We start from the raw sequence: 237,783 nt of genomic DNA on the forward strand, positions 1-237,783 counted from the left end.
ACAGGTAATATTTTATATCCAATTGTCCAGGAGCCGGGACTCATATGCAAAGATTGGTTTCAGTTCTTTGTGCTGTTCTCAGAGATGCTATCCAATATCCCATTGCTGTTTTATTCATTACCGAGTGAATGAATATAAAAATTCAACCTAAAATCGTAAAAAAAAATTCAGGATGGAACATTGTATAAAAAGGAATGGAAATTCAAAGCCTAACAATGTAATAGAAGTATTCTCATGTGAAGAATGATATACTTATGTAAGAAACCAGCATCTATAACTGTAGGGACGTAGACTAGTGGTAAAGCGTTCACTTGATGTGTGGTCGGTCTCGGATCGATCCCCGTCAGTGGACCCATTGGGCTATTTCTCTTTCAAGCCAGTCCTCCACGACTGGTGTAACCAAGGGTGTGGTATGTACCATTCCGTCTATGGGATGGTGCATATAAAAGATTCCTTGCTACTAATCGAAAAAGAGTAGCCCATGAAGTGGCGACAGCGGGTTTCCCCTCTCAGTATCTGTGTAGTCCTTGGCCATAGGTCTGACGCCATATAACCGTAAATAAAATGTGTTGAGCATGTCGTTAAATAAAATATTTCCTTTTCCCCCCCCCCCCCCGACGCCATACAACCGTAAATAAAATGTGTTGAGTGTGTCGTTAAAGAAAATATTTTTTTCTTTCTATACTGTAGGTACTAGTAATAATCTAGTAGTTGAAAAAGGTTTGTATTGAGTAGATAAACAAATATAGACCAGTTAAATCACTAAAATACCTCTAGAATCTAAAGGACACTCAGTTATTATTATTCTAACTTGTCCTGATAGTAACAACTGATACAAATGGATGTTTCTTGTGCCTATTGGGAATGCAACACGACTGTTGACTGGAGTTGAGGCCATACTATATACAAGTGTGGATCTAAAGTTATTTATAATTTGGTGCATATAAGTCTCATCTGTTTGATTTTTTTTTTTCAGACAGATTCTTTTAGTTTCTTCTTATATTTCTTTCTTTTCACTCAAGGGCTTGATACCGATGTCTTACATTATGTATTGTAGTGTAGCTTTCATGTAATTTTAAAACAAAATCATGCTCCAGCTCTTTTTGATACTTTATTTTTCTTTTATCACAGGCTTTCATGTTCATACTGTCATTAAATGTTCTTACTGTCTTGTACCATTTAAAAAATGTTTATTGTATTTTTATTCATAGCCTTTTTTCATCTTTTGAAGATCAATAAAGGTATATTTATCCATTCACTATAAAAGATTTTAGCAACTAGATTATTTGAAGTATCTAAAATTATAGCTTTCTTTCCTTTTCTTTCCTTGGTTTCTTGCATAAGTATATCATTATTCCGATTCCAGTGCTTCTAAATTATGGTATCCCCACTCCCATGGCTAGTGATATTCAATGGTGGGCTAGCAAATAACTACTATTGCCATGCCCAACGGCTAGTGAAAAAAAAAAAAAAAAAAGAGAGAAAAAAAAAGTCAAATGTTGGAGTTGTCCATTTTGTAATATGAAAATCCTGCCCCAACCCAATGGTTACTGTTTTTGAAGCTCCATCTCCCTCTTTATGTGACATATCTGATTACTATTATTTAGTAAACTTGTATTAACTTAAAGTAAAGTAGGGTTTAGTGAATTTTTAATCATGGATAGTACATTTTTAAAATCACTGATCCCATGGCTAGTGGATTTTATAAAAATCCTAGAATCCCTGCGATTCCTTCGAGAATAGCCTTCATTTTGCAGTTTATCTACTTTGAATGTACATTCTTGTCATTCCAGCCAAAAGTTTCTCATGTTTTCCTTTTGTGTTTCATTATCAATTTACTGTGTAGCAAGTAAGTATAGAACAGAAACAAGGAGAACTCCAACCAATCTGTACATCTTGGATCTTAATTATAGGTCACTTTAACATAAAACTTTGATATCCATGCTTCATATCAAATGTTTGGCATCATATTTCAAATCACCATTCTGAAAAACGTAAGAAATCATTTATTACAAGCCACAGTGTATTAAAAATACTCATAATGTTGTGAAAAATTATACCATTTGGCCGTCATTTTGAATGTTTGCCATTTACCAATATCAAACTTCGAGATAGGTAAAACAAATTCCATCAGATTTGGATTTTACAGACAAAATGGCCATACCAACAACTCTGCTCCAAAACAATATCACAGTTCACCCAACCCTACTGTAGTCGAGTCTCACCTACCAAAAAACATGCGATGATCATGTAGTTTGGCTAGTGTTTACTACAAAAAATGAGAATAAACAATAGTCATGTAAATATTTATTTTAATTTCATATATGCAGTTAATATGGTTGACAGAAAAATATAACGTATTTCTGCATTTCCACACAATGTGACGCTTTCACAACATAAGATTTATTACTATAACAACAGTATTATTTGACTGCATTTGGTACTTAGTCAGCAGCTCACTTAAGTCAAACAATACTGGAACAAAACTCAAATACAGTGAAACCCCACTAAACCAGACACCCTTGGGAACAAGTAAAACGTCCAGCTTTAAGGGTATTCAGTTTAGAGAGGTTCGATTCTGTTCAGATATTAAAATGGAGATCATGAAAAATGTCCAGTTTTGAGGAAATTCTGGTTTACTGAGGGTCTGGTTTCGACGAGTTGCACTGTAATATATCTTATAGGTATTAGATGTGGTTTTCTTGGTTTAAAAAAAATTAAAGTTGAATAAGATTTGCAGTGTTTTTTGTTTCATTTTTAAATCTAAAATCATTAGTGTACAAACTAAAAAGAAGTATTTACAAACTTTGTTTCCATGAACAAGCATATTTCTGTTATATAAATATATTAAAAACTACCTAGGTATTTATTAAACAAACTATTCCACCTTAATGTATTGGAGAAAAAACCAAACTGTTGACAGTTATACCAGCTACACTGTAGACAACAGCATTCCTATTTCTATTGGTCACTGTAAATACCCACACTGATTATTTAGATATTTATAAAATAGTAATATAGTTCATACTGAGGTGCTCATCAACACGTGGATCTGTCTAGTTTATCTATGACCCAGCAAAGAGCACCAAGCATGAAAAAAGAAAAATCTACTACAACTAACCCTCAACCAACTACCGGTTGGTAAACACGTGTATTTGTAAGGTACAGTTTAGTTCAAAATAGCATTAAACTTATAGAAAACAAACAATCCCAAAAATATGAAAACAGGTAATAAAATCTGTATGTAATAAATAAAGTTAATAAAAAACCCAAAAATATTCCCCTCTCCCCTTAAAAAACAAACAAAAACACACAAAAACCCAAAAGCAAAACAAAAACCCTGAGTTGCTAGCACTTTTAAGAGATATGTATCTGAGCAAAACCTAATGGGAAATTAAAGAATGATCTATGTTAATAGCTAAAAATCTGAAACTCTGCAAGAGGCTGTTAAATAAGGGCAAGAAAAACAAGAGCTAATATACACCTATTTTAGAAGCATTCTGTTTATCACCAACAACTGAACTGACCTATATACATAAATATATTTATTTATATATATATTCTCACTTATAACTATTGTAAAATCTACTATCAAAAAACCAACACAAAAATGCAGGCTATTCACAAAATTTTATTTTGCCTTAAACAATTAATGTTAAAAGCATAAAAAGCACTTTGTAATGAGCACTAAATTTGGCAAGTAAATATTTACTCAAGCAGTTGTCATCGTTCATTACAGGGATTATCCCGACGGCGATGCCACTGTAACATTTTTCTACACACTAAAGTCTTTTTATGACTAAAAACATCCTATTTACAGTTTCTTGTTTAAAGTATCAGTGTCCATATATTAAAAATATTGTAGCAGCTTAAATTAGATTTACCTTCCTATCAATATTTTTTTTAATACTACTTTTGTTTTAAATTATATACTATGATTATAAAGTAAGCAAAAGTTGCAATAAAACAGACCTCAACATGTTTTGTTTTCAATGGAGTTTAGTGAAGTTTGTATTATAACATGTTGTTCCATAGGCTCATGGATAATAGAAAAGTAATGTAATATTTGTTTACCAATACTTCAACACATTAACAAACTATGGCTATTTGGTGTCTTAACAACATTAATGGTCATAGTTTATTACTGTTAAGTTAACATGCAGTTATTCCGACACTTGGTTGAGAGACCTGGTTGAGGAAACCTGCAGCTGCCCCTAGACAGAGTTATTTCTGTTTGTATAAAAATCAGTTTTTTCCATTTGTCTCAAAAGCTTTAAACATCAGTTAGGCAGTTAAGCCAAGAGGCTGACAGTATTCCTGTTTGGAATATCAGGGCCAAATTTACAAAATTCTCCCTAAATGTCTAAATCCAATGTATTTCTGGTTGCACTGATGTTTGTAGTGTCTTAAACTACATTTACGTCCTAATATATATTGTTTATCATTAAAAAGCATTGGTTAGCCTGTTTTATGTTACAATGTACGTCAATGTCAGGATAATGCCTTTATCTAGCCATCTATTTTACTAAGATTCCACAACAGAACCTGTATTAGCAGCCACCTGTCATCAGAGGTCTCTCGCCCTTATGTGGATGCTTAATACAGGTTAAATCCACAACCATTGTGAACAAGGAACACCATTGTCATAAGCATATTACAGTATCCAGATAAACACGATTCAGATCCAAAACTTATTTGACTCATATACAAAAAAAATACAGTTTATAATTTTACAAAGAAGAAATGAGAAATAACAATAGGACTTTTTGTACAATTATCTAAATATTTCTATGAAAAGGCACCTGAAGGTAAATAAAATGTGACTTTTAAGTTTTCAACTGACATGATCAAAGGATTGAAGGTCAATACACTTCAATCACGAAAAAACTACTCTTTATGAAAAAGTGGTACGCCACCAGCATTAAGCTGGAAGATACTTATCCCAGAGAGATCTTCAACAGCTTAACAGATATCTGTAATCCTACTATATCAGATAATCTATACCATAACTGAATATAAATTAAAAACAAAACCCTAAAACATTCAAACCAAAATGAAAATTTAAGTCCAAAAAGAGTGACTAAAGATTTGGTTGAAAAAATTGAAGTTAACCAATGTCAATAAAGAAAATTATACATAGCAAAACATTATTTGAGCATTTTTATAAATTCCTGGTTCTTTTGGCAACATCCCCCACCCTCAAAAATGTATACATTAACAAAAACATTGTCATGATAATCACATATATATATATTTGTTATATATATTTGTTCCCGTTATGACCAATTCAGAAAATCACCCACACATATGTACATATCAATATTTCAGTTTACAAATCAAGAGGTGAAATCAAAACTGTATTCAGAATGTAAAAGAACTAAACAAAATATTTTAATTGTAAATACTCTTAAACACTTTGTTTATTTACTGAACAAACTGTTATCCCTGACATGAGAGATATCACTTCTAAAAAGTCAATCAAACATTACGTACAACTTCAAAAATTTTATTAAAAATAAATAAATCAAAGCTTAAACTGAAACAAAAACTTAAAATCGGTTTTGAATGGCCCAGATATACATTTTAAAAAGACCACTTGAAGAATTTAATATCTAGTTTATATTAAATAAATAAGCTAAAAGTCTATTGTGTGTTAGTACACACATTAAAAGTACGTAAATACTGTGATATGACTGGTGAGTGTTTCTTCCTTTAGTCGCTGGGAATACAGGATGGAATCGGGATGCTGTAAAACGTTTCCTTGAGATTTTAACTAACATATCCTTCGAGCTAATAGTTCACTGTTTTATAACATAGTACCACTTGTCCACTGAAAAATAAAATGGTTTAATTCCTTACTATTTAAATCACAACACATTTTAATAATAAAATGTAAAAAAATCAGGTGTGCTTATTATGTTTCTAAAGGGTCTTGAAAAACTTAGTATTTTTTTTTATTTACAGTGTACCATCATTTGGAGCATCTGGGTTTTTCAAAACTATTTTTCATAATGGCAGATTTGTCTTTATCTATTTAAAATTTATTTAAATTTAAAGTCTCTTATTCATTACTATAATGCTTGCATAATAACTGTTCACTAGGTAAATAAAGTTTTGTTCCCCCTAGATGGGTTATCCAAGTTGAGATATTTTTGTAAAAATTGTTTTGTTTAACAATACCACTAGAGTACTGACTAATTAACCTTCTGACTACTGCAGGCGAGATATCTCGCCCGACGTCACGTCAGTCGATATACTGTACACTGTACACAGTGCATTCCCCAATTCATATTTCCCACCGTTTTGCACACGACACTCACCGGAAACGGAAATATAATTAAAGAATTTTTTTTTTTTTTCAAAATGGTGGTTTTTGTTTAGATTTTTTCAATTGAAAATACCTTGAAATTTTGAGTTCAAAAAGTTGTTTTCGGCAAGTATTTTCGCTTGACAACAATGGCGGCACGTCGCGGTAATTTTCAGGGATCGATAGCTGATTGTAACAGCTAATTTGATAATAAATTTGATAGTTTTACCAACAACAAAAATTACCAAATATTGCAATATGAATCGTAGTTCGCGTTTTAAAAAAAAATATGGTCAGAAAACCACTGTTATCGGGAATAATGGACATAAATACTGGACAGCTGGCCACAAATGCCCGTAAGTAAACGCAACTTTTTAGATTTTTTGCCTAATTTTAATCACCATTAGCCGATCTAAAATAATAAAAATTACAAAAAAAAGACACGAAAATAATACTTACCGATTCATATATGAACTTTATTTCATGTATTTATGAAACATTTAAGTGAATATATGTGAGTAAAAATTATAAACTTGTACCCACTCAACGTGGTTTTTGTTAAAAATTAATCCAGTAGTCTAAAGGTTAATCATCGGCTATTGGATATCAAACATTTGGTAATTCTGACATGCAGTCAATTTAACATTAAAATACATGTACATTAGGAATACTTGTGGACCCCCATCTCTTTGTTTTCAGTTAACCATCGACTCTTTAACAACGGAATGCTTTAGAATTTATTACAGATAAACTCACCAGTATTTAACTTAAAACAAAACTAGCTGGCTTATTACCCTAGTGTTTTGTTACACAACTGAGATCCTAACACTGACACAGAATATATATATATATATATATTCTGTACATGTTGTGGGGCGGGGCGTAGCCTTGTGGTAAAGTGCTCGCTTGATGTGCGGTTGGTCTAGTATCAATCCCAGTCTGTGGGCTATTTCTCGTTCCATCCAATGCACCATGACCGGTATATCAAAGGCTGTGGTATGTGCTATCCTGTCTATGGGATGGTGTATATAAAAGATCCCTTGCTACTAATGGAAAAATGTAGCAGGTATTCTCTCTAAGACTATATGTCAAAATTACCAAATGTTTGACATCCAATAGTCGATGATTAGTAAATCAATGTACTCTAGTGGTGTCATTAACAAAACAGACAGACAGACTATATATGTTGTAGATGTACTAAGCACAAGTCAAACTCACCTTCGGCATCTATTGCTTCAGCAGCTCCAGGGGTAGCAGCCTACAAAAACAAAACACAATCTTCATTCACATTACATTCAGACTTCATTTTCACTACTTAACCATATGTCTGACGCCATATAACCGTAAATAAAATGTGTTGAGTGAGTCGTTAAATAAAACATTTCTTTCATTTTCACTATCGTTTGTCCATTAATACTTCTCTCTCTCTCTCTCTCTCTCTCTCTCTCTCTCTCTCTCTCTCTCTCTCTCTCGTCGTCTCTTTTTTGTACACAAAATGATTCGTTAAAGTTACATTCAGACTTTATTTTCACTATCATTTGCCCATTAATACTTCTTGAGAGAGAGTCGACTCTTTCCTGTACACAAAACCATATATCAAATGTAATAACTAAAACAAAAGTATCTGCAATTTTGTTTTATAAATATGTATAACAAGTATAAAGATCTGTTTAAAAGAAGATGAAGGGGTTCTATTCATTTATTTTATTATTTAAAAATATTTCAGTCATTGGGGTATTTTCCCCAATCTCAGGCCATCTTGGATTACAAAAAAACAAGTTAATAAACTAAACTGCAGTGTTGAAATTAAATGAAAAACACTATTGCCAAATTAAAATGTTCTGGCATAAATTTAGTAACAGACACCATAAATATAAACAATTTCTGATACTGTGGCATAAATAAAGTAACAGACACTACAAATATAATAAACAATTTCTCACGTTCTGGCATATTTCCTGAGCCTTTTCTGGTTCAATAAGGTATGGACTCCCTGCCACTGTGGTTGTCTCACTGTAAATTAATAATACACAGAACTCGAACAACTTCACATCACTTCAAACGGTCAGTTGAGAATAGTATTCCAATAACAGCAGTTCACTGCCAGATAATGTCACAAAGTTTTTTAGTTTTTTAAACCCGCCATGTGAGGTTACTCAAATTATATATCAGTCAACATACAGTGACAACTGTCAAAATTGATCACCTTTCAACCCCAGATATTTATTTGGTGTAGACCATTTTCACCAAGCTTTGTATCAGATGCAATTATCACAATACTTTACTACCTAATGAAATATGACACTGCAAAGTTCACAGCTCCAAGATAGTTTAGTGAAATTGTCATATTTGCATTTTGTGTTGTCATACACTGTCCATAATTATGTATTCAATATTTCTTTTTATATTTTTGTATTAAGCTAAAAAAAAAAAAAAAACAATTATACAAAGATGTTTAGTGGTAAACAAGTTTTGTTATAATTTACCATGCAATCCCTCCGTTATCCACAGTGTTACCAATCAATGCCTGCCATTGGTTATGACATTCATTAACAACATCCACTGCAAAGGCCTGAAAATAAACAGAAATCAAGTAATAAAAATGCAATACTGATTTTAAAGTAACAACTATAAACACTACAATTAAGTTTCAAAAACTGACCCAGTAACTCTTTAATTTTATTTATTTCCAGTAGTCACAAAGAAAAAGCCCAAAATAAAACAACAACAAAACATGGGTTCCCTTTGTCGAAATTATAACTAGTACATCAAAAAAATAAAATTCTGAATTATTGCCATAACTTGCTAACGAGAAATGTATGCATGTAAATAGATAGAAATAAATGTAGTTTCCTGTTTTAATAATCTACTTGGTACATACAGTATTATTTCAGGTGCATACCACATCTCAACACACACCGGTACATACAGTATTATTTCAGGTGCATATCACATCTCAACACACACTGGTACATACAGTATTATTTCAGGTGCATATCACATCTCAACACACACCGGTACATACGGTATTATTTTAGGTGCATATCACATCTCAACACACACTGGTACATACGGTATTATTTTAGGTGCATATCACATCTCAACACACACTGGTACATACGGTATTATTTCAGGTGCATACCACATCTCAACACACACCGGTACATACGGTATTATTTCAGGTGCATACCACATCTCAACACACACCGGTACATACGGTATTATTTCAGGTGCATACCACATCTCAACACACACCGGTACATACGGTATTATTTCAGGTGCATACCACATCTCAACACACACCGGTACATACGGTATTATTTCAGGTGCATACCACATCTCAACACACACCGGTACATACGGTATTATTTCAGGTGCATACCACATCTCAACACACACCGGTACATACGGTATTATTTCAGGTGCATACCACATCTCAACACACACCGGTACATACGGTATTATTTCAGGTGCATACCACATCTCAACACACACCGGTACATACGGTATTATTTCAGGTGCATACCACATCTCAACACACACCGGTACATACGGTATTATTTCAGGTGCATACCACATCTCAACACACACCGGTACATACGGTATTATTTCAGGTGCATACCACATCTCAACACACACCGGTACATACGGTATTATTTTAGGTGCATATCACATCTCAACACACACCGGTACATACGGTATTATTTCAGTGCATACCACATCTCAACACACACCGGTACATACGGTATTATTTCAGGTGCATATCACATCTCAACACACACCGGTACATACGGTATTATTTCAGGTGCATACCACATCTCAACACACACCGGTACATACGGTATTATTTCAGGTGCATACCACATCTCAACACACAAACCAACCTTATTTTTAGCTCTACCCTCCCATGCAAAGTTGTTTTCTGGTTTGCCATCTGGTACTTTATAAAACTTGAACCACTCGTATGTTGCCTAAAAAAAAATGAAACAAGTTTTATATATCTATATTAATATAATATAAGATACAATTTATATATGCACAAGAAACAATTTAAAAGTTTGGAAATAACACTTTTAAAAAACATAAAGCTGTAATTAAATAGGTATAATGTGGAAGAAGGTATTTGACTAAACCAATAGAAAATCCCTGATGGCTTAGAGTTGACTGGAGTAAAGAAAAAAAAGACGTCCGAACCAAACCATTGAAGGAGAAAGAAAAAAGCTTTAGTCACGTGACCGGAACAGGAAGCAGAGGACTCATTGGAAGATTTTAGCCATCACATTTGCTGTTGGGATGTTCGGACCAGACTACTATCCTAGGGGAATATGCCATTGTTTGAGGTCAGATTAAATAGAAAAGAAATAATAATTTTATTTTATTCCACACCTATTGGAGAAAAGACCATGGATAAATGTTTGGTTTCACATGGCAATCTCCCTTATGGCGGTGATACTCAGACTGATAGAGGGATGAAAATATATCCAACGTTTTCAAATAACTCTGTGTAAGATGATTTATATTACCTGATATGCCAGATAATTGCAATTTAATGCATAGGGAAATTGGGTTAAAGAGTAATACATTAACTTTAGGTGCTTTAGTCCGAGCATGCATCCATAATGCAGTCTGGATTTGCATCCTGATCAGTACATGGAAATAATATATCTATCTCTTTCCGATTTTGGCCTCGTAGGTTTTGGTTTTGCAAACTAATTTTAAAACAAATTATATAATTTCCTAATAATCTGTTTGTAAGTAATATGGGAAAACCTATAAAAAGGAAGGGCACACCAGCTCGTGTCCCGGGAAAACGGCATAATCTGACAACAACTAGCAAACTCAGGCAACACGGAGCCAGCCAGAATCGCCTGCAGCAGTACCGACTCCAGCACCAGCAGGTGACATTTCAATTAGTATTAATGATCCGTTTATCAGAGGTAATAGAGCGCATGACAACAGGTGGTGGCTGGGAGCACAGTTTGTGGTAACAAAAGGAAGTTTGGCAGACCTTGCCAGATTTGAGGTTTTAGAAAGTGTTTTTCATGGCATAGGCTGTCATGTTTCATTAAAATTAAAGGAACCAATTTGGTTATGCTCCGTCATAGACTTGTGTTTACTGTTGGAAGTAAGAATGGAGAAAACTTGGGAGTGTTTTCTCTTTTATAGAGATATTACCTGTCCTCAAACAAGAGCATTTCCCCCCACGCTAGTGTCTGTCATTGTTGTTATGTTTCTCGTTGTATTATTTTGGCGTAAACACTTGTTTTCAAATGTGTTTTCCTACCAAAATAGTTGTTGCCAGTGAACATTGTGTGGTCGCCATTTGCAAAGAGGGCGGCCCTGTCACTGGTTATGTGTTAATGTTTTTTTTAAAATTATTTCTCTTTGTAGAAATTATATAATGTCTGATGTTAGTGCTTGTCGACAACGTTCCTGTCCTCGGTACAGGAAATTTTTGTTGCGCGATGACCCACATGAGCTCTGCCCATCTTGTCGAGTTCCTTGTTTGGCGGAGGCGAGATGCGATACTTGTATCAAGCTGACCGATTCGGAGTTTGGAAGTTATTTGACGATACACTTGTTTGAGGACAGGTAATATTGAAAAGAAAAAGGACTTCAGCAGTGAAATGGATTCAGGTGGAGAATTAGTGTTGCTTATGGCATGCTTATGGTTGAAAAGCATACAGTTGCCAATTCTTTTTTGAACATCCATAACTGGACTTTGGCCGTTATGAACATAATGCTGGAAAAACACCCTACAGAATGTCAGGAATTGTTAAAATACATGAAAGACTGGCAGCCAGTAGAGCACCATCCACAGCTGCTTGTTAAGTCCTCCAAGAGTCCAACATATTGGACTCGAGTCCTCGAGGGTCAAACGCAACCGAGACCTAAATACTCGACAGTTATGCCTTTTTCATTCTATCGAATTTAGTACACGTTATTTACTTCTGAGCCGATTTTTGTAGGAGTATGGGACGGACTATAATGTTAATGAGACTAAGGAATAAAGTAAACTAGCATTATGCATCTTAATTCCATAGCTGAACATGGATGCCAAATCATGCCATTGTACTGCATTCTACACATTCGACTTGTTTTCCCTCCATGTCTCATAGTATAGAAGCAAGTATATGACAAAATGACGTAAACAAATATGATTAAATGAGAGTGTTCTTCCTTGACGGATACTCGATTCCTGTGAACGGACTCGATTCTTGACAGACTCTGCCTGTGCCCGATAACTCGTGAAGACCCTACTGTTTGGGTACAATTTGTGGTACTTTGCACAAGACAAACTTTGGCACATACCGTATAACCGGAAATTTTCGTGGTCTTAATCTTTCGTGGTTTGGGGTATAAAAACATTTCAAGGTTTCTTATTTTCGTTGTTTGCCAAATCTAAATTGAAAGTGATTTTATTTTCGAGTTTTAGCAAGTCTAATTGCGAGAATACTTGCTATTGTTGATTAAAGTTTCACTTCGGCTGCCAGTTGTTCGATACTATCAACATGTAAAGTTAAACAATAGAACAGTAACCTGTAGCCTAATTGGCCACTGTGATACCCGGTATGCTATTCGACAGACAACTGATCAGTCTTTGATTTTGTGTAAAGCCAATTACAACATATGTGTGAATAAAGCACTTAAGGATGCCATGAAGTCTAATTTTACCACATGGTATTCAAAGCAGGTTTCCCTGGCTATGAAACACGGCGAAGTTGTAACGGACATCAAGATCGAAATGCGTACTTCGGCGATAAAACCAATTCATGCAAGGTGGATTATGAAAGTTATGGCAGAATTAAAAATATGCCAGGAAATGTTGAAATCTGCATTCATCCACCCCAGAATCTCTGATGGTGGGCGGACATTGACAAAAACAATATACGAAATTTAACAATATTTCATTATATTCTACAAACAGTGAGATTCACGCAATAACTTTTTAAAAATTCTAACTTGTTGTTGTGACTATACTATTCTCTTGTCGTATCTGGTGGACTGCGCATGACAGGAAATAAAATGTTCCGGTAAATTGTCAGTGTGTTATGGTTTTCACAATAAATATTTCAGTTAGAATTTGTTGATTTTTTCAAATATTTTCAAGGATTTATATTTTCGATGCTGACTACTTACCCTCGAAACCCACGAAAATAAAAATCCTCGAAAATTTCCGGTTATACGGTATTGGGCATATAACACTATATTAAAAGCAGAGTATATAAGGTGGGTTTTCTAATCAAACTGGCGATGCTATCTCTCATCGCCAATGCGGTCCTTTATAGCAGAGATGCACATTCACACTTGTGCCCCCAAGCACACCTTAATTTTATCTTAGAAGCATTTTTTTAAGGTTCATCTAAAAATATGTAACAGTGCTCCTCCCACTGGCTGTTAGAATAGAAGTTGCTTTTAGTGTGAAGGTCTGAATACCAGTGGAGGTGATATACAAATAAATTTAGTTTTATTCGATTGAATGTAGTTCAAAATTTTTTAAAAGCTTCAGTTCTTATATTGTTTTAGATTATAAATTAATTGGGTGGACATTTTTGCCAACTCAAAATACAGGGATGAGACTCTAGGATTAAAACTCTCCTGAGCAACTGTTATTTGCCATAGTATTTTCAGGATGAGATGGAGTTAGTCAGATGGCACGATGGACCACCTCAGAAAACCTTCTCCACCACCATCTTATTTGATCCTTCATCTTGATTCCCAAAATCTTGTTTTCTTTAACGACACCACTTGAGCACACTGATTTATTTGATCATCAGCTAATGGATGTCAAACATTTGCCCGATTTGGTAATTTTTTTACATATAGTCTTAGAGAGGAAACCCATTATATTTTTCCATTAATAGCAAAGGATCTTTTACATGCATCATCCCACTGATGAAACTGGCATTAAGGGAGAGCATAAACCTGGCAAGGTCCTTTCATTGAAGGGTAGCAGGCTTGCTGCTATTACATCATCCAGATCTTCCAACAATCACTGTAATTGCTTGTGGGAATGCTGTGGGTACATGCATGCCACCTTTTATTATATTCAAGGGTAAGAGAAAGCAAACAGAATTATCTGAAAAATGTATGGTAGGAACTGAAATCAGAATGTCAGAAACAGGGTGGTCTAACCATTTTCTGAAATTTATTATGGGAAGTCATGCTGAACACAAATTGCTGTTTTATGATCATGGGCATGCAAGCCACACCAACAATGGAATGATACAGTGGACCAGGGAACACAATATTGTTTTGTTTGTTCTTGCACCGAACACAGCCACTGGATGTTGGATGTTTTGGGTCATTCAAAAGACACCTACACGCTGAATGTGCTGCTTTCATGAGGACAAATGCCACACAGACCATCACAAAGTATGATCAGGGAGAACTTGTATGCTACTGCTGTTTCATCAAAGAACTTAATTCCAAGTTTTAAGAAGACAGTAATATACCCATTAAATAAGTAAAGTATTGCCAGCAGCCAACTTTGTGAGTTGGCAGTCTTCACAGGACACTATATTAACCAGACAGGCCTTCAGATAGCAACACAGATGCATTTTTTAAAAAGAAAATGATTCAATGAACAAGGCTACAGAGAAAACCCAGAAGAAAACAACCAAAGAACCTATGACAATAGGAGGGAAGGCCATCAGTGAAAGTCCAGTATTTAACAAATTGAAAAAGCTGCCAGGATTTAATCCACAGTAAGATGGCAGGACCTGTACAAGATGTATGTGAAGCAGTTCCAAGTACCAGCAAGGAAAACCCCTCCCTCTTGTAAAGAAATAGGTATGGATATAACATGTGACAGTGATGGCAGTGATGACATTGAAATTGATGATTCAGAAAAATGTTTTGTGTTTGAGCCAGTCTAGATAAAGGATATGTTATGTGTCTATATTGTAAACTGGGCTTAATGCCATAAGTGTAGTCACTGGGTTTATCTGAAGTTTTGTGTTCCTCAAAATGTTGTGAGATGCCACACCAGGTTTTTCTGCTCACACTGCCAATTACAAGAAAAATAATTCTGTTATAATCTTGACAAACATATGTTCATAATTCATTTACATTTGCCTCATTGACAATCTGTTGTGTTGTTGTTCCCTCAATTTTATGATGCATGTGGTCTTCCATACATTCCGCGTTTGTGACATTCACATAGGATGGATTTCCAAGGGAATTTTACATTCATTGACAACAAAGGTAAGTAATTAAAAACATTTTACTGTTATTTTACTCTGTACTGGACAAGGTAAACAATGCTGTCATTAAACTGATATCATTGTTGGATTGAACATGCACAGTAGCACTTTCCTGTTAATGGGATGGAATTCGATAGGTCTAAGATATGTAAATGTAGAATAATTTCTAATAGATTTTCAGTGTTCTAAATATTTATCTGTTTATTTGTTCACATTTTGTATTAAATTATATATACCAGCCACTCCTGTAACATTCTCTGTCACACTAATTATCTGCTGAGATATGACTCAGACTGAGCTGCTGTTTTATGAGGGTGTTAATAAACAGTTTTAATATAGAAAATTGGATACTGTAAACAGATTTTGAATAAAAATTTAAAACGTACGAAGAAATTAAAATTAGCACTGTTCTCAGATCATCAAAGTTTCTAACTTTAAAAAAAATCTACCTTCAAAAACCCAGGCATGTGTTTTTCAACATCTTCAATATCTGAAGAAAAAAAATGCACAAATCACACCATGTAAGTCTCTAATTCAACATAAACACCTACTATTCACATTGAAAAACTTCAGATCACATCATGTAACAGGGATATGTTTCTTATTTAAAAATAAAAGCTGGGAAATCTGTACCAGGTAATGTTTCAGTATCTCATATCAAATTCAAACTACTCTGTGAACCGTTTCACTCCATTACATAACGCTACAACCTTCACATCATTGTTGATGTCTTTCTAATGCTGAACTTGTATCATATTTATAATCGTATAATCTGAACACACCATCTAATATTTTGGATGTTATTTCTGTATCCAAATGCCACATCCATATATATGTAAAAACACAGTTTAATAATCATTAAAGAGTTCATTAACATTGAGCATACGAATGAAATCTATTCGTGATACTATAGTGTTCATTGTGAACTTTGTTTCTAGTTTCAAGCATCTACTTTTACAAACCAAACAAATATCTTCATATTTGTAATTTTACTGCAGCGACTGAAGGACGCTCAATAAGAAATGTGATCTTGCTATAATCAATGTTTGAAATTTACCATTTAAACTAGGTGCCAGTGGGTCTGTCACATCTATAGCCAGCATCTTCCAGTCAGTTTCCCCTGTTAAAAGATAAAATTATAAATCATTTATCACATGATCATGCATATCTCTCTAGACACCATGCAGTCATTGATATCTCTTTAAAAAAAGTTCAGACACCATACAATCATGAAAATCTTTAGGTAACCGTTATAAAGAAGACACCACACAATCATGGATATCTTTCACTAACCGTTGTAAAGAAGACACCACACAATCATGGATATCTTTCAGTAACTGTTGTAAAGTAGACACCACACAATCATGGATATCTTTCACTAACCGTTGTAAAGAAGACACCACACAATCATGGATATCTTTCAGTAACCGTTGTAAAGTAGACACCAGACAATCATGGATACCTTTCATTAACCGTTGTAAAGAAGACACCACACAATCATGGATATCTTTCAGTAACCGTTGTAAAGTAGACACCACACAAACATGGATATCTTTCAGTAACCGTTGTAAAGTAGACACCAGACAATCATGGATATCTTTCACTAACCGTTGTAAAGAAGACACCACACAATCATGGATATCTTTCAGTAACCGTTGTAAAGTAGACACCACACAATCATGGATATCTTTCAGTAACCATTGTAAAGAAGACACCAGACAATCATGGATATCTTTCACTAACCGTTGTAAAGTAGACACCACACAATCATGGATATCTTTCAGTAACCGTTGTAAATAAGACACCACACAATCATGGATATCTTTCAGTAACCGTTGTAAATAAGACACCACACAATCATGGATATCTTTCAGTAACCGTTGTAAAGAAGACACCACACAATCATGGATATCTTTCAGTAACCGTTGTAAAGAAGACACCACACAATCATGGATATCTTTCAGTAACCGTTGTAAAGAAGACACCACACAATCATGGATATCTTTCAGTAACCGTTGTAAAGAAGACACCACACAAACATGGATATCTTTCAGTAACCGTTATAAAACAGACTACACAATATTGATATCTGCTAAGTGTTCACCCATAGGATCATGCATATGTTGTTAACTATTATAAAAGTAGACACCACACAATCATGGATATCTTTCATTAATCATTATAAAGTAGACACCATACAATCATGGATATCTTTCATTAATCATTATAAAACAGACTACACAATATTGATATCTGCTAAGTGTTCACCCATAGGATCATGCATATGTTGTTAACTATTATAAAAGTAGACACCACACAATCATGGATATCTTTCATTAATCATTAAAAAGTAGACACCACACAATCATGGATATCTTTCATTAATCATTATAAAGTAGACATCACACAATCATGGATATCTTTCAGTAACTGCTGTAAAGTAGACACCAGATAATCATGGATATCTTTCAGTAACCGTTGTAAAGTAGACACCACACAATCATGGATATCTTTCAGTAACCGTTGTAAAGTAGACACCACACAATCATGGATATCTTTCAGTAACCGTTGTAAAGTAGACACCACACAATCATGGATATCTTTCACTAACCGTCGTAAAGTAGACACCACACAATCATGGATATCTTTCAGTATCTGTTGTAAAGTAGGCACCATACAATCATGGATATCTTTCAGTATCTGTTGTAAAGTAGGCACCACACAATCATGGATATCTTTCATTAAGCATTATAAAGTAGACACCACACAATCATGGATATCTTTCATTAATCATTATAAAGTAGACATCACACAATCATGGATATCTTTCAGTAACTGCTGTAAAGTAGACACCAGATAATCATGGATATCTTTCAGTAACCGTTGTAAAGTAGACACCAGATAATCATGGATATCTTTCAGTAACCGTTGTAAAGTAGACACCACACAATCATGGATATCTTTCAGTATCTGTTGTAAAGTAGGCACCACACAATCATGGATATCTTTCAGTATCTGTTGTAAAGTAGGCACCACACAATCATGGATATCTTTCACTAACCGTTGTAAAGTAGACACCACACAATCATGGATATCTTTCAGTAACCGTTGTAAAGTAGACACCAGACAATCATGGATACCTTTCATTAACCGTTGTAAAGAAGACACCACACAATCATGGATATCTTTCAGTAACCGTTGTAAAGTAGACACCACACAAACATGGATATCTTTCAGTAACCGTTGTAAAGTAGACACCAGACAATCATGGATATCTTTCACTAACCGTTGTAAAGAAGACACCACACAATCATGGATATCTTTCAGTAACCGTTGTAAAGTAGACACCAGACAATCATGGATATCTTTCACTAACCGTTGTAAAGAAGACACCACACAATCATGGATATCTTTCAGTAACCGTTGTAAATAAGACACCACACAATCATGGATATCTTTCAGTAACCGTTGTAAAGAAGACACCACACAATCATGGATATCTTTCAGTAACCGTTGTAAAGAAGACACCACACAATCATGGATATCTTTCAGTAACCGTTGTAAAGAAGACACCACACAAACATGGATATCTTTCAGTAACCGTTATAAAACAGACTACACAATATTGATATCTGCTAAGTGTTCACCCATAGGATCATGCATATGTTGTTAACTATTATAAAAGTAGACACCACACAATCATGGATATCTTTCATTAATCATTATAAAGTAGACACCATACAATCATGGATATCTTTCATTAATCATTATAAAACAGACTACACAATATTGATATCTGCTAAGTGTTCACCCATAGGATCATGCATATGTTGTTAACTATTATAAAAGTAGACACCACACAATCATGGATATCTTTCATTAAGCATTAAAAAGTAGACACCACACAATCATGGATATCTTTCATTAATCATTATAAAGTAGACATCACACAATCATGGATATCTTTCAGTAACTGCTGTAAAGTAGACACCAGATAATCATGGATATCTTTCAGTAACCGTTGTAAAGTAGACACCACACAATCATGGATATCTTTCAGTAACCGTTGTAAAGTAGACACCACACAATCATGGATATCTTTCAGTAACCGTTGTAAAGTAGACACCACACAATCATGGATATCTTTCACTAACCGTTGTAAAGTAGGCATCATAAAATCATGGATATCTTTCACTAACCGTTGTAAAGTAGGCATCATAAAATCATGAATATCTTTCACTAACCGTTATAAAGTAGACACCACACAATCATGGATATCTGCTAAGTGTTCACCCATAGGATCATGCATATGTCGTTAACTATTATAAAAGTAGACACCACACAATCACTGATATCTCGTTTAACCATCACAAACGTAGATACCATGCAGTCATGGATATTTCTAACAGACTGTTATAATGTAGACACCACACAATCACTGATATCTCGTTTAGCCATCACAAACGTAGATACCATGCAGTCATGGATATCTTTCATTAATCATTATAAAGCAGACACCACACAATCACTGATATCTCGTTTAGCCATCACAAACGTAGATACCATGCAGTCATGGATATCTTTCATTAATCATTATAAAGCAGACACCACACAATCACTGATATCTCGTTTAGCCATCACAAACGTAGATACCATGCAGTCATGGATATTTCTTACAGACTGTTACAATGTAGACACCACACACTAAGTCTTACCTTCATCTATCAACAACATTGTTCCCAACATTTTTACCCGTATCACATCACCCAGCTTGTGAATCTAAAAAGATTTTAACAAAACAAAACATGATCATTAACATTTCTGCTGACAGATATATACCATTTCCGGTGGTATTTTTTTTTAAATATTAACACCAGATAGGCTGTTAATAATATTCTCCCTGAAGTAGAATTTATTGTGGAAGGTTGAGAATATGAAAAAAAGAAGAAGAAAGTCTACCATACATAATGCACCAATGGCATGCATGAAAATTATCCAATATTCTTATTATCCATATTACTTATGGTGGGTGGGAAGGAAGGAAGGAAATGTTTTATTTAACGACACACTCAACACATTTTATTTACGGTTATATGGTGTCGGACATATGGTTAAGGACCACACAGATATTAAGAGAGATAACCGGCTGTCGCCACTTGATGGGCTACTCTTTTCAATTAGCAGCAAGGGATCTTTTATATGCACCATCCCACAAACAGGATAACACATACCACGGCCTTTGATATACCAGTCGTAGTGCACTGGCTGGATACTTACGGTGGGAAGGAAGGAAGAAATGTTTTATTTACCGACACACTCAACACATTTTTATTTTCAATTAAGTGGCGTCAGACATATGATTAAAGACCACAAAGATAAGAGATGAAACCCACAGCTACTCGTTTCAGTTAGCAGCCAGGGATAGTACATACCAGTTGTGGAATGAGAAATAGCCCAAGAAGATCGATTTTATATGTAAGAAAGGGTATCCATACCGTTTCAGGCTATGACTCCTATAGACAGTAACATTCAGCAAGCACAGCACCCCAACAAAGTTGGAACAATTTATTTAAATAGCAGCCAGCAAAGATGTTATAATATTAATAACCAATAACGTTTGGTGTCGCCAACATGAGTTTTGTTTTTAAGCCTGTGCAATTTATTAAGTGACATCCTGTCTAGTAAAAAACCAAATAGGAATACCTTGTGACCTATTTCACAAACATCAAGAGGATCTGCATCTCCTTTTGTTCCGGTTTCTTCGTATGTTTTATTGGGGTCTTCCCACGTCTGTAAGAAATATACAGCTATTTAAATCTCAAATATATATTATAATTGTTGTAAGTTTGCAATAAAATAAATGTCCTGCGACGATAACTTGAGTGACATCTGATGTACATACCAGCATATTTCATTAGTCCCCTTTGAATTCAGCTTAAGACAGTTGAAAGTTTTTATTTACAATACCACTAGATCACATCAATGTATTAATCATGGGCTATTGGATGTCAAACTTTTCGTAATTTAAACCTATAGTTTTAGAGAGAAAACACACTACATTTTCCCATTAGTTGCAAGGGATCTTTTATATGCACTGTCTCCGACAGGACAGCACATACCACAGACTTTAATATGTAAGTCGTGGTGCACTGGTTGGAATGAGAAATAGCACAATGGACTCACTGATGCAGATCAATTCTAGACTGACCGCACATCAGGCGAGCACTTTACCACTGGGCTACTCCCACTGTACATTTGAACAGGAATTTGGGCTAGTGATTAGGGTTAACAGGCTAGTGAATATCACAACCCATTTGTCAGACACTGGAAATAATAATAATAAAAACAGTAGTGTCAAAGGTCAATATTCTGGGAGTAAAAGTAGTACCATAGGGGACAAATATAAACAACTACATATACGATATATTTGTGTAAGCATGCATGTACACCAACTCACTTGTGGGAATGCCCCGTAATTCCAGATGTACCCATGGTGTGGAAAGATATTTTTCACAAAGCGTAACTTTCCTTTCTTTACATCTTGTTTGATGGGGTTGAGGGCCTCTTCCTTGTTTATCTGCAAAATGTAACCATAAAACAACATTAAAAGAATGCTTAAGCAAGGCCTTTGGACTGGTATGCATATTCAATGATATAAAATGCACATTATTGCTTTTAAAATATCAACAAGGATATTACTATATTTAATTAATAAAACGGTTAAAGGGACATTCCCGAGTTTGCTGCATTGTAAGATGTTTCTGATTAATAAAATATTTCTACGATTAAACTTACATATTATATACATTTTCTTGTTTATAATATCAGTGTCTGTATATTCAATGTGTTTCTGGTCATCTTAATATTTGTAAGAAGCCGAAACTGGATTTTGTCTTCAAATAATTTTGTATGTACGAAAAAAATCTTTTTTAGGAAATATAATGAAATTTAACCTAGTATAAATATTAGAACGATCAGAAACACATTTCATATACAGCCACTAGTATTTTATGCAGAAAAATATATTTGATATGTAATTACAGTCGTCAAAAAGTCTGTTAGTCGATATCATCTTAAAAATCGCAGCAAACTCGCGAATGTCCCTTTAAATGTGACGGCTGTTATATGTAATGGGTGCAGCCATTTTGTTCCATTCCAGTGAATACGCCCTCTGGCAAGCTGGTGGTTATGTCATACTTAATGCGTAATGCCAGGAATGAGTCTTATAACTAGAGAAACAAATCTACCTGGTTTTTGCAGGATGATAAAATAGGCATGCATTGCAATTTTCTGTAATAACATACATCTCAGTAAGTCGGCAATAAGTATGTATTATTTTTCAATACAAAATAAACCAACAGTGTCAAAGTGACTACACAACAAGTTGAAATAATTATACCATGTTTTGTCCATGGATGCATTAACCCACTTACTGAAATGAGACACGAGGTGTTTTCATAGTTAATTGGTCTATTCTGTTAGTTGCCTCTACCTGTGATTCCTGACTGGCAGGTGTGTATTTGATAGGTAACCAGACGAGCCAATTAATTACCGCTGTCTAGACACAAAAATACATACCGGTATTGTGTAATATTACCTATCGCCCCTAAAATGGAAATGGACATGGTTTATTACTGTAAATAGCTCTGTAAAACTATTGATTAAGTAGACTTCCCCATCTAAAATCACAGAACTGACCAATTACGTAGTCCCAAAGAAAAGAAATTTATCACTTAGGTATCGTGGGTTGTCATTTTTGCTCCAACATAGGCCTAATGGTGTAAATTTTTCCTTTGGATTATTTAACAGAAAAAAATACTATCACCCCATTTCGTTCCATTAGTGCAATTTGAAATATATTTAGTTAAATAGTTTATTATATTATCACATCATTTATGTTGTTTTACAAGTCAGGTTGATCTAAGAGAAGCACCTTGTCATAAATTACTGCTTTTGTTTACACTGTGCATACAGGAGTTGGTTGGAGCTGATGTCACTTCGCCCCAAGCTACAGTATAGGACGCCTTGAAAAGAAAAGAAAATGGCTGCCCTCAGTTAGCAGGAGTAATCATGTTTTTTTTTTTTTATTAACTCTAAAATTATGCGTTTTTCATTTGTTAAAAACCTTTTCATTACTTATCTACATGTATACTTCCTGTAACCCGACCACACCTATTTGATAATTAATTCATCACTGCTTGACAATTCCTATGTTGCTAAATAACGTTGGTAAACATTGCTAAGTGTTATCAGTCGCCGCAAATGGAGTAGGTGCACGACAGTAAGTTAATTGCTCATTTTTCAAACATCATAAATGTTGAACTACATAAATAAATGCCACCTTTCAGAATGTTTTATTTTTCAATTTTCTCTCCACTGCACTCATTTGGAATGAGCCAATGTTTTCAGTTGAACATTTAAAATCAAAACAAACAATCTTCCTGCAAATACACTAGAAAGTGTCTGAGGTAGCATAGCTGCTGCCAAGTGATGACAGACGGAAGAAAGAAAGAAATGTTTTATTTAACGACGCACTCAACACATTTTATTTACGGTTATATGGCGTCAGACATATGGTTAAGGACCACACAGATATTGACAGGCAACCCGATGTCGCCACTTCATGGGCTACTCTTTTTGATTAGCAGCAAGGGATCTCTTATATACACCATTCCACGGCCTTTGATATACCAGTCGTGGTGCACTGGCTAGAACGAGAAATAGCCCAATGCTCCCCCACCCCACATGGGATAGATCCCAGACAGACTGCACGCTTTACCACTGGGCTACATCCCACCCCTACAGATGGAAGATACGTAGAAACCGACAACAGCCAATCAAAGATGTTAAACACAATGGTCAGATAATAAGCAGTGAAACTATGTTGCGTATTATTTCAAATCTGTAACATTCTCTTACACTGAAATTGTATATCCCTGTTTAGAATACCCGTATATTACATTTATTTCACATAGCTCTGTACATGCATAAGGGATTAAATATGGATAAATTAAGATAGTCAGACAATAACCATAAAGGTTTTTTGCAAGACATTTATTTTGAGATTTAGCAAACGATGGTTTTAATTAAAGCATGAGTTCTCTTTTAGTGAATCACCTCCATTTTGGCATTTGACCACCGTGGGATTTCCACCACCATGTTGTATTCTGTTTTCTCAGCATTGGCAAACAACGGGATGTCATGGAATGGGGACAGCATCTTTCCATTTGGTCCACCTAAAATAAAAATACTTTTATCAAAATTGTGTAAACTATTTCTGACAATTTCGTAATTTATTCACTATCACTCCCTTGAGTTTAATTCAAGCAAGGTAATTTTTAGCTCTCGTAAACATGAGAATATAATACATGTATATGATATCAATATGGTAAAAATTGTAAATAAATCTAAGTTAGGGGGAAAATTAATCACTCCTTAAAAAAATATTCAAGTCGAGGTTTCCTATTTATTTGATCTGATCAGATCCGGTCTTACGATAGTGTTCAATTAGAATAAACTTTTGAACACTGAAACATGAAAGAAAAAAAGAATGACTAGAAAAAAAGTAATTCCATTTTAGTTGACATCCATTTTTCTGTAAACACCAGGCCTGCAAAAATAATGGGTAAAATATATACACCAGATATGTACAGTGGTACATTGTAAACCCAAACTATAGCCTCTATTATAAACATACTTATCTGCCCTTGATTTGCATAGCGCTAAGCGGCCCCAATTAGCCACTAAATTATTTCTGGCACATACACGCTCCAGTCGCTTGCAACTCGTTAAAATTACACCTTAATAAAGTTTTGATATTTGCAAGTAACATGCATGTGTTTGTGTACGAAAGGAAGTGTACATTAACTTGACTAAATGACTAGCTGCGATTTTCTGTACCACTAGCTGCATTATTAACTATGACCTAACAAAACTAACGATACAGAATTCACTTCCTCGCTAACGATAAGGTTTCTACTGTCTGGCTCGCAAACAAATCGGAACAGCGATCAACTATCAGCAATAATTAATATGCACAACCATTAAGCATTCCATAGTGTGTATGTATGTGTGTGTATATAATCTATCTATCTATCTATCTATCTATATATATCTATATCTATCTATCTATCTATCTATCTATCTATCTATCTATCTATATATATATGTACATATCTATCTATAATATATAAATATGTATATGTATATGTACATATCTATCTATAATATATAAATATGTATATGTACATATCTATCTATAATATATAAATATGTATATGTACATATCTATAATATATATCTATCTATATCTATATAAATATCTATATCTATAATATATCTATATCTATAATATATCCATATATATAATATATCCATATATATAATATATCTATATATATAATACATCTATATATCTAATATATCTATATCTATATATAAAAATATCTAAACCGTTACACCTTTTGCTACTACTTAAAAGTTTCATGCTATGAGCGATCATCAGGTTACACGTTACCTGATGATCGCTCATAGCGTAAAATTTTAAGTAGTAACAAAAGGTGTAACGGTATAGATATTTACAGCGGTTGCAAAACAAGGTGTCGCGCATCGCATGCGACGTTTACTACCCTCATTTCCGACATCTATTTTTGCCACAGTTGCTCAGACTCAAGTTCATAATTTCTTGGTTCTTGTCTGAATGTATAGATCGGCTTCTATGGGTTAATCTCTTCGGGAAAACTTTGAGTTTTCCATGAATACTGCTCATTGCCTTTGTTTTTAAAATATATTTTGTTTCGATTCATGAGCACACTAAACCCAGTGATTTTCAGCGATCACAGAAAACAGACGGAATTCCCATTGTGAAACGGAATTTACATTTGGAAATGGAATTACGATTTTCCGCGAACTTAAAAAAATTAATACTATTTTACTATTGCCACACTACTACTACTGGCAAACGCTAGACTGGATTATGTGCTTCACGGTAAACCAAATGGTCACATTGGGAACCAATCAAATACTTCGCGAACGTTAGCGAAACGTTTGCTGGCTTAACTTGGGGCTACTTAGTCTGTTGCAGGAGTAAGTTTAGCCAATGGTTTGTCGATAACGCTTGTCTTTGACGACAGATTTTTACGCTACTCATTAAACCGAATGACCATTTCAGGAACCACCCGTCAAAATATGTTTGCAAACGTTTAGCAAAAAACGGATGGCTGATTTTTGCAATCTTACTTTATTTCCGCTGTGTCATGCGTATAGTTCAATTTGCAGACGACGTTAGACTGTCAAAGAATGATAAAATAAATGTTTACGTTTTGTGAACCCTAAGCCCCGGTGAATAAAGCAGTGCACTTAATTGTTGGACAATCATGCTTTATGTAGTTATTATAATTGTAGCCTTTGCTCCTGATGTGATTTTTCGCTATTAATATGTAGGCTTACTTTGATTTATTGACAAATAGCAAAGCATGTCGACGCCAGTCAATTTTCGGACCCTTTAATTTGTCACAACTTATGTTAGTTCAATTGTTAATTACATATTGTAGTCTGAAACGGAATTTACAAAAACACGAAGTGGAAAATAGCTCTTTTTTTTAAAACGGAAAACCACTGAATCATACTTGTTCTATTCTTGGGCCAACAATTTCACCAACTATATGCATTACAAGTGTGTGGTAACAGACTCCGGCCCATAGACACCCCCCCCCCCCCCCCTCAACGTGCCCCCATTACTGAGTGTCTGTATCTCTCAATAAACCCCCAACTTCTACTCTGTCAGTTCCAACGCCTACTAGTACTTCGTTTTGCAACCGCTGATTTATACTGGCTCCCCAAGAGGTAGAGCACTATACCAGCCACACTAGGAAGAATACGGTATTGTATGTTGTGTGTGTGTATATATATATATATATATATATTCACTGGCGAAGGAAGCGGGGGGTCAAGGGAGGCATTTGCCCAATTTTTTTTATATAGATATTTTGCTTTATAATACTAGTGTAAAAGCGTGTAGATATAAAAGTGTGGCAACCTCCCCACGCCACTAATCTATCTGTGTGAACATCCCCCCCCCCCCCACCTTGCCACCTTCATACGTCACTGGTATATATATATATACACATAGATAAAACTTTTTTTCTTCTTCAAATGTGCGTGTTCGCCTGGGTTATGTTCTGGTTGTGCGTGTGTACTGGTGTGTGGACTTGGTTTTGTAGGCTATTGTTTATTTGGGAGCAGATCTGTTGTTATTACTGGGGTTTCTTTGGTGGGGGGGGGGGGGGGAGAGATAAAATTGTTGAGGGTTTTTTATTTTTAAAATATTACATTTTTTGTTTTGCCTGCCACTAACGCTTATAATCATGTATACAATAATGTCTGAAGTCATTTTAACATGTTGGGCATCTACCTACCTTAAATAATCATCATATTTTGATGTAATATTTGGCAATTCTGACATACTAGTATCGTCTCAAAGAGGAAACTCGCTATATTTTTCCATTAGTAGCCAGGTACCTTTTATATGCACTTAGTGTTTCTGCCAGAAACAAATTTTTGGGTATGGTGAGCTATGGAATTGAATAAACCACTGTCGACAGAGGGTATGGGGGGCCTCTCCCAGAAAGAAAATGGGTTACGTTTAGGGTTAGGCCAAGAGAATGAAAGTTAAAGATTTGCGTCCGAAAAAAATTAAAAACACATGAGGCTTTTATAAATTTTTCATTATTTTTATTGATCTATTATTTCCATAGTAGATTTAAGTCCAAATGAGGTCTTTGACATGTTTAAAGGTGGACGTGCGAGAGCCGAAGTTTTCCACTGGTCTATTCGATGTGCTAAAACAGAAGGACCAATCGCATCATTCGACACAAAGAGTTCGGCAATTTTCGTCAATGTTCGGAATATACTGCTTGACATTACCATTATTGACGATTTGGAACTTGAATTTGTGTGATGATCATTAAGTGCCTTTTTTGTGCAAATAATGACACATTTTTTAAATAATGAAAATGTTCAGCGGTACCTTTCATGGCATGCGGGCGGTGGACGCAAATCTATAACTTTCATTCTCATGGCCTTAAGAAAATCATACAGTAATGATAAAGAGTCAATAAGTTTGTCAAAGTTAACTTAAAAATAATATCTGCAAAAAATTTGGGTATGGTGCCATACCCATTTTATCCTCTAGCAGAAACCCTGACCATATAGCCCATCCCACAGGAAACACCTTTTTTCATTCTATGGAATGTACTACAAATTCGTCTGTCGGTTATGCAAAACCAATATCAACATAAACGACCGATCGTTTGTCAGAAAATTTAAAAAGACGTGTTTGCTATTTTTTTTCCCAGTTTTTGGAAGAAAATAATAAAATAACGGTTATTTTGGCCAATATAGGATTCGCATAATTTCGGTACTTTCCGTTCAGATCCGGAAGCATTAAACTCAATGCTTCCAGGAAATCCCTGTCTATTATCATTTCATTCAGATTATTGTTTGGCACTAAGAACGACTCCCCTCTAAAAGAAAAAAAAAAAGGTATTTATGATGGGACATTGGATGGAGAAAAGCTACGAAATTCGTTCATATTGCATTCACGTTTAATTACCGTGATCCATTAAAATTTGCATTTGTATCTAAACTACCGAAGAAAATCATTCGTGTAAACACTAAAACCACACGAACGACATATCGGTTGTCTCAAAAATTTAAATTGTATGCCCTGCTTACGTCAAACAAAACTGAAATTATTTACAAAAAACATTTTTGTAGGAGGATGGGACGGACTATAACTAGTAGTATAACTATATAAGTGGCTTAACCTAAACCAATATCCTGGACACTGTCCAGATAGCCGAGTTGTGTGTTCAGGACAATGTGCTTCAATCTTAATTGTATATAACCATGAAGATAACCATAAAGGAAAGAGACATCACTCAATATTACCAACTTATAATTATAACTGTCAAATATTCAATAATATGAGCGTTGCTAACTTACTGAAAAATGCACGGTACTCGAGTGTGTTGCGGCATCCTCGTTCAACCGTAGAGTACGACATGTTGCCAGTGGAATGTGTTCCGCAAAACTTCAAATGCTGTAGTGGCACGAACACACGCCTGCTTAAAACAGAAATATGACGATGATGCAATGAACGAACCCGGAATGGGGAACTAGCGACGACCAAAACAGATGATAAACCACGTTGACTCAACTGGAGCCGACAGGTGCGCGCGCACGTAGAAAAGAGCGCCATTGGAAGAGGAGATAATTCTGACTGGCTAACCTTGACATGGAAAGAAGGAAGTGATTTTAAAGTCGTAATCTCAAATCCCCGTCATGTAAAGTTACAGATTATTTTGTTTAACGACGCCACTACAACACATTCATTAATTAATCATTGGATATTTGATGTCAAGCATTTTTTCCCCCCTTCAGTAGCAATCAAGGATCTTTTAAATATGCACTTTCCCACAGACAGAACAGCACATACCAGTCGTGGGTACCCCCGCCACGTTAAGTCTCAATCACTATTTATCACTTTCATATTTATAATAATACATGAACTTTTTTGTCTTTTGTTCCTAATATAAACCAGTACCTGACATAGAGTAGGGGAACTGGGACCCTAACATTTAAAGATGAAGTGTCAAAGTTGTATAATGGCAGCTTCCCATCAAAAGTATCCACATTTGCTTTGAAATGTATGTGTATATATATATATATATATATATATATATATATATATATATATATATATATATATATATATATATATATATATATATATATATTAACATGAAAACCAATGTCGCCAGCAGGGCCAGTTGAAGAAAAAGCTTACTGGCCCTTCTCAAATTCAACCAGCCCTCCGATTATCACATTAGAATTTAACTGCACAGCTAACATTAAAGCTAGAGGGTTTTTTTTTTTTTTGAATAATAACCGTTTGCGTTAACGAAAACCGATGAATTGACTTTTAACTTCATAATAATAAGTCATATAAAAACATGTTATTAAGTTTTTAACCCATACCAGAAAAAGAAATCCAGTATAAATAAAAATGGTACCAGTAAATTAAACATATTAAATCTCATTTTTAATACAAGGTAAAAGATAATTTTATTGCAGTACAAAGAGACTAAAGGTAGAACTGCGCGTGCTTTAGTAAACTAGTCTGGGAGTGCCAATCCTCTTTGTGTCGATGCAAGAGGAATGGAATAAACTTTGTGGTGATGCAAGAGGGCGAAATTCCCAGCAAATGATTTTCTCGAGAGTGGCTGTTTTCCTAGAAAAATGATTTCTATTTTTCAAAATGCCCATTCGACTGCTTTGTGCAGAGATACGGCCCTGATCATGTATTATAGTTGCGTCATTCAGATTACCTTAGAAACTTGTATCACCAAAAAAAAAAAAAAAAAAAAAAAAAAAAAAAAAATTTACCTATGCAGTTTGATGGTAATTTGTAAAAAAAAATCGTATTCATTTGCACTGCACTTTTACCCCCAATAAAATGTTATTTGAGACGGTACGGGTTCATCTTCATAAATCAAAGCTAATATTCGTTCCTTGAATACGAGGAACGAATATTAGCCTTGATTTATGAAGATGGTACGGGTTTAAAACTGATTAAATTATTGTTTTTATATGAATTTTATTTTATTCATTATGTTGGCACTGTCAAAAGGTAATATATATATAAAAAAAATATATATCATATAAAATATATGTTATATATATATAATATATATTTATAACTGAAGATCTTTAGACCGAAAATAAGAGTTCATTTAAGGCGAACACTCCGTAATGTGATGCAAGGCGAATATGTGGACAACTTTGCTGTCATCTATATCTGACGGGGGCGGGACGTAGCCCAATGATAAAGCGTTCGCTTGATGCGCGGTCGGTCTGAGATTGAACCCATTGGGCTTTTCTCGTTTCACCAACAACTGGTACAAAGGCATGTACTATCCTGTCTGTGGGATGGTGCATATAAAAGATCGAAAAGAATAGCCCATGAAGTGGCGACAGCGGGTTTCCTCTCTCAATACCTGTGTGGTCCTAAACCATATGTCCGACGCCATATAACCGTAATTAAAATATGCTGAGTGCATCGTTAAATAAAACATTTCTTTCCTTCTTTAATAATAATAATAATAATAATTATAATAATAATAACAATAACAATAACAACAATAATAATAATAATAAATGTCCATTAATCCTAATATTAGTAATAATGTTAGTAGGTTTTTTAAAGTTTTTTTGTTTGTTTGTTTTTGGGGTTTGGGGGGGGGGGGGTTTGGGGGGGGGGGGGGTAACTGAAGAATCTTTAGACTGACGAAAATAAGAGTTCATTTAAGGCGAACACTCCGTAATGTGATGCAAGGCGAATACTGTGGACAACTTTGCTGTCATCTATATCTGACGGCCCTATCTAATTTACCGGTAGTCACCTTTTTAGATCGTACAGGTGGATTTGTCGATTTCATAAGATTTGTTACGACATGATAAGACAGGAATAGTACAGAATGCGACTCTGTTTGCATAGGCGTAGCCTACAAGCACTTTAATTACAATTTCGATATCCCCGAGTTGTTTAGGCAATGATTAAATATGGGGTCCACCAGTTTGTGGTTTAAAATGTACTTCAGTTGATCAGAAAATAGGCTGCTATCAGGTCGTGTGTCCAAACGATCTTTTAAGTGATTAATCAAAATACATGTTTTCATAAAACTGAAGTAGCCTTTATTTTATCATTGCACTTATCTAAGGCATGCAGATTGATTGTATGATAAGGAAATCACGTGCAGGTCTGGGCGTGAAAAGACATGTACGTGTACTGACTCATGTCCGACCTACTAATGCAGATCAAGGGTTAGGTAGTGTCTGTAAGATATGATTTTGTTGTTATATTTGAAGGCGGGGAAGGGGAAGGGGAGGGGCGTATTTCATAAATTAAGTGCACCAGATAGGCTACAAATGAATTTCCCTACTCCATGGGACCGATGGTCAGTTTTGCGTTCTTCATTTGAGACAACATTATTCGATTACTTTTAGATCCATTTAAGGCACATTCATTCATTTATTCATTCTTCATCAATCTGGTATCGTTAAAAGGTAGCCCGAGTAGAGCCTACTCTGGTTGTAAGAGAGCAAGACGGCCGTTTGAACACAGTGCTAATAACCGTCCAAATGTCCGTCCAGCTCTCTTACAGTCAAGAGTACTCGGGCTAGTTAAACAGGTGTCATTGTCAAGCATGCAAATGGTGATCATACACGATATTAACTTTGACCTCATATCAAATCATGTAGACGACAATAGCAACATATTTAGCTAAAACTACTACACGCAGTTTCAATCGACATATATACACCATGGATATATAAAGATAGTTAACACCACCCCTCACCCTTAAAGTAAATCAGAAAGTTTAAGAAATATCAGGAAGCGTGTGTGACTGTTCTGATTCCGAACAAGAAATTTTTTTCAGCCTAATACCCTGCACGTGTTTCAATCATAACACTGCGTAGCTGGCACACGGACACTGAATTAAATAAAATTTACTGGCCAGACGAAACAACCGTGGAATGAAAAGTTTGGAGTACTACGGACTTTGACCCGCTCAGATACTATTAATAGTTGGTTTACTGAGCACTACCCATTGCGCCGGAAGCTGGAGGGCATTGCCACCCCATTAGAAGGCGAATTAATACAACACTGGCCCTTCTGGAATCTTACGACACCTATATTTGTATAAACTTTTGATACCACCCCTATGTTTTACACCCTCTGGTAATGACATGCTTTTATCTGCAGATTTTGTAACATGGATTTCCCATTGACGTATCAATAAAATAATGTTAAAAACATTTATTTAATAAAAGAATATACCAGTAAGTACCACTGACGTTTTAATGAAGCATATGAAGGAAATGTGTATCGATGTATTTCACACGCGAGCAAGTAAATTGGTTTGAGGTATAATAACTTGCAAGCCATTTATTGATTATATTTATATTCTCAGAACAACCCCTTCATTTTTGTTATAAATTTGATAGACTTATTTTGAAGTCAAACAAAAACCTGCATCTGTCATATGTCACGTTGTAGTATATATCATGTATTAACCCTTGTTATAAATAAACCGTTTTCTTGATTTACAATATAAAATGAATACTCACAATCAAAGCTTCTGCTAAAACATGCAGTGCATTTACGACTTGTGTAGTGTTGTCGGTTTTGTTATTACCAAAACCATGGCAACTAAACTATCGATAATTGTCAACGGCTGCTTAAAACGCATGTGCCGTCACGACTGTCATCCTTAATTGCATTTGATTTTGCGATAACTCAAGCCATTAATTCTTTGTTAAAACTGATATTGATAAAATATACTGACAAAAAGAAATAAGGTAGAACCTGGTAAATTGTAAACCAAATTTAATTCACCATTAATGTCATAATGTCTATATAAAATACAAGACATTCTGACACGATGGATGGAGGTTTTGATTGCTGTTAGCGTGATCCCTAATTTTTGTCTATTAGTATACATTTCTTCGCGTTTACACACAACTTAGCAGACGACTATAGATTGCCGACAAGCTGTTAAAATCACAATATATCAGACAAATTGGGATGAATAAGTTATGGAGAATTCAGTGTGTAATTGATGATGGTAGCATTAATTGATAATAAATCTAAATTTCAATACAACGGACATACAACGAATGTTTGTTGTACCAATGCTAATTGGAAATCCATTTTACTGGCCATTCCAGTATTAATATACCCAACAACGAAAGTTTAGCACATATCTTTTATGACGTGTAAATTTGCCATGGTTGAATAAACTTAACACAACAGGAGGATCTGGTTTTCTTTTAAGGCAAAGGTTGATGAGTTTATGTTGTTTGTAAATTGTCAACATTTCAGATGTGAATGCTAATTAATAAAAATAGGTTAATTTATAAATGTTATGCCATTTCTTTCAACATTAGCTAAACTCGTTGTTGAGTGTATTATGTTATTGTCAGTAAAACGACAATGAAATAGTTTGACCTTGCTTTTAACCAGATCGTAGAATACCTATGTACATGATTTTCTGTGCATTTCACTGGTACAAGTTACAACAATCGTGGGAGGGGACAGGAGGCACAGACCCCCAATTTTTAAGATAATGCATGGTCGTCCAGTTGAAAGACAAATTAATATATTATACCAGTACTATCCTCCCCAGTTGCCGTCATCTTTAAATAAAACATTTTAAAATCTGTTAAGCTCTCAAGTGGCAAAAATTTTTTTTGTTTAACGACAACACTAGAGCACATTGATTTATTAATCATTGGCTATTAGATGTCAAACATTTGGTAATTTCGACATATAGTCTTGGAGAGAAAATCCGCTACATTTTTCCATTAGTAGCAAGGTTTTTTTTTATATTAACCATCCCACAGAGAGGATGACACATACCATGGCATTTGATGTACCAGTCATGGTGCACGGGCAGGAATGAGAAATCTCAAGTGGGAAAGACAACCAGTGGCCACATGTCTATATCCAAGATGTGAAAGGGTAGGCCTAAGCCAAACCATTTGAGTAAAAAATGTTCTCCAGGCTTTAAATAAAGCACTCAGTAAGGCTGAAATCATGTTTGGATAGGACAAAGATTTGCTAGTTACAGTGTTAGTGTATGGAAACCCATTACTACTGGACTTCATTAATGGTATGACCGATTATTTTAGTGGAGGAAGACATGGGATTTATCCTTATAACCTACACTTTTTCTGGACTTTTTTTGTTAATGTTGTATTTGGGCGAAGAAGTTAATGTGGCTTTTTACTACCACCTAACACTTTATAACTCATTCATATTTTCTTTAATTCAAACCTACAAGTGGAATAGTTCCTTACTAATGAAGTCAAACACATTTCAGTAAAATACAATTTTTTTTTTTTTTAAAAGGACCTTTTCTGTGGGAGGAAATGATGGACATGAATGGTTGTTTTACAGGGATATCACAGCAGCTGCATGGATGACCGGGGTGACCAAATCATATTCATTAATAAAGGGTTTTATTTAATGACATTCTCGACACATTTTAATTATGGTTATATATGTTGGACCACAGAAATAAGATAGGAAACCCACTACCCCCAAACAATAGGCATGGTAATGAATTCAATAAATATGTCCTAGAATGTATATTTAAACTATCAAAAGTTGGATTTGACTCCAGAAACATTAAGAACTAACTTTTTGTTTGTTTTGTTGGAACTCAGCTAAAGACAAGTGGACATCTCCTCTCCCTCCAGATATATGAGCCTGTACACAACTCTTCAAGGACATGTATATACCAACAGTCATGTGTTCTACGGAATCTGGTGCAGTAAACCAGGTGGTGTTTTGCAGAGCAATATTGTCTGCCAAACTCTGGTGGAAGTGGTTGTCATTTACATTTGTTTGAAAACATACAGGGCCAAATTTACGAAGCCTGTTTTGCTAAAATGATGCATTGTAACTGTATGTAGTTATATATGTCTTAAGTCATAAACAGGCTTTGTATATTCGGCCTATCGTGATCCTCAGATGGTGATACCACCTATACTGCTTCAAGTGAATGATCATCATGTAGAAGAAAGGGAATGTTTTATTTAACGACACACTCAACACATTTTATTTACGGTTATATATGGTATCGGACATATGGTTAAAGACCACACAGATATTGAGAGAGGAAACCTGCTACTGCCACTTCATGGGCTACTCTTTTTGCTTAACAGCAAAGGATCTTTTATATACACCATCCCACAGACAGGATAACACATACCACAGCCTTTGATATACCAGTCATGCACTGGCTGGAGCGAGAAATAGCCCAATGGGCCCACTGACGAGGATCAATCCCAGACAGACGGCGCATCAAGCGAACGCTTTACCACTGGGCTACGTCTCGCCCTTCATCATGCAGAAGTCCTACAAGAATATAAAATTATTATTTTTACCCATATCTTCAAGCATATCAAATACCATAATTTCCATTTTTATTACACCAGATGGTACCAACCCCACTTTTTCATCTGGTTGTGCACAAAGATAAAAATACTAAAACACCCATAGTCTTTTCCATTAATATGTCTAAATGAAAACACTAACAACTCTTCAAAATAAATATTTTTATTCTCAAAATATTATTTTGTCTTCATCTGAGAATAGAGTGTAGCAGTCCCATAACATTTTCTGTGAACTACTGACTAGACTCAAAATGTAGTCATGATCGTACTGAAAATTCAAATTCAAATACACTGCTAGATCTGGGAAAGCTGATATGTATATCTGAAACACAGTAGTCGTTCCTATATTTTTAAACTCTTCAAAATTAATAAACTGTAATAAAGTAGGCAAGAAAGCACAAATATATTTAATTATCTATACAAAGAACTGTTGTTAAAACAAAAACATTTTTTTCACTGATAAACATTGTAACAAATTTATAAATTATGGCACAGACAATGTGAACTGCTAGTAAGAGATTAACATTATTAACTGCTTTGTGAAAAAACATAAATCGTAATCATTAAAGAACTATCAGTATTTGAAAACATTAATCTCATAAGTAAAAAATACCTTTACTTAGTGTATCGATTTCATCCTCATATACCTGATAATGAGAATACAAAAGTCCCTAAATGATCTACTTGGGAGTTGCTGTCCTGCTACAAACAAGGCATTAGACAGAGAGATTCACTGAATCAGTCCTACTTTGCCAAATGCCTATTGTGCAGTGATACAGTTTTGATTGTAGAAAATGATTTTGTCTTTTAGATGAAAAATTCAGAAGAATGTTTTATTGCAAAACTTTAAATAGATATTTATATGCAAAATAAAGTTGAAATTTGTATAACCACTTAACAATTTGATGTATTACAACAGTTTTCTTGCTTTAAAAACTTTAAATTACAAACATTAATTTTTTTAATGTCCCTTATGTAGAAGTACATTGTACATGTATAATTAGTCTATGTGTCACCTTATGACAATAAATAAGTTTCAAATATAAAGATGATATAGATAAATATATTTTTCTTTGCATTCCATCATAAAGTATATACAAATATACAAAAATATTTTTTCTGAATATACAAATGAAAAATATGATAACAAATTATGGCACAGGTTCCTACACTGCATGTAAGCTGTTGCATAGAACAATGAAAAAACAATCTTGTAAGTGCTTTCAAACACATTCTTCCTAAAGATACATCTTACACAAACAAAACCATACTAAATGCAAATAACAGACAACAATAATTGTATGGCACATTTTAACAGCATTTCAAGAAAAATATTGCAACAAGATAATTAATTCATAAAAATAGACTAATATATAATAGTACCCATGTCATATTGTTTAAAGGCATACTGTCACAGATTTAAGGACCTTATTTCTCTTTTAAGGAATAATAAATAAAAATTACATTAATTTTTACAGACCAAATCTAACTATTGCATCACTTTAACTACATCATGATGGAGTAAAATCCATGTCAATCCTCTCAGCAATGTTAGTTTTTGAATTATGGACCATTGCAATAATTCAATTATTTTTATAAAATATCATTAATAAGTGGAGTATGGTAGTTACATAGATGATTGAATAAAGTATGTGTAGGGACAAATCAAATATATATATTTTTAAGTAAGTTTGTTAGGCCATGAAACAGGTCAGTGGTCTGTGACAGTATGCCTTAAATAAATGACATCTGTTTGGTCATAATGATAATAAAAAGAAAATAGAAATCCAATGCATACTATTTTTCATAAACTGCTGTTTTGTTCACTTGTCTGTTATTCAACTTTAAACTGATGCAAACCTTCAGTAGGTTACATGGTAAACCATCAAATTCTAAAATAAAAAATTGTGATATTATCAAAACTTCATACATGTATTCCAAAAATCAATTTATTAAAAAAATGTGCAACTGACCAGTAGTCAAATTAAAAAAAAAAAAACCCCACCCTCATTGCAAAATCAGTTTTTAAAAATATATTTGTATTGTAAAGTGTAGTACATAACTGTTATGGTTAGGTAACTCGCTGGTTTTACAAATTTAATTCATGTAGTCGAATTACCTAGTTAAAATCATGTAACCAACTCTCAGTTGATAAGATTTTGAAACAGTGTCCCTTGGAATCAGGATCAATACATTTCCACTGACAATACAAAAATGGGAATTGGATAGCTAGTAGATGAAACAAATTTGTGAGCATCTAAAATCCAGATTATTTAAAATCAAAATCTATTTCTCCAACCAAACCTAACACAGAAAGATGTTGATTCCCCAATTTGTCTTCTTGTTTTAATATTAGATAATCATGTAGGCCTACACATGTAATGTCTGTCCAGTAATCAGTGATATGTTCAAATATCTATTCTACATGTAGACCTTAGTATTATAAACATCAGGTGATATATATTAAAAATATGGATGTCATCCCAGTTTTGCCAACAGCTTAAAGCAAAACCTCAGTGTGTCTAATACCGGTAATATTGCATTATATCCAGTGTTCTCTAACGTTTTTAAAACCAAGCACTACAGGTGCATATTTAACTGTAGTGGGTTGGGGTTACGTGGCCTAACCTAGAACTGTTTTTTGGCATCTGGATGTAATATTTAACAGAAAAGGTTACATTTGAAGGGAAATAATAGACTCTGCAAGCATGGCAGGATCATATAGTGTTTTGAAAATCGCAAGGATAGTGCCAAATCACACTAACATGTTATGAAGTTAGATCTCTAACTGTAAATGTAAGTTTGATGATACTTCCTGAGATTATATGTATATGTATTTTGTTACAGTGAGCCGAGGCAGTATTGTATTAATGTCATTAGTTCTGACTAAGACTTACTACTGGTATTGGCTTGTCAAAGAACTCAGTGACAAACTGGTGAATAGTACTTGTATGCATAATAAACAGTTCAAATTGACAAGTATGCCATGACAGACTAATCTTCATCTCTGGTGTGGATGTGAAAACCAACAGACTCTGTTTAATGTGGAAAGAAAATACTGCTACAGCATAATTCATTAATAAAAATAGACTAAAATATATACGGGGTACATGTATTACCCCTTCCATATTGTTTAAAATAAATGAATTCCTTTAAATAATCATGTTTGCTTTGACATTACTGTTTATTTTGCATAGAACAGTGTGTGCGTGTGTGTGCATGCATGCATGCATGTGTGGAAGGGTATTCTATAAAAAGATAATTGTTTATGCCTAGTGGATATTATATTAAAATATATATTCAGTAGGTGAATACTTGCTAATTGTAGATACCAATGCACAAACCTTCAGACTTTCACAGAGAGCATAATGAGATAAATGTACAGTTGGATTTATTACTGATAATAAGACTTTGTATCTCTTGGTTCATATCAAAATAACATGTCCCACCACAAAGTAAATTATTTCTCTGGATGACATATTTACATAAAGCATTGCTGAGTAATAAATAAGATATTAAATTTGCAACCATTTCATATCAAGTTATTTGTTGTGAGTACAAAATGTTTGTCTCAGAGTTTAAGTGCATTATGAAATGAAAGTGTTTAATATTCTATAAAATCTCAGACGTGATTTGATGAATTTATAATTACAAAATGCCATACAGGCAAGTATATAAAATTCAAAAAGAAATTGTGATATGAATCTTATGATATACATTTATAATCACATGGTGATACAATATTATACATTCAAAGACAGTCAAATACATAAGGCCTTAGACATGAAAGGAAAATACACATTTATAATCACATTGTGATACAATATTGTACATTCAAAGACAGTCAAATAGTAAGGCCTTAGACATGAAAGGAAAATACACATTAATAATTACATTGTGATACAATATTGTACATTCAAAGACAGTCAAATACATAAGGCCTTAGACATGAAAGGAAAATACACATTTATAATCACATTGTGATACAATATTATACATTCAAAGACATTCAAATACATAAGGCCTTAGACATGAAAGGAAAATACACATTAATAATTACATGGTGATACAATATTGTACATTCAAATACATAAGGCCTTAAACATGAAAGGAAAATACACATTAATAATTACATTGTGATACAATATTATACATTCAAACACATTCAAATACATAAGGCCTTAAACATGAAAGGAAAATACACATTTATAATTACATTGTTTATAGACAATTTTATAATCAAATGATAATTCACCTCCACAAACACTCATTTTTACCTAGGCAAGATATTAAAAGAAATGATTTTTTTAAAATACTTTAGACATTTTATGTCAAAACATACATACATGTATATGATTTTATACATTCAACATCTACAGCCATTGTAAGACTTTTCTGACTAACAGAGTATTTTTGGCAAATAAAATTACATATTAAATAAATTGTTTTACTTGTTTAGAAAACCAGTGTCTGCATATCCAATGTTTGCAATCAAGAACTAATGATTGCAGCAGTTATTCTTCATTATACATTTTTTGTTTTCTTATGAACTTATTTGGAGGTAAATCTGGTTCAGGCTACTACAGATAGTAGGATGACAACAAACACTTTGTTTATACACTGATATTTAAAAAAAAAAAATATCTTTAATATGTAATTTTATTCATCACAAAGGATCTGTTAGTCATAAACATGTTACAACAAACACAAACTCAGGTTGTCCCCCTTCAAGGAAGTCACTGTTCAAAATATTAAAGATATAAACTGTTTATACACATTGCCATTCAAATGTTACATAATCTTTGTTTGTTAAGTCTGCACACATCATATAATTATAACACATACATTTATTTTTCTTATCCAGCATAGTTATTTAAAAAATATACATTCAATGACATTATATGCTGAAACCATGCACCTTTAATATTTAGAAAGGATTTTACAGTACATTCATTCAGAAGATGCCATTGTTATTCATTGGTATAATGATTAAGAAATCATCCATTATCATTTTATCAGCTGACAAAGTGTTCAAATGATTCACATATCGTATTTCTGCTAAAAATAGACAGTGCAAACACTGTCACATGTACTTTGTATATTAAAATGAATATATTTTATACATTCAACATTAAATTTTTAAATTCTATTCTTGTATTTTTAATTAAATTTAATTTGTATAAATTTGACAAATATAGAACATTGTGAGGTATTTTTTTTACTGTTTAGAGCTTTGTAGTGGTGGAATGTAGCCCAGTGGCAAAGTGCTTGCATCATTTTTATTTTGAAATGTGAAGAATATAGCTTGAACAACATGCTCATAAAAATAACAATCAAATAATTTTTAACTTGGTTTTAGGAAATCTTTAGAGGGTGATATTATATATATATATATATATTAATGACACCACTAGAGCACATTGATTAATTAATCATCAGCTATTGGATGTCAAACATTTGGTAAATCTAACACACAGTCATCAGAGGAAACCCGTTACAGTTTTCCTAATGCAGCAAGGGATCTTTTATATGCACCAAACCATAGACAGGAAAGACAGAGGGTGACATATACATTAAGTGTGCCACATCTGTACTGTGTTATAAAATGTAGGTGGATATCTTATATAGACTACTGTTGGCAAATCTCTAAATTGCAAATTTTTTATGATGATAACAAACATAATTTATTTATTGACACTTGGTCTAAATACTAGTTTTGAGAGAAGAAAACCACTTCTGCCACCCCCTCCCCCCCACCCCACCCCACCCTCCGCTCTATGAAATAGCAGCAAAGAATCTTTCATAGATAGGACAGACTTGTCAACCCTCCCGGATTCTGCAGGAGACTCCCGGTATTTGATCAAGTCTCCCAATAACCTTCCCGGGAAAACATTTCTGACAGGAAATCCTTATTTTTTGTAAGCATTAAAAAACAAATTCAAGCTACCGTGGTTGTGTACTGACATTCAGTGTTGCCATATATGGCACATATGGCCATTGTTATACCACTCATGTGGCAGTAGCGTAGACAGAAATGTTTTTGATGTGTCCATGGAAAGCAATGGATTCATCACACCTCAAGACACTGAGCTGCATTCCTCGCTTTTAGAATGTGAAAAAATAAATACATATTTAAAACACTGGATGAGGATACAAGATTTGAAAAATGTAAATCACTTGGCAGACCTGACAATCACAAATGTACATTGTACATGCAGATATGTTTATCCTCTTATGTTTAACGTAGTCACTCGAGTGACAGCTGTGTAGATATGCATTGCCGAAGGATTTAGTTTACTTTCTACGTACCACTACTTTACTTAATGACCTGGCTATTTTGATAGTACATGTATCTGTAAACAGCAAAGTTAGTTAATACAAACATTACTTGGGAACACTTTGTTCAGTATCGTGTTGTGATTCCCTAAGCAAGTTTAACAAATTGCTATAGTTCTAAAATATGTAATACTAATTTAAAAACCAAACGTTCCCTCTTCATTTTGTATAATATTATTTTATGTCGTACTTGTAGGGTAATAATAATAATAAAAAAACATGTTTTAGTTTTAGAAATTGCTATAGTTTAAAAATATTTAATACTAATTTAAAAACGAAATGTTCCCTCTTCATTTTGTATACGGTAATATTATTTTATGTAATACCGTTTTATTTTTTGTAATAATTTTTAAAAACCCACCATGTTTTAGTTTTAGAAATTGCTATAGTTTTAAAATATCTAATACTAATTAAAAAACCAAATGTTCCCTTTATTTTGTATATGGGTAATATTATTTTATGTAGTACATTTATACTTGTAGGTTAACAATAAAAAAAAAAAAAAAAAATTACTTGCTCTCTTTGTCTCTGGCTCTATTTTAGATACATCTATTTATATTTAAATGGTTTATAAATGTAATATTTACATTTCTTGTATTTTTGTTCAACCAAACTAAAATTACTAATAAAAAAAAACATCATTCATGGAGTCTGTGATGGAGTATAAACTATCATGTTTTGCTCACAAAGATTGTTATGGAATCTAAACAAAATGGAATGTTACAATATACTTCAGTATTTGCATAATGATAAAAGCATATAGAAAATTATTGTTTTAAAACCTTTTTGTTTAATAGTAATATACAGAACTATAATATTCTTTTTTATGACATAACTAAAATTACATTACATTTATTTTAGATGTGTGTAAATCTTAAACCGGGACAGAATCTAGGTATGACAACATGAACAGGTTCTGACCTGACATGAGAAAAATGATAGTAGTCCAATGTTTTGGATTAAAAAACATAATAATAATAAATAAATTTGTTGTTTGTTTTGTTTTGCTTAATACATTTGGGGGATGACATATGGTACATATAATAGGAGTCATTAAGAAAAATTGCTTTCTTTTTGGATTTTTATAAATTTTTTAAACAGTTAAAAGTTATTTTTAAAAAAAACACCATGATTTTGAACACAACCAGTTCTAGCTGTCAGGCCTCAAAGTATAAAATATGTGCACATAAATGTCTTTAGTGAGCATGGCTTAGATTTTTCTAACATGATTTTTTTTACATGTATTTGAAGAAATGCATGTGCTTTTAACTCATGATAATGACTGTCCATACAGCTGAATACAGGTGCTATTGCTTGTTTGTGAAGTAATTCTACAAGACATAAAACAATTAGCATCTAAACGGCTCTCAGTTGATATTCTTACAGCCCACCTTTCAGCTACATGTAGGTAATACATGTACTAACACACTGTCTTCAGTTTCCTTAATTTTTACCAGTATCAAACAGTATAACAGTATATATCACTGTCATCATTTTCTTAACTCTTTTTTTGTTGTTGTCAATATCAGTATGAAAAAATATAACAATATCTATTACTGTCTTCACTTTTCTCCCATTTTATCACTTTGAAACAGTATAAAACTATCTATCACCGTCTTCACTTTCCTCCCATTTTATTACTTTGAAACAGTATAAAACTATCTATCACTGTCTTCACTTTCCTCCCATTTTATCACTTTGAAATAGTATAAAAGTATATCAGTGTCTTCACTTTCCTCCCATTTTATCACTTTGAAATAGTATAAAAGTATATCAGTGTCTTCACTTTCCTCCCATTTTATCACTTTGAAATAGTATAAAAGTATATCAGTGTTTTCACTTTCCTCCCATTTTATCACTTTGAAACAATACAACAATCTCTATCACTGTTTTCACTTTCTCCCATTTTATTACTTTGAAACAGTATTAAAATATCCCAGTCCATCATCTGGCAATGTCCATATTGTCATACATTTTGTAGTTTACTATTAATTTATGTTTTAAACAATATCTTTAGTAACCTGATGAAGGCGTTTCACCAGTATTGTAGGTTGTAAACTATTTTTTCAGTAGTCTGGTGATCTGAACATTATTCAGTGCTAATCTATGGGACTAGGTTCCACTGCCTGGAATTGAACAATATGACTAGCATCTCTTCTGTGAAGCACTTTAAACAGATGAGTTTAACAGTACTTCACTCACTCAAGGCATTCCATTCTAGCCTAATGAACCAGGCAGAAAACAAATGTTTAACCTTTGGCACAAGTTTACTCTGAAGTCCAATCAACTTCTAGCAGTCTTTAAGACTTGGTAATTTTGACACTATCTTCCAGCTAATCGAGAGCATGAGAAAAGCATTCCTGTTACTGTTTGTTGACAATTAAAAGGTAAAGATTAGTCCTCTTCACCGGCCTCAGTTGTGTCGTGGTTAAGCCATCAGATGAAAAGGCTGGTAGGTACAGGGTTCGCAGCCCGGTACTGGCTCCCACCCAGAGCGAGTTTTAACAACTGAATGGGTAGGTGTAAAACCACTACACCCTCTTCTCTCTCACTAACCACTAACAACTAACAGACAGCCCAGATAGCTGAGGTGTGTGCCCATGACAGCATGCTTGAACATTAATTGGATATACCAAGCACAAAAATCGGTTCAAAAAAAAAGAAAAAAAGTCCTCTTCATTGTGTGATCATCTCAATGTGTGGTCATTACACGACTTCAAGAATTGCAGTATGTGTCATGGATTCAGTATTAGATTATGACTAGCACACCAAGTGATTAACATGGACTCGGATCATTTACCAGACTAACAGTTAGGAGTATCTAAACACCAAAGTCTGATGATCTTGTGCTTTGAAATCTATGAGACAGTTAATTCTCCAACACATGGCACATGTAGTTCTGCAGTTCAAATGGCCAAGATGTTTCTGAATGGTAAGTCTGCTGGTATGGAATGAACTAATGTAACCTAGTGCTAAGGTCTAGGATGGAATGGGGTCCACCATGACTTGCTGATCATAACATTTAGATGACTAGATGAGGATCCACCTAGATTTGCTGATCAGGTTATTTAGAAATTGGATAAGGATCGACCATGACTTATTGATCAGAAGATAAAGATGACTGGACAACAATTCACTGTGGCTTAGTGCTCAGGAGCCTAATTCACAAAAGTATTTTAGCATACTCTTTGCAAGTCTTTTAGCACTGAACTGCGAGATCTCAAAGTTGCGAGAGTTTAGTGAATTAGGCCCCAGGATAATTAGATACTGGATCCACTATGCCTTGCTGATCATGATAATTAGCTACTGGGTGAGGATCTACCATGACTTGCTGATCAGGATATACAGTTGACTGGTTGAAGATCCATCATTACTTGATGATCAGAATATTTAAATGAGTGGATGAGGATCCACCATGACTTGCTGAATAGGATATTCAGATGACAGGCTCAGTGTCCACCATGACTTGCAGATCAGGATATTCAGATGACTGGCTAAGTGTCTACCATGACTTGCTGATCAGGATATTCAGATGACTGGCTAAGTGTCCACCATGACTTGTGGGTCAGGATATTCAGATGCCTGGATGAGGATCCACAGTGACTGACTGACAGGCTGAGGATCCAGGATGACCTGCTGATCAGAATAATCAGTTAACTGGATGAGGATCCACAATGACTTGCTGATCAGGATATTTAGATGACTGGATGAGGATCCAATATGACTTGCTGATCAGAAGAATTACATGTATGATTGGTAGAGGATATACCACCACTGACTGACAGGCTGAGGATCCACCATGACTTGCTGATCAGGATATTTAGATGACTGGATGAGGATCCACCATGACTTGCTGATCAGGATAATCAGTTGACTGGTTTAGGATCCACCATGACTTGCTGATCAGCATAATCAGTTGACTGGTTGAGGATCCACCACGGCTTACTGATCAGCATAATCAGTTGACTGGTTGAGGATCCACCACGGCTTACTGATCAGCATAATCAGTAGACTGGTTGAGGATCCACCACGGCTTACTGATCAGCATAATCAGTAGACTGGTTGAGGATCCACCATGACTTGCTGACTACACGAGGAGACAGCTAACCTCTGGAATGGGACATCAGAAGTAGTTCTGTAAGACGCGCATCTCACTATCAGAAGTATGAGAAGTGTGAATCATCTGACACTGACGGTGTTCTGTTATTGATGTTGTAGTCAAATGGATGCATCTCAAAATCACTCCATTCTCCATCAGACTCCGCCTGTAAAAATAAATAAAAAAAGAATAAATATTTTTGCTCATTATGTATCTTTGAGATTGTTCCTTTAGCAGTTAGTCTGCTGGGATATTCCCAAACAATATTACATGATTAATTTACCAACTGGAACATTACTTAGAAAACACAATATTATAATGATTTGACTTATAGAACATGCAGCTGCTGAGGCACTCATTGAGGCTATGTATAAGTTAGAAGGCTACAGACCACAATTAATTTTGCTATATGTTTCTATATAGCCTTAGTGGCTATAACATTTTTATTAATATCAACAGGCCCATGGATTTTTGTATGTATCTTTGCCTGCCTGGGGGAAACATACCCTGAAAAGGTCAACCCCTGTTGTTCAGCTCTTTAACCCAGGATATTGGTTTAAACAAACACACCCTCTAAACCTGGCCGTAATTACCACAAACAAGTCTTCAATGTCAACAAGTTACACATGTTTACAAACTACATGCTCTCCCCTGTCAGATAGTTGCCACTTCATAGCTGTCTGCCATGAAATAATCACAGTCAAACAGCAGACTACTTGCGAGGACAAATTTCCGGATTTTGGACAACCAAATGGGAAGATAACTGTAATCTGAGGCCAGTAGGATGAGAAATTCTACCCAATTTTGTCCTTTTGTTGTTAGTACGAAGTGACATTTGTGTAAAATGCATAGAAGTGGGTGTGATTCAGTCTGTCAACCGAAGTGGGCTTGTTTACATTGAGATATTGTTAAAAAGAGCTGGACAACAGGGGTCGTCCTTTTGAGGGTTCATTGTCCCCAGGCAGTTAAGAAAGTTTCTTGTAACATGACAATGGCCTAGGCCTGGTGAGTTTAACAAAACTGCTATGTGCAGCCACTGGAACTACTAGTATATGGGAAAAACTGTGTAATTACTTGAGGTCTCAGGCCATAAGCAAACAACATCATAAAACAGACCTGGGCTTGCTAGTCTCTGACAGCTGTGACTACTTTCTGCATTCAAAATGCAATGAATCACATTTTCCCCAAAATTATGTATACCTTTAGAGCTCACTAAAAATTGTAACGTGATCAAGTGAATTAATAAGGCTAAAATTACAAAATGTAGACTATTATTCATTCATTACCTGAATTTGATTCCATTTTTAAAATAAAAAAGCAATCCCTTCCTTAATTCATTTTCATTTCAACTTATCAATTTTCATGCTTTTATCCAAAGAAGGTTCAAGCACACTGTCCTGGGCACACATATCATCTATCTGGGCTATGTTCAGGACAGTGGGTTAGTTGTTAGTTGTTAGCTAGAGAAAAGAGGGTGTAGCGGCCTTACACCTACCCACTGAGTTGTTAAAACTCGCTCTGAGTGGGAGACGGTACCAGGCTGCAAACCCAGTACCTACCAGCCTTATGCCTAACGGCTTAACCACGAAACCACTGAGGCCTTATCAATACAAGAATTAAACATAGAACAGTACTCATAAACATAGGGAATTATTCTGTCGGAAGTCCTTGGCAATAACTGTTGTGCAGTTTATCATGAGTTTCACATATTATGTAACACACTCTCATGAAAGCCAAGATAAACTGTACAGGTTATTCTTATCTACTGGGCAGTAAATGCCGTGTGTGTGTGTGTGTGTGTGTGTGTGTGTGTGTGTGTGTGTGTTTTGTGTAGTGTGTGTAGTATGTGGGTTTGTGTGTAGTGTGTTTGTGTGAAAGAGTGTGTATGTGTGGTGTGTAGTGTGTGTGTGTGTGTGTGTGTGTGTGTGTGTGTGTATAAGAGATTTAGATTACATTACATAAATGGTTGTTTTTTGTTGTGTTTTTGTGTTGATTCTTATCTCCAGACTTTATTTGTGGCTATCTAACTCTTAAAAGTTTTATAAGCACAGGCACAGAGCCCATCAATCATACTTTTACTTTACTTCTACACTAATGCACTTTACGGTCTAAAAGAAACTGAGTCTTAGCAATTGGTTGGTCCCACCATGGAATTTGCACTACTCCATTAAAAAAAAAAAATCCTGCCTGCAGGCCTGATCAGTCTGCAGTTTTTCACACACAGAGAATTCAGTCATCTTATTATTGCTGCTTTGTCTTAGATGGCCTTTAAAGGGACTGACCCTAGTTTCAGCCAATGAAACTGCACACTAAGTTTAGTTAATATACAAACCTGTAACACATTTGAATAAAGTTACAATTGAGTGAAAATGGTGAAATACTCTCTAAAAATAGACCAAAACTCGACTCCATAACTGTTACTTCTCAGATGCATGTGAATTTTTAAAAATATGAAAAATGCATTTTGTGATATTAAAAACACCAGGATGACCCAAAACACTTCGAATGTATGGAAATGGATAATCTAAACAATACAATCTAAGTAAAGTATGATTTGTTTTCAAAAACAGCTCTAATAGTAAAAAATATGCCTTAAGTGTTTAAAACTAGGGTATGTCCCTTTAAATGAACCAAAGCAACATTGTTCAGTACCTACAATGTACCACTGAATTTAATAACAGATTTTAAAGATGTTAGTTTTTAATAGATTAAAATATATATCATATTTCATTCAGATATGTAACATTAAGGTAGAAGGTAAACATTTTAAAATTCTTGTTCAAGTCTGACTGCTGTAGACAATTGCTTCTAGATTCAAAACTTTGGACCTTTTGATTAATCTTTAATATATACCCAGTGTAGAATACTGGTTTGAAGGAAAGAAATGTTTTATTTACGGTTATATGGTGTTGGACATATGGTTAAGGACCACACAGATATTGAGGGAGGAAACCCGCTGTCACCACTTCATGGGCTACTCTTATCTATTAGCAGCAAGGGATCTTTTATATGCACCGTCCCATAGACTGGACAGCACATACCATGGCCTTTGATATACCAGTTGTGGTGCACTATCGATCCTAGACCAACCGTGCATCAAGCGAATGCTTTACCACTGGGCTAAGTCCTGCCCCCAATACTGGTTTGAAAAAAAAAACCCAAGCCGACAGACCCACCAAAGGAAATAAATCCTATGTTGCACCTCAAACAAGTGTCCTACCAATAAGGATGTGCCTACATCAGGTGGTGTCAATTTAGACATTTTATTCAGCACTTATAAGTTTGAACCTTACTTTCACTCCTTAGCCAAAGGCCACTTAAATACTGTGGCTTCAATACTGATTCATTCGGTGTTAAATGTGGTCTAGACGCAGTGAAAACAATTAGTATCTAGCATATCATTTGATAAATATAGTGTTTTCGCTTCCTATTTATTGCACAAGTTTATTTTGCGCAAGAATATATACTACACTGAGTAGCAATCGAGTGGTATGTTCTTGAGCGAAATAAATGAGTGCAATAAATAGGAAGTGAAAACAACATGTGTAAAGTTCTGTATTTATTACAAAAACGTTTTTTAATTTAATGCCATAACAACACTTTTTTAAATCTATGATTAATACTCCTTTCATGGATTTACTTAACGTTAAGAATCATACTCTGTGGCAGCCTTGTGTAATGTTTCAAATACGATGTGACGTAATTTGTAAATCATATATGATGTCAGTACGAAAAATCCGCCATCTCCAATAAAGATTAAAAGGGAATTCCCCACTTAAAAGTTCTGGTCCAGATCGTACATATATGCAATACAAAATAAATGTATCACACAGCTTGAAAATGTCTTTATCACTATAGTAAGATTGAATAGGTATGTAATACAAGAAAATCCAACATAACCCTCCGTGAAAAGAATTAATATCTAGTGTATCATTTGACACCACTGGAACACAGTAATTAGAAGAAACCCGCTACATTTTCCCATTATCAGCAAAGGATCTTTTATATGCTCTTTCCCACAGACAAGACAGCACATACCACAACCTTTGATATACCTGTCATGAGGCATTGGTTTGGACAGACAAAAAACAAAACAAAAATCAGAGAATGGGTCCATCAGAGGGTTTGATTCCCCCAACCCATGCTCCTCTGACATGCACCATAACAAATTACACATAGCTAGATCGCACCCACACAAAATCCAAACACAGGTCATCAGCATTTATCGGCAGTTTTTGTGTGAATGAATGTTTATGTATAATATGGCCAACAAAATATTATAAACAAACAAGACAATCATTTATATTCAACAATGCATTTATTAACAATGCTTCTTATTTTATTACAGGTTCAAGTAATAACAATGAAACATCTACTGAATTTGAAAGAAATGTGGTCAAGTATTATGCACTGGTGTAAAGTGTGTTCTTGATTTTTCTCTGACCATATCTCACAGTCTTAAGCACTGGTTCTATATACATGTATCAATACAATTTACCAGTATGTTTTAAATCTATTAACTGTGACATCGTTTAGCATGGGGTTTTTGGTTTTTGATTCAATATCCTTAAACATAACTGCAATTTGATAATAATAATAATAATAATAATAATAATAATAATAATAATAATAGATAATTAAATTCATACAAATTTTGTTTTAATCCTCTCATAGGATATGTTTAAATTTTGACATCATAAATATGGTAATTATAAATTTTGAAAAAATAAATATGTTAAATATGATTAACATACTAAATAGTCCTGGAGATGCTCTCTAGTTACAGATTCAATGTAAATACACTGGCAATAAAATATGTTTTAATTTTTAACTTTAAGTATCGAAATCTAAAACATTGAATGTTAATTTTTTTAAAAGAACTTTCTGACTCTTTGGGATACTGAAATTAATTAACACCACATCTTCTACTGGTCATCAACATTCTAATTCAATACAAAAACATGTCAAATAAAATGTAAAATAACAATTGCCCTATATAATATTATATATACATATGTATTTAAATACTAAATGTACTCATTCGTTGAGGTCATATACCTGTCCATTAAAAAAACCCACTGCATGGTAAATAACCACATGCTAGATAAGACTAGCAATATAGGGAATGTTTAGGCTCAGTCCTCTACTTTCACACTTGGAAACCAGTGACCTTATTCCTTTAGTAGATATCAGCTTCTAATCTCAATAATACTTCCTGAATTAGTTTCAAATCTGTGATAAACTTCAGCTAGCTATTTTTTAATCAGATACAGGAAGTTAGAATTAGACTGACTGAAAAAGAATTAACAGAATGTTTCATAGGCTATATATAAATAAAGATTTTCACTGAAACTTTTATATTAACTTAAAACACCTTTTAATTTTTGATTCTTGTATATTCATACACTACATTTACATAATATTACCAACACTAAAATAATTTTATTTCTATTATCAGTTGCATAGTTAATTCATAAAAGTAACAAGTCAGTTAATAAAAAGTGTTTTCTGATAAATACTGCTCATTTTAGCTCTTATATTTCTTTCAAAAATGTTAAAGTCACAGACCCTAATTTCAACCCATGACAATGGAAACTAAGTTTGGTTAATCTACTAATCTGTATTAAATTTAGGTACAGTTACAATGGAGTCTATGGCATTGAAATGGGGATAATACTCTTAAAAATAGACTAGAGCTTGTCTCCATAACCATCACTTCTCAGAAGTACATGTATATGCATTTATAAAAGTATGAAAGATGCATTGTGTGGTATTATCAATATCAGGGGCGGGACGTAGCCCAGTGGTAAAGTGCTCGCTCTATGCGCAGTCGGTCTGGAATCGATCCCCATCTGTGGGCCCATTGGGCTATTTCTCGTTCCAGCCAGTGCACCACGACTGGTATATCAAAGGCCGTAGTATGTACTACCCTGTCTGTGGGATGGTGCATATAAAAGATCCCTTGCTGCTAATCAAAAAAGAGTAGCCTATGAAGTGGCGACAGCAGGTTTCCTCTCTCAATATCTGTGTGGTCCTTAACCATATGTCTGATGCCATATAATCGTAAATACAATGTGTTGAGTGCATCGTTAAATAAAACATTTCTTGCTTTCTTTAGCAATATCAGGACTACTAGAAACACTTCAGATGAATTGAAATGGATAATCTAAACAATAAAATTCAAAGTAATGTCTGATTCCAATTATCAAAAAAACCTCTAATAGTGAAAAATAAGCCATAGTGTTTAAAAACTAGGGTCTGTCATTTTAACAACCTGATTTTTAAATTAACTGGCATGTTAAAACAATATATTTTTTGCGACAGCTGTAAATATCACTACAACAGATGTACAAATATCCATACACGTAAATAGAGGTAGGTGTTTGGCCAGGTGTAACGATAGCATTATACATTAGTATCAGAAACATTCTTTAGTGAAAGCATTACAAAAATCACAAAACTATTTTTAGTAGTTTGCTATTATGCATGTCAAAGAAATAAGTCCTTACAGATTCCTGTTCATTAAAGTTTGTTAAATACCGGACATTATCAATGTGTATTCTTTTTACATTGTGTTATAACAATAAAAATTGAAAGAACAAGGCAGAATAATTAACAAACAAGTTTTTGAATCAACTTGTAATTAAAAAATAAAATATATGACTATACAAATACATGCATTTTATAAAAGTATATATACAAATACACATAACAATATAAAAACACTTTTTATTCAAGGCAAGATTCAGGCAAAAACAATTTAAAATAATAACTTTGATATGTTAATCACATGACGAAATACCAGAACACAAGATTGCCATAGTATAAGAGTTATGTACACATAATACTTTTACACATACTTTGATCAATGAGCTTTGGCATTTTCACAGTTCTGCAGCAGCTACACAATTCTATTTATTACTATCAGTACAGAATTTTCAATTGTTCACAATGAAGCCTGTGACCTTTGACATTTCTATTTGTAAAACATATTGATGTTATGTCCAAGTTATTGTGATTTAGATGATTTTTTTTAAACCTGTGACCCTCAAATCAATAGTTTTTTTTTATATAGAATATATAACCTAATAGTTGTGTGCAAATGTAACAGGCCAAAACTAAGTTATTAATTGTTAGTAACTAACAGTTTTAAAATAGTAGTTATATAATGGAAATATATACTTTCATTATAATTATATTATTTAAAGAAATTATTTGTTATCTGTTATTATTATTTTAAATGTACTGGTATTTAATATGGAAGTGTTTAAATGGCTCTCTAGTATGAATTAAATAGCTAGTCCTCAGTTTGCTACAATATTAACACGTTTCTGACTAATTTAGCCTTTTTAACATAGAAAATTATATAATACTACAAATGTATTAAATATATATATTTTTTTTTTATAGAAAATCAATCTTTATATATTCGATGTCTTTCTAGTCAACATAATGTTTGTAGTAGCCCAAAATGGATTTTACCTCCAAATAATTTCATACGTACCAAAAACATACAAACATTTGGATGAAACAAACTGGCTTGGTTAAAGGGAAAATATTAACTTCAATAACAAATATATATATACAAGGAATTCATTAAAGGTTTTTTATTAAAAAATTATAACTAACACCTAATTAGTTTAAAATATTAGAAACTGACAATTATGATATTAGTTTAAACCGTTTTTACTTACGGTATTGTTTATTTGCATTTGTTTTCACTGTTACATTTTTAAATAAAATATTATTTTATTACAATTGTTTTAATGATTTTTTTGATAAGAGTAAATGGAACTTTAGTATTTGAAAATTATCGGTGAACATGAATAAAATAGAAAGCTTCACTCAGGATAGAAAATGGTTCACATCATTTCTATATACATATACATGTATGAATATCGCAAATAAAAGACTTTTCGAGGAAAAAATAACTGAGGTAATAAATAAAATACAAATTTGGTACCTGTTATTATACAAATTATGTCATATATGAAATAATTTTTATTTGTCACTCGCTAAAGCTTGTGCCAAGTAAACATTATTTCACTCTGGACTTACATTTGATAATAACTAGTAACCTATTTATTATCATATATATATATCTATATCTATATATATATATATATATATGCAAGTGTTTTATAAAATGTATTAAAATAAATTATGTGACATCTAATTACTTAACAAGATTAGAACCTGACGATTATAAAATGCAAAATATTGAGTACTGATTGTACACCGGGTAAACAGATTTTAATATTAAATGTTTATTGCAACCGTAAACTCTCTTTCACCTTCATATTACAACAGTATCTGTAGCATTGCTGTCTACATTTTGATTATATTACTATATTATTAGTAGTAGGCCTACATTGTGTATTACTATATTATTATTAATATTGGTGTCTTCAGAAATCTGTACTGGTTTTCTGGATATGTTAAGAAATATTGATCTCTTCAAAATGTATCATTGGTTTTTTTTTTGGTTTTTTGTACTAGTTGTGTAGTTTCACTCAATAAGATAAATATTTTAGCTATTTTTATACATTTGAAATAATACTTTACAGTAAGAACATCTGGTTAAAATTTCTAATCACAAACTCACTACTTCGATGACATTGTCAATCAGAAGACTGAATGTTATCCTTCGATAAACCTTAGAAAATTATGTCATTACATCAAAATGAAATAAGTTGTATTGTTTGTAATTGTTTGTTATTTTTTTGTGAATTTATGGATATATAACAGCCACAAATTTAGCATAAAATCACGTAGCAATTTGTGCCAGTTATACATCAATAAATTCACAAAAAATGACAAACAATTCTTATTTGAAACAACTAACAGTATTAACAAGGAGGAACTATATATATTTTTATTATGCATACTTCTACTTGTAATTATTAAACTTCAGTACACAACTATATATGCTTATTTACATCTGTTTGAATATCTCATCAAATAAAAATAAACAATAAATTATCAGTTTTTCATTGATAGTAACACCTATATCTTTAAAATGCTAGCAATGAAAACAAAACCTATTTATTAATTCTATATTAAAGTTTGTTAGGTGCTTCCTATCTAATCGAAAACAAGTAACCAATTAATACAAACATGGACAAATCTATAAAAAGCTGATCTAAAGCAATCTAGAAAGAAAATTATCAGCAGTTTGATGCAATACTGTGGTTAAAAAACACAAATTAATTCTTCTAAAGTTTCAAATATGTCATGCATATGTTTTTAAAAATATTTTTAAAATACCAGTATCAAAACAACATAAAAAAACAACCCCCCCCCAAAAAAAAATAAAATAAAATGTATAGAAATGTTTAGAGTAACCAATAAGGAACCAAATTTAATAAGGCAATATTTAAAATTTATTGTCAAAATGAATTTCAGGTAAAATGACAGATAGATTTTAACTTCATAACACACGTGCAATGACAAGGTGCATAACATGCTTTGTGAAAAAAAGTATAGTAAACATTTTGATTTTATTATCCAAAGCGTTGCATTATGCACTACTGTCAATACAAAGTACCAAAAAGCATTATGGGATTGCAAACTAAAATCAACAAAACAGGTCAGACAAGATTTGTTTTAGGCAGAAATCAGCTGAAAAAATACACACCATGAAACACAAATATGAAATACTGTGAAACCCCCATACACACACAGAATTGCAGAACCAATTTAAAAGAATATTGCTCCAACTGTATAAACACAACAAACAATATTAGTCAATGCAACAGAAACCGTGCAAAACAAAAACTGCTAAGTTCATGAACAGGTGTGCACTACTACAAAGGTAGGTAATGTGGTTAGGTGAGGTCATTAACAGGTAAACGTGCACAGGTAGGTCCAGTGAAAAAAACAGGTAAGTAGAGGCAAGGCAGGTGGATTCACAGGTATGTATTGTCATCTACCTCTGCTGGAGAGCTGAACACACTCTTGGTCCACGGCGGGATGTCGGAGGAAGAAGAGTTCGAGTCGTGGTCGTACAGGCGGTTAATCAGAACTGAACTCTGAATATCCATGCTGTCGTAGGCATTGTTCTGATACGCAAATGCAGGAGCTTGGTAACTGTCTCGGTGGATTCGGTACGAGCTCTGAAAATCTTTACCACCTTTCAATCTCCTGTAAAAGATTTAACAAACAATTCAATGTAGTAAATGTAGCAAAATCATTAAATGTTATAGGGGAAACCAATGCAGGAGTTGGTGGATTAAATGTAGCGAAATCATTAAATGTTATAGGGGAAACCAATGTAGAAGGAGTTGGTGGATTAAATGTAGTGAAATCATTAAATGTTATAGGGGAAACCAATGCAGAAGGAGTTGGTGGATTAAATGTAGTGAAATCATTAAATGTTATAGGGGAACCAATGCAGATTGTTGGATTAAATGTAGTAAAATCACGAAGTGCCATTAATACCAGCAACCATTGCCTCAGGTGTCCATGGATTAAATGTAGTAACATCACTAAATGCTATTCTGGAAATCAATGTCAATGGCCTAAATGTAGTAAAATCATTAAATGTTATACCACAAAGCAATGCCTCAGGAGTTGAGGGATTAAATGTAGTAAAATTGTGACATGTTAAACTAGAAAGCAACGCCTCAAGAATCAATTGATTAAATGTAGTAAAATCATGTTGTACTATAAAGCAATGCCTCAGGACTCGGGGGACTAAATGTAGTTAAATCACATGTTGTACTATAAACCAGTGCCTCAAGAGATGGTTGATTAAATGTAGTAAAATCACATGTTGTACTATAAAGCAATGCCTCAAGAGATGGTTAATTAAATGGAGTAAAATCATGTTGTACTATAAAGCAATGCCTCAGGACTCGGGGGACTAAATGTAGTTAAATCACATGTTGTACTATAAACCAGTGCCTCAAGAGATGGTTGATTAAATGTAGTAAAATCACATGTTGTACTATAAAGCAATGCCTCAAGAGATGGTTAATTAAATGGAGTAAAATCATGTTGTACTATAAAGCAATGCCTCAGGACTCGGGGGACTAAATGTAGTTAAATCACATGTTGTACTATAAACCAGTGCCTCAAGAGATGGTTGATTAAATGTAGTAAAATCACATGTTGTACTATAAAGCAATGCCTCAAGAGATGGTTAATTAAATGGGAGTAAAATCATGTTGTACTATAAAGCAATGCCTCAGGACTCGGGGGACTAAATGTAGTTAAATCACATGTTGTACTATAAACCAGTGCCTCAAGAGATGGTTGATTAAATGTAGTAAAATCACATGTTGTACTATAAAGCAATGCCTCAGGACTCGGGGGACTAAATGTAGTTAAATCACATGTTGTACTATAAACCAGTACCTCAAGAGATGGTTGATTAAATGTAGTAAAATCACATGTTGTACTATAAAGCAATGCCTCAAGAGATGGTTAATTAAATGGAGTAAAATCATGTTGTACTATAAAGCAATGCCTCAGGACTCGGGGGACTAAATGTAGTTAAATCACATGTTGTACTATAAATGCCTCAAGAGATGGTTGATTAAATGTAGTAAAATCACATGTTGTACTATAAAGCAATCAAGAGATGGTTAATTAAATGGAGTAAAATCATGTTGTACTATAAAGCAATGCCTCAGGACTCGGGGGACTAAATGTAGTTAAATCACATGTTGTACTATAAACCAGTGCCTCAAGAGATGGTTGATTAAATGTAGTAAAATCACATGTTGTACTATAAAGCAATGCCTCAAGAGATGGTTAATTAAATGGAGTAAAATCATGTTGTACTATAAAGCAATGCCTCAGGACTCGGGGGACTAAATGTAGTTAAATCACATGTTGTACTATAAACCAGTGCCTCAAGAGATGGTTGATTAAATGTAGTAAAATCACATGTTGTACTATAAAGCAATGCCTCAAGAGATGGTTAATTAAATGGGAGTAAAATCATGTTGTACTATAAAGCAATGCTTCAGGAGTCGGGGGACTAAATGGGAGTCAAATCACTACATCTTATACCAGAAAGCAATGGGTAATTTACCTGTAAACGTATGCTGCAACAGCTAGGACTATGATCACTAATGCTACAGCCGCTCCAGATATTCCACCAACAGCTACATCTGACAAACTGGAAGACAGACCTGAAAAATATGAGCACACTTTGCAAAATAACTGTCGTCAAACACTATAGTTCTCATTTTATATTTCATTTCTCTATCTAGCAGCCCAAGCTCCCAGGTTTCATGCCATAGAGAGCATATATGAACCATAATCAATTTAATCATGTCATTTGTAATATTGTACACGGCAAACTTCATCGCCACATCCACATTACTCATATGACAGCCGCAAAAAGATTGAATGCAGAAGTAATATTTTACAACAGAAAAATAGTCGTTGTTCACCGTTTTGTTTAACACCACCACTAGAACACACTGATTTCTTAATCACCGGCTACTAGATGTTAAACATTTGTTAATTCTAGCATGTAATCTTCAACGGAAATATTTTTCCATTAGCAGCAAGAGATTTGTTATATGCATTTTCCTACAGACAGGATAACACATAGCACACCTTTTAACATACCAGTTGTTGGGCACTGGTTGGACTGGAAAAAACTTTACAATAGAATCCACATAAAGGCTACTCAGATCATTGATCATTTGTTTTAGACCAATAAAATAAAATAATTTGCCATTACTTACATTAAATATGTGAAATAATGTATCTGCCATCCCCCCTTAAACAGTACTTATATAATTACTTTACAATATACACAGGACTTCTAGATTATGGTAGCCCCACTCCCATGGCTAGTGATATTTAATGTTGGGCTAGTAAATAACTACTATTGCCATGCCCAACGGCTAGTGAAAAACATTTATCAAATGTTGCAGTTAAGTCTATTTTGTAAATATGAATATCCTGCCTCCACACCAACACCCCAATGTTAGTGTTTTTAGGTGACATATCTGATTATTACTATTATTTAGTTAAATTGTATTAACTTAAATAAAAGTAGGGCTAGTGAATTTTTAATTGTGGGTAGTAAAATTTTTAAATCACTAGTGAATTTGATAAAAATTCTAGAAGCCCTGATATATAGTTTTACCCAAAGATTATTAACACTTGAGCACCTCCAACTTAAGATTATGGGGAGCAATTTAAGATATTACCATATTGATATGATATAATTCGCATGCTATGGGGAGCTAAAATCACTCTCCTTGAACTAATCTTAGGGGAGTGATGGGGAGTGAGAGTGATAGCTCCCCTTAAATAACACACTGATTTATTAATAATTGGCTATTGGATGTGAAACATTTGGTAATTTTGACATGTAAGTCTTAAAGAGGAAACCTGCTACATTTTTTCATTAGTAGCAAGGGATCTTTTATATGCACCATCCCACAGCTTTTGATATACAAGTCGTGGTGCACTGGCTGGAATGAGAGATAGCTCACTGGGCCCACCGACATGGATTGACTCAGACTGACCATGCATCAAGAGAGTGCTTTACCATTGGGCTAGGTCCCGCCCTCTGGAAATTATTTTAATGACATACTGTTTCATCCATTTAATAAAAGTGCAAGGTGCTGATTTTATGGCATGATTTTAGACTACTAAAGCAGGTTTATGTGTGAATTTGTAAATTTTGGCTCATTCTGTAATCATGTGATATTTTCAGATTACAAAAACATACTACAGTAAATCAATATTGCATGTTTAGAATATATTCTGATATCAGTTTGTTATATGTTAGATAATGACGTTAGATTTTCAAAGCACATCTGTATACATGATTTTTTAAGTCCACATTACTGAATAAACTTAAACTGGACATAATCACATGTACCACACTGGCATTGGAAGTGGGGGTGGGGCAGCAGCAATGGTTTGTATATATTATTTATATGTGTGTGTGCCCCCTCCCCGTTTTGGCATCTTCCTACGCCACTGTATCACAAAGGCTGCTGACAAACATCATGGTATTTTTGTCAATCATCAATTAAAGAAAACTTGTTAATATATCAGTTTGAGTTTTGAAGCAATTCTATTCAATAAGAAGTCTGCAGTCATCAAGTGGTGTCAGTGGGCACAACTAATCTGTGCTGTGGTATCTATAGGTTAATGGAAGCAGACACCTTCCATTCTATATCAATGCAAAAACTAGACATACGTATGTATATCAATAAAAAAACATGTAGTAAAAATTACTGTCAGCCTTAAAAAAATATTACTTCAGAGAATAAGAGAACATCCATGTGACTTACTATCCGACGGTTGGTCACAGTTATCTCCCATGTACCCATCATAACAGATGCACATCGCACTGCCTAGGTTGTTGTAGGTACAATCGCCATGAACACAATCAAAGTCCTCACAGTTGTCTGAAATAAACAAAATGAACATTTACATAGTAACTCAACCATGTTTGGACCAGTCCATGGGACCAGGGGAAAAAGTGCAAAAGGTCAGAGGTCAGGTTATGTACAAAAAGAAATGAACGTTCTCTTAAGTTACTCAACAAAGCCTAATGTCATGCTTATCCATCTGCTCTGTTCCATCTTGCCAGTCTCCTTTCTCTTCAGGAGCCAATTTCACAAAACAGAAGTTTATGTTTACAGTTAGCATAAAAAACATGTTATATCTTTACATGTGTCTAGCATCTATTCCGCACAGACAAATATCATTAGGGCTGGCTCTAGATAGCAGAAACGTTTGCCAAATTATTGTTTAAACTTCAAAAAGTGCAAAAGCCTTCAGATATTTTTAATAAAATATCTATCATTACAAGAAGTTATTTTGGCAAAAATTAAAATAAAACTTGTCAGTTTTTAAATTTGGAAACTGATGAATCTGAGTGGTCGAGTTAGTCTTGATAATGCAAGATCATTCATGGTAATTATGAAAGGAAAATTATTTATATATATTCTAAACTATATTATTTGTATTGCCTGTTATTTTTAGAAATGTTTTTCAGTTGTAAATTTATGTTTATATGCAAAACTAGGCTTAAGACCTTTTGCGAAACTGGTAGTTTGTCAATGGTGCATTTTTGTACAATACTAAAATATTAAAGTATAATTTTATATATTATTGCCTTGTTATTTTTTAAAATCTCATAATCTAAAGAAAACTAATCACTATTAAATACCTTTACAAATCACTCCTGTTCCATTAAATCCAAAATTACAGACACAGTAGAAGCCATCTTCAAGGTCATGACAGGTAGCGTTGTCATGGCAGTTGTCAATCTCAAAGTCGCACTCACTGACGGGACCGTTGATACACTGACTTTCTGAGATGGCTCCCTTTATTGGTGTAGTTCTGCCCGGGCCACACGGTGTGCACTTGGTTTGTCCAGGGAAAGGGTTGTAGGTTCCGACTGGACACAGCTCACAAGTGTTGTCTGCTGCAGGGAATTGCCCCCGTGCACAATGAGCTGTTTAAAAAAAAAAGACATTAGAAAATATAGAACTGGACTGCCATTTCCAACCTACATAGATATGCAGAATTGTTTTTAAAGGAAGATTAGATATGGATGACTCCATACATATCTCCAATTTGTAAAATGCCAAAAAACTTCCATAATTCAACAAAAGTCAAAAGCAATAAGAAATGGATGAGAAGTAATACAATTGATTATTTAGAGAATAACTAACGAGCTATAAGGAATTACAGATTATCTGTCCCGAGTGAATTAATGTTGTAAACCAGAGCTTCTGGTGAGGGTTTTACAACATTAATTCACGAGGGACAGATAGTCTGTAATTCCTCGTAGTGAGTTGGTTATTCTCTAAATAGAAGCAATCTGCACACTGTGCACAGATCAAACAAATATTACCCCGTATATTTGAGCCCATATGGGTAATAATACAAGAATACATGATGATATAAACTTTATGAAAGGAGGCGTTAGTGTGAGAGATAAAACAATGACCATGCTGATTAATTTAGTCTGATTTTCTGACCATGCAGTCCTTTAATGTTCTTAATTTAGTCTGGTTTTGTCTGAACACACAGTCTAATGTTCATGTTTCAGTGTAAGTGTGAGAGATAAACAATGAACATGTTGATTTACTCTGATTTCTGAACACAGTCTAATGTTCATGTTTCAGCATAAGTGTGAGAGATAAACAATGAACATGTTGATTAACTCCGATTGTTTGAACACAGTCTAATGTTCATGTTTCAGTGTAAGTGTGAGAGATAAACAATGAACATGTTGATTTACTCCGATTGTCTGAACACAGTCTAATGTTCATGTTTCAGTGTAAGTGTGAGAGATAAACAATGAACATGTTGATTTACTCTGATTGTCTGAACACAGTCTAATGTTCATGTTTCAGCATAAGTGTGAGAGATAAACAATGAACATGTTGATTAACTCCGATTGTTTGAACACAGTCTAATGTTCATGTTTCAGTGTAAGTGTGAGAGATAAACAATGAACATGTTGATTTACTCCGATTGTCTGAACACACAGTCTAATGTTCATGTTTCAGTGTAAGTGTGAGAGATAAACAATGAACATGTTGATTTACTCTGATTGTCTGAACACACAGTCTAATGTTCATGTTTCAGTGTAAGTGTGAGAGATAAACAATGAACATGTTGATTTATTCTGATTGTTTGACACAGTCTAATGTTCATGTTTCAGCGTAAGTGTGAGAGATAAACAATGAACATGTTGATTTACTCTGATTGTCTGAACACACCATCTAATGTTCATGTTTCAGCGTAAGTGTGAGAGATAAACAATGAACATGTTGATTTACTCTGATTGTCTGAACACACAGTCTAATGTTCATGTTTCATCGTAAGTGTGAGAGATAAACAATGGACATGTTGATTTACTCTGATTGTCTAAACACACAGTCTAATGTTCATGTTTTAGTGTAAGTGTGAGAGATAAACAATGAACATGTTGATTTACTCTGATTGTCTGAACACAGTCTAATGTTCATGTTTCAGCGTAAGTGTGAGAGATAAACAATGAACATGTTGATTTACTCTGATTGTCTGAACACACAGTCTAATGTTCATGTTTCATCTTAAGTGTGAGAGATAAACAATGAACATGTTGATTTACTCCGATTGTCTGAACACACAGTCTAATGTTCATGTTTCAGCGTAAGTGTGAGAGATAAACAATGAACATGTTGATTTACTCTGATTGTCTGAACACACAGTCTAATGTTATGAAAATAACTTGCCAACTGTACACTCCTCCTTAGATGTTGCCCCTTCATCTGCAGTCGTCCAGCCATAGTTGCATGGCAAGCAGAACAGAAGGTCAAGGTTGTCCTTGTATGACCCTACTGCACATGGAACACATTCACCAGAGGCCCCAAGTTCTTCTCCCAGTTGACATAAGTCTAAAAAGTTCAAAAGTATTATTGTTTTCATTATTATTTTAACCTTTCAGAAAAAGACTTCCAGTGCTGAAATAACAATATATAGTCACAAACAAAATGTTTTTTAACCAATCAGTAAATTATCATGTCAATTGAATCAGTTATATTCAGTGTATATTAAACATCTTGACATTCCTACTCCACAAAAATAGTTTTGATGATAAAGGACCCACCACAGAAAAATAACCATTACTACTAATGATGAATAATTAAATTTTGGTTACATTCATTACAATTTAAAACGATCCTAATGGTCCAGACATAGCAACACGAGTTTGTTCATGTTTTTGATGAAGTAAAAACAATGTTGTCCGAGAACATCACATGTGATGATGTCACTTTATATGGGTACTCTTATTGAGTGTTATATACTAAGAGCCTAAAAAATAATTCAAAATAAAATATGAACTTTTAGTGTTGTTGTTAAGTATGTTTCAAATTTAATTATAGGAATTGTCTATTATTTCTTTTATGTTCACCGGGATATGAACCAAACATCAAATCATCTACAAACTTATGTGTGAACGGCTTTGGCAATTCACACAGTCTGCGGATGATTTTGTTTCTTCATACCCCAAAGGTGGGACGTAGCCCAGTGTTAAAGCGCTTGCTTGATGCACTGTCCGCCTAAGATCGATCCCCGTTGGACTATTTCTCATTCTATTCAGTGCACCATGAAAGGTATATCAAAGGCTGTGGTATGTGCTATCCTGTCTGTGGGATGGTGCATATAAAAACTAATTGAAAAATGCAGCGGGTTTCCTTTGCTACTAATAGAAAAATGTAGCGAGTTTCCTTTCTAAGACTATGTCAGAATTACCAAATGTTTGACATCCAATAGCTAATAATTAATAAATCAATGTGCTCTAGTGGTGTCATTAAACAAAACAAACTTAGCTTTTTTCATACCCCGATAAAGGTAAAAAACAAAAAAAACAGACAATTCTTAAACCATCCGACATGAATGACTTACTTGCACACAGCCTCACTGAGTCTGCTCCCTCGTTCTCGGTGGTCGTACCAACCGGACATGACTTGCAGCGCAGCTGACCCGCTTCATCCTGGTAGTCTCCCTTTAAACACGGTCTACACTCACCAGCTGCTGTGTTGTAATAATAACCCACAGTGCAGTTGTCTGAAAACACAATGTAAGCAAACATCTGTGATTAGTTCCTAAATTATTATTTGTCGCAGATGCATTTATTCCTGTGCATGTGTGTGTATATGACAGTGTGTGTCTTCTTGCATCATGCATTTTAATCAGATTGTTGTTCATGACCAGCCTCGGTGGTGTCGTGGTTAAGCCATCGTACATATGGCTGGTAGGTACAGGGTTCGCAGCCCGGTATCGGCTCCCAAAGCAAGTTTTAACCGACTCAATGGGTAGATATGTAAGGCCACTACACCCTCTTCTTTCTCACTAACCTCTAACCAACTAACAACTAACCCACTGTCTTGGACAGACAGCCCAGATAGTTGAGGTGTGTGCCCAGGACATAGTGCTTGAACCTTAATTGGATATAAGCACGAAAATAACTTGATTGCTAAAGGTGTGCCAATGTTAATATGTTTCTTCCATAACTGGATGGATAACAAAGGGATATACAATCCTACCGGTTGATGGCCTTGAGTAAAATAAAGATCTCTTCTGATATAAGGATGAAAAGAAATGTAACAGAATGAAAACTGGAAAAATTATTACCATAGCAGTCAGTTTGGTTCACTGCTCCTGGAGCTCCAGTTGTCTTTCCCCGAGGACAAACCTGGCAACGTGTCTGCCGTTCCAAACTGCTGTGCATGCCCTCTCCACACAGCTCACAGGAACCAGTAGCGTTGTTGTAGAACGACCCCACAGGACAGTCCACTGAAGTAGAACAGGTCATAGAAACTCATAGTGGTGTGTGTATCTTACAGGTTTTTTGTTTTTACATTATCCCTAGTCTCAATAAGCTGGAATATCAAGAGAAAACTGATAATAATAATAATAATAATATTTAATAATAATAATAATAATACCTTATGACCACTTAAAGACAAACTTAATAATTTCACTTATCATAATTTGTTTTAGCAATTTAATTTTGTTTTGTTTTTTTTTGACCCCAGAACAGGGTTGAGATGTCTTGAGCTCACTGTTTCACAATATTTTAGTTTTTAAATAATATAGTATATATATTTTTATATACATACATATAAATGGCAAAATATATACATATCTACAGACCTGTATTCAGAGATGCACGGACAGACATAATCAACACACCTTACTGTATGTATATATAAACATATACACACAAACAAAATAAAAGATGTTTTTGTTCTTTTTTGTTGTGGATGGTTTTTTGTTTTTTTTAGCATTTTACAATAGGGCACAATTTTTCATGCATGCTGTTGTTTGTTCACGTGCCAGTTACACATCTTCAACTTCACACAAACTGCCAATCAGCTATCTGGTGACTCGTTATATTCTATACTTAAATGTCTTAAACTTGAGGATCACCAGAATTGTATTAATGTTTTTCAAAATGCAGGATCGATCCCTGTCGTTGGGGCCATTGGACTATTTCTCGTTCCAGCGAGGGCACCACAACTGGTATGTGTTACCCTGTCTGTGGGATGGTGCATATAAAAGATCCCTAGCTGCTAATCGAAAAGAGTAGCTCATGAAGTGGCGACAGCAGGTTTCATCTCTCAATATCTGTGTGGTCTTTAACCATGTCCGACGCCATATAACCGTAAATAAAATGTGTTGAGTACACCATTAAATAAAACATTTCCTTCGTTCCAAAATGCATGTATTTTATATTGTTATTTTAAACTGATTTTTAAACACTTGAGGTGCCGCACATCAGTAAACAAATTGTAACTCACTGATTATGTGAATTTAATTTACTTAACTAAACATTAAACAAATTGTAACTCACTGATTATGTAAATTTAATTTACTTAACTGAACATTAAACAAATTGTAACTCACTGATTATGTAAATTTAATTTACTTAACTGAACATTAAACAAAAAAATCCAATATAATTGCTTTTTCTGGTACAATCCCTATACAGATAAATACATTCACATGATCAAATGTTAGAGGTAGCTAAAACAAAACATTTCTTAGCATTTTTAAAAGGACAAAACAAAACACATTTCTGTATAAATATGAAAATGTATTTCATCAGTGTTCTGTGATGGGTGCTACCTTGTCTATGGTTCATAATAAGAGAAGATGTGTGGTAATAACAGGTTTCTTCTCTTATTCTTTAGATGAAATGTGACAGTTACCACATTAGACACTATTATATATAGCTAGTGATTTAATTAAGAAAAAATCCTTTTATTTTACAGGTGAATTTATATATTAATCATCAAGAGGGTGAAAAAATCTTTTTATTTTACAGGTGAATTTATATATTAATCATCAAGGGGGTGAAAAAATCTGCTGTTTTGGACAAAGGTGTGGGCGGGATGTAGCCCAGTGGTAAAGCGCTCGCTCGATGCGCGGTTGATCTGGGATCTATCCCCATTGATGAGCCCATAGGGCTATTTTTTTTGTTCCAGCCAGTGCACCACGACTGGTATATCAAAGGCTGTGGTATGTACTACCCTGTCTGTGGGACTGTGCATATAAAAGAACCCTTCCTTCTAAACAAGAGTAGCCCATGAAGTGGCGACAGCAGGTTTCCTCTCTCAATATCTGTGTGGTCCTTAATCATATGTCTGATGCCATATAACTGTAAATAAAATGTGTTGAGTATGTTGTTAAATAAAACATTTCAGTCTTTCTTTCGGACAAAGGTATATGAATGAATAAACATTGATTTAAAGATATTTTCAAAACAGTGTATGGAGCTGTGGTATGACATGTAGCCATAATGTACATGTAGTGTATTAAAATAATTTTATATGCTAATGTAGACTGTAAACTTAGTTTCCACTCTTTGAGCCCCATTTCAGTGTCATACACTATAATTAAGTTTTGCATTAGGCAAGAGTAATAATCTCACAGCATCGTCTCTTGTTGTTTGCCAGAGTTCTCAACACTTGACCTTCGAGACAGGTCAGCTGTACTGAAGACCGGAATGATGACAGATCAGCCGTGAAATCCTCAAATGTGCTGTGTTTTACCAGCGACTCTAGTTCCTCGGCAACAAAGTTAATATTTTCATTCTGCAGAGCAGCACTGTGCACAGAGGAAAACAAACAGAAAATTAGGAAAGTGAATCACTTTAGTCATATTTAGTTTATTGAAATTCACCACAGGTATATGAACTAAGGTGTAGCAAAACCATCAACTTAATAACACAATCAAATGTTTTTTGAAATAGTAACACACAAAAATAAATCTAATTGATAATGCATGATAGAAATTTAATATTACAAGAATTTTGCGGGATTAAATGTCTTAAATGTTTACAGTGCATTGTGATGAACATCCATGGGAGCAACTGACCATGGACTTAGTTTGTAAGAAACTGATCTAAGCTCGAAACTTTAACGTTAAATTTTAACACAGAAGTTGACGCTGTCGCCATCACTGCCATAACCATCGGAAAAGTAATAACCATATCATGTCATTTTAATTCGTAACGGTGAGATAAAAATTTGTCATCTATTACCAAGTAAAAGTTTAATTAATACTCCTCCAGTTTTTGTGCAGCTTAGTGATAATTTTTTTTTTTAATTACAATTTTATTCATCCTTGAAAGTAGGAAAACTGCATCATTTTACCATAAAATAAAAAAGTTAAAATAGCAGTATTATTAAACATTAAACAGACATACATATCAGAAGCATACAACTAGTGTTATTTTACCTGTCGGGTGATATGTTCACATTAAACGTGACGGTAAAGGAAACAGTGGTTTTCGCCCGCCGGACTCTCACAGCTGCGGGCATGTCACACACCACCTCGATATCATCATACGTGCAGTTGTCGGGCACACAAAGGCCCAGCCGGGCGTCCAGCTCCTTCATGATGTTTATAAACTTTTCTCGCAGGCTCTTCCTGAATTCAGGACTGCATTCTGGCCCACTAAAACCAGCTGATCCTCCCAGCAAGCAATCACTGGGTGGAAACAGAGCTGCAACAAGACACACGTACACATGTGATCTCTGATGTAATGGCACCATGGTGACACTAGTGTTAGGAATAGGTTATTGTTATCGATTACTAGAACACCACTAGGTGACACTGTCATCTCTTAACATGCAGGTAATCAGCATTCAAAATAAGCACTTGTCTATTTGTCCTGACAAGTGAAAATTTACCTGGACAAGCAACATTTACCTCGGTGATTGTCCAGTGGACAAGTATAAATGCTCATTGTAGTTTAATTTTGAGCAATCAAAAACATTATTCTTCTACTTGAATAAATAAACCATTTATTTGGAGAAGTGAAAATACTGGTGGACAAGCAGATTTCTAGATGTGTTTGTCCAGTTGACTAGTGAAAAATGTTGCTTATTTCTATCACTGGTAATTAGTCAAGATCTCAACAGGAGGTAACCAGTAAAGATTTCTTACTATTTATCACAGAATATCCCTGACAATTAGTGTGGATATCAGATATGCTCTAAAAACATCCAGGTAAACCAATCTCACCTGAACATGCAGGGAAGCGGAAAGGATTTCCTCGAGGTGGGTCCCAGAATCCCTCCAAACCACAGCGATAGAACGGAGGTGGAAACTCGGCAAAGTCATAGTTGTCAGGACATGCTACAGAGCAGTAGTGTCCATGGGTCCAGGCACTGCACACTTTACCACCTAACACTGGGGCTGGGGGCTCCGCACAGTCTTGTGCTACAGAAAATACAATGAACAACACATTTATTTCACATAAGATGATTTCAGTATTGACTTGATGATGTTTCTAAAGTGATACCTGATACCATAATGCCAATATCTTAAGTTTCCAGCAATATTTGCTAATGACACCATCAATAAAGTGCATAGAAACTAATATGAGTAAATGTTGAATTTTATTGTTGGAAAAAATATAGGTTTTAAACATATATGAATACACAAAATTGTATAAAATATAACACATTTAGTTAAGTATATATTTTTGAAAAATGAAGATACATTCCACTTATTTTATAAATTTGATAGATCTGTGAAAAATAATAATGTAAGTTTATAATTTTTTGAGATAGCAACATAAACTAGCATTTATGTTTTTTTTCTTATTGCTGATACTTTTCAAAGTGTACATGGATATCAGACTCACGTTTGATGATGATTCCAAAGTCACATTCAACCGAGTTGTTTTCAGCATCATATGCTACGTAACTGACAATGTATTCCCCATAGGAAAATGTCTGACCTGCAACCACAAAAAGATTAAGTTTATTTTTTATATACCCATCAACACAGAAAGAAGTTAATTCTATAACTTGTAAAAACACAAATAACCAGACATACATGTACTGTAAACATGCAACTGCAAAATGACCTGACTTCAACTTCCCACATACGAGTTAGACAAAACATTATCTACAATAGTCTAGTCACTGTGAGGTCAATTCAACTAGGATAATATTATTTAAAATACTCACTTGAATTTACTTGGAAGTTTAACATGTTACACACAAAATTTGCTCTTAAAATGAACAAGCAATTGAAATTACTAGTGAGCAATTATTCTTAAAGGGACAGAGCTTACTTTTTAAACACTAAGGCATATTTTTCACTATTAGAGCTGTTATGATCACTGAAATCAAACATTATTTATATTTTATTGTTTAGATAATCCATTTTCATACAACCAAAATGTTTTTGGTCATCCTGGTGTTTCTAATACCACAAAATGCATGTTTCATATTTTTAAAAACGCATGTGCGTCTGAGGAGTAACAGTTATGAAGTAGAGTTTTATTCTATTTTTAATGATATTTCACCGTCACAAACTCTTGTTTCACTCTCTTGTAACATCATCCAAATGTGTTAAAGCACCTTTAACATTCTCATCTCAATTAATTAATGCTCCCTTGATCATCATCAAAGGAAGGAAGAAATGTTTTATTTAATGATGCACTGAAATCATCTTTATTTATGGTTAAAATGCCTTGAGACATATGGTTACGGACCACACAGATAACGAAAGTGGAAACACACAGCCATCACTCAATGGGCTTTTTTTCTTATTAGCAACTTTGACATGCACCATCTCACAGAGCAAATAAAAATATTTCTTTCCTGCTTAAAGCACCAAAAAGCCATCAAACTAAACAAATCATGTGTATATTTAAAAGCACACAATCCTGCCTGATCTATGAGTCTTCTGGATATCCACTATTCCCACATCATCAGTAAACACAGGTTCTTCCCACATCACTGCAGTGAGGCGAGTAGGGCTCGTCAAATCAAGGTCATCAGGGCAGTATTCAACCTGCGGGGGGTGCTTGTCTGCAAGAGAAATACATGTATATTAAATAAGCATTTTGAGAGTACTGCTAACGCAATACATGTCCCTATCAGACCCCCACAAAAGTTCAAAGGCTATAAGTTTTTTTTAAATTTGTTTTGTCTTAATGACACTACTGAAGCACATTGATGTTTTAATCATCAGCTATTGGATGTCAAACATTTGATAATTCTAACATATAGTCTTAGAGAGGAAACACGCTACATTTTTCCATTAGTAGCAAGGGATCTTTTATATGCACCATCCCCTAGACAGGATAGCACATACCACTGCCTTTTATTTACCAGTTGTGGTGCACTGGCTGGAACAAGAAATAGCCCAATAGGCCCACCATTGGGGATCAATCCTAGATTAACAAGGTCCTAGGTTGAAGGTGCACCAAGCAAGCATTTTACCACTGGACTATGTTCCACCCCAGTCAAAAACAAGCAAATTTCCACAAAAGTCAAACGTAACTGTAACTCTGCATGATAAAATTATACCCCAAATTTCAGCTAAATATTTTAAGACATTGCAAAAAAGTCCAGAACAATGTATGTGGGACAGATGGACAGATAGAGACATGGACAAATGTTAAAGGAAACATCTGGAAAAACTTACTTAATAACAAAACAAAATGGTTACCGTTTATCTACCCAAGTAAATATACATGTAGTAATATTCATGGACTAAAATATCTGAAAAAGTATTTATGACTAACGTTAAAACGCTTAAAAGATGGACGGACAGACGGAGAGTTGGACTGGTAGGGGACTAATAATACATAAGTATTTCAAACAGCAATCTGTAGTTCATACTAATCATTTCAAGATAGGATAAACAAATATTGTACCTCACTGATGAGCTATTCTCTAGGTAATCTCACCTATCTTAATGTCACAGTATCTCACCTTGATAATATAAAGTCAATATTGTACCACACTAATGAGCTATTCTCCAAGTAATCTAAGCTATCTTAATGTCACAGTATCTCACCTTGATAATATAAAGTCAATATTGTACCACACTAATGAGCTATTCTCCAAGTAATCTAAGCTATCTTAATGTCACAGTATCTCACCTTGATAATATAAAGTCAATATTGTACCACACTAATGAGCTATTCTCCAAGTAATCTAAGCTATCTTAATGTCACAGTATCTCACCTTGATAATATAAAGTCAATATTGTACCACACTGATGAGCTATTCTCCAAGTAATCTAAGCTATCTTAATGTCACAGTATCTCACCTTGATAATATAAAGTCAATATTGTACCACACTGATGAGCTATTCTCCAAGTAATCTAAGCTATCTTAATGTCACAGTATCTCACCTTGATAATATAAAGTCAATATTGTACCTCACTGATGAGCTATTCTCCAAGTAATCTAAGCTATCTTAATGTCACAGTATCTCACCTTTATAATATAAAGTCAATATTGTACCTCACTGATGAGCTATTCTCCAAGTAATCTAAGCTATCTTAATGTCACAGTATCTCACCTTGATAATATAAAGTCAATATTGTACCTCACTGATGAGCTATTCTCCAAGTAATCTAAGCTATCTTAATGTCACAGTATCTCACCTTTATAATATAAAGTCAATATTGTACCACACTAATGAGCTATTCTCCAAGTAATCTAAGCTATCTTAATGTCACAGTATCTCACCTTTATAATATAAAGTCAATATTGTACCACACTAATGAGCTATTCTCCAAGTAATCTAAGCTATCTTAATGTCACAGTATCTCACCTTGATAATATAAAGTCAATATTGTACCTCATTGATGAGCTATTCTCCAAGTAATCTCACCTATCTTAATGTCACAGTATCTCACCTTTATAATGTAAATATTTTACAACACTGATGAGCTATTCTACAGGTAATCTCACCTATCTTAATGTCACAGTACGTCCCACGATATCCAGGTGGACACTGTGACTGCCCACACAGTGCTGGTCGCACAATCTGCACATCGTTTTCTATGTAGGTGTTCATAATGACCCAGTTGTAGATGTTGCCGGACCTGCGACCGGTGGAGCAGTTGTTGGCCATGTCCTCGATGACAGACTGCTTTAAAGCGTAGCTGTAGACGTTCACCTGACTCAGCTCACCACGGAATTGGTTGTCACCGTTAATCTCCTCATACTTCTGGCCCAAAAACAGTTGGAATCTACAAACAGATATTTAATATGTTAATCATGATAACATAAAAGAACAATAAAACAAGAAAGAGAACAAATGTTCATGTTTAGTGATATATATACTAAGAACTGATGCTAAACCATCACATATGCAGCCCTCGAAATCCGTGACGGCAATCAGAAGTGTCAATGGAAAAAGCTGTTGCAAACTTGATCTACTACAGTATTTCTATCATTATTGGATATTTACTTTGTTGTTACATGTACAAAATTGCCATAGCATGATGATCTGAATTTCAAGGACAGAGTATGTTTTTATAATCTCTGTCTCACAAAAACATAAGCAAATGTTTGGACACATTAGTTTCACCTGAAGGGAACACTCACATGTACTGAACAAGGAGCTCATAACCATGCTATGATAACCCTGATTGTAGAAAACACACACTCACGCCATTGAAATATTAATCTTAGAGAGAAAAAAACTGAGCTAGATCCCACCATAGTTTATTAACAGAGAGTTTGATAACACAAAAAAGAGTTTATTAACAGAGAGTTTGATAACACAAAAAAGAGTTTATTAACAGAGAGTTTAATAACACAATAAAGATTTTATAAACAGAGTTTGATAACACAAAAAAAAAGTTATCTTACACACATGTTGGTGAGAACATCATTTGTTATTTTTGATAACACATATAATGTTAACACATATATGTGAGATAACATTTTAAAGACATACGACTGGCTGCTCCTAGGTGATGACTAGGTCACCAATGCCATACTATTCAATGAAAAAAAAGACCGGCCTCGGTTGCGTCGTGGTAGGCCATCGGTCTACAGGCTGGTAGGTACTGGTTTCGGATCCCAGTCGAGGCATGGGATTTTTAATCCAGATACCGACTCCAAACCCTGAGTGAGTGCTCCGCAAGGCTCAATGGGTAGGTATAAACCACTTGCACCGACCAATGATCCATAACTGGTTCAACAAAGACCATGGTTTGTGCTATCCTACCTGTGGGAAGCGCAAATAAAAGATCCCTTGCTGCTAATCGAAAGAGTAGCCCATGTAGTGGCGACAGCGGGTTTCCTCTCAAAATCTGTGTGGTCCTTAACCATATGTCTGATGCCATATAACCGTAAATAAAATGTGTTGAGTGCATCGCTAAATAAAACACTTCTTTCTTTCTTTCAATGAAAAAAAAGAAGCATGGTCGAATTGATCACTCTATGACGTACAAGTTAACCTGAAATTGACTTGTCTGTGATGCACAAATTAACTATAAGCACTAGGGGTGGAAAAGGTGTTTAAATTTATTTTAAAACTGTTTTCTGAAGATATGTAAGAAATAGAATACTACATTCGTGTCCATTAGATACCATTTATCTTACAGCTTGTTCGATACATTTTTAAACAACTTGCTCTAAGATAAACGGTATCTAACAGCTGCTCATGTAATATTCTCTATATCCTGAACTTGCATAATGTTTACCTTTCTGCTAACTGTTGACTAGATCTGGTCTCTTTCTGAGAATGCAGCACAGCACCATCAACAAAGAGCTGCCAGGACTCCTCGGCATATGTCCAACAGACGTGATGCCAAACTGCATCGTTGACACCAGTCTCCACATCCACACCGTTGACGTCACTGAATAACATCACACTTACTTTGTCAGCAGTCATCTCCAGCATGATGCGAGCGCCTTCATCTGTACTATTGTTGTTAGATCTGCAGAAATATAACAATATTTATCTTATCACTTAGGTATAACATTCATGTCATAAACCAATTTGATATTTTGGTTAATTAAATAAGGTTTCCATCTACAACTCTACATTTGTAATTTTAACACAATCTAGGCTAGGAGTAGAATCAACGGCCATTGGTTTGATGCACCAGTTTTTGTTTTATCACTAAACAATACATATATACTGTCAAGTGAACTTGCCATGGCATCCATTCTTACAGATTAAAGTGAAAATAATCAATTATAAAGCAAACATTTGGAAAAATTTACTTATGAACAAAACAAAATGGCTATAGTTTATCTACCCAATTGAAAAATATTAATATTTCATGGAGTAAAATATCTGATACAAACTAAATATTTATATTGTATAAAAAACAAGATTAAAAATCTGCGGGCAGAGATATGCCGGTGAACTTACTCAATAACTTGAAGCAAAGTCAGGTATGTTCCATTTCCACCAACTTCTGCAAACCTAACCCACAGACAGACCGACAGCTGGGTGATATTTGGGGCATACACTGGAGGCGGGCGACACAGGGAGCCATTCTGTCCCTGACACAGCATATCATAGTCATCGTCTTTTTCTGAAATCAAACAAGTCAAACTGTTATGTTGATAGACATTCATAAAACAATAAGATTAAAAAACCACATTTATTTGTTATGAAATAAACAAACAGTGTTGCTGTTCTGACTTCATAATGGGAGTATTTCATTTCATTTCAACATATTTTCGTGCTTATATTCAATTAAGGTTCAAGCACGCTGTCCTGGGCACACACCTCAGCTATCTAAAGTAAAGTTTATTTTATTTAACGACGCCACTAGAGCACATTGATTTTTTATCTTATCATTGGCTATTGGACTCAAACATATGGTCATTCTGACACTGTTTTTTTTAGAGGAAACCCGCTGTCGCCACATAGGCTACTCTTTTACAACAGGCAGCAAGGAATCTTTTATTTGCACTTCCCACAGGCAGGATAGCACAAACTATGGCCTTTGTTGAACCATTTATGGATCATTGGTCAGTGCAAGTGGTTTATACCTACTCATTGAGCCTTGCGGAGCACTCACTCAGGGTTTGGAGTCAGTATCTGGATTAAAAATCCTATGCCTCGACTGAGATCCGAACCCAATATCTACCAGCCTGTAGACCGATGGCCTAACCACGATGCTGTACCTCAGCTATCTGGGCTGTCTGTCCAGGACAATGGGTTAATTGTTAGTTGTTAGTGAGAGAGAAGAGGGTGTAGTGGTCTTACACCTACCCACTGAGTTGTTAAAACTCGCTCTGGGTGGGAGCCGGTACCGGGCTGCAAACTCTGTACCTACCAGCCTTATATCCGATGGCTTAACCACGACACCACGGAGGCCGGGAGTATGACGTCATTGGAAAATTGTGGTGAGTTGGTGAACTGAAGTCATCAGACAACAGTTTCAGATTGATATTTTATGATTAAAACCTTCATTTTAAAAGCTATCTTGTTAATTTATTGTGTTAATATTTTATTTATCACATAAATCAAACACGGCAAATAAGGTCGTGCAGTTAATTTATGATAAAATGGTGAAATAAAAAAAAGCAACTTTTTCAGCTATCTTCGTCTGTTCATACAAAAAAAAAGAGTTTCTTTACCAAAACATACGAGAGAAAGACTTCATCATGTGCAGTTTATGAACGATACTTTTTCTATCCCAAATGACCACATATGATGGAGCCTTATGATCTGCCATCAGACCACCCAGACTTATCTTACCCTTTCCACAGTCATCTCCCATGAAAAATGGTGGACAGATGCACGTGACCGATCTCCACCCATCTTGGCAAGTGGCCCCATTCAAACAGGTGTTGTTATAGAGACAGTCGTCAATAGGCTTATCACACAGAGAACCTTCAAACTCGTCAGCACACTGGCACTCAAAGTCGCCTATTTTATCAGTGCACGTGGCGCCATTTTTACACGGCATCAATTCACACTCATTGATTTCATCTTCACAAGATTTCCCTTCATAACCTAAAATTGTATTTAAAATATACAAAATAGTACATGTAAAATAAACTTTTGTCAACAATAAATTTTATTTCTTACAAAAAAAGTATTTCTGTTGGCTAATGTATCCAAATATTATTACACAATACTAATGATGGAACTTTGTAATGTTATATAAAGATTATTCAATATTAGTCCTAGATTAGCTAATATGTTGTTCTATATGACTTTTAACCCCATAATAAACAACATGAATACGGTTTTGAATTATTTTTATTATTAGGGATGTAGTTCATTTGTATACCACATCATTAGTATAGAATCTCAAGATACTTTGCATAATTTAATTACAGTTCTTTTGGGAGGAAAATGGTGACAGCAAATGTTGCCTGAATGAATATTTGAGACAATAGCAGATATAAAGAAAGAAAGAAAGAAATGTTTTATTTAACGACGCACTCAACACATTTTATTTACGGTTATATGGCGTCAGACATATGGTTAAGGACCACACAGATTTTGAGAGGAAACCCGCTGTCGCCACTACATGGGCTACTCTTCCGATTAGCAGCAAGGGATCTTTTATTTGCGCTTCCCACAGGCAGGATAGCACAAACCATGGCCTTTGTTGAACCAGTTATGGATCACTGGTCGGTGTAAATGGTTTACACCTACCCATTGAGCCTTGCGGAGCACCAATAGCAGATATATGATCAAGTATGAAAAACCAGTTGAACAGTTCACTTCAAAAACACAATATATACCAGTTTCCAGATTTTGGAGTTTTAAATGGAAGAAGGTATACTGACTCTAGTTTAACACAACAATACGACAGTAAAGTTTCTGTCAAAACGTGATGCACATTGAATACGATGCTAAAATCATGTGATATATGCCACATAATATTGCAGCAAAACCACGTTTTTATCAAAATAATGTACATGAATATCTAGCGTTTGGAAAATCAACACTTCAGTTTCAAACCTTTAGAACAAAAGCAGCTGTAATCATCGACGGCGTCGTGACACGTCGCGCCATTCTGACAGGGCAGACTGGCACAGTCGTTAATGTTCTCCTCACATCGGGCACCACTCCATCCTGGTGGACAGCTGCGAAATACAAACATGCAATAATAAAGAACACTGTTGAAAGAGGATGACGTGCAGTGTGCAAACATAAGAGCTCTGACTACTGTTGAAATGAAACAACATGGCTACCTTGTCACATGTTTGATGTTAATGACAGTCATAAATATAAGCAACACAACAAATGTATACTTTCAATTTTTTTTTATTAAAGCCATATTTTATTGATTATATCGGTAAGTTTTTTTCTAGTAAAGAAAAAATTATGAAAACAAAGATGACTTATATGTAGAATACTGAAAAAACAAGATGCTTACATGCAAAATGTAATTGAGAGTTAATGCAGTAATACTTCTAGTTAAAACAGTTTGCAAAAATACTTCACTATTTCAAACTAAGGCCAATCTAATAAATATTTTTAAAAACCCAACTAATTTGGAGCCATTAGAAAATAATCAGGAACCCCCCCCTCAAAAAAACCCACCATTATTGAAGAAGAAGAAAGAAAGAAAGAAAGAAATGTTTTATTTCACAACCCACTCAACACATTTTATTTACGGTTATATGGCGTCAGACATATGATTAAGGACCACACAGATGGGCTACTCTTTTCGATTAGCAGCAAGAAATAGCCCAATTGGCCCACTGACCAATTGGCCCTCAAAAAAAACCACCATTATTGAAGAAGAAAGAAAGAAAGAAATGTTTTATTTCACAATGCACTCAACACATTTTATTTACGGTTATATGGCATCAGACATATGATTAAGGACCACACAGATGGGCTACTCTTTTCGATTAGCAGCAAGGGTTTTGTATGCACCATCCCACAAACAGGGTAGTACATACCATGACCTTTTATATGCCAGTCGTGGTGCACTGGCTGGAATGATAAATAGCCCAATGGGCCCACTGACAGGGATCGATCCCAGAACGACCGCGCATCGAGTGAGCATTTTACCAATGGGCTACATCCCACCCTGCTGTTATTGAAGAATTACAGTGCTTATTCAAAGTGACCTCTACCGACTTATCTATCAGTGTTTTTACAGTGCTTATTCAAAGTGACCTCTACCGACTTATCTATCAGTGTTTTTACAGTGCTTATTCAAAGTGACCTCTACCGACTTATCTATCAGTGTTTTTATAATCTGGCAAGATTATAGTTTTACCTGCAAATGTAGCCATTGTTGATATCACTACATGAACCATTATTGTAGCAAGGACTGGAGTGACATTCATCAATATTCTCTGCACAGTACTGTCCTCTGAAACCAGATGTGCACTGGCATGTGAAACCATTGATCTCATCAATACAGGTAGCCCCATTCAAACACGGCAGTGACTGACAGTCGTCTATTTTGATCTGTAAAATTAAAATTGATGAATAAAAATTACTAATAACTTAAGATAGAATAGAATACCATATTAACATGCCAGTATCCAACTATGGTTCATACACATCTTTCCCAGGCACAATATCTGACAACGTAAAATGCCTTCTTAACCTATTACGAACTGTATGCTTGTGTCAGATTCCAAGACTCTGGAGTTTGTCAGGTGTTAATATTAAATGATGGCCACCAGGGTGAGAAAATCTGTAAGAATTCACTGTATGCTTTCCCAATTAACAAAGACTGAACTAATTTCTAACTGACATTATAGGCCTACAAAGAGTCCTTTTTTTAAATATAAGTTGGAGTTGGGGAAGAACGTATTTCAGTTACTTGTGGTTATGATGAAACAAAGCTATCATTGCATTGTTGTTCCATGTGCCATGCATGCATATGTGTGTGTCATCATAAACATCATATGATTGGCACATGTTAACCAGTCTAGCAGATTTCCGTGATTACCTGGCAGTGAGTTCCAGTGTAGTCTGGTGCACAGTAGCAGCGGTACATGTGATCGATTTTCACACAAGTCCCACCAGATTCACATGGTTTTTCAAAGCATGGATCCATTGTGGCTTCACATTTGTTCCCTAGGAAATAACATAAAATATTACACAACACCAAGTTGTCTCCATAATGTAACTTGGTTTAAACAATATTTATATTCCGCAATCAAATACAGCAGTTTGGTATTTACCAACAGGCTCCCTACACATACAGAGACATACACATATTTAGTACATCAAGATGACGAAAACATAAGTAATGAAAATAATAATGTAACTTAAAGGGACAGACCCTAGTTTCAACCCGTGAAAATTAACACTAAGTTTAGTTAATCTACAAACCTGTAACACATTTGGATAAAGTTACAATTGAGTGAAACATGAGTCTGTGACTTTGAAATGGTGAAATACCCTCTAAAAATAGACTAAAACTTGACTCCATAACCGTTATTTCTCAGATGCATGTGCATGTATTATTAAAAATATGAGAAATGCATTTTGTGATATTAAAAACACAAGGATGACCAAAAACACTTCGGATGTACGGTAATGGATAATCTAAACCATAAAATCTAAGTAAAGTATGATTTCAGTTATCAAAAATGGCTATAATAGTCCAAAATATGCGTTAGTGTTTAAAGGGACACACCCTAGTTACTGCTAGTTGTTAACCATTACGGCATTGTTTTTCGCTATTAAACCCATTTTTTCACAAATAAAATTGCACTTTACTTACCGTTTATTATTTAGAAAATACATTTCCATTCACCTGAAGTGTTTTTTGGTAATCCTGGTGTTTGTAATACCACAAAATGCATTTTTCGTATTTCTGAAAAACGGACGCACGTTTGAGAAAAAAACGTTGAGCAGACAAGGTCTAATCTATTTTTAGACGGGATATTTCCATTTCAATGTCACAGACGTTGGTATACCACATGACCGTTATCATTTTGGTTCGGTTTGTTTTCTCGTGCACGGTTCGCGCAATCAACATCCGATTTGTTGTTGTTCATTTGTGAGATTTTTCTTCACAGTTCGTGAACATTTTCAGTAACAATAAAGTTCAGACAAGTAAGTATCTCAATACAAAACGTTACAAACCCTTAAAACCAATAATTTTGCTAAGTCCTACGATATCTGGAGAGGGGATACAACCAGGACAGAACAGTTGGAACATGTCCAGGAGAGGTAAAAAGAACACACCCCAAGTCTGTGAAATTTGTCGTGACGTAGGCATTGTTGTGCTTCGAGCGACATCTACCAGTGACATCAGAATACAAACTTTCAAAATTATTTCAAACAATTGGGACATGGGGATTCCCATGGTATTTATCGATATAAAACCTGCTTTTTCACTCCATTTAATAAAAGCGTGATCTAAGTGTGTTACAGGTTTGTAGATTAACCAAATTATAATTTATTTTCGCTGGATGGAACTAGGGTGTGCGGCTTTAAAAACTAGGGTACGTCCCTTTAAACTGTTGTTCTGTGTTTTGTTACCCATCTCTAGACACACACTCACCTGTCCAATGTGGCAGACACTGACACACATAGCTGTTGATGCTATCTTGGCACCTGAGTGTACCTGGCTTGTAACACATGTAGCAATCATCAATGTTTGTTTCACAGTTTCTACCTGTAAAACCTGCAACAATAATCACCACATTAGTTATGCACAACATATTATACACAGCAGGTTTTTTTTTTCAGTTTGTAACTTGACAAACATGCACTATGCAAATATCAGTGAACCAATATCAATAATGTCACATAACATCTTTTCTTTTACTTTAAGGTCTATCTTTTCACACTTTTATCTTTCAACTACCGTTGCTGTCCATCTCCACATCCAGTCATTCTCTCCAACAATAAATTATTCATGCCACATACCTGTGCCTATTTCAATGAACTTTTACTGTCAACAAAGTCCAATCACACTGGAATGTTTGATGTTTGTTTCTGACATTAAAAGACATCTACTACATTATTACTTTATGAATTTCAATCACATCTAAGGAATTATGATATCGTTTATTTTGCTTTTAAGTTTAATAACCTAAAACCTGAATATAACCAATTTATCATCCATTAAAGAGACATTCCTGAGTTTGCTGCAGTTTTTAAGATGTTATCGGCTAACAGAGACTTTTTAACGACTGTAATTACATATCAAATATATTTTTCTGCATAAAATATTAGTGGCTGTATATTAAACGTGTTTCTGATCGTTCTAATATTTGTACTAGGTTAAATTTCATCTGATTTCCTAAAATATAGTTTTTTCGTATGTACGAAATTATTTGAAGACAAAATCCAGTTTGGGCTTCTTACAAATATTAAGATGACCAAAAATACATTGAATATACAGGCACTAATACTCTAAACAAGAAAATATATTTAATATGCAAGTCTAATCATAGAAATATTTTATTAGTCGAAAACATCAGGAAAGTCCCTTTAAAGGCTTTTGTAGGAGATATTGCTGGCACTATAATTTGCGATATCTCCTGTGATATTCTCCTAGAAGATATTGCATCTTTTGTTACATCACGGTGTATGTTTCAGCGCTAAACCTATCATTAGTGACGTCACGCCACTGTCGTTCTGCTAGTTAACGAGTCTACAGCTGCCAAATTAAGTGACATTGAACCCACGTTACTGACATTGTTTACAATTGTCGCAAATGACAAGAATAATAATGGATAATAAAAAGCCTCAGATTTCATACTTTTATCAACTCGTTCTGATAAATTAAGATATCACAAGACACTCGGAGAGTATCATCTACATAAAACATCATTTTAGAAAAATAACACAACTGACAGCATTACTTCTAGTTATTTAAAAAATAATAAAATACATGCTTATTTAACTTATCATTGGTAAGGTCATTAGGTACTTTAAACAAGCCATTGTTATTTTCATGTCAGCAAATCTTCTAACAGCTGATTTCTAGACTTCCTATTATTATATAAAATTTGATCTGTAAAAAAAAATTACCGTAAGATGCTGCTTGAAACATGTGATGACTCACTAAATGACTAACCTGATGGACAAGTACAGTTATAACCACCAAGGAAGCTGGTGCAGGTGGCATCATTTTCACACGGCCACTGTCTACATTCATCCACAATGTCCTCACAGTTAGTGCCTTCATACCCAGGCTGCAAGTCAACAAAACAATAAAACCAAATACACCAGTTGAAAGTGTTGGTCATTAGATAAACAGACATACACATTGTTTGAAGGAAGGAAATGTTTTATTTAACGACATAACACATTTTATTTACGGTTATATGGTGTCAGACATATACTAAGAGAGGAAACCCGCTATCGCCACTTCATGGGCTACTCTTTTCTATTAGCTGCAAGGGATCTTTTATATGCACCATCCCACAGACAGGATAGTACATACCATGGCCTTTGTTACACCAGTTGTGGAGCACTGGCTGGAACGAGAAAGAGCCCAATGAGTCATTGTTCGAAGGAAGACAATCTATGAAAACTGCAACACACACAATTACTAAGTTTAAAGTAGAGATAATCAATAAAAGAGTAGACATGTTGGAAGGGTGCAATTTGCCCATTGTTTTAGAAGAACCAATTTAAAGAAAATAATTGATTAGTCTTGTAGAATACAGAAGACAATACTGTCTTAAAGATTGAGCTAATTGACTAATTAAACTCTTTTTTTAATTAATACCCTAAAAGGAAATAAGCAAGAATGTGACAGTTTAAAAAAATCTGTTTTCAGAAAAGAAAAAAAACACTTAAAACTAAATAAAAATGTCAAAACCAAATTAAAAAAATTGGTACAGAATTTAATTATTAACAAAAATCTCCAATACAATCTGATTACACCAAGCAGCTCAACATTAAAAGTAATATGTTTACATGTCCATTAATTCAGTTTTGTGAAACTGCTTGGTAAAATGTTTACACTAAACAGTTACCTGACATATACATCTGTACTGATTGTGGAGATCTTCACAGTTGCCATGTGTACAAGGACTGGAAGCACATTCATCGATATTTCTCTCACACCGCTCTCCACTGAAACCTGAATATTAAGATCTCAGTGATTAACAAGAACATAAAAAGTGTTACGGTTTTGTATTTGTCATGTATCGACAGTCAGTTCTGCTAATAAGAGTTATTTTTAGTTGTTTTATATCTTCATTATTGTTATTTACTTACTTGTAAATAAACTTGGTGTTTTTTGTTTGTTTTAAAACCAAATATTTTTATACACTCACCATTACAGGTGCAAGTGCCAAGAGGAAGTTTTGGGGGTTTTCAAAAGAAATATTATTTTTAAAATATATTTTTCACGAGAGCATGACCTGATCCCCTCTATAAATTTTGTCCACTACAGTCTATACCACAGACACATAATTTCATGCACCTGGCCCTTCATTATGAAAGATAGTTCAGCTACCATAAAGACATGGGAGAGAGTCATGAAAACTGCATTACCTGGAGGACATGTGCAGTGAAGCCCTTGATGTGGTCATTGCATGTAGCTCCATTCAAACAACTGCACACGCAGCAGTCATCCACGTTTTCATCACACACAGTGCCTTCAAAACCAGTGTCCTGTTCAACAGAATACATAAACAACATAATTGGAAAGAAGAGATATCAGAAATATTTAAATTACAACACAGAGAATATCTATATGACATTCAGCAGAAATAAGCATACAGGATACATCCCATTTAATAATCTATTGGGTTTCCCCATTTCTAACCCATCCTGAAGAACTGGTATTTCAAATGCCACATGTGACATTTCATTCATTCATTTCAACATATTTCCGTGCTTATATCAAATTAAGGTTCGAGCATGCTGTCTTGGGCACACACCTAAGCTATCAGGTCTGTCTGTCCAGGACAGTACCGTAGGTTAATTGTTAATTGTTAGTAGATGGTGAGAGAGAAGAGGGTGTAGTGGTCTTACACCAACCCACCCACTGAGTCGTTAAAACTTGCTCTGGGTGGGAGCCCTGTACCTACCAGCCTTATGTCCGATGGCCTAACCACGACACCACTGAGGCCAGTCACATGCGACACATAACGTGGGAAAAGTGCTGGTAAAATCCCAACATACCACATCAATTTACTCGGTAAACTACAGTTCTGATAAACTGGAACTCTACTGGTTGCAGACTTTCTTTGCTTGTTACATTTCATGTCCTGTAAATTAGATTTATTTTTTCCATTCCCAATACAAATTCACTATTAAATATATATGATGTCAAAACAGCCCTTGGTTTTTGTGTGCTGGAGTGATATTAAACATTTATACATTCTTTCATTATCAAAAAGTCTTTATGCATCTAATCAATTTGAAAATAACAAGTAAATAACTTTACATTTGTTCAATACATACATTAAAATGTAAAAAATCCCACAAACACCCACCCACCCCCCCCCCCCCCCCCAAAAAAAACCCCAAAATTTTTCTCATCCGAGTACTTCTTCTAAAATCATTATTTAACATTGATTTGATAGATCTATGTCTAAGAAAATTTGTTTCTAATTTTCATTATTATTCATACTTACCTAGTACTAGCACAACAACAATGCTATACGACCCTGAGTTATAACCTCCACTGCAGAATTATACAGTCTACCCATGCGCGGGTGTAGGTTATACATCCAGCGAGGGGAGATAATTCTGCAGTGGAGGTTATAACTCAGGGTCGTATAGCATTGTTGTTGTGCTAGTACGGTAAGTTGAATAAGACTAATAGAGACTTTCACTATTTAACATTGATTTGATAGACCTATGTCACAGAGACTTACCCGACAATCACAGTAGAAGCCGTCAATGAGATCGTAACAGATTCCATTTACACACGGGTTGCTTTGGCACTCGTCGATGTTTATCTCACACCTACAACAGTTAAACCATCATAACAAACCTGTGTAACAAAACTAAAACATAACATATAACACAATATAATATCAACATGGCCAGGCTAATGAGGTTACAACCACCTCGGGCATATTCAGTATACTTAAATGTCTTGATGAGGAGTTAAATTTAGTTAAAATATAACACAATATAATATCTATACAACAAAAGTATTAGACACACCTTAACTTCTTAAATGCCAATGAAAACTTCATTAAATCTTTAAAAGTAGGGGGTGGTGGACATTGTGATCTTTTCATCAAAGACAAAGGGCAGGAACAGATTTATTATTTGTAGCACTACAGATTTATTATATGTAGCACTACAAATTTATTATGTAGCACTACCTATTTATTATATGTAGCACTACCTATTTATTATGTAGCACTACAGATTTATTATATGTAGCACTACAGATTTATTATATGTAGCACTACCTATTTATTATGTAGCACTACAGATTTATTATATGTAGCACTACATATTTATTATATGTAGCACTACCTATTTATTATGTAGCACTACAGATTTATTATATGTAGCACTACAGAATTATTATATGTAGCACTACCTATTTATTATATGTAGCACTACCTATTTATTATATGTAGCACTACCTATTTATTATGTAGCACTACAGATTTATTATATGTAGCACTACAGAATTTTTATATGTAGCACTACCTATTTATTATGTAGCACTACAGATTTATTATATGTAGCACTACATATTTATTATATGTAGCACTACCTATTTATTATGTAGCACTACAGATTTATTATATGTAGCACTACAGATTTATTATGTAACACTAAAATAAAATGCAGAATGTGGTAAAGTAAAGGATAGGTGAAAGTCACAGAAGATGTCAGACTTACTGCTGACCAGTGTAGCCCGGGTAACATTCACAGTGGTAGGTCAGGTGCTCGTCCACACAGATACCATTCAAACACGGACCAGACCGGCAGTCATCAACTTCTTCCTCACAGTGTCTTCCTTGGTAACCTGCAAGATATCTCACCAATAATCACATGAACCACATACTGCATGTTTATCTCAAAAACAAAATCATGGACAGTCATTGAACACTTCTCATAGTTGTTTCACATTAAAAGAAATATTAATAGTTAACTCAATACATATGCATATACATGTATCTCCCATTCATATGCGAGTAATGATATTTGCCCCATATTCAAACCATGTCAGCACTCTGCTGGTTTGTTTTTGCAGGGTTTTTATGAGTGCTCATGACACGAGGGAGTCTAAACTTGGGTGACCAAACTTTATAGGTGGGTTGATTCATGTCCCCCTTGAAAATATATTGAGAAAAACTAAAATCTGATTGACCAGAGTGGGGTTTCGACCCCCAGAACCCTCCCCAGGCAAACACACACCTGACATGTTAACTACAGTCAAGCATGAATCTGAACGATAGTATTGCATGTTTTGATTCAATCAAAAATGGATGAAAATTTTGCTTGTAATTTGAAGCAGTAGTATCTTTGCCAGCAGCAGATTTCTTTTCTATATTGACCAAGTGTCATTAATTAGCTACTGATTAAAAAGTGTATTAAGTGCTGCTAAAAGATCAGTAAATGTTTGCAAGTTTATCTGAACGTACCTTTAGGACAGTCACAAGTGTAGTTAGCCACCTCGTCTTGACAAGTTGCTTCATTGACACACGGAGAGCTGCTACATTCATCAATATCGGTCTCACACAGCGGTCCTACAACAACCAAACACAAGCGACTAAGTGATCAGTACATTATGGTTAAAAAACAATCGGATTCTTGTTAATAGTAGATAATCTAATTGGTGTACACAGGGATATAAAAAATACCATGTCACTAGCTTTGTATGTATTGAATGCATCACATATAACAAAACAATCAAAGTAAACTCAAGTATTTAAATACATCAAACTGCATTTTTCGTTAAAAAAAATGACAATCAGCTATATAATAAATTAAAGTGGGTTTTTTTTAAAATCTATTTGTACCTGATATGTGTATTTGTATGCTGCTGATTATGCATGTTTGTATGGTATGTACTGCAGTTCCTGAGGAAAATACCAACCTGTAAAGCCTGGAGCACAAACACACTGATAAAACCGACACCTGTCAACACATGTTGCTCCATTTTGACAATTATTATTTTCACACTGATCAATCTCTGCAATATAAAAAAATAACACTGGAAAATTACACACAAAAAACCTTTGTTAATCACAAAAACACACTCTGTCAATAAAAACACACTTTGTTTTTAATAGAAGCATACTTTGTTAATAACAAAAACACACTTTATCAAATAAAAATCCCACTCTCTTAATAATAAAAAAAACCCAACACCTCCCCCACCCCCCCCTCCCCCAAACATTTGCATTAACCCAAGTTAATACTTTCATACTCTTTAACACAAAGAAAATACCACAAAGTAAAATACACTACACAGATGGTACTGACTCAATCACTGGTAAGACAGCAGCTGGGCCCATGGTGAATGTGCCTGAACCGTATTTGAATATAGGCACATTAAAGTGGTTTAGGAACTAAGTACTGATACAGCAGAGAGGTCAAATATACCAGACTGAATTATAGAATATCAAATGAGATTCCATTTCGTAGCAGCTTTATGTTTCATATCATCAGATATGACGTCCCTCAACATTATTTTTACGTCATCAAGAAATGAACAAACTCATTGGTATGGCTGGACATTAAATTGTACGAAATGTAATGTAGATTTAATTATTCTGATATGAACCAAGATATTTTGAACCATATGGGTAATAATACTATAATACTTCACACTACTTTGTAAACTGAAAACACAACAAAGAAGTAAACTGCCTGTACTCACTGACACAGTCGTCGATGCTGCTGCTGGAATCATTGATGGTCACTTTGTCTGGGGGACACTGTGTGCAGTATTTCGAACGTGGCGCACTAGAGTAAGTATTTTTCGGACAGGGGACACATTGCTCCAGCCCATTTGAACTGACGTAACCAGGAATACAGAAGGCTAAAAAAAGAAGAAAAAAAGAAGAAAAATAGAGCTAAACATAATACGATAGTTGGTGTTATACAACCTGACTATTGTTCTACCAGTTTCATTTTTTTGATGTATGTAGAATATTGAAAGAAAAATGAAATTGAATTATACATACATACCAGGGGTGGGGAAAAATAAAATTGTCAATCGGTCCCACTTGATGTCATCATTAATGGAGGGGGGGAGGGAAAAAAAAAAGAAAGGAATAAAAAAAAAAAGTGAAAAAAAACCCACCCCACAAATTGTATATATTTTACATATTGGAATAAATAATATAAAAAAGGAATAAAAGCTATGAATTTAAATCCCATATACGTATAAAAAGTACGAATATTCAGTACTGTGTCCTGAAAATTAATAAAAGATCGCACTGTTGAAGCGTTTAACAACCTTAGCTAGCACATGTTAAGACAAAGAGATTAATAATGTCATCACTGATTGGACGAAATTTGACCTCTACTGGCTCTTGAGATAACCAGTACATGTAGCTGTTCTGCTTACTCCCACTTGTTAACAAAAAAGTGGAAACCTTTTGTTAATTTTAAAATCCTTTATAATTATTGGATAGACTACATTGAACAGTCAACAATAAATACATTTATAGATTATTTCAGTATATTTTATGCTATTTCAAGCAGTTTGTATTGCACAAAAGTCTCTTGCTTCGGACTGGGACACTCGACCCGACAAAGCTCCGTACATAGGTGTTGACAGGTGTTGATTGTAACCAGTTGCAAACTCTGGGTCCTTTGTTTTAATTGGAGTGTAATACCTTGATGTCTCTCTCACCAAGAATGGTGTTATTGTTAACGTCTGTTTAATCTCTTGATTGGTTCAGCAACTTTGACAAAATTAATGTCTAGCCTAGTGGCTGTGGATTGACACTACTGTAGGTCCGACTTCAGTGACTGACGATATATACTTAGGCAGACTTCAAAATCACAGACGTCTTGCCACTAGCCATATTGACCACTATTTATTTATTATTTTAAATCATGCATGAGATACCGATGTCTGGGCAGGCCTGTCCACTTGACGGATAAGAATTTGTTCCAATAATAGAAATGGACAGGTGCTTCGGACCAACAAGAATGACAAAAGTGGGACCGGCAAACACACGTTTTTAAAAAATAATTTCGGTCTCAAAGATCGAGAATCGGTCCCAGACCGGGAGAAAAGGGCTTTTCCCCACCCCTGATACATACATACATACATAAATCAAACATTGCCAAGCCATGGGGCCTTAGAACCACGTGGTTGTTGGACTGGTATGGATATGGTCGACTAACGATCGTTCTATTTTTGTGGAACGTAGTTGTTCTGATTGGTAGTGTTCTGGCCCAACAATTGCAGGCAATTGGGTGCCACAGGTTCGGGTCTCGGTAACGGCATGAGGAAATTTGTGAAGGCAATAAAGGATTTTAATATCCCCTGTGCCAGTGCGTCATTGAATATATGTATGTTTAAGTCAAAACCCGACATACATACAATAGAGATATTCAAAATATAAAAATACATACATACATACATATATATACAAAAATCCTGCCAATTTTTTTGCAAGTTGGTTGGATTCCAACAAACAATATTTTTTAAAGGTTGCACTAGCCTTTAAAAACATATTACTTCAGAAGCTCAAGAGTTTTCATTGGTGTCTCTCTAAAAGTGTAAAATCAGAGTGTTCGTTAGTAGACAGCAATAGCGATTTGTAGTGATTACTGCTTATTATTATACACTGTGCTCAATAGATATACAGACTGCCTACTTTTCTCAAACAGCCTCCCACTTTTAAACATGATGAACACCCTGTGAAATGATCTTTGTTAGACTTGATACATTACAAGAATAGCAAAATACACTAAAAAAATCTATGAAATACACAAACTACTAAAAGGCATTTTTGTATATGAAATAAAACTATTACATAATATTAACTAAATAGAGTAGGTAAAATCTTCTCATTTTGTAATAGGCATGCAAATAAAGATTTTTCAAGATATTTCTTTTTGCATGGAGTCATCTAACAAAATGTTTTAGGTGTCCAATAAGCCTATTTAGGCAAAGTGGCAATATATTTTAAGTCTCTATTGTATAATTTTATGTATATTGTCATTTGACACTTTAATAAACAATTAAATTGTATAAACCAACCTTTGCATTCATCCTCTGATGTTGACCCCGAGTCCTCTGTCTCACGACCACTGGGACAATCAATGCATTCAGTGGATCCATTGTTTGGCTGGTAAGATGCAACTGGACACTTGTTGCATGGAACCATTGTAGTATTGGAAAACTCTCCGGGTTTGCAAAGTTCTGCAATAAAAGAAATGCATGAATAAGTATTTTCTTATTTTTTCTTTTTTTAATTATTTTTCAGAATAACATGTTCAATTAGTTATCTACACTGATTTGTATATTTAGATTATTCAACTCTGTATCCCCAGCTACAACCGTATTACAATGCAATAACCAACATATATGTGTACATTTGTTTCATGAAACCATTGCAGTATTGGAAAACTTTTCATTTGCCAAATTCTGCAATAACAGAAAGCATAAACAAATATTTTCTATCCAATCTTCACCATTTTAATTTTTTTTCAACAAAAATGTGTTCAATGAGTTCTCGACACTGATCTGTATGCTAAACTCATTTGACTCAGTACCCATTTACCAATACCACAGTTCACCGAGCAATAACCAACACACATGTGATTATATTTTAGTCAATGGTATCATAAACTCTTCACAGAATTTAAGTTTTTATTCGTGAAATCACCAAAAACGTATTAAAGTTGAATTTTGCGAATATATTTTATTATTAAATTAAATGATCAAAAAGCTAATTTGAAAATCAATAACAGGCAAGCAGATGCTTGTGTTTGTCACATACTCGCCCAAAGATGAAAAGTGGCGAGTGTTTCTGAACTCACCTTTCATCATTGTGGTTTAGTGTGCTTTACAATGCCTAATTTTTAAATGTGTGGAACGGGTCTCCTTATTTGAAATTTTTGCCTTGATTTATTGTCAGAATGAATTGCTCTGATGCCTCACAAAACATATTTCTTGATAAACAATCAAGTTTAATATATTACCAATACACTGGGAAACATTCTTGGCATGGATGTCCTTAGTTGACGTTCCATCTGGACACTTCTTGCATACAGGCTGCCCCTTGACATCCTGGTAAAACCCTTTACTGCAGCTCTCACAGATGTTCTTACTCTGGTTGGCATATGTGCCAGCAGTACACGCCACTACAAGAGATTCAACAGAGTACAGCAATTATCATCCAATACAGGAACACTATAACAACTATACTTTTCAGGTGGGGTGTGTTTGTTATATGATGATGTTCAAGAAAGTCATAAAACACTATAATTTCTACCGCAAACCACTCCAACAGGGGAATATCAGCTACAGCCTTGATATTATCCTATAATTTACCCACAATATCCATGTCATAAACCCACTGGATATTTACCATTGTTAACTTAGTTAATGTTTTGTTGTCAGTGGGTCATTTATTTACAGCCAACAAGACTTGTATACCTGAGCGTAACATTTTGATGAGATTTAGTTACAGTGCGTGACATCATATTACCGGTGAGCCGACTTCAGGACTTTGATTTACTAAATATCGAATTAAAATGTTATTTTAAAAGTGTTATAAGATAAATAGAATTAGCTACTCATGATTTTTTAATATGTAAAATATCAATCTTGTCTAGTGAATCGGTATTTGTCTCGGCAGAGCCTCGATAAATACCATACTTGTGATGAATCCTCTATTTATGATTGTTTTTATATCCAGTAATTTGTAATTCTAGTCTAAGATACTGGCTTACTAAATGTATCAAAAGTTTTAAACAGCACTGGGTGAATTTACAGGGGTCTTTAACTGTTTAAGCATTGTAAATATTCTCAGCTGAAGTTTTAGCCTGACTCATAGCAGTCTAGGAGTGATCCCAGTTGGTGGGCCCACTAGGCTATTTCTCATTCCAGCCGGTGCACCACAACTGGTATATCAAAGGCTGTGGTATGTGCTATCGTGTCTGTGGGATGGTGCATATAAAAGATTCCTTGCTACTAATGAAAAAATTAAGTGGGTTTCCTCTCTATGACTGTGTCAAAATGACCATATGTTTGACATCCAATAGCCGATGATTAATAGATCAATGTGCTCTAGTGGTATCGTTGAACAAAACAAACTTTGACTCACAGCAATAGTCTTTTTTGAGAATGTGTCCAGGTGGACATTCTTCCTTTCCACCACTGCCACAGGGAGGTTGGTGAGTGACATTCCCGCAGCTCTCGACAGTTATGTTAAGGTCTCCCAGTTCATCTGCTTGACGCATAATCAAGTTGCCACAAGACTTTGCCAGTCCATATGCTATATCAGTATTATTGATCACAATAATATAAATCTGCACAGAGACCTTCATCTGTGGAGAGAAAATCAAAACGTTTTCATTTTATTATAAATGTATACAAGTACCTTAAATAACTGAACAAAGCTCTTTAAAAGACTCAATTCGAAATTTTACTTAACATCCATATTTTTTCCATGAAGTTTGCTTGCATAATTTATTGGTATAATGAATTTTATTTAAGTTTAGTACTCATGTAATCTTCAAAGAAGATTTGAAAATTGTTAGAATGAATAAAACATCAAGTGAATAGATAAAATAGCAGATTTTTTTTCAAAACTGGTATCAACATTAACCACAATAAAAATATAGAAGAAATTTAAATTTTTCTTAAAGCAAGAATTGCATACCTGATTTTCAGTTGTTATAAAGGAATACTTTGCTGTGACATTCAGTGCAAAGTCGGCTGAACTACAAGCATTAACTATAGGTCTTAAAACATCCATCAGTTTATTTTTTACTTCCCGTTCACAATCTTCATCCCAAACACCATCAAATGTGAAGGTAAAGTTTAATTCCATTCCATAATCTGGGTGAACCTTCTCTGGAAAACAGAAAAAACACAATACAATACTTGATTGTCAGATACAACAAGAATATAAACACCCAACTGGGATAATGTGAGTATTAAACTTAGAGGCTGGACTTACCTTAAACTTAGTCTGACTCCCACTGTTATGTACATCAAAATTAGTCTGACTTTACTGCTATATATCTTTCAAAAAGAGTCTGACTTTACTGCTATATATCTTTCAAAATTAGTCTGACTTTAGTCAAATATATCTTTCAAAATTAGTCTGACTTTACTGCTATATATCTTTCAAAATTAGTCTGACTTTACTGCTATACATCTTTCAAAATCGGTCTGTCCTTTACTGCTATTTATCTTTCAAAATCAGTTTTGACTTTACTGCTATTTACCTCAACAATAGTCTGATTCTACTGCTATATTTCTCCAAAGTCAATCAGACTTTACATTACACATCAAATACAATTTTTGTTTTAGAATATTACCATCTGTATACACAATGTTGTTTTTAATAATACTAATGCTTGAAAGTTCACAAACTGGATTTTACTTCCAAATAATTCCATCCAAATATGAAAATACATATATTTGGAAGTAATAATGAAATGTGAAGTACTAAAAACATTAAGATGGCCAAAATTGGATATGGTATCATGGTTAAGCCATCGGACATAAGGCTGGTAGGTACTGGGTTCGCAGCCTCCCACCCAGAGTAAGTTTCAACAACTCAATGGGTAGGTGTAATACTACTACACCCTCTTCTCTCTCACTAACCATGAATAATTAACAACTAAGATAGCTGAGGTGTGTGCCCAGGACAGTGTGCTTGAACCTTAATTGGATACAAGCATGAACGTAAGTCAAATGAAATGATCTTTAGACAGGGCTGCCAACCCGTCATTGCACTCATCAGTAATCATCAAGCAATTTGTCAGCAGCATTTGTATTTTGACAGAAGCAAAGTGTAATCTTTTAAAACAAAATCATCAGTTTTATCTATCAATTCAGTTTACTGTTTCTCACGTGCATTATAATGCCATAATGGCAATATAAATACCAGTCGTTGGACTAATTCTTTAATAAAGAGGTCAGATGATTAATTAATCAATGTGCTCTAGTGATGTTGTTAAACAAAATAAACTTTAACTTTAATAAAGAGGTCATGTCTATTTTTAGGTACTCATTCCACATTTTCTCTTGCTTTCATGCACAAGATGGAATCAACAACATTATGACTGATTGTTTAGTTTCATCCGTAGCATTTTTCATCTGACCGTAACAACGTAGCGTTATCATCAGTCACATATTCCAATGAAACTAGCAGTTTTGCAGCTCTATTTATATGCAATTTTTATATATAATAGAGGACAGTACATACCATGGCCTTTGATGTACTATTCATTAGGCACTGGTTGGGACAGAACCTCCTATAATACACAGGTACTTATCCGACCTAACTCACCAGTGCAGCCAGGAACATAGTTATAATACACAGATACTGGTCTGACCCAACTCACCAGTGCAGTCAGGAACGTAGTTATGAGGTGTTATGAGCCTCCTATAATAGACAGATACTGGTCTGACCCAACTCACCAGTGCAGTCAGGAACGTAGTTATGAGGTGTTATGAGCCTCCTATAATACACAGATACTGGTCTGACCCAACTCACCAGTGCAGTCAGGAACGTAGTTATGAGCCTCCTATAATAGACAGATACTGGTCTGACCCAACTCACCAGTGCAGTCAGGAACGTAGTTATGAGGTATCCATGAGCCTCCGATAATACACAGGTACTGGTCTGGTGGATCGGTGACAAAGTCCTTCTTGGGTGGACATCTGACATGACAGCTGTAACCAGAGGAATCGTTGCCAGGGACGATACCAGTGCATGCCTTGCTGCCACCGTCTGGTGTAGGAAGACTCCACTCAGGGCAGCCAGCAGCTGTCAATGATAATTAAACAGAAAAAAATTAGACACGGAATTGATGATCATTTCAAAGGAAAAATTAGATTAGTTGTGTATCCAATGGATTTTCAAAGCGAACAGATTTATATGGAAACTACGAGTAGATGTACTTAAATCTCAGAAGCAAAAAGACATTTCTGTATAATCACTATGGCCATTTTCATTACTAAATTATTTACACATTTTTCTTTTGGGTAAGCAGTTTGAATTTCATTTTTTACATTTTCAGTGCCAGTTCAAAACTATATTAAACAATTAATTGCACTGTTGCATTTTGGACCAATTCTCATTGACTTTGTTTTTGTATTTTCCAAATCTTTTTGTAATAAAGGATGCTTATTAAAAAAAACATTTAAGCGGTGTCATACACTGTGTGCCTTCTGTAATGAAACATTACATGGCACTTCAAATGGCTGTATATCAGTCTATCAAAAATAGCACAATATATCACTTAATTAGTATGAATAAAGTAACGAACCAATGAAAAATTATTAGTATTACTCACACTGAAGTTAAGAGTAAAATACTTACGTTGAGCCTCATAAACAAATTCACAAGATGCACTATTTCCTGCATAATCATATGCCGTGACTGTGACCACAAACGCTTCCAGGAGTCGTATGAGGGTTCCCAATGGAGGGGTGAAGTCAAGTCTTGCTATTCCACTGTAGTCAGAGGCATTGATCACAAGATGCTGCAGGTTGAATTCAACATCCGACTTGTTGGTCTTGTACAGCTCAATGACAACATCAGAGGGACAAGTAATTCTGGGTGCAATATTATCTGAAATTATATTAATATTGATCATAATGTGCTATGCATAAAGCATTGCTATACTTTGATCAGTACAAAGTCCAAGTCATTTCTCTGTTTGCATAATAATTTATTTCAGGATTGTCTGTTATTTCTTTTACGTTCATTGGGGTATGAACATAAAAAGCATGTGCAAACTGTGTGTATCGACAAAGCCATTCAAACAAAAATTTCCCATGGTGTTTTTTTTTCATACTCAGAAGAAACAAAAAAGAAATAACAGACAATCCTTATAATTAAATTTGAAACATACTTATTAATAAAAGCACAAGCAAGGTTGTATTTTATTTTAAACTTTTTTAGGTTCTTGAACAATAACGTTCAATATATCCATTTTTCATTTTCAGTAAAAGTGATTGTTTTAATTGGCGTATATCGCGTTTTGATAAGAAAAAACGGGATTTACCCAATACAATTTCATAAGGATCAATCGCGTTTTGCGGCAAATCAGCGGACCTACGATTAGCCCTTACAATGGTTTATATCACGTTTTGCGCCTGAACTCTTCATATATAAAGTGACGTCATCAGATATGATGTTCCTTGACTATGCCATTTTTATGTTCATCGAGAAATGAACAAACTCAGGATGAACAAATGAGATGCCTTTAAAGTGTAATAAATATAATGGACATTTATTGACTTAAAAATATATTTTGTGAATATAACCTACTTAAATCATCCCAGCAACATGACCATCAGTGTCTCGTTAATCTATGTCTGAAATATCGTTTGACATTAAAACAACTTAGTAATATCAGTTCTGAAAAATTCACTGTTAAAATCTCACCAATCAAGTAAATATTCAGATGACATTCACCGATGTTTCCAGAACTGTCCTTGGCGATCATACGCACTGTGCTATTCTAAATACAACAAATAAACAACAATAAATATTAAAAAGTTAACTTTTAGATGATGTAATCAACATTTTACTATAAAACAAAAATTGCAATTCATTATTTTGTAAATTAAAATAATTATGCAAGCACAACATTGAAACACCCTTTACTGAAATTCCGAATACATATAAAAACACTAACCCATTGGTAATAATATACGGCCTCGGTGGCGCAGTGGTTAAGCCATCAGATTACAGGCTGGTAGGTACAGGGTTCACAGCCCGGTACCGGCTCCAACCCAGAGCGAGTTCTTAAGGGCTCAATGGGTAGGTGTAAGGCCACTACACCCTCTTTTCTCTCACTAACCACTAACCAACTAACAACCAACCCACTGTCCTGGACAGACAGCACAGATAACTGAGGTGTATGCCCAGGACAGCGTGCTTGAATCTTAACTGAATATATCATGAAAATAAGTTGAAATGAAATGAAAATGAAAATTGGTAATAGCCTAAATAACAGAAAGAAAGAAAGAAATGTTTTATTTAACGACGCACTCAACACATTTTATTTACGGTTATATGGCGTCAGACATATGGTTAAGGACCACACAGATTTTGATAGGAAACCCGCTATCGCCACTACATGGGCTACTCTTTCCGATTAGCAGCAAGGGATCTTTTATTTGCGCTTCCCACAGGCAGGATAGCACAAACCATGGCCTTTGTTGAACCAGTTATGGATCACTGGTCGGTGCAAGTGGTTTACACCTACCCATTGAGCCTTGTGGAGCACTCACTCAGGGTTTGGAGTCGGTATCTGGATCCAAATCCAATACCTACCTGCCTGTAGACCGATGGCCTAACCACGACGCCACCGAGGCCGGTAAATAACAGAAAGAAGACAATACATGACAATGTTCAAAACTTAATCAAACAATAATGTACATAATCTAATAACTTCTGTCATTGATATATTTTAAGCCTTCTAATTTATCAGTCATAAATTAAATAATTAACTATATAGATTACGAAACCAGGGCTGCAACTTCTCCCCTACTCTAACTCCACTCCCATCTTCTTATTTTAGGCAAAGTATGGTTATGGAAACTTATAACAATGATAAAAAATTTTTTTTTAAATACTACATACTGTGGTAAAGAGATAGGGCAAACTGAAGTTTTCTGGAATGAAGGAAATGCTTGGTGGTGAGCCAGAGTTGTCTTTGAAAGAAGGAAGAGTGATGTTGACAGGGACTGGCCCTGCAGGTCCCAGCTTCACCAGAATGTCTTGGGTCGGACAACCGATGAACTCTGGAGGTGTCCTGTCTACAATAGTTAACAACAGCAAAGAAATTATTCATAAAACAAATCAAAACTGAAAAGAAAACATTCTAAAACATACTTTATGAGATCAGCGTTCAGTACTGATTGCAAATTTACAGCTACAGTGATCCTACCATTAACACAACAAACAATAAACACATTTTCCACCACTTTTCCCACACAAAACTATTATATTTTTATTTATCAATCTTACAGTCATTTACTTATTGCTACAAATGAAATATGTATTCCATAATAAAGTATTCTTACAAACATGAGCCATTAAAACACTTTTAATTAAATAAGTAGGTATACAAATACATGATCCAGGATATGATAATGCCAACACGATAAAAACCACAAAACCCAATTGAAAAACATGCTCTATTGTTTCAGCTATAATACATGTATTTTAAAAATAATCTATTCATCATAAATTCTATTCCATCTTATCAACAATATTTTATGGTTATTTCTGAAAAAAATCATTATGACAAGAATATAATGTTTAGTTAATACAACAGAGCATATAAAAATGTTGATACATATTCTTTCTCTCCGACACTTTATTTTAAAAGGAGTTTGTAAGAGTTACCTAAACACTGTGGCACAGTGGAATTCCAGTATGGTGGTTTGTCCTGGTTAAAAGAAGACACTTTCATGTTCACATTCCTCTTACTTCGTTTTCCTTCACTCTGTGAATCTAAACAAAGATGATTTCATATTTATACAATTTATTCTGTTCATTTAAGTTACCACAAATGGTCATAAATGCTGTTACAATCAATACACATCCATACATCAATAATTATTTAGACCCGTTACATCTATTGAGTTACACATATTAACATTTAAATCCACTACTACTGTGAAATAGTATTGAGTAAGTTCACTATTCTGCTGAAAGTCTAGTATGAAATTCTGTACTATGCTGAAATACTAATGTTGAAACCAGTACAATTCTTAATTTTTTTTTAGTCAAATTCAGTACCATTTTGAAAACGTTTGTTTTGTTTAACGACACTACTAGAGCACATTGATTATTTAATCATCGGCTATTGGATGTCAAACATTTGGTAATTCTGACAGTCATCAGACTACCACTTTGAAATACTCATGTGTAACTTCACTACTATTCTGAAATACTATTGTTCTTTTATTTCCTTTTAATTTATTTTCATGCTTATATCCAATTAATATTCAAGCACATCTCAGCTATCTGGGCTGTCTGTCCAGAACAGTGGGTTAGTTGTTAGAGAAGAGGATGTAGTGGTCTTACACCTACCCATTGAGTCATTAAAACCCACTCTAGGTGGGAGCCGGTACCTGGCTGTGAACCCTGTACCTACCAGCCTTATCTCTGACGGCTTAACCACGACACCACCAAGGCCGGTGAAATACTAATTATGTAAATTCAGTAACTATCCACCACAATTCTCACCTGATGGTGTGATAGTACAGAGCTGTGATGACACATCGTAGGTCCATCCATCAAAACATTCCCACTGCCTGACCTCCATGCTGAAACTGTTCTCATTTAACGTGGTCTGGCATCTTTCAGAAACGTTGTTCACTGCAGTCAGCAGTGTTTCAACATATTTCTTCTTCAGAAACCTGCGAGCATTTTCTATGCAAGCTCGGACATCATCATGAACATCATCAAGACTCAGGAACCCAATCGGTGTAATTATAGAAACCTGGAAGCAAATTAAGACATTAGTGACTATTTTTGGAAAAATACTGTTTCCAAAATCCCTGGCACATTTAATTGTTTAATCAGCAATAATTGTTGCCTGGTTATGAAAAAATTATCAATTGTTCTCTTTTTGTTTTATTGTTGCTATTACAGTACAATGAGTTACCATAGATGGTGTGTTTAAAAAGAAATAATCAAATTACTATTAATCTTAATGGTTAAGATACTATGAGTCACAACCAATGTAGCTTGTTTTAAATGTCACTTACATCTTTACCACGGCCAGTGATCTGTCCTGGTTTCACTATGAAAATCACTTGTGATAAGGTGCTACAGAGCTGACCATTTCTCAACACAGTAGCCAGTTCATCGACAACAGTGTTGACACTTTTCTGAGCATATGTCTGAAGTTCTGTCATACACCTTCTATTGCTACGAGTCTTTGTGGACAGGTCCACAGAAATGGAGGTCAATAGAGTAGCAACACTTTCTGTAAAATAAAATTGACAGGTCAATTGGGTAGCAACACTTTCTGTAAAATAGAATAGACAGGTAAACTTCTGTAAAATAGAATTGGCAGGTCAACAGAGTAGCAACACTTTCTCTAAAATAGAAATGGCTGGTCAACTGGGTAGCACCATTTTCTGAAAAATAGAACTGACAGGTCAACGTCTGTAAAATAGAATTGGCAAGTCAACAGAGTAGCAACACTTTCTCTAAAAAAGAATTGGCTGGTCAACTGGGTAGCAACATTTTCTGTAAAATAGAATTGGCAGGTCAACAGAGTAGCAACACTTTCTCTAAAATAGAACTGACATGTCAACTTGGTAGCAATACTTTCTGTAATTTTACCCATTAGTGGTCAAGCATGTGTTATGATGCCAAGACATGCTGACAAAACATTATTGTACGTAACTAGCCACACCGATGGTATCAACAATCCTTGGTGTACTAAAAGTAAGTGCTAGGGCTGTCTGTAACCAATTACATGAGTGTAGCATTATGGCCAAACATCCAATAAATAAATAAATAAATATATGAGAAACTTGATATTATTAATACTGAATACATGTTGTCTTAGAAAAACATCATAGTTGGCAAACATGAAAATATGCAAATATACATTACCTTCAATACACCTATAGTTGGTCTTATCATAGATATAGCCATCTGGACAGTAGTATTCTATGCTGTCTTTGGAAGTGGTCAGCTTGTCGGGCTGGAGGGTAATGTCAGAACAGTTGTGTGTGTAATTTGATCCCAGTGTTATCGTATCCAAATGGCGACTTGGAACCTCAAATGCTGAGGCAATGTACCCTCCACATAAATGCATTGTTGGGAAATCCATCTGATCAGTCAGAGGCAGGAAATGAACCTTTTGGGAAGCGTCAATCTACAAGACAAAACAGTTATCAATCTATAAGATGAATTAGTTATCAATCTACAAGACAAAACAGTTATCATCCACAAGATGAATTAGTTATCAACCTACAAGATGAATCAGTTATTAATCCACAAGATGAATTAGTTATCAATCTATTAGTTATTAATCTACAAGACAAAACAATTATCAATCTATAAGATGAATTAGTTATCAATCTACAAGACAAAACAGTTATCAATCGACAAGATGAATTTGTTATCAATCTACAAGAATAATTAGTTATCAATCTACAAGATGAATCATTTATCAATCCACAAGATGAATTAGATATCAATCGACAAGATGAATCAGTTATCAATCTATAAGATGAATCAGTTATCAATGTACAAGATGAATCAGTTTATACTAGTTTTGAAAACATTTGTAAAAGCAGCTGAATGCGAATGAAGATACTGAAAAATAATAATAATGAGCAATAGATAATAAATGATTCTACAGTAATGAATAAGTAACTGATGTAATAAGGTTGAACCAAAATGTCTAATATTGCATGACAATTAAGTGACAGAACATGTATATTTTCAGAGACAGAACAGTCTCTGGTTACCTTTTGAGAATGTGTTTGTCTTGACAGACTGAGGTTCCTGGTGATGACGATGTGAATGTCTTTGCACATTGAATTAAACCGTGTGTTCACTTCTGGTTCAATGAACTCCCTCAGAACATGTATCAAGCCATCATGGTACTGGTCTAAACAGTACTGCTCGTTATCTACGGCATGGAATGATCCTTTGAACGTGATCACCATTCTTGGAACACTGTCAACTGGGTGGGGAGGACTAGCAGTAGTGGATGTCATGGCTGTTGTTGTTGTTGGTGATGTTGAGAGGCTGGTTGTAGATGCTGTTGTTGGCATGGCAACACAGATCCACCTGGCTCTGTCAAATCGATAGCCTTCCTCGCAGTCCCAATCTTCACGGGTCACATTGCAAGGTCCCTCGTAGTCAACGTCATGGCAGAACGCTGGAACAACTTCCTCCTGTATTTCTGACAAGTATGATGGGAAATTGTTTTTCACGAATGTGACAAGTTCACCACCACAGGATTTAACAGTAGAGTTTGATGATGTTATATACGACAGGCCCAAAATCACTGTAATTTCAGCCTGAAAACACAAAGGAAAGATACAAATTAGTTCGAAACTAGTTAGTTTATGTAACAAATACAAACTGAACAGTTACTATTAGTTTTTAAAGTTATAACATTATAGTGACATTACCAGTGATAAAAATGTAATTGCCAGTGAGGATATTTAAAACAAAACATTTAATAATTCTATTTCCCCAGTGATTTTGTATTTCAATACTAGTGCAAAATAAATGCTACAATTTGTAGTACAATTGGAATTGTGTACAGTTTTTAAACATTTGATTTTTAGTGAGAGAGAAGAGAGTGTAGTTGTTTCACCAATTTGTTAAAACCCGCTCTGGGTAGGAGATGGTACCGGGATGTGTACCCAGTACCAATGTGTTACGGCAAATGACATAACTACTATGACAGAGGCCGAGAGGTTTTGGGTTGGGTTTTTCATTATTCAGACTTTGCATTACTTAATGCTTCCATAACTTATCTCTAAATGTCCTTCAGATACTCTGGCCTTAGGTCCATATTTTTGTTTTGTGTAAATTTAGACCAAGGCAATGCTGTCTGGTATAAAATGTATCAATGAAACTAAAACAAAAGGTCTTGATTGTACTAAGTTTCAATACATGTAACAGTTGCATCAAATATAGTTACAAAGAACTGCCTCTTAACTTTACATCTTGGAATATATTAATCAGAAAACACTGTGAATTGATCGGCAATCCAAATAAACATATGTATTATAAGGCTAGTAGGTACTGGGTTTGCTTCCTGGTACCAGCTCCTACCAACCATCAGCTACCGGATGTGAAACATGTGGTAATTTTGACAGAGTTTTAGAGAGGAAACGTGCAACATTTTTCCATTAGTAGCAAGGGATCCTTTATATATGCACCATCCCACAGACAGGATAGCACAAACCACAGCCTTTTGTACACTAGTCATGGTGCACTGGCTGAAAAAAGAAATAGCCCAATGGGCCCACCGACGTGGATCGATCAGGTGAGTGCTTTACCACTGGGCTACTCCCCACTCTCTGGTCTATAGTTAAAGTTTGTTTTACATAACAACACCACTAGAGCACATTGATTTATTAATCATCGGCTACTGGATGTCAAACATGGTAATTTTGATATAGAGTCTTAAAGAGGAAACGTGCAACGTTTTCCCATTAATAGCAAGGGATCCTTAATATATGCACCATCCTACAGAAAGGATAGCACATACCACAGTCTTCTGTATACCAGTCATGGTGCACTGGCTGAAACAAGAAATAGCCCAAAGGGCCCACCGATGGGGATCGATCCCAAACTGATCACGCATCAAGCAAGTGCTTTACCACTTTTATACGTCCTGCTCCCTGATCTATACAGATGCATTTTCACTAACTCATTCACCTTTGCGACCGTGAACTTGATGATGCCTGAGATGAGGAGGATGCGGATGTCGGCGCTGCCATTGCAGTAGGTGGTGCCGATGCCGTTAGAGAACTCCATGAGCAGTTCGTTGACCTTGGTGTTGATGGCACTGTGCACCTCGTCCAGGCACGTCGAGTTGGAGAAGTTCCCGGTGAGCGTGTCGATAAACTCTACCACGTACACCGGTTTCTTGTCTGAAATTAACACACGTCAAATGATCATACTCATGTCTGATTGTACAGATCAGGAGACAAGAAACCTGACACCAGTAAAACCTGGCTATATATATAAGTCCTTACAGTATACAGTGCCCCGTTCCATGAAACTATCTTAGCACTAAGGTCACCTTAGGTGGCCCAGGACACTTAAAACAGAACATATACATTTACAGTAATACAGTGGTTTTTCCTTTTACAGATATGTTAGGATTATGAAATAGTTGTTTGCTATGTATAATGTTGTAATCCAGTGCTTTTAAAAATTCACATATAAAAATGGGATTTTTATTTTCGAGAAATTGTCTATTACCGGTAATATTAAAATATGAACATAACAAGATTATTTACTTATTTATTTATTATTTTGCTTAAATATTAATATAAATAATATCCACAATAATTGTTATAGTTTTATGCCTGTAATAATTTTGAAATATTTTGTTTAATATCCCAAAAATATAAGCATATATTATATTAAATATCCTCCTTCCTCCACAAATGAAGATACTATGTCATATCCTAATTCAGTATAGTCCCAAATTTGTAATACAATAATATTCAATTATGATAAAAATACATTCTTTAGAAATTTTTAAAACTCATATATTTAAAACAATTTTACTGTATAAATAAGGAACGTCAGAGTAAACTAAATTATACAAGTATTATATCCCAATACCATATTATATTGTGCAAAATGATAACTTAAATTTTGTGTAGGTGCTCCAAGCTTTGCAAAATAAAACCTCAAGAATTCCACAGAATTCAATGTCTCACCTACATAAACTTATTCGGTGTCAATGACAGTTGCATCCGTAGATGATTAAGATGTTAAAAGCAAAAAACTTTAAAAAATGAAACTTCCAATTTTTTTTTTTTAAATTACATTAAAAAACCCCAAAATATTAATTTAATAAATTTCAATTATCTAAATATGCCTTCAGATGAACATTCATAATGTACCTATAAACCAAATTTCATTGATGTAGGACTTGTACTTTGTGAGAAACCAAGCTAACTGCTAAATTTTTACATTTGAGTTAAAGGCGAACATTGATGCAGTCACTGCTGCTGTCAAAAATGCAAAAACCATATCTCGCCTTTTTACATCTTAAAGGCAAGAAATACAAATAAATGTATATATATTTTGCTTATTCAAGAATTTTTCAAGTAGAGGAAGCATCAAGAATTTTCTTTAACTACTTCATGAAAACAGATAATTGAACTTTGTTGTACAAAATGTATTTGACAGTCTGGATCAATATTTCTGTCTATTTATACAAAACTGATCTAATTAATAAACTGGTAACATTTAGTTGATCAAACGTTGATATTTTAAACTTGTGCTTTTAAACAGAGACTTTATTTTTATTACAAATTGTTTTAAAAAATACATAAAAAAACAAAATAGCAGTTATTTTTTTAACTATTAACAATGCTTTTCAACTGTTGGTCAAGTCAATCTCAGATTTGAAAATATAAACAAAGCCCTATGTGTAATCTTGTTGCAGACATGACAAACAACAAAGGACAGTGTTATTACAAGCCATAAAAAACCTGTTTTCATCAATCAGGAAGTAGCATTAAGAGCAGATTCAGGGCAGCCAACCCAACACTACACCCCTCCCACTCCCCACCCTCTATGATAACTTTTCCATCTGGGAGCCAGATGGCGCCTACTTGTATTTTTATATACCGGGTAAATAGTATGAAATGTTTTAGTCACCAAATGAAAAAAATGCGACCAAATTGGTTGCAATGTTAAGGGCTAACTCCCTCTCCCATTCTGGTGGCAGTTACACTGTGTCAACATTGTCCGAGTTTTTCCTGCCCCAAGTCAGACCCCAGAACATATCGGAGGCCGGACTCGGGACCATAGACGTATAGGAGCATGTTAAAACCCTATCCAAGTCCAAGTCCGAGTTGTTCCTTGCTTATACATGTATTTAGAACCAATACTGCACTCAGCACATATCCAGCCCTCATTTCATAAAATCCTGTATATGCCCCTGGGTTATATTTGGTTGGTAAAAGTCAATAAACATTATTAGTAGCATAACTGTCAAAAAGCATCACATGTTAATTACATGTATATTAAAGCTGAATGTACACACTAAATACATTATTTTGGGACAAAAGAATTTATGACATACAAAGTGAGCAAAAAACGCCAGAAAGTTAATTATGTTGATTGAAACACAAATGACATTTCAAAAGTAAAAGAAATGTGCAATTGTGAATATTATTACCCATATGGTTAAAAATATCTTGGTACATATCAAACTGATACGTCTCACTAGAACGCCAAGTGGGACGTAATACTTCGTGACGTCATCCATTGGCACACTACAACCTTTCAGGAACGTCAACAAAATGAGTTGATGGATATAAATTAAGATTGATTATGGGTAATAATTAGGATATTAAACCATTTCGTATCATGTTTATGTCCCTCATGAAATAATTTTCATTGTCACTTGCTGAAGCTTGAAAATTATTTCACTCGGGACATAAACATGATACGAAATGGAAACTCGTTTAATATCCTATAATAACACATTAATGACATAACATAAACAACAAGGCTGAAGTTAAAAAAAAAACATTTTCAGTAAGTCAACAAAAGCAAAACATGTTGTAAGCCTTATTAGGATTTGAAAAGTGCAGGCAAGTGAAGTATATATATTACAATCCTTGAAATGGTGACGAGAAGCAGAAGTAAATCACATTCCTGAACATTTCATTTATGTCTCATACGTGTTCATGAGGGATGTGATTTTACTTCAGTTAGATTATGGTTTTAAAACTTAAGGTCAGAGGTTAAGAGATTTCAAAATTTAATATAATTAAATAGGTTGTACATGCACTTCTCCTTAATTTCAGAGATGGTTTTGCTCCTGAAAAGAAATCATTTATACAATGAAGTTAAAAACTTGGTTTTATCACATTTTATTCTTCTTAAACATAACCTATTGTTCTAAGTTTTATTTTTCATGCTCTTGTGATGTATTTGTTTCCCTGCCGACACTATTTATTCACAGCAATAACAATAACAAGTGAGCTGCAACAGTGGATGAAAATTACAACAAAAGTCTTGGTTGTGAAACCACCTCACTACCAACACATTTTCTTCACAAGTTTTATGAAAACATAGTTATAACAATGAAGGCTGATAGGGTGTATTCTTATCATAATGATACGGCTATTTCATTTATTTATTTATTTATTTAAGACATTAAGCTTCAGATGCTGTTAAAATAGGCAAGTCCAAGACATCATTAAGCTTAAGTTTAAAAATAAAGGTGTATCTTGTGTGTGTGTGTGTGTGTGTGTCAAGCACATGTCCAGGAATTTTAGCATTGTGGCGACCAAAGTTTAGGAGTGGGGGTGGGGGTGGGGGGTTTGGGTTGAGTCAGAAAATATATTGAGAAAAAAACATTTTGATAGAGCAGGGAGGAGTTTTGAACCCCGAAACCTGCACATGTGCCTCTGTGTGTGTGTGTGCATGTGTGTGTATGTGTCTATGCACATATGTCATGTTGCTGATTTTGTAACTATATTACCTTCTACAGGTGGTGCTTGTGTTGTTGGTCTTTGAGTTGTTGGTCTTTGTGTTGTTGGCCTCTGTGTTGTTGGCCTCTGTGTTGTTGGCCTCTGTGTTGTTGTAGACGACAGCTCTGTGGTTGGTTTTTCTGTACTTGGAGCCTGCGTGGTTGGTCTCTTAGATGTGGTGGACAGTGTTGTACTAGTGTCTTTTGTAGTAGATGGTGGTGTAGCTGTTGTTGGACGTCCGGTAGTTGGTCTCTGAGTTGTAGAAGACACCGTTGATGAAGATGTTGGACCTGGAGTTGGTGGGCCTTCAGTAGTTGGTCTCTGAGTTGGTGGGCCTTCAGTAGTTGGTCTCCGAGTTGTAGAAGACACCGTTGATGAAGATGTTGGACCTAGAGTTGGTGGGCCTTCAGTAGTTGGTCTCTGAGTTGGTGGGCCTTCAGTAGTTGGTCTCTGAGTTGGTGGGCCTTCAGTAGTTGGTCTCTGAGTTGGTGGGCCTTCAGTAGTTGGTCTCTGAGTTGGTGGGCCTTCAGTAGTTGGTCTTTGAGTTGGTGGGCCTTCAGTAGTTGGTCTCTGAGTTGGTGGGCCTTCAGTAGTTGGTCTCCGAGTTGTAGTAGACACTGTTGATGAAGATGTTGGACCTGGAGTTGGTGGGCCTTCAGTAGTTGGTCTCCGAGTTGTAGTAGACACTGTTGATGAAGATGTTGGACCTGGTGTTGGTGGGCCTTCAGTAGTTGGTCTCTGAGTTGTAGTAGACACTGTTGATGAAGATGTTGGACCTGGTGTTGGTGGGCCTTCAGTAGTTGGTCTCTGAGTTGGTGGGCCTTTGGTAGTTGGTCTCTGAGTTGTAGAAGACACCGTTGATGAAGATGTTGGACCTGGAGTTGGTGGGCCTTCAGTAGTTGGTCTCTGAGTTGTAGAAGACACCGTTGATGAAGATGTTGGACCTGGAGTTGGTGGGCCTTCAGTAGTTGGTCTCCGAGTTGTAGTAGACACCGTTGATGAAGATGTTGGACCTGGTGTTGGTGGGCCTTCAGTAGTTGGTCTCTTGGTGGTGGATGCTGTTGTTACAGTTATCTCTGAAGTAGTTTCCTCAGTTGAAAGTGATGTCAAAGTTGATGAATCTGTGCTAGATGTCGTGTTTGGAGTGGCTGCAGTGGTCGATAATGTGCTAATGATAGATCTTATAGTTGTTGTATCAGCTGTACTCAACGTGGATGTAGTCTGTGAGGTAGATACAGACGGTTTAGCAGTAGTGATACGTGTTGTAGACACAGTTGACAAGGTTGAAGTTGTTGAATATGTTGGAGACAGCGTGGTCTGAATTGTCATGGTTGTGGTCTCAGTAGCAGAGGACGGAGTTGGAGGAACAATCTCATCCAGGCATTCTACATAAGTGATAAATAAGTATATAACACTAATTTAGAAATGTACCATTTTCGTTTTTAAATCTGCAGAAGAAAAATCTTCTTAATTGTTCAACTATAGCCATCATTAAATTTCAAAACATTCTAGTCCTTGTCAAGCAATAACACTTAAAAAGAGTTTTGCTGGTAAGCCATAAACTAAACTGCAAACAAAATCTATGGAATTAAAAATATAACGAACAAACAGCTGGTACCTTCTTTGCACATTGGTAGACTGTCTTCACATGTAGAATTAGCCAAGCCACCGTCTAAGATCAGACCTGGAGGACATTTCCACTTGCTTCCTCCATCACTGACACCTCCCTCACGAGGTGTGACCGCAGGGCAGTGTAGCTCCTCCGATTCGGGGATATTCAACCTGTCTGTATTGGTGCTTGTAGCCGACAGGTAGTCCATGATGGCAGCACTGCACCTGCATGCTGTAGACATTGCCTGTCCATCTTGAGCCTTGAACGTCATGAATACTTCTACATTTACCTACAAATCAGAGATCACATCATTCACATAGTTAAGTATTACACAGCCAGATATTCTACAGAGTATAACCCATTTAGGACAATGACAACAGCACCATGGACAGTATGCCACCAGACATAAGCCAACCAATATTTTGAGAAAGTGAACAACATCTAACCCCACAAGAAAGAACAAAATATAACAGAATTAGAAAAGAAGAGGAGATGAGAGAGAAGAGAGACTAATATAAAATCAAAAGCAATAGAATAAATAACAAAACAAACCCGTCATCTGTTAAATGTATTGCTTAAAAATATCATTCTTAAAAATTATGTTTTCTATTAATAGTGGTGTTTCTCATTCTTAATTCATAAACTCTTGAACGCATTGATTACCTTTTTAATTTAGTGCTTAAATATGTTCATAAATTATGTTAAATAAATGTAGTGCTCAAATTGTATTGTTTGATCTTGCTTTTTATTTTCTTATTTTTTATTTCATTTAATTGTATTTTCAAAATAATTCATTTGTACAAAATAATTCAGGAACATTTGTAGTAAGTTAACACTGGGCTGTTAACATTTACACTTCCCTTGCAAGATAATGTATCTAGACTCATGACTTTGTGAAAATACCCAGTGCTAAAACATTTCAGAAACATTTAACTACAAGTACCAAATAATGTTTTATCATGCTACAGAATACTAGTAAAATGCCATTGCTCAGAGTAATATACAATTTATTTTTTTACTCTTACAGTAAAATGTGATTAACTTATTCAATCAATCCATATTCTAAATATGAAAATAATGTTAGTTAATACGAACAACAAAGGAAGTATCACATCACTGCTTTCCAAATATTAAGAAAAACAGATAATGGAAAAACATAAATATATCTGTACCGTATTTTCTGAGCTATCGGCTTGAAACAAGAGGAGAACTTTGATGTGAGAGTCAAAGTCAGTACAAAGTTGTTGCAGCTCTGAGGTCCAGTTCTGCAGGTTGCGTATAGTCTCCCAGTTGTAATACAGCAAACATGATTCCTTGATGGTGGACGTAGCCTCCAAGCTGATATCAATTGCTAACCAGTGCTCTGGTTTCTCAGCTGAAATTCTTGTATTCTTTTCTGCTAAGCATTCAAGAGGCCATGGATCTAAACGAAATATTTTATATGCTTGATCAAAGTTGTATCTTCTCACATTTGTATACTTTAAAATATGTTTTTATATGCTTGATCCAAGTTGTATCTTCTCACATTTGTATACTTTAAAATATGTTTTTATATGTTTGATCAAGTTGTATCTTCTAACATTTGTATAATTTAAAATGTTTTTATATGCTTGATCAAAGTTGTATCTTCTCACATTTGTATACTTTAAAATATGTTTTTATATGCTTGATCCAAGTTGTATCTTCTAACATTTGTATACTTTAAAATGTTTTTATATGCTTGATCCAAGTTGTATCTTCTAACATTTGTATACTTTAAAATATGTTTTTATATGCTTGATCCAAGTTGTATCTTCTCACATTTGTATACTTTAAAATATGATTTTACATGTTTGATCAAAGTTGTATCTTCTCACATTTGTATACTTTAAAATATGTTTTTATATGCTTGATGCAAGTTGTATCTTCTCACATTTGTATACTTTAAAATATATTTTTATATGTTTGATCAAGTTGTATCTTCTAACATTTGTATAATTTAAAATGTTTTTATATGCTTGATCAAAGTTGTATCTTCTCACATTTGTATACTTTAAAATATGTTTTTATATGTTTGATCAAAGTTGTATCTTGTAACATTTGTATAATTTAAAATGTTTTTATATGCTTGATCAAAGTTGTATCTTCTAACATTTGTATACTTTAAAATATGTTTTTATATGCTTGATCCAAGTTGTATCTTCTAACATTTGTATACTTTAAAATCTTTTTATATGCTTGATCCAAGTTGTATCTTCTAACATTTGTATACTTTAAAATATGTTTTTATATGCTTGATCCAAGTTGTATCTTCTCACATTTGTATACTTTAAAATATGTTTTTATATGTTTGATCAAGTTGTATCTTCTAACATTTGTATAATTTAAAATGTTTTTATATGCTTGATCAAAGTTGTATCTTCTCACATTTGTATACTTTAAAATATGTTTTTATATGTTTGATCAAAGTTGTATCTTGTAACATTTGTATAATTTAAAATGTTTTTATATGCTTGATCAAAGTTGTATCTTCTAACATTTGTATACTTTAAAATATGGTTTTATATGTTTGATCAAAGTTGTATCTTCTCACATTTGTATACTTTAAAATATGTTTTTATATGTTTCAATGAAAATACAATTTTATATGCGTGTCTATTGTATGTATGTCAATATTATGTGAATGTAAGATAAAAAATGAAAATACAAATGGATCAAAGATGCTTCTCTATTTGTAGAGATCTTTTTCAAGAACTAACAGTTATGAAATAACACCAGTAAAACAACCTAATATTTAGACAGCTAAGGTTTATTACAATGCAACTTTGTCCTTTCAATCGATATATACATATAGAAAGAGAGAGAGTACATGAATTAAATTTCTCAAATTGAGTCCAAAATAATAAGACTAAAGATAAACCTTTTACACCGAGTTTAAAATACAAAATAAAGATATTAAAAACATGAAGGATATCTTACCTGATAATTCATAACCTGGTCGATCACACTGAAAACCCACAATGGACCCCACTAAGAATTTATCCCATGCACCAATAATTGATCCAAACGCTGGTGGTGACAGCTTGGGGCAAACTTTGACTGAAAGAACAAGAAAAGGAGTTAAGTGTCTGTCATTCCTTGTATTGTTTTAATTGTCAGATTCCACCTAGAAATGGTTTAAAACAGCAACACCGTGAAAGAAAAAAAGAACTGCTAAAATAAATAAATTATGTTAATTATGCATTTCCAAAGAGATCACGTGTGACGGGTACAATATCTCAGGTGAACTGTCATTCTGTTCACCTGTCTGTTATGCAACTTTAAATTGATACAAACTACCAATTAGTTAGTCATACATTGTGAATCATTACACTTCTGAAATTAAAACTAGAAAACTTTAGATGGTACCTAATTTCAATGCAATTTTGAGATAATTGATTAAGTTATGCCAATACAATTCACATTTGAATAAAACCTGTGAATTGACATTCGGTTACATGTGACTTTTGAAACACTGTCTTGCATATGGTTTACAACAAATTATAAGACTTTTGCGACATCCGTTATACAGAATGAGTAGTCTTACAATGCAAACATTTTATGTAATGTGTCAAATTATATTTTATTTGTATCCATCATTCAAACTGAAGCCTGTAAAAACGCATTCTGTAAATGATACAATCTGTAACAGTATAATTTCAGACTTTGAAGAAACATTCTAAAACACATTTAGTCCCTATAGATTGGCCCAGCAAAAAACATCCTCTCAGCTAACAACAAATATTTGAGCCATGTAGATAGGAGCAGAGTCAAACCTGTATAAAGCAGCCACCAAAAGAGGCAATTAGGACAGGTGGCTGCTTAATACAGGTCAGTGTGTACTATATTAGATTTGGGAAGGAAGGAAATGTTTTATTTAACAACACACTCAACACATTTTATTTACGGTTATCTGGTGTCGGAAATAATATGGTTAAGGACCACACAGATATTAAAATAGGAAATCCGCTGTCACCACTTCATGGGCTAAGCCTACTCTTTTCGATAGCAGCAAGGGATCTTTTATATGCACCATTCCATAGACAGGATAATACATACCACAACTTTTGTAACACCAGCTGTGGAGCACAAGCTGGAATGAGAAATAGCCCAATGGGCCTACCGACAGGGATCGATCCTAGATTGATTGCACATCAGGCAAGTGCTGTACCACTGAGCTACGTCCCATCCCCATATTAGATTTGGGAGAATAATAATGTGGCCACTTAACACAGGTGGCTGATAGAGCAGGTCGGACTGTACTTTGTACAAGTGTGCACTTACTGTTGCAGACCGTGTTGTTACCACTCCAGACTCCAGTGGCCCCACACGTCCTAAGGACGGATCCCTCCAACTGGTAGCCACACAGACAGCTGAAGACGGCCACATCCCCGTACCCAGTCCCTGAGTGGGACACGTCACCATTCTCTGGGGCAGCCAGGACTCCACAGTCAACAGCTGAAACAAGAAATGGTTTATTTAATGAGCGGCACTCAACACATTTTTATTTACCATTAAGGACATATAGCTAAGGAAAAAGGAAACCTGATGCTACCATTTCATAAGCTATTTGTTTTGATTAGCAACAAGGAAGAAGGAAATGTTTTATTTAACAATGCACTCAACACATTTTATTTACAGTTATATGGTGTTGGACATATGGTTAAAGACCACACAGATACTGAGAGAGGAAATCCGCTGTCGCCACTTCATGGGCTACTCTTTTTGATTAGCAGCAATGGATCTTTTATATGCATCATCTTACAAACAGGATAGTATATACCATGGCCTTTGTTACACCGGACGTGGAGCACTGACTGAAACAAAAAACAGCCCTAAATCCTAGATTGATTGCACGTCAGGTGAGTACTTTACCAATTACCTATGTTCACTCCCAACTAAAATAAGTCAAAACTAAAACTAACTTTTCGCATCTGTCTTTTTCTTTTGAATATATGGGATTGAACAAATATTTAAAATTTAGGAATGTAAAATGATACATTAACATAAGAACAAGAATTTAGATTACATTAAAACTATTGCCAGTTGGTACAATTTTACATTTTGCCAGTAACTTTATTTAAAAACAAAAACAATTTTATGTATTAGGCCTACATTGAGTACATTTCATTATTGTATTTAGAATTTAAAAATCAAATACCTGGGCAGAAAGGCTTGCTTCCAGACCAGTTGTGTTCAGGATGTTTTGTTTCAGTGTTTTCTTGAAGTTCACAGAATCGTTTATCAGGACCGTCCAGCAAAAAACCCAGATTACACGAGTATGTGGCAATACTTCCAGGGTTTCGACCAGTTGCAGACACGGCTCCATTCAGTGGACTATCCAGCAGTGGACACAGGGTGGCTACAAAAGAAAGCAATGTATATGTTTCAGTTAAATGCTTGTGAACACAATATTATACAATATTAACATAAAATGTGCCTAGTTGCTACAAGTCATATCAGTTTATTATATAACATTTAGTGAAATATCTTAAAATATCAGTGAAATAAAAGTGTTATCAGTCACTCAGTGATGATAATACATTTTAGAGTGAAAATTTCACCATTTCACTCTAAAATGTGTTATCGTCACTGTAGAAAGTGTTATCATCACTGTAAGAAAGCTAGAACTATTTTGCTGCTGGCATTTTAAAAATAAAGGTAAATTGGCAAAAGTTATATAATAAATAGAACATTTCATGTTTTTTGTCAAATATGATTTATATCTCATCTCGTGAAGTTTGCAATCATATCACACTCATCCTAATTTTAGTCACACCCAACACATTTCAAGCACACTGACTGTAGACTTAAATTTCATTTCTGACCAGGACCCAGTTGTTCAAAGCATGGTTAACTTAACCCTTGGTGAGTCTAATATTTTTCTTTTAATTATTTTTGCACAAATACAAAATAAACTTTACATTTGATTATATATGGATACTTTTGGCTGTTTTAAATCAAGTTTCAACATCATGTTTTCAATTATACTTGTCCTGATTCAGTCCTTGGTTTTGATTTTTTTTTACTAACTCCTGATTAAGCTAACTAACCTTTGAACAATTGGCCCCAGATGTACCGGTAAATACAATTTATGACAACAAGTCTTGCCACATAGCAGACCTATCAGAATTTAATTAAAGTTTGGGACATTTTGAACTTTGACTCTGTTAGATACTATTTCCTATAATACTACTACCCATAAGATATTTATCTTTACCATTACAGGTAGTCACCATGGCTGTCCAGCCACCACTTTCTCTACACTGTACGGACGATGGACCATTGGGTACATGGGCAGGCGGACAGCTGATGTATGCACGAGTAGGGTGAATGTAGGTTCCATCAGGAAGCGGGGTTCCATCATAGAAAATGAGACCTCCTGCAACGCTGAACAAGTCACAGGGTGCTGAAACAATAAACACTTATGATGTAAAGACAACAAAAGTTTTAAACATGTTTCTTACATTTTATTTCTATGTTTCTGTGGCATTCAGTCACCTTCATCAACGACTGTATTTTTTCCTAGTCAAAAACTAGACTAGGAAAATTGGATATAACATTACTAGGTAGAGAATTACAGTCAGAAATGTGGGAATAAATTATAAAAAGTATGCTTTAAACATATCATAATATGGGATTTTCAACAGTGGTTTAAAGACAACAATTTTGGATACTGAATACAATTTGACATGATTATTGTTTTTTTCAAAACAAGGAATGCTACAAATAATTCAGCTGGTTCTTATTATTGCCAGTTAACAATCAATAAGTGAAAACTTGTGCTTTCATAGTCAATTGACATATTTGTTAATGACGGAAAAAATCCATCTCGCTGACTGTAAAAATATTGACTTCAGTGACAACATATTATAGAAAAAAAAGAGAATGTTTGCTTAATGAGGCACTTAACACATTTTTATTTACCGTTATGTGGTGTTGGACAGAGAAAACCTGCTGCCACCACTCCATAGCCAGCTCTTTTTGATTAGCAACAAGGAATACAGAATAATGCTTAATGAGCAGACAACAGGTACGGTATCTAACAAAATTGCAATACTTGGTCTAGTTACGGTTTTCTTTTTTAACACCACTAGAGCACATTGATGTACCGTATATCTTCGCCTATAAGTCGAATTTTTTTCACCCAAAAATTATTTTATAACTTGGGGGGTCGACTTATAAGAGGGTAAAAAAATTTCACCAAAAAATACTACTGTTTTGGGGATTATTTTACAAGTTTTATTGTTGAAGTATGCCATGTATTTATACTCAAATATGTTAATTTGACACATTTATTTTTTATAACCTATTTTTTTTGGCATTAGAACGGTTTTGGTAATGCGAAAAGGCGTACGATCTCACTCACATGCCAAGACAACAGTCCACTTAGTTAAATTAACAGTCATCACTAATAGTAAAAATGTAAACAATACTAACTACCTGTTGCCCGAGTTTATTTTGAAATCTGGTCACTGGCATTAATGGTTGTTCAAACAATGTTTTGGCGGTGATTAACTTCATGAATATTACTGAGCGTTCCCTTAAAATAGACTGATCTCTGCAGTTCACTATCTAGAGCAATAGGGACACACATCATTTGGTACAAAAACCAGTGTACTTTCCAGAGTTATCCTCCTTACATGTATTAATATGGCGGCAAAACGTGATACTTTCAGTTTTATCGTAGTGATCTGTTGTCAGTGTTTATAAATAAAGTTGTTGTATGTGCACAAAACCATCTGTACAGTACTATACAGTAACAGTCAAACAGCTTTCACTCTCTACTAAGGGAATATTTCGTTTTGATGCTATGTAATAATGATAGTTTGATTGGAATAGTCTTGATTATATTGCGATGTACAAAACGTGAAAACCGAAGTTTGTAAAATAATTTTCTTTTGTTCAAATATTATTGTTCTCATGTGCTGAAAATAAGAAATATTTCAATATTTATAAGTAGTTTTTTATGGGTCGACTTATAAACGGGTCAATAAAAAAATACGTTTTCAGGGCTTGAAATTAGGGACTCGACTTATAGCCGAGATCGACTTACAGGCGAAGATATACGGTATTAATTATCAGCTACTGGATGTAAAACATTTGGTAATTCTGACATATAGCCTTAGAGAGGGAACTGGCTACAGTTTTCCATTAACAGCGAGGGATCTTTTATATGTATCTTGCCAGACAGGACAGCACATACAATGGTCTTTGATATACCAGTTTTGTGGCACTCTTTGGAATTGGAAAAACCCATGAACTTTAAATTATATTACAAAAATGAAAGTAACAGTAGTTCCATCAATCAGTTTATCACATTACATGAACTCGAAGACACATCCAAGATTGTAAGAGACCAAAAATATCTAATCAGCACCTCTCCAAATAAAATCTCATGTGCAAGTAAACAATGTTAAAATTTCAACCCACAAAGAGGTCACTTAGGAGATAACCATATGAAGTTTTTAGATTTGCTGGTATTATTGTCTATTTGATCCCACAAAAATGTCATTTTTGACCGAAGACGTTAGCCTGAGGTTAAAAATGAAACATTTGCCCACATCAAATAGACAATACCACCAGCAAATCTAAAAACTCCATATGGTTATGTCCATTATAAACTGATTGTTTTTCTGTGGAACTAACTGTATATTTGGTATTTCTTGAAAAAAAATACCTGGCTACAATCTAATTGTAGACCCTTGAAACGTCAACTTGCCCTGTTCCAATTGCTAATGATGTCATTAGCTTTCTGGGTGTTATTTTCATTTGATCCCGGAAAAAGAATGTAATTAACCAATCACAATACAGGACACATTCACCATCAGTTTACAATTCTCAACAAAATCATGTATAGATGTGTTTGATTGGTAGGTTATTATCAACTGAGCTAGTGCTAGCTTACCTATACATGTTTTGAAAGGCAACAGTAACTGTCCATCAATGATGATGGGGTCTGGCCCTTCAAAAAGCTTGAAACCAGGGTAACAACTGCATTCACGATAGCCTGGTTTGTTGGTACAGTTTTGACTGCAGCCACCATTTTCAGTAGCACATTCATCAATATCTGGAAAAGGAAAGGAGAAAAAATTAATAGGGGGTGGGGAGTTCATATGTTCTAACACACACAAAAACAGAAAAAAGGGTTTATCTGAATCTTGTTCACAAACAAAAAACAAAAATCACACCCATTCTACCATTTATTTTTTGAAAGCACAAACTACTTTTTTTCCTGATAAAGGTTTAGAATAATCTCCTTTTGTGTCCCTGTAAATCCTTTTTTTAATAGAGTATAGGTAAACCTGCTTTGGCAGCCACCTATGTTTAGAGGCCACCTGTGTAAGAGGCCACATTTTTATTCTCTCAAAGCATAAAATATAGCATAAAGTGACCTGTATTAACAGCCACCTGTCTTAAAAGGACAGTTTTTAATACTCCCTCTGCTGTCTGCTTAACAGATTTGACTATACAATAAAGAAAAGGGAGGCTTTTGAGGCTGAGCCTCATGATGCAGATTTACATACATTGTCAGGTGGATGGGAAGATGTTCAGATACCTGTGAACTGCAAAGCCAGGACTGGCATTATATGCACATATGTGGACAATTTAAGTTTTTATTTACTTCACTGACACCTATATTACTTGTAAGTGCATTCTGCATTTTAAGATCATGGTAAGATTAAAGGAACAGATAAATATATATGTCATGATTTAATGGTTGTCTTTGTTTCTGAAGTAAAATCAAACACCTTTTACAAACTACAGGTGTTTTATTATCCAATTAAGAAATAAATTTATACATACTGTAATCTCATATTTATCAATATTTAATTTATTTATACTGACATAACAAATACATTTAGCATAGAGGTTAAACTGAACTTGGCTAAAGTGGAGTGTAACATTCTTATGATCCCTGCTTTCACCTAGGAAATCTGTCTGTGATGCACCGATCTGCAGATATAAAAAGACTGAGTTTGTGATCCAATTCTATAGTTACCTTCACATCTTTTCTCTGATGCAGCTGGAAAATCGTAACCTGGATTGCACGAGCACCGGTAACTGCCATCAAGGTTTTGACACTGATGTGGTCTGCATGTGTTTGTTGAATCATTTCTACATTCATTAATGTCTGAAAAAAGGAGAAATACTGTTAATTCCTAAATATTTTCATTTTAATTTTATTAATAAAACATGTTTGATCAACATATGACCATATATAAAACATAGCCTACCAATCAAGCCTGCTCATATGTATTAAATAAAAACCTAGAGCACATTGATTTATAAATCACCAGCTACTGGATGTCAAGATATTGTAATTTTGACAGTTATAGAGAGGAAACCTGCTACATTTGTCCATTAGTAGCAAAGTATCTTTCATATGCACCATCCCATATACAATATAGCACATACCATGGCCTTTGATATACCAGTTGTGGTGCACTGGCTGGAACGAGAAATAGCCCAATGGGCCCACCAATAGGGACTGATCCCAAACCATCAAGCAAGCACTTTACCAAGGGGCTATGTCCCGTCCCCATATGCATTAAAGCAACCACTTATTTCAACATGTGACTTTACCATTCTCCAAAATGACATACAACTTAAGTAATGCTAATGGACCTGTGTTAAGCAGTTCCCCATCTCAAGAGGCCACCTTTTAATATATGTTATGTGCATGGTTAACACACATTTGATTATATTACTAAAATGACACTTTAGTCTACGATGTGCATGTCATGTCCTGTCAAAATGACATTTGTTACATCAAGCTATGCTTCATTCGCCCTTTGCTCGACACTCAATACCCAACCAAATAGTTGATGTGTATTTGTGTGCTGGGGTGTCGTTAAAACATTCATTCACTCAATAGCCAACCAAATAGCTGATGTGTATTTGTGTGCTGGGGTGTCATTAAAACATTCATTCACTCAAACAGCCAACCAAATAGCTGATGTGTATTTGTGTGCTGGGGTGTCGTTAAAACATTCATTCACTCAATAGCCAACCAAATAGCTGATGTGTATTTGTGTGCTGGGGTGTCGTTAAAACATTCATTCACTCAATAGCCAATGTGTATTTTTAAGCTGGGGGAGGGGGGAGGGTCTTAAACACATTCATTCTTGGTTTCATTCATTCTATGGCATGCTGTTTGGCCAACTAAGAAAGACCAAGAAAAAACCCAAAACTGCATATGAATGGAAACAAAAAGAATACTTATACAGCTGTTAACAAAAAACAGGACAACACATATCATGTCCCATAATATCCTAGTCAAATAGTACTAGTTGAATTGGGAATAATTCCACTTGGGTTTGTTGGAGGCAGCTTTAATACATTTTCATAAATAAGTATGCATGGAGAACAAATTGAAGAAAACTTGGATTATTTTCTCTTTTCATGAATACTTCACCTGACCTGTGACCAATGGCATCTCCCCCCCCCCCCTTTTTTTCCATTAGACTGAGTTTCCTGTTCTAGCCAGGCATAAAATAACAATGATGGTGCCTCCCATCTCTCCCATGTGGTCTATTTTGGAACATCTCCGAGTGGAGTTTTTCTATAACCTCTATCACATCAGGCTGATGTTACACCATCCAAGCTAAAGTCTATTGTTGAATATTAATAATTATTTTACACCTACCTTTGCAGGTTGGCGTTGACTTATCATATGTTCCACTCTGCTGGCAGGTTAGCATGTTGTCTCCATCCAAAGTAAATCCAGCATCGCAGAACACAACAACTGTCTGCCCCACCAACACTCGACCCGTTGAGTTTGTTGTTCCATTCAGAATTCCAATTACTGCTGGACAGCTATATGCTGAAAGCAAAACACATCCTACTACATTGTGATGAAAAGAAATGTTGCAGGTACAAATACCCATGACTAAATAACAACTCTGGGGCCTAATTCACTAAACTCTCGCAACTTTGTGATCTCGCAGTGCAATGCTAAAAGACTTGCAAAGAGGATGCTTTGTTGTCTTAGCGGAGCCTAAGAGAGCTTTGTGAATTAGGCCCCTGATGTACCATTATTTATCAAGTTTTAAGACATGTTACATATGCAGGAAAAACTAATATGTCCATTGAGGTGTGGTTAGAAAGGTTTAAGATGTGTCACAAGATCATCTCGTTTGAGATTTATTTTTGTTTAAATCCATGATTTTTTTTTCCTTTCAATATTATAAGACTGAAAATGTCATAAATTATCTGTCACTGTTAGAATGGTTAGTTAGGTTACAACAAACAAAATTTGTTTTAAGGATGACATAATGATTTTTTGGATATTTAATTGCACAAGAATAAGTTTAGTTTTTTAACAACACCATTAGAGCACATTGATTAATTAATCATCGGCTATTGGATGTCAGACATTTAGTAAATCTGACACGTAGTCAGAGGAAACATGCCACATGTTTTCATTAGTAGCAAGGGGTCTTTTATATACACTTTCCCACAGACAGGAAAGCACATACCACAGCCTTTCACCAGTTGTGGTGCATTGTTTGGAACGAGAATACAAAAATAAAGGAAATGGGCATTTCTTGGTACTAATTTTTTATTGACTACTTTGCAGTATTCTACATGTGTTAGCACACTAAAATGTGGAAATGAAAAAAAGAAAAAAAAAAGAAGATTTTTAAAAGAAGATGTGTAACATACGCAGACACTGTGGTACATCGGTGGACCAGGTTCTGTTGGCCTGGCAGTGGGCCTGTGCCGATCCGACCAGGTAGAATCCTTTATCACAGTAGTACACCCTCACCGCGCCATAGTGGTTCTCCTCAGAGTCCACGCGGCCGTTCTCTGGAGGGTTCACCTTCGCACAGGTTATTACTGAAATACCAATAACTCATCATCACCATGTAATAATTACATTTCTGTTACATTCATTATAATTTAACGTCATCCCATTGGTCCAGCCGTAGCAACGCAAGTTTGTTCATTGAACATTGAACATAAAAATAACATTGTCAGGGAACGTCATGTCTGATGAAGGCACATAAAAATAACATTGTCTGATGAAGGCACATAAAAATAACATTGTCAGGGAATGTCATGTCTGATGAAGGCTCATAAAAATAACATTGTCAGGGAACGTCATGTCTGATGAAGGCTCATAAAAATAACATTGTCAGGGAATGTCATGTCTGATGAAGGCACATAAAAATAACATTGTCAGGGAACGTCATCTCTGATGAAGGCTCATAAAAATAACATTGTCAGGGAACGTCATGTCTGATGAAGGCACATAAAAATAACATTGTCAGGGAACGTCATCTCTGATGAAGGCACATAAAAATAACATTGTCAGGGAACGTCATGTCTGATGAAGGCTCATAAAAATAACATTGTCAGGGAACGTCATGTCTGATGAAGGCACATAAAAATAACATTGTCAGGGAACGTCATGTCTGATGAAGGCTCATAAAAATAACATTGTCAGGGAACGTCATCTCTGATGAAGGCTCATAAAAATAACATTGTCAGGGAACGTCATGTCTGATGAAGGCTCATAAAAATAACATTGTCAGGGAACGTCATGTCTGATGAAGGCTCATAAAAATAACATTGTCAGGGAACGTCATGTCTGATGAAGGCACATAAAAATAACATTGTCAGGGAACGTCATGTCTGATGAAGGCTCATAAAAATAACATTGTCAGGGAACGTCATGTCTGATGAAGGCTCATAAAAATAACATTGTCTGATGAAGGCACATAAAAATAACATTGTCAGGGAACGTCATGTCTGATGAAGGCTCATAAAAATAACATTGTCAGGGAACGTCATGTCTGATGAAGGCTCATAAAAATAACATTGTCAGGGAACGTCATGTCTGATGAAGGCACATAAAAATAACATTGTCAGGGAACGTCATCTCTGATGAAGGCACATAAAAATAACATTGTCAGGGAACGTCATGTCTGATGAAGGCACATAAAAATAACATTGTCAGGGAACGTCATCTCTGATGAAGGCTCATAAAAATAACATTGTCAGGGAACGTCATGTCTGATGAAGGCACATAAAAATAACATTGTCAGGGAACGTCATGTCTGATGAAGGCACATAAAAATAACATTGTCAGGGAACGTCATGTCTGATGAAGGCACATAAAAATGACATTGTCTGATGAAGGCACATAAAAATAACATTGTCAAGGAACGTCATGTCTGATGAAGGCACATAAAAATGACATTGTCTGATGAAGGCACATAAAAATAACATTGTCAGGGAACGTCATGTCTGATGAAGGCTCATAAAAATAACATTGTCAGGGAACGTCATGTCTGATGAAGGCACATAAAAATAACATTGTCAGGGAACGTCATGTCTGATGAAGGCTCATAAAAATAACATTGTCAGGGAACGTCATGTCTGATGAAGGCTCATAAAAATAACATTGTCAGGGAACGTCATGTCTGATGAAGGCACATAAACATAACATTGTCAGGGAACGTCATGTCTGATGAAGGCACATAAAAATAACATTGTCAGGGAACGTCATCTCTGATGAAGGCTCATAAAAATAACATTGTCAGGGAACGTCATGTCTGATGAAGGCACATAAAAATAACATTGTCAGGGAACGTCATGTCTGATGAAGGCTCATAAAAATAACATTGTCAGGGAACGTCATGTCTGATGAAGGCACATAAAAATAACATTGTCAGGGAACGTCATGTCTGATGAAGGCACATAAAAATGACATTGTCTGATGAAGGCACATAAAAATAACATTATCAGGGAACGTCATGTCTGATGAAGGCTCATAAAAATAACATTGTCAGGGAACGTCATGTCTGATGAAGGCTCATAAAAATAACATTGTCAGGGAACGTCATGTCTGATGAAGGCTCATAAAAATAACATTGTCAGGGAACGTCATGTCTGATGAAGGCTCATAAAAATAACATTGTCAGGGAACGTCATGTCTGATGAAGGCACATAAAAATAAGTTTAAAAAATAATTCAAAATAAAATATCAACTTATTATTAAATGTGTTTCAGAAAGAAAGAAAGAAGTGTTTTATTTAACGACGCACTCAACAGATTTTATTTACGGTTATATGGCGTCAGACATATGGTTAAGGACCACACAGATTTTTTTTTTTTAGAGTAAACCTGCTGTCGCCACATAGGCTACTCTTTTACGACAGGCAGCAAGGGATCTTTTATTTGCGCTTCCCATAGGCAGGATAGCACAAACCATGGCCTTTGTTGAACCAGTTATGGATCACTGGTCGGTGCAAGTGGTTTACACCTACCCATTGAGCCTTGCGGAGCACTCACTCAGGGTTTGGAGTCGGTATCTGGATTAAAAATTCCATGCCTCGACTGGGATCCGAACCCAGTACCTGCCAGCCTGTAGACCGATGGCCTGCCACGACGCCACCGAGGCCGGTCTAAATGTGTTTCAGATTTAATTATAAGGATTGTCTGATTCACAGCTTGCAGATGATTTTTGTTGTTCATACCTTGATGGTGAACAAAGTTTAAAAGTGGTGGTTGTGTCAGGCTTCCCCAAAAAATATTTTTAAAAATCATTTGCTTTGAGGAATGCGGGGTTTCAACCCACATACCCCTCTGTACATATGCCTGGAAGATCACTTGGTTTTTTAGTCATATGATTGTGTACCTGCGTTGTCTAAGGCATGAAATACATTTGTTAACAGATTCATCGTTATTGTTCTTCATTCTTGTTATTGTTGACGATGATACCACTAATACATGGTTCACCATGTCCATTGGCAAATGAGCCAAATGCTAATTTGTATACAAAGTGGCTACAACATTTAGTCTTTGGCTAACAAATATTCCTTACATTAAGCACACTTTAATAATTTTCAAGGAAATACTTTATATATCTGAAGCTTGGCTCAACCAAAATTCATTCCAGTGTGAGCCCTGATTAAAGAGTATTGTATTTGGACTGATTTATGGTTCAGTGTTTCACACATACTTTCACAGATAGGCAGAGACTCCCATCCGCTGGCTGTACACGTAATACTGCTGTCTCCAACAAGATCGTAACCTTCGATGCATCTATATACAGCAACCCCTCCGTACGTGATCTTGTCAAGACTGACTAGAACTGCATTGTCCGGCACACTAGGAGAGCCACAACTAATGACTGGAAATACAAAAAAACAATCAAGATTTATTATTATTTAGTCAATTAGGGATTAAACACAGTACCATAATTTACATGATATTCACTACTTTAATTAGAACAAGATTAATATAAATGTTGCAATGTAATTATGAATGATGAGTTTTTAACCAATTCCAGATTTTCTTTAGCATATTAAGTTTTGTATTTGAAATAAAGATCACTAATACAAAAGAAGTTCTAAACATTTGCTTTAATATAGATGACATGATACCCAAGTGCTCAATGGTCAGGAGACAATATATATGATCACTAAATCATTTATTAGATGCTAACAGTATCAGAACATAACTATAAATAGCATACCAGAACTAGTTTCAAAATCACATAATTAATATTATTTTTGGGGATAACGTTTAGACCTTGTTTCTAAAACACAAAAATCAACGAAAAGAAAGGAGAACTGACTTGCACAATTAGGAGGCTGTTCTGGTCTCCACTTGCCGTTGATATCACAGATTTGGTAAGACGTTCCCTTGAGCAGGAAGCCTTCATCACAGCTATAGCCCACCACAGCCCGGTACGCAGCCGCCGTGCTGTTGGCCCTCAGTGGTGGGACAGTATGTATTGCTTCACAGTCTGATAAAACAAGAATATAATAAACATGACAATAAATATTTTACAATTCACTGGCATCGGAAGTGGGGAGGGGGGCATGGGGGCATGTGCCCCCCACTTTTTGGCACCTTCCTACGCCACTGCATTTTATTGTTTGATAATGCATTTAAATTATGTTTTTGTGTAATCATAATACAGTGAAAACTGTCCAAACCAGATCACATCGGGGACCTAATATTTATCTGATTTAGACAGGATCCAGTGTTTAGAGGGTCACGTTTTAGAATGGAGAAAATTCAGGACCACGCAACTTGGCTGGTTTTGACAGGATTCTGGTATATTCAGGTTACAGTTGTTTCACTGTATAACCCAATTCCAAATCTAACAAATTACATTTATTCAACCATGTCTTTAAAACTCCAGTAGATGCCATAACATCTGTTGATCTCTTTTTCTTTCTTTGCTTCTTAAAGCAACAATCATCAAGACTTTATCACAGTGCCAAAACTGTTTAAAAATTCTTGTGAAATTAAATGAAAAACAATTAACTCTGAAACCACTCTTCTCTAGTAATGATAACTAGTTGTTGTCAGTTTGGCAAGACAGATATATCACGCAATATTAATACCAACTACCGGCCAAGGTGGTGTCGTGGTTAAGCCATCGGACATAAGGCTGATAGGTACAGGGTTCGCAGCCCAGTACAGGCTCTCACCCAGAGCAAGTTTTAATGACTCAGTGGGTAGGTGTAAGACCACTACACCCTCTTCTCTCTCACTAACATCTAACCACTAATAACTAACCCACTGTTCTGAACAGACAGCCCAGATAAGCTGAGGTGTGTGCCCAGGACAGCGTGCTTGAACCTTAATTGGATATAAGCATGAAAATCAGTTAAAATGCAATGAAATGAAATAGCAGCTTATGCCTGTAGAAGCACAAGTTGGACATACCAAATGATATTGCACAGGTCCAGCCTGGTCTTCGGATTCGGTCGTCTGTCGTGAAGCGGAGGAAGAACTTGCCACTAAGGCTTCGTAGAGGGCTCGGAGAAACTGTCCCTGAGAGTTCTGCAAGTTTGTTATCAGACGACTCGTGACTAGAATTATGAACCTGTAAAACAATGATCACAAACACGGTAAGTCATTTCAACTGCATTACGTTCTGTATAAATAATGCACAACCATTTTTTACAAACACCACTAAATAACATTTAAAACGTCTTATCCTGGCCTGGACTTAATCTCTAATGACGTCACAGACATGCAATTTGTATGATTTCAACATGGTGTTAAAAGTCTCAGACTCTATTAGAGTCTTGACCGGCCTCGTTGGCATCGTGGTTAGGCCATTGGTCTACAGGCTGGTAGGTACTGGGTTCGGATCCCAGTCGAGGCATGGGAATTTTAATCCAGATACAGACTCCAAACCCTGAGTGAGTGCTCCACAAGGCTCAATGGGTAGGTGTAATCCAGTTGCACCGACCAGTGATCCATAACTGGTTCAACAAAGGCCATGGTTTGTGCTATCCTGCCTGTGGGAAGCGCAAATAAAAGATCCCTTGCTGCTAATCAGAAAGAGTAGCCCATGTAGTGGCGACAGCAGGTTTTCTCTCCAAATCTGTGTGGTCCTTAACCATATGTCTGACACCATATAACCGTAAATAAAATGTGTTGAGTGCGTCATTAAATAAAACATTTCTTTCTTTCCTTCTTTCTATTAGAGTCTTGAGTCTAGACTCTAAAAGTTTTATAAGCACCAGGCCTGGTGCTTATAAAAGTCTACTCAAGATTTTAATAAGAGTCTGAAACTTTAACGTCATGGCAACGCTATACAAATTGTATGCATGTGACGTCATTAAAGATTGAGTCTGGACTTTAAAAAGTGTTTATAAGCATGGGCCCTCTACCTATAGAAGCACGTTCTGCTAATTCTACTATTCTTCATTAACTATACAAGCACTTTTGACTAACACTTACGTTTAAAATATCTTTCTACAAATATTATTATATACTTGTATTTAAAAGTGTTCTCTGTGTTAAACAATGCCTGTACTTTGTACTAACACTACTATATTTATATGAAAGATCTGCATTCTGTGTTGCATTAACTACTGCACTATACACAACCACTACTATACTTACATTTAAGACATCTCTATTCTGTTCTATATCAACTATTTTACTTGACACAAATACTACTATACTAACATTTAAAACATCTCTATTCTGTTCTGTATCAACTATTTTACTATACACAAATACTACTATACTAACATTTAAAACATCTCTATTCTGTTCTGTATCAACTATTTTACTATACACAAACACTACTATACTAACATTTAAAACATCTCTATTCTGTTCTGTATCAACTATTTTACTTTACACAAACACTACTATACTTACATTTAAAACATCTCTATTCTGTTCTGTATCAACTATTTTACTTTACACAACCACTACTATACTTACATTTAAGACATCTCTATTCTGTTGTATATCAACTATTTTACTTTACACAAATACTACTATACTAACATTTAAAACATCTCTATTCTGTTCTGTATCAACTATTTTACTTTACACAACCACTACTATACTTACATTTAAGACATCTCTATTCTGTTGTATATCAACTATTTTACTTTACACAAATACTACTATACTAACATTTAAAACATCTCTATTCTGTTCTGTATCAACTATTTTACTTTACACAACCACTACTATACTTACATTTAAGAAATCTCTATTCTGTTGTATATGAACTATTTTACTTTACACAAATACTACTATACTAACATTTAAAACATCTCTATTCTGTTCTGTATCAACTATTTTACTTTACACAAACACTACTATACTTACATTTAAAACATCTCTATTCTGTTCTGTATCAACTATTTTACTTTACACAACCACTACTATACTTACATTTAAGACATCTCTATTCTGTTGTATATGAACTATTTTACTTTACACAAATACTACTATACTAACATTTAAAACATCTCTATTCTGTTCTGTATCAACTATTTTACTTTACACAAATACTACTATACTAACATTTAAAACATCTCTATTCTGTTCTGTATCAACTATTTTACTATACACAAACACTACTATACTAACATTTAAAACATCTCTATTCTGTTCTGTATCAACTATTTTACTTTACACAAACACTACTATACTTACATTTAAAACATCTCTATTCTGTTCTGTATCAACTATTTTACTTTACACAACCACTACTATACTTACATTTAAGACATCTCTATTCTGTTGTATATCAACTATTTTACTTTACACAAATACTACTATACTAACATTTAAAACATCTCTATTCTGTTCTGTATCAACTATTTTACTTTACACAACCACTACTATACTTACATTTAAGACATCTCTATTCTGTTGTATATCAACTATTTTACTTTACACAAATACTACTATACTAACATTTAAAACATCTCTATTCTGTTCTGTATCAACTATTTTACTTTACACAACCACTACTATACTTACATTTAAGACATCTCTATTCTGTTGTATATGAACTATTTTACTTTACACAAATACTACTATACTAACATTTAAAACATCTCTATTCTGTTCTGTATCAACTATTTTACTTTACACAAACACTACTATACTTACATTTAAAACATCTCTATTCTGTTCTGTATCAACTATTTTACTTTACACAACCACTACTATACTTACATTTAAGACATCTCTATTCTGTTGTATATGAACTATTTTACTTTACACAAATACTACTATACTAACATTTAAAACATCTCTATTCTGTTCTGTATCAACTATTTTACTTTACACAAATACTACTATACTAACATTTAAAACATCTCTATTCTGTTCTGTATCAACTATTTTACTTTACACAACCACTACTATACTTACATTTAAGACATCTCTATTCTGTTGTGTATCAACTATTTTACTTTACACAAATACTACTATACTAACATTTAAAACATCTCTATTCTGTTCTGTATCAACTATTTTACTTTACACAACCACTACTATACTTACATTTAAGACATCTCTATTCTGTTGTATATCAACTATTTTACTTTACACAAATACTACTATACTAACATTTAAAACATCTCTATTCTGTTCTGTATCAACTATTTTACTATACACAAACACTACTATACTTACATTTAAGACATCTCTATTCTGTTCTATATCAACTATTTTACTTGACACAAATACTACTATACTAACATTTAAAACATCTCTATTCTGTTCTGTATCAACTATTTTACTTTACACAAATACTACTATACTAACATTTAAAACATCTCTATTCTGTTCTGTATCAACTATTTTACTATACACAAACACTACTATACTAACATTTAAAACATCTCTATTCTGTTCTGTATCAACTATTTTACTTTACACAAACACTACTACACTTACATTTAAAACATCTCTATTCTGTTCTATATTAACTATTTTACTTTACACAAACATTACTATACTAACATTTAAAACACCTGCATTTTAAAACAATACTACACTTACATTTAAAACACTACTACATTTACATTTAAAACATCTCCATTAATACAGAATTGTATTACTATTTCACTTTATACAAACACTACTACACTTACATTTAAAATATCTGTATTGTGTTCTGTATTAACTACTTTATAAAAACATCACCGCACTTACATTTAAAACATCTACAAACACTACTACACTTAATTTAAAACATCTGCATTGTGTTTTGTATTAACTACTTTATACAAACACTACTACTTACATTTAAAACATCTGCATTGTGTTCTGTGTTGAACCTGGGGTCACAGATGAGAGACAACTCACGGAGCTCGGGATCAACCAGCGTCCACGAGCAATTCAAGTTGTTGGGGTAATTATTAACACCATAACCCGGAGACTCGACTTTGGCATGACCAGATTTCACTGTTACATCACAACCTGACAGAAAAAAAAATATATATATATATATATATATATAAAATGATACATTCCTTTTAAATAAAGTCTTTCATGAGGGACATTAATGAAAAATGTGCAATGATTTAGATTTCTATGATAGTGATAATATTTACTTCTTAAAATTGTAATTTTATCATTTGAAGAACACATGATTGTGGTCTGCTTTCATGACCCATATTTTTCTAGATATTTTAGCACTATGAAATCATCGTAGGCTCTGACATCACTATGACATACATCATTACCCCCAACGGTTTAGGATATCATAGCACTAAGATTATTATGCCAGTGATAATTTTAATTCCAAAGTAGATTTCGACCTTGTGATTCATTAAGGCAAAATTCAGTGGCACATGAATTATTTTTCCTGAATTATCCTCCTAATGTGATCCCTGTATTATAGGTGTCAAAATCTGGTTGTATTTATAGAGGTAGATATTTTGAATACTGCAAGGAAAAGTACAAAATGTATGATCAATAGTGTACATCATTAAAAAACATTTTTAAATTACCATTTCTAGCCTGTAACCAAAATAACTGAGATAGATCAGGACCTCACCCCCAAGATCCACTGCACCTACAAGACCTTCATTATTTTTGTTTGTTCATTTTTACTTTCCATAAGTGTACGAGACAGGCAGGCAGCAACTGTTCCCCCATGCCCCACTCCCCAGTACTGGAGGAAATCGTAGAATTTGGGCAAAAACGATGCATATTTTCGGGCAAAATGGGCTATCCTGAAACTTTTTTCACCATGAATTTCCATCATTCTACTCATAATTTTAGTTGTAATCCACGTAAAAAAAATTGTAATAATTTGTTTGCAACCCTATATAGCCATTTGGTAATAATCCTAATATAAAAAAATGAGAGTTGTAATCCAGATTTGGGCATTTTTGTTTAATTTGGGCAAAAATCAGCCCATGCCCCACTACGAAAATGGGAGCCTGTATGGCTATGCTACTTACCACTCATGTAAGTTAAATTAAAGCCTCTCATAACAGTAGTGAAGTCGGTGCTCATCCGCATAAACAGAGTCTGCTGACTGGACATTATAATCTTTGGTAGCTGATCGCCGGTGAACCGTTCAAACATGTTTTCTTCTTCTGTAGCTCCATCCCGCACTTCTACCCAGTCATAGGGGCTCTCCAGCTGGAAGTCTGTGAACTGCAAGTAAGTTTACATTAAAGTTTGACTTTGTTTGTTTGATGACACTATCCTGTCTGTGGAATGGTGCATATAAAAGATCCCTTGCTGCTAATCGAAAAGAGTAGCCCACGAAGTGGCGACAGCGGGTTTCCTCTCTCAATATCTGTATGGTTCTTAACCATATGTCTGATGCCATATAACCGTAAATAAAATGTGTTGAGTGTTTTGTTAAATAAAACATTTCTTTTTTTAATGACACCACTTTCTCACAAACTAACCAGCACACACCAAGAACTTTAATATACAAGCAGGTTAACATTAAGTCTAATAGTTACACTTCATCAAAAATTATAATAATACAATTAAAACAGTCATTGTGGCAAGTTGGATCAATCTCCATGTCAACCAGTCTTAAAAAGACAGTGGTATGTGCTGTCCTTTCTGTAGGAAAGTACATAAACAGATATTCTTTGCTGCTAATATGTGGTACTATACAGGTACATGAACAAGAGTAAAAGTGACAGGCCTAATGTAGAAACTAGAATTAGATTTTCCTGTGTCAGTGTTCTAGTATTCAATCCTATACACATGCTTTATCATTCACTAGCAAAATTCATACATTCTGTTATGATACAAATTTCATACCTAGAATATTATGATAAAAATTTCATACATGAAATCGTGCTATAAAAATTTCATACATTTTATGCGACCATACAAATTCCATACCTCTATTGTTACCATGCAAATTTCGATGAAAGTTCATACCTGTAACGTTATGATATCTGTGGGATTTTCAGCTGTTATTATCCAGTCACACACAATATTCTCTGGATAGTTGTCTGAATACCGAGGGGAGGTAACCCAGTTTGGGGTTCTCGTGGCAGTGAGCTCTCCACCACAGGAATCTTTTGGTCCAGTAAATGAGACTGAAAACAAGAAAGAACAAAAACTGATGATGAAAATCACAATATGTGTCATCATAAACTACATCTCCTCTTCATGACATATTATTATTATTATCAGCATAAATATCCTGATCCTGATCATTGGCATTCTTAAATTATTAATATTATGCTTGTGACAGATTAAAACAAGCTAATCTTCCTATCATTTTAAATAATATGAACTATTTGATTTGCTAATAACATGAAAACATATGTAACAATTTTATTGCATTCTTAATTCCCAACATCAAATGGATTATCTAAACTAGAATAACACTTAAATCTGCCTTGATAATAACATGCCATTTTGTAATTTTCAGTATATTTTGTAATAATATCCTTAACGGTGAATGTTTACCAAAATACTAAACTGAATTTTGTGCAGATTAACCATTTTCAGATATTATAAAAAGTGTACATTAAACTTTCTAAACTGGCATCAAGGGAGACTGATGAAATGTGCCAGTATATATACTATATAAAAACTGTCAATTCAAAGAATATGAGGACTATTGTGCACTCTGGTCCAGATTCCTAGAAACAAGGCATGTCAGTATATTGTTCTAGATAAATTTCTGACAACACAAAATGCACTAACTTCTATCTCTAAGTTTACTCTGTTTCGTCCTTTCTGTTTTTCTCCTTTATTCCATTCTTCTTTTATTTCAAGTTTCCATTGTTATCCCCATTTATATAATGTGTATACATTAATACATGTATATCCATGTATATTAGTACTGTTGTAATATGCTATAATTATCATTTATATCAATATTATTCATCTTTTATAACATGACTGTAAGGTAGTGATATTAGGGCCCCATCCCTAACACTATCATATTTGTTTCTCGGGTAATAAACTTGTTTTTAAAAAAATTAAATTAAATAAAAAAAAAAAAGTGCCAGTATGGACAGAAAGCTGGATTAGACAGATTTCTCCCAAACTATTGTCACTGGATGGGACTTGGTGAATGTGCTGGTTTACAAAGTAATCAAGATTACACAGGTGCTGGTGTATATGTACACATATATATATATATATATGAAGAGTTTAGGCACAAGACATGATATATCCATTTTTTCATTTTCAGTAAAAGTGATTCTTTTAATTGGCATATATCGCGCTTTGATAAAAAAAACACGGGATTTACTCAATACAATTTCATAAGGATCAATCGCATTTTGTGGCAAATCAGCGGGCCTACGATTAGCCCTTTCTGACATACAATAATGGCTTTAACTAAAAAAATTAAAAAAATGGTTTATATCGCGTTTTGTGCCTGGACTCTTCGTATATATATATATATATATATATATATCTAACCGTATGTCCATATCTAAGTCAGGCTTTACTTACCAGCATGCCATTTTGCATTAAAGCCAGTTTTCTCCTTGGAATGATCAGATTTAAATTTGACTAGAAGAAAGTTGCTAGACGTGAGAGGGACTGTCAGCTTCTTGTCGCCAGTAAAACGTCCCAGATCTGCCGCGTCTGTCCCTGTACCATCAAACACTTGTACATAGTCATACTTGGATTCAATGTCAAATGACTTGAACTGAAAAGAAAAAATACAAATAATTTACAGACAATAAGCAATATTTCAATCACTGCAATAAAGGTCCAAATATCTAGTATTGGATTTCGATCATTTTTGTTTTAACTATTTTTTTATTATTTTTAAAGACTGAATGCATGTGGGTTAGTTTTGAATGATTTTTAGATATTGTATTTTAGCTAAAGATATTTGAGTTGTTTATGGATTAATATGTGTTTTAATACAAAAATAAAAAGATTAAAATGAATAAAACAATACCATTTTTGTTTTATAGACAGTCTCCTTTTCAGTGTTTTTTTATTATATGATTTCATATTCTAATTACATGAATTCTGATTCCAAAAGATCAACCAATTTAGTCTTGAGAGAGGTGGTAATCTCACATGAAACTAAATGAATTTTGTCTGTGTGTTAATTTTATAATGCTCTTTAATATTAGGCATCATTTACCAGCCCTAAAATAAGGCTATGTCAAGTTTTTTTCTTCCAGTTACAATCTGATTTAAATATAAAAATTCCCAACATTCAATATTAACATACTAGGTACAGAAAAATGAAAGTTAACCTCATTTCATAGTTTGGAAGTTTAATGAAAATGTGCAATTTTATGCCTGAAAATGTTGCACTTTCTCCATGTCAAAGCTATGGGTGTCAAGTCAAATTTCATAGATGAAAACCAGATAAAATTTCACTTCAAAAGAATCCCTGAATGAGAAAACAGAGATCTCAGATGAGAAGTGAGAGAGGCGGACTGAAAATATGGAAAGAAAAAATACTGGAAATCTTATTTCTGTTTTAAACATAGGGTCTGGACATTATTTTGAAAGGGGAGTCGCTGAAGACAGCCAATCAAATAATGCCATTCCTCTCTTTTCTCCAGTTTACCCCATAAACACTTTAACACATGTATGACAAGTGACTGATCACATGGATTTTGTTTGCAATGTAGCATGGACACATGTCTATGTAAACCGACATTTTAAAATGTTTGCACCATATGAAATATGAATAATTTTATTATAACATTTTACTAAAGACAGGTACATAAAGTTAGTTTAAAGTTAGTTTTGTTTAATAACACCACTAGATCACATTGATTAATTAATTATTGGCTATTGGATGTCAAACATTTGGTAATTCTGACTCGTAGTCGTCAGAGAAACCAACTACATTTTTGCTAATAAAACAAGGGATCTTTTATATGCACTTTCCCACAGACCAAACAGGAAAGCACATACCATAGCCTTTGACCAGTTGTGGTGCACTGGTTGGAATGAGAGAAAAAAACCCAATCAGTTCAATGAATCCAACGAGGTGGTTTGGTCCTGTGACACAAGCACCTTAAACGAGCACTCAATCTACTGATCTAAATCCTGCCCCAAAGACAGGTACATACTACAACTACATGATTTTTTTTTTTTAAACTTTCAACAAAAAACCAAAATTATCCTTGAGTTTTGGTAATTACATCCAATCAATGTTAACACTATTGATGCTTTGGCCATACACTGCCAGAGCAGGGAGTAACCCCCCCCCCCCCCCCCCCCCCCATCACACTTCCTTTATTTCCCAGCCACCTTTTGTATTGTCCTGTCACCTCATAACACAATACTTAGACAATGTGGTTAGCACCTACCAACTGGGATGTTCCCCGCCCTGCAATATAAAATCCTGGCTACGCCAATGTTAGAATAAAATTCTGTCAGGTTGTTATGACCCAGGCTATGTTTTAATGGCCCAGATGGCAATACAAAATAGCTCTTCAACTTTTTATTACAGAGACAGCAGGTGGGTAACACTGAGATTTGATGAGCGTTTCAAGTTTTCATGACTACACTTGATAAACAGCTACTATTACCTCCAGCTGAACTTTAGTGCCCACCGATGTCTCAATTTGCCAGGCACAATCAGAATACTTGCGATACTTCTTGGGATAGTTAGGGGAATGGAATGTCCCTTCGTCTCCTGAAAAAACGCCTCCACAATCCGTTCCTGTCAATGAAAACAAAACATTATTAAGCATGATACATTATAAAATGAAATATAATAGTTAAAATTTAAAATTGGTTTTGTTTAATGATACCAAAAGAGAACATTAATTAATCATCGGGTATTGGATGTAAAAGAATTTGGTAATTCTAACACATAGTCTTCAGAAGAAACCAGCTACATTTTTCCATTAGTAGCAAAGGAATCTTTTACATTAAACATTCTCACAGACAGGACAGAACATACCATAGCCTTTGATATACCAGGCACGGGGCACTAGTTGGAATGGGGGAAAACCCAACCAGAGAATGGGTCCACTGAGAGGATTAGATCCTTTGAGCCAAGCACCTCAGGTGAACGCTCTACCGACTGAGCTAAATCCTGCCCCTTATGTTCACACAAAAACAAAAGCCAGCCACATAATGGCTTCTGTATTGTTATTACACGGTGTGTTATTGAAAAAGGAAAGAAGTAAAATCTAATTAATATAAAATTTCTATCATTAAATTATCACAAAGTTATACAGTTTCCTGTTTAATTAGGAGCTATTAGGTATCAGACTATGTTACTTGTTCTAGAGTTAGAGAATAAATCCTGAGGTGCAACATATACTTTTTTGTGCAAAGGGTCTTTTTTATACACTTTGACAGACAGGACAGCACATACCACAGGTTAGTGTTAAAGAGCAAATTCTATCAATTCAAATTGTTATTCCGACCAAACAGCATGTAATTTCTTTTTACATACACTTTCTTTGACAGCACAGCACAGCACATACCATTAAGATGTGGTTTATATCTTCCACACCTACTCATGAGTACTTAGATATGTACAATAATCAAGCACCTACAGGTCTTAAAAGGAACTTAGCAATGTTCTATCAAAACTGGTTGTTACTCAAGTGCTATAAACATGATTGTATTCAGTTTTCCCAAGGCAAGATTAGCAATGTGTATAGTATTCATTCATTTCAACTTATTTCCAGGCACTTATTTTAGTGCTTACATCCAATTAAGGTTCAAGCACGCTGTCCTGGGCACACACCTTAGCCAACTGGGCTGTCTGCAAGGACAGTGGGTTCATTGTTAGTGGTTAGTGAGAGAGAAGAGGGTGTACTGGTCTAACACCTACCCACGGAGTCATAAAAATGTGCTCTGGGTGGCTACGAACCCAGTACCTACCAGCTTTATATCCAATGGCTTAACCACGACACCACCGAGGCCGGTTGAGCTGAATCAAAGCATATGAAAATTAGCTTTCTACAACACAAACACAATGCTCATACTTTTTACAAGTAAATAACTAACTAACAACTGCTCACCAGCATCACAGCCTTTCTCGTCGCTTCCATCATCACAGTCCTGTTCACCGTCACACTGCCAACCCTTGCAGTAACAGCCACGGCCGTTACTACACCGGTACTCATGCTTGTTGCAGGCTTTCGTCTCACACATAAACCAACGCTTCTGTGAGCAGCCACGCAGACTCCAGCGAAATTCACCAAATTTTCCCAACTTTGTGTTGAAATCACAGCACCTGCCATGATCCTTTCCTGAAGGAACAAGCATCTTCAATGATATGCCAGATTCATGCATTTATCACCATTTGAATGACAAAACTTGGATATTGTGTAAAGCCGTAATTACTTGCTTGAGACTTTGGATAGAACATACCAGTAATTGCCAACTATTAACAATTATATATAGTTATTTTATGGAAATGTTTTGAAAATTGTCACAGATTATCACAGTAAACTTGGCTAATAAAAAATCCCACTGGTTGGTTAATCATGTTTTTTTATATAAAAAAAATCACTTCACTATTTATTTAAAATTGTGTTTAATTAAAATGCAACATTATAAAGTTATTTTTAATACATTATTATAATTATTCAGAGAGCTATTGACATATATGTAGGTGTGGGTAATTTTTGGCATGCTTCCATCGGAGAACTGTTCAAGCATGCCTGTCGTGGGCATAACTTCTGATTTCGCCAGAGAGTTTTGTCCAAGACAGAGAGGGTTGACATACAAGCAAATCATAAGATATATAGTGGACAGTGATATTAAAGTGAGTCAAGATAACTCTAGATTAAAGGGACAGACCCTAGTGTTTAAACACTACAACATATTTTTCCACTATTAGAGCCGTTTATGATCACTGAAATCAAACATTACTAATATTTTATTGTTTTATTATCCATTTCCGTAGAATCGAAGTGTTTCTGGTCATCCTGGTGTTTCTAATACCAAAATTAGCATTTTTCATATTTTTAAAGATGCACATGCGTCTGAGAAGTAGCGGTTTATTGATTCAAGTTCCAGTCTATTTTTAAGGATATTTTCTGTTTTAACATCTCATACTCGTCTTTCACTTTACTGTAACTTTATCCAAATGAGTTACAGGTTTGCAAATTAATTAAACTTAGTGTCCATTTTTCACGGGTTAAAACTAGTGTCTGCACATTTAAAATGTGTCTGTTTTAACTTACCTTTAACAAAAGGTGGTGGATTTCCTGGGGACCAGAACCCTTGCTGTTCCACACTAGACTTGCCATCAGACCAAGCGTACTTCCCGTCACTGTCTCGCTTGAACCCTACGAATAAAACATATAACACTTAAAAGTGATACACATTAAAGTTTAAAAAGAAAAGAAAAAAAGAGAGACATGGGTCTGTGTTTCATGTGTTCATGGATTTTGATGTGGTGCAGGCTCAGTTACCAAAACCTGTGTTGTTCATATGGAAACACTGCTACTAATAACCATAGAATTTATTTTTAATGCAATTTTGTTCTGTAAAAGAACCCTTGCTGCTAGCTGGAAAGATTAGCTCATTGCATGGCATCAGTGGGTTTCCTCTCTCATTATATGTATGATCCTTAACCATATGTCCAATAACATATAACCGTAATTAAAATGTGTTGAGCATCATTAAATACAAATATTTCTTCGTTGCACCAAAACTCATCACACATAGAAAACGGCCCTTGATATTGTGATTGAACTACAATAGCTGTTTAGTGAGTTCAATCAAAGAAAACCTAGTAATAATGTGATATGATATATTATTATCCTTGTTTACCTATCCATGTAAAGTCTATAGCATTCTGCAGCTGTTCTGGGTTTAGTTTTAAGTTGTCCAATTGATTAAGAGGAACCAAATCGCGTATAATCCGGCCAATGCCTTTGTTCTTGTTGAACCCTTTTAGTCTTGCAAGGGTACCTCCAAAACTGAAATGAAAAAAACAAAAAAACAAGTTGTGTAACACATAAAAAATCAACTTCCAATGAGTGGATTTGAACCACAGATTCTCAGGAATGAGAGCCAGTGCTCTACCAACTGAGCTAATAGGGATATTCCCACTAGTTACTGCCAGTAAGAGCACTTTATACCAACACTACTACAGTTGTTTAATAAAAATATTAAGTGACAAATGTGTTTGGATGATAATAAATACCTTTTTAAGAAACCAGCAGATTATCACCCTCTGTCGATCATTCTCATTATGTTAATATATTTTTTTAAATAATTGATTTTTCCTTTGACTTTCCACCTTTGGTGACAGAGCACCGAGTGAAACTCGCATACCTGTGCACAGAATGTTTTATATGTATGTTTTTCATTTCAATATAGCACCTGGGATTCCATGGACAGTGCATTACCATAACAGCATGTTAGATTATTGATGTACAGTATAAAATATCAGTTTGCAAGGGGTGGGACCAAGCACAATAGCAGGTCCATTTGACTATTTCTTTTTCTCGTCCTTCCACAACTGGTGTAATAAATGTCAGGACAATATAATATCATGTCTGTAGGATGGTGCATATAAAATAACACTTGCTATTGTATACAATTTTTAATTTAACAATTACCTGTATTATAAAAAAACCCATATATGCATGGTGAAACAGACTATTACTGAAAACATGAAAAAGTATGAAGTAACCATCCTCTGCTTTGTGGGGCGAGACGTAGCCCAGTGGTAAAGCACTCGCTTCATGTGCAGTCGGTCTGGGATTGATCCCCGTTGGTGGGCCCATTGGGTTATTTTTCGCTCCAGCCAGTGCACCACGACTGGTACATCAAAGGCTGTGGTATGTGCTACCCTGTCTATGGGACGGTGCATACAAAAGATCCCTTGCTGCTAATCGAAAAGAGTATCCCATGAAGTGGTGACAGCTGGTTTCCTCCCTCAATATCTGTGTTGTCCTTAACCATATGTCCAACGCCATATAACCGTAAATAAAATGTGTCGAGAGTGTCGTTAAATAAAACATTTCCTTTCCTCTGCTTTGCTATCATTTACATGTAGCATTTTACTTCTGACAAAAACATATAGTTCAACTGCACCAAGATTTGACATGTGATATTTGCTGGAATGGTGAACGAACAACAACATACATTACATTATTACCCATATGGGCTCAAATATACGTGGTAATATTTTTTCAATTTCTGCAGTGTGCAGATTGCTTCTACAGACACAGATTAGCTGTCTTAAAAATCACGATGTTTGGTTGGTTGTTTGCCACAGCCGGAACTTCACTTTCATTCATATAACGTTTCCATTCATGAGTCAGATTACACATATGTTATACAATCTACAAAGATTTACAGAAATGTTTTGACAATATAAAATGGTATATTTTCATAAAAAGCAGCTTTAGAAGCATAGAAAAATTATTATTTTCTAATGCAAACACATTTGTAATATTTTGTAATGTAAACATTTGGCTGTAAAAAGAACACTGTTATGCCATGACGTCACTAACATTACATCGTGTAATATGTGTAACATTATATCATGCAATGACTGGTGGCTTTGTGGTAGACAGCAGAAGAATTTTTTTATATTAAAAATCAGTTAAAATTGATAATAGATAATAAAGAGAATAACCAACTTGCTACGAGGAGTTACATGTATGAATGATCTGTACATTGTCAATGAATGTTGTAAAACCTTCACCAAAGGCTCGGGTTTACAACATTCATTCACTCGGGACAGATAATTCATAATTCCTCATAGCTCGTTAATTATTCTCTAAGTATAACTACATCAAGACTGACATGATGTAAGGATAGCTGCAGTGTTTAATAAGAAAGAACATACATTCCATTGTAAATGCACCAAGACTGACATGATGTGATGTTAGCTGCAATGTTTAACAAGCAAGAACATACATTCCATTGTAAATGCACCAAGACTGATGTGATGTGATATTAGCTTCAATGTTTGACAAGCAACAACATACATTACAGTGCAACTGCACCAAGACTGATGTGATGTGATATTAGCTGCAATGTTTGACAAGCAACAACATACATTACAGTGCAACTGCACAAACACCGACATGATGTGATGTTAGCTGCAATATTTAATGAACACCAACATACATTACAGTGCAACTGCACCAAGACTGACATGATGTGATATTAGCTGCAATGTTTAACCAACATACATTACAGTGCAACTGCACAAACATTGACATGATGTGATATTAGCTTCAATGTTTAATGAACACCAACATACACTACAGTGCAACTGCACAAACACTGACATGATGTGATGTTAGCTGCAATGTTTAACCAACAACATACATTACAGTGCAACTGCACCAAGACTGATATGATGTGATGTTAGCTGCAATGTTTAACTAAACAACATACATTACAGTGCAACTGCACCAAGACTGATATGATGTGATGTTAGCTGCAATGTTTAACAAGCAACAACATACATTACAGTGCAACTTCACAAACACCGACATGATGTGATGTTAGCTGCAATATTTAATGAACACCAACATACATTACAGTGCAACTGCACCAGGCTGATATGATGTGATGTTAACTGCAATGTTTAACAAGCAACAACATACATTACAGTGCAACTACACCAAGACAAATATGATGTGATATTAGCTGCAATGTTTGACAAGCAACAACATACATTACAGTGCAACTGCATCGAGACTGATATGATGTGATATTAGCTGCAATGTTTGACAAGCAACAACATACATTACAGTGCAACTGCACCAAGACTGATATGATGTGATGTTAGCTGCAATGTTTAACAAGCAACAACATACATTACAGTGCGACTGCACCAAGACTGATATGATGTGATGTTAGCTGCAATGTTTAACTAAACAACAACATACATTACAGTGCAACTGCACCAAGACTGATATGATGTGATATTAGCTGCAATGTTTAACAAGCAACAACATACATTACAGTGCAACTGCACCAAGACTGATATGATGTGATGTTAGCTGCAATGTTTAGCAAGCAACAACATACATTACAGTGTGACTGCACCAAGACTGATATGATGTGATATTAGCTGCAATGTTTAACAAGCAACAACATACATTACAGTGCAACTGCACCAAGACTGATATGATGTGATATTAGCTGCAATGTTTGACAAGCAACAACATACATTACAGTGCAACTGCACCAAGACTGATATGATGTGATATTAGCTGCAATGTTTGACAAGCAACAACATACATTACAGTGCAACTGCACCAAGACTGATATGATGTGATATTAGCTGCAATGTTTGACAAGCAACAACATACATTACAGTGCGACTGCACCAAGACTGATATGATGTGATATTAGCTGCAATGTTTGACAAGCAACAACATACATTACAGTGCGACTGCACCAAGACTGATATGATGTGATGTTAACTGCAATGTTTAACCATCAACATACATTACAGTGCAACTGCACCAAGGCTGATATGATGTGATGATAGCTGTAATGTTTAACAAGCAACAGCATACATTACAGTATAACTGCACCAAGACTGATGTGAGGTGATGTTAGCCTCTCTTTAACTGATAATAGTGATATGATGTTATGTTAGCCACAGTGTTTAACAAGCAACAGCATACATTACAGCATACAACAGCACCAAGACTGACATGATGTGATGTTAGCGATGTTTAACACACATTGGCGTGTTAAACATCGGTGTGTGTCTGCCCCTTCATGACAAACAGTGATCAATAAAAGGGAGATGGAAGAATGCGAGCTCCTCCCATCTAGCATCCCTGTTTGTACACCTGTTGAAAGGATGTGCCAGTCAAAGAAAACAGTAAAAGTATCAAGAATAACACTTCTTCTTGGAGACACCTACATCTGTTGACACAATCATATCAAATTTCTTGAGAATAACCAAAACTGAAACAAGGCTGAAGGTGAGAAACAAAAATTTATGACCTGAAGGTGAAAATAAAACTGCCACATCACATACCACATGGCTACTACAAACAACTTGAGAAGTAAAACTCCAGTGAAGAACAACAAAGGCTGTATACAAGCAGACTTACTAAAGTTAGGGTGTCGTTTTATTACAAGATTCTACACAAATGAGTGAGGATCGTACAAGCAGACTTACTAAAGTTAGGGGGTCTTATTACGAGATTCTAAACAAATGAATGAGGATCGTACAAGCAGACTTACTAAAGTTAGGGGGTCTTAATACAAGATTCTACACAAATGAGTGAGGATCAGACATGGCCTGCACATCTTGCTTCTAGCCATGATGTATTTACTTCCAATCCAGCCAGGGATTAATCTGTGCCTGGTCAGTTTTCAGTGTGAAGGGCCATATTTAGCCAAAACTCATCATACTCAAAAATAGTGTTCTTCAAACAATGGTTACGTCAACCATGGTTTAGTCTACGAAAACAGTTGAATATTTTTACATAGAAACATAATAGTTTGGAATTGATTTTTTGTGGTAACTTTACCAGTAGGTGGTTCGAAAACAACTTTAAAAAAATCTCTTCAAAATCTCCTATTTGTTTTGATGCATGCAATACTTGGTTATGAAACGTTTTGTTATCTCGATACCTGGTACCATCTAAACCGAATATTTCTGTCTCTATAAAGTTTCATTTAAAAGCCAGTGAACATAAGATATAAATATAAAATAGACAAATCATTACAAAATAAATATAAAACATGACATAAAACTTTACGTGTATAAAAACATTCGGTCTAGGCACCAACCAACTAGCAGTCCATCATTAGCTAGCAGTCCATCATTAATTGAACAATAACATCAGTCAATTGACACACCTGCAGTCCGATTCTTGGTTCTACGTTAAAAACAATTCTCTTGAATAGGGCATATTTTACAAATTAGTGAGATAACAAATTACTGTTCAAAATGAAGATTAGCCCTGTGTGTGAATATATTTTTCTTACATACACGTTGGTGAGAACACTATGCATTATTTTTGATAACACATAGCTGTTTACACATGTACGTGTGTTAACAATTTCAAGACATACGACTGGTTGCTACTAGATGATAATCAGGTCACCAAATGCAGAAAAATGAAAACCTACACAATGGAAATCAATTACACTGTAACGTATATATTTAACCTGACAATCATGGGTCTGTGACGCGTAAATTAGCTACAAGTGCAATGGCTGTAAATAACTTTTAGTTGAAAAAGATGTTAAAATTTGGTTAAAACCTGATTTTTGAGGATATGTAAGAAATAGAATAATACATTTGTGTCCGTTAGATACCATTTAGTTCACAACTCATTGTTTAAAAATGTATCAAACTCACTTTCGCTTGTTAGATACATTTTAAAACAACTCACTGGGAGATAAATGGTATCTAACGGCTACTCATGTATTATTCTCTATGTAACACATTCCAGATGCATTATTCTACATATGTCTATTAATTAAAAATAAAAACACCAACCTTTGACAGTAGTGTTCTGCTTCTTCAAAGGATGTAGCATTAGTAATCAATTTGTAACACTTCCTACCATGTTTTCTCCACCCTGCAATTAAAACAGATTAATAAAACAGATGTTCTTCAAAAATGACATTTGAACCCATTTTACAGACTGTCTTTTAAAATTTCTTTAGAGAATCCATAACAGAAGGAAGGAAATGTTTTATTTAATGACGCACTCAACACATTGTATTTACTTACGGTTATATGGCATCAGACATATGGTTAAGGACCACACAGATATTGAGAGAGGAAACCTGCTGTCACCACTTCATGGGCTAGTCTTTTCGATTAGCAGCAAGGGATCTTTTATATACACCATTCCACAGACAGGGTAGTACATACCATGGCCTTTTATATACCAGTCGTAGTGCACTGGCTGGAATGAGAAATAGCCCAATGGGCCCACTGACAGGGATCAATCCCACATCGACTGCGCATCGAGCGAGCGCTGTACCATTGGGCTACGTCTCGCCCCCCAAATCGATAACAGAGTCAGTTTTAATTTTAAACTCTTCATTAGTAATACAGAAAACCTGCAAAGTGACTTTTCAATACTGAATTTATAAAAGTTGCGGCAAGTAGACTGGAACGATAAAAACCTTTTCAATCAACACAGAGATAAATTAGAACAACATGTGAGTTAAATATACCTCCAGTAACATATTACGGTAGGTACAGTCTAATGATGAATTATGAATTATTAACAAAAGTAAAGTTTGTTTTATTTAACGACGCCGCTAGAGCACACTGATTTTTTATCTTATCATCGGCTATTGGACGTCAAACATATGGTCATTCTGACACTGTTTTTAGAGGAAACCCGCTGTCGCCACATAGACTACTCTTTTTACGACAGGCAGCAAGGGATCTTTTATTTGCACTTCCCACAGGCAGGATAGCACAAACCATGGCCTTTGTTGAACCAGTTATGGATCACTGGTCGGTGCAAGTGGTTTACACCTACCCATTGAGCCTTGCGGAACACTCACTCAGGGTTTGGAGTCGGTATCTCGATTAAAAATCCCATGCCTCGACTGGGATCCGAACCCAGTACCTACCAGCCTGTAGACCGATGGCCTGCCACGACGCCACCGAGGCTGGTGAATTATTAACAAAGAGAATGTAGCAGAAAAATAAACATATATTTATTCACAAATGAAAAAGGAGTGCATATGTGATTTATAATAATGTCGTATACCATCCACTATGTGAAGTAGGACACAACATACTGATACCATGGTTTAATAAAACAGTTGTGCAGAAATGACAGCTAACTGCAAGAGTTTCTACAACCTCTAGAACAGTTTCTAACAACTACCAGTATCTCGAGTGTGTAACCATTAGAACAGGTGGTGGATTAATGTATTCATAAGAACAGGTGGTGGATTAATGTATTCATAAGAACAGGTGGTGGATTAATGTATTCATAAGAACAGGTGGTGGATTAATGTATTCATAAGCAATACTTCTTGGTAATGAAACCTATTTAAAATAACCCCGAAATATAAATCACTATATTATCAAAAAATACATTTAGTCCTTTGACATTTGACCAGTTATGATACCGGGTAAATTTTGTTCGACAGTTTTTGATGGGAAAAAAAAGAACTGACTTGTATGAAATTATTGTAGGCTGTTCATTAAAATGCTATTTAACTTGTCATTTTAAAAATTGAAAACGCTATACTGAATAAACTTGTTCAATCCCTGAGAGTGAAGAATAATTACAGATATTTTTGCTGTCTTAACATGAACTGTAAATATATATTTTTTTGATCAAGTTAAGCAATTGTGAATAATTAATATGCGACACATTTTATGTGCAGATTTAGATCAAGGATGTGCATTCATTTCAGAGAAATAGCTTAACATTTGTACCAGTGCTTTATTTTTCAACACAGCCTCTAGATCTGTTTTGGTTCACAGTCTCATTTCAGAGAATCCTGGATTAAAAACAGATTGTGTTGAAAGTGGATGGAAAATAACAAAAATGTGCCATTTATATTTTTCAACTTTGCTGTTCTTTGCAGGAAAGAGTAAGAAAACTGTGTAAGAAAACTGTGTGAGAAAGCCACGTAAATGTCAATATCTACAGATGTATGGAAGAATAGAGTTGCGATCACTGACCTCTCCCCACCAGACAGAGCCACTGGGGAGCAAGCCACGCAACACAGAGCTGTAAACACGTATGTTAAGGCTGGCATCTGCTGCCGGTCCACACCCAAATATAAGTACTTAACAAATGCCAGCATACCTGAGAATCAATCCTTGAAAACATTCTTCTACAGTCAAACCAACCTTAATAGAATAGAAGATGCCTACATTTGAATGGTAGATCCAGTGCAATGCTTCCATTAAATGTCCAAACCTTGAAAGGATGTGCATGGGCATGTAAAAATTGTTTTGTGTTTTGAGCTTCCATTAGTGTGATGGCTCAAAGTAACCCTCTGCTCTGACATAGCATAGCCTCTGAGAAATGAAAATTAGCTTAACCCTTTATAAGAATGTAAGAATAAATTCAAGTAACCCATTTTCTTTCTGCTTAACTTATTACATCCATGTAAATGACATCCTAAATGCAATGTGCTAACGGAAAATGAGTTATTCAAAATTAGATTTGAATAAGCATTGCATGAGCAAAACAATAATTTTAGCAATTTTCAAAGGCCAGTAGCAAGCCTACATGTATTAATATTTTTAATTTTAATTTTCAGTAAAATGTATATACAGTATTAATACCTGGTATACAAAGAAACTGATATATGGTATTGCTTTCACAAGCAACTACAGTAATTACATTTGTCTTATTTACCAATATTGATCCCTTCAATATTTGACTGTAATTTGTATCTGTACTGTTTTCTGGTAAAGTGCATGCCTGATGTGATCTAGGATCGATCCCCGTCGGTGGACCCATTGGACTATTTCTCGTTCCAGCCATTGCACCGCGACTTGTATATCAAAGTCCATGATATGTGCTATCCTGTCTGTGGGATGGTGCATATAAAACATCCCTTACTACTAATGGAAAAATGTAGCGGGTTTCCTCTCTATGACTTTGTCAAAATGACCATATGTTTGACATCCAATAGCCAATGATTAATAAATCAATGTGCTCTAGTGGTGTTGGTAAACAAAACAAACTTTAACTGTTTTCATAAATATATGATTGATTCAAACTGCACACAACCGGCTCAAATTGTTGGCATAAGGCTTTCACCGTTATTACACTTTCAACAGAAATTGAACCTTTGAAAGCATAAGTTACTGATACAGTCAAATCTGTATTTTATTACAACTCAGAGCAAAATTAAGTGTGTGTATATATAGATGTGGTTGCATGAGCAACTTTTACTATTGTTCTGTTTAAAATTTAAAAAAAAACCCAACTGTTTATTGTAATGTGTCTTGAATAGATTACTATCTCTTAGTATAATTTACAGATACTTCAATTGTGTGAAGTGCAGCCAAGAGAAATCCCCATGTTTTTTTTACAACATGTACACTTATGATTACCTTCCTAGAATAATCGGTACATAATTTATATACAATGGGTGTGTGCCTCTCACGTCTGCTCTGTGACAAACGCCTTTGTTTGCAAGGTCTGACTGACAGCTTAATAACACCTGTCATGGATACCGGTGACATTGACAAATCATCTACAAAGTTTGTGTCGTCCACAGTTAGTGCAACAAATGAATTAACCTTAGTCATAATATATATGGGCAAAACCCAAGAGATTTGTACATATTCAACAAAGAATTTTTTTTTTTTAATCGGACATTTTCAAAACTACTACGTTTATTCAGATGAGTAGATATTGAAGATCCTTGGTTAAGGGCTTATCCAAAATACCAGATACCAGATTAAAAAATCTTGGGATATATGACAATTAGAAATAAAATAGAATACCCCGGTATGTTAATTAGCCTAAGTATGGATTGGTAAGGTGTAACAACATGTTAGCAGGAACATGATACATTTATCACATATTCATCAGCTAATTTGTTAATGTTAAATAAAGAATATTATTATTGGAATTTGTTGGTCTAATTTTCTTTTTCATTCGCTACCATTTCATATCATGTTTATGTCCCTCGTTAAATAATTTTCATTGTCACTCCCTAAAGCTTGTGACAGTTGAAAATTATTTAACTTGGAACATAAACATGATATGAAAAAAAAGCTTGTTTAATATCCTATAAATATGCACCTTTTAGGAGGAGGATCATATTTAAACATAAGGCAATAGTTTAATATACCATATATCTTCGCCTTTAAGTCAACCCTGCCTATAAGTCAACTCCCTAATTTCAAGCCCTGGAAACATTTTTTTTAAATTATTGACCCATTTATAAGTCAACCCATACAAAAATAGCCCAAAATAGGATGTAAAATATTGCCTGCTGTTATTTTTTTAAAGTAGCAGGCCAAAAGAAACATTTCCTGCTAAGAATAAAAATATATCCTGCTACAAGTAAGACTGAAGGTTTGGGACAGGTTACGGGAAATTAGAACCTCAGTCTGAGATAGATTTTAGTGCATTATGGTATTAAAATATAACAGAATTACGAGATAAATAATGGATGAGATACGGTAATATATCTCTCTCTTGAAAAATTACCTGCAATTTGTTTTAGTTGGTCTAAAAAAATTGACTACTTTTATATTTATAGGTTATACATCCGACAAGGTGAGATACTTCTGCAGTGGAGGTTATAACTCAGGGTCGTATAGCATTGTTGTTGTGCTAGTACGGTAAGTTGAATAAGACTATTATTTATTTATTTAATTATAAACAACAGGATGAAACTCTTTGCATTACAAAGTAACAATAATTTAATTAACCTTTATACAGTGTGAGGAGTCGGTGAAGACACTTCTTACAATTTGGACGAGGCATGATTTTGAGACAGGTACAAATGTGTCCCGACATGGAATCTGGGGTGAGATATAGCAGATATAAGTTGGTTAATGCCTGGGTAATCCATCAAACAACTGCTACCTGTCTACCGGTATATGCAGGTCTGACAAATGACAGAAGTCTCCAGTAGGATGCAGGTTGTGATGGAGTCACTGCTTATATAATCTCGCAAGTGACAATATCTATATACAGTATAAACAAATTGTGCTGTCAATGGATCATCAACTGCCTAAGCACTTCACAAATCTCAGTTATCATTTTTAACACCGAATGTTCAGCTAAGATAGACTGTATTTCGTTGCTATCTCATTTTTAACACCGAATGTTCAGCTAAGATAGACTGTATTTCGTTGCTATCTCATTTTTAACACCGAATGTTCAGCTAAGATAGACTGTATTTCGTTGCTATCTCATTTTTAACACCGAATGTTCAGCTAAGATAGACTGTATTTCATTGCTATCTCATTTGTGAAGGGACAGAATCAAACAGCTTGAGATAATGTTGGCTCAAGGATGCATAATACCTGTTATTTTTACATTTATTTGTGATAATGTACTATACATTACAGATCTCACACATAATTTGCATAAATAACTTCGGATATGTGCTTGCATGCTGTGTACAACAGAGGAAAGGAAATGTTTTATTTAACGATGCACTCAACACATTTTATTTACGGTTATATGGCATCAGACATATGGTTAAGGACCACACAGATATTGAGAGGAAACCCGCTGTCGCCACTTCATAGGCTACTCTTTTCGATTAGCAGCAAGGGATCTGTTATGTGCACCATCCCACAGACAGGATAGCACATACCATGGCCTTTGATATACCAGTCGTGGTGCACTGGCTGGAACGAGAAATAGACCAATGGGCCCACCGACGGGGATTGATCCCAGTGATACAACAGAGATGCATTTAGTATGCTTAGATTCTTGTATTATGACATCATAACAAATCTTATAAAATTGGTAAACCAACAAAATCTGGCAATTTGACAGTCAGCAGCTAGTTAGGGTCATCAGAAACAGATGAAATGCACAAAGACGGCTAACTTATTAGCATAATGTTATAGTGTTTGCCTCGACTAAACACTCACAAATCCACTGGTCCTCTAAACATTCTAAAAATAAAGTGTCTACTTGTAAATTAAATCATATGGTGGTAACGTTTTAGTTGAAGGTATAATATTTACATTTCAAAACAAAAGTTAATTTAAAAAAAAAACTTTTTGTAGGAAGCTGCCATTATGCAAATTTGAAAAGACACCTTTAAATATTTAAAACTATACTCGAGATTGCGTCTTTAACTAAGTCCTTTGTGTATCACCGCAATAAGTCAGTGGATCACTTCACCTCCCACTTGTAGCTCATAATCATAATATACACTTACAGCAGTGTATAGCTTTTTATGCAGATGTGCTACACAGGCCCTCAACACACAGATAACAAAGTGATGAATTACTTTATTACACTTGTTTATTGATGTCAGGCCCGCTCTAAAGAGACTACACCCTTTTTTCTAACAGTCTCTAAAGCAGTGTATGTTGTAAGCATTGTACTTGACACTGTTATAGCTAACACAGAGCTCTCCATTTTCTCACTGAAGGCACACCCAGAAATGTATCAACTTTCATTTACTGCCAGTAATTTTTATTAGCTTGTAATTTATACTCTGCTGACATGACTAAAAAGAAATCTTGGATAATGTTTTGCTTTTATGTGAATTAAAATGCAGAAAATGTCAACAATGCATGGATCGAAGCCAGTTAACAACTGACACGTACGCTGATAAATAAGCTTCATAAATTATTACTCAACAGAATGTAGAATGTAAATGTTTAATGACCTCAGCACAATTTTAAACTATGGTGATTTAATATTAGGTGATTGTAAGATAATAAATGCAACACACTGATCTAGTAAGGGTTAAAAATGAAAAATATTTCAATTGTGAATCAAACTAGTACATGTACATGCCAAAAATGTGGAGTGGAGTGGAGTAGTGATTAACGTGCACATTCAGAGCAAGCTGTTGTAGCACATGCCTATCTTGGGCACAGGCCTCAGCTGATTTCTCTGTCCAAGACAGGAAAGGTGAGGGTGGAGGGTGGAGAAGGGACCGCCTGCACTGGCAGGTGCAAGGGAGCACCAGCAGCCCGACATTGATTGGTAGCAGGCGGGGGAGGACCAAAAATGTACTAGCTAACCAGATTTTCTACTATCGGTAATCCATTAACCTACAGTACAACATAATATTGGTGTAATATAAACTTCAGATGCTCATTAAAACTAAATATGTGCTTTTGATATTGATACCATTAATTTAAAATGAGTGAAACAAAGAGTAATAAAATATAAAGAAACAAAATAATAAAAATAAATGCTTTGTTTAGTCACAAAAAGGAGGTTGCCTATCAAACTAGCAGAATATATAGTCTGTCTCTCTGTCTCTCTCTCTCTCTCTCTCTCCGTCTTCTTTATCTCATTTTGTCTGTATGTCTCTCCCTCCCTTCCTCTTTTCTCTTTCCAAAACATCAAAATAACTATACTCTAGACACCAAATAGCTGTAATCTGAAATGTGCAGAGGTGTCATTAAAAAAATATTTTAAAAGTCTTTCACATCGATTTTTCCCACACAGTACAACATATACCATATCTTTCTTACGGACTTTCCCACAGACAGTACAGCACATACCATGACCTTTAATATACCACTGGTGAAGTTGTAAGGAGAAAAAACTGAAATGGGTCTTTATGCTGTCAGCACACCTCACCACACCTTGTTACTGTAAATTAAAGTGGACGTGATCAACTACCTGGTACACTGGAAGTGTATTATATAGGACAGTGGCTAAGATCTATTTAATAGTTATTTTCAGAAATTGGGCAGACACAAGTGAGTAATAACTTAATAGATCAAATCTTATCCTGTTGTCATATCAATCATTGTACAGAACTAGGCAAGGGTCAGCTCACACAGTTGTGACAATCGTATTTCAAATGATAGGTTTAAACTGAATAAATAATACATGAGTCAATGAATGAATGAATGAATGAATGAATGAATGAATGAATGAATGTTCAACAACACCTCAGCATAAAAATACACATTGGCTTTTGGGTGTCAAACAAAGGTAAGAATATGAATATGATATTATATATAAATAAATATTATATATAATTATGTAAAAAACCCACAGTACTATATGTTTAAAAACTTTATATGCAAATCAAATACTACTACTACTACCATATTTACTTTAATTTCTCCTTTTTTCAAAGTTAAAAGTTTATTTTGTTTACTGACAACACTAGAACATATTGATTTATTAATCATTGGCTATTGGATGTCAAACATTTGGTAATATTGACATACAGTCTTGAGTAGCAAGGGGTCTTTTATATGCACAAGCCAACAGACAGATAGCACATACCACAGCCTTTGTTACACCAGTTGTAGTGTACTGGCTGGAATGAGAAATAGCCCAATGGGCCCACCGACAGGGATCGATCTCAAATCGACCGTGCATCAAGCGAGCACTTTACCACTGGGCTACGCCTCGTCCTCCCTTTTTCAAATGCTGTGCTATTGTTTAAAGTAGAACCTATTTTTTTTTTTACTATTATACTAAAGCATATTGGGGGGGGGGGGGGGGGGGGGGGGGGGGAGAGATTTCATTGTGTTATGGCATTCTGAATTTACCACAAGGTAGAATTGAGGCCTAGGGGCCCAATTCATGAAACTCACAACTTTGCAATCACGTAATACAATACAAAATGACTTGCAAGGCCGATGTAACGTTGCTTTAGTTTATACTACAAAAATACTTGCAAGGCTGATTTGTGTATTAAGCCCCTGGCTAGAGACTTTCGAAATTATCATAGTGCTAAGACATCGTAAAACTGTCATAGGCAATGATGTCACTACATCAAACGCCATATCCTACGACGGTTTCACAATACTGTATCATTAAGATAACCGTGAAAATCTGGAACTTGGTTTGTTTTAATTTTAATACAAATCATTTAAATATAAGTAACTTTTTTCTGTTGTTTCTACATGTAAAAGTATTACTGGTATGTAAGCTCTTTGTATTAACTTGAAAAATATAAACCATCCAATCCTTCTACAAAATGTTTTTTGTGAATAAATTCAGTTTAGTTTGATGTAAAAAGAAAAGTAAACGTGTTTTGGAAATAATAAAAAAAAAAAAAACTATTTTTGTGTGCAATTTAGAAAACAATCAGCTCAGAAAAAAACAACTAAAGGCTGACTAAAATATCACTAAAATTTTCATTTAAAAAACGATGATTTTAAGTACATGTACATAAACCATTAACAGGAATATGCTTTTAATCTCCAATCAATTGATAATTTATTGTAAATAATGTTAATCAGTATACATAAACCGAACCCCCCCCCCCCCCCCCCAAAAAAAACCCATAAAAATCCTTCATTCACATTAAAATTGATATTAAAAAAAAAAAAACCTTACTTTTTATCTACTACATGTTGGATTTTCAATATACATGTATCAACAAACATAGGCCTACTATTAAAGAAAAAAGGGACCTGTATGAAGGATTGACCTATTTATCATCACTTAAACATTCTGATACACAATAGATCTCAATGGGGAAAAAATGCAAAACATGATTCTGACAATACACACACACTGCAGATGGATTGAGTAAAATTCACTGTATTACAACAGTTACAGGTAGGTCGCTGTCTGGTGAAACATGACACAGGTATACATACAGGTTTACCACCTACTGTGAGCTGCATTTGGCGTGCTTGAGGGCGGGACCTAGCTCAATGGTACAGGGCTATTTGTCGTTCCAGCCAGTGCTCCACAACTGGTGTACTAAAGGCTGTGGTATGTACTCTCCTGTCTGTGGGATGGTGCATATAAAAGATCCCTTGCTGCTAATTGAAAAAGAGTAGCCCATGAAGTGGCGACAGTGGGTTTCCTCTCTCAACATCTGTGTGGTCCTTAACCATATGTCCAATGCCATGTATAACCCTAAATAAAATGTGTTGTGTGAGTTGTTAAATAAAACATTTCCTTCCTTCCTTGTTATGTTAATACAGGGACTCTGGTTACACATAATTTATAATTTTTCTGACATACAAAACTACTGTGTAATATATGTCAATGTCATCTGCTTCTTGTACAGGTGAGGCAGGATCTAACTCAAGTCGATTGAGGGCTCGCCTGAGGTGCTTGTGTCACAGGATCGAACCATCTTGGTGGATCCATTCAACTGATTGGGTTTTTTCTCGTTCCAACCAGTGCACCACAACATGTCAAAGGCCGTGGTATGTGCTATCCTGTCTTTGGGGAAGTGCATACAAAAGATACCTTGCTGCATTAGGAAAAATGTAGCAGGTTTCCTCTAGTTACTACACGTTTTACATTACCGATGTGCTCTAGTGGTGTCATTAAACAAAACAAACCTTTATACCCAATTCCTTTGGTCATCCTCTAAAGAATCTCCAATAAATGTCTTTTATCTACTAGTAGATTCCAGTATTTGTTATGGGTATATAATTGAACATATAATGCTTACTTTTCAAAGCAAAAGTTAATAAATAATTTTGGTGGGAAGCTGCCATTATGAAACACTGAGAATATACCTTTAATGGTTTTGAAAAGGAAGGAAGGAAATGTTTTATTTAACGATGCACTCAATACATTTTAATTATGGTTATATGGTGTTGGACATATGGTTAAGGACCACACAGATATTGAGAGAGGAAACCCGCTGTCGCCACTTCATGGGCTACTCTTTTCGATTAGCAGCAAGGGATCTTTTATATGCACCATCCCACAGACAGGATAACATATACCATGGCCTTTAATATACCACTTATGGTGCACTGACTGGAGCGAGAAATAGCCCAATGGGCCCACTGACGGGGATCGATCCCAAACCAACCACGCATCAAGCGAATGCTTTACCACTGGGCTACGTCCCGCCCCGGTTTTGAAAAGAAGCCAGCGTAATGACCTTCCTACACAGCTATGCACTACCCGACTCAAGGCCTTCCTACACAGCTATGCACTACACGACTCAAGGCCTTCGTAACACAGCTATGCACTACCCGACTCAAGGCCTTCGTACACAGCTATGCACTACCCGACTCAAGGCCTTCCTACACAGCTATGCACTACCCGACTCAAGGCCTATCTACACAGCTATGCACTACCCGACTCAAGGCATATCTACACAGCTATGCACTACCCGACTCAAGGCATATCTACACAGCTATGCACTACCCGACTCAAGGCATATCTACCCAACAGTGGGAACACACTGTATGAAAGGTTTGTTTTGTCTGACAACACCCACTAGGGCACATTGATTAATTAATCATACACTATTGGATGTCAAACATTTGGTAATTATATATGCACATTCCCACAGACAGAAAAGCACATACCATGGCCTATGACCAGTTGTGGTGTACTGGTTAGAATGAGAATGATATATTATGTTTCATTTTTTAATTTATTTTTATGCCTATATATATATATATATATATATATATATATATATATATATATACAAATAAGGTACACACACATATTAGCTATCTAGAACAGGGGTTGTTGGGTGTGGGTAATTTTTGGAATTCTTCTATCAGAGAACTGTTCAAGCACACATGTCATGGACACAACATATGACTTTGCTAGAGTTCTGTTCAAGACAGGTACCAGAGGTTAATGGTTAAAATCCTTTTTCAGGTGTTAGCGAGAAAAAGGTTAGTGTCGGAGCCTTATACAGTACTTTTATTTTCCTGTTGTATAGTTTATCAATTGTAGTGACGCACTGTTCTTTAGTAATAAAAATAACAAATACATGTACCTACAAAAGACTGGGTAATGTAAATACAAGAAGGTACCGGGTACTTCAAAGGTCAACATGCCAGTAATTAACTACAAACACAGAGATTTCTGTATTTTATGTAACTGCACTAAATAAAGATTGTACACTGTTGTTGAAAATGATGAGACACTTACCTTCAGGACAGTGGTGCCATGGAATAGTGCTGTGTTGTAAGTCAATCTCAAATTCATACTTCGGTGACTGTGAAAAGACAAGAAAAAAGAGAATTTAACATACACAATTATGTCTCAAATGCAGGGTCAGGACGCAGCCCAGTGGTAAAGCACCCACCTGATGCGCGGTCAGTGTGGGATCGATCCCCGTCAGTGGATCCAATGGGTTATTTCTCGTTCCAGCCAGTGCATCACGACTGGTATATCAAAGGCTGTGGTATGTGCTATCCTGTCTGTGGGATGGTGCATATAAAAGATCCCTTGCTACTAACGGAAACCACTAGAGCACATTGATTTATTAATCATTAGCTATTGAATGTTAAACATTTGGTAATTTTGATATATAGTCTTAGAAAGGAAACCCGCTACATTTTTCAGTTAGTAGCAACAGATCTTTTATATGTACCATCCGAAAGACAGGATAGCACATACCATGGTACAGTCATGTGCAAAAATTGTGTAAAATTGAGTTAAGGAAATTATTTCGTTTACTGCCGTACTTACAATCATAATAATAAGGAAACAAAAGAACAAAATTGGATTATTGCATGAAACTTTATGTAATTTAATGATGGTGTTTACCAAAATAAAACTGCAGTGATAGTAATGACTTCAAGGAATACTGATTTAACTAACCAGTTTTACTGTGACATTTTGCATTGACCTTGTTGCTCTGTTGCCCATACACTAATATTATGTCATTATTGTTATCTTTTATTACAACATGCTACCCAATATCTACACTGCATAGGCGAACAGGCTCCCATTTTTGTAGGCGGGCAGGCTGATTTTTGCCTGAATTAAACGAAAATACCTAAATCTGAATAACGTTTATTCATATTAGCATTACTACCAAACAACTATATAGGGTTGCACACAAATTACTACACATTTGTACATGCATTACAACTATAATTGTGGGTAGAATGATACAAAAGGTTTTCAGGCTGGCTTATTTTGCCAAATATCTCCATTGTTTTTGTTTGTCCAAATTAAAAGATTTGCTCCAACAGTTGCCCCCACCCCCTATGTAAACCATATTTAACCTTTTGGTTTGACAGATATGAATGCTGGACTAAATTATTTTATAAATTATAGCTGACACCGTCACACACAGTAGTGTATCTAGTGTGGGGTGTGTGGTAATGACTGCTTTGTTCCCCCCAATCACACCCATTTGTTTCTCACCATCTTTTGTATATGTATTTGGCTGTCACCCTCACACATCCCCAAACATAAAATCGTAGCTTTACCACTAAATTGGTAAATGATAAAAATCAATTTTGGTGCACCCGATTGCCTGCCACAGTTTATGCTCTACCAATGTATTTATGCCACTACCATCAACTCATAGATTAAAAATACATGTATTCCATTAAGCTGCTTAATAAGGGCAACTTATACATGGTAAATTGTCATTCCTTGCTGTAACTGACGGCTGTAATTAGGCCTATAGATATTAGAATATTCAGCAACTTTTATTGCTAAAATTGGCCTCAGAAGATAGATCTTTCTCAGTCCAGGGCCTATTCTATTTTATTATCCATATGGTTCATCATAACCAAGTTAATGAAAACCATATTAAGCATACATGTAATAACAAGTGTAATGATGTAATTTTGGAAAGAGACATCATAACACGACGTTGCTTCCAGTCCTAGCTCACTCTGCATGTGGAATATGACATCATTTTGTTTTCTCCTTCTAGTTGTGGTTAAAACATTTTAAGACGGTCCTTGTTATTCATAAAAAAATAACAATAATAATATGGATAATAAAGAAAGTATTACACTTTTGCGTGAGTTGTACTGATTTTATGAAACATGTGTCAGAATTCACGTATCAACCCCGTTCTCGCTCGGAAAATACAAAAAACCTGAAACTTGTTTCATAAAATAAGTATGACACACAAGCTCATATAATAATCTCTATATATATCAAGTAACCTTTTCATATACTATTTATGACATGTATTAGTTTACACAGTGTGTGATACAAGTCATCAATCAGTGCAACACGGAGATCAGCGACAATGAAGCTTAATCAAGATAGTGCATTTCGTACACACTGTCTGACCTCTCTTGCCAACCACCCTTTTCAATCTGGTGGATCTAAGCACACATTTAATAGGAAGAATTCATAAAGGGAATGTCACATTTTAATAATTTTAAAACAGGAATAGCATATCGGTTTTAATGCATATAGTATGTTTCAACTGTCGATTTAAGTCATATCCACTATCAAATTATATTCACTATTGTGACTTTAAAAACAAAGAAAATCATTGCAATTTTCTCTATCATTTCTATACTCTATTTGTTTACATGAAAATACATGAATGAATGATTGAATGAATAAATGAATGTTTAATGTTTAATGTTACACACCAGGGTTGAAAATTAGCAGTCGCCCGGTCGCCCACGGCAACCTTTATTGGCTAAAGGCAACTAAGAATTTTACAAAGGTAGTCCATTGGGCGACCATCGATTTCAGTCTGGTGAGTATGGTACTACCAGTTAAAAAAGAAATGCACTGAAACTGAATTGAATGACCAATGTGACAAAACACACGTCTATGCTGGCTCGAACTACAATTCTGGCAGGAGACGATATTACAGAACATGTTCTATATTTTGACAGCACCAGACTGACCAGACTCAGTCTCAGCTTCTAGGATTTTGGCCTGGGGCTGTAAACAAATATAGCTCAAAATGTATTGCAGTCATTTGAATTGTTTTTTCAAAGTCGTGGGCTTATTGGAATGGGCTGGATATGCCATAATTATCTAGTAGACCAACTTTTTGACATTATTAAATGTTATGGTGCAAATTAATCCTATTTAATTAGCTTACTAGTATTTTATAATGGGACAAAATCAAAATTTATCTTGTAGTTTTAACTCAAACTAACAATGAAATTTTCCATTAGTAGAGGGATTATTCCAAAAGTCAATTAATTGGCATGTAAATATAAAATTCATATAAAAACATATTAATCCAATACCATCTGAAATAACTTTTTGGGGGAAGTTCAGTGTAAATAATAAAACAAATATCTATAAAACTGCATAGGTTAAATCTTTTCTGATACATGTTTTAAGGCAATTGATGGAACATCCAAGGTAATCTGAATGACAAAACCATAATACAGGATCAGGGCTGTATCTCTGCACAATGCAGAGTTAAATGGGTATTTGGCAAAATAGTTGATGTTTGATTTCATCAATCTTGGTAATTTGTAAAGAAACATTTTTATTTATAATGGATTTCTTTTTTTCAATTTTTATTTGGGCTGATATGGGTTTAAAAATATGTTTTTTAATATGAATTTTAACTTTATTCATTATGAAGTTACATGACAGTTCATCACTTTCCTTTTGACGCAAAAAAACTATATACATGGTTATTATTCAACAATATTTTTTTATAGTTTTGATTTTCGCTGTACAGTTAAATTGGAGGGCTAGTTGAATTTGAGAAGGGCCAGTAAGAATTTTTTTCAATTGGCCCTGCTGGCGACCATAGTTTTCATGTTAATATTCAACCCTCACACACACACACACACACACACGCACACACGCACGCGTGCACACATAACCCGCTTACAAAAAGTAATGAAGTTACTAATGCAGTGATGCATGTAGTAATGACAATGGCACAGCCACACTTACTACACTTACAACAAGTGTGCGATTTTGAGGAGAGTCCAGGAGCTCGAGGCTTGCAAAAATCATATAGGACTCTCTAGCTTGGCTAGCATACGAGCCTGCAGAGCTCATAAAAATCATATAGGACTCTCTAGCTTGGCTAGCATACGAGCCTGCAGGGCTCATAAAAATCATATAGGACTCTCTAGCTTGGCTAGCATACGAGCCCGCAGGGCTCATAAAAATCATATAGGACTCTCTAGCTTGGCTAGCATACGAGCCCGCAGGGCTCATAAAAATTATTTGTACAAATTACATTGATTCTTCGAAATGACAGTCAACATATATCTCAAAATCCTGGGAAACTAGTCTTGAACAGCGATCTTTTCCAGTTTCATGCAAAACATTTAGTGCATCTTCTATTTTACTGGAAATGTGTGGTAGGGCTCGCTGGGTTGGTGGCGGGCTCTCAAGATTTGCAAACAGGGAATACTTATAATACCTAAATGTTTTAAACCAAAATCGCACACTGTACAATTTTTTTTTTTTTTTTTTTTTATTAAAGTTGCATATGACTTATGTGTTATGTCTTGTTAACCAGTCTGAAGTAGAAGATAAGAATCTGAATACAAAACTGGTCTCCAGTGCTTTTATGCAACTCTACATATCCATGACCAGTTCATCAAGATTAACGGACTGCAAGTGGCAGGGCAAACACATGTCAGGTGCCTGCACTTGCAGTCAAAGTTAATATTGATGAACTAATCCATGACATAACATCTTTAAATAGAAATGATTGTTTTTCAATATTCAAAGATGAATGAATGTCAAAGTTAACCCACGGATCAGACACTGATACCATAAATCTAATAACTTATATTGTGAGGTCACGGTCCAACACAATTAAGGTTGTACATGTTTTCAAACCATCTTTTCCACAACTTATATAATTATTTAAAGATAATTGGTCACTTACAATAGTTGTAAGGTATAAAACTAAAACGTTGTATTGTCTTTCACATTTAGTCATGTAAAATGAATGTTCGTGTTTATAATCACCTACAAATTTTCGTCACTCATCTGGGAGAAATCAGACGAAATGACATACTATTTCGATTACAAACTTGTAAATATAAGGGCTAACGTGATTGGTCAACATAACTGAGCTAAACATCCTTCACTGGTACTACTTTTTCATTCATAACACTGTACCTATTGTAACGTACCAATACTGTTAACATAAAATAATTATACGAGACAGGATGAATTATTAAAAATATACGCCTAAATTATAGCAATTTAGTCCATATTTCATTAAAAAAATAATATCAAAACCGTTTTATCATAATTAATAAAACGTTTATTAGTATTCATAGCAGCAGAGAGCTCTATCGATCAACCAACCATCTAACTCGTCTCGTGTACACATCCGCTGAAAGTTCAAGCATGTCTGTCCTGGACACATTCTTCAAGCACGCTTGGGGCATGTAGAGCTACTCGCAGATTTCTAAAACGTATCATTGTGAAATAGAAACGTGGAAAAGTTGCGTTCCGCGATAGTAAACAAAAACAATGCTCGCGGACTATTTGACTGGTTCCCGATGTGTACGTTCGGTTTAGCGCGAATGTTGTAAGGTAATTTATAATCTCAAACAACCACTCATTTTGTATCATCTTTGTATGTCACTTCAAGACACACAATGTAAAATAACAGTAGACCAGTATATAGTTTAAAAGTTTGTTTGTTTTGTTTAATGATACCACTAGAGCACATTGAATTTTAACTATCGACTATTAGATGTCAAACATTTGGTAATTTTGACATATAGTCTTAGAGAGGTAAACCACTACATTTTTTTTCCATTAGTAGCAAGGGATCTTTTATATACACCATCCTACAGACAGGATAGCATATACCACGGCCTTCAATATACCAGTCGTGGTGCACTGGCTGGGACGAAGTAAATAGTTAACCCTGTGATCAGCTGAAATGCTCTGAACTCTTGCGCATCCTTTTGATTCAGTAAACAGGGGCGTAGCGTGATCTGGACCTGAGGGGGGGGGGGGGGGGGGGGGGTCGAATATGAACCAAGTGGACCCTTTTTCTATTTTGTTTTGCACCACCAGAAATTCGATATGTATAAACCTGTATGTTTTAGTTCTGAAAGCGGACCATTTGCTTCAGGAGGAGGAGGGGGGGGGGGGGGGGGGGGGGTCGTCCGAAGACTACATGTCAGAATTTAATACCATATGTTTCAAAAACTTTCACTTCTACACGCCTAAACAGATAATTTATAGTCCGTCCCACCTTCTACAAAAATGTTTTTCATAAATAATTTCAGTTCGGTTTGACGCAAGAAGAAAAGTAAGTGTTTTGACAATAACAAAAAAATAAAAAATAATAATAATAAGAATAATAATTTAAAAAACAATAATAATAATAAAAAAATATATATAAATATTTTGTTTGCAATTTAGAAAACAATCGGTTCAGAAATAAATACCTTGTAGAAAATCCCATTTCCATAGTATGAAAAAGGCGTTCCCTGTGGGAAGGGCGATGATAAAGCATCCCCTCACTCCGTTTTTCGCACAATAATTGTCTAACAAAATATTCTTACTCACGTTTAGTATGAAAAATGAGGGAACAATAATATTAATGTTATCTATAACAGACAAAAACACAATTAATGATGGCGATGTTCAATATTTTAATTGCGCTAATAACATACTTTTAACCATACTGGATCTGAGCCATAATAACTATGATAGTATGAATCTTGAAAGTTCTTCGTTCAGGTATAATTGACCATTTCTGACTAAAGACGTTCTTTGTAATTTCATAAAAACGTTTCCATTCCAAACATCATTCCCCCAGTAAGTCGGATACAATTAAGAAGTAACTGCAAGGGGGGTAGTTGCCCCCCCTCCCCCCGAAAAAATTCGCAGAGCAATATAGAAACTTAAAGAAAAGGAGTTTTAGACTATTAACTACTCAGTTGCCCCCCCCCCCCCCCGCCCCCCCGCAAGCAAAAAATCCTAGCTACGGCCGTGATAATGCTTTACACTTAAAATATAATTTATTAAGATAGTGTTAAAAAACAGGAAAAGCAGACGTGTGTTTATTTTGATAGCGGGAAGAAAGGGAAGTCTTCCTAGTACTGTAAATTCAGGGTAGCACCTTTAATAATTTTGTCAATGTATATTTACAACGCTTGAGCAACCACGTTTAAGAATTCTGAACGACAAAACCGTAATACATGATCCTGTTTTTTTGTTGTTGTTTAACGAAACCACTAGAGTACATTGATTTATTAATCATTGGCTATTGTATGTCAAACATTTAGTAATTTTGACATAGTCTTAGAGAGGAAACCCGCTACATTTGTTCATTAGTAGCAACAGATATTTTATATGCACCATCTCACAGACAGAATAGAACATATCACGGCTTTTGATAAACCAGTCGTGGTGCATTGGCTGTAACGAGAAATAGCCCAATGGGTCCACCGACGCATCAGGCGAGCACTGTACTACTAAGCTACGTCCCGCCCCTACTCATGAATGGTGCCATCGGTAGGGTAGAATATGCTCACATATCGCGAACACCTTATATTATCACTGTCATGACGGTGATTCGTGAGTCATTTTAGCAGCAAAGGTTCTTTTATATGCATCATCCCACAGACAGGATAGCACATACCACGGCCTTTGTTACACCAGTTGTGGAGCACTGGCTGAAACGAGAATTAGCCCAATGGGTCCACCAACGAGGATCGATCCTAGACCGACCGCGCACCAAGCGAACGCTTTACCACTGGGTTACGTTACTGGGTTATCTTGTAGGAGTAATCATTATTTTAAAAGCTCTAGATAGAACATATAATTATAGTTTCAAAAACGTCTTTGAAGCATGATCAGTTCCAACATAAAGATAAGTTTTTGCACATACTATTACTGGCAGGCAACATAACATCTAAAACAACCAATTATAAAGGTGGTGCGTACACGACTCGCGTCAAATCATGCACGATGTATCAAGGAAGGAAATGGTTTATTTAACGACGCACTCAACACATTTTATTTACGGTTTTATGGCGTCAGACATATGGTCACGGTCCACACAAATGTGTGAGAGGAAACCCGCTGTCGCCGCTTCATGGGCTACTCTTTTCGACTAGCAGTAAGGGATCTTTTATATGCTCCATTCCACAGACAGGATAACACATACCACGACCTTTGCCACACCAGTTGTGGAGCACTGGTTGGATAGAGAAATAGTCCAATGGGACCACCGACGGGGATCGATCCTAGACCGATCGCTCATCAGGCGACCGCTTTACCACTGGGCTACGTCCCGCCCCGCATGACGTATCAATGCTGTAAATACTTGCGTGGTGTCCATTTGAAACGTACACCTAGTATTGGTTGGGGTATATTGGTCTGCAACATTTACAGGTGAGAAAGTAATGTTATATATGTAAAATCAACAATGTATTGCTATTTAGTACTAATTTGAAAGACAATAAATTAATAAGTTTTCCCATTTTCATTAACTGACACCAACTCGCATTAACACATTTTCTACATTTAATCAAGTGACCGTGACCTTTGAATTCGTGGCATAAAAAGCAATCACATGTCTTTTCTTTGCATGCGGGACCTAATAATGAACGCTCGTGACTGAAAGACATGGGGACGAAACGGCGAATATACACGACAATTTATTTCCAAAACTCGCACATTTGAAAAATCGTTTCAGAAAAAAAAAAAAAAATGAATGATTGTTTTTCATTCATTTATTTTGAAAAATAATAGTCTTATTATGGAGTTTTTGTTCAAGAGTCTGACTAAAAACCAACACTGGGCCATTTCATACCAGATTCTTCTATTTGTCTTGTCCGGAGTGATTTAGTCATTAAATTCTAGGGCCCAGTGCTGTATATATACACACACACACAGCTTTTGATCCATACTGTCTTCAGACATGTTATTTGCAATAAACAGTGTTCCGGAGGAGTCAAAAGGAAGATCGACCCTCCATTTATATGAAATAGCTGCAATTTTATCGAGACACAGTTTTAAAATTATGTTAAACCATGTTTCAACTGAACCCATGTTACTTAACTTCTATAAAAAAAATTTGTTTCAGGAGGGTCAACACCCACATTTAAAACAAAACAAAACAAAACAAAACAAAAAAACACACACAAACCACCCCCCAGTTTCGGTCTGTATGGACATGGTATCTAAATTAACTACATGTCTGTCGTACATTTCCCTTTTAAATAATTTTAAAACTAAACCAATGATTTAACCTTGTGTAATTTAGTCATTATTCCTAGGCCAAGTATACAGCTATTTATATCATACAACATTTTAAAATTATTTGCAATAAACAGTGCGTGCTTGACGGGACAAACAGGAGCAGGCTCGTGTGCAGAGGGTAATTTTGGAGGTCGAAACCCCTCCCTGCTCCAAGCGAATTTTCTTTTTCTCAATGTGTTGTCTGGGGGAGGACGACCCGACCCCTTTTAAACCTTGCTCGCCATAGTCTAAACCTCCCCCTGCACATTTTTCTCCACATGCACCTGTGTAGATCCTTATATGAAATTGCCCTTAATATAAGCCATAACACAACTTAAAATACGTTCCCCACCTCTATCCTCGATAGGAAGCTCTGTAATTTGGACTTTTAGTCCAGGACAACCTGCTTGGACCTTTTTTTGGATTTAAGAACATAAAATGATATACTTTTACATCTGGACCGTTAGTCCAGGACAACGTGCTTGGATCTTTTTTCGATTTAAGAACATAAAATCATACACTTTTACATCGTTACCGGCCGTAATAAAGATTACTGCTTGTAAATTATGCTCTATCTTCAACTGGCTGTGTTTTCTTGTCGTATCGGTAAGAGTGTTATATCTTTTGACTTGTACAAGAGATCATCGGTTTTGTCTAATCTCCCACTGACAGGGGACCGATATGGAGGTGGTGTGGTGCTCTGCAGGTCAATAGCTTCTGATGCCAGGAACACGCTATTAGTAGATAGCATTTCTCAGAACTCACTTCCCTCACAAACGACTCTTCATATATATTGGCATCAACGTTTTCAAGTTTTCAATTCCATAACGTGCGCGAACGTGCGTTTATGCGTACATACGTACGTGCATTTATGCAGTACGTGTGTGCATGTGTATGTGTACATTCGTGTGTGTGCATAAGAGTACGAGACAGGGGGCGGGGGGGGGGGGAGGGGGATTGCCCCCTAGTGTTGGAGCAAATCCTCATAATCGGGCAAAAATGATAGAGATATATTCGGGCAAAATGTGCTAAACTGAGATCAGTTTACCCTGTATTTCCATCATTCTACCCGCAAAATTAGATGTAATCCATGTAAAAATGTGTAGTAATTCGTTTGTAACCCTATATAGCTGTTATGTAGTAAAGCTAATAGGAAAAAAAACGTTGTTATCCAGATTCGGGCAGTTTTGTTTAATTCTGGCAAAAACAAGCCTGTCTCCCCCCCCCCCCCCCTACAAAAATGGGAGCGCGTACGCCTATGTGTGTGTGTGTGTGTGTGTGTGTGTGCGTGTGTGCGTGCGTGTGTGCGTGAATGCATTGTGTATACTAATAGTTCCAAGAACGTTAAAGACGCCTCTAGAGCACATTGATTTATTAATCAATCATCGGCTATTGGATGTCAAACATTTGGTAAATATGACTCGTAGTCATCAGAGGAAACCCGCTACCGGTACTGTTTTCCATCAATCTAATTAAAATTAGCTCCACTATTACATGTGGATCTAACACCAGCCAGTTGGAGCTCATGTCCACCAATCAAAACCTTACTTGCAGAATCCTGCCAGTGATTTAAAAATAATTTGAAAACATTCCGAATTATCCTGAGGGTATACGACATGTTTCGTGTTAATTACGAATGCCTTAAAACATGTTTTATTTTATAAAATAAATAATTTGTAATGGAAAACTGAAAACTGATTTAGTTGGGGTTTTTTTTATAAATAAATAAATAATTTTTAATGTAAAATTGAAGACTGATAACCCACCCCGTACGTATTGGTATGGTTCGCTGTACTGCGGCCACTAAAATAGACTCGCCCGATATTTTTAGAATTTGTATGCTCCCAAATAACGTTATAAAAGGCGAAGTGTGATTGGTCAATATTTAAATTATTATTTCCAGACGAAATGTTACCTGGACATTGGGGACTACGCAGTGTTGTTAGCAATCCGATTAAAATTAGTTCTACTGGTCTAAATAAGGCATTCGTAATTCACATGAAACATATCGTATATCCTCAGGATAATTCAGAATGTTTTCAAATTATTTTTAAATCACTGGCAGGATTCTGCAAGTAAGGTTTTGATTGGTGGACATGAGCTCCAACTGGCTGGTGTTAGATCCACATGTAATAGTGGAGCTAATTTTAATTAGATTGGTTTTCCATTAGCAGTAAGAGATCTTTTATATGCACTTCCCACAGACAGGAAAGCACAAACCACGGCCTTTGACCAGTTGTGATTCCCTGGTTGGAACGAGAAAAACCAATCAGTTGAATGGATCCACCGAGGTGATTCGATCCTGCGACGCAAGCACCTCAGGCGAGCACTCAACCGACTAAGCTAAATCCCGCACAAGAGAAATTCCAAGAAATCCCTCGGTGGATCCATTCAGCTGATTAGATTTTTCCCGTTGCAACCAGTGCACCACAACTGGACAAAGGCCGTGGTATGTGCTTTCCTGTCTGTGGTAAAAGTGCATATAAAAGATCCCTTGCTGTATTAGAAATTTTTTAGCGGGTTTCCTCTGATGACTACGAGTCAGATTTGCCAAAATGTTTGACATCTAATAACCGATGATTAATTAATCAATGTGCTTCAGTGGTGTTGTTAAACAAAATAAGCTTCTTCCCTTTTTGAAAATTTGTCTAATTGAACCTGCTTTCTATTCCAATTTTGCTTAAATTATCTTGTGGAGAACTACACCATTGTAGAAATAAGTTCTACATTTTTTAAAACATTTTATTCAGCACTCGCCTGATGCGCAGTCGGTCCAAGATCGATGCCCGTCGGTGCGCCCATTGGGTTATTTCTCATGATAGACAGTCTTCAAAAACTGGTTTTACAAAGGCCGTGGAATGTGCTATCCTGCCTGTAGGATGATGCATATAAAGATCCCTTTCCACTATTCAAAAAGAGTGGCCCATACAGTGGTGGCAGCGGGTTTCCTCTCTAATTATATGTGTGGTTCTTAACCATAAGTCCGACCCATATAACCGTAGTTAAAATGTGCTGAGTGTGTCGTTAAAGAAGACATTTCTGTTTTTCTTTCCAACTTCCCAGAAATAAATTACCTAAGCTCTTATATTCTCGGAACCGAACATACGGGTACTTCGACCCCTGGCCGCCAATGTTTGTCACGTGACGCGGTGAAGCTTTTTCTTAGTTACCTATGGTTTGATAATGAAATGAGGCAACTTTAGTCGATCATTTACAGCAGTTAACGGCCAATATGCCTACAAAATGTTTTGCAGTTGGCTGCATAGATCATAATATGATGTTTATTTTTTTTATTGTTCTATAAATTTCGAAAAAATGAAACCAGACGCCACTTCTGGGTAGATGCACTAAAACGTGACAAACCTGATGGAACGCCATGGCTTCCCACACAGAATATGACTGTGTTGAATTTAATGTTGTTGCTTGTCGACACTAACCGACGTTAATAGCAACCAAAATGGTTAAAGCATGTGCAATGATAAAATTTCCACATTATACTATAAATAAAATACACAATTCCATCGACATCTATGAAAAAAACCCGAAACGGATGCATCCAGTTATTGAATAGAGTATACTCGTTTTATCATCAAATTTGTGTGGTCTTCATTTTTCATTTAATCTAATTTTATAGTAACTTGGACATTCTCTATACTTGTATTTATTTTGCAATACTTCGGCTACTACATCTTATTTATTTATTTTTAATTTTGCCCCTCCTTCACTCCAGATATTGTTCCTACGGACGTGTAATAGCCCAAATGTATAATGTATTAAACAAAAAAGGTATACTTGTATCTCTGAAGCTAAAATGATGGATTGTGTTTAGTATTTACTTGGTTCAGAGGGAAAATGTATGTGTGCCTTTGTGTCAGAATATATATATATATATATATATATATATATATATATATATATATATATATATAGACATAGACATATACACACACACATATATATATATGTGGTGTGTGTGTGTGTGTGTGTGTGTGTGTGTGTGTGTGTGTGTGTGTGTGTTTAGAATCTGCTTCAGTAATTACCTGCAATAAAATGGTCATCTGCCATATCTGATATTTGTTTTCCTTTCTGAAAACACTGACATGGAGAATAATATAGAATTTAACCATCTCATTAATACATTTTCCATTAATATGCTACATAAGTGCATATATACAAGAAGTAATTTAACCCAGGTTAAAAACAACTTCGGTTAAATGTGTGTAGTCTAGCAGAAGGCATATTGATATAGATCAGTTTACTAACAGTCATGATATTTGCCTCCATCTCTTTTCTCCAGTTGTATATTATAAAAAATTAGTTTTGTATGTATTACTTAAATTTTAATTGCAATAACAATTCCAGTACAGCACAAGACTGAACAAGAAAATATCTGCAATATCCACTTTGACTAGATATAAAACAACAACTATATATATATATATATATATATATATATATATATATATATATATATATATATATAGAGAGAGAGAGAGAGAGAGAGAGAGAGAGAGAGAGAGAGAGAGAGAGAGAGAGAGAGAGAGAGCATTATTTACTCAGGTAAGTTTTTGTGTTTTATTAATTAATATACCATGTTAAACCCTATTATTAAAACATTTGTATGTTTGTTTGATGAAGTAACACTGTATTTTAGTAGGTTGTACACCATGACATGAAAATAACTGAGGGGAGTTATTAATTACTCCCCTAACTTAGATAATGGGGGGCAATTAAAAAATATTATTAATATTCACATGCCAAAGGGAGCTATATATTATTCTCCTTGAACTAATCTAAGGGGAGTGATGGGCAGCTAGAGAGAGATATAACTCCTCTTAGATGACAAGGTTTGAGGTTGGCTATATTTTATTATTGCTATTTTCTTTTCGCCTGCATTCAACCGGTAAAAAAGGCCAACATCATGAGATCATTTCACAATTTGTAAAAACAAAATCATTTCATTATTTCAAGAAACTGGGTTTTTTTTAAAGAATAAAAAGAATGTATTCAGTGGAACATTTTCACTGTTGCCATTACATCTATATACTTAAATGACAATAATAATACTGTAATTTAAAGTTGTAAAGTAACAACTTTGCAATTGTTTAATTATATCATAAAAATAATTATCTTGAATCATGCATACAAATTTTATTAGTATACATACAAATTATATATTTTATAGCCAACATCATTATTATTATATTAATAATTATCTTATTATTTCAGTTATTAAAATTTATAATTAATATTACCTGAAAATTGTATCAACAAAAAATTATATTCTGCCCAACCTGCCTCTAGTCAGATCCCCTCGACATACCAGCTATACGGAAATACGTAGGTAATAAATATAGATTCTACTAATTCAGATTCCCGTTGTTCGCTTCTATTATATAACAACCCAAGCTGCTATAATACTCATAAGACATGCTGCAACTATACTGAACAAAATAAGAAACTTCCGCTAACTTTGCTTGAACATAACTTGATGAAAACAAACCGGGGGAATAATTGTTATATATGCGTTTAAAGAGTGTTCCATGATGCATCGTTTGGTGCAAAAATCATGGCCATAGGTTAACAGAAACTGGGAGAAATTTTGACCAAGTGTCGTAGGGGTTAAAAATAAAAACACCCACTTAATAACTGGTATGACCACCTCTTGAATTGACCACTGCAGTGCATCGCAGGCGCATAGAATTGACTAAAGTGTTGATTTCTGCCTGTGGAATATTGTTCCATTCCTGAATGAGCGCTTGACGAAGTTCGTTGACGTTAGCGGGTGGGTTGGGACGACGCCTCAATCGTCTGTCCAGACTATCCTAAGCATGCTCGATGGGGTTGAGATCAGGACTTTTAGTGGGCCAGTCATCAATGAAATCAATGTTATTTGTCCTAAGAAAATTTACAGTGTCTCTAGCTGTATGAGAGGTGGCATTATCATGCTGAAAAATCGAGATGTTAGCGTTGTTATGGAACAGAGGAATGACGTGATGAGCGAGAATGTCATCGCGGTAACGTTGAGCATTTAAATTGCCATCAATGACGACTAGTGGTGAACGATAACCACGGGCAATGGCTGCCCAGACCATGACAGAACCCCCACTCCCGAAACGATCTCGTTCAAGAACACAACAGTCAGCATAGCGTTCATTTCTCCAAAGGTAGACGCGCACCCTGCCATCACCACGTTGTAAAGAAAATCGGGATTCATCAGAAAAAAGAATGGTATTCCAGCGTCGCCGTATCCAACGAGTGTGTACACGTGCCCAATTAAGACGATTTAGACGATGACGTTGCGTTAAAACGCATCCGACGTAAGGACGTCGTGCATGTAAACCGTTCTCCCGTAGACGATTACGAACAGTTTGCCCACTGATTCGGTTATTGTGAAGCCCAGGTGTGTTAGCAGCAGTAGCAGTGGCAGTTTGGAATCGATTGCGCAAATGCGTGTTCATGATATAGCCGTCTTGACCACGTGTTGTAACACGTGGACGTCCATGAGATAGCAAGTCGTTGGTGCTTCCTGTCGTTCGAAATCTTACGCGAAGATTTCGTATCGCTCGAGTAGAACTCCCAACATGCCTTGCAACGTCTTCTGTCGACATGCCAGCATCAAGCATACTAATCGCCCATTCGCGTAAATTATTGGGTATTCTTGGCATACTAAAAATGCTACAATGTAAAAAACGTTATTTATTTTTAGAAATTTTGAAGCGTGTTCGTTCACTTGACAACAATGTCAGTAAGACAAGTAAAACAAATTGACCGAATACTACACGGGACATGTCGAACCATGCATGCATGTGCAAATTGAATTTCACGTTGTCGACGATTAACAGTGCAAAAATAATCGATAAAATTCATGAATCCTGATAATACAGCTCAAGGCTAATACTACCTATATAATTTCATTACACAATGAATTCTTTAACACATCAAATACTATATGTACAAATCGGAAGTTTCTTTTTTTGTTCAGTATATGTGTTAGCTACAGAAAATAAATGACAATATGCAAGGCATGCAAAAAGTTAATATGATAACTTTATTCTATGTAAAACAGTAATCACTAAGGCTTTGCTTCACCCCAAAGACCCGGATGATCGGTAACTAGGCCGTGTGACGTCACGCCGCTTCCGAGAATTACAGAACTTGTGTGTGTGTGTGTGTGTGTGTGTGTGTGTGTGTGTGAAGACTTTCGTATCATATTGTCATAATAAAAGAGCTTTACCAGTTTGCCATATTTTAAATATACGTTCAATCTGTTCCAAATATAACACCCTACTTTATTAGCCGCAGCAGGCAACCTTTGCAGTCAGATTCTTGCGTGACGCCCTTCTTATCTCCGGTACAAGCCGCATCGATGTAAAATACGCTCGCATGCCCGTCTGCGGGTCGGAGGTTGACAAATAAGTACCACCCCACGCGGTGCCCTATCTTAATACGCACTTCAGACGATCACCACGCCTCGCTGTTACACTCGCACTCATTGGACGATTAACGTTATGTTACCTGGTGCAGTACGACCGATTAAAGTTTATAAATTATTTTCCATTGTTTTTGCATGTTTACAAATATATCCCATAGTATGGCGAAATACTAACTGCAGTTTGAAGGATAAAAGAGAACGTAGATGGCGTGCTGATTGCTGGTGTAATACGAAACTATCCCACTATCGAAACTGATTTAAATACTTTTTATAACGTGCTCCCCCGCGGCTGATGCTTGGATGATAAATAAACATTCTTAAATTATATAGTTTGGCTATTATTTTTTTATTATTTTTTCACATATGGTATTATGTTTATCAATACGAGCTAGTCCGTATAATCGTCCTTTAGAATTCAAGTACTGAATTTCATTACTTGAGACCTTCCTGTTAAAACGTGGGGGTTTTTCAACTGGGTTTTTTAATGTTAAATTGTATACTAGTACATTCGGGTTTTGTTTTTTTAATCTGAACGAATGAATGTTAAAAGACACTCCAACACCGCGAAAAAATTACTGTCTAAATTGTTCAATAAAAACTGAAAAAAGATAATTATAATTTATAGTTTCTTGTTTTTTTAATGTGAAAATCCATTTGCATGTATGTTCACAATGTCAGTCATTTAAAATATACTTGAAGTGATGGTTTTGTGATGGCATTACTTAATTAAAGTGAAAAATACCCATCCCAATTAGACTAAAATCAGTATGTTTAGTGAACTTTTGAGTAATCCAGAACGTCTGTTTATACTATTATTGTACAGAACTGAATATTTATTTTAATATATCACCATTACTTTTTCAGCTATTTTATACATGCAAGTCGCAGCTTCCCGCATAATCCCGTATTTGCTCGTTTTTGTCGCACTTCGACGTAACTACACAAAGAGATTATGTTATACTAATATGAACCTAAAATTGGTGAATATGTATTTAGTATATTTGCTCGTTTAAAATTCACAGAAGGTAAATGCATGTATTCTACACAGATGAATGTTACTCCACAATGCTGTTGGCTTAAGGCGGGTACAGACGTAAAATCAATCCGTCTATTGACGTCTGAATACCCAAAGCGTGCAATACTCAAAAGATTGCCGGCGAATGACGACACGGATATGTTGAATATACGTGGTAATCTTAAATAATGCGTGAGAATAAACAGAACAAGATGTATTACACGCCGGCGGTAGCACGTTGACAGTGTGTGTGTGTGGGGGGGGGGGGGGGGGGGGGGGGGGGGGGGTTGATGGGGATGATGGTGGCACGTCCAAGGATATTAAAACCGTGGAAGATACCCGGGTTATTCTTTTATTGACGCCCCTCCTCCCCACCCCCACCCCCATCGCAATAATTCTGAATCGAAAAAAAATATTGGTGTTTACCAGTATTTGTCATGATGAATACTACTTGTGGAATGTAAGGGATTGCATTTCAAGAAATCAAAATTTAAAAAAACACCAATGTCCATGGAAACATACTTCCGAACTCCTCGTGAGTTGATATAAGCGCAAGATACGAATGAGTCAAACCAGTTCAGCTAATTTTTTAATACAAAATCCCACTTATATGGCGTCGGACATATGGTTAAGGACCACACAGATATTAAGAGAGGAAACCCGCTGTCGCCACTTCAAGGGCTACTCTTTTTTGATTAGCAGCAAGGGATCTTTTATATGCACCATCGCCACAGACAGGATAGTACATACCACGGCCTTTCTTACACCTGTTGTGGAGTACTGGCTGGAACGAGAAATAGCCCAATGGGCCCACCGACGTGGATCGATCCTAGATCGATCGAGCATCCGGCGAGCGCTGTACCACTTAGCTACGTCCCGCCCTCAATTTGTAGAGTGCAGAACACATAGTTTTCAAAGGCTTCCGAGGCAACATGATCCCAAAACCCCTAGAAACTCGGCACTTTACGTCCTCCATCTCAGTCAACCCCACCCCTATGTTCATATGCTTCCACCGTGCCGGCATTAACTATAGCAGGCCTAATATCATTTCTTCTATTTTCTTTGCTTTAAATTTACTATCAATAACACTTTCAGCTACATATATTTATACATATACATGTGTATATATAAAATTAAAAAAATTAATAATTAAAAAAGAACATTAAAAAAAAGAAAAAAAAAAAAAAAAAAAAAAAAAAAAAATGGGAAACGGGTATCTCCCAAACAACAACCCCAGGATCTGTTTTGGGGTACCTGGAATGGGGGGGAGAGATGAAGCTCCCCCGACCGTGCCTCTCCCCCCCCCCCCCCCCCACCTCCACTCCGCTGTGCCTGTGTTACAAGTAGCGTGTTATAACTAAATGTATATCACAAGCCACTAACTCGACAAGGTATTTAACCACGGCAAGACAAACACGGGGATGTTTCAGCACAGAAAATACCATACGTGTCTAGCAATCTTCCCATCCTTGTTTATCATTTTGGGTTTGTGAAACGCGTGTTTTGAATGGACTCCACCAGAAATAACGTGCAGGTGCGAGCAATAAGGTGTAACAATCCAGGTAGTCACAATCTTCACCAGCACAATGCCACGGTAAAGGCGACACCACACAATACGAGTTTCTCGTACGAAAATAGCCGATTGTTAAAAGTTACAGGGTTTTTTGTTTGTTTAACGACACCACTAGAGCACATTGATTTATTAATCATCGGCTATTGGATGTCAAACATTTTGACATAAAGTTAAAGTTTGTTTTTCGACACCACTAGAGCACATTGTTACATAAAGTCTTAAGAGAGGAATCCCGCTATATTTTCCATTAGTAGCTATGGATCTTTTATATGCACCATCCCACACTCTGGATAGCACATAACACGACCTTTTATATACCAGTCGTGGTGCACTGGCTAGAACGAGAAATAGCCCAGTGGGCCCACTGACAGGAATCGATCTCTAGACCGACCGCGCATCAAGCGAGCGCTTTACCACTGGGCTACGTCCTGCCCTTAGCCGATTGTGACAAGATAACATTAGGATTCTCGTACGAGGCACTCGTATCGTGTGGTACCGTCTTAACACAGCGGTGAGGGTGGAGAAATTGATATGGATAATGCAAAGAAAGACATTTTAATTTAAAGATGCACTCAACATATTTTTGTGTACGGTTATATGGCGTCAAAAATATTATTAACGATCACACGGATAATGAAAGAGGGAACTACATAGGCTACTCTTTTCGATTAGCAGCAAGGGTATTTTATATGCACAGACAGGATAGTACATACCACGGCCTTTATTGCGCCAGTTGTGAAGCACTGGCAAGAATGGGTGGGGAATGCAGTTACTGAGTATCCCTGGGGCCTAATTCACAAAGGTCTCGTAGGTTCTGCTAGACAACAAAGCATCCTCCTTTAGCACTGCATTGCGAGATCGCAAAGTTGCGTGAGTTTAGTGAATTAGGTTTAGAATTCAGCAATCTGTGTTACTACTGATAGAGATTTGTCTTTCAACGACCATAATACACAAAGAAAAAGTGAGCTAAAGAGTTTAAAAGCTGAAGTAGCAGATTCATAAACATTTATCACAGATATATAGACATTTACGTAATGGCACAACACCGGTTTATCACATACATACATACGAGGCAACGAATAACAAAATCATTATGTTATACGAAACTGTATATTTTGGCATCCAGATATCCACTTTACATGAACGGAACTTTATATTTGATCATCTAGGTATATATATATATATATATATAAGGGATCATTATTATTAGCGAAATTGCACATTTGGTCATCTATACATATGAGAGGGCGGAATTTAACTCAGTCGGTTGAGTGCTCGCGTGAGGTGCTTGGATCGCAGGATCGAACCATCTTGGTGGATTCATTCAACTGGTCAAAGGGCGTGGTATGTGCTTTCCTGTCTGTAGGAAAGTGCATACAAAAGATCCCTTGCTGCTAATGAATAAAATATAGCGAGTTTTCTCTGATGACTACGTATCAGAATAACCAAATGTTTGACATCCAATAGCCGATGATTAATGAATATGCTCTAGTGGTGTCGTTAAACAAAACACACTATACATAAGAGATTAATTTAGCGGATTAAATTGTATATTTTTGCATCTATACATATGAGATTTTTTTTCACTTTTTCACAGGAAGGGACGGCAAAACCTAGTTTGCCAAATTTAAATATGGTTAAAATATCTGTCAGAAATTTTCATATTATATAATCCAAGACATGAGGGTAGAGGTGGGGGGGGGGGGGGGGGGGTGTATGAGCACGACTGTCACTAACAGGAGATTCAGTTCGTAAAAAAGTAAATTTGTCTTGTTTAATGACACCACTAGATCACATTGATTTATAAATCATCGACTATTGGATGTCAAACATTTGGTAATTGTGATATATAGTCTTAGAGAGGAAACCCGCTACATTTTTCCTTTAGTAGCAAGGGATATTTTATATGCAGCATCCCACAGTCAGGATAGAACATAACACGGCATTTGATATACCAGTCATGGTGCTTAACTTAAATGAGATCTTACTTCACTTCCACGTACCGGCCTCGGTGGCGTCGTGGCAGGCCATCGGTCTATAGGCTGGTAGGTACTGGGTTCGGATCCCAGTCGAGGCATGGGATTTTTAATCCAGAGACCGACTCCAAACCCTGAGTGAGTGCTCCGCAAGGCTCAATGGGTAGGTGTATACCACTTGCACCGACCAGTGATCCATAACTGGTTCAACAAAGGCCATGGTTTGTGCTATCCTGCCTGTGGGAAGCGCAAATAAAAGATCCCTTGCTGCTAATCGGAAGAGTAGCCCATGTAGTGGCGACAGCGGGTTTCCTCTCAAAATATGTGTGGTCCTTAACCATATGTCTGACACCATATAACCGTAAATAAAATGTGCTGAGTGCGTCGTTAAATAAAACATTTCTTCTTCTTCTTCACTTCCACGTGGCCTCTGTCAGTAGTTCTAAAATTAGCCGGCGTGTGACACGTTGATGCGAACATTTGCATTACAGCTTGTTTCGCGTTGTCAAATTAAAAATAATTTTGACACGCAATACCACGAGAGAATATGTTTCTGGGTTGGGGTGGGGATTGAGGCGTAGGTCATACAGACATCCACATACTAGTATCAGGCCCTCTGAGCAACGTTTCGCTTCATATAGACATATGAATACTGATTGACACGCTGTTTAAAAGACCGTGCCAAAAAACAAAAGCAATGTGACAGGACGACCATGTATCAAAGTACCAAGGCGGGTGATACGATATATCGCATGTATAACAAATACTTGAAATCCAACTCCCAAGTCTTTGTTTTTAACACACACGGCCAAGCACACGGGGTTACCGCAATGCAAGGGCGTTGGTGCTGCTTGCATTGTTAAACACGTGATGAAGAAACGTGATAGTAGAAACAACGCAGTTAACCGGCCACGTACAAAGTGAGATCTGTAATTTTATAACAGTTGAGTGGCCCCCGTTCCTCTTCTGGTCTCCTACCAACGCACCGGGCAAAGTCTGCCTTGGGCGTACACCCACAAACGGGATGTAGGCCAAAATGATCCAGTATGTTTTCTATTATGAATGGTCGATTGATAAACACGCGAATCACTTAGCGGTTTACCAAAGACGTCTTTGAAACCCTAACACGTGTTTATGCGCTGCAAATTATTAATAAAGTTTTACTGAAAAAAGTTAAGTATGTATTTGCAGCAGAATTCACAGAGCGATGTAATCTTTCATGGACGACTGGGTGTGCACGAACTTGATTGGTGAAATGGTCGTGCGGCTATCACGTTCGCTCTTAACTGTAAAGCCACATACATATTAAAGGCGCAATATTATAGTTGCAAATGCCATGTTTCGCTTGTTTTTAAAACATTTATTTGTGATAAATAATTAGTCGATTCCACACAGTGATCAATGTATAATTCTTTTTCTTTTACATTTATTTGTGATAAATAATTAGTCAATCCCAAACATTCATCTTTGTATATTTTTTCCTATCTTTTTTTTAACATTTATTTGTGATAAATAATTAGTCAATCCACATATAGGTCTTTGTATAATTCTTCTTTGTTTTACATTTATTTGTGACAAATAATTAGTCAGTCCCACATATTGATCTTTGTATAATTTTTCTTCTTTGTTTTACATTTCTTTGTGATAAAAAATAATTAGTCAGTCCCACATACTGGTCTTTGTATAATTTTTCTTCTTTTTAAACATTTCTTTGTGATAAATAATCAGTCGATCCCGCACATTGATCTTTGTATATTTACCTTGATAATATTAAAATTATAATGTGCTGTCACTCGGCTTAAAGGGAATGTCCACTGTTTGCTTCCAGTGTACCGTGTTTTCCACTAACAAAAGTCTTTTTGATCACTAAAATTACATATTAAATATATTTTATTGTTTAGAATGCCGGTGTTTCTATAATAAAAAAATCTGTTTGTTGTCGTCCTAATATATGTAGCAACCCAAACTGGATTTTACCTCCCAATAAATACGTACGTAAAAATTTTTGTTAAATACAAAGTGAAATGAAAATATTATTGCTAAAAACATTAACATATGATCGCAAACACATATACACTTGGATACATAGACCTTGCTATTCTGAAAAAGAAAATGTATTAATGTGTAATATTACTCGCCCAAAAACACCATGTTAGTTAGAAATGGCTGCAAACTGAAGGCAGTCCCTTTAAACTGCAGTTGCTCAACGACGTCTTGGTGAAAAAAGAATGTAAACAGAAATCTCTACATCACGTATCCATCAAAACGGCAGCTGTCAAAGAATTATGGGTACACACACTCGCGACTGTGTTCAAAACACGTACGCAAAAACACGACTGTGGTGTAACCCGTTTAGCCTGTAGACTTTCAATCCAATTAATTTGTTTCTACCAGTAAACGAAATTATGTAGATATTGTTTTTATGGATCAGCATGAAAATTTGTAATATTTTAATACTATTAAATGAGAGTACTGCATTCATTCATTCATTTCAACTTATTTTCGTGCTTATATCCAATTAAGGTTCAAGCACGCTGTCCTGAGCACACACCTCAGCTATCTGGCCTGTCTGTCCAGGACAGTGGGTTAGTTGTTAGTTGGTTAGTAGTTAGTGAGAGAGAAGAGGGTGTAGTGGCCTTACACCTACCCATTGAGCCCTTAAGAACTCGCTCTGGGTTAGAGCCGGTACCGGGCTGCGAACCCTGTACCTACCAGCCTGTAGTCCGATGGCTTAACCACTGCTCCACCGAGGCCGGTGAGAGTACTGCAGGGCTCGACCTTAGCGGTAGCCCGGTGTGTTTTGGCTGCTGATTTCTCGGTTTGGCTACCAGATATCTAAAGCTGGAGTAACAGAATATAACAATTTGCAATCTCAGGCTATGTTATATTTGTTTTAAAATAAAATAATGGCCCCCCACCCCCCACCAATATTCCGATTTCTGTTTTACTGCCCAAGCTATTACCATAATGTTATACAAGGTAGGATCAATAAAAGAACTTTTATTTATTTTTTTCATGTTGAAGATACTTACACTATGATAATTACCTTAATTGGGTTTTTTTTTCAAAAACTTCATTGCCCCAGGGAACATTGATAATGTCGGGGATATACTTTTAAATGTTTGTATTTTCAAAATTTATGTCAGAGTAATAATCAGCTATTGAAAGGAAGGAGATATTTTATTTAACGATGCACTCAACACATTTTATTTTCGGTTATATGGCGTCAGACATATGGTTAAGGACCACACAGATATTGAGAGAGGAAACCCGCTGTCGCCACTTCATGGGCTACTCTTTTCGATTAGCAGCAAGGAATCTTTTATATGCACCATCCCAGAGACAGGGTAGTACATACCACGGCCTTTGATATACTAGTCGTGGTTCCTTGGCTGGAACGAGAAATAACCCAATGGGCCCACCGACGGGGATCGATCCCAGACCGACCGCGCATCGAGCGGGCGCTTTACCACTGGGCTACATCCCGCCCCTCAGCTATTGGATTCCAAACATTTGATAATTGAATAATTCCGACATATATACGGCTTTAGAGGAAACACGTTATATCTTTTTATTAGCAGCAAACGATATGCTAGTATATTGGACGGGACGGTGAAAAACCTGGTCCACTAATGGTGTTCGATCCCTGCGACAAAAAGCACCTCAGGCGAGAGCTCTATCGACTGAGGCTGAATAAAGGAATGTACATATAAAAGTTAGCTTGCTGCTAATGGAATTTTTGTTTTTGCGGGTTTTCTTTGAAGACTGCGTGTCAAAATTACTAAATATTTGACATCCAGATTGTTAATTAATCGGTGTGCTCTAGTAGTGTCATTAAATAAAACACACTTTCCACAGTTAGCATAAACGTGATGATAATAAAGAAACAATAATAAAGAAACAATAACTCATTCTGGATGAACGTTCGTTACAGAATGTAATTTGGGTACGAAATGGCAATGGATGGTCTCAGATCTGCTAACGAAGATCATATTAGAGTGGCAGTAAAATGTTAGTCCTTTCAGCCACGGCCAATTTTAATATACACTTGAGGCATTACAGTAATGGTATTTCAATGACACTATTAAAAAAATTGTTTAACGACACCACTAGAACACATTGATCATCGGCCGTTGGATGTCAAACATTTGGTAATTTTGACATATAGTTTTAGAGAGGAACCCCGCTACATGTTTTCTATAAACAGTAAAGGTTCTTTTATATGCACCATTTCATAAACAGGATAGCACATACCACGGATTTTGATATGCCAGTCTGCATTTCTAATTGTCCTTGCATAGGTATATATTTAAAACATTGCAACAGAGCTGAAATGAAGAGAAAAGGTGCCTTTTTTAGGTTAAAGGTACTTTCTCAGATACAGGGGCGGTATTTAGAGTAGTCAGTAGAGCGCTTGTCTGAGGTGCATGTGTCGTAAGATCGAACCGTCTCTTCGGACCCATTGGGTTTTTCCCTGTCCCAACCAGTGTCCCATGACTGGTATGTGCTGTCCTGTCTGTGGGAAAGTGCATATATATATATATATATATATATATAACACCTCCTTGCTACTAATGGGAAGAATGTAGCAGGTGTCCCTTGAAGACTACGTGTCAGAATTAGCAAATGTTTGACATACAGTAGCCGTGGGGCGGGACGTAGCCCAGTGGTAAAGCGCTCGCTCGATGCGCGGTCGATCTAGGATCGATCCCCGTTGGTGGACCCATTGGGCTATGTACTACCCTGTCTGTGGAATGGTGCATATAAAAGATCCCTCATGAAGTGGCGACAGCGGGTTTCCTCCCTCAATATCTGTGTGGTTCTTAACCATATGTCTGACGCCATATAACCGTAAATAAAATGTGTTGAGTGCGTTGTTAAATAAAACATTTCCTTCCAGTAGCCGATGGTTAATGAATCAGATTGATCAGTATGGTCTAGTGGTGTCATTAAACATAACCAACTTTAACTCTCTAAGATAAATTATGGCAGCTTCCCACCAATAGTATTTATTAATTTTTGCTTTGAAATCTAAGCATTATACTTTCAACTATGTACGCATAATTTTTTTTTTTTACAAACAATTAATGGAATTTATTAGTAGAAGAAAAAAATGTTGAACATTTTGTGTGGACATCGGACGTAATTTGGGTGCGTTCAGTTGGAGGCGAACACACCGCAACGTTATGTCAGACGGATGGACTTTGCCGACAAATTTGCTGTCTTCTTACAACTCACCTGTCTCTGATGGCTTTATCAGTCAACTTGCCACAGTTTGTGGATTCGCCTATTTCATAAGATTTGTTATGTCATAAGACAGGATGAAATTTAGTGTCTATTTATCTAGTCATAATGAACGTAACTCTGTGACCTTTGTAACTATGACATATCACCTTTAAAATGTTTTGTTTAACGACACCACTAGAACGCAATGACTTTATTAATCATCGGCTATTGGATGTCAAATAGTTGGTAATTTTGGCATATAGTCCAAAAGAGAGGAAAGCCGCTACATTTTTCTATTAGTAGCAAGGGATCTTTTGTATCCACTATCCTACGGAAAGGATAACACATACCTTTGATATATCAGTCGTGGACAAGAAATAGCCCAACGGGCCCACCGACAGGGATCGTTCCTAGATCGACAGCGCATCAAGAGAGCACTTTACCATTGGGCTATTAATAATCGGCTATTGGATGTCAAACAATTGGTAATTTTGATATATACTTCTAGAGAGGGAACCCGCTACATTTTTCTATTAAGGTAAGGCAAGGTAAGAGTCTTTAACGTGCACATTCAGAGCAAGCTGTTGTAGCGCACGCCTGTTCTGGACACAGGTTACGACCTCGGCCGGCTCCTCCGTCCTGGGCCCCGTTCCACGAAGCGATCTTAGTACTAAGATCACCTTAGTGCATAAAGTAGCTATGCACTTTGATCTTAGGGCTAAGATCGCTTTGTGGAACGGGGCCCAGGACAGGAATTTTTCTATCAGCAGCAAGGGATCTTTTATAGTCACCATCCCACAGACAGATTAACACATACCACGGCATTTGATATACCAGTCGTCGTGCACTGGCTGGAACGAGAACTAGCTCAAATGGTCCCACCGACAGGAATCGTTTCTAGATCGGCCGATCGTCAAGAGAGCGCTTTACCACTGGGTTACGTCTTACACCAGTAAAGTGCACCTTTTGTCTGCATGACGTACCCTCGTTTAATAGTAGTATGTTTTTTCACTACCATCCCAGGGGCGTAGGCTGGGGTGGGGTGGGGGATTCGGGGGGGGGGGGAGGATTCGGACGAAACCAGACACCCCCCCCCCCCCCCCCCCCCCACGCTGAAGCAAATGGTCCGCTTTCAGAACTAAAACATACACGTTTATATATATGTAATTTCTGGTGTGCAAAAAGAAAATGGAAAAAGGGTCCACTTGGTTCATATTCGAATCCCGCCCCACGTCCAGATCACGCTACGCCCCTGCATCCCACAAGGTACTTCTCTAAAATAATACCTAATCATACACAATATGCATGTATGTTCTAGTTTTTCCTTCACTCTACTTGAAAGGGAGCTTTAGATCTCCACTCGTCAGTAATTTAACTCCGGACGTGTTTATACATTCTCAGTACGAGGAAGTGCAGCGCTTTTTAACAAGCGAGGCGTTACTATTACGCTTCGGGAAACGACAGGTGTTCTGTAATCGTTAGAGGGAGAAAAAAACAGAAAGAAAAAAACCCAAAGATTTTTCAAAAATACTAAATATAAAGTATATATGCTGAGTTAGATTTCTGTAATAAAAAGATACGTCTTATACGAAAGATGTGAAGTGTTATTACTATTAGTTTGGCGTTTCGAAGATGGGGTTTAAGTTTTGGTTTTCTTTATTTGTTGTTTATTTTTTCTTTATTTTTTTATACATTTTTTTGTGTTTGTAAGTAGATAGCAAAACACAAAATTACTGCTTTCGTTTTACTGTCAATTGACTGTGTGCAGTAAACTGTTATTTGTTTTTCTATCCATAATTCTGTTACTGCTTACGAACGAACACGCATATTGTTTTTCTAAGTCGAGCAGACACAAGTGTGGAAAAACACAGCCACCAACTTGCTCCAAGTAACATAAACAAATAAAACAGACCCATTCGAGCCAATGGAGGGGGGGGGGGGGCTAGGGTCAGGTGGGGGCTAATGATAGAAAGAAAAGCCAAATTTCAAATGTCCCAAAATGCACTAATTATTAGAGCATATATCTACGAATCAAAAACTTACCAAAGAAACATGCCCCTGGCTCCGATTAAGTAGCTTTAGGCCTTCTGTTTTCAGTTTCAATCATTCTTTGCAATTATGTCCACCACTAGTTCACTCACTTAAAATTGTTTCATTTATACTTATTTTCGTGGTTATATCCAATTACGATTCAAGCACGCTGTCCTGGGCACACACACCTCAGCAGGGCTAGCTCTGGGTGAACATAAAGTTTCGCCAAATTATTTATTATTATTAAACTTCAAAAATGACAGAAAACCAGTTATTTTTTAATAAAATGTAGTAAAATTATTTCGCCTACTTAAAATAAAATTCGCCAATTGTTTTTAAAATTCGCAGTTGGCGAATTTGGCGACTGCCAGAGCTAGCCCTGCCTCAGCTAGCTGGGCCCCGTTCTACGAAGCAATCTTAGCCCTAAGTTTACCTTAATAGCGCTTAAGGTAATCTTAGGGCTAAGATCGTTTCGTGGAACGGGGCCCTGGGCTGTCTGTCCAGGATAGTGGGTTAGTGGGTTAGTGAGACAGAAGTCGGTGTAGCGTCCTTACACCTACTCGCTCTGGGTGGGAGCCGGTACCGACAAGACTTACGGTAGGTCCGATGGCTTAACCACTAACACAAACGAGGCCAGTCTAAAATGGTTTCCGACAGGCCTGTAGGATGTGTGGATTTATTGAGGATTAGTACGTAACGTTTTGCTATAAAAGATAAGCAAATAGATGTCTCTTTAAATGCTATTCACCGGCCTCGGTGGCGTAGTGGTTAAGCCATCGGACTACAGGCTGGTAGGTACAGGGTTCGCAGCCCGGTACCGGCTCCAACCCAGAGCGAGTTCTTAAGGGCTCATTGGGTAGGTGTAAGACGACTACACCCTCTTCTCTCTTACTAACCACTTACAACTAACCCACTGTCCTGGACAGACAGCTCAGATAGCTGAGGTGTGTGCCCAGGACAGCGTGCTTGAACCTTAATTGGATATAAGCACGAAAATAAGTTGAAATCAATCAATGCTATTCATTTATAAGACGACGAAAGAAGAAAACGGAAGAGCTCAAGTCTGCCTAAATTGCAGCTGTCGAGGTCGGATCCAAGGGTGGGGACCGGGAGGGGGGACTGTCTCTCCTCCTAAAATGCCCCTTTTTGAAAAATGTATTTACAATTTTCATTGAAGTGCCCTTTTCAGGGAGTTGCTCCATGTGGCCTTTTGTCATTGGTCTCCTCCCTAAAATGTTTCCTGGGTCCGCCCTTGGCTTTCGTCGATTAAGAATAAGAAATTGCTCTCATTGAGATGTGTGTATAGTTTCATTCACAATCGGTGAGTGACGTCAGAAGAGGAAAACAGTATATTATGGCATAATGTTTGAGGTTTTTTTCCCACTTTTTCCTTCTCTTTCTTGGAAGAGATGACAGCTGTTCTTCCTTTTTATGTAGGATAAATGAATGAAAAGATAAGTACACCAAGCCACGCTCACCAGAGAACCGCCACGAAAAATTCGTTTCAAAATTCTGGATTCAGATCCGGCAAATTAAATGATAAATATGAACTTTGGCAGTACTTTGGAAATTAATTTTTGTGATCAATCCTTGGATTAATTGAAATACTATATATATCCGTAGCCATGTACTCATTCTTCACAAATATTACATATGATGTAGGCCTACGTTTGCCAAATTTAAATGTGCTAAGACAAAATGTCTACCCTTGAACAGGAATCACACTGGAACACATTTTGGTTTAGCCAATTTTTTTAGATATGTCGAGTATTCCATGAAAATTATTAAAATGTCGTCAAACTAAAAAACTAAATGTTGTAACCACTTTGAATACAACAAAAAAAAAAAAAGCAATTGGCTAATTTGACCATGAGCCCTGCTTCGGTGAAGATCTACAATGAAACTTTTGAGAACGACAGATTATTGATAAAATCAAATAATACCATGACAGCTACTACATGTATTACTACTGCTATCATTACCACCACTACTACCACCATCATAGCCACAAACTACATGTACTACTACTACTACTACTGCTGCTACTACTACTTCTACTACTGCTGCTACGAGTACTATTAGTCTACTATTACTTCTACTTCCACTACTAGCACTGCTGCTGCTACTACTGCTGCTGCTACTACTATTACTACTACTACTACTACTATTACTACTGCTACTATTACTACTGCTACTACTACTACTGCTATTACTACTACTACTGCTGCTACTGCTACTACTACTACTTCTTCTACTACTGCTACTGCTACTATTACTACTACTACTACTACTTATCCTTCGTTCTTGGTGTATTGGTCAGATTAGTGATGATTCCACTTTATTAAGATCAAAATAACTATTGTTTCTTTATTAATATTAATGTGACCTTCTTTAATTCCACTAAAACTGATTTCCAAACTATTTGAAAAGGTAACATTTTAACATTTTATTGGGAGGATTTAAAAATGTTTTAAGATAATTTATTAGTCTTGACACAAAAACACGTATATTTAACAATTATAAAATTAAAAGCTTTAAGCTCGTATGTCATATATGTTTACGTTTAGAACCGTAGTGATTACTTGATCTAATAGCCAATTAATTATCACAACTGATATATTATGTTTAATTATCTACTTGACAGTGGATGCATAATGTTAAGCATGGACATATAAAAATTAAAAATATTTATTAAGACCTAATGACTGATTAATATAAAAACATAATTACACATTTTATTTTTAAAACTGCCTTCTCATTTATACATCATGATGATGTATAAAGAGATGTCACTTATACAAAAGAAATCATTCGTGATATAATTAATTAATACTCAAATTCGTGATATAATTAACTAATACTCAAATTCGTGATATAATTAATTAATACTCAAACGTTGGTTTTCTATAAAACTTGACATATATGTTACATTTATAACAATTCCCTTCTCTTATTTAGAAATAAATACATTTTTAAAAATCTTTTAGGTATACATGTATTTTAAAGTTTATTTTTGGACTGAATTGGGTAATAAGAGTAAATAATTATTAAAACTGACAGGGGCGTAGCGTGATCTGGACCGGGGGTGGGGGGTTCGAATATGAATCAAGTGGACCGTTTTCTATTTTTGTTTTTGCACCACCAGAAACTCCATATGTATAAACCTGTATGTTTTACTTCTGAAAGCGGACGCTCCTGGTTGAAGAGAGGAGGCTGTACTTTGGACATACTCTCAGCAGTACACAACTTGCAATTCCTCCCCATATGATAGATATATCAACCAGTTTAAGAGCGACAACATCATTATTGACATTTTAATCATTTTTAACTCTTCTTTTTTTTCTCACTTTTCAGAAACTTATGAGTTAAACTATTAACAACATTAAATTACATCGTCAGGAATGATTAAAATAAATATTTCATTTTACACCAAAGCGTCTTAAACATTGTTTCCTGCAATACAATCCATCATAGAAGACAGGTAACCATTTTATTCAAGTTCGTGATCAACGTCTTACATAAAGAATGACATTTAATTAAGAGATGATTTTTAAATCGTGGTCTTTCTATATGGACTAGTCTGTGAAAAAACAACAACATAAAAGACCCCTTGCTGCTAATAAAAAACGATGAACCGGGCTTTAAAAAAAATAAAAAAATAATCAGAATTATAAAAAGTTTGAAATTCAGTAGTCGATGATTAACAAATCAATGATTCCAATGTGATATATTTAGGGCCTAAAAAAACCTAATTTTAAGTCTCAATATGGACTATAGAACTATGGTTTTATAGAATAAACTTTCACTTACGTTTGCACACGTGACCCCGTGTTCACAGATAATGAAAATTAGAAGCACAAAATTAGCTCCAAGAAGTCTGCAAAAATCTCTTGCCATTCCAGCAAAACGAAGATGGTTTTTAGTGGATCGGCTCCAGTGGCGACCCTTCTGCACTATCACGATCTGCTGTCTGGGTGTCCAATGTATCCGCTTAAAAACACCCGTTTTATATCCATACTCGTGTGTACATCCACTTGAATGCTATATATTTTCTCTCAAGAGTTCTGTCACAGATTGGATCAGGCCCGAGGTACGCAATACATGTGTTTTAAGACCTCCAAGCCTGTCCCCGTCATCCATTCTGTAGCTTGCGCTCCCAGTGGCGGTTTAGAAGGACGTCCACTCAACCAGGACTCCGCCAAATTGGCCCCCAATAAATCTTCATTGAGGTGTGTGCAGTTTACATTCCGTGTTGTTCATTTATGACGAGGAGAGTCGCGAGCAACAGCACCGTCCCTGCTACAGGCATTACTGTATCGTCTGCTTCTCGGAGTAAAGTTAGTTAGTTAGTGGGGTCTGTTGGAAATACCGCGTTCTGGCCAGCCAATAAGATCACTTGCTCCGACTCGTAGCACACGTACGTACGCACTGGAGTGAAACCAGCAGAGTTAGAGTATGCACGAAGTCCGTCCCGATATTAACATCTGTATACGAGCTAACAGCATTATAGTCATGACACGACATTGAAAATTATGTCACGCGAGGTCAAAATATCCTGGTTGGGGATAAAATGGCTGTGTGGACCAGTGTTTGCTTATGCTTGGGTGTGGCTGTTTACATTACGCTATGCAGCCAGCATATACGATTACCGCTTTAACGCAACTCATATTGAAATCGTTCGCTGAGTGGACGAATTGTCGGAGCCTATTGATTCGGCTATTTTCGACACCGATATCGCTATCAACTGTCGGACAAGTGTTAAAAGTGACAAATAAAAGGCTGAAGAATATTAGGTGCTCGCTGTGTGGTGTGTTTTAAAAAGCTGTAATGACCATGCCGTTGCCTTTATGACTGGAAGTATGGGTCAGCGCGCGTCTATTGTAAGACATTGCTCCCCCGTGTTTGGTTGAAATACCAGTAAAACACGCGTGGTGTCTATCGAATGGGTTCTTCTTCGTCTTGTTAACACTTGTCGACGATCAGCTGGTGTGACAGAATGGCAGGAAAAGATGCTTAGAACCCGCTGTCTCTTAAGGGGAGGGACGTAGCCCAATATATTTTAGCGCTCGCCTGATGCGCGTTCGGTCTAGGATCGATCCTCGTAGACTTATTGGGCTATTTCTCGTTCCAGCCAATGTACCACGACTGGTATATCGAAGGCCGTGGTATGTGCTATCCTGTCTGTGGGACGGTGCATATAAAATATCCCTTTCTACAAGAGGCGGGACGTAGCTCAGTGGTACAGCGCTCGCTCGATGCGCGGTCGGTCTGGGATCGATCCCCGTCGGTGGGCCCATTGGGCTATTTCTCGTCACAGCCAGTGCACCACGACTGGTATGTAAAAGGCTGTGGTATGTGCTATCCTGTCTGTGGGATGGTGCATATAAAAGATCCCTTGCTGCTAATCGGAAAGAGTAGCCCATGAAGTGGCGAAAGCGGGTTTCCTCTCTAAATATCTGTGTGGTCCTTAACCATATAACCGTAATTAAAATGTGTTGAGAGCGTCGTTAAATAAAATATTTCGTTCTTTCCCTTTCTACTAATGAAAAAATGTAGCGGGTTGCCTGTCTAAGACTATATGTCAAAATTACTAGAGCACATTGATTTATTAATCATCGGCTATTGGGATGTCAAACATTTGGTAATTCTGACATATATTCGCGCTTTTCGACAGACAGGACTACACATACCATTGCATTTGATATACCAATCATGAGACACTGGCTGGGACGGGAAAATACTCAATCAGAGAATGGGTCTACTGACGTGGTTCGATCCTACGACGTAAGCACCGCTCGAGTCCCGGGGTCGAACCACCTCGATGATCGTATCCAGTGCTCCAGTGGTATACCAAATGTTGTGGTATGTGTTGCCCTGCTGTGGGGAAAGTACAGTAAATGTATAATCAGAACTGCCAAACGTTTAACATCCAATAGCCAATATTTGATTAATCGAAGTGCCCTTGTAGTTACAAACGGGGCGGAACGTAGCCCAGTGATAAAGCGTTCTCTTGATTCGCGGTCAGTCTAGGATCGATTCCCGTCGGTGGACCCATTGGGCTATTTCTCATTCCAGCCAGTGTATCGCAACTGGTATATCAAAGGCTGTGGTATGTGATATTCTATCTGTGGGATGGTGCATATAAAAAATTGCTACTAATGGACAAAAATGTAGCGGGTTTCCTCTCTAAAAATATATGTCAAAATTACCAAATGTTTGACATTATACGATGATTAATAAATTAATGTGCTCTAGTGGTGTCGTTAAACAAAACAAACATCTTTTTTCTTGTTAAACCGCCCACCCCAACTTTTTATTAGCAAAAAAAATCTTGTTTTGTATTTGAATAGTGTGGAAAAGTATGTGACACAGAACATTGAAAACTTCTACGAAACAAGTTTATTGTGTTGTCTATTGATGACATTTTTACTTTCATACATCAAGGTGCGTGTGGTGGTGGTGGTGGTGGTGGTGTGTGTGTGTGTGTGTGTGTGTGAGGGGTGGGGTCGAGTCATGCTCTATAGAAAAACATATTGAAAAAATAAAGTTTGCTTGAATAAGGGGGTTTGACGCCCGAAACGACCCCTGCATACGTGCCTGACATCGCTTACTTTTAAAACTGTGCACTACACAACATTTAGTGTTAATAAAGTCATGCTATACCACTGTAAAGCTACTCAATAGCTACTGCACTTATTAAAAAAGACTATGATCAATAGATCCACCATAGTCTTCTACTACAGTCTGTAATCTTGTTGTTTTCACAGAATGAAATGAACTTGCTCACTAATTTAGAAATGGTTTTAGAAAAAAGGAGATGGATTTGGGGGAGGATAAAAAGAAGACATGTTTTATTTAATGACGCACTCAACACATTTTATTTACGGTTATATGGCGTCAGACATATGGTTAAGGACCACACAGATTTCGAGAGGAAACCCGCTGTCGTCACTACATAGGATACTCTTTCCGATTAGCAGCAAGGGATCTTTTATTTGCGCTTCCCACAGGCAGGATAGCACAAACCATGGCCTTTCTTGAACCAGTTATGGATCACTGATCGGTGCAAGTGGTTTACACCTACCCACTGAGCCTTGCGGAGCACTCACTCAGGGTTTGGAGTCGGTATCTGGATTAAAAACCCCATGCCTCGACTGGGATCCGAACCCAGTACCTACCAGCCTGTAGATCGATGGCCTAACCACGACGCCACCGAGGCCGGTTTGGGGGAGGATCGTCCCCATGCTACGCCAATGGTATTATGCATTGTTTTAAAGGTAAACTATTGATGTTCCGAAATTGGCTTTACCAATATGATAATCGATTATTAAAATCCATAATCGATTGTGTGGCGAAAATATTCCTCCAGTTTTGATGATGGAATTGATGTAGATATGTTGGGACTGGAGTTCATTTTGATGTCTACATAAAGAAAAAATATATTAAATAGTTATTAAGGAAGAAAAAGATGGAAATGTTTTATTTAACGACCCACTCAACACATTTTATTTACGGTTATATGGCGTCAGACAAATCTTTAAGGAACACACAGATATTGAGAGAGGAAACCCGCTGTCGCCACTTCATGGGCTACTCTTCTCGATAAGCAGCAAGGGATCTTTTATATGCACCATCCCACAGACAGGGTATCACATACCACGGCCTTTGATATACCAGTCGTGGTGTACTGGCTGGAAAAAGAAATAGCCCAATGGGCCCATCGACGGGGATCGATCCCACACCGACCGAGAAATAGTTATTAAAGGTAAATTGAACCCTCTGTAGGGTCTAGATCTCGATAAACACGACAATAGGGGCAGGGTCCTTATAATTCAAAGCCTTTTTATGTTCATGGGGGTAGGATTTAGTTCAGTCATGTTGAGTACTCGCTTGAGATGCATGCGTCGCAGGATCGAACCGCTTTGGTGAATCCATTCAACTGATTGGGTTTGTTCTCGTTCCAACCAGTAAAACCACAACTGGTCAAACGCCGTGATATGTGCTCTCCTGTCTGTATGAAAGATCCCTTGCTGCATTAGGAAAACTGTAACCGGTTTTCTCTGATGACTACGATTGACTGGTGCAAACCCATTGCAACTGATGATATATGATGAAATTCAACCGATTCCCAAGTTAAATTATGTATTGAAATGAATGTGTTTTTTTTTTACCATCAACATCTCTGGTGTTGTGCCAATTTCCCGCTGTCTATGCTTTAATTATGCAGCGATAAAGTATACGGTACACACCCATGTTATTATTATTTTTCACTCAACCATAAAGACGGGCCCACATTTTGTGTCTCCGCAGCTAGTGCGTGCGTTTTTCAAAATTAAACATTCATTCCGATCTAGCACTTGGAAGGAAATGTTTTATTTAGCGACGCACTCAACACATGTTATTTAGGGTTATATGGCGTCGGACATATTGTTAAGGACCACGCAGATATTGAGAGAGGAAACCCGCTGTTGCCACTTCATGGGCTACTCTTTTCGATTAGCAGCAAGGGATATTTTATATGCACCATCCCACAGACAGAATAGTACATGTCACGGTCTTTGTTACCCCAAATGTGGAGTAAATGTGGAGAAATAACCTAATGGGCCTACCGACGGGAATCGATCTTAGATCGATCACGCATCAGGCGAGCACTGTATCACTGAGCTACGACCCCCCCCCCCCTCCCCCCACGAACTAGCATTTGGAGGATGAAGTTCAGTTTTGAACAAGCTACTTTCAACCTATCACTTGGGGTGGGGTGTGTGATCTGCACGCTCGGAAACATTGTTGAATACCGTATTACCCACACCTGTAATACAGCGACAGTTATCCTTGTTTATGGGGTACTGTACGTCCATCGACGCGGACGAAGAGAGGAAGGTCCCGGAAGAGACGTTCGCCAGGAGCGGCACAGGAGGTGGTGACCCCGGTGGTTCTACCACCTAGAGAGACTCAGCCTGTGAAGCCTGGCCGTCCAGACGAGGCTGACTGAAGGGGCACGAAAGGAGGGACACCCAAGCCGGTAAACCAGTATCCGGGGTACCGGCCTTGATGATGTCGTGATTAAGCCATCGGACATAAGGCTGGTAGGTACTGGCTTCGCAGCCCGGTACCGGTTCCCACCCAGAGCGAGTTTTAACTATTCATTGGGTAAGTGTAAGGCCACTACACCCTCTTCTTTCTTACTAACCACTAACTACTGACAACTAACCCACTGTCCAGTACAGCGTGCTTGAACCTTAATTGGATATAAGCACGAAAATAAGTTGATATGAAATGAATGAAATATCCGGCTGCAGTTCCTTCTACGGCGCCAACACCCAGTCGACCTGTCGAGCCAACTGTTGGTCACATTCGATACGAAGATTCACCAGCCAGCACGAAACCACGTCATCCTTGTTCGGCTCCACTGTTAAAGAGGACTCTGGACGGCGAGTGGAGCCGGTGGCCGAAAAGGAGCCGATGAGGAGGCGGACTGCGCCAAATCCAGAGGCAACATCAGAGGTCTGGCAAGATGAACCTTGGCAAGCTCCGATCCAAGCATCGACGGTGCATTAATTAAGACCGAGATCACCAACATCACCGATGTTATTTTGCCGTCTGAAAATGCCGCTACTATCCATTGGAACAGCCGCAGGAAGAGTTCGACTTAACGCCAATGGAAGGGACGGGGTACCATCACGGGAATCCTGTCCTGGACGAAGGAGCCGGCCCAGGTCGACATCTGCGCCCATGACAGGCGTGCGCTATAACAGCTTGTTCTAAATGTGCACGTTAAACCCTATAACTTGACCTGACCTGATCGCGGGGAAGTCCTCATCTTAACTGTTCGTCGCGGCTCTACGTACTCCCAGACAGTGTTTACACCGGATGTGGACAACAACACCATCCATCGACTCCTGAAGATGATGTTCGCGGTGGACTACGTACGCATGGAGAACTTGTTCAGAAGCTACCGAACTTCAGAACGCTTCCGATGATAACCTCTTCGTAGATCAACCCAGAGCTGCCATCTTTACGAACCTTTGCCTCCAGACTTAGGGCTTAGACGCGCTTTAAATTTTTGGCTACCGATCGAAATTCTTATGTTTAAATTTTTTTCGTAAATAGTCCGCTCTTTATTTTTGCAGCTATTCAAAATTGTTCAAATCACCTGAAGTATTTGGTTCCCTCCCATTCTGCTTACAGCCCAAAATGTCTACACTCAGTTTGCCTACAGTATGAACACGTCACATCCCCAGTTAAAAATGGAACACTCCCTATTATTTGTGTGTCTCAAACCAACAAAATAATATTGTATTATATAAACAATTAAGATTATATTGAACATAATTAACTTAACTGGGGTTTAGATCACGTGCTCCATGTAACTGAATTTACAGATAACAATCTCGGTTGATGATGATTCCTTGTTTAAGGTAGCTATGTGGAACCAGCATGGCAATATTGGTCCTCGAATCAATAACCACCTTGAAGGGTGGCGTTCCAAGCTGAACCGTTCTCTAGCAAAAGCTCACCCTAACATTTATGAGGTCATAAATAAACTAAAGACTCTTGAAGAGGAACCATACATGGACAGTCCTACTTTTAATTAAGACTCTTGAAGAGGGACCATACATGGACTGTTCCACTTCTAATTAAGACTCTTGAAGAGGAACCATACAAGGACTGTTCCACTTTTAATTAAGACTCTTGAAGAGGAACCATACATGGACTGTCCTACTTTTAATTAAGACTCTTGAAGAGGAACCATACATGGACTGTTCTACTTTTAATTAAGACTCTTGAAGAGGAACCATACATGGACTGTTCTACTTTTAATTAAGACTCTTGAAGAGGAACCATACATGGACTGTCCTACTTTTAATTAAGACTCTTGAAGAGGAACCATACAAGGACTGTCCTACTTTTAATTAAGACTCTTGAAGAGGAACCATACAAGGACTGTTCCACTTTTAATTAAGACTCTTGAAGAGGAACCATACAAGGACTGTCCTACTTTTAATTAAGACTCTTGAAGAGGGACCATACAAGGACTGTCCTACTTTTAATTAAGACTCTTGAAGAGGGACCATACATGGACTGTCCTACTTTTAATTAAGACTCTTGAAGAGTGACCATACATGGACTGTTCCACTTCTAATTAAGACTCTTGAAGAGGAACCATACAAGGACTGTTCTACTTTTAATTAAGACTCTTGAAGAGGAACCATACATGGACTGTCCTACTTTTAATTAAGACTCTTGAAGAGGAACCATACATGGACTGTCCTACTTTTAATTAAGACTCTTGAAGAGGAACCATACAAGGACTGTCCTACTTTTAATTAAGACTCTTGAAGAGGAACCATACAAGGACTGTTCTACTTTTAATTAAGACTCTTGAAGAGGAACCATACATGGACTGTCCTACTTTTAATTAAGACTCTTGAAGAGGAACCATACAAGGACTGTCCTACTTTTAATTAAGACTCTTAAAGAGGAACCATACATGGACTGTTCTACTTTTAATTAAGACTCTTGAAGAGGAACCATACATGGACTGTTCTACTTTTAATTAAGACTCTTGAAGAGGAACCATACAAGGACTGTTCTACTTTTAATTAAGACTCTTGAAGAGGAACCATACATGGACTGTCCTACTTTTAATTAAGACTCTTGAAGAGGAACCATACAAGGACTGTCCTACTTTTAATTAAGACTCTTGAAGAGGAACCATACAAGGACTGTTCCACTTTTAATTAAGACTCTTGAAGAGGAACCATACAAGGACTGTCCTACTTTTAATTAAGATTCTTGAAGAGGGACCATACAAGGACTGTCCTACTTTTAATTAAGACTCTTGAAGAGGGACCATACAAGGACTGTCCTACTTTTAATTAAGACTCTTGAAGAGGGACCATACATGGACTGTCCTACTTTTAATTAAGACTCTTGAAGAGGGACCATACATGGACTGTCCTACTTTTAATTAAGACTCTTGAAGAGGGACCATACATGGACTGTTCCACTTCTAATTAAGACTCTTGAAGAGGAACCATACAAGGACTGTTCTACTTTTAATTAAGACTCTTGAAGAGGAACCATACATGGACTGTCCTACTTTTAATTAAGACTCTTGAAGAGGGACCATACATGGACTGTCCTACTTTTAATTAAGACTCTTGAAGAGGGACCATACATGGACTGTCCTACTTTTAATTAAGACTCTTGAAGAGGAACCATACAAGGACTGTCCTACTTTTAATTAAGACTCTTGAAGAGGAACCATACAAGGACTGTCCTACTTTTAATTAAGACTCTTGAAGAGGGACCATACATGGACTGTCCTACTTTTAATTAAGACTCTTGAAGAGGGACCATACATGGACTGTTCCACTTCTAATTAAGACTCTTGAAGAGGAACCATACAAGGACTGTTCTACTTTTAATTAAGACTCTTGAAGAGGAACCATACATGGACTGTTCTACTTTTAATTAAGACTCTTGAAGAGGAACCATACATGGACTGTTCTACTTTTAATTAAGACTCTTGAAGAGGGACCATACATGGACTGTTCCACTTCTAATTAAGACTCTTGAAGAGGAACCATACAAGGACTGTTCTACTTTTAATTAAGACTCTTGAAGAGGAACCATACAAGGACTGTTCTACTTTTAATTAAGACTCTTGAAGAGGAACCATACATGGACTGTCCTACTTTTAATTAAGACTCTTGAAGAGGGACCATACAAGGACTGTTCCACTTTTAATTAAGACTCTTGAAGAGGAACCATACAAGGACTGTTCCACTTTTAATTAAGACTCTTGAAGAGGAACCATACAAGGACTGTTCCACTTTTAATTAAGACTCTTGAAGAGGGTCCATACATGGACTGTTCCACTTTTAATTAAGACTCTTGAAGAGGAACCATACATGGACTGTCCTACTTTTAATTAAGACTCTTGAAGAGGAACCATACATGGACTGTCCTACTTTTAATTAAGACTCTTGAAGAGGGACCATACAAGGACTGTTCCACTTTTAATTAAGACTCTTGAAGAGGAACCATACATGGACTGTCCTACTTTTAATTAAGACTCTTGAAGAGGGACCATACATGGACTGTTCCACTTTTAATTAAGACTCTTGAAGAGGGACCATACATGGACTGTCCTACTTTTAATTAAGACTCTTGAAGAGGGACCATACATGGACTGTTCCACTTTTAATTAAGACTCTTGAAGAGGGACCATACATGGACTGTTCCACTTTTAATTAAGACTCTGGAAGAGGGACCATACATGGACTGTTCCACTTTTAATTGGGGATGTCATCTTTTCATACTGTAGGCAAACGGAGTGTAAGCAAAATGGGTTATAGGCAAACTGAGTGTGGGAGGACACGAAATATTTTCGGTCGAGCTATCAAAGTTTAATTTTTGCGCTAATGTTTCCAGACTTGATTAGAATACAGTTTCTATGTTGGTGTTAGGTTCTAGACCTAACTTTTAACTTGGTATTCCACATTCCGCCCACCTCAAACTTCACCTCCTCCTCTCCTGTCCCGGACTTGGTCCCTGGCGAAGTCAGATGTTAAGCCTGGTATGGGCGTATCCGACACCTTCGTGGTATATGGGTACGTTAATACATTTCTGAGTCAGAGTTGAATTTAAAATATCAGTTAAAACTTGGATCAAAATTTGTTATAATAACTCTGAATGACAAATATAAAAAAATGGATTTATAACTGAAAGAGATTGATCTAGATTTAAGCTAGAAAGAGGTTGTAGACAGTGTAACCCACTTTCCTCTGTATTGTTTTTTTAATTTTCGCCGAGATACTAGCTATATTAATAAAGAAAGAAAGAAATGTTTTATTTAACGACGCACTCATTTTATTTTACGGTTATATGGCGTCAGACATATGGTTAAGGACCACACAGATTTTGAGAGGAAACCCGCTGTCGCCACTACATGGGCTACTCTTTCCGATTAACAGCAAGGGATCTTTTATTTGCGCTTCCCACAGGCAGGATAGCACAAACATTGGCCTTTGTTGAACCAGTTATGGATCACTAGTCGGTGCAAGTGGTTTACACCTACCCATTGAACCTTGTGGAGCACTCACTCAGGGTCTGGAGTCGGTATCTGGATTACAAATCTCATGCCTCAACTGGGATCCGAACCCAGTACCTACCAGCATAAGACGTTCAAATGAAATAAAATATAACTATAAGTGGGCCCATTGGACTATTTCTCGTCACAGCCAGTGCACCACGACTGGTATATCAAATGCCGTGGTATGTGCTATCCTGTCTGTGGGATGGTGCATATAAAAGATCCCTTGCTACTAATGGGAAAATGTAGCGGGTTTCCTCTCTATGACTGTCAAAATGACCATATGTTTGACATCCAATAGCCGCCCCTGCGCGTGCTGTAACCTCAATGTGGTGCAGGGGTGTAACATTCTCGAGAATGGCCAATACAGCACACAATTGAAATTTGTAGTAAAAGTCAGTATCTATCTGTGATATTTGTATTTTTGCACAGTTCTTTACACTGTTTTATTTAAATCTTGAATTCTTATATTGATGTTGATCATCACTTTATTTGTTTGTATTACCATAGTTTGACACCCAATAGCCGATGTAGTAGTGCCGATAAAGTAGACACACCCGAGTTACCTATATTTGCATTCAGCCATAAAGATGGACTTACATTGTGTGACCCTGAAGTTTTTCAGTTTTAAAGTGCACTCGTGTAACCTATTTTTGCACTAAAGCCGTTTTCTGATCCTGCAGCTAGCTTGTAACATATGGCTATAAACATTCTTTGACTGAAATTTAACACCCGAAACATGCATATCTTGTTTTTAAGGGTCATACTGTGGAAATGAATTATGACAAGGGCTTTCTATATCATATTCTGCCAGTATTTATCATGCTACTAACTGAATAAGTCGAATTTCGCCGTGACAATTCACAAGAATATAGCTGATAATTCTCCATGTTGTGTAACATGTTTTAATACTACCAGAGTTGATTATAACCATTCAAAATTTTATAAGTGTTATATATACGTGTGGGGGTGGGGAGGGGGGGGGGGGGTTGGGTTGGACGATGGACGTAGCCCAGTGGCAAAGCACTCCCTTGATGCGCGGTCGGTCTGGGATCGAACCCCGTCGGTGGGCCCATTGGGCTATTTCTCGTTCCAGCCAGTGCACCACAACTGGTATATCAAAGGCCGTGATATGTGCAATCATGTCTGTTGGATGGTGTATATAAAAGATTCCTTGCTACTAATGAAAAAATTATGAAAAATATTCACTACATTTTCCTCCCAACCCAACCCCCTTACAAATGGTATATACACACTTCAACCAATAACAGCCACCACCACCCACCCACCCCCTTTCACAAATCCTAGATCCGCCACTGCCACATCAAACCAGTTTATGGTACACGGAGGCATTTAACTCCGATGATTATTCTTGTTTAACGTTAATATTTTAATATTTTGTTTACATTTGTTTCAGAAGCGAGTATTTAGTAGCAAGATTAGATATTAGCGACATGCTTAGCATATAGGACATGGCCCACCCATGTATTCTGTGTCTTAGAGCGAGTATCATTTACAAACATGTGTATCACTATTACAGGGTGCGGACCTTTATTACACGAGTCACGTGCGTGTCATTTGTTATAGGGGTGGGCGTAATTTATTGCAGAGGTGGGTATACTTAATTAAAGAGTGATATATTTTATTACAAGATTGAATATCTTTATAAATACAAAAGTACTCGAGTGACCGTTAAATTCCAGTTATGTTACGAGTTGTTTCAAATGTATCTACCAAGCGAAAGCGAGTTGAATACGTTTTTTAAATAACGTGTTGTAAGACAATTGGTTTCTAACGGACACGAAAGTAATATTCTATTTCTTACATATCCTCCACAAACCAGGTTTAAAATAAATTTAAACGTGTTTTAAATTATTATTCAACTAAAACGTATCCACTGCGCTTGTGCTTGCAGTTAACGTAGGAGTCTCAAAGCAATCAGTTTTAGGTTGATAGTGCTCATTTCATTGCGTGACATGGCTGTGACGACCGGGTCATCACCTAGGAGCAGTCAACCGTATGCTTTTAAACCAATAACACCAAAATGTATTATAAAGTTTGTTTTGTTTAACGACCCACCAGAGCACATTGATTTGTTAATTATCGGCTATTGGATGTCAAACATTTGGTAATTTTTACATATAGTCTTAGAGAGGAAACCCGCTACATTTTTCCATTAGTAGCAAATGATTTTTTTATATGCACCATACCACAGACAGGGTAGCACATACGAAAAATAGCCCAATGGGCCCACCGACGGGTATTGATCCCAAACCGACCGCGCATCCGGCGAGCGCTTTACCACTGGGCTACGTCTCGCCCCAAAAATGTGTTATTACGTGTGATATCATAAAAATACGCATAGTGGTCTCACCAACGTATTGTGAAAAAATATACAGAATCACATACCAGACGTTTCCCCCGTGTTGTTTATTGCACAAATTTAATAGTGCACAAGATTATTAGACCAAGAGACCACGTAGCGGGTGGTATAAATCTTACTCACTATAAACGAGTGCAATAAATAACATGGGAAAACTACTTTTTTGTGGTTCTGTATTTATTACATATACCACCTTTCGATATTGTGATTAACAAAAGTTTAATTAAATAACACATCTTACTTTGTCTGGTAAATTTGCTGAATTTTGTGGAATTGACAGAACGCTGAGCGTCCTGGCCCGAAACATGACATCATTCGAGAGACAACAGTTATATATAATTATACACTAGTGTAATAAACGATTGAAGTATTTATCCTACATTCTTGATTGTTACAAATACTCCATTTGTTTTTTCCTCAATTGTAGCCTGGAATTAATTATCGTAATATTCCAATAACTAGTAAACAATAGCACACTGGAAATACTTCAATGTTGTTTATGAAAATATTTGATATTTAACTATATATTATATATATTTTATATATTTGTGTAATCATAGCTAATATATAAATGACATTGCGGATACTAGGAACTTTCATGACAGAAAAAAACAAAAACAATAAGGAATGAATGACGTATAACACATTGTAATTACTGTTATATAGTGTCGGACATGTGGTTAAGGATCACACAAATAATGAGAGAGGAAACCCACTGCCGCGACGACTAGTTACTCTTTCTGATTAGCAACAAGGGATCTTTCATATGCAGAATCCAACAGACAAGATAGTACATACCACGGCCTTTGTTACACCAGTTGTGGAGCACTGGCTGGAAAAAGAAACAGCTAAATGAGCCGACCGACCGCGCATTAGGTGAGCTTTACCACTGGGCCACGTCCCGCCACTGTAAGAAAATTAAAAAAAAGTAGTTAAAGTTCGTTTTATTTAACCACTAGAGTTTATTTATTTATTAATCATCGGCTATTGGATGTCAAATATATGGTAATTCTAACATAGTCTTAAAGAGGAAAGCCGCTATATTTTTTTTCCATTTGTGGCAAGGGATCTTTTATAGTCACCATCCCACAGACAAGATAGCACATACCACGACCTTTGATACACCAGTCGTGGTGCACTGGCTGGAACGAGAAATAGCCCAATGGGCCCACCGACAACTGTAAAAGATGCTTATTATCTCTAACATTTATGGTCCCTCTGCTATGGACATGACTATACTACTATTTCATTTATACTTATTTTTGTGCTTATATCCAATTAAGGTTCAGGCAAGCTATCCTGCTCCCCCCCCCCCCCTTCCCCGCCAAACCCCCACCGACGGGGATCGATCCTAGTCCGACCGTGCATCAGGCGAGCACTGTGCCACTGGGCTACGTCTGCATGAGAACTGTAATGGGAATATGATAAATATGAGTATATATGCTGTTTTAATATTAAACAGAAAAAGTTAAAGTTTGTTTTGTTTTGTTTAACGACACCACTACAGCACATTGATTTATTTATCATCGGCTACTTGATGTCAAACCCGCTACATTTTTACATTAGTCGCAGGATATCTTTTAAATGCACAAACAGGAGACCACATACCACGGCTTTTGATACACCAGTCGTGGTGCACTGGCTAGAACGAGAAATAACCCAATGGGCCCACCGACGTCTGTAAAAGATGCTTGTTGTTATCTATACAAAACACGCGACATGTTTACATTAGTCGCAGGGGATCTTTTATATGCACCATCTCACAGACAGGATAGCACATACCACGGCATTTTATATACCAGTCGTGGTGCACTGGCTGGAACGAGAAAGCATAGTGTTTTGACAACTTACAGATGAGTAGCGCTCAAATGACGAGTATACGATCTTAAAATAACACAGATTCGTGACCGCAACACAATACCATGTCATGTGTTCAGACGTCATGTCATATAATTACAAATCCAGCAGAGGTCACTTTATATCTGGTGTCAAAACTATGCTTGATCGTTTTACAGAACAGGATTTCGTTTGCTCAATTTATCTATTTGGATTGGAGTTTCTTTATATATAATTATCTAGTAAGCATTTATGGCGACTTAACAAGGCCTAGTATATGAGCATAATGAGAGTAAAATAACATTGTTTAAAGATACCACTAGAGCACATTGATTACCTCATCACAGGCTATTCAGTGTCAAACATTTTACTTTTTTTCCATTAGCAGCAAGGCGTCTTTATAAAAGCTTGTTTTGTTTAACAACACCACTAGAGCACCTTGATTTATTAATCATCGGGTATTGGATGTCAAACATTTGGTATTTTGACATATAGTCTTAGAGAGGACGTTTGTTTTGTTTAACGACACCACTAGAGCACCTTGATTTATTAATCATCAGCTATTGGATGTCAAACATATGGTAATTTTGACGGTCATAAAAAGGAAACCCGCTACATTTTTCCATTAGTAGCAAGGGATCTTTTATATGTACCATCCCACAGACAGGATAGTACATATCACGGCACGGCCCTTGATATACCAGCCGTTGTGGATTTATTGGAACGAGAACTAGCCCAATGGGCACACCAACGGGATAGATCCTAGATCGATCGCGCATCAGGTGAGCGCTTTACCACTGGGCTACGTCCTGCACCACGGCGTCTTTATATGCATTTTCCTCCATATAAGACTTTTGAAATATAAGCTGGGACGCGTTAAAGGGACATACTCAGTTTTTAAACACTAAGGCATATTTTTTTTACTATTAGAGCCGTTTTTGATAACTGAAATCATACTTTTCTTAGATTTTATTGTTTAGGTTATCCATTTCCGTATATTCGAAGTGTTTTTGGTCATCCTGGCGTTTTTAATATCACCAAATGCATTTCTCATATTTTTAAAAACGCACGTGCGTCTGAGAAGTAAAAGGTATGGAGTTGAGTTTTAGTCTATTTTTAGAGGGTATTTCACCATTTCAAAGTCACAGGCTCATGTTTCACTCAATTGTAACTTTATCCAAATATGTTACAGGTTTGTAGATTAACTAAACTTAGTGTTAATTTTCACGGGTTGAAACTAAGGTATGTCCCTTTAAAAGGTTATAGGTCCACCAAGGAGGTTCGATCCCACGAGCCAAGCATCTCAGGCCAGCTGAGCTAACTCAATACATGTCCAGTACAGTTGGAGTGATACAAAAACGTTTCTTTTGTTTAACTACACCATTTGAGTACATTGATTTATTAATCATCGGCTACTGGATGTCAAGCCCCACATTTTCCCATTAGTAGCTTGGAAGTTTTCTACAGACAGGACAGTCGTGGGGCACTGGTTGGGATGGGAAAACCCCCAATCATTGAATGGGTTCACCTAAAATCAAATCACCGCCGGAGAGTGCTGTACCTTCTGAGACATCCAGAGCCTGGAGTGATGCATGGAATGATAACAATAATATTACCTGGTCTGATACACGGAATGATAACAATAATATTACCTCGAGTGATACACGGAATGATAAACATAATATTACCTCGAGTGATACACGGAATGATAAAAATAATATTACCTGGAGTAATACACGGAATGATACAAATAATATTACCTGGAGTGATACACGGAATGATACAAATAATATTACCTGGAGTGATACACGGAATGATAAAAATAATATTACCTGGAGTGATACACGGAATGATAAAAATAATATTACCTGGAGTGATACACGGAATAATAACAATAATATTATCTGGAGTGATACATGGAATAATAACAATAATATTATCTGGAGTGATACACGGAATAATAACAATAATATTATTACCTGGAGTGATACATGGAATGATAAAAATAATATTACCTGGAGTGATACACGGAATGATACAAATAATATTACCTGGAGTGATACACGGAATGATAAAAATAATATTACCTGGAGTGATACACGGAATGATAAAAATAATATTACCTGGAGTGATACACGGAATAATAACAATAATATTATCTGGAGTGATACATGGAATAATAACAATAATATTATCTGGAGTGATACACGGAATAATAACAATAATATTATTACCTGGAGTGATACATGGAATGATAAAAATAATATTACTTGGAGTGATACATGGGATGATAAAAATAATATTGCCTGGAGTGATACATGGAATATTAACAATAATATTATCTGGAGTGATACATGGAATGATAACAATGATATTACCTGGAGTGATACACGAAATGATAACAATAATATTACCTGGAGTGATACACGGAATGATACAAATAATATTACCTCGGGTGATACACGGAATGATAACAATAATATTATCTGGAGTGATACACGGAATGATAAAAATAATATTACCTGGAGTAATACACGGAATGATAAAAATAATATTACCTGAAGTAATACACGGAATGATAAAAATAATATTACCTCGAGTGATACATGAAATGATAACAATAATATTACTTGGAGTGATACATTGAATGATAAAAATAATATTCGTGAAATTTCCATATATCCCGTTGATAATTTTAATAGTAGGGCGGGATGTAGCCAAGTGGTAAAGCGCTTGCTTGATGCGCGGTCGGTCTATGATCGATCCCCGTCGGTAGATCCATCCTACTATTCCTCGTTCTAGACTGGTATATCAAAGGCCATTGTCTATGATATCCTGTCTTTTGGATGGTGTATATAAAAATCCCTTGCTACTACTGGAGAAATGTAGCGGGTTTTCTTTCTAAGACTATATGTTAAAATTACCCGCTCGTGTTGAGGTATCGTTAAACATTCATTCATTGTAGGAAATTTTGCGGGGGGAGGAGGGGCGGGCAGTGTAGACTAGGGTGACCGAAGTTCTTAGCGGGGGACGAGTCATACTCCCCCGGAAAATGCATTAAAAGAAATAAAATATTCTTGGAGCAAGTTGAGTTCGACCCCCAACCGCGTCTAGACTGTCTAGTAGACACGCGCTTGTATTTAAAACACATGCAATAACCCTGAACTATTTTGAAATATTATCTTCATGCATTGATCAGTGAGAAAGAGTTGTGTTATTTTAGAAGAAAGAACGCCATATGCTGTCAATGAGTCACTTACATTGTTATACAGATTAGACAGAGCGACACGTGAATTATACCCACCAGTTGACTGCAGAATATAGCCTTACGAACAAGGATCACGTTTTAACGTCGTTTATAACATAAAAAACGCCAAACACACGACGACAGAGAGTACGAAGTTAAAGGGAGTATCCTCAGTTTTCAGCCCTTTCAAAACTCATAAGCGTACGAGACGGAGAGGGGGGAGTGGGGGGGGGGGGGGCATTTTCCCATTAACAGCAAGGGATCTTTTATGTACACTTTCCAACAGACAGGAAATCACATACCACGGCCTTTGACTAGTTGTCGTGCACTGGTTGGAGCGAATGAATAAATGAATGAATGTTTAACGACACCCCAGCACGAAAATTGCATCGGCTATTGGGTGTCAAACTATGGTAAATGCAAAACAAAGTTTGGTTGGAGCAAGAAAAACCCATTCACTTGAATGGATCCACCGAGGTGATTTGATCCTGCGATGGAAGCACCTCAATCGAGCATTCAACCAACTGAGCTAAATCCCGATCCTTCCCCCAATCCTCCCCGCAAAACATTTTTAAAAAACCCGGGCATTTCGGGTAAACGTTCTACCACTGGGTTAAATCCAGTACATTCAAGTTTGTTTTGTTTAACGACACCGCTAGAACACATTGATTTATTAATCATCGGCTATTCACAACTGGATGTCAAGCATTTGTTAATTTTGATATATACATAGTCTTAAAGATAAAACCCACTACATTTTGCCGTTAATAGCAAGGGATCTTTTATGTGCACCATCCCACAGACAGGATAGCACATATCACGGCCTTTGATACACCAGTCGTGACAAACTGGCTAGAACGAGAAACAGGCCAATGGGCCCATCGACGGGGATCGATCTTAGACCGACCGCGTATCAGGCGAACGCTTTACCACTGGGTTAATAAATATGGATAAATACGTTTGGATTGACCTTTGGTCGAATTATTTCAAATTTCATTTAGCCTTTAAAAGATAATATACACTTCAAAAAAAGAAACGCAAAAGGGTACAAATGGGTTATAACTCCGATTTTATGTTTCCTACCGGTTCATGTTTTGTGAATATAAGGTCATTGCATGTCCCAAACACATTCCCACGGTTACATTCGATAAAACGCAGCTACTGTACAATAAAGTTCCAAAATGTGAATATTCGCAAAAACGCAGTCACGTGCAAACCATGTCACCACTGCACGTGCGTTGTCTGCACGTGCAACATGAACACCGACAGTATAAAAGTGCAGGGTGTTCGCTTGCCTGGCCTCTGTATCTGGCCGACAGTTGACAATCCAGGACATGCCACGTCTCAGTGAACCGCAGAGAAACAATGCCATCGGCCGACTAGACGCAGGCGAATCCAGAACGGCCGTTGCCAGGGCATTCCATGTGTCCCCAAGCACCATCTCCAGACTGTGGGACCGTTACCAGCAACATGGATCAACACGTGACCTCCCTAGATCCGGTCGACCACGGGTCACTACCCCCGGGCAGGACCGCTACATCCGGGTACGCCACCTTCGGGAACGATTGACTACTGCCACCTCCACAGCCGCAGCAATACCAGGTCTGCGCAGGATATCCGACCAGACCGTACGGAACCGCCTACGTGAGGTAGGAATTCGTGCCAGACGTCCAGTTCGAGGTGTCATCTTAACACCACAACACCGTCGACTCCGACTGCAGTGGTGCCAGATTCATCGACAATGGCCTCAACTGCGATGGAGACAGGTGTGGTTCAGTGACGAGTCCCGATTTCTGCTCCGACGTCATGATGGAAGATGTCGCGTGTATAGGCGTCATGGTGAACGTTATGCGGCAAACTGCGTGCAGGAAGTGGACAGATTCGGCGGGGGTAGTGTCATGGTGTGGGCAGCCATCTCACACACTGGCAGAACTGACCTGGTCCACGTGCAGGGCAACCTGAATGCACAGGGCTACATTGACCAGATCCTCCGGCCACACATCGTTCCAGTTATGGCCAACGCCAACGCAGTGTTCCAACATGACAACGCCAGGCCTCACACAGCACGTCTCACAACGGCTTTCCTACAGAACAACAACATTAATGTCCTTCCTTGGCCATCGATATCACCGGATTTGAACCCAATTGAGCATCTATGGGACGAGTTGGACCGACGCCTCCGACAGCGACAACCACAGCCCCAGACCCTGCCCGAGCTGGCAGCAGCCTTGCAGGCCGAGTGGGCCACCATCCCTCGGGACATCATCCGTACTCTGGTTGCTTCAATGGGCAGGCGGTGCCAGGCAGTTGTCAACACACGCGGAGGCCACACCCGGTATTGACTCCAGATGACCTTGACCTTGGTGGTGTGTCCTATCACTTACTCACAATGGACTAGAATGAATTGTGAACAATCCTGCAACATTTGGTAATTATCGGACTCACCATTCAATAATTAAATCAATTCTCCAAATGTTACGACAATGTGGTTTTGCGTTTCTTCTTTTGAAGAGTATATAATAAATTCGTACGTACTAAATTATTCTAGACAAAAACCGATATTGAAATACTCCAAAACATTACGCTATCCCGAAATGCATTGGTTACAAAGATATTCATATTTTAAGCACAAATAATGTAAATAAATTATTATTTTAATAATATAAAAATATTTTATTTTCTGAAAACCTTTTAAAATGGCAACAAAAACAGGATAGTCTCTTTAATACAACGCAGGAAGACACTCCCCATACACAAAGAAACATTATACATTCGTGTATAGTCGATGGTGAATATAATTATACATATATATACTAGTCACAAGAAGTTATGGGCCACATGAACACTGCATCTGGAGCGGGATAGCTGGTCAGGTCAGGTCAGTGGTTAACGTGCACATTCATATCAAGCTGTTGTAGCGCACGCCTGTCATGGGCGCAGGTGCCGGCCTCAATCGGTTCCTCCGCCCAGGACAGGAAAGGGTTGGGGTGGGTGGGAGAGGGGACCACCTACGCTGGTAGTTGCAAGAGAGCACCAGCAGCCCGACCGGAAAGCGGTATAGCTGGCTTCAGACTAGAGTTATTCATCCATTATACGGTAATGAATGCGAAGAAATGTAGTTTTGTTGTGACGTCATTCTTGGCTGGGGAGCTGCTTTTTTATTTACACAAATGTTGCATGCTGTAGGGGACAGTATGCAGTATCTAGTGTAAACAAAGTGCAAAGTGACACGGTAGTTCATATGTTTGCTTTATCTTTTTTTTATTATTATTAAATGGGAATCTGTTCCCTTAACTAGATAGGCCTCAGATTACAGTTATCTTCCCGTTTGGTTGTCCAAAATCCGGAAGTTTCACCGCGCAAGTAGTCTGCTGTTTGACTGTGATTATTTCATGGCAGACAGCTATGAAGTGGCAACTGTTTGACTGAAGTGACAGGGGATAGCATGTAGTTTGTAAACATGTGTAACTTGTTGACATTGAAGACTTGTTTGTGGTAATTCCGGCCCATGCAAAAGTAGTGCTTTTTGTGTAAAATGGGTGTACTCCGGCCTGGTTTAGAGGGTGTGTCTGTTTAAACCAATATGCTGGGAGAAAGAGCTGGACAACAGGGGTTGTCCTTTTCAGGGTATGTGTCCCCCATGCAGGCAAAGGTACATACAAAACTTCACGGGCCTGCTGATATTAATAAAAATGTTATAGCCACTAAGGCTATATAGAAACATATAGCGAAATTAATTGTGGTCTGAGGCCAGTATACTCATACAATGGTTGCAGTAAAGATTGTATTGTATCGTATTGTATTGTATTGACTGACGCCATATAACCGTAAATATAATGTGTCGGGTGCGTCGTTAAATAAAACATTTCTTTCCTTCTTTCTTTCTTTCTTTCTTTCTTTCTATTGTATTGTATTGTATTGTATTGTATTGTATTGTATTCTGAATTGTTACACAGGGTTTGACAGTGAAAAGGATGCAGTTAGTGAAAATGTGCACTTTGTTTACATTAGATACTGCATACTGTCCCCCACAGCACCTTCAAATCCTACAACGTTTGTGTAAAATGCACAGAAGTGGTTGTGATTCGGTCCCTTAGCCCACGTATGTTTATTTACATTGATATAACATGAAAAAGATCCGGACAACAGGGGTCGTCCCTTTGAGTGTTCATTGGCCCCAGGCAGGTAAAGTTTATCGTGAAATGCCAATGGCCTGGTGAAATTAATAAAACTGCTACAGCCTATGAGAAAACATAGTGTAATTAACTGTGGTCTGAGACCAGATCATTCACTCCGTCAGTGGTACAAGGAAGGAAATGTTTTATTTAACGACGAACTCAACACATTGTATTACGGTTATATGACGTCAGACATATGGTTAAGGACCACATAGATATTGAGAGAGGAAACCCGCTGTCGCCACTTCATGGGCTACTCTTTTCGATTAACTGCAATTTTTTTTTTTTATGCACCATCCCACAGACAGGATAGTACACACTACGGTCTTTGTTACACCAGTTGTGGAGCACTGGCTGGAACGAGAAATAGCCCAATGGGTCCACCGACGGGGATTGATCCTAGACTGACCGCGTTTCAAGCGAACGCTTTACCACTGGGCTACGTCCCGCCCCCGTCAGTGGTACAGAAACGCTCTTGCAGCCGTTGGATCACGGACTGGCTCACTTGGAAGTATCTTGCTACTTGTCTCATGGATACGTCATCATTCAACCATGGCAGGGTTTAGCCACGGTACAGAATGCATAATTTACATGGTGGCATGGTTAACCAAAACTGATTGAATTTTTTTTTTAATATTCTCCCAACACTAATCAGACATGAAAAGTGTCAACATAAAAAAGAGTTTTTTTTTCTTCAGGTAGGTGCGCTGCTTCGCAAAAAAAGAAGAAAAAAAGAAAGAAAAAAAGAAGAAAAAAAAGATTTAAAAAAATGCATTTAAGTAAGAAACCAGTCAGCAAATACGTATTTAACCGAAACATTATTGACAGGGGGTGCTGTCGGGTTTTCTCTTGTAGTGTGTATATTAGTGGTTAATATGAAACTTTTTTTTTATCAAGGAGCAGGAAAATGATCGACGTAAGGGTATTTAAAGTCAAACATGGGATTGTTGTTGTATTACAGCGGTAATCTTTGACTACCGTTTGGTATGCAGAGATTGCGGAATATTGATATAGATTGATCTTTGACGGTTAGAGAGCGTGATAACTGTCCAAATGTCCGTCTAGCTCTCTTACCGTCAGAGTACTTGGCCTAAGTATATCTATGTATCTGATCCGAAATTGAACCATGGGATGAGCGCAGCTGATTCTAGTTTCTTCATGATCACTTTTATTATCATTCATGAACTTGAATAGTACCGTACTTCATATAGTGATTTAGTTTAAGGTATTGGAAGAAATCAGCTAACACTGGGTGTACGTTAGGATTTTTGTGGGTTTTTTTTAACAATATTCTGAACAGTTCTGAAACATTAGACGTTGTGCACGGTATTGTTACCAATTTACGTAACGTCAAAAACGTCAGAAAAATTGGCAATTTTAAAAACGCTTCTATTTTTGCGTTGCGTCAGTTCTTGTTTACTTTCGATTTTAATATAAATGTTTCGTCGCAAAGCACTTAAGTTTATATACATTTCCCCTACATTTAATAAACGCTTCATTTTTTGTGGCCTACATACAGGTTATACTAATATTCCTTTTAGCTAAACACAACGGAAACTTCAGACGTATCATTGTATTTCTATGTAAACACTTCGATTTATACCCACTATGTTTGCACAAAAAAAGAAGAAAAAAAAGTGTTAATAGTGATATGTATAGTTATCTCAGTTCTCTGAAAGTAATTAACCTGTATTTCGTTTTTTTTTCAAAACACCTAAAATTTTCCGAAAAAAACCATGCACACAAACTGTATGGTCCGCTGAAATATTTTCAACCAATGTTCTAAATTGAGCGTTTTGCCATGACACTCTAAACTGGTGAGCGGGGAATGTTGTGAGCAGTTCTTTGAAAAACTGAAACATTTCTCCTGGTGTTGTACATTTCTTCACAAGCTGAAATGTTCGCCTGACTTTACTCTATTTCACATTTTTGTTTACATATTCATAACTATCCCAGGATACATAGGCAGCATTCTTGTTGTCCATCTCTTCGGTCATGAATTTAATTTTTGCAACACCGCATTTATTACACGGTCCACGATCAATGCAAAATCTTTTTATGGAATTGTTCTGCTTCAGACTTTGGACATAACGTTTCATTCACGATGTCATTTAAATGTTCATAAACTTGAAATTAAAGAGAAAAGATTACAGTATGATGTCTGTGAATCAGTCATGGCTTATAGCGCATAGCTTCAAACATTAAATAACTGAAAACTGATAACATTATCGGCAGATATAAATTTCATTTCTCTGGCATACATTATCTAGATTTTATTTCCCAAGTTAGCAATACCTTTACTAATATACCTGTATTTGAAAACAGATTATGTTTCTTTGTTAACTTGTGTGGCTTGTTCAATATAGACTATTTGACGTTCATACAAGAACACGTTAAACTTCTAACGCCGGACATTTTGAGTGATCTGAGAGATATGTGCTCATGTTTGAGCAAATGGACAGACAGTCCTTATGTATAAATGATTCAGTTACCAAAACAAGGAACTCGAAATATATCGGGTTTAAAACTACATATTTTTGTAATTGTTTTCACCAGTACACTTAAAATTTCACTTTTTAAAGTGAAAGTAAGTTTTCCTTACATAAGAAAGGTATATTATGAATGTCCCCACTTCCCATATATTAACAACACAGAATAGCGGTTTAGGTACCTTCCTACAAAATAGACAAGTTTTATAACCACTACGCCAGATCTGGTGATTGTAATATGTGACAGTGTTTAGTTGGGTAAACATTATATATTGCCAATAAAGTGATATACTGCTAAGTTACATTTATATATAACATTATATATTGCCAATAAAGTGATATACTGCTAAGTTACATTTATATATAGCATTATATATTGCCAATAAAGTGATATACTGCTAAGTTACATTATATATAGCATTATATATTGCCAATAAAGTGATATACTGCTAAGTTACATTATATATAACATTATATATTGCCAATAAAGTAATATACTGCTAAGTTACAGATTAATTTTGTATTAAAAACACAAAATAAAAAAAGAAGTTTATTTTGTTTAACTAGAGCACATTGATTAATTCATCATCGGCTATTCGATGTCAAGCATTCTGACACGTAGTCATCAGAGGAAACCTGCTACATTTTTCTTAATTCAGCAAATGATCTTTTATATGCACTTTCCCACAGACAGGAAAGCGCATACCACGGCCGTTGGCCAATTATGATGAACTGGTTGGAACGAGAAAAACCCAGTCAGTTGAATGGATCCACAGAGGTCGTTCGATCCTGCGACGAAAGCACATCAAGCGAGCACTCAATCGACTGAGCTAAATCCCGCCCCAGTATCTGTTTAGGTATCTTTCTACCGGAAAAAAAAACCAGAAGACAAAATAGGAAAGAAAAAAACAGGACAAGTTTTATAAGCACAATGCCAAGTCTGGTGACAGTACTATTTGACAGTGTTTAGTTGGGCAAATATTATCTATTGCCAGTACATTAATATACTATTAGTTGCAGATTAATTTGTGTGTGCAGTGTATGCTATGTTCAAACGAGTATTAAAAACACAAAATCACCTGCAAATTTCTATGGAAATACGAGTACTGTTACAGGGTCGAACTTGACAGTCGCCCGATCGCGAATGAAAACGCCGACGGGCGACTGAAAACCTATAGTAAGGTTGCCCGCCTGGCGACAGATTTTTTTTAATTTTTTTAAAATCAATAATTAATAAATAAATAAAAGTACAGCTATGTAGCCTACTTTGCACCATGAACAAGTGTAGGTCTGCTTTTACATATAAACATATGCCCAATATAAGAATAGGTGTAAGGTAAGTTAAGTGGCATGTAAAATTGGTCACAAATTCATGTCGACAAGATTCAGCCCTGGTTGTGTGTACACGTCATAGATCGTATCCACTGAACATTATATTTTTGGGGTTTTTATAATTATTATTATTTCATTGAGATGGGGCGGGGTGGGGTGTTATTTATTTAAAGAGTGGGTTGGATGAGTGCAGGAAAATACTCAAAATAAATGTTTTCTCTTATAATCTGTTGCAATATTGTTTTGTTTTTTTAGTAAATATTATTCGGGCAAGTGAAAATAGAACCGGGCAAGTGAAAGTGCTGTCACCACTTGCCCGGGTGGCAACTCAAAAAAAAGTTAAGCGCAGACACTGCTGTTAATATGCGACGCCCCATTTTCTTATTATATATGTGATGCCAAGTAATCTAGTTATATTGTGGAACAGCCCATAGGTGATGAAAACTAAAACACACTGTTAACAACCGAAATATTTTAACAAATGTGTGCGTAGCGTGGTCGAGACCTGGGTGGTGGTGGTGGTGGTGGTCAGATATAAACCTGAGGTCAAGTCAAGTCATATGGCTTAACGTGCACATTCAGAGCAAGCTGTTGTAGCGCACGCCTGTCATGGGCGCAGGTGTTGACCCATGCCGTCTCCTCCATCCAGGACAGGGAAGGCTTTGGGATGGGTGGTAGGAGGGAGGCACTTGTGGTGTTATTGACTTTTGAATTAAAGTTTCTTTTGTTTTGTTTTTTTAACGACACCACTTTGATTTATTAATCATTGGCTATTGGATGTTAAACATTTTGTAATTCTGACGTATAGTCTTAGAGAAGAAACCCGCTACATTTTCAATTAGCAGCAAGGGATCTTTTATATGCACCATCCCACAGACAGGTTAACACATAACACGGCCTTGACGCCCAATAGCCGATGAATTTTTCGTGTTGGGGTGTCGTTAAACATTCAATCATTCATTCATTCGTTCATTCATTCATTCATTCATTCATTCATTCATTCATTCATTCATTCATCATCATTCATTCATTGTTATACCAGTCTCCGTAGAATTACGTCTGTTTTCATGAGGTAATTTGGTGCACAGTTTGGCACGGTTCATCGAAAAGAAATGGACTTAGCCGATTCCTGTAAAAATGGTTTTATGTTCAGCGGTGTGGTTCGTCCAAACTCCCTGACCTCCCCCCTCCCAACCCCAGCCTACGCCCCTTGTGTTGGGTTCTCGAAATGAATACTTCTTGATCTGTTGCGTTTCAAAGTCTACTTTATATCCCGTTCCCACCAGAACATGGATGTGAGACAAACACCGCACGACTGCAGGGCGTCAGAGGGCAGTAGGTATGTCCTCGTTCTATCAGATAAGTGGCCGATGTCAAACTTGTACTCAACACGCCAACTTTGTTTTGGGCGTACACGCATATAGGTTCGTGTCGCCTTTCTGTCGGCGTTTTAGTGGTGTTTTGTCAAAGTCACGGCGCAGGTGTCATTACTTAACATGGATTAAAACCGTTATTCCAAAAACACAGTCGCTATTATCAGTCTCACGGGTATTACACCGTTAACATTGTCATTGTTAATCTTCCCTTTTAGTAGCAGCTGGGCAGTTCCATAAATACGTCAACCAGCTCAGTGATTTTCAAAAGTATTTGGAATTTCTTATATATAAGGTTGTTTAGAATACCATGAAGATATTTATGATATCACACGCCAATACAATATATGTATTATCGATTTAAAGTCATACGTTTAGCTGTTCTTAGTTAAGTTGATGATCAGGCCACCGCAGTCATACCATCCAATGAAATAAACACAATCGAAATTGATTGCTTTGTGGCGTGTAAATTAACCTGAAACTGATTGCTCTGTGACACATAATAAGTTAAGCACTGTAAATATGTTTTAACTGGAAAAGACATTTAAATTTATTTTAACTCTGGTTTCAGAGGATATGTATGAAATAGCATTCTGTATTAAAGTCCGTTAGATACCATTTACCTTTCGGCTTGCGATCGTTAACTCCCTTTCGCTCGCTAGATACTTGTTGAAACAACTTGTAAGATAAATGACATCTAATGACCACTCATGTAATATTCTCTATATAACCTATTTGATATCACCTGAGTTAATAACACCTGATATCATCACTGTTTTTTGTTTTGTTTTAGTATCCCTAGTTACTTTTAAGAAAACCATACCCACCATTTTTGTGCACATGTATATATTGTATATATATATATATATTTGTTTGGTATTATGTTTTATATATATGCTGATGAGTTGTAAAACTTAAAGCTAATAAAAAAAGAAAGAAAGCGATTCATAAGTGCATGTCATCACAGCTATATTTATTCCAATGAGCTCTGTTCTGTGCTAGTTTTGATTTAGTAATTTAGTAAAATAGTCTGGGAGTGACAGTCCTCTTTTGTCAAATAAATGATCTATGGAGTGGCTTTATTCCTATAGATGAAGCATTAGATAAAGATTCATGGAATCTACCACTATTTTGCAAAATACCCATTCGACTCTGCTTTGTGCAGAGATACGGTTTTAATTATGCCTAACGGTTTTGTCGTTCACATAAGGTAATTATTGAATTCCAATGTACGGATTTATTATAAATATAGCTGACAACACCACACGTAAATTCCTTTTGTTTCGAATAATCAGTACTATCAGGTATGAAGCCCCCTTTTAAGAAAATAATTTATTAAATGACTAAGATAAAGACGTTTTATGCTTGGAAAATATAGACATTATTAACAAATGTTCAAATTGTATTGTAATATTTGGAAACCTATTTTTGAAATCTTATGGCAAAATGCATTTAAGACGACTATGTCCGGTTTGGATCGATTCCCGTCGGCGGGCCCATTAGGCTATTTCTCGTTCCAGCCTGTGCACTACGACTGGCATATCAAAGGCCGTGGTATGTACTACCCTGTCTGTGTTGGATGTTGCATATAAAGTTATTTTTAAGTTTTATTTCTTTTCGTTTGAAGAAAATAGATGGAACAATTAACCATGCAAAGCATATGTAATCAATTTATTCTATATTGCTAATATTACATACGTCTTCAAACTTCAAACCAAATGTGTGATTTTACGGGAGCTTTTCATTCCTATCTACCAAAGACAAAAAGAAAGACATGTTTTATTTATGGACGCACTCAACACATTTTATTTACGGTTATATGGCGTCAGATATATGGTTAAGGACCACGCAGATATTGAGAAAGGAAACCCGCTGTCGCCACTTCATGGGCTACTCTTTCCGATTAGCAGCAAGGGATCTTTTATATGCACCATCCCACAGACAGGGTAGTACATACCACGGCCTTTGATATACCAGTCGTGGTGCACTGGCTGGAACGAGAAATAGCCCAATTGCCCCACCGACGGGGATCGATCCCACACCTACCGCGCATCGAGCGAACACTGTACCACTGGGCTACGTCCCGCCCCTCTTATCTACCATATCATGAAATATACACCTGGTCATTAATTTAGCACCACGTGAATTGTCTTGCAGCCAGAAAGGCGTCTAGAGGTAATTGTCCGTGCCAACAGAGTTTAAACGATAATAATGATACTGAGAGGTTTTACGTATTCTGTATCTACTTTTTTTTTTTTTTTTTTTTTTACAACTCATCAGCTGAATACATAACAAAAATAATACAACATAGTTATACAAAATACACACGTGCAAAACAATGGTGGGTGTGGTTTATATATAATCATGGACAAATGAAGTGATATAAGTTACATTTATTACATTAACTATTATCCTGTATTAACCGATCTCTAATTGTATTCGCTTGCACTAAATATTTGCCTAGGTTATTCAATTCCTTATTGTTACCGGTGGTTAATAACTATAAAACGATACACACTTGGCCTCTTATAATAATAAATTTTTATATATTTACAACGCAGATCTTTGTATTGTGGACACTCTATTGTAAAGTGATATTCATCTTCTATGGCATTAGCGTTACACAGAGTACATATTCTTTCTGATCGTTCAATGTTTCGATACCTGCCAGATTCTACATTTAATTTATGAGCGCATATTCTAATCTTACATATTTCTTTTATATATCGCGTTTCCATTGGCAATCTTAAATACGTTTGTAATCTAAATTCATTTAATAAATGTTGATATAAAAGTCCTCTAGACGTTGTCATTGTTTTACTGTAACATAATTGCTTAAAAGTATCTAATATCCTTTCTTTGATTATAATGTAAATACTGTCGTCAATATACGATAAATTCCAAATATAGTTTAATCCAAGTGAATACAATTCGTGCCTAATGTTAATTAACCAGTTATCGTTATAGTGTGCCATTTCTTCATATATACCCCTTAGAATACAATTTGTAGTGTTACGTAATTTTATCCAATATTTAAAAATTCTCAGTTTTCTTGTTATTTGAAGTGGAAACCGTCCCGGTTCGCTATAAACAAATTCGTTACACGTTCCTTTTCTTACACCCAATAATCTTTTACAAAATTGTATATGTACTTTTTCAGCATCATGACCCGAGTGAAAGCCCCAAACTTCAGCACCATAACTAAGGATAGAGTTAATATACTGGGTACTTACCGAGATGATATAAATACATTACTCATGAGAAGCACACAAGTGTGATTCCAGCTCCATAGTTTAATTACTATACATTTTCATGCATATTTAGGGGTTTTGTCTTTTTGTTTTCTCCAGAACACATTAAATGTTGATGTAACTTACTGTCAGTCTTTTTCAGTATCCGATTTACACACAGACTATTAATTTCAGTGTTTTGTTTCCACGAGATGTTCACAATTATTTGTTATGTATAAGCCACATGATCCAAATTAGGTGGTGGTTAATTAATTCACAGGTGTAAACTTTCACAGATCACACACCAAAAACACACTGTTGTAGTATCTAATAACCGAAAAACATCACCGTGTACCCATATGATACAAGTTTGATTGGAAATGTCAAGTTAAAGTTTGTTTATTTTAAAGGGACATTCCTGAGTTTGCTGCATTGTAAGAGGTTTCCGACTAATTAAATATCTCTACGATTAAACTTACATATTAAATATATTTTCTTGTTTAGAATATCAGTGTCTGTATATTCAATGTGTTTCGGAAATAAAATGGTCGTCTTAATATTTGTAAGAAGCCCAAACTGTCGAATATTTTATATGGATTTTTGATATTCAATTATAATTCCGTACGTACAAAAAAATTATATTTTAGGAAATAAAAGCTGAAAGTTAACCTAGTACAAATATTAGAAATTTTAAATACGATCATATGGAAAAACATCACTGTTCGATATACAGCCACTAATACAGCCACTAATTTTTGCAGAACAATATATTTGATATGTAATTACAATCGTTAAAAGGTCTCTGTTAGTCGATAACATCTTTAAAATTACAGCAGACTCGGAATGTTCCTTTAACGACACCTCTCGAGCACATTCATTTATTGATCATCGGCTATTGGAATTCAAACATTTGGTAATTTTGACAAATAGGATAACCAACATTGCATTTTTTGTGCATTAGTAGTAAATAGATCTAAAAAAGAGTATGTGCACCATCCCTACAAACATAGGATAGCAATAGCCGATACCTCTAGCGGCCTTTAAAACAAACTATGTCAGTCGTGGTGCACAATTTGGAACGAGAAATAGCCCAAAGGGTCCACCGACGGGGATCGATCCCAAACCGACCGCGCATCAAACGAACGTTTTATCACTGGGCTACGCCGCCCCCTCACCCCCCCCCCACCCCGAAATGGCTAAGTGACATCACACACTTTTGGCAAAATATTCTTCTTAAAAAAAAAACTTTTATCAATTTAGTGTAACACCCGTAACGCAAGTGATTTGTACTCAAATTCTAAAACCTACATATTTGGTAGAATTTGACAGCGAAACATATTAACTGTACAAAACACAAAGGAGGGGAACAGCGATACAAACAGTGCTCTTTACAACTTCACTTTAAAATGTAACGTCCGTAACGATACCAGATACCTTTCGAAACAACTTGTGAGATTAATAACATTTAACAGTAATTCCCCTGCGCGTGCTGTAACCTCACCGTGGTGCAGGGGTGTAACATTCTCTTTGGGAATAGACAATACAGCACAAATCCCCTTGTTTTTTTCGAGATATAATTGAAATTTTTAGTAAAAGTCAGTATCTATCTGTGATATTTATATTTTTGCACAGTTCTTTACACTGTTTTTATTTAAATTTTGAATTTTTATATTGATGCTGATCATCACTTTATTTGTTTGCATTACCATAGTTTGACACCCAATAGCCGATGTATTTTTCGTGCTGGGGTGTCGTTAAACATTCATTCATTCATTCATTCATTCATTATAACAGTAACTCATGAAGTACCGGTATGCTCTATTTCAAAGCCTATTACGCAGAACATATATATTGACGGCTGCAGTGTAATTTGAACAAACAAATTATGTTCAATTAAAACAATTAAGTATGGTATATAATAATAGCAATAATACATATTAATGGGTATAATTATTATAATTATAATTTAAAAAACAGTAGTGTACTATAGACGTGGTACATATAATATAATAATACACTGGAGATAATTATAACATGTTTAAAAAACAAACCCAGTGTTAATCACATTTAGGAACATACATACTTTTTGTTGTTAATAACGTTTTAGAATTAAATAGCTGTTAAAAAACTTGAAGGTGTTAGGTATTTTGTAGTTGTATCTGTTTACACTCGTTGATCCTTCATTTATAAAATAAGGACACTGAAATAAATACTGATATTCGTCACCTAAAGCAGTGTTACAAAGTGAAAATAGTATGTCTGTTGTCTTTCAATGTTTTGCCATCGGCCTGTTCCAATTGGTAAATAATGATTACTAGTCCTGACTCGAATGTAGACAGTCAGTTTTTCCGGTAAATTAAAAAAAAAAAAATTGCATTCTTTTAACCAATCCAGAGTCGACTTCGTATATTAATTATAGGCCAAGCAAATATTATATATATATATATATATATATATATATATATATATATATATATATATATATATATATATATATATATATGAATATGAAAAAAAAAAAAAAAAAATTCACTACATTGTTCTGAACTGTTATTGTGAACTGGTACATTAAAGCTCACAAAAAGCCAGATGAAATGAAACGAACAATTTATAGCTTTTATATATAGAAGTGGACAATTGTATTTTGGGAACCTATAAAATGAAATGCGTATTTAACGTGGGCGTTCCGGCCACCGCTTTAGTTAATCACTGAGTGGTCATAAAACTTGGAGTGTTTTGTAGCGACGCCCAGTGCTCATCGCTTTATTAAAAGTTAAAGTTTGTTTTGTTTAACGACACCATTAGATCACATTGATTTATTAACCATCGGTTATTGAATGTCAAACATTTGATAATTTTGTATTACAGTCTTAGAGAAAGAAAGAAAGAAATGTTTTATTTAACGACGCACTCAACACATTTTATTTACGGTTATATGGCGTCAGACATATGGTTAAGGACTACACAGATTTTGAGAGGAAACCCGCTGTCGCCACTACATGGGCTACTCTTCCGATTAGCAGCAAGGGATCTTTTATTTGCACTTCCCACAGGCAGGATAGCACAAACCATGGCCTTTGTTGAACCAGTTAGTGGTTTACACCTACCCATTGAGCCTTGTGGAGCACTCACTCAGGGTTTGGAGTCAGTATCTGGATTAACAATCCCATGCCTCGACTGGGATCCGAACCCAGTACCTACCGGCCTGTAGACCGATGACCTACCACGACGCCACCGAGGCCGGTCAGTCTTAGAGAGGAAACCCGCTAAAAAAATTCCATTAATAGCAAGGAAAGAAAGAAATGTTTTATTTAACGACGCACTCAACACATTTTATTTACGGTTATATGGCGTCAGACATATGGTTAAGGACCACACATATTTTGAGAGGAAACCCGATGTCGCCACTTCATGGGCTACTCTTTCCGATTAGCAGCAAGGGATCTTTTATATGCACCATCCCACAGACAGGATAAAAGATCGTTTGCTACTAACGAAAAAATTGCGATAGTTAATATAACATTATAACAGAGTTGTCGTTTTGTGTTTGTGTGTTTGTGTGTGTGTGTGTGTGTGTGTGTGTGTGTGTATGTGTGTGTGTGTGTGTATTATACATACATACATACATACATACATACATACACACACATATACACTGTACATATGTTTATCACTAATATACTGAACTTCAGTGAAATCGCATCTCTCAATGATCAGTTGTTATTGCTATTATTTTATTGCTAAACAAATATACATACATACATACATACATACATACATAAATACACAGGCCCCATGCATGTGGTTGAGTTAAAGAGCATCCTTTTTATAAATGCCTCAGTAGCTCAGAGCGCATCGTGGTTAGTCTTGCAATTTGCCGGCGATTCGGTGCCACAGGTTCGAGTCCCAGCAACGACATGGGACAATTTGTGAGGCCAGAAAGGATTTAATTATCCCCTGCGTCAATGCGTTAATATCTATGTATGTAACAGTCAACCTCGACATACATACAATATATAGATATTCATACAACAATACATACTAGCCAGTGCCAGGTCTGCCCACTGTTTCATGCACGTAAGCGGGATCGACCGCGTAGATTGTAGGCCCCATGCATATGGTTGAGTTAAAGAACGTCCTTTTATGGATGCTTCGATAGCTCAGAGCGCATCGTGGTTAGTCTTGCAATTTGCGGGCGATTCGGTGTCATAGGTTCGAGTCCCAGCAACGGCATTGGACAATTTTTGAGGCCAGAAAGGATTTAATTAACCCCTGCGCCAGTGCGTTAATATCTATGTATGTAACAGTCAATACATACAATATATAGATATTCATACATCAATACATATATATCATTGAGAGATGCGATTTCACTGAAATTCAGTATATTAGTGATATACATATGTATATGTTTAGCTAACAACAATAATAATAATAGCAAAAGAAGGAAATGTTTTATTTAACGACGCACTCAACACATTTTATTTACGGTGATATGGCGTCGAACATATGGTTAAGAACCACACAGATATTGAGAGAGGAAACCCGCTGTCGCCACTTCATGGGCTACTTTTTTCGATTAGCAGAAAGGGATCTTTTATATGCACCATCCCACAGACAGGATAACACATACCACCGTCTTTGATATACCAGTCGTGGTGTACTGGCTGGAACGAGAAATAGCCCCACGGGTCCACCGACAGGGATCAATCCCAAACCGACCGAGCATCAAGCGGAAGTTTTACCACTGGGCTACGTCCTAATAATAATAATTTTTAAAAAGTGAAGCACTTGGCTAAGTCATGATGAAATTTGATTTTAGAATGCAGGAAATTACAGAAATGATATCTAGTTCAAATATTTTCGAGGAAGCTTATATCCAAGTAAGGTTCACACTCAGCTATCTGTCCAGGACAGTGTGTTAGTTGTTAGTGATAGAGAGAAGAGGATGTGGTGGTCTTATACCTACCCACCTGCCCCGGAATTGGTCACTGACGATGTCAGAGACCAAGTCCAGGGTGAGCGTGCCTGAACTTTGATTGGATATGGGCACGTTAAAAAAAGTACCCGTACCCTACCCACCGAGTTGTTAAAACTCGCTCTGGGTGGGAGCCGGTATCGGGCTGCGAACCCGGTACCTACCAGCCTTATGTACGATGGCTTAACCACGACACCACTGAGACCAGTGAGAGAAGGTATATTGATGACATTTGAAAGCAAAAGTTAATAAATAATTTTGGCTGGAAGCCGCCATTGCGTGACTCTTCAGAGTATAGGTACAAATAATGATTACTGCTGGCAACGGACGGTCACAATCTACTCAAGGACGCGGGAGTTGGCTCCCCTGTTATAGATCGTCACGTGGAAAACTCCGTGTGCACCAAATGAAATGGTCTCAGACTGACTAACTACAAAGTTTGTAATTTCTTGCAACCAATTTGATTTTACCTTTATTATCATTAAACACATACTAGTACCTTGTGCATAGATGATATTTGGTTGATTCTGGGATGTTTTTAAATAAACCTTTTTTTGACAACTTTTTGATGTTTCCATTTGTGTACAGGAAAAAGGTTACGGTTTGTTTTATTTAACAACGTGCTTGAACCTTAATTGGGTATAAGCAAGAAAATAAGTTGAAATGTTTAACGACTGAACTGATCTTTATTTACACTCAGGCCGTATTCTACGGCATATGAGGACATGTTTATATAGAACAATTAATACATTGTGATAAGATGGTGAAAGTACAATAACATACATAAATACAAAAACACACAGAAAATCAGCCAGAGGGTTTGAACGTATCCATAACTAAGTTACAAAATATAGAAAGTTTTCTAAGGACACCAGCTTTTTTTGAGTTAAATAATTTATAAAATTTATATATATTTGGTTTTGATTGACAGAAAGCGGGTAAATAACGATTTCTTTCATTCTTAAAAAACATGCATGTAAATATATAATGAAACTCATCTCCGATGTCGTAATTTTTACATAATGGACATATTCGATTGTTTAGTGATACATTTTTCCATCTGCCAGTTTCAATAGGAAGATTATGATTTGAAAATCTGAATCGTAATAATGGACACCAGTGTTTTTTTCTCTATAAGTGTGTGATATGTCTCAAATGCAACAGTATTTTTTAATAATTTATAATTTGAAGCTTTGGATGAGTTATTAGCAATCTAATTAAAATTAGCTCCACTATTACATGTAGATCTAAAGACAGCCAGTTGGAGCTCATGTCCACCAATCAAAACCTTACTTGCAGAATCCTGCCATTGATTTAAAAATAATTTGAAAACATTCCGAATTATCCTGAGGGTATACGACATGTTTCGTGTGAATTACGAATGCCTTAAAACATGTTTTATTTTATAAAATAAATAATTTGTAATGTAAAACTGAAGACTGATTTAGTTTTTTTAAATTTTATAAATAAATAGACTCGCCCGATATTTTTAGAATTTGTTTGCTCCCAAATAACGTTATAAAAGGCGAAGTGTGATTGGTCAATATTTAAATTATTATTTACAGACGAAATGTTACCTGGACATTGGGGACTACGCAGTGTTGCTAGTTTTAAATCACTGGCAGGATTCTGCAAGTAAGGTTTTGATTGGTGGACATGAGCTCCAACTGGCTGTCTTTAGATCCACATGTAATAGTGGAGCTAATTTTAATTAGATTGAGTTATTAGAGTACAGTGATTAATTAATCATCGGCTATTGTGCACAGGATGAAATACAGCCAGCCTCATACACGTACCCGCCCTATCCCCCAGCTTAGGAGGCCCTCTGTGCGGTGTCAAACTCTTGCACACATCGCTGAACGCTTTTGTTGCGTCTGATTAATTTATGTTTTATGCTTTCAATGAGTACCGACTACTCGCTTGGTGGGAACAGTAAAAGGCGTTGCCACTTGGCTTGGCTTACACGCGTAATCGGGGAGTAATCTGAACCGATTTATTATCGATGTAAAGGTGAATCAACAGGTCAGGTATATGCTCAAACATAAAGGGTGAAGACATTGCCTTGGTGTTTTAGATCACAGCTACAGTGCATTTAGTTTATCCTTTGATGCATTCACTCATTTCTATACAATAGCTGATATTCATCAGATTTCATCTTGTGCATTCATTCATTTTAACTTATTTTCGTGCTTATTTTCCATTAAAGGGACATTCCCGAGTTTGCTCCATTGTAAGATGTTTCTGACAAATAAAATATTTCTACGATTAAATTTTCATATTAAATATATTTTCTTGTTTAGAATATCAGTATCTGTATATTCAATGTGTTTCTGGTCGTCTTAATATTTGTAAGAAGCCCAAACTGGATTTTGTCTTCAAATAATTTCGTACGTACGAAAAAATCTTTTTTAGGAAATAAAATGAAATTTAACCTTTTACAAATATTAGAACGATTAGAAACACGTTTAATATACAGACACTAATATTTTATGCAGAACAATATATTTGATATGTAATTACAGTCGTAAAAAAGTCTCTGTTAGTCGATAACATATTAAAACTTGCAGAAAACTCAGGAATGTCCCTTAAGGTTCAAGCACGCTGTCCTGAACACACACCTCAGCTATCTGTCTGTCCAGGACAGTGGGTTAGTTGTTAGTTGGTTAACGCACTAATCTTTCAAAACTATACATAGTTCCTTTTTTTCCTTTTAGCTGACCGTTCTAAATTGCGCCTAATTTCATTCACAAAATTGCGCCCCTTGTGTCTTTGGCTTAATCCTACGAGACATTCCAAATTCCATAGCACCATAGCACTCTCCGCCTGTTACCGGTCCCGGTCGGACTGCTGGTGCTCCCTTACACCTGCCAGTGCAGGCGGTCCCCCCCCCCCCCCCCCCCTCCAGCCTAGCCCATCCCTTTCCTGTCCTGGACAGAGGAGCCGGCCGAGGCCGGCACCTGTGCCCAGGACAGGCGTGCGCTGCAACAGCATGTTCTGAATGTGCACGTTAAGCACTCTGACCTGACCTGACCTGACCTAATGGAAAAATGTAGCGGGTTTCCTCTCTATGACTGTGTCAAAATGACCGTATGTGTGACATATTATTAAATCAATGTGCTCTAGTGATGTCGTTAAACAAAACAAAATAAACTCTTTTTATGTATTTTGATGGTTTCAGCATGATCAAAAACAAATGAAATGCCACCGAATCTGACCGCAAAACCGTAATACATGGTCAAGACCGTATCTCGGTACAATGCAGAGTCGAATGGATATTTGGCAACATAGTGGTTGATTCCATGAATCTCTATCTATAGGAAGACAGCCACTCCCGAGGAGATCCTATACTGGAAATTGTATCGCTCTTGCACCGCCAAAAGAGGACTGCCACTACACCGACAAATTTACTGAATTAAAACTAGCACCGGGCAGAGCTCATTAGAGTACATACAGCTGTGATGACATGCACTCATGAATCACTGTTATAATAGTGGTGATATCAGGTGTAATTTTAATGTGATGACTGGACTCGAAAATAATCAAACTAAAGATCTGTGGCATCCGATTTTTGAAAAAACGTATTTTAGATACAGTAGCTTGCGACCATTTTGTTGTTGACGATTGCCAAAGCAATAAATAGTTTCCTCTAACCTTCCTCTTCATATCAATATCAATAAAGGGAGGGCTGGAGGTGACTCGAGCTAAGTCAAGGTGTATGCGCAGGGCGCGTACTTGAATTTTTATGTATACACACAAACAAATAAATTAACTGGATGTAAGATTATGTAAATTTTTAATGTAGTAATATTGAATTTATATTCAATAAAAACGTTAGGCACAGAATTTATTCAGGAATGTATATTACATTACATTTAAATGCAATTAATTTTTTATTTGTTAAAGTTTGTTTTCTTTACGACACCAATAGAGCACATTGATTTATTAATCATCGGGTATTGGATGTTGAACATTTGCAAGCGACATATATATATATATCAAATAGCACTCGCTACTGTGTTTTTTTTCTCAAAGTGAACATCGGTTTGACGTTAAAATCTGTTATTCTTCATGAGTGGTTTATAAATATGATAAATATAATTTTTATATTCTTTATTTCTCTCAAAAGAACCGCACACCACCACCACTAAGCGCACCCCCACAAAACCAAATTACCCCCCCCACCCCAAAAAAAGAAAAAGAAAGAAAGAAAGAAATAAAAAGCCAAAAATAAACCCTCACAAATCGAAACAAAACCAAAAAATTAAACCAAACAAAAAAAGCCAAAAGAAACTAAACCAAAGCAAAACAAATAAAAACAAAACCCTCTTTTTTGGCACATTACTACACCACTGTACTGACATCAATATTATAAAACTGTACGAATCACCTGTGAGTCATATATTCAGTTCAGTTCGTCAATGGAAAGGAACCAGTGGAAAATTATACTACTAACTGTAACTACATCTGACGTCAGTTAATACACAGTCAGCGTAGTTCAGTTTTACAAACTGAAACAAAATGTATTCTAATATTAACTTGACCCGGATATAAATTTAGCGGGGTAACAAAATTTCCATTACACTTCCTCGTTAGATTTTACCCCCACCCCAAAAGAGTAGCTTTAGTTAGCCCTAAAACGACTACAAGTTCTGGACACGTGTATAGTATATGCTACATACCGTAAGTACTTTAGTATATTTACATCTATGTTTATACTAATGAAACAGTTTTAGAAATAAATGTATTAGCAACCTATTATAAAGCAGTAACCAGGAGCGCAGCAGGTCGTGACATGTATCGAATTATACGTGAAGAGGAAATTAGTTCATACCAAGGCGGGACGTAGCCCAGTGGTACAGCGCTCGCTCGATTCGCGGTCGGGTTGGGATCGATTTCTCGTTCCAGCCAGTGCACCACGACTGGTATATCAAAGGCCGTGGTATGTACTACCCTGTCTGTGGGATGGTGCATATCAAAGATCCCTTGCTGTTAATCGAAAAGAGTAGCCCATGAAGTGGCGACAGCGGTTTTTCCTCTCTCATTATCTGTGTGGTCCTTAACAATATGTTTGACACCATATAAATAAAATGTGTTGAATGCGTCGTTAAATAAACATTAACGTTAAACATTTCTTTAGTTCACAACACGAAGTTGTAGGAACGGCGGAGCAGGAGGTGGGGGTGGGGCTGTGGGAGCTCTAGCCCCTCCAATAATTCTGAATAAAAAAACCCCTGTTATTGGTAGTATATCTTAAGGAAGAGATGAATTTTACAGGTAGAATGCAGGAAATTGCATTTCAGGACATCTAGTTTTCATAATTTTACGGGGGAGCATACCGCCGGACCCCCTCAAAACTTTGCTTTGCCCCCCCCCCCCATGTTTACTTACTTCCGCCGTGCCTGACTTGACATGTATGCGTATGTATATACTATTCACTAAACTAAAATACTAGTATGTTATTCAGTTTACATTTGTTTGTAAATTCATTCAAGATTAAGAACAATCAGGCCAAGTAAAAAACATTGTTTGGTTCCTGTTACATGCCAAAAACAAATAGGTAGGTAGGTAGGTAGGGAATTCCCCCCCCCCCCCCCCCCCCCCCCCCCCATTTTCGAGCTAATATTTCCTGAATAGTATAGCAGATTAATATATTAAAAGCTCTTTCTTTGTGTTACAGTGCAACTGACAATACATACTCTAATCGCATCATTAATTATTTTCTATAAAAAAACCCATGTCGTAACCTAGTCAAACCACAATCGGTATTAATGTAAACACCACCCAAGTCTAATACTACACGGTAAGGTTATAAACTACGATAACACTAAAATAACACTATAATTTGTTCATTGGAAAAAAGTTTTAATATCAAAGGTCTGATCCACAACATGGTTACACCCCCTCACAACTACAGCAACAATACTGATCTTCCTGGCCTATTTCATTGCCAGTATTGCAGTAACAAAATGTACATCATGAACACAACGAAGATGTCAATAAAAATTAACAAAATAAGTTAACAAAAAGATCTCCATACTAACTATCCTCATAGCAGAGATATCAAAAGAAAACAACTATTTTCAGGAAAACAGTTTCCCTTTTGGTCGTCCATAAGGACACTGCACAGTACCTTTGCACTGTTGACAAAGAGGTAAAACAGGTTTATATTTTTGCTTTTAAAGGTCTGATCCACAACATGGTTACACCCCCTCACAACTACAGCACTGCAAACGCTATTAAAAGTGAAAAGAGTTGTCATTTCTTAAGGTTTTGGGTACTACCAGTTCATTTCAAATGCCATGGATATCATCATATTTAATAATAAATACAGGGGTTATTTGTCAAACAAATGCAAAATATTGATAGAGTTGATGTCTAAATATTTAATTTAAGTAATCTTTTCAGCATAATCGGCTATTTTCATGTTTACTCTTTATGTTTAACACTGAATCGTAACTCGGTATTTCTAGATGATGATGATGATAACTTGTTTAACGTGCCCATATACCACTAGGGTTTCGAACACGCCCATCCCGAGTCCGACCTCCGATAAGATCGGTGACCCGACTCGGGAAGGAGGGGGGGGGGGGGGGGGGGGGGGGAGTTGAAAATGGGCAGAATTTTGAAAATAGCAATTAGTAAAAAAGTTAATAGAATAAATTTAAAAAAACAAAATAAACTTACAAGCCAAAAATAAAAATAATTGACTGCTCGGCCGAATAATATTTATATAATTTGGAGCATTTTAGAAGGACGGTCCAAAATTAAATAAGAAAAAGAAGAGAGGATCGGACTATTTAATAATAATAAAAAAAAAAAGAGAGTAATTTCGACATAATCTTTTGAACGCAGATCTAAAAGTTTAAAGTCCGATCGATATGTCCACGTGAGTGGCCTCGTTAAGGCCGTTTGGGTGCACAGCTTATAGGGACGAGATGGGTTGCATCCCATCAAGAAAACCCCTAGATTGACAGTCGATAGACGTTGAAGGTGTAGTGCTGTGCTGAAATACAGATCTTGAGAAGCCGGATCCGTCTGAACGAGAGAGAGTATCAGACTAGGGTATAGTCCAGTCGTCATGGGTTGGTATAGTGGTGCGGACGGGCCCGCCTCCGGAGGATACGAGATGGTATCACTATAAAGCAAATAAAGTCTAGAAAAAGAGTAGTAGGGGCCGACCCCGCTTCCTATTTCTTCTTAGAGTGGGGCGGTCAATCTTCCAGTGCTGCTAGGACAGGCTCGGACATGTAGAGACTAAACGCGAACAACCGTGGCGTTCTGCAGAATGGCCGTCATACGAGTCACGAAAAAACAAGTCAACATAGTTAGACGGAGAAATGTGGAGGCGAGGAATCTCGCTAAAAAAGAATCCAAACTGGTGGTGCAGATTGTCGAAACGAGAAGCGTTCCAGCGTTCTATCAGTTCCAATGGCCGCATACATCCCAGTAGAAAACTTCATTTCGCTGACAAAAACAACAAAATGAAGGATCCCCAAGTCGAGCACATGAAAGCACGTGCAGTGTGCACCAGCGAAACAAACACGTCTTACCGCGTGGAGCTACAGACTGGGAATGGTATTTCTAGAAGTTCGATTACGTTTTAGGGAATTCCCCTACCAAAATAGACTGGAAATTTGTAACATTCTGCTTTTTAACAGTAAACTAGCGTAACATTTTGAAGATTGGATTCACAAGTTCCGAGTAGTTCCGAATGAGTACGAGAACACGTCCGAGAGCATGTGGTGTCAATGGCGTCTTCCATTTACAGAGTAGAATGTCAAAAATGTGCTCATTCAAATCAAATAATATTACACATGTATTTAAATCAATTTCAAAGGAAACGACATTCAAGGAATCGGAACACCTCGTCACATTCCGCTACGCTTATATTTCGTGGAAATGTACGAGGAGTTCCGAATGGCTCTCGGAAGCTTTTCATTTGGAACTCTTCGGAAGTAAAATTGCGCAAACTGTTCCGGGTCTTCTGGTAACGAGATCTTGGACTGACAGATCTCGTGGCATCTCTCTGCAGTTGTTGTTTTTAGAGTCGACGAAAATTAGGATTGATATTAATGGATTATTAAATAAAACAGGTGGAAAAAAAAAGGGTGGGGAAAAGGTTAAAAAAAGTTTAGGGTCGGCACCAAAAATTTAGGGACGGTTGGGTAACCGGAACCAAACATTTTTTTTTACTACGCCTCATCTTACTCTTATTTTAATCCGCTGAATTGGCATGTACACCTTTATAACTGATAATGCTAAAACTACTCACTAGACCTACTTACATAACTTTTTTAATTAAACGCCCCCCAAAAAACCCAAACAAACAAAAACAAAACAAACAAAAACAAACAAAAAGCAAAAACACAAACAAACAAACAAACAAAAAACAACCAAACTAGCAATATCAATGTATTTTTAAAATTAAATTACCACCAATTTGCATACGTTAAATCCTTTTGACGGCCTCGGTGGCGTCGTGGCAGGCCATCGGTCTACAGGCTGGTAGGTACTGGGTTCGGATCCCAGTCGAGGCATGGGATTTTTAATCCAGATACCGACTCCAAACCCTGAGTGAGTGCTCCGCAAGGCTCAATGGGTAGGTGTAAACCACTTGCACCGACCAGTGATCCATAACTGGTTCAACAAAGGCCATGGTTTGTGCTATCCTGCCTGTGGGAAGTGCAAATAAAAGATCCCTTGCTGCTAATCGGAAGAGTAGCCCATGTAATGGCGACAGCGGGTTTCCTCTCAAAATTTGTGTGGTCCTTAACCATATGTCTGACGCCATATAACCGTAAATAAAATGTGTTGAGTGCGTCGTTAAATAAAACATTTCTTTCTTTAAATCCTTTTGATACATGATACGGGGAAGCAATTATTGGACCAGCCAAGTAAAACAAACTACTCGTACATCTCATTTCAGCTTATTTTCGTGCTTATATCGAATTATGTTTCAAGCACGCTGTCCTGGACACACCTCAGCTATCTGGGCCGTCTGTCAAAGACAGTGGGTTAGTTGTTAGTGGTTAGTGAGAAATAAGAGGGTGTAGTGGTTTATACTTACCCACTGAGTCGTTAAAACTTGCTCTGGGAGGGAGCCGGTACCAGGCTGCGAACCCAATACCTACCAGCCTTATGTTCGATGGCTTAACCACGACACCACTCGTACAGATCTGCCTGTTGTCAGCTTAAAGCATGTCTATTACTACACATGAAGTAACAATGCTGGTACATTTATCTACCTTGGTTGGTCCAGTCGCCTTCATCAATATATTCAAAGTTAAATAAGCTTAATTCTATATAATTTGATGATAAATGTGTTAAGAAACGTTTTTATTAACATTCAATTTTATTTGGAAGATGTTTTGTGAGTTGGTATAGGTTTAACAAATATATATACTGAGAGGCATAAATAACGCAATGGATATTTTCTTATAGAAATATTATGTCATCAGTATTACGCATGCAGACAAATGACATACTGGTAACAACTGTAACTGAAAGAAGATATTGTTTAAATCGGGATTTTAAAATAAAATAAAATGTGGTTTTAAACAAAACACACAACTGGTTTTTTTTGGCAATAAAACAGCAATTTTTTAACATTACTTACCATGGCATGTTAAAAGAAACAAATGGTTGCTTTTATAGGGAGATGAGAGCAGGCAATGCACATGCAAAACGAGTTTCATATGCAATGCTGTATTGTTGTAATAAACACACCAGTTATGCTTTTTGCTGAAAACTCATTTTATTCAATTTTTTCTCTAATTTGAACAAAATCCTCTTTCACTTACAATTATTACCGGTATGTTATTTCTCCGCATACTTAATATATGTGATTTGACATTTCTATAAGAGATTATTCAGTGAAATATCCATTACATTATTTATGCCTCTCAGTATATGTTTCACAGAATTTTAGCATTATTCGGTATACACGACAATTCATCAGATCTCTTTTCTTTCTTTCTTTCTTTTTCACGCAAACGGACGTAAAATTTATTTCTTACACACCCGTTGTTAAGAACATCATGCGTTATTTTTAATAACACATGGGTTGTTTACACATGTACGTGTGTTAACAATTTTAAGACATACGACTGGCTGTTCCTAGGTGATGGCCAGGTCACCATGGCCATGTATCCAATGAAAAACAACACGGTGGAAATAGATTACACTGTGACGTATAGTTAATCTGACAATCATGTGTCTGTGACGCGTAAGTTAGCAACAAGTGCAACGGCTGTAAATAACTTTTAGTCAAAACAGATGTTAAAATTTGCTTAAAACCTGGTTTTTGAGGATATGTAAGAAATAGAATAATACATTCGTGTCCGTTAGATATCATTTATCTTACAACTCGCTTTCGCTCGTTAGATACATTTTAAAACAACTCGTTGTGAGATAAATGGCATATAACGGCCACTCGTATATCATTCTCTATATACTATTTAAACACTTTTGCAACAAACTCAGTCTTTCATTGAATTTTGTGTTTGCAGAAACTAATACCATGGCTTTAATACTGACAGTCATCGCTGGAATTTTACTCGGACATTCTTTTGTTCTAACTGCAGCAGAAATACACGAAAACCCCAGTAAAATCATTTCACTGGCATCCAAAAGTATGTCATCGCAACTGCGACTGACGAAACATAGCTGCAGTCCATGTGTTTGCAACATAAGAAAGGATTTGCGAATTGTCGCAAACTGCACGGCAAGACACCTGACGTCAGTTCCTAACATATCCAGTGTGATCGATGTGTTACTCATGGATTCCAACCAGATAGTCAACCTTACGTCTGGATGCTTCTCCAAATATCTTAATCTCACAGAGCTGAACTTGGCTTTCAATATGATTACGACAATAGAAATAGGATCTTTTCAAAACTTGCGCCATTTGATGCTTTTGAATTTAACAGGAAACAAGTTAAAATATACGGAAACTATTTACAAAAGCAACATTTTTAAACCACTACAGAACTTGAAGATGTTAACTTTGAATAATAATAACAACTTCACAACGTCAAGAGAAACCCTGAGTTACCCAGACAAGGCAATATCTGATCTTGTATCGCTAAAACAACTGTATCTGGATGGACTAACTAACCAAAGTTTTGGAAAAGGATTTTCAAATTTGTCTTCGCTTACACATCTTACTCTAGCTGGCGAAGACGGACAGTGTTCTGTGCAAGTTCTGTTTAATTCTACGTTTATTAATGTGAAGCACATTCGACAACTGGACCTGTCACATTGTGATGTTAGATACATTGAACCCGCTACATTCTCCCCTCTGAAATCCTCCCTGGACGTCCTAGATCTTTCCTACAATAGGAGGTTGAGGTTTGACAACTTTGGCGTTGCTTCATTTGGTCTACAAAATTCTACTCTTAGGGTTTTAAATATTAGTGGCATTGTTGAAACGTATGCCAGATGTGTTGATATTACTGTTTCTAATGTACAGTTTTTGTCCAATACAAAAATACAAGAAATATATGCAGACGACAACATGATAGAATTCATTGAAATAGGAACTCTGAAACGCTTGCCACCGACCTTGAAAAAAGTGTCTCTGAATAACAACAGATTTCTATTTGGCTGGTACGTTTTTGAAATTCATTGTCTCAGCGGGCTGACAGAACTTCATATAT

The 237,783-nt window shown here is 36.0% G+C and overlaps 2 protein-coding genes across 2 annotated transcripts; both read right to left on the minus strand.

Moving 5' to 3' along the window:
• Positions 1-2,295: 2,295 nt before the first annotated feature.
• Positions 2,296-29,761, minus strand: LOC121378283 (inorganic pyrophosphatase-like). Its single transcript, XM_041506380.1, has 12 exons — positions 29,518-29,761; positions 24,631-24,749; positions 21,971-22,090; positions 21,217-21,303; positions 20,229-20,292; positions 16,571-16,633; positions 15,963-16,003; positions 10,192-10,278; positions 8,794-8,879; positions 8,251-8,320; positions 7,526-7,565; positions 2,296-5,830 (listed from the first exon to the last, which is right to left on the minus strand). Exons 1-12 carry the CDS (start codon positions 29,576-29,578, stop codon positions 5,799-5,801), a joined length of 870 nt encoding a protein of 289 aa, XP_041362314.1. The 5' UTR covers positions 29,579-29,761; the 3' UTR covers positions 2,296-5,798.
• Positions 29,762-45,417: 15,656 nt separating this feature from the next.
• Positions 45,418-191,295, minus strand: LOC121379643. Its single transcript, XM_041508290.1, has 69 exons — positions 190,790-191,295; positions 158,733-158,799; positions 146,735-146,816; positions 141,064-141,212; positions 140,472-140,576; positions 139,302-139,532; positions 137,850-137,983; positions 135,793-135,991; positions 134,257-134,417; positions 133,308-133,506; positions 132,143-132,318; positions 128,293-128,452; positions 127,190-127,360; positions 126,572-126,742; positions 123,268-123,441; positions 122,249-122,425; positions 120,602-120,733; positions 119,507-119,668; positions 116,819-117,007; positions 115,760-115,960; positions 114,883-115,056; positions 113,539-113,658; positions 111,753-112,003; positions 110,587-110,869; positions 108,980-110,353; positions 105,178-105,392; positions 103,245-103,802; positions 102,382-102,646; positions 101,523-101,743; positions 100,999-101,254; positions 100,153-100,260; positions 99,385-99,560; positions 98,182-98,257; positions 97,111-97,362; positions 96,349-96,555; positions 94,435-94,628; positions 93,877-94,099; positions 92,750-92,911; positions 91,806-91,967; positions 89,463-89,624; positions 88,677-88,772; positions 88,222-88,326; positions 87,476-87,602; positions 86,485-86,575; positions 85,154-85,273; positions 85,067-85,088; positions 84,631-84,737; positions 83,724-83,841; positions 82,200-82,322; positions 80,634-80,761; positions 79,950-80,143; positions 78,677-78,801; positions 77,459-77,716; positions 76,118-76,283; positions 75,441-75,677; positions 73,696-73,976; positions 71,656-71,796; positions 70,620-70,715; positions 69,995-70,192; positions 69,206-69,473; positions 68,397-68,572; positions 66,095-66,256; positions 65,366-65,527; positions 64,192-64,353; positions 62,130-62,417; positions 61,246-61,362; positions 59,013-59,112; positions 56,905-57,115; positions 45,418-47,138 (listed from the first exon to the last, which is right to left on the minus strand). The coding sequence occupies exons 1-69, from the start codon at positions 190,874-190,876 to the stop codon at positions 47,031-47,033; spliced, it is 13,053 nt and encodes a 4,350-aa protein (XP_041364224.1). The 5' UTR covers positions 190,877-191,295; the 3' UTR covers positions 45,418-47,030.
• Between the last annotated feature and the right edge of the window lie 46,488 nt (positions 191,296-237,783).

Source organism: Gigantopelta aegis, chromosome 8 (assembly GCF_016097555.1).
Source record: "Gigantopelta aegis isolate Gae_Host chromosome 8, Gae_host_genome, whole genome shotgun sequence".
Classification (NCBI taxonomy): Eukaryota; Metazoa; Mollusca; class Gastropoda; order Neomphalida; family Peltospiridae; genus Gigantopelta; species Gigantopelta aegis.

Excerpts from the sequence above, each read along its gene's own strand:
- LOC121378283 (XM_041506380.1), bottom strand. The coding sequence starts at position 29,578 with ATGTCGTACTCTACGGTTGAACGAGGATGCCGCAACACACTCGAGTAC. Across the intron at positions 10,279-15,962 it reads ACATGCCTGGGTTTTTGAAG|GCAACATACGAGTGGTTCAA; the intron begins GTAGATTTTTTT and ends ATTTTTTTTTAG. Across the intron at positions 5,831-7,525 it reads TGAAGCAATAGATGCCGAAG|TGGACAAGTGGTACTATGTT; the intron begins GTGAGTTTGACT and ends TTTATTTTTCAG.
- LOC121379643 (XM_041508290.1), bottom strand. The coding sequence starts at position 190,876 with ATGGCAAGAGATTTTTGCAGACTTCTTGGAGCTAATTTTGTGCTTCTA. Across the intron at positions 76,284-77,458 it reads GGGAGATGACTGTGGAAAGG|AAAAAGACGATGACTATGAT; the intron begins GTAAGATAAGTC and ends GTTTGATTTCAG. Across the intron at positions 70,193-70,619 it reads CTTTGGAATCATCATCAAAC|CACAAGACTGTGCGGAGCCC; the intron begins GTGAGTCTGATA and ends TATTTTCTGTAG.